The sequence below is a fragment of the Hirsutella rhossiliensis genome, assembly GCF_020360975.1.
Source record: "Hirsutella rhossiliensis strain HR02 chromosome Unknown scaffold00016, whole genome shotgun sequence".
NCBI classification, from domain to species: Eukaryota; Fungi; Ascomycota; class Sordariomycetes; order Hypocreales; family Ophiocordycipitaceae; genus Hirsutella; species Hirsutella rhossiliensis.
The window spans coordinates 977,681-1,235,045 of NW_025408682.1; the positions used below are offsets into that span (position 1 = coordinate 977,681).

The 257,365-nt window shown below is 49.7% G+C and overlaps 51 protein-coding genes across 51 annotated transcripts in view; 22 read left to right on the forward strand and 29 right to left on the reverse strand.

Moving 5' to 3' along the window:
* HRG_10612 (uncharacterized protein) overlaps positions 1-780 on the forward strand; it is a gene marked incomplete at both ends in the record, with an annotated part of 1,204 nt that extends 424 nt beyond the window's left edge. The window contains 2 exons of the mRNA XM_044869082.1: positions 179-397; positions 634-780. Of these exons, the coding sequence (XP_044715824.1) occupies positions 179-397; positions 634-780 (366 nt within the window). The remainder of the gene's footprint in view (positions 1-178; positions 398-633) is intronic.
* Positions 781-8,622: 7,842 nt separating this feature from the next.
* Positions 8,623-8,811, forward strand: HRG_10613 (uncharacterized protein; the record flags this gene model as incomplete). Its single annotated transcript, XM_044869083.1, has 2 exons — positions 8,623-8,630; positions 8,679-8,811. The coding sequence occupies 2 exons, from the start codon at positions 8,623-8,625 to the stop codon at positions 8,809-8,811; spliced, it is 141 nt and encodes a 46-aa protein (XP_044715825.1).
* A 16,404-nt stretch (positions 8,812-25,215) lies between these two features.
* On the reverse strand, positions 25,216-28,278 carry HRG_10614 (AMP-binding enzyme domain-containing protein; the record flags this gene model as incomplete). Its single annotated transcript, XM_044869084.1, has 1 exon — positions 25,216-28,278. The coding sequence occupies one exon, from the start codon at positions 28,276-28,278 to the stop codon at positions 25,216-25,218; it is 3,063 nt and encodes a 1,020-aa protein (XP_044715826.1).
* A 3,032-nt stretch (positions 28,279-31,310) lies between these two features.
* On the reverse strand, positions 31,311-32,213 carry HRG_10615 (nmrA-like family domain-containing protein; the record flags this gene model as incomplete). The annotated part of the gene is made up of 4 exons (XM_044869085.1): positions 31,311-31,365; positions 31,427-31,429; positions 31,741-31,759; positions 31,814-32,213. The coding sequence occupies 4 exons, from the start codon at positions 32,211-32,213 to the stop codon at positions 31,311-31,313; spliced, it is 477 nt and encodes a 158-aa protein (XP_044715827.1).
* A 919-nt stretch (positions 32,214-33,132) lies between these two features.
* Positions 33,133-34,654, reverse strand: HRG_10616 (cytochrome p450 domain-containing protein; the record flags this gene model as incomplete). The annotated part of the gene is made up of 4 exons (XM_044869086.1): positions 33,133-33,310; positions 33,363-33,664; positions 33,871-34,575; positions 34,640-34,654. 4 exons carry the CDS (start codon positions 34,652-34,654, stop codon positions 33,133-33,135), a joined length of 1,200 nt encoding a protein of 399 aa, XP_044715828.1.
* Positions 34,655-36,859: 2,205 nt separating this feature from the next.
* On the reverse strand, positions 36,860-38,619 carry HRG_10617 (cytochrome p450 domain-containing protein; the record flags this gene model as incomplete). The annotated part of the gene is made up of 5 exons (XM_044869087.1): positions 36,860-37,025; positions 37,081-37,547; positions 37,614-37,640; positions 37,968-38,333; positions 38,395-38,619. 5 exons carry the CDS (start codon positions 38,617-38,619, stop codon positions 36,860-36,862), a joined length of 1,251 nt encoding a protein of 416 aa, XP_044715829.1.
* A 1,391-nt stretch (positions 38,620-40,010) lies between these two features.
* On the forward strand, positions 40,011-44,486 carry HRG_10618 (ABC transporter transmembrane domain-containing protein; the record flags this gene model as incomplete). The annotated part of the gene is made up of 7 exons (XM_044869088.1): positions 40,011-40,190; positions 40,318-40,505; positions 40,564-40,618; positions 40,662-41,287; positions 41,425-42,010; positions 42,089-42,826; positions 42,912-44,486. The coding sequence occupies 7 exons, from the start codon at positions 40,011-40,013 to the stop codon at positions 44,484-44,486; spliced, it is 3,948 nt and encodes a 1,315-aa protein (XP_044715830.1).
* A 2,498-nt stretch (positions 44,487-46,984) lies between these two features.
* HRG_10619 (HEAT repeats domain-containing protein) lies at positions 46,985-51,046 on the reverse strand (the record flags this gene model as incomplete). The annotated part of the gene is made up of 5 exons (XM_044869089.1): positions 46,985-46,993; positions 47,046-49,939; positions 50,117-50,189; positions 50,265-50,546; positions 50,627-51,046. 5 exons carry the CDS (start codon positions 51,044-51,046, stop codon positions 46,985-46,987), a joined length of 3,678 nt encoding a protein of 1,225 aa, XP_044715831.1.
* A 1,764-nt stretch (positions 51,047-52,810) lies between these two features.
* On the reverse strand, positions 52,811-53,901 carry HRG_10620 (amidohydrolase domain-containing protein; the record flags this gene model as incomplete). Its single annotated transcript, XM_044869090.1, has 3 exons — positions 52,811-53,275; positions 53,354-53,519; positions 53,600-53,901. The coding sequence occupies 3 exons, from the start codon at positions 53,899-53,901 to the stop codon at positions 52,811-52,813; spliced, it is 933 nt and encodes a 310-aa protein (XP_044715832.1).
* A 492-nt stretch (positions 53,902-54,393) lies between these two features.
* On the reverse strand, positions 54,394-55,379 carry HRG_10621 (alpha/beta hydrolase family domain-containing protein; the record flags this gene model as incomplete). The annotated part of the gene is made up of 4 exons (XM_044869091.1): positions 54,394-54,526; positions 54,585-54,831; positions 54,886-55,137; positions 55,205-55,379. The coding sequence occupies 4 exons, from the start codon at positions 55,377-55,379 to the stop codon at positions 54,394-54,396; spliced, it is 807 nt and encodes a 268-aa protein (XP_044715833.1).
* Positions 55,380-55,852: 473 nt separating this feature from the next.
* HRG_10622 (coA-transferase family III domain-containing protein) lies at positions 55,853-57,774 on the forward strand (the record flags this gene model as incomplete). The annotated part of the gene is made up of 4 exons (XM_044869092.1): positions 55,853-56,222; positions 56,302-56,600; positions 56,661-57,158; positions 57,241-57,774. The coding sequence occupies 4 exons, from the start codon at positions 55,853-55,855 to the stop codon at positions 57,772-57,774; spliced, it is 1,701 nt and encodes a 566-aa protein (XP_044715834.1).
* Positions 57,775-58,348: 574 nt separating this feature from the next.
* On the forward strand, positions 58,349-59,492 carry HRG_10623 (dioxygenase domain-containing protein; the record flags this gene model as incomplete). The annotated part of the gene is made up of 5 exons (XM_044869093.1): positions 58,349-58,632; positions 58,694-58,932; positions 58,992-59,104; positions 59,157-59,237; positions 59,310-59,492. 5 exons carry the CDS (start codon positions 58,349-58,351, stop codon positions 59,490-59,492), a joined length of 900 nt encoding a protein of 299 aa, XP_044715835.1.
* A 406-nt stretch (positions 59,493-59,898) lies between these two features.
* Positions 59,899-61,433, reverse strand: HRG_10624 (FAD binding domain-containing protein; the record flags this gene model as incomplete). Its single annotated transcript, XM_044869094.1, has 4 exons — positions 59,899-60,025; positions 60,076-60,154; positions 60,214-60,937; positions 61,011-61,433. 4 exons carry the CDS (start codon positions 61,431-61,433, stop codon positions 59,899-59,901), a joined length of 1,353 nt encoding a protein of 450 aa, XP_044715836.1.
* A 667-nt stretch (positions 61,434-62,100) lies between these two features.
* HRG_10625 (fungal specific transcription factor domain-containing protein) lies at positions 62,101-64,450 on the reverse strand (the record flags this gene model as incomplete). Its single annotated transcript, XM_044869095.1, has 5 exons — positions 62,101-62,548; positions 62,611-63,168; positions 63,237-63,628; positions 63,687-63,901; positions 63,976-64,450. The coding sequence occupies 5 exons, from the start codon at positions 64,448-64,450 to the stop codon at positions 62,101-62,103; spliced, it is 2,088 nt and encodes a 695-aa protein (XP_044715837.1).
* A 620-nt stretch (positions 64,451-65,070) lies between these two features.
* On the reverse strand, positions 65,071-66,247 carry HRG_10626 (short chain dehydrogenase domain-containing protein; the record flags this gene model as incomplete). The annotated part of the gene is made up of 5 exons (XM_044869096.1): positions 65,071-65,258; positions 65,321-65,548; positions 65,607-65,726; positions 65,810-66,122; positions 66,197-66,247. The coding sequence occupies 5 exons, from the start codon at positions 66,245-66,247 to the stop codon at positions 65,071-65,073; spliced, it is 900 nt and encodes a 299-aa protein (XP_044715838.1).
* A 711-nt stretch (positions 66,248-66,958) lies between these two features.
* On the reverse strand, positions 66,959-68,974 carry HRG_10627 (serine carboxypeptidase domain-containing protein; the record flags this gene model as incomplete). Its single annotated transcript, XM_044869097.1, has 4 exons — positions 66,959-67,897; positions 67,955-68,317; positions 68,368-68,728; positions 68,805-68,974. The coding sequence occupies 4 exons, from the start codon at positions 68,972-68,974 to the stop codon at positions 66,959-66,961; spliced, it is 1,833 nt and encodes a 610-aa protein (XP_044715839.1).
* A 1,200-nt stretch (positions 68,975-70,174) lies between these two features.
* Positions 70,175-70,813, reverse strand: HRG_10628 (uncharacterized protein; the record flags this gene model as incomplete). The annotated part of the gene is made up of 1 exon (XM_044869098.1): positions 70,175-70,813. One exon carries the CDS (start codon positions 70,811-70,813, stop codon positions 70,175-70,177), a length of 639 nt encoding a protein of 212 aa, XP_044715840.1.
* Positions 70,814-71,442: 629 nt separating this feature from the next.
* Positions 71,443-72,288, forward strand: HRG_10629 (putative SAM-dependent RNA methyltransferase domain-containing protein; the record flags this gene model as incomplete). The annotated part of the gene is made up of 5 exons (XM_044869099.1): positions 71,443-71,758; positions 71,813-71,830; positions 71,883-71,993; positions 72,048-72,166; positions 72,232-72,288. 5 exons carry the CDS (start codon positions 71,443-71,445, stop codon positions 72,286-72,288), a joined length of 621 nt encoding a protein of 206 aa, XP_044715841.1.
* A 9,421-nt stretch (positions 72,289-81,709) lies between these two features.
* Positions 81,710-85,171, forward strand: HRG_10630 (orp1; the record flags this gene model as incomplete). The annotated part of the gene is made up of 5 exons (XM_044869100.1): positions 81,710-82,116; positions 82,337-82,735; positions 82,879-82,900; positions 83,296-83,380; positions 83,436-85,171. The coding sequence occupies 5 exons, from the start codon at positions 81,710-81,712 to the stop codon at positions 85,169-85,171; spliced, it is 2,649 nt and encodes an 882-aa protein (XP_044715842.1).
* Positions 85,172-85,958: 787 nt separating this feature from the next.
* Positions 85,959-86,806, reverse strand: HRG_10631 (acetyltransferase (GNAT) domain-containing protein; the record flags this gene model as incomplete). The annotated part of the gene is made up of 2 exons (XM_044869101.1): positions 85,959-86,395; positions 86,485-86,806. 2 exons carry the CDS (start codon positions 86,804-86,806, stop codon positions 85,959-85,961), a joined length of 759 nt encoding a protein of 252 aa, XP_044715843.1.
* A 1,204-nt stretch (positions 86,807-88,010) lies between these two features.
* Positions 88,011-89,580, reverse strand: HRG_10632 (SPX domain-containing protein; the record flags this gene model as incomplete). Its single annotated transcript, XM_044869102.1, has 4 exons — positions 88,011-88,910; positions 88,970-89,166; positions 89,256-89,456; positions 89,529-89,580. 4 exons carry the CDS (start codon positions 89,578-89,580, stop codon positions 88,011-88,013), a joined length of 1,350 nt encoding a protein of 449 aa, XP_044715844.1.
* Positions 89,581-93,199: 3,619 nt separating this feature from the next.
* HRG_10633 (SIS domain-containing protein) lies at positions 93,200-94,522 on the reverse strand (the record flags this gene model as incomplete). Its single annotated transcript, XM_044869103.1, has 1 exon — positions 93,200-94,522. The coding sequence occupies one exon, from the start codon at positions 94,520-94,522 to the stop codon at positions 93,200-93,202; it is 1,323 nt and encodes a 440-aa protein (XP_044715845.1).
* A 2,222-nt stretch (positions 94,523-96,744) lies between these two features.
* Positions 96,745-99,223, forward strand: HRG_10634 (neutral ceramidase 3; the record flags this gene model as incomplete). The annotated part of the gene is made up of 2 exons (XM_044869104.1): positions 96,745-98,570; positions 98,638-99,223. The coding sequence occupies 2 exons, from the start codon at positions 96,745-96,747 to the stop codon at positions 99,221-99,223; spliced, it is 2,412 nt and encodes an 803-aa protein (XP_044715846.1).
* A 2,470-nt stretch (positions 99,224-101,693) lies between these two features.
* On the forward strand, positions 101,694-103,531 carry HRG_10635 (uncharacterized protein; the record flags this gene model as incomplete). Its single annotated transcript, XM_044869105.1, has 3 exons — positions 101,694-102,110; positions 102,191-102,847; positions 102,977-103,531. The coding sequence occupies 3 exons, from the start codon at positions 101,694-101,696 to the stop codon at positions 103,529-103,531; spliced, it is 1,629 nt and encodes a 542-aa protein (XP_044715847.1).
* Positions 103,532-104,460: 929 nt separating this feature from the next.
* On the reverse strand, positions 104,461-105,420 carry HRG_10636 (F-box domain-containing protein; the record flags this gene model as incomplete). Its single annotated transcript, XM_044869106.1, has 1 exon — positions 104,461-105,420. One exon carries the CDS (start codon positions 105,418-105,420, stop codon positions 104,461-104,463), a length of 960 nt encoding a protein of 319 aa, XP_044715848.1.
* A 2,187-nt stretch (positions 105,421-107,607) lies between these two features.
* Positions 107,608-108,270, reverse strand: HRG_10637 (tctex-1 family domain-containing protein; the record flags this gene model as incomplete). Its single annotated transcript, XM_044869107.1, has 4 exons — positions 107,608-107,952; positions 108,013-108,087; positions 108,166-108,204; positions 108,259-108,270. 4 exons carry the CDS (start codon positions 108,268-108,270, stop codon positions 107,608-107,610), a joined length of 471 nt encoding a protein of 156 aa, XP_044715849.1.
* Positions 108,271-108,916: 646 nt separating this feature from the next.
* On the forward strand, positions 108,917-109,362 carry HRG_10638 (vacuolar transporter chaperone 1; the record flags this gene model as incomplete). The annotated part of the gene is made up of 2 exons (XM_044869108.1): positions 108,917-108,950; positions 109,004-109,362. 2 exons carry the CDS (start codon positions 108,917-108,919, stop codon positions 109,360-109,362), a joined length of 393 nt encoding a protein of 130 aa, XP_044715850.1.
* Positions 109,363-109,693: 331 nt separating this feature from the next.
* Positions 109,694-110,317, reverse strand: HRG_10639 (uncharacterized protein; the record flags this gene model as incomplete). The annotated part of the gene is made up of 1 exon (XM_044869109.1): positions 109,694-110,317. The coding sequence occupies one exon, from the start codon at positions 110,315-110,317 to the stop codon at positions 109,694-109,696; it is 624 nt and encodes a 207-aa protein (XP_044715851.1).
* An 8,848-nt stretch (positions 110,318-119,165) lies between these two features.
* HRG_10640 (calcium-dependent channel, putative phosphate domain-containing protein) lies at positions 119,166-122,149 on the reverse strand (the record flags this gene model as incomplete). The annotated part of the gene is made up of 5 exons (XM_044869110.1): positions 119,166-119,950; positions 120,031-120,511; positions 120,586-121,729; positions 121,872-121,998; positions 122,062-122,149. The coding sequence occupies 5 exons, from the start codon at positions 122,147-122,149 to the stop codon at positions 119,166-119,168; spliced, it is 2,625 nt and encodes an 874-aa protein (XP_044715852.1).
* Positions 122,150-129,021: 6,872 nt separating this feature from the next.
* On the forward strand, positions 129,022-130,914 carry HRG_10641 (Spindle poly body spacer protein; the record flags this gene model as incomplete). Its single annotated transcript, XM_044869111.1, has 2 exons — positions 129,022-130,141; positions 130,205-130,914. The coding sequence occupies 2 exons, from the start codon at positions 129,022-129,024 to the stop codon at positions 130,912-130,914; spliced, it is 1,830 nt and encodes a 609-aa protein (XP_044715853.1).
* Positions 130,915-131,625: 711 nt separating this feature from the next.
* HRG_10642 (uncharacterized protein) lies at positions 131,626-132,254 on the reverse strand (the record flags this gene model as incomplete). The annotated part of the gene is made up of 3 exons (XM_044869112.1): positions 131,626-131,929; positions 132,013-132,074; positions 132,141-132,254. The coding sequence occupies 3 exons, from the start codon at positions 132,252-132,254 to the stop codon at positions 131,626-131,628; spliced, it is 480 nt and encodes a 159-aa protein (XP_044715854.1).
* Positions 132,255-134,037: 1,783 nt separating this feature from the next.
* Positions 134,038-135,943, forward strand: HRG_10643 (anaphase-promoting complex subunit 4 WD40 domain-containing protein; the record flags this gene model as incomplete). Its single annotated transcript, XM_044869113.1, has 2 exons — positions 134,038-134,151; positions 134,225-135,943. The coding sequence occupies 2 exons, from the start codon at positions 134,038-134,040 to the stop codon at positions 135,941-135,943; spliced, it is 1,833 nt and encodes a 610-aa protein (XP_044715855.1).
* A 283-nt stretch (positions 135,944-136,226) lies between these two features.
* HRG_10644 (UDP-N-acetylglucosamine transferase subunit alg13) lies at positions 136,227-137,046 on the reverse strand (the record flags this gene model as incomplete). The annotated part of the gene is made up of 3 exons (XM_044869114.1): positions 136,227-136,398; positions 136,468-136,606; positions 136,719-137,046. The coding sequence occupies 3 exons, from the start codon at positions 137,044-137,046 to the stop codon at positions 136,227-136,229; spliced, it is 639 nt and encodes a 212-aa protein (XP_044715856.1).
* Positions 137,047-137,475: 429 nt separating this feature from the next.
* On the forward strand, positions 137,476-138,507 carry HRG_10645 (mitochondrial ribosomal subunit protein; the record flags this gene model as incomplete). Its single annotated transcript, XM_044869115.1, has 2 exons — positions 137,476-137,836; positions 137,900-138,507. The coding sequence occupies 2 exons, from the start codon at positions 137,476-137,478 to the stop codon at positions 138,505-138,507; spliced, it is 969 nt and encodes a 322-aa protein (XP_044715857.1).
* Positions 138,508-141,476: 2,969 nt separating this feature from the next.
* On the forward strand, positions 141,477-143,765 carry HRG_10646 (uncharacterized protein; the record flags this gene model as incomplete). The annotated part of the gene is made up of 1 exon (XM_044869116.1): positions 141,477-143,765. The coding sequence occupies one exon, from the start codon at positions 141,477-141,479 to the stop codon at positions 143,763-143,765; it is 2,289 nt and encodes a 762-aa protein (XP_044715858.1).
* A 776-nt stretch (positions 143,766-144,541) lies between these two features.
* On the forward strand, positions 144,542-146,092 carry HRG_10647 (centromere DNA-binding protein complex CBF3 subunit; the record flags this gene model as incomplete). Its single annotated transcript, XM_044869117.1, has 7 exons — positions 144,542-144,664; positions 144,725-144,956; positions 145,034-145,125; positions 145,323-145,500; positions 145,649-145,738; positions 145,813-145,952; positions 146,015-146,092. 7 exons carry the CDS (start codon positions 144,542-144,544, stop codon positions 146,090-146,092), a joined length of 933 nt encoding a protein of 310 aa, XP_044715859.1.
* Positions 146,093-146,251: 159 nt separating this feature from the next.
* HRG_10648 (centromere DNA-binding protein complex CBF3 subunit) lies at positions 146,252-146,714 on the forward strand (the record flags this gene model as incomplete). The annotated part of the gene is made up of 2 exons (XM_044869118.1): positions 146,252-146,490; positions 146,576-146,714. 2 exons carry the CDS (start codon positions 146,252-146,254, stop codon positions 146,712-146,714), a joined length of 378 nt encoding a protein of 125 aa, XP_044715860.1.
* A 1,706-nt stretch (positions 146,715-148,420) lies between these two features.
* HRG_10649 (aldehyde dehydrogenase family domain-containing protein) lies at positions 148,421-150,076 on the forward strand (the record flags this gene model as incomplete). Its single annotated transcript, XM_044869119.1, has 3 exons — positions 148,421-149,166; positions 149,224-149,594; positions 149,658-150,076. 3 exons carry the CDS (start codon positions 148,421-148,423, stop codon positions 150,074-150,076), a joined length of 1,536 nt encoding a protein of 511 aa, XP_044715861.1.
* Positions 150,077-150,397: 321 nt separating this feature from the next.
* On the reverse strand, positions 150,398-151,541 carry HRG_10650 (exosome complex component rrp4; the record flags this gene model as incomplete). Its single annotated transcript, XM_044869120.1, has 2 exons — positions 150,398-151,241; positions 151,309-151,541. The coding sequence occupies 2 exons, from the start codon at positions 151,539-151,541 to the stop codon at positions 150,398-150,400; spliced, it is 1,077 nt and encodes a 358-aa protein (XP_044715862.1).
* Positions 151,542-152,163: 622 nt separating this feature from the next.
* Positions 152,164-152,511, reverse strand: HRG_10651 (exosome complex exonuclease; the record flags this gene model as incomplete). The annotated part of the gene is made up of 2 exons (XM_044869121.1): positions 152,164-152,345; positions 152,403-152,511. The coding sequence occupies 2 exons, from the start codon at positions 152,509-152,511 to the stop codon at positions 152,164-152,166; spliced, it is 291 nt and encodes a 96-aa protein (XP_044715863.1).
* Positions 152,512-158,084: 5,573 nt separating this feature from the next.
* On the forward strand, positions 158,085-159,831 carry HRG_10652 (adaptor complexes medium subunit family domain-containing protein; the record flags this gene model as incomplete). Its single annotated transcript, XM_044869122.1, has 3 exons — positions 158,085-158,128; positions 158,186-158,605; positions 158,667-159,831. The coding sequence occupies 3 exons, from the start codon at positions 158,085-158,087 to the stop codon at positions 159,829-159,831; spliced, it is 1,629 nt and encodes a 542-aa protein (XP_044715864.1).
* A 684-nt stretch (positions 159,832-160,515) lies between these two features.
* HRG_10653 (acyl transferase domain-containing protein) lies at positions 160,516-161,698 on the forward strand (the record flags this gene model as incomplete). Its single annotated transcript, XM_044869123.1, has 2 exons — positions 160,516-160,558; positions 160,614-161,698. The coding sequence occupies 2 exons, from the start codon at positions 160,516-160,518 to the stop codon at positions 161,696-161,698; spliced, it is 1,128 nt and encodes a 375-aa protein (XP_044715865.1).
* Positions 161,699-162,052: 354 nt separating this feature from the next.
* HRG_10654 (Longin-like protein) lies at positions 162,053-162,750 on the forward strand (the record flags this gene model as incomplete). Its single annotated transcript, XM_044869124.1, has 2 exons — positions 162,053-162,103; positions 162,163-162,750. The coding sequence occupies 2 exons, from the start codon at positions 162,053-162,055 to the stop codon at positions 162,748-162,750; spliced, it is 639 nt and encodes a 212-aa protein (XP_044715866.1).
* A 267-nt stretch (positions 162,751-163,017) lies between these two features.
* Positions 163,018-164,937, reverse strand: HRG_10655 (AFG1-like ATPase domain-containing protein; the record flags this gene model as incomplete). The annotated part of the gene is made up of 2 exons (XM_044869125.1): positions 163,018-164,781; positions 164,833-164,937. 2 exons carry the CDS (start codon positions 164,935-164,937, stop codon positions 163,018-163,020), a joined length of 1,869 nt encoding a protein of 622 aa, XP_044715867.1.
* Positions 164,938-165,845: 908 nt separating this feature from the next.
* On the forward strand, positions 165,846-170,121 carry HRG_10656 (uncharacterized protein; the record flags this gene model as incomplete). Its single annotated transcript, XM_044869126.1, has 4 exons — positions 165,846-166,160; positions 166,221-166,290; positions 166,345-169,722; positions 169,775-170,121. 4 exons carry the CDS (start codon positions 165,846-165,848, stop codon positions 170,119-170,121), a joined length of 4,110 nt encoding a protein of 1,369 aa, XP_044715868.1.
* An 808-nt stretch (positions 170,122-170,929) lies between these two features.
* Positions 170,930-171,890, reverse strand: HRG_10657 (IF2B/IF5 protein; the record flags this gene model as incomplete). The annotated part of the gene is made up of 3 exons (XM_044869127.1): positions 170,930-171,099; positions 171,158-171,784; positions 171,839-171,890. 3 exons carry the CDS (start codon positions 171,888-171,890, stop codon positions 170,930-170,932), a joined length of 849 nt encoding a protein of 282 aa, XP_044715869.1.
* Positions 171,891-173,068: 1,178 nt separating this feature from the next.
* On the forward strand, positions 173,069-173,480 carry HRG_10658 (uncharacterized protein; the record flags this gene model as incomplete). The annotated part of the gene is made up of 2 exons (XM_044869128.1): positions 173,069-173,294; positions 173,377-173,480. 2 exons carry the CDS (start codon positions 173,069-173,071, stop codon positions 173,478-173,480), a joined length of 330 nt encoding a protein of 109 aa, XP_044715870.1.
* A 544-nt stretch (positions 173,481-174,024) lies between these two features.
* Positions 174,025-174,549, reverse strand: HRG_10659 (membrane-associating domain-containing protein; the record flags this gene model as incomplete). The annotated part of the gene is made up of 1 exon (XM_044869129.1): positions 174,025-174,549. The coding sequence occupies one exon, from the start codon at positions 174,547-174,549 to the stop codon at positions 174,025-174,027; it is 525 nt and encodes a 174-aa protein (XP_044715871.1).
* A 4,274-nt stretch (positions 174,550-178,823) lies between these two features.
* On the reverse strand, positions 178,824-181,049 carry HRG_10660 (peptide n-acetyl-beta-D-glucosaminyl asparaginase amidase A domain-containing protein; the record flags this gene model as incomplete). Its single annotated transcript, XM_044869130.1, has 2 exons — positions 178,824-180,643; positions 180,761-181,049. The coding sequence occupies 2 exons, from the start codon at positions 181,047-181,049 to the stop codon at positions 178,824-178,826; spliced, it is 2,109 nt and encodes a 702-aa protein (XP_044715872.1).
* Positions 181,050-183,156: 2,107 nt separating this feature from the next.
* HRG_10661 (uncharacterized protein) lies at positions 183,157-183,486 on the reverse strand (the record flags this gene model as incomplete). Its single annotated transcript, XM_044869131.1, has 1 exon — positions 183,157-183,486. The coding sequence occupies one exon, from the start codon at positions 183,484-183,486 to the stop codon at positions 183,157-183,159; it is 330 nt and encodes a 109-aa protein (XP_044715873.1).
* Positions 183,487-192,593: 9,107 nt separating this feature from the next.
* HRG_10662 (peptide alpha-N-acetyltransferase) lies at positions 192,594-193,594 on the reverse strand (the record flags this gene model as incomplete). The annotated part of the gene is made up of 3 exons (XM_044869132.1): positions 192,594-192,739; positions 192,841-193,035; positions 193,153-193,594. The coding sequence occupies 3 exons, from the start codon at positions 193,592-193,594 to the stop codon at positions 192,594-192,596; spliced, it is 783 nt and encodes a 260-aa protein (XP_044715874.1).
* Positions 193,595-257,365: the final 63,771 nt, after the last annotated feature.

The window sequence follows — 257,365 nt, forward strand, 5'->3', positions numbered from 1 at the left end:
GCCGCTCTATTAACGTATACTTACGGTAGTAGCGGTAGTAGTAATAATAGCCCTAATAATAATAATAACTTTAACTAGTAAGTTCCGCGCCCTATAGAGCGGGAGGCCGTATTCCGTCGTGCTAACTTCCGCGATAGATATATCCGCCTCTCCCTCTCCTACCTCCTCCTTCTCGGAGCGTACGGAGTCGTTCGTCGACGCCGTGCTAGCCGCGGCCGACGACGACTCCGCCGCTGCCGCCGCTCCTGCCCGCGCCGCTGCCACCGCTCCCACCGCCGCCGCCGCCGCCTCTACTACGCTATTCGCTCTCACGTCGCCCCTTAGGGTAACGACGCCGTCCCCGCCGCTACCCGTGACGCCCGGCCCATCGGCCCCCGCCTCCGTCTCCGCCACCCCCGTAAGTCCGTAGTTAGGCAAGCGTAATAGACGTTATCCGCTAACCTCCTATAGCATAAGCGCTAAGTATAGGCCGGCGCCGCCCGCTCGGCCCCCTATATACGTTATACGTCGTAGGAGCTCGACTGCTCCGACTAGGCCGGGCGCCGCCGCGGCGGCAGCTGCTACTAGTGCGCGCGAGCCGGCCGCGCCTATAAGGCGGCGCCTCCCGTCCTACTCGCTACGGCGTCGGCTTAGAAGGCCGGCTCGTACGGGCAGGCGCGGGGGGCTACTAAGAAGCGCCTTACCGCCGCCGCCGCCGCCTACCGTAACCTCCGCGCCCTCGATGTTACGACCACGGTCCAGCGAACCGCGGGGACTAATACATATCACGAGGTCACGTGACGTAGGGAGCAAGGAATATTAGACGGACCAACGGGCCAATTAAGTTTAGAGCGACGGGTCACTCTAGCGCTCTAACGCTCTACGGCTAGGATCGTAGGATCGCTCTAGCGCTCTAGCGCTCCTAGACGACGGGATCACCTAGCGCTCTCGGCGATCTAGGGAAGCTCTCGAGATATATAAGGAAGGAACGGAATACTCCTTTAGATAGATAGCTCGATAGCTTTTAATACTATAATTATTACGATCTCTATTACGATCTTATCTCTAATTCCGATTACTTAATTACTTAGTTATAGTCTATAGTCTACGACCTCTAACTTATTACTAATATAATATACTTATTATTACTTAGACCACGCCCTATTATATCTACTAATATAAACCCCTCGATAGGTTTATCCCTTAAGAATAATACCGGTCGTTATACGTTAAAAGCTCTTATTTAGTATAATACCGCGTTACTCTAAGTAATATCGTAACTATTAATATACCTATATAGTAAGCTAGATTAACTAACTCTAAAGCTACTATATCGCCTTAGGATATAATATATAAGATTATTACCCTTTAATATAAGGTATAGTTACTTAGGAACGGAGGAGGTAATAGATAAGTTAGGGACCTTAGAGAAGTAGTTAAACTAAAATAGCTAAGACTATTTAATAGTACTTATAGTATACTTCGAGACTTTCTTACCTAACTTAAGGCCTACTACCGGTTTTACCTTACTAAACTTTTAGACTTAGTCGAAAAGGTATTCTACGTAGGAAATTATTTATCTAGAACGGCACTCGCTTAGTTTAGACCTATTATAAGGGACTTTCTCGATAACTAACTAGCGCGACGAGATAACGAAATAGATAAAGTCTTTACTAGTTTCTAAGGATTTAAAGAAGCTATTATAAAGGTATTTAGAATAACCGACGAGGAATAAGAAGCTAAATAAAAACTTTAAGAACCTTAATAAAGGATCTTAGTATCGGATTATACTATAAAGTTCCGTTAAGTTACCTTAAAGCTTAATTAGGACAACGAACCTCTTATATTATAATTCTACGATAAGCTTAAAGAAGAAGTTAAGGACGAGCTTTATAAGGAAAATCGACCTAATAACCTCTTAGACTATATTACTATAGTAGTACGAATCGACGATAGATAGTATACGCGACGCTAAGAAAAGAAATAAGGAAGAGGAAACTAAAACCCTTCCTATAAAAATAACTTTAACTAACGCGCTAACTATAAAAAGAAGCGCGAAACTCCTATTACCTACGCCTATATAACTAACCTAGGTAGGATAGATCTAGATATAATATAGAAAAGTAAAGGAAAGTATTTTAATTATAGGAAACTTAGATATTACTTTAAAGAATATAAATAACCTTATAAGGAGAAGAAAACCTACTAGGTACTAGCCCTAGAAGGTAAGAAATACCTAAACGCTACTAATAGATAGGAACTAAAGTATAAACTCCTTAGTTAGACTATATACTACGACGACGAATATATAGTATACTTAAGCGATAAGGATAGTACTAGATAGTTCCTAAAGCTACTAAAGAAGACCCTTATAATAATATAACGAAGGGATCCTAAAATATAGAAATAAGTTAAATTCGTAGAACTAGAATACCCCTATCTTAAAGGAGTCTCCTAAGACTAGATTAAGAAGAACGGTAAACGATTCTAAGAAGATATATAAAATAAAAATTAATAATAATAACGGGCAGTTTATAAATAATATAATAAGGAAGATATAGATATAGCCCTTATACTTACGAAACTCGGATAATAACCTAAGGAGGAATAACGAAGTATCGACGATATAAGCTCTAAAGAATAAGAAACACTTAGAGAAACGGAAGATAAGAACGAACTCGTACTACTACCCTCGCTATTAAGGGAAAATACTACGATTAAAGAATATACTCTATACTTTAAAGAATTTAAAGAAATACTTAAAATTAGAACCTAATAAATACCTTAAATTCTTATAGAAAACTAATAAGCTATATTAATTTAGTATTAACCGGTACTACGTAGAGGAGACTATACTATAGCTATCGCCGCGGTCGATACTTTTATAGCTCTATAACGAAAATAATAACTATAAGGAGAATTTTTAGATAACCTAAGAATAGTACTTAGTTATAAAGAGTATAAGTATATTTTATAGATCTTATATATTTACTTAGACTATATAATATACTTTTAGATAAAGGTATAATATAACGCCTTCCTAGTTAAATTCGAAGGATAAGTACTTTTAAAACCCTACCTAAGTATAGAACTAAACTACTAGAAAATCGATTAACGCTACTTAAACGACTAAGTTATATTATTAAAACCCGATTACGGTATACTACTAGAATACCGCGATAATTATAGTTTATTAACGAGGTATCTTTTAGAGATATATAAAATCTATAAATACGCTAAAATAAAGGAATAGTATAGCGCTACTTACTCTAAGGTATCTAAACTATTAATCTTTTAAAGACTTATATAACGAATTAAATATAATAAAAAAGATTATAACGAATACGTATACTTAAACTATAGAATTTACGAATATAAAAAAGTATAAGTATAGTATAAACGATATAACGGTATATTAAAAGATTATTAGTAATACGTACGAAGGCTATAAGCCGTATTCGACTAAGGAAGAATCGATATAGAAATACTATATACGAAATAGAAAGATATAGAATAAAAACTTAACCTTTAGTACGAAAACAAATAAAATTATAAAGTATAGTACGTAATTAACTATAAAGTAGTATAATATAAATAATATAGCGTCGAGAAATAGGAAATCTTTAATTAGCTATAAGAAATTAGTCTCTTAAGCCCTAATATAATACTACGCGATAAAAATATAAAGAAACGATATTAATAATAAATCGAAGAAGAATACCTAAATAAAATAAATAAAGACTAGGTAAAAAACGAGGTACGCTATCTATAAAAGGGCTATAGACTAGCACGATATAATAAGATCTAAGGACCCTATATATAGTAATAGTAAGCTATAGCGACTAAATAGTATTAGATATTTAAATCGCGGGATATTATATACGTATACTTTTAGACTATAGTATAATAGGTAATTACGTTTTACCTAGAGTTATTAATCGTTACCGACTTATATAAAGATATAAGATAGATCTATATAAACTTACGAATATTAAAGGAGAAGCCTTTAACTATAATAACGGAATTATTAATATAGAGATTAATTACCTTAATATTAATATCTAGGGCTATAACGAATAAGTTAACTTCGATATTATAGATATTAAAAAACACGACCTTATATTAAGGCTTCTATAGCTATAGGAGAGCAACCTACTAATTAACTAGAGAACTAGCTAGCTATATTAGGATAAAGACATAAGTTTCTAGGACTAGTAGATTTAGGAGAAAGTAAAATTTTACGATAATTTAGCTACTAAATAGGATAAAAGAGATAACCGTTTAAGTAAATTATTATAGGCTTTAGCAATATAAATAAAAATAGTAACCGAACTAGCGGATATAATAAAATCGACTAATAAGACCTACGTACTAACTAACACGGCTATATAACCTAGTATCTAATATAAATAAAATAAAGGATATAATATAAAGATTTAAAGAGTTATTACTACTTTAAGGAAAGACCTTAAATAAATTAATAAAGAGCTTAAGTTAAGAGAAACTAGCTCTTAAGAGAAAGAATAAAGCCTATAAGATAGAATAAAGAATATCCCCTAGGAATACTAGAAATATAATAAACTCTTTAAAGAAGAACTCGAGATAGGGTTACCTAAATATAGTTAATAGGACTACGAAATTTATCTTAAGGATAGAATAACGCTAACGTTCTATAAGATCTATAACCTAAACGAAAAGTAACTATAAACGCTACGCGACTACCTCGACGAAAATCTATAAAAGGGATATATATAAACGTTAATATCTAAAGTAGGCTATCTAGTTATATTTATTCTAAAGAAAAACGGTAAGCTATAACTAGTTATTAACTATAGACGCTTAAACGATATTATAATAAAGGACTAAATACTATTACCGCTTATATTAAAACTACGAGATCGACTATATAGTAAAATATAGTTTATAGCCCTTAACCTTAAAGGCGCCTATAACTTAATACGTATAAAAAAGGGATATAAATAGATAATAGCTTTTAGAACGAAATTCGGACTATTTAAATATCTAGTAATACTATTTAGACTTATAAATATACTAGCTACCTTTTAACGGATAATTAATAATATCCTATATAAATACTTAGATATCTTTATAGTAGTATACCTAGATAATATCTTAATCTTCTCGGATACCTTAGAAGAATATAAGGAATACGTCTATAAGGTACTCTACGTACTTTAGAATACAAAACTACTAGTTAAACTAAAAAAAAGTAAGTTCTATATATAGGAAGTAGACTTCCTTAGATATACGATCTTACTAAGAGAGATATAGATATAATAAGATAAGATTAACTTAGTTAAAGAATAGCTAATACTAAAGAACGTTAAAGATATATAAAGTTTCCTAGGATTTGTAAATTACTACTAACGATTTATTAAAGATTTCGGAAAGATTATAGCACTACTATATAACTTAACGAAGAAGGAAAAAGAATTTATATAAGACGATAAAGCTAATAAAGCTTTTAAATATATTAAGACTATAATTATATAAGAACTAGTCTTAACTACCTTTAATCTAGAACGATAAATCGAACTTAAAACCGATATATTAGACTTTGCTCTAGGAGTATAAATCGGATAGAAGGACGATAAAGGAAGACTATAACTAATTATATTCTACTTAAAGAAGCTATATAGCGTAGAACTTAATTACCTTATCTATAATAAAGAATTCCTTATAATTATTTAAGCTTTTAAGGAATTTCGATACTACCTTCTTAAAAGTAAGTATAAAGTTAAGGTCTATATAGATTATAAGAATATCTTATACTTTATAATAATATAATAGTTAAATAGACGATAGATCTAATAGGCCGAATATTTATCGGAATTCGACTACGAAATAATCTATAGAAAAGGAATAGAAAACGGTCGAGCTAATACCCTTAGTCGACGAAGTAACTACGATATAAGAGCACTTATAGCGAAAAGATAGCTCCTAAAAATCAACGAAAATAAGAACTACTAGCAACGATAGCTAAATATAATATTTAAAGTATAACCTAACGACTTAATATATTAAAAGATCCTAAAATAAAGAAAAGAATATAAAGCACTAAATAGATATAATATAGAATATTTAAAAGTTCTAATATATAAAAATAAAATCTAAATACTACTAGAATTATAAGATAAAGTTATATAAGATATATACGAATATTTAATATATAGATACTAAGGAATCTAAAGAATAATAAAACGGATTAAATAATAATATAACTTCCTATAGCTTAAAAAAGCAGTATAATAAGCTATTAAAGAATATAAACGTTATATACGAAGTAAAGCTAAACGATATAAACTATATAGAGAATTATAACCGCTACTAGTACTAGAGAAACTATAGGATTTAATAGCTTTCGACTATATTATAAAGCTACTACTATTAAAAGAACCTATAACTAACGTTAAGTACGATAGTATATTCGTTATTACCGATAAATTAATAAAATATAGATACTTCTTACTATATAAAGAAGTAAGTAATATAGAAGAGCTAGTATATATATTCCTACGAACTATTATTAGTAATTATAGACTACTAAATAAGATTATCTTTAATAAAGGAAGTACGTTTATAGCTAAATTTTAGTAAGCTCTTATAGTATAATTAGGGACGAAATATAAGCTTAGTATAGCTTATTACCTATAAATAGATAGATAAATAGAATAACTTAACTAAACGCTTAAATAATATTTACGATACTATATTAGCTACGAATAAAACGATTAAGTTAAATAGCTACTAATAGCGTAACTAGCTTATAATAGCTTAGTTATAGAAATAACTAAGCTCTTACTAGTATATACTAATTATAGATATAACCTAGAAGTATTTAAGGTTGCTCGATAAGGACTATAAGCGGAACGAGCGATACTATAAGTAGATTAGCTATGAAAATTATATAAAGAAATATAATAAGAACTTTAATTTATTAGAGAACGAATATCTACTTATTATAATCGGAAAAGATTATAGGGACTAATCTTTTAAGAGGGAGATATAGTCTACCTTATATAACGAAATATTAAAATAAAACGACTAAGTAATAAATTAGATTTTAAGAAACTTAGACCGTTTAAGGTTAAGAAAGCTATTTTAAAAGTTAACTACGAACTTTCGCTACTAATAATAATATAGATATACCCGATATTTTATATCTTATTATTAGAACTAGTACTACGAAACGCTAAACTATAGGATAAAATCGAAGTCGATAATAATTAGGAATATAAAGCTAAATAAATACTAAATATAAGAAAATAAGGTTAGTAATAGGAATACCTTATTAAGTAGAAGGGATATAGGCTAGAGGAAAATACCTAGGAACTACTTAAGCACTTAACCTACTATAGCTCTCTACTCCGATAGTTCTACTAAGCGAACCCTTAATTAGAAATATAGGGTTACTAAGAATAGTATCCTAGTCTAATACGTCTAAGGCACTAAACGATTAAACCTCGCTAATAGTAATAGTTTCCTTATTTAATAAATAAACTAATTCGTTTTAAGAAGAACGCGTTATACTATCTTCTTTATTAATAGCTTATATACCCCGCTAAAATAACTTACTACCTTAGTCCTTTAGGAAACGCTTTTATTTCCTAATCTAAGCTAGGCGAGCTATCGCTTCCTTTAACGCTTCTTTTACTTTCCGTTTATCCGAATTAATCTTTTACTATTAATTTATAATACGACGAACTAGAAAAAAAGGAATATTAGTAAAAAGAATAATAAGGAAGGAAAGGGATAAAAATAAATAGGCGGACGCTATATTATAACTATTATAAGAACGGCCTATAAAGGTATATTTAGAATACCGATTAGAACGCTCGCCGACTTTATAAGTTAGGCCTAACCGAAAATAATAGGAGCAAGGTATAATTTTAATACCGTAGATCTCGGTCTAGGATGCTAGCTCCGATCGTTAACGCGATTTATCGGAATTACGGGAACGGGATTTTTAAATATAACTAGACATACTATTAGCAGTATATCCTAAAAGGATAAAAGAATAAGGAACGATATACTTACGCATAACGCGATAAGAGTATATTTATATACGGCGGCTAAAGTAGTAGGTCTTAGGGATAAGACTAAAAGAAGGGGAGGTATCCTATTACGACTATAGTCTAGCGAACCGCGGGGACTAATATATATTACGAGGTCACGTAACGTAGAGAGCAAGGAATATTAGATAGACTAACGGGCTAATTAAGTTTAGAGCGATGGGTTACTCTAGCGCTCTAATACTCTATAGCTAGGATCGTAGGATCGCTCTAGCGCTCTAGCGCTCTTAGACAATAGGATTACCTAGCGCTCTCGGCGATCTAGGGAAGCTCTCGAGATATATAAGGAAGGAATAGAATACTCCTTTAAATAGATAGCTTAATAGCTTTTAATACTATAATTATTACGATCTTTATTACGATCTTATCTTTAATTCTAATTACTTAATTACTTAGTTATAGTCTATAGTCTATAACCTTTAACTTATTACTAACGTAATATACTTATTATTGCTTAGACCACGCCCTATTATATCTATTAATATAAACCCCTCGATAGGTTTATCCCTTAGGAATAACACTGGTCGTTATACTCGAGCGATAGGGCCTTATGCCTAAGTAAGTCTTACTCCTCCGCTCCCTTATTTCCGCCTCTAACGTACCTAGCGCTAAGGACACTGCCTCCGTCGCCCTATTAGCGGTCCCCTTAGCCGTGCGCGCCTCCGCTACCGCCGCTACCCCTGCCACCGCCGCTAGCCGCCGCCCCTTTACCCCTAGAGCCGCTGCCGCCGCCGACTAGCTTACGGGCTTAGAGGGCCGCCTTAGCGCCTTAGAGACCGCCGCCGCCGCTAATAAGAAGGAGGAGGCTAATAAGGACAACGATAACGAGGATAATAATAATAATAATAATAAGGAATAGGCCTAGGTAGTTTAGGGGCTCCGCCTTATAATAAACGCTATTTTTATCTCTACTTATACTATTACGCTTATATTGCCTATATTACCGTAACTACCCCCTCCGCTATACCTACTTTATAGTCCTAGCCTAGGCTATTATCGGTAGTCCGCTAGTCTGTTATTTTTATTTACTATTCCGAATAAGCCTTTAAACTTATTAAGGGCTATAGTTCCTATAAACTTATATATAGGTTCTTATATAAGGTCGAGATACCCGCGCTACTTAACGAGGACCTCTTAGCGTTTCCCCCTACTAACCTTTTTCTAGCGCGCGGCCTATATCTCTTTAACCTCGAACTTATCCTCTCCCTCTACCTCGATTATAGGCGGTTAAGCGTCCGCTGCTTCTTATCCGGGTAGCGGGTTAAAGGAGGCTCTATAAAGGAGGTCTACGTTAATCTTATTATAGACCCCCGTTAAGAGACTATCGAGCTCTATAACCTATAGGCTAATAACCCTCTATACCGTAAACTTCGCGTATAGCTAGTTAAGCTTCTTCTTTAGCTATACCGACCTATAGTTACGGAGGTCTAGCTATACCTTATCTCTTACTATAAACCTATCTACTAGGGCCCTAGTCTTATTAGCGTGCCGCTCTTAATCTTACGCCGCGGCGGCTATCGCGGATTAGTAATAATCTATAGTCTCTTATAGCTTTTATACGAACGTAGAGGCGCGGCCTTCTAGTAATAAATTACTATACTACTCCGCTACTATATCTATAGTAAAGGGAACTAATAAGGGTAGTTTAAAGCTATATATTATAAAGAAAGGGGCTATCTTAATAGAGGTATATAGTCTACTATTTAATATAAGTTAGGCCGCGGGGAGCTAACGGTCTTAGTCTACTTAATTATAGGCTATAACGGCCTATAAGTAAGCCTACGCCTCTTAGTTAACCCTCTTAGGCCCTCTATTAGTCTATAGGTAATATACTATACTAAGTAGCTATATAATCTAAAGTAGCTAGTATAGGTACTATTAAAAGCGGCTAGTTTAATTCGATCCCCTATTACTTATAATAAAGGCTAGCTAGCTATACGAGCGGGCCTAGTACTATAGGAAGCGCTTTATATAGGACTCTATATTTATAGATAGTATCGGCTTTAATACTATAAACTTACTAAGTCGGTCCTTAATTACCTATATATAGTAGTTGCCGCCCTCTATAAGTAGGAGGTCTATTATAAAGTCTATCTATATATACGTATAAAACCGGTTAGGTACCGGAAGCTACTTAAGTAGCCCCTTAAGCTATACCCTTTAAATCTTAGTATAGCCGTAAATATTATAGTTATAAAGAAAGCGGTAAATATAGTACTATAAGAGGGGCTAGTAGAAATCCCTTACGAGGCCTACTACTATGCCCTGCTTACCTAGGTAGCCTATAATACTAAAGTTATAGACGAGCTAGACTAGCTTCCCTTAGAGCTTATTCCGTTTATCTAGCTCCGGCGGTCTATCCTTCTCCCTAGCTTCTATAGTATACGGCGCGCCCGGCACCTATAGTCTCCCCCGCTAACGTAGGTGCCCCCGTAGGTCGATATAATAGTTAGCTACTTATACCTTTAGCTTTAGCTTTAGATCGAGGCGTTAAGCGCCGGACTTAACGGCGCGGCGTACGCTCTTATAGGTATGGTCTAAAGACGATATCCTATCCTATAAGCGCTAGAGGACCTTATCTTAGAACACCCGCGCTATACGCGCCCCTAGGCTAGTCTATCCCTCCTCGCTAGGCCGAGGTAAAGGTATAAGGGAAGGCTTATCTATTAGCGCCGCGCCTTCCTCTACTAGGAAAGCTCTTATATAAGTCCGTAGCGCTTCTTACGGGATAAGCTATAGATCTTAGGCCTCGATATCCGCTCCCGTCGGCCGGTCCTAATCCCTCTAGGAAAGCGTATCTAGGACTATAAAGTCCCGCCCTAGCCGGTACTTAATTAAGAAGTTAAAGTATAAGAGATACTCCGCTTAGCGGGCTTACCGCTCTAAGAGGTGCTAGCGAGTTATAAAGTACTCGAGGTTCTTATAGTCTATAAGAACCTCGAAGCTCTTATAGCTCCGGAGCTCCGCTTACTATTACTTAAGGTAGCTAATAATCGCTAGTATCTCCTTATCGTAAATAACGTAATTCCGCTTTACTAGGGTTAGCTTATAGGAGTAGAACGCTATTAGTTACTTCCGCTTATCTACCTCCTAAAAGAGCGTTCCTCTAAGTACCTAGCCGCTATAGTCCGCTTTAACTAACGTAGACCGGTCGAAGTCCTACTAAAGTAGTACCGGGGCTTAAGAGAATAGGTCCTTAAGCGTATAGAACGCTCCTTCCTATACGGGCCTTTAGTAAAAGGCGGTCCGCTTCCCGGTAATCTTATTTAAGGGTATTATAATATAAGAGAAGCCCTTAATAAATATCCTATAATAGTTCGCGAACCTAAGGAAGCTCTATATACCTATCTACGTAGTTAGGGTAGCTTAGTCTTAAATTGCCTAGATCTTTATAGGATCCGCCTATATACCTACGCCGGTATAGATAATAAAGCTTAGGTACTTAACCCTCTTAACCTTAAATTCGTACTTATCTAGGTCGAGGTAAAGCCTATAAAGTTAGAGGCGCTTTAAGACCCTCTATACTTTCTATATATAGTTCTTATAGGAGCCGCTTATATAGATAAGGATATTATCTATATATATAGAGGTAAACTTATCGAAGAAGTCTTAAAGTACGTTATTAATATAACGCTAGAAGGTAGCGGGCGCTCCTAAGAGGCTAAAGGGCGTTATAAGCTACTTAAATAAGCTATAGCGTATGTAGAACGCTGTCTTTTACTCGTTACCCTTTAAGATCTATACCTTATAGAACGCCTATTTTATATCTAGCTTTATAAACTACTTTACCTTTAAAAGGTTATAGAGTATATCTAAGATTAAGGGTAAAGGGTAGCGGTCTAGCCTTATAATTATATTTAGAGCCCTATAGTTATAATAGAACTATATCCTACCCCTTAGTTTACGTATAAATAGGACCAGCGCTCTTACTTTAAAGCTACTTACTTAAATAAAACCTTTATTTAAGAGGTCCCTTAGCGTCTTCTTTAGTACTAGCAGCTCCGCGTATAATATACTATATAGCGGTCCGAACGGTATAAGTAGTTCCTACCCCTTCTTATTAGTATAAAGTACGATCTTATAGTCTACTCCTAGCTTATATAAGTTAAGCTTATCTACTTCCTAGGACTTAAATAGTAGTAAGAGGTTATAAAAGCGCTCCGGTATTTACTACTATAGCTTAGAGGGCGACTTTAGCTTCTTTACCTAGAGGGCCTTATCGATATCTACTAAGCTAACTATATAGACCGCTACGTTAGCCGCTACCCGGCCTTCCTCTTACTTTAACCGTCGCACGGTTCCTATAAAGATAGAGGTAAGGACTTCTTATACTAAGTATAAAGCTCGCACGCTTAGTCCTACGCCTATAAAACTATCGTCGTAGTAGACCTACCGTTATATAGGCCTAAACTATAGCTTCTTTTAGTACGGAACTAAGTATAACTCTATATATAATAACTAAGGTTTCCCGAGGATTAAGGGAAACTCTAGTTAAGGGATTATATAGGCTACGATAAGCTTATAGTAACCGTCGACCTCTATAGCTAGCTACGTAATACCCTTAATTACTATACCCTCTATTATGCCTAAGGCGCCCTTTACTTACCTTAAAGCGATCTTTTTTACCGGTACTTATATCTCTCGTATAAGCGCCTCGTTAACTATAGCGTAGTACTAGTAGCCCTCGTTTATAAGGGCGGCGACGGGTAAGGAGTTATTAACTATAACTTATATTAAAGTAGGCTCCTTTTCTATATAGGCGGATAATTCCTCCTTCTCCTTTACTAGTGCTAGTAATTAGGGCTCCGGAGCTTATCTTTACTCTAGAGCTACTCTTTTTCCTCTAGGCCTAAGGGAGCGGAGTCCTCTTCGTCGTCTAAGGCAAGGAGCGGTTCTATCTTCGCTACTTAAACTACTATAGGCCGCTTAGCTAAAAAGAAGGGGCATTTTAATATAAAGTATATAGACGCGCCGTAATATAGGTAGCGGCCGTTAGCTTTCCTTTTCTTAATTTCCTCGCTTATTACCTACTTCGCCTACTACTTAAAGAGCGGGATAGTATAAGGGATATTTAAAGATAACTTCCTACTATATTTAGCTCGGTCTATATAGGTAGCCGATATTAAGGTATCTCCGTTAGTATTAATAGTCGGCTATTCCTCTTATAAAGGGGCGGTAATCCCGTCGCCGCTATATAGCGTACGCTTATAAAGCTTTTAGAAACGCAGCATCTACTTATAGCCCTATACTACCTTTATTAACCGGCTTACGTACTCGCTATAGTTAGTAGGTATAATTATAAGGATAAGTAGCTCCTATAAGGCTAATATAATTAAGTTTTATAACTATATAAGCTTCGCGCTATCTTCCTATACTATAGTTCCTATTACTTATAAGAGCGTCTCTTTAAAGTTAGGGAGGAATTCGCTAAAGGTCTACCTATCCCTTTACTTAAGGGTCCGTAGCCTATCCTATGCCTTCTCCCGCTCTTATACGTTGCTAAACGTATATATAAGGTATTAGAAGAAGTCCTATAGGTCGCGTCTACCTCTAGGGCCGCCTTTATCCTAGAATCTAGAGATCCGCCGTATCTAGGGCTCCGGCAGCGTATAGAAGAGCAAATACTACGCTATATTATAATAGCCGTTTAGGCCCTATTTCTCGTCTATTATAAACTTCGTCTATAGCTAGCTAAGGAAGAAGTAGAAGGACTTAGGCTTACCGTCCTAAGTTAGCTAAGGAAGCGGCTTCTATATCGGTAGTGCCGCCGCCGTAACCGGTATTACTAAGGTCGTAGGGGTTAACGCTAGTCTCGTAGACGGCTCCCTTAGTATAGCGAGAACCTTATTCTTCTCGCTAGCCGTCGCGCTTTTAATCGCTTTTAGGATAGCTATAATACTTCCTATCTACCTAGGGGGTAGCGGGGTGCTCCTTTAAGGAAGCGGCACCCTTTCTAGGGAGATATCTATTAGATCTATTAGTTAATAGCTTATACTATTATAGAGTAGGCAGAGGCGTATATATAGGTGCCGTTTATAGGATAATATTAATAAGCTATATAGAGCTCTTTTATACGTGGCTAGCCCGCCCTTATACTTATAAGATCCGGCCCTCTATACGTAACTATATAGCTTAGGCCGCGGCCTAAGCCTATTACCTATAATAGTTAAAGACTCTTATAAAGAGACCTTATAGTATTATCGATAAAGAACTTATACTTTAAGGACGAAAAAAGAAAACTCTTACCTAAGTATATTAGACCGTTTTAGGTCTTATAAGCTATTAGAAAGTAAGTATATCGTCTTATACTCCTTAAGAAGTACTTATACCTTTATAACGTTTTCTATATTAGTCTCTTAAAGCCCTAGAAGGAGCGTAAAAGCACCTATAAAGATAGCGAAACCCTACTAATACTAGACTTAGAGGATAATAAAGGCAAATAGGAAGTCTAAGAGATTAAAGACTAAAAGAGATTTAAGGGTAATACCTTTTTCCTTATTAAATAAAAAGGATAGCTAGCTAAGTATAACTAATAGGTCGATGCCGAAGATATAGTAAATAGCTAAGACCTTATTAAAGAATATACTACTCGCTTAACCGGGAAAAAGAGGTATAAGACTAAGTAAGGTAAGGAAACCTACTAGTATAAGGAGACGCTACTAAATCGGTAATAAATCCCTATTAAATCGCTACTAACTCGTTAACGTATTAGTACGCCTAAACGTCCTATAACTATATATAAAATAGTAAAATAAGAGAATAAGGGAAAACTATTTATACTACCTATTAAATATTATTAAGGAAAATAAAACTAAACTATAACTCTACTAAGGCCCTAATAATAAAAGAGAGAAAGATAGTTATAGCTAAATAAAAGAAAGATAAGACCTATTTATTACTTCTAACTACCCCTTTTCTTCGCTAGTATAGCGGGAACTAACTAAGGCGCCCCCTCCGCGATACTAAATACCTCCGGAAATACTAAAACTACCCTATCCTCCGCTCCTTCTTTATCCTCCGCGTTAAGACCTATCTTTATTAGCATAGCACTTACCTTAGCCTTAGTAAATAGTAAGGTATATTACTATAAAGTATAGCCTATATCGCTATCGATAAGGTAGAGTTTTAACCGGGATTCCTAGGCCTAGTACTCCGGGCTTATATAAGCGATATCGAATAAGGGCGCGGGGTTAAAGCAAATAATAAGCTCGCGGCGCTTATTAATTAACGTATAGTAGTCGGCACGCTCGACCTAGTATATCGTTAGGCGGTCGCTAATAAAAGGGTCGGATAAAACTTATAATAGTAGACTTCTATATACTTATAGTCCTAAAGGACTTACGATAGGCTATCTTAGCGGCGTCGAAAGCCTTAGCTAAATACTATACTATAATAGTAAGATAGCGCCGATTAGCCTCCTTAAAAATAAGTACGCCCGCGTTTAAGCTATTATCCTTAGTATCCTTATTACCGGTCTTTAGCTTATTAAGCTTATATAGGTACTTAACGATAGCAATTATATCGGCCTAGTTACTAGATATAAGAGTAGCGGCCTTAAGAAGGATTAGCTTATTAATTATAATATTTAAAGTTAAGGGGAAACTTACTTAGTTATAAGTTATAGTATATCTATAGTACTACTTATAGCGCGTTAAGGAAACCTCTAAGAAAATATAGCTAATTAAGAGTACCTTAATAGGCTTAAGCTCGGTTATACTATACTCCTTAACGACCGTCCTAAAATAATATATATACTAAAGCTTATAAGGGATAACCTTATAGGCCCTAACTAAGTAGGCTTTAGCCTTAGATCGGGTACGCTTCTTTATAAGAGCGCGACCGCCTTATACCGCTACTTAGGTGCCCTTATCTCCGGCGCCGCCGTTCTTAGGTTTATTAGTAAGAGGAGTTAGATCGCGGCCGTCTCCGTTATTACCGTTATCGTTATCTTAGCCCTCGTTCGGCTAGGTATTAGGATAATCTTAGCCCTTATTTAGCTAGGCCTTATCGTTAATATTAGCCTACTTATTTTAAGGAGCGGCCTAGGCGATAATCTCCTATTAGCTAGAGCCGCCTTATCGAGACGGAGTAGCTAGGTTATCGGTACTTACCTAGGAGCGCTTAGGCACGATCTCCTCGCTAGTATTAGTATCGCTAATAGGGGTAATAGACTTATAAGTTTCCTAGCCTATAGAGGTAGGCTTATCGATAGCTAGAGCTAGGGCATTTAGCGGGGTAACGGGGGCACGACCCTCGCTAACGTTAGGTCCCGGACTAGAAGTCTCCTAGGACTAGGATTCCCCTATACCTTTCTTAGCTTTCTTCGCTAAAGGGGAACTAGCGTCGCTATAAGACTTTTAGGCCGATCGCTTATACTTTAAGGGCAAACCCGCCGCTACCTACTCTTATATATAGTATAGGAAATCGGCGTTATAGTTCTTTATCTTCTTTAGCATAGAAGGTATTATCGTTAATAAATCGTTAATAAAAAGTAATATAAAAAGGTATAAGGGATTAATAAAAAAAAGTATAAAACTTTATAGTAATTATAGGTAAAAGAGTTAAAGAAGAAAAGAAAATAGAAGAAGTAAGAGATATATACGCACGCTCTTTATATTATAGTTACGCGGCCGATATATAGGCGATACTATAACGGTTACTTAGTAGCTACTACTAATATAATAACTATTAACGTTATAAAGCGTAGACTAATATATACTTATATAGGTATATACGCGCGATATATAACTAAAACTACCTCTCTTCTTAACCGAATATATATAGTATAGCGAAAGTAATATATATTAAAGATATAGCCGAGACGTCTATATAGGAGGGGAGATAATTATAAGAATGCTATTATGAGGTATAGGCTAATAAAGTACTTAGGTATATAGTATTAATATATCGGTAGGGTATTAGTAAGGAATCGTGCCTACCTTACTTATATATTATAGACCTCTCGCTACTTTATTAAAGAGGAAAAATCCCTCTTTTTATAAGCTTTAGTCTTTTAATAAGGAGAATATAATATATATAGCGTAGTACCTCTAGCTATCTCTACTACCTAACTAATCGTACTATAATATATATTCCCTTATAAGTAGGGCCCTTTAAATCTATAATAAAAGAAAGATTATTTAAAGAATTATCTAATTTCTAGATTTTACTATCTTAGGAGATATAAAAGACTTCTTAGGTCTAAATATTATAATAAACCGAGAAAATAAAGAGCTATATATATCCTAAGAAAATTATACCTTAAATAAATTAAAGGAATTTAATAAAGAAGGTTTAGGAACTTTAAATTTACCTACTATAGTAAGCTTTAAGCTTATAAAAGTAAAGGAATTACCTTTTAAGGAAGATATATTATAATTTTAAAAAGAAATAGGATCTTTATTATACTTAGCCTTATTTACTAGGTGTCGGTAGGTCTCTACACAGGCCTGCGTGCAAATCGCAATGGTATGTGTAATCGTTGATGTCTGTTCTAGAAAGGGGGAAGAGGGGGCAAAGGGCACGGAGCTAGCTATGTGTCCTCCGCTATCCTCAACTGCACACGTGAGAGCGCACGTGACCTATCTAGATGGGTACAATGGATTACTACAATTCCCACACTGGCAACTTTTCTTTTGTGGTTGCAATCGCTGTAACGAGCAGGAAAGAGAGGAGAGACCAGCTGCAGTGGTGGCAAAATGTCAACAGGCCCAAAAGTGGGGCCATAATGAAAAGAGGGAAAAGAGTGTATTGGGGTCAAAGAGGTGAACAGTCGAAGAAGATTTGGAAGACTTGTCGGTGACAGGAACTGTTTGATTGTGTATACCTTGAACGTAGCGCTGATGCTTGAACGTAGCGCTGGTGCTAATCAAATGCGTTGGAGTCAACCGTTGTACTTGTGGTCATCGAGGTCTTTGGCTTGGCTCGAAATTGTGCTTCCTCGAGCTTTTCTTCTTTGTGGGCATATGGCTCCTCTAGGGACTACAGGCACATATTGTTATTTGCTCTTGTGTGCCGGCCGGTCCTCGAGGCTCCGTGTGCTGCGGGCTGGGGCTTGTTCTTTGATCCGGGCGGGCGTCCTCTCTTGTGGGGTGCAGGGTTTCATGCCGGTCTGGGGTTCTTCTTCTTCCTGGGTAGGGGTCTGAAGGATGTGGAACGTGATCCTTCCGACTGGTGTTTTGAGGGCGATGGAACCAATCGAGTGAGTGGCTTCGCCGTGTCCAAATGTGATGGTAGCCTGGCCGGAGGTTGAGCTGTCTAGGGCTACAGAGGGTCTTCTCGTTGTAGAGCAATGTACTGAGAGTGACCGGCTGTAGAGACTTTTGCTGCACCTGTGTCAATCATGATGCCTGGGAAATTGTCCACTGAATATTGATCTTCAATGACGAATTGCTAGGCGGGAACAATGGTTTGATCCGTCCGGTAGACTTCTCCATTGTCTAGGGTGATTGTTGGTGCCATTGTCAGGTTCTTCCCATATGTCGTCGGTAGTGAGTTCATCAAGCTCATGACCTTCGTAGTCTATAAGATAGGCTATGAAGTTTGGAGGTTGTATGCCTGTGAATTGACAATGTGCGACATATTGGTCCTTGGCCTCTTGTCGTTCTTCTGCAGAGTGTTTGGTTGACCAGCAACCTTCTTGTCCACAAACAAAGCACTTTTGGTCCAATTGCGATTGGTGTGGCTAGGTGTAGTGCTATGGCTTGAGGGCCTGTAGCTTCCACGGTTGTAGCCTTGTCCATATCCGCGATTGGGTCGTTGTCCTGAGTATCCGTATCTTCCTCGTACGCGGTTGTTATGGTATCGGCGATCGAGGTAGTACTGATTGTTCGGATTCGTTGGTCCAAATGATCCGTCAGGGCTTTGCAAGTACTGAGGATTTGTCTGTCGGGCAAGGTGGGTCTCAACGGAAGATCGTAGATCTGCAAAGAGGGTCTCGATCTTTGCTGCAGGTTTGAAGAGGGCGTGTTCAAGTTCGGGTACACCACGGCATGCGATGATAAGCGTAGTACGCAGTGGAATGTTTCCTGCGTAGTCAGGGCCAAGGGCTCTCTGACAGAGTTGTAGCTTATCGAAGAGTAGTTGAAGGACTTCGTGGAGGGATTTGGAAGCATCTTGGGCACGAATCGAGTTGAAAGTGGTTGTGGTCCAATCTGTATAGTAATGGACATGGTTAACTTCCGTGTCAAAGTGTTGTTTGATGCTGTCGTATGCCTTCCTAAACGTGGTAGTCCATTCGATCTTGTTAATGTAGAACGTTTGTGCTCTTCCAGCGAGGATTCGGGGGAAAAGGGCGTGAAATTGTGACGGTTTCACTTGGATGTTGTAGCAGATACTCATGAAGATTCGGAGTTTCTCATCGAGGAGGTCGTACGGCTCTCCTGTGTAGTTCTGGTCCTTATCCCAGAGCTTCATGAACATATATTGGGTATCTGCGTCAACAGTGGCATTCGGGGTATCATCCGGGGGAAGTTTTGTATATGCGTCGAGATGCATATGCTCGGACGGAGGTTTAGGTGGGGGGTTTTGGGCGGACTGGACGAGTTCGGGGTGCTTGAAGCGGTGGGTTGTCGGATGGGCTGTACGAGAGTTCAAGTTAGGTGCATCTTGGGTCAGAGCGGAAGTCGTGGGAGGTGATGTTGTTATCGGTAGTGCCTCAGTGATGGGTTCCTGGGCAGGTGGCTTCGTTAAGGTCTTAATGGGCTGTTGTTCGTTAAGACTGTAACGGGGTGTTGCTACCGGTGGCGATTGGGGTTCTCGGGGAGAAGTTAGGGCATTTGATCCTGTTGCTCGTAACTTATAAGCGGTCGTCCCAATGTCAAAATCCATCTCCATGTACTCTCGTTCTGGCCATGCAGGTCGGTCCTCCACAGTTTGCAACATGATGAATTGGGGTGCAAAAGGGCCATTTTCCGTCCTGTATAGATGCCACGTCTCCTTAGAAGTAATCTAAGGGCTCTCTTGTAGTCCATATGTACCCGGTTCCATATGTCTTGGTTCCAGCCTTCGAAGTGTTGTTGGAAGTGGTCAAGGATGTCGTCTCCTTCTAGGCGTTCGAATTGGGCATTGGACATGAACCTAGCGGCGTACGTCGTAACTGCGATCTCATCTTCCTCGTCAGGTTTGATGTCTTGTCCCCAAAGGGTAACATCAACTTTATCGAATACGGATGTCTGGATAGCTAGTCCTTGCATCCGTTCGCTCAATTGTTCGAGCTGAGCGCTCTCGTTCGGAGTCGTAGCTCGGTCGGTCGGGGTCATCGTTGATCAAGTGAATGAGACGATGGAGTCGTATCTGGCTGTCGAAATACGTCTTTGTCGGGTCTAGTAACAACTGTTGATCGATGCCTTGCAGCCGATAATAGAAGTCGCTAGGCGATGTGGTCGCACTACTAATCGATGCCTTGCAGCCGATTAATAGCTTGGTAGGTTCTCCCAGATGCCTGGCAGCCTGAGATAGCCACTTAGCACAAATAACCTTCCTCAACCGATGCCTTGCAGCCGATCTTGAAGGTTAGCGATTTGTCTCTTCTTCCTAGCTGTCTGTGATCGACCAAGTCGACCACTGATCAGTGTCGGTAGTCTCTACACAGGCCTGCGTGCAAATCGCAATGGTATGTGTAATCGTTGATGTCTGTTCTAGAAAGGGGGAAGAGGGGGCAAAGGGCACGGAGCTAGCTATGTGTCCTCCGCTATCCTCAACTGCACACGTGAGAGCGCACGTGACCTATCTAGATGGGTACAATGGATTACTACAATTCCCACACTAGGCTAGATATCTTATATTCTATAATTTCCTATACTAGATTCGCGGCTAAGCCCGACTAAACGTATTTTAAGGCTTTAAATATAATTTAGAAATATTTAAATAAATTCCCTAGCCTAAAGATTAAATATAGTTATAATATCCCTTTTACCTATCTATATATAAAGTGTTTTACCGACTCTAGCTAGGCGTTGGATTTAATAGACGGAAATTCCTTTTCCGGTTACTATTTTTATATATATAATAATATAATAAGCTAGGCTTACTCTAAGTAGAAAGCTATTGCCCTTTCTACTTATATAGTAGAGTATATTAGCCTTATAGAGGTAAATAAAGAAGCTATTTATTTAAATATACTTTTTAAAAATATTACTAAGGATCTATCTATTAAGATTCCTAATACTATACCTCCTATTTTAATAGATAATACTACTACTATTAAATTAGTAGAAAATCCGGAATTTTATAAAAGGTCTAAGTATATAAGATTAGCCTATTACTATACTAGAACTAGTATAAGAGAAAGGGAAATTAGAGTTTTTTATATTAAATTAAAAGATAATATAGCTAATATTTTTATAAAGGAATTAAGACCTAGATTACTCTATAAATTTAAAGACGGTCTATCCTTAATATAAGTTCCTAAGCAATTAAAAGGGGTTTTTAGATATTTCTTATACTTTCTATATTTTTCCCTTACTAGGTTTTTCCTTTTTAGGTTTCCTAGAAAAATATTTACTAGGTTTTTATCTATTAAGATTTTCCTAGTAATAATAGGTTTTACCTTATATAAGGTTATCCTATAAATAATTATTATAACTATAGATTTTTCCTACTATAGGTTTTTTCTATTAGTATATACCTAAGAATTTTTTTCCCTAAGAAAGAATAGGTTTTTATATATCCTATTAAGGTATAAAAATAGTTTTCCTAAATTAAGTTTTTACCCTATATATATACTACTATAAATAAATTAGTAAAGAGTATATAAATCTACTTTTTAAGGGAGGCTATAAGGAATAGTATTCCTACTATAAATAAAGCAGCTATAACGTACTCTCCTAATTATATAAGCTAATAAGTAGTATATTAATTATAGATAAAATCCTATATTATAGAGTAAGAATCGCTTATTATTTTATATGTTATTATATATTAAACGGGTTGCTAGTTATTATATAATCGGGAATTAAAGAAATAGAGCTAGCTTAGAATACTAGCTAAGACCTCTTAAGAATACCGGTATAACTAACCTCCTTTAAACACGAATATTAGTAGAACTAAGACACTTCCTAAATATACTTAAGGTATTACTAAATTCCTTAGTCTTAGGGCTATACGGCAGCCTAAATCTAGTCTTAAAAGGTTCTTCCGTTTAGCTATAATTATCTATATAAGATAGTATATCCGCTAATAGATAAAGAGAGGATTATTAACTTTAATACCTCTTTTATATACTAATATATTACTAATAAATTCTATTAAAAATCCTACCTTATACTCCTTCTTCCCCTCTATTACGTAGTCTTACGTAATTCCTTAATTTCCTAAAATTCTACTTTTACTTATATACCTTAAGAATTATTAAGCCTTAATAACTTAAGGTATAATAGCGCTACTTATAGTAATCCCTACTATCGGGTAAAGTATATATTTATAAGGTTAACGGTACTATAAGTGTCTAAGTATATAGGGACTTTAATAGGGTTTCGCCTTAATATTATTATAGGAGTTTTAAGTAACTATCCTATAAGTATTAAGTTTATTAAGAGAGAGGCGTTTACCTAGATATCTTACCTTTTCCCTATTTTACGGTATTAAGTCTAAGAGTCTTTACTAGGGTTTCTACTTTTATAAAATTAGTATATTTTATAGATAGGTATCCTAGCTTATTATATTAAAAATATATAATTCCCGATTAAGTAAAAGATCCTTTTCCTCGATAACGTCCCTTAGTTTAGCCCTTAGTAGGTTTATCGCTAGCTTACTAGTTATTAGTCGAATCGGTAGTATTTCCTTAACGATTCGGCCTAGCTTATCGGCCTCTTTAATTCCTTCCCTTATATATACTACCTTAGGGTATAGTACTATTTCTATTCTTAGTTCCTTTAAGGGTAAAAGTAATATTAGTACGTTGCCTCTTATTAATAGTAATATCCTAATATTATTAAGCGACTTATATAAGCTCTTCCTATTAATAGGTATAAATAAGTATTAAGTAGAGGTTAATTTAGTCTTAAAGTTATAGCTTTAACTTAATAAAAAATATAAGAATACGTGCCTTTTCCGATAGGCGTTTAAAATACCTCTCTAAGGAGTTAAGGTATAAGCTAAACTCTAAGGGGGACTAGCCTTCTCGTTAGCGAGCCTCCTTTAATTACGTCGCTAATAGTATCTTTTTATTTATAGTATCCTTAATTAAGATAAGTATCTATTCTTTAAAGTATACCTAATCTATACTATATTTAGTCTAGTCAATTAGCGTTTATTCTTTAAGGTATTAGCGCTATCTCGCTTTATAGTCGCTATATATATAATCTACCGCGTAGAGGATCTTTATTTCGTTGCGACGAAAATATCTAAGCGCTGCCTTAAAGGCGTCCTTTAGATCGTAAGTTTAGTTTAGACGTTTCTATATATTAGTAGGTTAAGATAATTAAGCGATATTTTTAATCTTAACCTTACCCGCGCGACTACTATCCGATTTAAGAGAGTAAGACTATTAACGCTTCCCTAAACGGATAGCGATAGTACCGGCGCGTTTAGCAATTCCCTCCTCTAATTATATAACGCGATCTTATAGGCGTTTCGTCTCCTCTAGCTCCTTAACCCGCGCTTATAGAGCCGTAAGCTTTTCCTTATAAGATAGTTATCTTATACCTATAAGTAGCGATATCTTCGATATAGTTATAACGCTATCTATAGTAGGGGTCTATTCTAAGGATATATCTTCCTATTCTTTATCTCCTAAGTAGATACTTAATATACGTAACGAAGAGGCCTCGACTAGGTAACTAAAAAAGGAAGCTTTAGAAATTATAAGGGAATACGTATTACGGTACGATTAGTTAGGTAGTAGAGATAGCTAGAGGTACTGCGCTATATATATTGTGTTCTCCTCGTCGTAAGACTAAAGCTTATAAGAAGAGGGATTTTTCCTCTTCCGTCGGAATAGCGAGTGGTCTATAATATGCGAGCGGGGTAGGCACGATTCCCTGCCGATACCCTGCCGACACATTAGTACTACGTACCCGAGTGCTTTATCAGCCCGTACCTCCTAGTAGCGCTCTCACACTATTATACTAGTGGTTATGTTGGATCCACCTGTGCACTAGGCACCGATCGCGCACGTATAACTAATCGACCGCGCTAGTCACGTGCGAGTAAGAGGTGAGACACAGGGAGGAAGGTCTTTGCACACAGTTTGTATGGGACACGTTTCCCTAGTTACACAAGATATAACCAATTGAACCAGTTCGAATAACCTCACTGCAGTGAAGAGCCTGTCCACAGGTTAGATATAAAGGTTATAAAAGGGATGATTCGTATTGAGGAGGACTACCGTAGGCGCTGCTCTTATATATAGCGCCTCGGGGGTCCGGACTATCTATTCTCCTTTGTCCTCGGCGGGGGCCATAGCGTGTTCCCTGCTATAGCTGATGCGGGTGGCGCAGGGCTAGTCCCTGTGGCGCCCTTCTCGCATTAGTACACTAGCTAGAGACTCTGCTAAGGATCCTGCCAAAGACTCTGCTACGCGGGCTGTGTGTTCCTTAGGGTATAGATGCCTGTAAGAGTCCAGGCGTTGCCTAGACTGTTGATAAGTGTGGTTAATTGACAAGCCGGGCAGCTTAGTCAATTCGTTACCTTTTGTCGCGTGGCAGAGGGGGGTAGTCGCGCGACCACAGCCTGTGCCCTGTCGGGTCTACTCCATGACCATGCCCCCGTCGAAGCACCTAGTATTGCTAGTTATTAGGTCTTTGCATTGAAGAAAGAGGGTGTAGATTGCGCTCTCCTGCCTAAAAGAGGGAGTCCGCTGGTGTGACTATATATATATACACGAAGTGCGGGGGAGAATAGGTTTCCCTACTAATCCGGCAGCTTACGGTTACCCGGATCCGTTAAGTGACTTCCTTAGCATCCCTTAGGTCGACTATCGCATTTGGTGCCTCCGGATGCGGCGATGGTATCGTCTCCGCTTATAGGGATGAGGGGCGCGCCTGTTGGTGCGTGTGGGCGTGAGCTCAACCCTCAATAGCTACACATTGGTCTATGGCCCACTGGGACCCTTGTTAGGTCTTTGAGACCCTCGTTGGGTCGTGACACCTAGGCCCTTGGTCCCGTCTGCATTCTCAAATGATTTGCTAGCCTAATGCTACTTCTATTGTCTTGCCTGAAGGAAATCAAGGTACTTCTTCATTAATGAGACCCCCAACACGGGGAACTTTAGCCCCCCCGGGTAACTCTCCAGCGCCTCGTCAGTGTTCGTCGTCTCGTACACAGGCATATTCTCGTATAATTCCCACCGCGTCCGCCCATCTTGGACCTTTTCCGCCAACATGGGCTGCAGCGGGAGAAGGCGTTGCGGCGGGCAGGCCGCCAGCCGGTCTATCCATTCGGTATAGGACACTCCATACATCGGCGAGCTGCCGGCTTTGCCGACAAGGTCCATCGACTCGTCCATGTCAACCGAGACAGCCCGAGACGGCGGCACAAGGTGATAGGCGCGGCCGAGACACGTCGGTGATGCGGCAATGTGTAATATAGCCGAGCTGACATAGTCCACAGGCACAAACTCCTTGCGCTGATTAGGGAGCTTGGGGTAGCATCCCATTTCGCAACAGGCATGGATCAAGCGACAGAAAAAATCATCTGGGTTACAGGCCCCTGTCTGACTATGGCCAGTAATGAAGCCCGGCCTATAGACAGCAATCGGAAAGCCTCGGTCCATCAGGCGTCGTAGCAACTGTTCGGCCACCCACTGGCTCTGGGCATAGCCATGGTCGTAAGGGAGGGCGGCGAGATGCGGCAGCAGGGGCTCATCCTCCCTCACGGTAGACGCCCCCGTAACAAACCCAGTAGGCCCAAAGCAAGAAATGCTGGACACATAGTGGATTGGCTTCACTCGGCCGGCACAGGCAAAGCGTATAACGTTCAGCGTGCCTAGCGTATTGGCAGGCCGATGCAGTGAGTACGGCTGCGTATAGTTGACCCGAGCTCCAAGGTGAAAGACGGCGCTGGCCCAAAGGGCAATTTCATTGAACCTCTTATGGCCCATTCCCAAGTATTCATCTTCAAGCAGGCCAGGAATAGCCAGCAACTTGTCAGCAAAGCACTCCTCCCAGAGGTTATACTTAGCCATAGCAGCTCTTAACCGCTCTAGACCAGCGGTACTGTCGCTCGCACGGACCAGACAGCCGATCTGATGAACCTGCGGCATGCGCAACAGATCGGCAAGCATAAACGCGCCTACAAATCCAGTCGCCCCCGTAATGAAGATGCGTCCTTCTGTGTCCCGGCGCCAGTCAACAACTGGGCCTGACGGGCAAGGCATGCTGTCGGCGATCATGCTGTCGGCGAGCCAGGTGCTCCTCTCGTCGCGGAGAGTCTCCTGTCGGCCATTCATAGTCTTTGAAATGACTGATGTTAGACCTCCAAGGGAAGAATTGTCGTATAGTGTGAGAAGGGACACGTGGACGCCAAAGATGCGCCGGATTTGACTGATAAGCAGGGACGCCTGAAGAGAGGTGCCGCCAAGGCTGACAAAGTCATCATGGTCCTCGTATGTGGTGACTGGCGATGCTAGGGTGCTTGTCCAGAGACCTGCCAGCGTGGAACGGATATCTTGAGATATATTCCGCAGTTCCGGCTGGTGGACATCCTTCCATCGTTGGCCAAAGATCTCCTTTAGCTGTATGCGATCTACCTTGGCGTGGCTGTTTAGAGGCATCTGGGAGATAAGCTCTAGCTGAGGAACCATATAATCCGGAAGGTTGGCCTTAACCAGTTCCAACGCTTCATTGATGGCAGGTGGGTTGGCTATGTCGGCGGGCACTGCATATGCCACTAGAATGGAGCCAGCTCCTTTCTGTAGCATCTCAACTTTCATGGCTACCGCCTCCGCAAAGTGACCAGTCCCAAGGAGGGCCGTCTCGACCGCTCCAAGCTCAATGCGAAACCCCCGGATCTTAACTTGGTGATCCCGGCGACCGATGTAATCAATCTGTCCATCCGGCCGGCGCCGTACAATATCGCCAGTCCGATAGAGCCGCGTCACATCGGCCGCGTCAGCTGACGGGACGAGGGTGTTTATGAATGCAGCGGCGTTCTTCCCCGGTTGGTTGGCATAGCCTGGGGATAGGCCCGGACCGCCGATCAAGAGCTCCCCCTCGTCACTAGGGGTGCCCGCATCGTTAGCTATACACGCAATAGTGCGACCGATAGGCATGCCGATGCTTATGGAGCCGTCGCGGATGTCCTTGGGGGTAACGCGATGAGCCAAGCAGAAGATGCAGCACTCCGTCGGCCCGTAAGCATTGATAAGTATCTCTGGGGGACCCTCGTCGAAGATGATTTTTAAGGCGGCGAGGTTGGCCACCTCACCCCCAATAAAACAGATGCGTAAATTGGCAAAGGCCTGAGGATATGTAAAGGCCGCGAGGTTAAGTAAGGCAGTGGTGGTAGCCATAACGGTGATGCCTAGACGATTGATTTCGCTCGCCATAACGGGTATGTCGAGCAATACAGCCTTACTCAAGATAGCAATCTGCGCACCGCGAAGCAAGGGCGCCCAAATATCGAAAAGAGACACATCGAAGCTGCTGTTGTTAACATGGGCCACCACATCGGATGTGTATACAGGCTCAAACGGGGCATGAAACACCACGTGTAAGATAGACCGGGCCGCAACCCGGACTGCTTTGGCTTCGCCTGTGGTCCCTGAGGTGTGGATAAGGTGCGTGCAATGCTCGAGGCCGGTGGCAATTGGGTATGCTTCGTTTGCAGGAGTCGACGTTATCGCATCGTCGATGCAGACAACGACAAGAGGCAGGTCGCGGTGGCGATTAGCCCGGTCAGTTAGGACACAACGAGCATTCAACCGCGCTAGCCGGCCTTGAATCTGATGATCGGCAAGTGTTGGGTCCATGGGAGTACAGCTGCCGCCGGCGTAGATGACCGCCAGTTGGGCCACGACGTCGGCCACGCCATGCTGCACCACAATTCCCACCGGCTCTTGGTTGCCAGATGTGCATTGTGAGATCTGCAGTGCCAGATTTGAGGCTTGATAGTGCAACTGTGCATACGTATAGGTGGATTTTCCATCGACGACGGCAATAGCCTTGGGGGATTTCTGAGCCTGGCTGTAGAAGAGCTGGCCGAGACCGAGGCCGCGAGCAACCGTTAGATCATACTCGTCGCCGGGAATCGAGACACGTGACGGCATCTCTGACGTCGACAGGCAAGTTGGGAAAATGCGTTAGAATTGAATCAAGAAGGCAATGGGCAGTTTTCTTGTCAGTTGAAACGGACTCGTCATGGTGAACGAAAGGACGGTTGATTGCTCTAAAGGAGTGGCAGTTTGCCTCTTTAATACGCACGTGAGATGAGAGCCCCCCCAGCCCTCCTGCCTCCTCAGAGCATAACAAACAGCCACGTATATTTTGTCCAACGGTTTCAACCATGGGGGATGCACGCAGCATCATGGATGAATGGCTGAACAAGATCGGGATAATGCTGCTCACGCTGCGCAGTCAGCGTCAGGGGGTTAGACGTCCAGTGGGGAACAAGTCGAGAATTGAGGCCCGGCAGCTTCGGGGACCGGGATGGGCTAGGTGAGAGAGGGGCATCCTTGTCAGCCCCAGCCGGCATTCGGCCCAAACGGCAAGGGAATATCCGTGCCGTGCCGCGCCGACAATGTGTGCCGCGCCCCACTTACCTTATTTGGAAGATATAACTATTACTCCGTGGGGCAGTTACGCGACGCTGAAGTTGGTGTCTGTTTGTATGGCATGAGGCAGAAATTTTGTAACCCCGCTGTATGTAAACGGTAGTCCTCTGGCGAGTGAGCAGCAAGTCGGCGAACCTCTCTTCTAGCAGCATTATTTTGTTCTTTATCCCAACACTGCCCATATCCCTATACATATAAACAAGCCAGCATTCCTATGGAACTTTGTCCGAGCCAACTCCGGCGGGACCGAAATCTCCATGCAGGGCGAAAGTCACGCAAGAAGCCTTGTCGATCATCAGATCCAAGCTCTGGGTATCCAACCGCATTAATCTGAGACTACGCCGGGAACTTTTAATATTACGGTCTCGGCGCAGCGTCGTATCAGCCTGGCTGCACCAGCAGCGCCCTGACGACGGTGCAGCTGACATGCTCTCGCCACGGTACAGCTGGCCGTGTGCCCTTGCTGCCCGTGCCGGATAGCCGTCCGATAAGGGAACGATGCTAATCACTTCATCGTGGTGGCATTGCAGATCAAACCTCCACTGGTGCTACCGCGCAGTCCGAAGGCCCGCAGTGTGCATCTGCCGTCAGCACTGCTAATAATATAAATGATCCGTATTTATATGTCAGCAATATAAAATTCTCTCAATACTCTCGTGTTGGCAAGCGGTGTATATTGTGGTGTTGCGTAATATGCTGTTGGTCTTGTACTATACTGTATCTCCATAAGCTCAATATGCTGCTAGTGCGGAAATGCATCCAACATATTTCCACGTGACTCGTATTGTCGCAATGTCACAGTCTTATAACTGTGGAAGTCTCATATCTCGGACTGTGACATTATGTTAGCCCTGAGACATTTTTAAAAGACTTTGGTACTTTATACCCCATGCTTCGATATCATGAATTTGAATATAAAGTACCAAAGTCTTTCGAAAATGTCCCAGAGCTAAAGAGGATCGTTGAGATATAAGTTAAGATTAATAGCCAATACCGACCATAGAGTGGAAGGATAGTAAGGACAGTCGATGTCGCATTCGTCTACTAATAAAACTCCCTAATAATAAGTCGAATACCCTCTTCGCCTATAAGCGGGAACATTGCCGGAAACAGGCTGGTCTCATGTTCAAGGGGTTAACAATGTAGGTCCGAAGGTGTTAGACAAAAAGGGTACTTGAGTCATTGCAGAGGAGAAGCCATCATATCAGAAGCCAGGGCGCGTTAATATATAACAGAGTCATATTTATTCAAGCTAGAAAGCAAGGAACGGTGGGATAAATAGATTAGTTACTGCCCTATCACCCTTTAACTTTCATGCTTGATTATATGCTCTCTTCGCAAGATGTTCCTGATATAGTTCTTGGGGCTGGTTTTGGCCTCTGAGTGCTGCATTCTCTTGGATCATTATAGAAGTCCGCATTAGGCCAGTGTGTATAATAATCACGTGGGCACTTCAACGTTATTTAGCGTAGGCGCACCAGGCGGCATCGGATGGAGATTCAGCCGCGATTCTAGGACCAATTGTTTGATCGCAAAACGGGCGCTGGCACACATTTAACAACATTGTTACTCCTTCGGAACCTATTTTCCAGCCTTAACATCAGCATAGGACGAAGGCATGCAACGAAAGTAAATCGCAGCAATCTTTAGACCTTATTTGGGTAAAAGTTGAGACAGCTTGTCTGCCTCCAGAAATAGTGGTCTAAGCCCACCACTGATGCGAGAAGGGCGCCACAGGGACTAGCCCTACGCCACCCGCATCAGCCACAGCAGGGAACACGCTGTGGCCCCCGCCGAGGACATCGGATAAATGATAGTCCGGACACCCGAGGCGCTGTGTATAAGAGCAGCGCCCACGGTGGTCCTCCTTAATACGATCCATCCCTTTCACAACCTATACATCTGACCCCTAGTGCACCAACCACATTCAGTAGTTGCCTCATCGGCTATTTCTCGACCCCTTCACCTCCTGCGCTTCATCCCTGCCCAAGTATCCCTCATGTGCCTCTTGCATACCTCCTAAATACGTTAAGTCTTAGTTGCAAAGTATGCGCGGATCCAGTTAGAGCGCGATTCAAAGAGCCAGTGTGGCGTTTGATAAGTCTGGATACATCATATTGGAAAGACTGATTGTCTCTAGAAGGTTCCACGGTCACGTCGATCCCATGTCAGCCATGTCTATATAGGACCTATCCTTCCTTCCCATTTTATAGCTAGAGAGAGATCATCGATATTATTCATTCATTTTTTTATAGTCCGTATATACGGACAACACGATTCAGGGGGTCCATGTAGCGGTCGATAAGTCGATACATCAAGCCTTGGTTGCAAATTGCGCGCGGAACCATTCCTTAGCGCTGGTGAGCTGACCCTGTTTGCTTGGCTTCCCTAAAGCCACCGCTGTTGCTCTTTTTAATTCCGCGGCAGTCTCGGTCTCGCTGGGCTCGGGGCCAAAGTAGCGGCCTCCAGTGGTTTGCGCGAAGCCAAACATAAGCTTTACGTCCTCCATCTCGGCGACCCCACAGGTGTTAAACGCCTCCCATGATGGTAAGATCGGTTGAAATCGAGACCTTTTTGCAGTCACTAGACGCTTTAATGTTAGCAAGCTATCTGCTTGGGGGGGGGGGTAACAGTTTGTATTTACCATCTTGAAAGTCAGCAACCAGCTGGTCAAACGGCAGCAAGCAGCTCGCCCCGTGTATAACTTTGCCATTGTATCTTGCCGGATCGAGAAATATACCATGAACAATATCTCCAAAGTCGTCGCGGACGGTTAGGAATGGCACCTGGTTATCACCACCCCAATAGGGCACCCGGAATGTAAGATATTCCTCCTCATCAGGGAAGTAAGGAAACCCGCCAAAGATCGGAGCAGCTTCCTTGACTAGGAAATTCTCTAAAAACCATCCGGCGTTGATTGGTACGACGGTCTCAAATTTTCCCGGTTGTCTTGCATACTGCTCAATCCTGTACTTCACTATATGCCGTCAGTATGAATGAAAGGGCGATCCATCTCAAAGTAGTTACCAACTTTCCATGGCATTCATCTTCACTTTGCCTCCCGTCATATCGACGCATGGGGGACCTGAGCTGAAGACTAAGTGCTTTACGCCGGCCCGGGCGGCCGCGTCGACAATAATCTTTCCCAAGTCAAACTCGGTTGGGCCCTCAGGGTCCCTCCAAATCTTGTCATCCGAGTTGAGATTGACAAATGCTCCCCAAGAACCCTGGAAAGCAGCTAGTATCTCCTCCTCGTGAAATCCATCGGCCTGGGCAATCTCTGCTCCAGCTGAAGCTAGCGTGCGGCTGGCCTCGGAGCTGGGGTTTCGTGTGATGGCACGAACTCGGAAGGATGGGTTCTGTAGAAGAGACTGTGCGACGGATCCACCCTGCTTCCCTGTGGCCCCAAAGATGGCGATGGTGGCGGCCATTATCGTAAGAAACAAGGTATGCGAGCTGTTGAACAACGCACGTATGACGCGGGCTTTCAGATGAGATGGGAATCGCCGGCGTTGACGGAAATTAGCTTAGGAGCTTAATGACGCATTATATAGTACAATTGGGGTGTCTGCCGCAATCTGCCTAAGCACCACGCACTTATACATGCGACATGGCCTGGTGGTCCAGGTGTTACTTAGAGCACCCCGTGGTTAATATAGAGATGCAGAGACAGGTCGGAGGCAACCACCAGGTGGGTCAGGTGCTGTCATGCAGCATAAGAGCGCGCTAATAATATAAATTTATATGTTATAGTCCCGCTTTTATTCTCTTAATGCTAATAATAGCTTTTAAATATATGCTATCACTTTTCTATATGCTTGGCTTATTTTTTTCTAAAGTGAAAAGTTTATATTAGTAGATAGAGTAAGATATAGGTTAAAGGAAAATAATATTATATTAGTAATAGACGACAGCCTGGTACTAAATAATTAGTACTATTAAAATCGTAATCCTACTGAAACCCAACCAGCTAGTGCCTAGACTCAGGAAGTAAAAATAGGGGTCTTTATATATTTATCTTAACCTTTATAGCATAGCTTGGATCATTACATCATCTTTGTGTCTCAATAATCAGTAATCACTCTAATCACCCATTGATTCATCGGTCACGTAGGCCACTCGGCCGGCCGGCGATATACTCTATTTGCCATCCTTTACTAAATGAGCTGATGAGATAGGACCAAGACCTGGTCGTATCGTAACATAATGATGCTGCTCGGGGGTTACGCTTTACCCTCGCCATGCACATAAGTTGTTAGCGGCATACTTAATATAAAGTAAAAGACTTGAGTTAACTTGAAGCTGGATAACGCCCAGACTCTCCGCCAAGTCTGCCTGAAGTACCCTGGATCATTTGCATTCGGTTTCAGTCTTCCGCCGCACCCGAATCTTGACCTCTAGTGGAGGAACAATTGTCTGACCAACAATTGAATTGGACGGGCGATTGTCCAACGGCTCAATCTCATAGTTGACCAATATATACCCAATCATCACCTTCATTGCATAAGAAGCAAACCAACGGCCAGGACTACAGGTGAGGGGCGGTCAGCACATGCCTGCAAAAGCGGGCTAATACTCACCAAGAATGCCGCCCATGACCAAAAGCCAGGAACTTCTCGCTTGTCGCGGGAATCGGAGTGGACGCCTTGGGTTTCCCCGTTTTCTCCTCGGTGGAACAAAATCTAAATGGCCGGTATTCATTCGGAGACTCATAGTTGCACTCGTCCCGGTGAATGCCTGTCGCCGCGACAGCGATCCACGTCCCATGGCGAAGAAGCTGGCCGTCCGGCAACCTGATCCCACCCTTCTGAACGACCCGACGAGAAAGCATGCGGTCGGAAAGTGGACTCAGGCGCAGACTCTCGCGAATAGCACTTTCGAGCTGAGGCGCCGTCCGCGATGTCAGTGCGGTTTTGGCCTCTTCACGGAGGGTTTCGTAGTATCCATGTTGTGGATCGGAGCCGAGAAGGTCGAGGAAGAAATTGTGTGTCATGGCGATGAGGACATCAACAGGTAAGAATGCCGATAGAATGGGTTAGTTGTAGGGAAATTATATGGATTTACAGCCTGGAAAGGTTGTACACTTACGACGAGAGTCAGCCGGACTATAAGCGCACTGATGCTCGGGGTTTTCCCTGGGTTGCATTTTAAGGCCAGATCCACCATCCAAGTGACCATGTCCTCGGGGGGACATTGTTTGCTTGTTTGAAGGTATACGATCCGCTGCTTGTACGTGGGGTAGAGGAAAGCTATCATTCGCAACCAGTAGTAGTAGATGGGGAGACCAGCCACGAGGCCGACAACCGGCTTAAGCAGCCACGGAACCAGTTGAGACACGGCAATCATCAGGCCGCCAGTGACCCGAGTCCAGGTCTTGACCAGATGAATATACTTGGCATCTCTGCAGAGCGAGGGCCCGAAAAAGATGCGCAAACACACTCCAAAGATAATCGTGTCTAAGGTTTCGGCGAGATTGACCTCTCGCCATGAGCTGTCACCAGCATGGCCCAGCGCCTCACTAGCTGTATGCTCCAATTCGTCCCGAAATGCTGCTTCAGTGTTGGCGATGTTGCGAGTCAGATCATGGCGGATAGCCCTAATCAATTCCAGGTGTGCGTAGTTGTTGAACCCTGGGGCAAGGAACGGCAGAGCATGAATGTCCTCATTAGCCTTTTCATGCGACAATATATGTTCCGGTTGGCTGACCAGCCACCCGATCTGCTCAGGCGGCAGCAAGACTTGGGGGTAGAAGCTCGGGTTCACCAGCGCGAATGGCTGTCCCTTTTTGGAATACTAATGAAGCAGGATGGATGTTGTAAGCCTGTGTATCGTGTAAAGAGACGAGTAGTGTTCAAACCTTTCCATACCCCATTTCGCTGGATCTTGATCCAAGATATTCATTGACGGTTGCCCTGAGCGCAGAGAGCGGCCCACTTGGCCTTGAGGGGTACCATTGCATCGACGCCGGCAGGCCAAGATAGCCAAGCCAAGGGCATAATAAAACCAGGCAGAGGAGAAAGAACAGTGCCGCAAAAATCTGCAAGGCCAAGCCGGCTTTAACGTCTGGAAGCTCCATGGTGGAGTTTGAAGAGGTCTCCTGCCTTTTTTTGTCAAATGGTCAAGAATGCACTTCCTAGCTAGTAGACCGTGGGTAGTTTCCTACTTTTTGACGTTAAACCCGCCGCTAAATCTGCCCTTGTATCTGGACTGTATGCTTACGGGTGCGTAAATTATATATTTCTAATGACGGTAAACTCCCAAATTCGCTAACCACTGGGCTCCCGATGCCACGCCCTAGGGTGTAGGGAGCATATATGAAGTATTCGTATGTCCTGCAGGGAAACGCGCCGTGCCCACCCGTCAATCAACGGCATGCATGTGTGGCGCTCCCCATGCTCCGATGTTTCCGAGATTTTCGTCGTCAGCTATGCAAGGCTAGAAGCGGCATGCGGCCCAGGTGGCAAAGCAATATCCGTGCCGTGCCGAACCGAGCTGACGTGTGCTTCGTGATCTGATACATCGTTACTACGTCTCGGCTCGTTGGACCAACAAAGCCGGTGTTGGCTCATTTCTTTGTGATGCCCGCGCTACAGAGCAAATGGGCCTTTATCGGGTGGTCTTCTCTTACTTGACATGTCAGACGGCATATTGCGTGTAATAACCTTAAAAAGTAAGCCCAGGTTTTGCAGGTTGGTGCAGCTGACATGCCGCCGTCTGCTTGCAGCGTCCATGCCGGATAGCCGTCTGATAGGGGAATGTAGGAGGTATCGCACACCAAACCTCCTCCGGTGCCTTGACATCACCGTAAGAATTTAGTGTAGAGTGCAGGAGTATAGCCGTGTCAGATAAGTGTAACGCTTTATTAATTCTGAGTTTTATGCAGTGGACCCCGCTGTACCAGTCCTCTTGATGGAGTAGGAAGGATTGTAGCAGGAAGGGTCCAGCAAGGGAAAAGAGGGGTACAAAAAAGACCGTCTATGGGGACGAGAAGAGGGGAGGGAACATAGACCTTAGTTCGTCTCTTGGTCTTTTCCTCTTTCTCTTCTGTCACCGGCTCCGCGTTGCGGAGCCGGTGGCTATAACAACGTCTTGAAGGCGAATGAAGTTCAAGCTCGAGCTTTCTTGCTTGGCTCTATATAGACAACACAAAGGCACCTGCTTACGAAACAAACATCAGTCGGCCTTTTCCATTTACTGTACTATACACACAGAATAGAAAGCTCCCAAGCCCTGCTTGGGGAGCACAGTGGAAGGTGTAGGAGTCTCAGAGATGAATTTAGTGATGCATGTCTTGGTCTATCGAGGCAAGTGAGGGGCTTTATATAGGTACATATACCCTCTATAACTGGCTGAAGAGGGCGATGAGATGTTCCTATACACGAGTCACGCCCTCCGCACGTCCCTCTGCTGGCCCCTTTTCCAGCTCTTCGGCCCTCTAGGCTCGGCTCTCCTTAACAAAAGCCTATTGCTTGCAAGAGAGCAGCAATTACACATTGCATTTGGGCTGGAACCTTCGCCTACGGGAGAAAGACGCTTTAGAAGCTCAAAGGAAAAAAGAAGCTCTATAAGAGGAACACCAAAATGTTTATCGACAATAACGGCACGAAGTACTAGCTTAAAACTACACCTTAGCGTCGGTACTGGAGCCGACGAAAGATCTGGCAGCCAGGCTGGCTAGAAAGGTGCCTATCGACGTCGGTATCACACACGAACGAATCGGCAATCATCCATTCAAAAACAATGCTGGTAGAATGATATGGTGCACGTGGGCCCAAGGCTGACCTCTGACACAATTCAGACCAAGTACTACAGCTAATGGAATTTGTTTTAATTCCCGTTGCACTGCCGGCGTAACTGGCCCGCTGGCCAGAAGGCAGGTGGTGGAGTGAATAAGGTACCTCCCCTTCCCCTTTGTCTCAGCAGCGTTTACATTCTGTACGTATACGAACACATTCATAGAGCGATGTGGCAAATCACCTGCTTTAGTGGTGTATATACCAGGAGCTCCGGTTGTCCCTCAATAGCATTGTTGCAGGTTGCTAGTGTAATATAAGAACAACAAACTAAGCTGACGAGATTAGGAGGCGAATTTTCTCATGCGAATAATAGGGGCCATAGGCGGGACATTGATATCTGCAAAGATAGTATTGCTCGGCCGCTTCTCTAAAGGCTCGATCTCATAATTCACCAAAAGGTACGCTATAACCACTTTCATGACGTGGAATGAATACCATCGTCCCGGGCTCAAAGCACAGTTAGAGAAATGTGCTTGCAGCAGACTGTCAGAGAAGCACTTACCAGGCGTGTCGCCCATGCCCAAACACAAAATACTTTCCGCTTGTCAGCGGCAGCGTAGGGCCCTTGTCAGTCTCACTCTCGGCAAGCTTCGAAACCCATCGGAAAGGCTTAAAGCTCCTTGCTTCCTCGAACGAGTCGTCATCGCTTTGGATGTCGCCCGACGAAAGACACAGCCATGTTCCCCGGGGGACTCTATGTCCATCCGGCAGCACAATCCCGCCCGCACAGTCGACTTGGCGATGTAGGGCTCGTGAGGATAGGGAATTCATCCGCAAGCTTTCTCGGAGAGCACTGTCGATGTGGTTCAATGCATGCGAGATGGGCTGGCCCGCCGTCTTATTCTTGGCAAACGCTGCTTTAGCCTCGTCGCGGAGGGTTTGGAAGTAGCCAAGCTTCGGATCGGAACCCGCGAGGTCCAGTAGGTTGTTGGTGCAAGCCGCAACGAGGTTGTCTGTGGGCAAGAAAGCCTGCAAACCATTAGCTGGCGGACTAGACGTCAACCGCGGTCATTCTGCATACGATGGGACACTCACCAAGACCCCCACCCACGTAACCAATCCCTTCGGAGTTACCGCCTTAGGACCGACGCCGGAAAGGATTGCCCGTGACATCCAGGTTATCAGATCTTCTGGCGCATCTTTCAGCACGCTCCCCATTTCTCCCTCCTCCATTCTTAACATATCCATCCGATCCTTAAATAGCGGACCAAGCCACCGCTGGAGACGAAGGAGATGCCAGTAGACTGGCAAACTCGCGAATGCCGCCATAACCCGTCTGAGGGGCCACGGAGTAAGAGAACCCACCACGCCCATGGCCGTCCCAAGTGAGCGGCCATATCCTCGAACACATTCCATGTACCTGTCGTCCCGGCAGAGTGGAAGTCCCACATAGATCCGCTGAACGATTTGATAAATGACTTTCTCCAGGACGGCCATGAGGTTAATTTCCTGCCAGGACTCTGTCTCGTCCAGTAGTTGCCCCAGGACATGTTGCATCTCTTCTAGGACGGCCTGCTCCGTTTCGGCGATGTTGCGGCTGAGGTTGTTCTGTAGTACTTTGGAGAAGGCGTGGAGTCCTGTTTCATCGAACATAGGCAGGATATAAGGCAATGCGTCTGCGTCTTCGCCGGCTTTGGTGTGAGACAGCACGTTCTCTGGCTGGCTTATGAGCCATCGAACCTGATTAGGTGGCAAGATAACTTGAGGACGAAAGTTGATATTGAGCAGCGAAAATGACTGTCCATTTTTGGAGTACTGTAGGCCGGGGAAATGGTTAGCACAAGTTGTCCATGCTCGGTGGCGTAGATGATCCAACCAGTTGGTATCCTCTCGATGCAGTTTCGGGTCCCGCCCAAACTTCCTTTAGGCATGCCCGAAGTGCCGATATTGGCCCGTCAACATGGATGGGCGATTTGATGGACGATGGTAATCTGGTGTACCCGATCCAGGGACATAGTAGCACCAGTAACACGGCAGTACCGATCACAGGGGCCGCAATTTGCAGGACAGAGGCAATGCTGGGCAGCCAGGCCTCCATCATTCTGTCCGGTGTACGTCGTAACGACTGAGTTACTAATTCGTAGTCCGGCTTTCAAGTTTCAATATCAGCGTCGCAACTGCACAAGGCCGCGGGACAGAAGTGCAAAGTATCGTAGTGGCATTAGGTTGAAATATATCTATCTCGAGGATTTATAAAGCATATCTTGGCACTGGCGGAAGCTCGATCTACAGTGTCGCTTGATATATCGTAGAGTATTTGATATTGTCCCATCGGACGGTTAACAGGCGGTCGACAGTGCAGCGGCAGAGGATGACTGCCTTTGGGGCCAAAGTGATCCATACGAGACTCTGGATGACGCTAGGGAAACCATCCCGATAAATTAAGGCCGATGCTACGTCAGGAAATGCTACGGGGCGGTCGGAGGCCGCGGCAGCCGCGGGCGCCGAGCCGCTTACAGGCAGGTTGTCGGCAAGGAGCCCCACCACATACACGAGCGAATCGGGAAGCGTTAGTGATTAGTTTCCGTGAGGCTACTGGGCTCCAGACTAGTGCATCTTCCTGCAGAGGGCTGACTCCTGGGGTGCCTGTAATGAGTGCTACTACGTATATTATACTTTAAACAGGCAATCAGTCCGTAGCTGGAGCATTACAGATTGAATCGGGCTCGATACGGCTATTGCGTAGAAGTTTTTAGATGACCCGCTATGTCATAGCCATCCTTGGCAGTTGAACCAAGGAGGTTTGCAGGGTAGCGCGGCCACTGTTTTACGTACCCACTGGACCAAGACTCGTCCAACGAATAAAGATAAATAATAGAATATTCTTTCTTAACGTTACAAGTATATAAGTAGATCTTATATATATGGGGGTTTTTAATAATAAAAATAAGCTAAAAGCAAACACTCAGATTAAAGGCAGTTGGCTTCCTATTTCTACTATTTAGCGCTCTCTTGCCTACCACGTCGCAGCTATTTATCAGCTCAACACGGGGTCGCCCCGTGATAGCTACAACAGTCTCACGGCCACGCCCCTTGCATTGCGGCGTATGCCCTGGCGTGTAAAGAGAGCGAGAGAGATAGAATTGACTGGGCAAAAGCTCCCCTTCCCAGATCATCCGTCTGCAACTCTGCATGCTCGGCCGCTCATGTGCACAGCTAACGCCCGTCTGTCTGAGCCACCTTTCTGGGCCTTGTCTTGGGTGCTGCGCTACGTTGCTGTTGTCAGATCATTGTCATCATCCACGGCTCAGCCGAGGCCAGTCCTCAGACTGCCTACTTGTTGAACAAAATCTCTTCCACTGCCTCCCCTCCCACCTCCTCTTGTTAGCCAAACTCTCCAGGCACGGGAAACGCGCTGAATTTCTCTGCTCCTTGCAGACTAGGTGAGGAGAGAAAATTGACCGGCACGAGCCAAGGGGAACCGCAACGGCCATGCCGTCGAGCGAAGAAGGCGAGCAGCACGCCCTCGCGGCCGACACGGGGCCCATGGCGCCTCGGACCGCGTCCGTGGAGGGATGCAACGCAGGCGACGGGGGCGCCGTGGGTGGGAAGAGAGGCGACGGCGACGGCGGTGGCCCACAAGACTCGTCGTCGAGCTTCAAGTATCTGCTAGTATGTCTTCCCCTTCTTGCTTCCCTTCTCCCGGCTCTCGTGGCTCATGGTCAGGGAAAAAGGAGGCGATGAGCAGAGGGAGGGAGGAGAGGAGAATGAAGGTATGACTAACGATGGTCCGTCACAGCGAGTCTTTGCATACAACGACGCCATGGGCTGGGTCATGAACGCCGTCGCGCTCGCCTGTGTCGTCGTCTCGGGCACCGCCCTGCCCCTTATGGACATTGTCTTTGGCCAGTTCGTCAACGTCTTCAACGGCTTTGTAGCTGGTACCATGTCGCCGGCCGCCTACCGCGCCGAGGTGGCCCGCTACTCGTACGCCTCCTTTGCCGGCCTCCCTGAGTTCTTAGGCTGACTGGCTGCCGGGAACCAGACTGTATTTCGTCTACATCTTCATCGGCAAATTTGCGCTAACGTACATCTGGACGGTATGGCTGTGCCCACTCCCTTTCGTCCCCATATCCACGACAGGCCGGGCTTATAAGAGGACAAAAACAGGTCCTGGTCAACGTGACAGCCATCCAGGCGACCAAGAAACTACGAGTCGATTTTCTGCGACAGCTTCTGCGGCAGGAAATGGCGTTCTTTGACACGCCATCAATGTCGACGTCAAGCCAGATTACAACCAACAGCAACCTCATCAATATAGGCATCTCAGAGAAGCTAGGGCTAACCATCCAAGGCGTGGCCAGCTTTATAACGGCCTTTATCGTGGCCTTTGCCGTGCAGTGGAAGTTAACGCTTATCGTGGTAGCCATTGTGCCTCTAAACCTGGCGGTAACAGTAGCCTGCATTATGCGTGATGCCTGGCTCGAGTATAACATGTTTGAAATTTACAGCGAGAGCGGGAGCCTAGCTGAGGAGGCGCTGGTCTCGATCCGCACTGCCCATGCCTTCTGGGCCTTCCCCGGCCTCGTCCGCCGCTTTGGGGCCATCCTCGACCGCGCCAAGCGCGTTGGTGACAAGAAATCGCTTGTTTACGCTATCCTTTTCCCCGTCGAGTTCTTTTGCGTTATTTCCGGATACGCGCTCGCCTTCTGGCAAGGCATGCGGATGTACTCGTCAGGCGAGATCCAGAACCCGGGCACTGTGGTGACGTGAGCCTCCTCCCCTCCCCGAACGCGTCTTGCCATCGCTCTCTTTAAGACTCCTGCCAGGCTTGGGAGAGCTATGCCATAAAGCTTTCATATGCCATTCCGCTAACCACATGGCCTGACTTGGCCTTCTTCGACAGCGTCATCTTCGCCGTCCTCGTAGCCGCGCAGGCCCTCACCCAGGTGGCCCCCCAGACCATGGCTATCTCCAGGGCGGCGGCCGCGGCGCAGGACGTCTTCGCAATTATTGACCGCCAGTCAGCTACTGACTCGCTGTCGCACGACGGCGAGCGCATCCCCGACTTCCAGGGCGACATCCGGCTGCGCGGTGTGCGCTTTGCCTACCCGTCGCGGCCAGGCGCCGCCGTCCTGCGCGGGCTTGACCTCGACGTGCCGGCAGGCCGGACTACAGCTCTTGTCGGCCCTAGTGGATGCGGCAAGAGCACTATCTTCGGCATCCTCGAGCGCTGGTACCCTGTTGAAGCTGGCTCTACAGTCACGTTCGACGGCCGCGACCTTGCCGGGCTCAACCTGCAGTGGCTGCGCACGCAGGTTCGGCTGGTGCACCAGGAGCCAACGCTGTTTAGCGGCACTGTCTTCCAGAATGTCGCTGACGGGCTCACTGGTATAAACACAGAGTGCCTTGATTGCGCGGAGAGGATGCGGCTGGTGACTGAGGCGTGCAAGGCGGCCTACGCGCACGACTTTATCGAGAGCCTGCCAAATGTAAGGGAAAGACCGTCCTTTTCCTATCTATGGCCGTTACTTGCTCCGCGGTTCTGCTCACCTTGCATCCTCTGCTAGGGCTATGAGACGAAGATTGGCGAGCGCGGCGCGTCACTCTCGGGCGGGCAGAAGCAACGCATCGTTATTGCGCGCAGCATTATCTCGAACCCTAAGGTACTGCTCCTCGACGAGGCCACAAGCGCTCTTGACCCTAGCGCCGAAAAAATCGTGCAGGCTGCCCTTAATAACGTCGCCCGGGGCCGGACCATGGTAGTGATCGCGCACCGGCTCTCAACGGTGCGCGACGCCGACAACATCGTTGTCATGTCCAAGGGTCAGGCGGTCGAGAGCGGCTCACACGCACAGCTGCTTGCACGCGGCGGCGCCTACGCACGCCTTGTGCAGGCGCAGGACCTGGGCCAGGGGGCCGACCGGGCCGACGGTGACGACGACGCCGCCGCCCCGGCCAAGGGCGCGGCGCCGGCAGCCCTTGAACTGACGCCGACGCGCAGCTCGGCGGCGCCCGGGGCGGCGGCGCAGGGTGGCGACGGGCGGTACGGCCTGCTGCACGGCCTGCTGCTCATCCTGCGCGAGCAGCGGCCGCTGTGGTGGCACTTGGCGGCAACGCTCGTGTGCTGCGTCGTCGGCGGCGGCACCTACCCGGCGCTCGCCATCCTCGTGTCCAAGGCTATAGTGGCCTTCCAGACGGTCGACGTAGCGCGCGGCAACTTTTTCGCCCTGCTCTTCTTCGTGATCGCACTAGTCAACTTCGTGGCGTATCTGTTTGTCGGGTGGTTCGCCAACGTGCTCGCCCAGGTAGGTTTCCGCCTATATCTCTGTCCCTCTTTGTTTCTCATACTTCGGGCAGGGTATCTCCCAACTAACTCAGCTGTCTCTATAGACGGTAATGCTTCATTACCGCACCGAAGTCTTCAACAATACGCTCCGCCAGGATATGAGCTTCTTCGATCGGCCTGAGAACTCAACAGGCGCGCTTGTCTCACGCATCGCGACGGAGCCTACGTCGCTACAGGAGCTTCTGTCGGCTAATGTCGCCCTGCTGGCTATGAACGCAGTCAACCTACTGTCATCGTCGGTGCTCGCTATTGTCTACGGGTGGAAGCTCGGGCTCGTGCTCGTGCTAGGGGCGCTGCCGGCACTTGTGAGCGCCGGCTATATTCGCATTAGGCTTGAGTCCCGGTTCGAGCAGGATATCGCTGCGCGCTTCGCTCATAGCAGCGGCATTGCATCCGAGGCCGTCATCGGTATCAGGACTGTCTCGTCGCTGGCCCTAGAGCGGGTCGTCATCGCCCGCTATGAGGCCGACCTACAGGGCATCGCCACGCGGGCCGTTGGCGACCTTGGCGGCAAGATGCTCTTCTACGCGCTAAGCCAGTCTATTTCCTTCCTCGCTATGGCCCTCGGCTTCTGGTATGGGGGCCGGCTGGTATCGACGGGTGAGTACTCAAACGGCCAGTTCTATATTGTCTTTATGGCAGTCGTCTACTCGGCCGAAGCGGCTGCCATGCTATTCCAATATACAACGAGTATCACGAAGGCGCAGACCGCTATTAACTATATCCTGGGCCTGCGCCGCGACCTCGAGCTGGTCGACGAGGAGCACGATGCGGACAACGGGGCTGAGAGCCCGACTTACGGTGGCAACGGCGCCGGGGAGAAAGACGCGCCGGCGCACGGCATCGAAGTGCAGTGCGAGAGCCTCGAGTTCGCGTACCCGCTGCGGCCGCGGCACCGCGTGCTCCGCGGCCTGGAGCTTGGCGTCGGACCCGGCCAGATGGTGGCACTGGTGGGCGCCTCGGGCTGCGGCAAGTCGACTGTTGTCGCCCTGCTCGAACGCTTCTACGACCCCACAGCCGGCACGGTGCGCGCCCACGGCCGCGACGTCCGCACGCTGGGCCGGCGGCGCTACCGGCGCGACGTGGCGCTGGTGCAGCAGGAGCCCGTGCTGTACCAGGGCTCCATCCGCGACAACGTGGCCCTGGGCGCCCGCGACGGCGGCGGCACGGGTGCGGAGGGGGAGCCGCCGCTGTCCGAGGACGACATCATTGCCGCGTGCCGGGCCGCCAACGCGTGGGACTTCGTCGCCTCGCTGCCCCAGGGGCTCGACACGCCATGCGGCCCCCAGGGCCTCTCGCTCTCGGGCGGGCAGCGGCAGCGCATCGCCATCGCGCGGGCGCTGGCGCGGCGGCCGCAGCTGCTGCTGCTCGACGAGGCGACTAGCGCGCTCGACAGCGCGTCCGAGGCGGCCATCAAGCAGGCGCTCGCCCGCGCCGCCACCGGCCGCACCACCGTCGCCGTCGCCCACCGCCTCAGCACGGTGCGCCACGCTGACGCCATCGCCGTCGTGGCCCGCGGCGCCGTCGCCGAGTTGGGCTCGCACGACGAGCTCATCGCCCGCAGGGGGCTCTACTACCAGATGGTCTTGTGCCAGTCGCTCGACCGCGAGGCCGCCTAGGCCGCGCCCCTTTCCTGCTCCCCGCTCTACCCGAGGCGGGAAAATATAAATGCCACTAGCCTTTTTTCTCTATCTTTGATTTATGTAACAACGAGACTTAAAGCGGGCTTCTAGACAGATTTACGTTGCTCCTCCGCGGTGTTTCTGGCTCCATGGATGGTGATACTCATAAGGTAGATGCCAATATACTATTTTTAAAGGCCATCAGGAGTCTAGTAGGCTCGTAAGGGACGTGCTTCCTCATAGTGTCTCTTAATCAGTTCACGCACCCCGGTGCTCCTGACATCGCCCGACGTATCAAGCCCCCGTAAGTCTGGCAAACGGTGATGCCGTATCATAGAACGTTCAGCGCCCCAGTTCACCTGTACGTTAATTAGAGTGACGTACGGAGTACTATGCGCTGCCACTACGTAATATACCTTAGTCTGGGCTGAGGCTGAGGTGTATTTGATACGCCTCGGGCGACGCCCACCATAATCAACCTTGTCTTCACCTGTTTTTTAACCTCTTATGCACCAAGCTTATTAGAGAATGTTCCACATTTCGTTTATACGTCGTTAATATGTATGTATTAAGTCTATGCTCCTCTTCTTGCCGGCTGTTATAGGGCTAACAAACGTTCTTATTAGCAGGATAAAGACTTATAAACTATACCAATAACACCTCTACTGGGGGTGTCCCTATTTTGCTGGTGGTGAAGTGGTATTAGCTTGAGTAGTACTATTCATATACTGCGACATAATAAAGAACTGCAAAATGCAATAGGGGAAAAATCTTCTTGTACTTTAGTTGCAAGGCGTGCATTTAACGACCCCAACCCAAAGAGTATAACAGATCTATGGTATTATAAGACGACCTCTATGGCAATCATCGTTATCGTGTGCGTGTTCTTGGCAGTCTTGCAAAGGAGAGGCCTAAGTGCGTGTAATTATCCTTGATAGATTCTAGAGGACATTAATTCGCCAGCTGCCTATACTTAACATGACTCTATCAGTATCGATTTTGTCGTCGCAGTTCAAGATCCATGTTCTTTAAGTGATGGAAGCTTGAAAGCACGCACATTCCCCTGAGGCATCTGATAAGTGCGGTTTATAGGGGTTCTGTCAGAGCAGAGAAGGACTTATAATACACGTTAATTAATTGCACCTCCAATGGGGGTGCCCCTATTTTGCATGGTATAGCGGTATTTTACCATACAACGGGATACAACTGGTATTTCGGTCGATTCAACCCTGAAAGGACCAGAAGCAGAGTAAAACCCACTAAACAAGAACTAATCCACAATCGGCTTCCTTAAGACTCTCGTCGGATATATGCCATTCGAAATGACGAGGGGAGAGATTAGCTAAGCTGCCGACATGGCCCCATTCTCTCTCTTTAACATTTGGAATGGCCGCCTAGTAGCGAACAATGCTGCATCCGCATAGTCAGCTACGCATTTCTCGGAGCAGTTGATGCAAGCCAAGAGGTACGCAGCGTGTATGGCTGTGTTTTCATGTGCGCCAGACCTCGCAGTATGGTTGCAGACCGTACTGATGCACGACGACAGTCAACGCCCGTTTCGGGGCCCAAAAGCATTGGGTACAAGCCGCATAGCTAACTACCTACCTACCTAGGTAGCAACAATTGTTGTTTTTGAGGGTTGCCTTCCCTTTAAGTCAGCTGCACACACGCCTATTTAGGAGCCTACTAGTCGTGGGGGATCTCTTCCTCCTAGTTAGCTCAGCAATGCTTTTCTCCAGCCTCTCCAGCCTCTCTTCAATGATTACCAACGTAAATAAAGTACCAACGGGTTCCAATAGACGATACCCTAAACCAGCGCCATGCTGGATTGCTTCCGACTGTCAGCGTTAAAGACCGTGTCCAGGACCAGCAGATGCTCATGCCCCACTCGTGCGCGGGAAAGTAAAGCTGTCTCCGCTAGGTCGACCTTTCTATAAACGGGGAAACAAAGATTTACTTAGCTCCGGTCGCATCGTTGACGTTAGCCTTCGGTATGGGAACGGTGCCTTAGAAGTTGCTAGAGAGGAACTCTTTAGCAACGTTAAATCATAGTTACAGAAATCCTACGATCGCTAATCTTATAAGAGCTTTAACGAGACTCTAAGCATCCTGGTGATAAATCAGAGACCTATAAAATAATCGCTCTCCCTAGATCCCTTTCTTTCCTAAGTATATTAAATCCTAAAAAGCCCTCCTTCCTCCTAGACCCCTCGTCTCGCACTCTAACCTACTAAGCGTCGGAGTGCCTAGTGGCCGTGCTTTCATAGTTAAATCTATAAACTCTTCTACATCGTCAATATTAGCATTTCTAACCCCATCTGGCATATTAATATAAGACCGCCTATTATCGATATACCAACTATATTGCTCCTTAAAGGCGCGTTGGAATAAAATCTTATATAGTGACCCCGCGGGTGGGCCGCTAAGAAGGGTAGAATAGAAACTCTCATATTTTCTTAGTACGGCCTCTGCTAAGTGGCCTGCACCCTCAGATTCTAGTAATCCTGCCACGGCCGCGAGGATCTCGTCAGACAGGCTCGACTGCCCCTGTAGGACCCGTAGGGCGGCCCGTCGCACGCCCGCGTCTTCGTCGCCTAGCCGTTGGACCGCGGCCGCGAGGATCTCGTCAGACAGGCTCGACTGCCCCTCTAGGACCCATAGGGCGGCCCGTCGCACGTCCGCGTCTTCGTCGCCTAGCCGTTGGACCGCGGCCGCGAGGATCTCGTCAGACAGGCTCGACTGCCCCTCTAGGACCCGTTGGGCGGCCCGTCGCACGTCCGCGTCTTCGTCGCCTAGCCGTTGGGCCGCGGCCGCGAGGATCTCGTCAGACAGGCTCGACTGCCCCTCTAGGACCCGTAGGGCGGCATATCGCACGTCCGCGTCTTCGTCGCCTAGCCGTTGGGCCGCGGCCGCGAGGATCTCGTCAGACAGGCTCGACTGCCCCTCTAGGACCCGTAGGGCGGCATATCGCACGTCCGCGTCTTCGTCGCCTAGCCGTTGGGCCGCGGCCGCGAGGATCTCGTCAGACAGGCTCGACTGCCCCTCTAGGACCCGTTGGGCGGCCCGTCGCACGTCCGCGTCTTCGTCGCCTAGCCGTTGGGCCGCGGCCGCGAGGATCTCGTCAGACAGGCTCGACTGCCCCTCTAGGACCCATAGGGCGGCCCGTCGCACGCCCGCGTCTTCGTCGCCTAGCCGTTGGGCCGCGGCCGCGAGGATCTCGTCAGACAGGCTCGACTGCCCCTCTAGGACCCGTAGGGCGGCCCATCGCACGCCCGCGTCTTCGTCGCCTAGCCGTTGGGCCGCGGCCGCGAGGATCTCGTCAGACAGGCTCGACTGCCCCTCTAGGACCCGTAGGGCGGCATATCGCACGTCCGCGTCTTCGTCGCCTAGCCGTTGGGCCGCGGCCGCGAGGATCTCGTCAGACAGGCTCGACTGCCCCTCTAGGACCCGTCGGGCGGCCCATCGCACGCCCGCGTCTTCGTCGCCTAGCCGTTGGGCCGCGGCCGCGAGGATCTCGTCAGACAGGCTCGACTGCCCCTCTAGGACCCGTAGGGCGGCACGTCGCACGTCCGCGTCTTCGTCGCCTAGCCGTTGGGCCGCGGCCGCGAGGATCTCGTCAGACAGGCTCGACTGCCCCTCTAGGACCCGTAGGGCGGCACGTCGCACGTCCGCGTCTTCGTCGCCTAGCCGTTGGGCCGCGGCCGCGAGGATCTCGTCAGACAGGCTCGACTGCCCCTCTAGGACCCGTAGGGCGGCATATCGCACGTCCGCGTCTTCGTCGCCTAGCCGTTGGGCCGCGGCCGCGAGGATCTCGTTAGACAGGCTCGACTGCCCCTCTAGGACCCGTAGGGCGGCATATCGCACGCCCGCGTCTTCGTCGCATAGCCGTTGGATCGCGGCCGCGAGGATCTCGTTAGACAGGCTCGACTGCCCCTCTAGGACCCGTAGGGCGGCCCATCGCACGCCCGCGTCTTCGTCGCCTAGCCGTTGGACCACGGCCATGAGGACATTGTTTGTTAAGTCCGTGCGAGAGGCACGTAGTACCACGAGGGCCTCGGCCCTCAATAGCGGAGGCATGCCGCCTATCACCCAAGAAGCTGCCAGTTCAATGACGCTTGGCGGGATTGCCGGTCGTCCTTGCAATGACTGGAGAATCTTGATCTTGGCGCCATTAAGCCCTTCTCGCAAGGCATCGCGCAAGGCCTCCTCGGGAAATTCCATTTCGCTTGTTAAGTGCACCTCCTGTTGATAAGTGCATTCGAAGAGTAGCCACTGCCTCAGTTTCTCTTCCAGGCACTGTCTAAGCGGCATCTTCGTTGATACTTCGCTCAAGCAATGCATGACCAGCCGTTGATGCGTAGGGCCCAAGAGGTCCAGCGGCTCCTCCTCGATCGTCTGGAAGAAGCCGAGCGCCTCTCCCTCCTCTCCGGGGTCTGCCTCATCCTGAACAGCTATTAAGCCGGCAACAAAGCGCCAAAATACATCGTAGCGTGCCGAGTATTTTTGCTTCCGAAGAAACTCGACCGGAGGGATCTGCTTGGTTCCTTTGCCACAGAGATCCAGACACTTGAGCGGTTGTGCGGAACTCCAATGGCGCATGAAATACCGCGCCGCAAAGTACTCTTGAAAGGTTAGGTGTAAAAAGTGATAGTTTCGGTTGGAGTCTTCTGAGAAGTGGTCTGACGTCCGCAGAAAAGAGAGGCGTGGAAGCGTTTTGTCGAGTAAGAGGGACCGGTGCTTGAACTGCTTCGATATGGCTGCCTGATGCTGCGGCGTGAAGTCTATGACGTCGTTGTGCAGTCCCGTGAAAGCAAGACCTTCAAGAAGACATGCCTCATGCTCGACGAGGTCCTCGACATCTGAGAACCCAATCTGAGAAGGCGTCACCAGTTCCCCGTTGTGTCTTTTACCTAATCGCACGGCATCCTTTCTCCACAGCCTTTGCTCGATGGCTCTGTATATGCCCGTCATTGTGTCCGGCACTGTCCCAAGACCGAAGTCGTCCCAAGTGTAACAAAGCGCGTCCAGCTGAATCGGGATTCGCACAAGCCCCTCAATGAGCCAATGTTCTTGAAGAAAGGACCGCACCTCGTTCGCCCTGGGTTTTATTTTCGGATCGGCGTCGAGGTAGGCCTTCACTTGATCAGGGTAGAATCCAACTGTTTCCAAATCGAGATCGATATCTCGGAGAGACGGAAGGTTGGCGTTGGGCCGTGATGTGATAACAACATTAGGCTGATATAGTAGTTGCGCGAGAAAACGGGACATGTCGTTATCACCACCGATGTCCTGGGATACTTCATCCAACCCATCGAGGATGAACAGAGTCCTACCGCTATCGTCGTCCTTCAATGTTCGCCATAGTTCCCTGGCCAGACGGCGGCCATCGTCGTGTCCCTCTCCAGAGAAATATTCATGGTAGAACAAATCCTCGAAATTGTATCCCGCGGCTAAACGCCCTTTTAGATTCCGCAAAGGTACCCAGAGCAAGCGGTCGAACAACTCCGCCCATGGGAACTGTAACTGTGTCTGATTGGTAAAATCGTAGACCATCTTTTTGCACAAGGTAGTCTTCCCTACTCCTGCGCGTCCTCGAATCAAAATTCGTCTAGGTTTTATCGTGTGACCATCGTGCCCCTTTCGTTGATTGAAGATTGTCGCCAAGTCAACCTGGAACGTCTCGTCTGGTGTTTCAACCTTCTGTCGAGCGAAGAGTGAAAACGGTGAGGACTGAGATGTATCCGAGCGGTCCACTTTGTGTCCCAACTGCTCCACGATGGCAAGATTGATGTAGCATTGCTCCATCGGCAACAAGTCGCCCGAGAGGCGTTCGATCTTGAGCCTCTCGGGGGTATAATGCTTGTCTCGTATCCAGTCGTCCGCTTCCTTCTTGCGAATGTTCCGCAGAAATTCTTCAATTTTTCCAGCAACACATTCGTAATCGTGATCTTGAAAGTCGCCGCGGTCGCCGCAAAACTTATTCATCAATCGGTGGCCTCGATCGAGCGGCAGGGGGTGTGGAACCATTTGCAGCGTCGCCGAGGACTTATCGACAAGCTGATGACTGTTAGCATTGTTCTATTACTGCGAACATAATATGGTGGTCCGAGAGGCACGGTGTGTTTCAAGGTTCTTACTGGCTTGGCTCCAATCGGCAAACAAGGGAAGACTTTGTGGTAAAGGTTCGTCTTGCCTAATTCATAGAAGGTCATTACTTGAGGACGAGTCGGGTCTCGGCACAACTGATCTCGGTACAACTGTGTGAAGCTTCTGACAAGTTCGTCAATATCGACAGATTTTTTGACGCTATCGAGCAGTTTGGACACCTCCCGGCCTCGTAACGAAGCCCAGGCCCTGAGACCCGGCTCTGCCCATTTGGCTACGTCTTGGAACGAGGTGCCTCCGAAGGGAGTGGCAAGGAAGACGATACCACGCGTGGCTGTCCTGACGCAGCGGTACTCGTTATTGGCCATGACCAGAGCCTTCATCAAGATGACGCCCCCGAGACACGACGCGATGAAGAGAATCGGCCGGTCTTGGCGTGTATGGTCATTCATTGGCGTAGGCCGTCTCTTAATGCCATCGAGCAATTGCCGAGCAAACTCGTCATTCGTTTTTTGGGTCAAGCCCGACGGTTCGAACGTGTCGGCCGGCCAGTCGCACGTGAATATTCGAGCCCGTCCGACTTTGCTCGGGAGCATATGCGAGTCAGAGAGCCAATTAATATCAGGCGTTTTGCGCTCTTTGTCCATCCATATCCAAGTGTCTGGAGACTTCGTGTCCAGGCCATGTATGGCAATGATGTCGACGTCCGTCTCGGTCTCATCCTCGTTTGGAGCGGGAAGCGGGCGTAGACGGACACCTCGCTTTTGCCCAGACGGTGGTGTTGGTTCTTCTCGAAGGGGGATTGCGTTTGAGAGCCGCTGCTCCCCACGTAGCCGAGATGCTGCCTGCCGCGGACGCGCCTGCCTGCTGCGGAGCCAAAGATAAAAGCCAACCGTTCCTGCAGTCAGGAGAATTACGTGGCTAATGTTGACTGGGCTTATTATCTCGGCTATCAGCAGGGCCAAACGCTGGGGGTTGAAAGTATAGCGGCTAGACCCGTCCGTACACATGTTCGCCGCTATTCACGCAGGGCGGGGGATCGAACTGTCGATGGCGTTGCTCCCGAGTCGAACGGCACCACAACTGTGAAACGCGCGAAGGAAAATGATGACTGCCCAAGTGCAGAAGCGGTTTGCCCAAGACTAAACAGAGGATCGTTTGCCCCTCACGCGGTCTGGGAGGTAATTAATACGACTTGTTTTGGCCCCCAGGGCGGGCCGCATGGAAGGCTCATCCGATGCGTGGCGATTCGTCAGATCAACCTGCGCAACTAGTCGTATAAGTTGCTCCTCGAACTCCAATAGAAAGGCGTTGGGTAATAGCGCTCGGCCCTTCGAGCACGGTATGTTGAGATGAACGAGCTGAAAATTGCCTGCATGGTTGGATCAACACCGCTGTGACTCGCCGCTGCATACTGTGCCTTCACGATCGCCACGGCGCTTGGACGAGACACATGGCGAACCAAACCTAGGCGCAATTCTGGGTCAAGCAACAAACAATTACCATTCTCCCAATTATGAAAGTGGGCGAAACACCGGCACGTTACACTTCTTTTCCGGCATCTGTCAAGCTGGTAAAATACCGCTACACCAGGCAAAATAGGGACACCTCCATTGAAGGTGTTATTCACGCGTTTATAACTCCTTTCTCGGCTCTGACAGCAACAGAGTGGGCTCGGGCGGCGATGGCACCGGCACAAGAGCGACAAGACAGCGCCAACGTGTAAAGACAGTCATCAGATCAGGTTAAGCCTGGAGACAAGGAGTAGCTGTGACTTTACAGTGTTTGATCTTATCGATCGTCCATGAAGCTCGACTGGCCGACGGCCATGTACACAGTTTTGGAGGCGGTCGGATTGCACCCATGTCGGCTCGACACGCCTCCCGGGATATACAACGTCTTCTAAGTGTCTCTGCTGTGGTTAGCGGCAGACGACCCGCTACCATTGCAGACGTCAGATGATTGCTGATCGCCAGCCATCCCTACGGATAAAGGCGAGCTATGGGAGGTAGAGGAGATCCGCGAGAAGGTGAGGAGACAGTGGAAGGCTCTAGTGAAATGGATTGGATGCCACCCGCCCTTCGCCACAACCCATTTTTCGCAAAAAAGGCGACGCGCCCTATTTGGTTAACCAACCTCTTATTTCCTTTGCCGCTTCTGTCACTGTCTGACTTTCTAGTTAATCATGCCTCTTATGTCACTGCCCTCTTACACTCTTATTCTTGACCATCTGAAATGCTACTAATCTTGAATAGAGCCTTTGCGTTGTCACGTCCTATTTTCTTCTTGTCTCCGACGTTTAGAGACATGTCATCGTACCAGCTGCAGGCATCGTCGAACGACTCAAAGGGGTAGTCAATTGAGAACAGTATTCTGTCGGCGCCAACCTCAGCCATGCAAAACTGCAGCGTGGTTGTAGAAAAGTGACCGCTGGTTGTAATCCAAAGGTTCCGCTGAAAGTACTCGCGGATCGTCTTCTCACAGCTCAGGCCGAGCGGCTTCTTCACATCTTCAAACCAGTGGTTGATGCGCCACATGTCAAACGGGATGTGCTCTCCTAGATGGCCAAGTATGACTTGAAGATTGGGGTGGCGGTCGAAGACGCCGTTGGTAACCATGCCGAGAACGTGGAGGCTGACGCCATGGGCAAAGCTCAGGGGTGGCCCGATCAGCCACTTGCGCTTGGCCCAGAGTCGTTCGTGCAGAGTTCCGGTCGGATTGCGGGGATGGAGATAGAAGGGAACGTCAAGTGCGGTCACAGCGGACCAGAAGACATCCCACTCCGGACCGTCGTAGAATATAGCATCGTCGCCGTCGGGACCGGCGCGCTGGGTGTCATTGACAAGTGCGCCTTTGAAGCCGTACTGAGTTACACATCTCCTGAGCTCGGCCGCAGCTTCGTTGGGATCGTGCATAGAGAGGGTGCTGCCATGATGTGAGTCAGTGTGTCATTTTCACTGTCCAACTGATGCTTGACTTGGGGGGATATGTTGTTGCAAACATACGCGAAAGCTCCCAGGCGGTGCGGGTAGTCCTTGATAACTCCCGCAACATAGTCATTGATTTCGACAGCCAGCTCCTGCGCCTCTTGGGAGTCCCAAATGTCTTGCACGCCGGGCGCAGTGTAGGACAGAATGGTGTAGCCAACACCATAGCGATCCATGTACTTGATTCGCGTGTCGGTAATGTCCTGCATCTCGGCCGCGTGTTTGTCAGGGTTTACCGCGAACAGGGAGGCCCACCACCTCGTCTTTTCGTGTAGACGAGGTAGAGCAAATGCCTCTTCCAGAGCTATTTTGCCCAACATGGTGGGTGGGCGTGACTGGAAAGGCACAAGACGACAAGGCAGAACATAGATGTCCCAGGGGTCTTTGATATGACGACACGAGATGTGGCCTTTATACCACTTGGTCAACCTGTGGGCCTTTCGAAGAGCGTTATTTGCATCTACCTCGTCCAGGCATGTCTCGCGGATACCGGCACGCAGAAGCGGCAGGCATATGACCCCCAAGGTTCAGACAGTATCCGCCGCACTGTCGCGGGTCGGTAGTCGGTAGCCGTGATACTGTAGCTTGGACTATACAGTGCGGATCCGCACGGCTGTCCTGTCATGCCCCTCGCGAATAGAGGCGGTTTCGTGAGCTTTATTGAGTCTTCGTGTTTCAGTTCGGTCCTCTCGACAGAGCTCGCATCCATCTGCTCGTACACTGCACCGGGTGCACGAAAGCGTGGATTCGACTAAGCCATTTCAGGTTCTTTAACATGGGCCTCAATTGAGATTGTCCATTTACTGTCTGTACTAAAACTCCCTTGAGAGACTATCCGCGAATATCTTAACCAGCTCGCACACTTCATCTGCTGCTTCAATGCAATGCCAATGACCCACTCCCTCGAGCACCTCGACACGCTTTTGTCTTTGCTCGCCTCCCCAGCTACCCGGTGCACATTAGCGGTGGCAACATATACGCGAGAGATTTGGCAAGAAGTGACCTTTGTAGAATCTCACGAGAGTCTTGCGGGGGACTGGTCAGGTCGTGAGATCCCGCAATGATAAGTAGCGGGCAGCGAATGTCGCCGTACCGTGGGCACTTGGCACTCGCAATCGTACGACACAGTGACATGTAGCCTTGAGGAGACTGTGCGAGAAGCAGAGCGCGAATGAAGGCGCGGTGGGTTGACGTAGCCTTGGGTCCCGTCGCCGCGGTAGGAATCGTGCTGGCCATGGCCTCCATGCCCTCTTTTCAAGCCTGTCAGCGCCCAACGTCGGTTCGTGTCAAGGATCGCTCTATACCGGCTTCCACGCGCTTGATTCTCGCCGCAAATAGCTGGCCCAGCGCATCAGACGGGCTGACGGGCCCAATCAGGACCACGCCGACGAGATCGAGATGGAGGGCTAACTCGCTCGCGAAAATTGCGCCCATCGAGTGTCCCACGACGATGATGCGCTTGGAGTCGAGGTCGAGGGCGGTGATGAGAGCGCTGGCTGCGCCGCATATCATCTCCGAGTCGCAGTCCCTGCCTCGATACTTGGACAAGGCGCTGCCTAGAGCCACAGACCCAGTCAGATACGTGTCATTGCAAACGAGAGAGTAAGTTTGGTATCATCCAACCTGGCGTGTCAAAAGCCAAGCACGAGCATCCGTGCTTGACAAGGGTGGGAATGATGGGGGCAAAGAACGAGCTGGAAGACCCGAGCCCGTGAATAAATACCAATGTGAGACCGTCATCGTTAGCCCGCGTCCAGTCGTAGTAGAGGTCCTGATCTTCAATGCGGAGAGACGGCATGGCGCGGAACTCGGCTGCAGCTTTGACTCCTGTTAAGCAACGCTCCCAAGACCTACAGTTTACGAACGGCTTTGGAAAAGCTCAAGCCAAACCGAGACCAGGGTCTGGCACGAATGAGTACTTGTCCCTTTGAACGACGAGCTGCGAGATAGTGCCGCGTCGGGGTGAGCTTATCTGTAACGTCGACGCCCCCACCCCCTCCATGTCCTTTTTCTTCGCCCCTCATGCTCTGGGCCTGATTTAGTTGCCGGTCGGGTATGGGACGGGACGGACCCCTAAAAGATATAAGTTACATGTTTCTACAGTATACGCTACAGTAAACTCCGGCGGTGCAACTCGTGCAGTCTCGCCGAAAGCTCATATACTACGTCGACAGAAGCAAGTAGGTAAATGGCAATAACGAATCTCGCTTGACATTCGGTGACCAGACTACGAATAACGAAAGGGGAGAAGCTTGCCATCCTGCATCAGCCATGGGAAAGACTGGAGAGTTATACAGCTCTACGGCTGAAAGTTCGCGGATTTTCGATCTGCTCTTTACACTCGTCGACGGCGTGTCTCTGCCTCCAGAGACCCAGGCAAAAAAGGTTGACATCAGCTTTACGGCATCCCGCGATCAGCCGTATTTCCCTGTTCCCTTCAAGGAGACAGAGGTCGCCGCAGCCTTAAAGGCAGTCGAGGGCAGCGCCGCTGCTCTCTTAGCCGATCAAGCAAACGGAACCGAGAAAAGCCGGAAAATTACGGTCAACCTGGAAAAGACCACGGCCTTTCTGTTCCAAGCATATCTTGCAAAGATTGGAGGCCTCGGCAAGCTCGATGCGGATGTCAAGTCTCTGCTGAAAGGTAGTGAAGCGTCCAGCACGAAATGTCGGCCTTAGGGCAGCGGCAACAAAAAGAGGGGCTACGACTAACAACCTGGAAGACACAGATATTCTACAGGCTCAGTCCAACCCGTATCGACGCATGTCCGCCAACTTATACGCAACCGCCGAGGAGGGAGAGTATTACCACATCCACGGCTCGCTGGAGGCTTCAACCACACTGCGCATGCTTGGTCTGGAGGCTTTTCGCCCCGATCTCAAGACCCACGATGATATTGTTCGCGTCATCGAGGCGGCCGTCAAAAAGCGTACAGTCGATGAGCTAGAAATCTTGAATGCGCAGCATCGACAAGCGGGTGTCAAAGCATTCAAACATGATGAGTTTCTTCAAACGCCACACGTATGGGTCCCCCATGCTGCCTCCGTTGAGTTGGATAAAACAATCTCATGGCTCCTCTAGGGACAAGTCAACTGGAGACTGCCTCCGTGGACCGTCGAGCAGCTCGAGGACAGCACCCCTAAGCACGGCCTGCCAGGCCGTGGTGAAAGCCGCCGACTTCTCGCCGGGGTTAAGGTGCTTGAAATGTGCCGCATTATTGCGGGGCCGGTGATTGCGCGCATCTTGGGAGAGTACGGTGCTGATGTACTCAAGATCACCAGCCCAAGCCTAAGTGACGTGCCCTTCTTCCAGGTAGATGGAAACATGGGCAAACGGACCGCGGATCTCGACTTGAAGACTCCGGAGGGCAGGAGCGCATTTGAGCGACTCCTGGAGGATGTCGACGTCATCATAGATGGCTACAGGCCTGGCGCCCTAGACAGACTTGGATACGGAGTCAAGGCTCTCTCGGAGACAGCGGCCAAGAGGGGCAAGGGCATTGTCTACGTGAACGAGAACTGTTTCGGCTACCAGGGAGAATGGGCAGGCCGCCCTGGCTGGCAGCAAATCGCGGACTGTGTAAGCTTCGCCCCGACAGTCGGAAACCTTGTATACCGGCTGACTCCTTGTCTCCTCATTCCCTCACGCCCGGTGAGTGTAGGTCAGCGGCATCGCATGGGATCAAGGCCGCTTCATGGGACTCGACGAGCCCGTTGTGCCCCCGTTTCCCATTTCCGACTACGGCACGGGATGCATGGGTGCCATTGCCGCCCTCACCGGACTCTATCATCGGGCCGCACGGGGAGGCTCATGGCATGGAAAGACGTCGCTGTTGCATTATGACCTTCTGCTATATAGAGCCGGTCTCTTACCAGCCCAAGTACAAGACCAGCTTAGAGCGCAGGCCGGCCAGGAGTTCCTAGCCCTTCGTCACGCCCACAGCGTTGATCAGATTTCGGGCACCGCTCTCCAGGAACTAAGGAGACGATATCCCGAGTTCGTTGACCAGCCACGGTATCTAGACCACTGGTACTCGGACGGCTACAAAGCTGATGTCTCAGCCGTCTTGCCGGTGGTGGAAATTCAAGGCTTGGACATCAGCTTTGCGCGTGCCAGCAGGCCCAACGGGGCTGACGAGGCGAGCTGGGATTTTGAAAAGGAGAAGGACCAGAGAATCCCGTATGTACGGGCGTGAGGTAGTTCTAGCTTTGCATGGGTGGATGGTCGAATGGATGTAAACAAGCCTTGCCTTTGCATTGTGAAAACGTACACCTTGGTGTCTCGCCAACTAGGGCACGTCTGATTGCGGGGGGTGGCCTGACATGTCTACCAAGCGACTACGGAGTACTGGCATGATACAAGCTTCAGTTAGTGGAACAGACCCCCGTCGCTCTTGTTGGTGGCTCGAGGGGCGGTTGTTCCAGACCGACGTCGGGTAAGGCACCTTTAGCGTCAAGCCTCACTTCCGACAATCCCGACCCGCCTTCGTGCGGGGAAGGAGGTAGACCTATCAGAGGAGCAGAGACGGCTGGAACTGCAAGCTGACCAACTGTAAAGATTACAACCTTGTTCCGGCTGTATGGAACATGCAGGGCGTGTTGCTGTTCGTCGACTCGGGTGGACCTAATAATGTGAATTGTTGTCGTGGTCGTGGCCAACCACCGCGCTTACAAACGACTGGTACTTGATATGCTTTGGTCTATTGGAATATATTTCTTCTGCTTCTCCTCTGCGCTCCAGGCTTGAACGCTACGTATGCCACCGCAATCATGGCTTCGCATCACCCACGCGATGGCGGCCAGAACGCCGACAGCAGAGGCCTGGGTGCAGACTTCACAAACAATGTGGTCGCTGCCATGGGCCCAAACACTTCTCCGCGACTTCGCGAGGTCATGGAGGCCCTCATCAGACATGTCCACGACTTTGCTCGCGAGGTTCAGCTTACCACTGACGAGTGGATGGCTGGTGTGCAAATGATCAACTGGGCCGGGCAGATGAGCGACGACAAACGCAACGAGGGACAGCTGCTTTGTGACGTCCTAGGCCTGGAATCGTGAGTGATTGAAACTGAGAGATGTGCCGAGCCAAGGTGACTGACTAGCAGCGTTGGCTAGACTTGTGGACGACATCACCTTCAGCGCTGCGCGGGAGCGCACCAATGGGCTAACTGCATCTGCTATCCTGGGACCCTTTTGGAGAGCCGATACTCCGAGCCGCGAGAACGGATCTAACATTAGCTTCGACACGCCAGAAAACGGCGAGCCTGTGTATATGCATGGCAAGGTGATCGATGTGGAGAGCGGCGAGCCTTTGCCAGATGCCACCGTCGAGGTCTGGCAGGCATCGACCAACGGTAAGTCTTCGTCTACGGCTGTAAAGCGGCCATTTATATTAATGTGGTCGTTGAAACAGGCCTCTACGAACAGCAAGATCCGAAGCAGCAGGAGCACAACTTACGAGGGGTCTTCAAGACGGATTCTCAAGGACAGTACTTCTTTCACTGCTTACGTCCGACGCCCTACCCGGTAAGTCTCTAGTCTCGATCGTGATCAGCTGGTGCAATGCTGATACCCGCAGATCCCGCGAGATGGCCCGGCAGGCAAGCTGCTCGACTTGATGGACCGCCATGTCTTCCGGCCAGCACACATCCATCTAATGGTGAGCTTCAGATCCCCATCCTCTCGAGCGCGGGCCTCTCATCTCACTCGCATTTGCTGACCAAGTCGCTAGGTTTGTGCGAGCGGTTACAAGACATTGGTCACTCAAATCTTTGACCAAGGCTGCAAGTACCTGAGCAATGATTCCGTCTTTGCTGTCAAAGACGAATTGAAGGTGCAATTTGATCCCCGCAATGGCGATGCTATAGCTAGACTGGAGCTTGAGTACAATATTAGCCTTGCCAAGACTGCTTGAGGAGAGAGGATGGGAGCGGAACGAATGGTCTTTGGTAAAGAATTGAGTGGGCCGCAGAAGCTGTGTTTGGTGTGAACTGGTGAAGTGCTCGGTATGCTCGTCGAATAGTGTAGATTCTGGGCGATCTGAAAAGATTCGGTCTCCAAGTCAACTTACAGTGCTAAAGCTTGTTAGGATGAGCTACCAGCTGAGCACGAATCGGCATCTTTATTATCGCATTATACGTATGCCCCTAAAGTGACTTCGCCTGTAGTCCGGCATGGATATGTCTTCAAATCGAAGCGAGCACGCAAAAAGACCGCTACGTCTCGGCAAGTGGAATAACTCGAGATATATATACAGCCATAACATGTAGACAAATCAATACCAAAAACGATTTACAACAAGGAACATGATCGATTATTATCTAGCCTCCAACCGTGATACCGTTGGGCAACTCAAGTCCGATTGGTAAGCCGCGAATGAACTTGTCAGGGAACTCGACGCCGCGCCGTGCTGCGAGCTGTTCCTCGATGTCCTTGTACATATCATATCTGAGATGCAAGTCAGCGACTGTAGGACCATTGCCTTTGGCGAGGCTTACGCGTTCATTTCTTCGATGGTCAGAATCTTGCCCGGATCCTCCACTTTGTATGTAGGGATGTTCTTGTTAACCGAGAAGCCTGCACCCTGCCATCAGCAAATGAGAGTCGCGCAGTGAGTAGTGGCCGGGACGGTATACCTATCCTCTCGTTTATGTTGTAAGCCGCTTTGGCGGCGGCGGCTTGCACACGAGTGACGCGCGGCAGCCGTACTTCGTCATATACGGAAAGTGCCTGGGCGATGTTGCCCTTGAAGTTGCTCTTGTTGAAGAGAATGCCAAGTGCGGCTGCATCCTCGATTGCCATGCACGCTCCCTGGCTCTGGTGCGGCATCATGGGGTGGCCGGCGTCGCCGAGCAGGCAGACGTTGCCGCGGTGGATGTACGGGTACGGGTCGTGAATCCACAGGCGCCAAGGACGAATCTCCTTTCCAATGGCCAGGTGGCTGAAGACTTGTCGATCCAGCTCAGGGTATGGGTTCAGGAGCTCCTCGACCGGGCGGTCCTCTCCGCCCCAGGTCTGGTTGGCGTAATCGCCCCTGTCGCGGGGAAAGAAGCAGTAGTAGGAGAGCAGCTTGCCGTCGTTGCACGGGGATAAGACAATCTTGTCCCATTTGCCCTCCTGACCACCCCAGTACTCCAGGGCACTGTCTTTGGAGTAGTCGACAAGGCCGGCCTTGACGGCCTCTTCGGTGGTGACGTTTGTGTGCAGACAGCTCTGATCAGCCGGCCGCTTCTCCGGTTTGATGCCTATCGCCCCTCTAACGGCAGACCCAATGCCATCCGCGCCCACAATCAGATCATGTCGGACGACGGCGCCGTTCTGGAATGTGATCTTGCCGCCGAGAACATCGACGTCTCGACACTTTTAGAGGAGACGAGCGTATATGGTGTAAGCCGCGGTCTGGTGAATACTTCTGCGGGCACAAAGCTCTTACCTTGTGATTGACGAGCAGCCTAGCAGGCGGCCCTTCGCCCTCCCCTTGCAGTGCACATTCCTTAAGCATGGCGTGCATGTACTGGCGATGGAACATGTTGTAGACATAGCCCCATCGCTCCTGGTAGTCGTCGAGGTCATACACACTTACGGGCTCGCCGGTTTTCCAGTCTCGGTTGATGAGCTTCTTCAGCACCACGGGGTCGCCCTTGGCGACATCGACATCCCACTCGTGAAGCCAGCGAGTTCCGTTGGCAGCGCAGGATACTGACGCACCAACCTCGCCGGCAAAGTCCGACTTTTCGTAAATGGTGACCTGATGGCCGGAGCGCCGGAGCGCGATGGCCGCCGACATGCCGCCGATGCCGCCACCGATGACGCCGACATTCAGTTGCCGCCAGGCAGGCATGTTCTGAGAGCCCATCTCGAGTCTATCTGCCAGTTCAGGCTTCTTGAGCTTTGGAGGGTCAAAAGCAACGCAACTTGGCTAGAGCTTTCAGCCTTGGTTATTATTTGCTTGCCTTAAAGGGACCTCGGAAGTCTTCGTCAAGCCGACGCAAGGGGGCTCGTCTGCCGGGCACAAGTCATATATATCTCGAAGTGCCACCAGTCAGACTTCATTATACTCTTTCCTTACACATTCGCCGCTGGAGCCCTGGATTGAAGTTTACTTTCCATCCGCTACCAGCGGGAGTGCGCTATCCGACACGTCGGCTACGGCCCCGCCCGCGACTCCGTCGCATCGCTGCGTACGGGCTTGACTCCCCAGTCAGGTTGCTCCCGCTGTCGAGGTACATGCGGTCACATGGAGCATGAGTCCAAAAGATAGCGGGGAAGTTCTGAATATGTGCTGTCTTGCTCTGCTTGTGAACATTGCATGCAGAGAACATGTGAAGCGAGATACGAGGTGACGCGAGCACTGCCAGTTCGCATCACCCCCATTGGTTAAAGCAGAAGCATGAACAGCGCGTTCTCCAAAAGTTGTTTCAGTTCTCGCGTTGCTCACATGTAGGCAGACGGCCACTTTCTGTTCATCTTCCAAGCCGACGGACGAGGTCTCTGCGCAAGACTCGAGTCGATGCGAAGTGGTGTTAAGAAACAAAGGGGAAGCTATCCCAATGCGAAATCTCTAGAGTGTCCCAGCCAAGAAACACTTCCTCTCCCGGGTCGAGTGGCGTGCGGTTTCCACACAACCAATTGTCCCACTGGTCCATTGCGCGCGGCGCAACATCTGCCGAGGGCATTGGAGGTTGTTCGTCTCCCTCTGCGTCGCAATCGGGGGCGTTGCTGCATTGGAGCGTTAAAATCCTCGACACATAACGACTCCTTCCCTTGAATGCCGATCTCTCGCGCTGCTTTGATATGGCTTTGGCCAGAAGCGTTAATATTTCATGGTAGTGCGCCGCTTGGGGACTCGATGTCGCGAGGAAGCTCAGGATATCCCGGGCACCGCCAAAAGCCGATTCAATGACATGGTCGATGGACCTTTTTTCAAAGAGGTCAAATCCCAGAACTAAGCCTGCTGCAAATACCAGAGCCCTGGACAAGTGTTATAAAAGTGACTCGGACGAGGGCGGGTAGGTAGGTGGCGAGCCTCTTACTTCATGATGCACATGTTGCCATACAAGAGCTTGGCCTCTCGCGCCTCGATGCAGGTTTGGACCAGGAAGACCGCTGCATCGAGGCAAGCCGAGGCTATATGAGAGCGAGCCAGGCCGCCGCTGACAGGTTGGGCAGTAAGGCTCGATATCAGGACGGGGCGGGTGGCCAACATGACGGCAAAGTAGTAGAGGCATGACACGTGTATGCTCCCAATGGCGGCATCGTGCGGTTTGTTCTCGGCGGCATCCACGGCAATGGAGACGCTGCGGAGACATTGGGGCAGCTTCCTCTCCCACGCTTGGATCTCGCCGAGAAGCTGCTCCACCAGAGGCGTCGTTAATTCCTTACGCTCGTATAGCGTGTCGACAATGCCGTTGATGATGGAGACGATGTGATGCGATGCAATGAGACGTTTGGTGTCGTCGTTTGGACTCGCGATCGACATGTCTTTGATGATGGCCTCAATGTCAGAATGTAGGCCTGCTGTAGCTGCTGGACGCCCGAGGATGGAGTTGGCAAGCATGTCGACAATGCGCAAGCTGATCCAAACCCGTAATCTACGAGCCGGACGAGACCCGTTAGCGCGCATCCTTCAAGGACAGTAGTCTCCCCGGCTTTCCCACACCTGATACTGTCATGCCGGCCAGCCATGTCCGTATATGACTCACGGCTGTGCAGGCCGAGAGCCACGGCAGCCCGCGTTGCGATGCCAAGGTACATGAATGCCGCGTTTCGCCGGCACTCCCCTAGAAGATAGAAGGCCATGAGAAGGAAGCAGCGGACAATGTCGATGTCAGGGTCCTCTAGCATCCCCTCAAACGCCTGCGACCGGGCTCGGCGGAAATAGGGTTGACCAATGTCCCGGGCCGTCTCCGGAGACTGCACCTGTGCTCCGATGGCGATGACAAGGCCCAGAGCTGCTCTCCTCTGCGCGCTGCAATGCACGTCGTTTATCAAATCACCAACAGCCGCCGCTTGAAGCTCCGAGGATGTAAATATATCGATGAAGCCTTCTGTCTGGGGCCGTGGTCAGCGGTATAGGGGCTTGAGACGACGACAGCATATACAGACATACCACGGCGCGGAAGCAGTGTGATAGGCCAACTTTTGTCGTGACATCGAGATGCGATGCTTCGAGAAGGCGTGGGTCGCTGTCAGACGGGGGAGGCTCCTTTTCGAGCATGGTATCGCTCTGGGCGTTGTGTGAGAACTGCGAGGGGCCAATCTGCTCGGCCACCACTCGGCGAACAACCTGCAGAAAGGAAAGCGACGCGGCGCCGCCTACATACACTGCTCATCGCGGGTCAGCAAAGGCTCAGATGCTCCGAGACAAACGACGCTCGAGAAATCATTGCCGTGCTCACCCCGCTCACCACGCATGTTTAGGAGCATCCGCGAGTGAAGATTGGCTGACATGGGCGACGACGAAGCCGCCGGCCCTGACAGACGCTGTTGTTGGGCACCGCCCGGACTGCCGGAGACGTCGACGCTTCGCCGCGACTCGGACGGCGACGGCGGACGAAAGTCCTCGCCGGGTCCCGCTGCATCGGAGGCAACCTCGTAGATGGCGCCACCCGCAGGGGACGAGCTCGGCGGGCGCGGGTCCGGACCCAGCAGAGACAGCTCGGGGCTCACCGCGGGGGGATCGGTGGCCGGGGCCGGAAAGCCCTGTCTGGATCCCCGGGGCCGCAAGGAGATGCAGCACTGGTTGCCGATGCCCCGACGCAGGCAGTGGACGCAGGGGACCGTGCCGCTGCACTTCTTCTTGACCTCGCGGCAGAAGTTGCAGGCCTCGGCGGCCCGGCGACGCTGGCTCGGCAGCACCCGTGGACGGGGCATGGCGGGCGGTGGCGGCACCAAGGATGTCTAACCCGCCTGCCCGCAGGAGCTGCTAGACTTGGCGTTGTGTTTTGCCTGTTGAGCGGCTCGCGAGAGTGCATGAGCGAAGACGGTGGCGGCCGGGTACGGAAGCTTGCGGGTGTCCAAATCTCGAGCGCCGACGGCTGCCGACGGCTGTCCGGGGGTCTCCATCCATTTCCCCGCCCCCGCAAAGCGCCAAGATATTTAGCTGCCGTCGGCTACGTCTGTATCTTGCGGGGGGACAATAACTAGTTCAAGCACGTTGCGCCTAGCCTAGTATCACTTCCGAAGCGCACAAGGGTCGCGCTTTGATGGAAGCCTGGGCTAGTTAATTAACTAACCTACTGGACTCGGAATAGTTCACACAGTGTGTCTTCCGGCTCATCGGATACCGTCGTAGCAGACACCCAAACTCCAACCTTGACAATGACACACGGGTGGGCAGGCCCCGCAAGGCGTCGATGCAGGTAGATCTACCACGTCAATGATGATAGATGCCACATCTTCGTCCGGGGTACGTAAGCCCTTTCCGTATGTATTCCTTGATTTCAATGGCCTAACGCTCAATACGGACGAGGTGGAAACCGAAGCGGTCACCATCAAACCGTGGCGCGCACGGCCTCTTCGAATTTATCTAGACTCGGACACCACTCGTTTTGGAGTTTCTCGTCGAGTGTCTTCTCATACACCTCCTTACCCCACCACTCGCCCCAGCTCGTCAAGAAAATGCGCTCCGGGTCAGCGGGAAAATCGTCCCTTGTGAAAGCGGCCAATATGCTCTTGGCACCTGCGAGGCAAGTCAGTCGCGTCTCAACGCCTCAAAGTCTTGTTCTGGTGACGGCTGCGTACCCTCGGGGACTCCCTTGGCATCGGGCATGTCCATTGACGGTTTGAAAGAACTCGATCGCCCGAGACCCGTGTTGGGGATGAGGCCCGGCGAGACGGCGACGACCTGGCAGTGGCCGGCGAGGTTACGACGCCACCAATGGGCGCCCAAAAGCTGTACAAACTTGCTCTCGCTGTAGACTGACATGAAGCCTTCGCCGGAGCCGGCCTGGAGGTGCTTCTGCAGGGCGCCTGATCATGGCGGGTCAGACATTGACAACGGGCCTCTCCGGCTCCGAGGGGGACGTACTCGTGTCGGGCACATTGCGCACCGCCCCGGAGGACACAACGACGATGCGAGACTTGGAAGAGACCAGCTTGTCTCGCAGCAAGTGAAGCAGGTGGTGCTGGGCTAGATATCCTTCAGCGACTACGGCCACGGCGAGAAACAAACGACCAGACGAGCAGGCAAGGCCGTCGTCGAGCGCCCGACCATGTAGCGTGGCTACTCACCGAAGTGGTTGACAATGGCAGCGTCGCACCACTTGTACTTGTGCGGCGGCTTTTCCTCTGCACTCTTGATCATGCCAGCGTTGAGCAGCAAGTAGTCGATTTTGCCCTGGTCAACCTTGTCGAGTGCCTGCCGAGCAAAGCTCTTGACCTTTTGGAAGTCGAGGAGGTCGAGATCCAACACCGTCACGGTATGCGTGTCGCGGTTATACTCGAGCTTGTCAAAGGCGGCCACGGTGGCCTTGACCTCGCGCGCTCCCAGTACGATCCTGTAGGGCTGGGACCGCCCGAGAAGCTGCTTGACGGCCTCGAAGCCCTGCTCTCCGAATCATTAGCGTTTAGCTCCAACAAGACTCCTTGCTACCACGGGAACGGTGGAAGGAGACGCACCAGGCCAGAGGAGACGCCCGTGGCGACAACAGTTTTTGCGACGGTCGCCATGACTGAAAGGTCTCTATCCGTACTTGGGATGCGATTCAAAGCTTCGACGCGCCGAGGGCCGCCTTTTCTTGAGCAGCTTGGTCTTTGGGGGGTGCTGGGCGCTCTTGGGATGCGGGGTTATCGGGGTTTACCTGCGTGGTTGATGTCATAGCGGCCAACACCCTCTAGACACGTACTATCTCCGGGGTCAGGACAAGTACTCTGTACTGTAAGACAGACAAGCTAGATCAATCTGGCAGGGTGGTGAATTGAGTGTGCCAGGATGTTCGGGGTTATGGGAAACCGGTGAGAAGTTCAGATCCTTGCATTAGCCGTGCATCCAGCCTATCCGTCTCACCACTGCTGGCTTTGGCTCGGCTTTCTTCATCGTGACACTGCCTCAGCCCGTCTCCTCCGACCATGTGCTGGCTCTCGTCGGACTTGGGTGAGTTCAGTCGCAATGGACAAGGCCGGAAACGGACAGGTCGGGCCCGATCTTACTTGCACCACAACCGACCGACGTGGGAGCTCTTAGGCCTTGACCAACAACGACCATCGCCTTGCAGCACGCAAACCTTCATGGCTGCAGTCGGCAAGCTTGAGACTTCGTAATCAACGTAGAATGTGCGCCCCATCTGTTACGCCGTGAACGTCTGTACATTGAAAACCAGAAGCCTCCAACGCCCTTGGTATCCCCAAGATTAGCGAAGCAAGTGGCTCCGTGCCCTGACTCTATGACGTGTTGTCGCCGGCGTCTCCTTTCGTCACCCCATTCCGCGGCTTCAAGTTTTCCATCTCTTCTCCATCACTGTCGTCGCCTATACTGTACCTGCTCTCCCCTGGCACTGCGGAGCTCTCTACACCAAGGTCATCCAAACTTGTCTCGTCGAAAGCAGTGGCTTCGAGGTCGTCGGAGCTCTGTCCTCCGCGGAAAGCAGCCGTGCGAGGGTTACCTTGACCAGCGTGATCTTCGCCGCGCAAGGCACGATAGATGGCGCCCTTGCGACGTTGACGCCAGATGAAGTATCCCCACGCCGCTGCAGCCATGGCGACGATTACGAGAACCGTTTCGCCCGATTTCCTATACGCAGCCCACTTGGCTTCCTCAACCTTCTTCCGCGTCTCCTCCACGCTCTGGGTGTGATTGGAAACACCGCCAACCGTCGTCTCGGGCCCCTTCTCGCCGTCGATGCGGCTGTCGGTCGGCTCGCCCCCAATACTGCTGATATCGACACCCATGAACCGGTCAAGCATGTCGCGGGAACGCCGAGGAAAGTCAAACGGGACCATGTGAGAGGCGTTGTGATAAAGTACGTATGTCAAGTTGCGGGCCTCTTGCCAAAAGCCGGCAACCTCGCCTTCAAAGGTCCAGGTTCGGCGAGGGGCCCAATTACCGGGCGTGACCTCGAAGCCCTTGCCGCCGCTCCACTCCAGATTGTCGATCATGAGTTCGGTTCCCATGTGGTTGCAGATAAGGTCCTCGGCTCCGGAAAAGAAAAGCACTGGCACTTGTTTGATCAGGTCCGGGAGCAGCTGATCTGCGGGCTTGGAGTTCTTCGACCGGAAAGCAGACCCGACAGCGCCACTACACTCTTGCCAACCCGTGTTTCGTTGGTCGCTGACGTGCAGCGCACGAATGACGGCCGGCCTCCTCAAGTAGGGAGTCAGGCCCTTGAGGTCCGGGGGCCAGTTCATGCCGCAGCTAGGATATGAATCTCTCAACCGCACGTCGTACATGTTGTAGCACGCGTTGTCGCCGGAGCCGGTGCTGGCAATCCTGAGCAGGGTCGACAAGACATCTTCGCACTCGTTGTAGTTGACATGGCCCGGGTTCGTGGACAGCATCTTGTCGCAGATGCGCTGCTTGGCCAGCAGCTGGTTGGCAATTTCCGAGTCTTTGTCGACGAGGCCCTTTTGCAGGGCAAACTTGAGGTAGGCCTGGTATTGCGCTTTGGGAGACACCCAGCCGTTTCCAATCAGGAGACCCTTCAAGTTCCATTCGTTTCCCGGGTTCTTCTTGTTGCGGTCCACGATGCTCTTGGCAATGTAGGGAATGTATTGTCCAGCGAAGGACTCGCCTGCGATGTAGATCTGCCCGAAGTCAGAGAAGGACGTGGTTATGAGGGAGGCGGCACGCTTACATGATCTCGATCGTATTCGGGGAACAGGGCAAAGAACTTGTCCAAGAACTGGACAAATTGCTCGGCCATGGTGTCAAGCTCGTGGACAAAGCTGTCCGTGTCGACGAAGCTAAAGCCTGTCCCTACCGGGTTGTCGACGAAGAGAAGGTTGGCAAACTCGTTCCACGAGCCGTTATTCAAGACGAGATTCTGTTCGTCCTTGACCCTGTAGGGGCCAACTTCCATCAAAGCTCCATCCTCGGAGCTGCAACCCGGGCCGCCATTGACCCAAATGACGGTCCGTTGGCGATTCGCGATGTGCTTGTTTTGAAAGTGCCAAAAGAACATGTTCCCATGGTGCTCGGGCGTCACCTCGATGTGACTGCGAAGGCGAGGCGCGCGTCAGCTCGGGCTAGATCAGACCGGGGGGCCGCCATGTTGCAAAGGGAGGGGCTTACCCAGCATGCATCTTGATCGGAGGCGAGTCTTTGGGAACACCAGGAAGGTCGCGAACAAAGTAGTCGGCGGCACATTTATCGGCGACGGTGCCCAGGGGCCGCGACAGGACAAGGAGAAGCAGAACCGACCATAGCCGGGCCACGACGAAGGGTGACGACGTCCAGGCCATGGCTGGCGAGGCAGAGGTCGCTCGTGCCGGCAGCGCACGGAAGCCAATGGCGAGGCACCGGGGACGAAGAAAGGTGACGGCGCGCTTTCCTCTGCCCTCCCGATGCTGGGTCCTGGACACAGCGACACCCGGACTGGAGATGACGCACTGCGAGAGACTGTTTGACAGACGGACGGGGCGAAGAGGGCGGACAGGAGAGGTGGCTCGTAAGATGATGAGGTACCAGGCCCGAAGTACTGCTGCATGCGCCACCCCAAGGAAGTGTGGCGGGTGGTGTGCGGCTCAGGGCCCCGGAGTCTAGTCCTGATACGGAAATCATGAAATGGTTGGATTTGGTGTAGGGTAGGCCTGATTGGAGCTTTGCTTCTGGCGATAGATCAACCCGCATCGCCGCACGGTCGGCATTACGTCTACTTTGGCGATGCCCTCGTTGGACTACGGCTGCGGCTACGGGTGCTTCTGCTGCTGCTGCTGCTTAGGTTAGGGACATCTTCTGGGCTTGGGTTCCAAGCGTGACAGAGGTTTCCACGGCTATCAAATCGGTGCCGGCGTCGCCATTGCTGGCCAATAGGCTGTTGAGGCTATTAGCAGGCATCTAGGTCGTCGAGGATCCTGATCTCTGCGTCGGAAAGCGGCATCTTGATGCGTATAATAAAGCTAGATTGTAAAGCTTAGTGCTGAGGGCAACTGCCTCTTTTTCCCTTGACGTCAGAATTCCCCTCATATTGTATGGAGTGTATTTTCTCAATATAATTTAATCGGAAATAGACCTATATTTGATATAGCCAGTAAAAATCTTGCATGTGGGCTTGTACCGCGCCGGGCTTTTGTAATCCATGTGGACTGTAGAGGTAGTATACATGGTGGTATTGTCTCAGTGGGCTGGATGTTTCAAATGCTTGGTTAGAAGTTGCACGTGTATGTGGATAATGATTGCAACTGTTTGTCCCCACTCTAAATAGAAGCTGAACCTCTTCCGCCTCCCTGGCCCATTTCAACATCAAGAAGACAGCCATCGCAAAGTGCTGTCCGTTCGACTGCCCCGGACCCCAGCATCGAATCTGTCCAATCTTTCCGCTGACAAGTATAACTCTATTATGTATAATCGGTAGACATACGTGATAGGAATGATCAATTTGGGAGACCTCTGGAGAGGTCTTGAATGAGAGTATGTAAGGATGTCGTCCTGGACTGGGTAGGCTAAAAGGCATCAAAGCCGCCGGCACTCAAAGTTCGGCCCTTGAAGAAACTCGGGCCGTTCTCCGACGCTATCTCGCAGACCCGTCCTCCAAGCTCCCAGTCAGCGGCCGGCATGTTCTCATTCTGGACCCCGTTGGTCTGCAAGGCCACCGTGACCCGGGCGTTGCTGATGGCTGCGACTAGCTCCTCAGTCGTTGGCTTGCATTTCTGGACATTGGCATAGAGTCTGCCGTGTCCGTTCCGCGTCGGTTCTGTTCCATGGTCTTCGGGAAAATGCAGGATCACAGCCAGTGAGGTCGATGCGACCCCGTTGCGTCCAGTCTCCGGGTCGGTTGTGGTCGGGGCTTCCTCCAGACCCGTCGCGCAGCTCGACTGGGGGGCCTCGTCCTTCTGCAATCGTTTTGAGGCTCTGCTCCGTCGGTGTCTTGGCTTCTTGTGCTTGAACCTGTTCGTTCGTTGCTTGGCCAATAGATTGGGCTCTCGCTGCTCGATGTCAGTGGCCCAGTCTCCGGTCGAACGAGGGAAACGCCTGTTCAAGAGCTGATGCAGCTCATTCCATGTCACGTACGTTTGGAATCGCGTGCTCATATCCCCATGGTCCTCCAGGAGTGTCATAAGGCCAACGCGGACCGTGTCCATCTTTGGGGTTTGACATGTTGTCTTTGGAGACCAAGTGTTTTCTTTGGAGACCAAGTGTTTGAAAGCTGGACTTGCAGGTTTGTTCAGCCTTCTTGATGGGTGAGGTTGCCCAATTTATAGCCACGCAGGTGGCGTCTCTCCTCGCGTTTGGCGTTTGCCAACGCCAATACTGGCCGAGCGACGTCCCCCGGCGCGCAATCATGTAGAGGTTCGCAACCGCTTACTACCCTCCATACCAGACCGATAACTGCCGCCGGGTTGCTTGCCAATCGCGGACGGCCCGCGGGCCTCGTCACTTTGGCGGCGCTGTGGCGCGACGCCGCACCCATGACCCCTCGTGGAAAGGCGTTGGAGGCTCGCAGTGGGTCTCTAGGTGGGCTGGTGGGTTCTCTCGGTGCCGCTGCGTCGTGGAGATTGCCAACCACCTCCCCCACCACCCCGGGCTTTGCCCGGTTGTCTCACTCACTTTTCGAAAAGTCACATCCTCGACTCCACGCTGCACCACACCCAGGTCGGGTCAACAGCCATCGTCAAGATTCTTCGATCCCTTGCGCAGCTTGATCACCGCATTATCATCGCCGCCCGACTTGTCACGAATCGGAACGCACCCACGAGGTAGGCGTGCAAGGATGGCCGGGGGCAAAATCTTCATTGTGGAGCATCTTGACCAAGAGCTCGGACCCTGGTCCGCTCTCGAGTACTCGGCCATAGCAAGCGAGTCGCAGATGAGCGGGAGCAGCTTCGTCCTGTCCAGCTTGCCGCCCTCGTTTCAGGTCCCCGAGGCCTTGTCCAGCATCCCGGCCTTCAAGGCAGAGCGGCGTGGCGTCGAAGAGCTCTATGCCGGTGACAAGTCCCGCGTCTGCCTCCTAGACCCTGCCGCGTCCGAGGACCTGAGCCCAGGCGATGCCGACAAGTTTGAAGCCTTCCTCTTCGGAGGCATACTGGGTACCGTGAACCGCCCGGGCCGACGCGTGGTGCATGGACTGACAGGATGAGCAGGGGACGATCCTCCTCGAGGTAATCGCCGGCATCGTGTGGCGTCCAGCGCGCAAGACTGACTTTCTGCCAGACCGGACTTCTGAGCTGAGGAAAAAGGGCTTCGAGGGCCGTAGGCTTGGCCCGACACAGATGACAACGGACACGGCCGTACGAGTAACACGCATGGTCGTACAAGACAAAGGTGCGTCCCATCCTCAGCGCAAACAGGCCCAGCGGCATCACTGACCCCGTTTAGTCGCCCTCGATCAAATACCCTATGTCGACTTCCCCGAGCTGCAGTTCAACGACCACGAGAGCACAGAGATGCCCTTCCGCTACGTCGTCGACGAGAACAGGGAGCCAATCATGCCACAGGTAATACCAGTCCTCGACAGAACGATGCGCATCCCTGAACACGGGCTGACAGGGGGCGCGCAAAGGGAATGAGGGAGTTGATAGAAAAGGATGCCGACAAGGCTGTGGACGATCTATTCTAGGGCCCAGGCGCGTGGGCGAGCAACTACACAGTAGGAGACGCGATCCGCGAGGAAACGGCATGGGTCATCAATGTGACTCATGCTCTCAGCCACGTCTCCTGGTTCGAATTTGATTGTCGGTCAGAATCACCGGTTCCTTGCAAGCACTGGCACTCGCCAACCCATTTTACCTTCACACCCGGTCACAAAGCATCTCGCCGTCGTGCCAAGGCTCGAGAGGAGCGCCGGGACCGGGAACCCAAGGAACAAGACGGCATCGGACAGCTGTCGGTCTATGGCAAGGGGCTCTCGCCTGCATCAAGCCGTCGGGTTGACCCGATTGAGATACGTGTCTTACGGGGGCACAGCCGCCGCACGCGGACTCCCTTGCTCCGTCATCTCCCCGAGCGCACATTGTTCTCTGCGCAGCGACAAACATCCTTGCCCACGCGCCACCGAACCTGAGCAACATTGTGCATGGCCCTCGTGAGAAATTCCGCGAAAAATGCCCCGGCGCATGTTTCCGGCCGTCTGCGCCATGAAATGGTCTTATCATGCAGTCATCAGAGCTGGGTATGTCTTGTTCGTCTCGACAGAGCAAGAGCGCGGTGACCGTCGGTCCCCCGACGGAAGAAGCCGTTTTGGTTGAGCCTGGCCATCGTAAATCCGAGGCAACTGTTCTTGAGTGCACAGGAGATTCTCTCCGGGGCCTGCAATGACTTGGTGCGACGCGGAAGCAGCTTATGCAATGGAGCACCCGACTGACGGGGCCGTGTGCTCCGGGTCCTCGAAAGGCAATGTTGGCCCATGGCTTCTCGTGGCTCGGAACAAAAATTGGCTGCCGCGAAGACGGTTTCTCATTTGCGACACGGTCACTGTGAAGTTACTCTCACCGGGCGCGGATTGACCTCCTGGGAGCTAGATACGGCGTGTCAGGTTGCAACGGCAACAAGACGACCCGGCTAGGTGTGAATGTGTGAGTGTAAGAAAAGTGCATCCAGAGACAAATTTGACTACTTCTTGGCCTCGTAGTGAAGCGCACACACATATTCTTGTTTCGGACACAGTCTCGTTTTCCAGCCATCTCCTCTCATCAAGCGTCGCTCGCTCGCTTTTGACGACCACGTTGGACAGAAATGTCCGTGCCACAGCTGGACTTGACGTTGTGTCTGGAGCTAGATGGTGCTGGGCTACAGGCAGCAGACGAGGACAATGCTCCTTGTTTCCGCAGCGAAGGTTTTCAAGGTGGCCATGAGAGGATGGCAGTCCACTGGTCCGATGCTGGTGTCGCTATACGTATAGACATCAGGCCCGCCCTCATTTTGCTGGACGGCCAGCCATTGAAGCCCAGCGCACGGAACTTGTTTTGATGCTGGAGAATGTGCCTCGAGAATGACTTTGGGGACAGTTTCCGTGGTCTCACCTCTCTACTTGGTATATGTGGACGAAAACACGAGATCTTAGCCAACCGTGTCCGTAGCCGGACCCGTCATGAGTGGAGCTCCGCATCGCGCAGAGGTGCAGCAGAGAGATGACGGCGCTGTGTGTTTGGCCTTTAGGAGCTGCTCGTCGGACGCGGATGGTTGTCCTGAAACACCGGAGTCATCCTTTGTTGCTCGCCAGACTCGACCCTCAGGACTGCACTTTGCGCCTGGGCACGAGTAAGTAGCCCGCCATGCATTAGGGGCGACGGCGGGCTCAATGTCGTGCGTGTGCTGGGTTGCGGCAGAGAAGGGACCGAACGAGGCCGCGAGCATGCCCCAGGTTTCGTCTCAAACAGCGCTCGGCCACGTTGGTTAGGGCTGCGGCGCAGCTAAAAAAAGAGGACGAGAGGGGGGACAGTCCCGGGAGATTGAAGGATCGTGGAATTCCCCGAGCGTGTTCGGGGGGGTTCTTCGATGGGTTTCGGGGGGAGAGGTGAAGCTTGTGATGTACAGGCGCCGCGTCCGAAAGCTTGTTCGCCGCTGTTGTTGTCCGTACATGATCTGCTGTTCGTCTGCTGTTCGTCCAGTCTACCTACCCCCCTACATGGGTATGTACGTGATACACGCATTGCCATTCCATAATATTACGCGCAATACGCAATACGCAATACGCAATACGCAACACACAATACACAATACACACAGTACGGCGCGGGCCCCCGTTGATACCAAGACTCGGTACAACGTCGATGCGCCAAGTGGTGCGTTTTAAACTTTTGCGTCTCCAAGGGAAGACAGACTCCTCCCTTACGTGAGGTGACGGCCAGTGTCATTGGCGCGCATCATGGCACGGCAGGGCGCATTTACCGCGGAAACTTGTCATCCCATGATTGCTCCCGCAGTTTCTTTGCTGGCGTCCCTCCTCCGTGCGGGATTCGTTTGGCTAGAAGGAGTGCTGGGGGCCTGGAACTCTGATGGGTCGACTTGGGATGAAACCGTCTTGAGTCGACCAGGGGGTTTGACTCTGTCGACGGATGGCCGGATCGGCGCAGGGATCTTGCCTGCATTGGCCTGGATTTGCCGAGACAGAACCATCATGATGCTCGTGCATGCGGTAGATAGTTAGGTAGGTAGGCACTGTAAACTGTACTGTACTGTACTGTACTGTACGGAGTACAGCTATGGCAGCAGCCTACCAAGGTACCTACCTACCTTAGCTACCTACCTTAGCTACCTCTGTACCTTATTTATCCGTACCCATTACACATGCATCCGCCCGCCTGCGCTGCAATGCGCGTGTCTGATGTATGTATGCCTTGTCAAGTGCTTCCCACACGGTGCATTTGCTGTCACTGACAGCAGGTTACGCGTGCGACATGTGAGGTGGATGGGTGGTTCAAACGCCTCGTCGTGTCAACTGCCGTCCTTCGTGGGCGAACCCAAGCCCGCTCGTCTTGCCGGGCCTCTCCGTCTTGGGCCGGTTGCAGGGCACGGGCCGGTTGGCAAGCGGCGATTCTGTAGATATCCAAGCAAGACGGGCGTGTTGAGAGACAGTGAGAGCGATGGGCGGCTTGCAGGCCATCTAGGACATGGACCAAGTCGGAAGTGATTAGAGTTGTATGACGAGCGTGGCCTGCGGCATCTCGTGTGACTCGACTCCGCGGCAGGTTGCTCCGATGTTGTTCTTGTGCGCCGCTGTGACTGGCTCATGTGGTTGTACGTGCCGGATATACGTAACTGCACTATTACACGTGCCTTGCTTGAGTGGTGCCTCAGCAATGCAGCCGCGTTGGGCATCGAGTTCGCCGAGGCCGTCGCCAGGGAGCGAGACGTCGCGCGGAAACTCGGCAATTCAATAGAGGTTACGGCGCAAAGGGCGGCGTTGATTGGCGTGGAGGGTGCTTGCTGGGTGCTTGCTGGGTGCTTGTTGGGTGAACTGTTGGGGACGAAAGCCGTTGCGCTATCGACAAGAGCCGGCCAGGCCACGATTTATTATTAAGCACAGCGGGCGTATTGGGAGCCAATAGAGGCGCGGACCCCCGCGCCTTTAAAGTCGGCGCGGACGTCCGCGCCTGTTATGTAAGCCCAGGCGGAAGATAGTCGGGCCGCCCCCTGACCTGTACTCTCCTTTTCTATTGCATGTGGCAAACTGTCGCACAGAGAGCCAGCCTCATATAGCATACCATCTGCGCTCAGAGTAGTTGTCCGCGGAAGCGATGCTATAATCCGCATATTAAGGTCGAGCGCCTGCATGCGTGGTGCTTGGACCCCATTGAGGCCAAAGCTCAAACGCAGGCTGCATTAAACCTCGCAGGCGGCCTCGGTTACAAGGGTTCTGCACCACGTCCACAAAGCAGGAGTTTCCTTTCCTTTGTGTATAAAGAGCTGCTCACTGTCGTGCACTACAGCTAGCTCTTCAAGATAATTCCAATATGGGGCTTACTGAATTCCCTGACGATTGCCTTCCTCCTGAGGCCAGTTCGACTCGCGAGAGTCTCTTCTTGCCTCAATTAATGCGTGGGCGGCTCCAAGAGGCTATGCCTTCACCACAGGCAAGTCCACGAGAGACCCGCGGTCCGGAAGACGCACAGTCATATTTGCCTGCGATCGTGGAGGTAGACTTGGGGCTCATACAAGCAAGGACCAGAAGCCAGCTGATCGGCAACGGTCTACAAGCTCCGTATCACTGGATGCCAGTTTTCCATCAATGCGAAAGAGAGCCTTGATAAGTCGTACTGGTATGTCAGGCATCGCCCAGGCGAGGAGAAGTCGGTCCACAACCATGAGCCCAGTCTGCATATTACAGCACATCCAGCTCATCGTGCCCTCTCCTCAACTGACCAGTCAGCTATTGGGAACCTCTCAAGCGCTGGCATAGCACCAAAGGATATCCGGACATATATGCGCCAGAGCTCTCAGACTGCCCAAGGAGCGACACAGCAAGACATATATAACTGTATCGCACAGCGCAGACGAGAGCTCCTTGCTGGCCAGAGCACAATGCATGCCCTTGCCAATGAGCTTGACAACGAGGGGTTCCAGAGCCGCATACAGCTTGATCATGATGGCCGAGTCACAGCAGTCTTATTCGCACACCCAGCGTCTCTAGGATACCTCAACGCATACCCAGAATTACTACTGCTAGACTGCACATACAAGACGAACAAATATAAGATGCCACTGCTCGATATGATCGGCGTTGATGCCTGTCAGCGGTCATTCTGTATTGCCTTTGCCTTCCTCAGTGGTGAAGACGAAAATGACTATATCTGGGCACTGGACCAACTCCAATCGATATACGAGTTATATGACATTCGCCAGCCATCGGTTATCCTGACAGATCGCTGCCTCGCCTGCATAAACGCAATTTCCCGGTGCTTTCCTGCGTCCAAGTCTCTGCTTTGCATCTGGCATGCGAATAAGGCGGTGCTTAGCTATTGCAAACCAGCTTTCGACCGTGACGATGAGGACTCTAATAGTGATGAGAGGTGGGCTGAGTTCTTTGGGTATTGGCACTCAATCGTGGGCTCGAAAGATGAGGAGACATTTGATCAACAAGTTGAAGAGCTCGAGAAGCGCTTTGTGCCACGATACGTCAAGGAGGTTAGCTACATACGGGAAACCTGGTTGGACCCGTATAAGGAAAAGCTCGTCAAGGCCTGGGTCGATCAATATGCTCACTTCGGCAATGTGGCTACTTCCGGGTGGAAGGCATCCACGCATTATTGAAGAGTCACCTTAAGAAGTCAACATTAGACCTCTTCGAGGCAACGAGGGCAATCAAGCAAGCTCTCCTCAACCAACTGGCCGAGCTACAAGCCAACCAAGCCAGGCAGCATATACGGATGCCAATTGAGCTCTCTGGAACCGTATATAGCACGGTACGTGGCTGGGTATCACACGAAGCCTTGCGACAGGTTGCAAAGCAACACAAGCGCCTCAACGAGAAAAACACCCCATCTTGCACAGGCAGCTTCACCAAGTCTCGCGGTCTCCCTTGTGCGCACGCATTACAGTCTCTCATAGTGGAAGATCTGCCCCTCCGGCTACAACATTTTCATACACATTGGCGCCTTCGACGGGATAACAAAGAGATTGGTCAGGTCCTCATAGAGCCTCGTCGGCGACTAGACCAACTTGTCGCCGCATCAAGGATATCACAGTCATCCACACAGCGCGAGCCAAGTGCATTTGAAGCCATAGAGTCAGATCTACGGCCAAAGGCGCCGCCTACATGCAGCAAATGCCACCAGCAAGGGCACATCATGACATCTCGCAATTGTCCTTTACGCTATAGCGACATACTGCAGCGGGCAGAGGCACGGGCGGCACAGACTGCAGAGACTGCAGCAATTGCAGGGACTGCACAGACTGCACAGACTGTACAGACGGTAGCAGTTCCAGAGACTGCGCAGACTGCAGCAGTCATGGAGAAAATGACAGTTGCAGTCACTACGGTCTCTACAGTCTCTACAGCAATTGCAGAGACTACAGAGACTACAGAGAATCTATTATATGATGACCCACGAGCCATCTATCAGAGGTATGTCAGGAAAGAGACTCTTGGTATAGAGCACAGCCTCGCGGCAGTCTCAAGACCAACCAGGCATACCGAAAGGCAATGGGCTTGCCATTGCGCTACAGCAAGACTGAATATGACTGGTGCCTCGACTGGAAGCAAATGTCAAGGAGCTGCGGCTCGAGGCAATGGACCAAGGTAGAGATGATGGCATACCTTGATTGGGATAAGGCAGAAGAAGAGCGATTAGATGCCCGGGTGGCCGAGGAAATTCAGGTGCAGCCTTTCTCACGAGAAAGAGGTACTGCAGGTATATGGGCTGACTGCGAGAGAGACTCAGAGGAACAGCAGGCATTTTATTCACATATATAAGTGGTGATGATGCCGGCGATGCGAAAATGTGAGGCAGATCGTGAGATCACCGACATGCACCGGCGTGTAGCACTGTAGCTGGCCAATTTTAAGGCGGTGAACTTCCGCGCACCCTCCTTGCCACGCAACAGCGGCGCCCTTTGCGTCACGTCAATCTACCAAATAGGAAGGCTATGGGTTCGAACCCTAAGGATATCCTCCTTTGCAATTAATTGAAGCTATATGTATGCAGCAAGCATGCTGTATCGGTGAGGCCGACTGCGAGCGCAGTTGGCGGCGGCCCAAATGGCCTGCCAGGCTTACATAACAGGCGCGGACGTCCGCGCCGACTTTAAAGGCGCGGGGGTCCGCGCCTCTATTGGCTCCCGGGCGTATTGTAGGTACAGTAGGTAATTACCTGCCCAAGTTACAACCTTCCTTTCCATTCTTGAAGCTTCGTACCTGCACGACGGACCGGCAACGGCTGCCTGGAATCCTCCTGACCAGGGCTGCCGCTGCATCTGCATTTTGCACCCACGAGCCCCTCTGTACTGTATGTACATACGATGCAACACGCGAGAAGCGGTGGAGACGGCTCATGCGCCAGCAGCCTCCAGGCCCAGCCAGGCAGCCGTCAGAGAGAGCAGAGAGCCCGCTACTGTGGTGTTTGGCGAGCGTGATCATCCAGCTAACGTTCAGGATTCCCGCCGAGCACCAAACGCCGTCCCCCGGAATGAGGAACCAACGTTGCTCTCCCTGGGCTGAAACGTGAGCGCCTCGGCACCGCCTCCACATCCCATGTCTTGAGAAGCTTCCATGGACAAATGCGACACTTGGCATGAAACATGGGGCAAGCACTCCGGGGGGCCAAAAGCCACCTCCCCACCATCGTTCACTGCCACCCGGCCTGGCTGGACCCGTCTCTCCTGAAGGCCATTGTTGCTCTGGCTCCCGATAGCCGCGCCGGCATGATTGGCTCCTCGCCCTGCTTGGCCATCACGCGCTGGCCACACGGGACGGCCGGCTGCTGAAGAGACTGCTCTCGGAAGATAATATCCTGTCAACCGTGGTGTGACCGGGCGTGTTTAGGCAGATCATGTCGCCGTGGCGCCATTCCGCCAACGTCCCGTTGCCCAACTCGAGACCACGAAGCTACGCATCGTCGTGTTACACTGCACCACGACGCTTTCCGCCCCGCTGCGCTTGTCATGGCCATCGTCTCGACGCGCTCTTCTCTCCTTGTCGGACGGAGCCTCAAAGAGAGAGGGGGAGAGAGAGAGAGAGAGCAGCTCCCCTTTCTCGACAGACAGCCTCCGGGCCCATCCAAACAATGCCATGATTCGCCGTCGGATGGGCCCAGCGGCGCGTCCTGGTGCAAAGACAGTGCCATGACTTGCATGCCCAGGTATGTACTTTGGCTTCGCGTCGCGTGCCTCTCCCCCTCCCCGCCCCATGCATGTAGTGCGACCCGGTTCCGCCATGTCGTTGATATGTGACGGTCCCCAGACGTCTTCATGAGCTGGGGACGTGGATGACTTCGCCTCGGCATCTCCCGACACTCTCTACCACGAACTTGTACGAGTACCTGGTGCCCGTCCCGTCACGGACAGACGCCAATCCGGTCTCGAGTAGCACTACTGGGTGCAGCCCCTGGGCTAGGCTGAACAAGCTTGTCCCTGGAGGGGTTTCACGTCTCGTTGCAGAATCCTCTGCCGCCGACCAGGGGATGAGGGGAGCCACTGGGCGAGTCCACTGTCTGTTCCTGTACTGTACGTCAGGCCCGGCTGTTTTGCCGCACACTGTATACAGACAGCACAACCTTGCCGACCCATTCAAGAACGTGCTCCACATTGCCGGCCCGCGCAGTCTATGTCTGTTACGCAGTGTACATGCCAATCTTGGCTGTGACATGGCCTTGGACGGCGTGGTTTGACACGAACTCAATCCTCGCCCGTTACAACCATGGCACCAGGGCTTGCAGTGGACCCTTTTCCTGGCCCACCAGGCTGGCTCTCGATGGATGGCTTGTTGAGGCTCGACACAAGGTAGGGAGGGCGATTGCTCGCATGCGCCGGGGTTGTGCACGTCGAACCGAATCCCTCACGTCTGTACATGCTACCCTTTCTCTACCTTGCCCATCTTACGATACCGCCCAATACAGTCGCCAACAACTGCTTTGGCGTTCCCTTTTGCCAGCACAGACGGCGTTTCCCCTCGGCCGCTCGTACCAAACGCTATCCCACGTCCCATGTCGCCCGTTTCCCCCTGTTTGCTCACAGACTTCGCCCTATCCCTTCATTTGCGTGCCCTCGTTGTTCGGGTAGGAACACGGGCGCACCGCGCTGTCTCATGATTCGTATGACCCCTCTCAAGTCGGAATCGCCTGCCTCAGCCTTCCCCAGTCGACCAAAACGAGTCCCCGCTCCATGTGAATAGGCACAGAAACGCCCCGTCAGTCTTCCGAGTCAAACACAGCCTCCTTCGTCCTGTTTCAGAACGCACCGTTGCCGATATATGGACAACGCGGGCTTCTTTGCTTCTCGCTTGGGCCGTCAGGATCTGACATTCTGCCGGCGTCCAGCTGCACCGAGAAGACCTGCCCCCTATTCATCCTCGACTGGCCGACGGGCGTTTCGGCCGTTTCGATCTCCTCAGACCGACAGCCGTCAGTGCGATTGGCCCGTCGCACGTCGATCCCACAACTATCCTGATAATCTCGTTGTCGCCCTCCCTTTTGCGCTCTGAGCAGGCCGCCTTTGAGCGAAACAAAAAGGACTCTGCGCCACTCGAGGAATCCAGGTCACTGCCTTTTCCGATCCCTTTCCAGTCACCTTCAACTATTCGGCCTCTTCAGCGCCGTAGACTTGGGACTTTCAACGGTCAAAGAGCCAGGGACTTCGGCTGGTTCTCTCAAGCATCTCTACCAGTTTCCTCACCGCCAACATTGGTCGATGAGGATTGCTCGAGATTCCATTCCACGACAAGATAGATCCCCCGGAAACACCATCTAGTTACAATCGAGAAGAGAACGTGTCCCGGTGCAACGCTCCCTCGAGCCTGATATCCAGCCGACTCAGCTACGCCATCTCGATCCCTTCAAAGTAATGCTATAACCTCATCGGCACACGATCGCAGAAACACCGGCTCCATGGACGTCACATTGCTGCTGAATCAGTCGGCCGGCTTGGCCGGTTGCAAGGAGGCTAGCAGAGAGTCGACGCCGTCCTATGCCGTCGGGGGTCCATCCACAGCACCGTCGACGGCGCTCCCGACTCCATCACCTGACAGGTCCTTTCCCCAGCGCGAAGGCGAGACGAGACAGAGCAGAAGCCGCACACCATGGAGTGCGGGCGGGTATTCACTGCCGCTGCATTCCGACACCAAGTTCCGCTCAGCGTCGACCTTTTCTTTTCGCTCGGCCAGTGAGCAGGTCGACTCGGACGCTTCGTACCAAACGACAACCGGTGCGGACATGCACTCGAGGACCGGCTCCATAGATTCGGACATGACGTCCTCGCAGGAACCTAGCTCTGTAGCCCGGCCGCTGCCTACCCGGTGCGTGAGTCTGCGGCGCTTGACGGGGCCGAGTTCTGCGCCGAGGTGAACATGTGTTAATGTTGGTGTAGGGCTGCAACTTCCGACTCGACCGCTCGCCCATCGTACTCTTTGGAAAGGAGGTATGTTCCGACGTCCCCGTCTGCGATTTTTTTGCGACTTTTGGCCAAGATTATCTGGCTCTGGGAGGCAGAGCAAAGAGTTCTGACTGAATCGTCAGGGCCCCGTCTTGGGACGAGCGCCGTGCCGTGGACGGCGAGCCGTCGATTCCTCCCAGGCACAAGTTCTCGGACAGCCACAGCAGTCTTTCATCTTACGGATCATGGCAGTCCAGGTCCCATTCGCGAATCTCGTCCGTGACGACGATCAGCGGAAGTCACATCGGGGGCCTGTCACTGGCCGAGTTGCCCATTCTCGAGTCCAAGGATGCCGAGCGCGACGACTTGAAACCGAACGCCCCTTACGGAGACGAGCAGTCCAGGTTCCCGGCCGTGGCGAAGCACCAGCCGCCCGCACTTGTCCTCGACACGGCGCAACTCGAGCGCCCAGGAAGCCCCTCGGATGCCGTCTTGAACATGAAGGGGCTCGCCCGAGCTCAGCAGAACCCGGATGGTCCACGGTAAGAAGGCGCTTTTCCATTGTTTCTCGTCTATTGTCACCATTGCCCTCCACTCCACACACCTCCCGCTCGCTGTCTTGTTCACGAATGGCTGCGAGCTCCGGTCGTCGTGACGCACACGGGCTCAAATGCGGTGGCACAAGTCATTCACAAAAGCCCCGAATTGTCGGTCAGTCGTCAAGTGAATCACCGAGGGCAACGCACCCGATGCCAGCATGGCAGGCCGAGTTTCAGACGAACAGCCGCGCCGGGCCGTTGCAAACTATCGGTGAGGGCGCCGAAACAGCCTTGTGGTGCGCTGGCGGTCTCGTGCCCGCGTGATACGGCGCATCACTGGCCCCTACTCGCTGCCCTCAGGCCTATTTATTGTGCCCTGATCCGACGGTTCGGACTGCCTTGTTCAACATCGGGCCACGCCATTTCCCCTTTTCTCTCTCGTGACAGGCCAAGGTCTCTCTCTGCTTTCTCGACACTGCCACGTGGTGTGCCGATTCTGCTTGTATTTCTCGCGCTTCATTCTGGGTCGAGTTTGGAGAGAGAGCTAATGATACCTTGTCCAGTCCGCCTTTCAGTCGAGCCACTCATCTGTTTTCCTCTCCGAAGCTGCACAAAAGGGCGATTTCGGCTCCCGACTTCGCATCGGTCGTCGGTTCACGTGTTCCGAGGCATCCATACGCTGTTCTCCCACCTCCACGCCAAGCCATGGCCGTCTCTGCAACCAGCCCCTCCGGGGCAAGACGTGTGTCCGCCGCCGGCCCCGCCGCCGCTCGTGATAGACGGGAACTGGCGGACCTGCGAGAGAGCGATTCGGACCCACGAGACCGCAAGCCCTCGGTTGTCCAGACCACGTCAGGCAGGATGAACTCGTCGCCAGATCTCGCGTCTCAGGCGCCCATGCAGACGCTCCCGGCCGACGACAAGATCAAGGCCTTGAAAGGCGAGGACGGAGAGCCCCGTTGCATGTTCGTCGCCAACTGCGACACCGGCTCCCAGCTGCGCAAGGCCATTTCCCACTTGTTCGGCCGCAACAAGTCCTGCACCCTCAAGATCCCCAAGGAAGTGTGGGTGTACTACTGTCGCAAGCATTACCAGAGGATCCGGTACCGCAACGCCAGGACGTATCCAAGCAACCAGATGGAGCTGGTCAAGGTGCAGATTCGCCGCCTGCAGACCTGGAGCGAGAGCAACCAGGCCAAGGGCGAGGCTCCCTACATCAAGCAGTGGACCCTGTCTCTCCGCAAGCGCGAGCAGAACCGGCTCGAGAACGGAAAGGCAACCGCCGACGAGGGCGACGAGGACCAGGCGGCCGCCCAGGGTGGCAGCGTCGTCCCGGACTGGATCATTCAGCTCGTCGGCGACGGCTATACGACCGAAAAGATGCTCGAAATCGCCGAACGTCTCCACAAAGACATTGCCGAGGGCCTGCTGAGCCAGGTCCCGGAGATTGAGTTTCTGCCGGACATTGTCGACGACGACGAGGGAGCCTCGGCGAAGCCCGCCAGGACCCGTAGGCAGAACAGCTCCAACGGTGGCTCCAAGACGCCCAAGAGGAAGGCGGCCGATTTCGGCACCATGTCGAGACAAAACTCGCTCACCGGCGAGGGCGCCTCCCCGGAGCACGCGGCCGACGAGGACGAGGCCATCTCTGGACTCGTGAGTCCCTTTGGAAAGCGCGCGCGAATCGACCGCATGAGCGACGCGCACGCCTCGTCCTCGGACGTCGCCCTCGCGCGCCCCATGCCCGGCTACGCGGCTCCGACTTACAACGACGGTCGCTGGGGGAGCTCTGTCCCGCCGCGTGCTCCCAAGGTGGTGCCCACGATCCGGCCGCTCGAGTACAACATGAGCCGCGGGCAGCAGCGAGAGCCCGACCATGCGGGCCGGACTCACTTCCGCGGCTTCCATTCCATGGGCGGCGGCCACGTCAACGCGGCCTTCTACGCCGATCCCCGGTTGACCCTGCCCTCCATCGGCGCCCAGATGTCGGCGGGCGCCAACGCGCACCAGGCCCCCATGGCGCATCCGGTGTCCGGCACCAGAGCCGGCCGCCACGGAGGGTCTCGGGCGTCGCACCAGCGGTCGGCCAGTGCCTTTACCCTGGCGACCCGGCCCATGCCAGCATCGACGCGTCCCTCCAGCTCGGGGAACAGTGCCCAAGCCGCGCTCTCGGTTGGCGTCGGCATGTATGAGCTGGGCTCGCACAACTCGCAGAGTTTCCATGGCAGTCACATGGCCGGCCAGCCGTACCACGAAGAGGCGGGCTGGGCCACCAACTACACCCCGGCCTACGGTCCGCAGCGACACGTCTTCCACCACCCGGCCATGTACGGCCCTGCTCACTGTCAAGACACGGTGAGCCCGCGTTCAGGCGCCTCCTCTTCGTACGGCCTGTCCGGAGCGTCGCCCACCTTTCACGAGGCTGGCAGCGGTGTCTAAGCCAACGCCCGACGCCTACCGACGGGATCCCTTCAAGGCTGGCCAACGAGACGGGGGCTCTGCAGCCGACGATGGCTTGCCATGACGTCGAGAGGCTGCCGGCAATGATCTCCCATGTATTTTTAGTGATATGAGTTTGCCGGCGAAACGGCCGCATGCGTGCCATGGCATCCTTAATTCGGCGTGGTCGAAACTGCGGGCGGGGGCGGATGACGGGTCATGAGCAAAAAACGATACGCCGACTCGATGTGCTTGCTGATTGCATGGTTTTCCTTTCTTCCCTTTGTTGTTGTTTTACCTTTTTCCATCTTTCAGCTCCCGTGGTATGCCGTGTCAACGGGCGCGAGGAACGTTGGGGACGGCATTAATAACGGGAGGGAATCAACCGAGGAACGAACAAGCAATGGCTAAGCACGCTTACCGCGACGAGGCATGATATGATACGGGATGGGAAGCAAGCGCACACGCCTGATGATAGACGAAAGGGAACTCCGGGACGAGCCCAGCAAATGCTAGACATTTTGAGGCGAGGGAGCAGGCAGGGAGGAAAAGAGGTTCCCCGAGGCAGATAATATCATTAATGGGGCCTACGCAAGGTGCCTCGGTGAATGTGACGCGCGACTGTGGCCGTCGTTGGAATCTGTGAAGCGCGGCGTCCCTGTCGTGCAACGGCTGACGCGCTGACTAGGGGACGGTCCCAGGGCCCGTCACAGCGTGCAAAGGGCGGCGCAACATGACGCTCATCCGGTAAGGGAGAGAGAGCCATGTACAAGGCGCGAGAAGCGCGTCAGCCCCTGACCATGACTGCACCGCCGTCCCAAGCAGCCAGCTCGCCAACATTAGCCCTCGCAACCTCGACAAAGCCATGGCGGCGATAGAAGCGCTCAACGCCCGCGACGCCGACGAGGTAGCACACGCCGTCGACGTCGCGCAGGCCGTGGCGGAGCAGCCCGGCGCCCAGGCCCTTGCCCTGCAGCGCCGGCAGGACGGCCAGGGCCGACAGGTACCACCAGGCGCCGCAGCTCGGGGCATCATGGCCGCCGGCGGCGGCACCGGCAGCGGCGGGGTGAGCGGCGGAGGCGTCGGGGCGCAGCCGCGGCAGCCGGGGCTCGAGGGCGGCCATGACGCGGTCCAGGGCCGAGGCGGGCCGCGGCTGCACCGCCGTCGGCCGGATGCGGTTCTTGAGCGAGACGTACAGGCGCATCAGGGGCGCGAGCCAGGCGCCTGTTGTTTGTTGATGCGTTTGTCGGACACTGCGGTTAGCCCCCTTGCGCCGCCAGACGAGGCGAGAGAAAAGATTGGAAACCACTTACACGGCGTACACCACCGCTCCCACACACCCAAGTCGCCGTCTGGCCGCCTCCACCACGCAAAGCCGACAACATGGCCTCCTCCGCCCCCGCCATGATCCACGACGAGCAAGCCCAGCACCCATCCGGGCGTCCACCAGCGGCGCTCAAAGTGGCGGTACAGGTGCGTGCGGAAGTCGCCCCGCGGCGCGGCGCGGCGCGCGGGGAAGAGCATGTCGACGAGGGCGTCGCGCGCAAAGCACGCGTCGTAGAGGCCCGCCACGGCGTCCAGGTCCGACGGCAGGCCCGCGCGGAATCGGTAGCCCTCCGGTGGCGGGGTGGTCATTTTTGTTTTCTTGACTCCTTGGGGCTTGGCGAGATGTCAAGGTGGTGATCAAGTCGTGGGGGGCTGGCCGGGATGGAGATGGTGACGAGGAGCTGGATGACCAGAGGAGAACGAGAAGGCGTTTCCAAGGAGGCGTCGAATCCCGACATGAGCTTTGTAGTCTATCCGTCCTCGTCATCTTGAAGAGAATGCCAGGTTGGACACGCCAAGCCGCCAGCACCCGCTGAGCATGTTCGGCGAGATGACTCAAAAGGCAAGAAAGAAAGACGGCTCCGTCATCATCACCCAACTCGCACACATCACATACCCTTACACCTGTATCCCATTATCTTTCGACGCTGCATCTACCGAGTGCAAGAACCGTGCTTCTCCGCCTTCTGTCGTCGTCGCCGCCAAAGTCCTATCCCGCGACACTGGGTGAGTCACGTCTCGCCTTGAGATCTACAAGCATATAGTACTCTACTGTACGAATACGAAGTATGTCTGTACTGTACATGCCATGCCGATGCACATGGTCCCCGGGGCCGGGGGCCGGGGGCCGAAACATGGCTTGCAAGGGTTCACGGCGCGGGGGAGGGGTCCAGCGTATCGGGGAGCGTGGCAGGAATCGGTCAAGACGAGCCGCGCTCGACGGCTCACCGAGGTCACCGCAAAACGGCCATGTGCAGACGTTGCAGAATAAAGGGCTATTAGCTCAGAGAAAGGAATGTATGCACTGCTCTCACAAGAGGCTTTCAGTTCTGTCCAGGTTGCAATATCTCAGTCTGCTAAAGCCCATGGCAGACAAGGTGAGAGAATTCGTGCTGGTCCCCAACAGGCATTCCCAATCTGCCATGCCGCCGCCTGGCTCGTGAGACTACCCTTCTTCCAACATTCTCTGCAATACCCAAGCGACAGCCTGCCACCTTTGACCGACAACAACACCACGCTGATCCAAGAATGCTGAGTTGTGCCAATACTACCCCAGAGCCCGTGAGGTCTTGCCACTGTCCCGACCCTGCCATGTTCGCCAATCATAGTTGTCGTGTCCAGAACAGCAATGCCCCATCCCGTGGATGATAGAAACATGTCCCATATAAACTCAACCGCAGTGCCGTCAAATATTTCCATTCCCTGGTACCGCCATGGAACCGATGAAGCCGTGTTTCGTCACGGCCGGGTACTATCCACCAGTCGATAGATTTGCGCAACATTGGCAGCGCCTTCACGGCGTGCTGCCCAGGACCATGACGAGCAACATCCCGTTCAACAAGCACGAGGCGACAAAGGCCCCCCAAACCACCAGTCGGTACGTGGCCCTGAGCGCATCCCTTCGGTATAGCGTCATGCCAAGGCCGCAGCATGCGCAGAGGAGGCTGACCATGACACCCAACGTCACACCGGCGTCCACCTCGACGCGGAGCTTACGCTTCCCTGTACAGATAAGCACGCCCGCGATGACCAGAAGGACAAACGACGTCAAGAAGCAGCCGACGGTACCCCGCAGCAGGACCCTTTCCCGGTAGCGCGTCACCTTTTGCTCGCTTGTGCTCGGGAGCGCACAGTAAGTTGAGTAGCCTTCATGAGGAATCGCGTCAGAGCTGGAGTACCCTTCCTCCTCGGACTCGATTGTTGGCGACGAGCATCTCGGGCGCGCGTACGCCGACGAAAGCAGTGGCCGGGTCTCGTCGCTGCTCTTGCGCCGCTCGAACCACTGCTTGGCCTTTTCGTAGGGGAGCGTCGTTATTGCGCGCACATATGCAAGGCCTGGGAAGTCGACCTCGTTGTCGGGGTTGATATAGATTGCGTACTCGTCCTCGGGCCCGCCACCGTCACTCCCGTCGTCGTACTCGTTCCAGTACTTGATGCGCGGCTCCATCTCCGCCGCCGGTAGGTGGCCAAAAGCCGGTCGCGAGTTTCCCGGGCTCGGCGGCTCGGGTTGTGACAACTCCACTGACGAGGGAGAACTGGTCTTGCTGAATGAGGGGACCGAGGCTCGGAGGTCGCCCAGGATGTCATCGTACCGGGCTTGGAGCGGCGTAAAATCGCGTTTGGTGAAGCTCTTGGGATTGCCGAGGATGGTTTCCGTGAAGCGAGACGTCAGCGTTGACGAGCCCGTCCATTTCTTCGGTAGCCAGGGTTAGCTACAGGCCAGGGCTTCAGGAACCAAGGACAGCGGCTTACCCGGTATTTCTTGAGGATTTTGCGAAACGCCACCACCTGGGCGCTCGCAAAGCGTGACAGAGCAAATATATCCTGGCCACAGCGCAGCAGCTCGCGCTCGTACTTGGCGAACCTCCGCTGTCGCTTGAGGGAGATGGACGTGTCGTGACCGCTGGCGCATTTGCAGATCCAGCGCTGGATGTTGAAGTCGAGGTGTTCTACACACGCTTGTTAGCCATTGTTGGTCGTACCATGGTCCTGGGCGCCTAAGGTTGCAGCGGCGTGACAGGGGGCGGGAAGAGCCTACCTAGGCGCCTCGAGATCTCGTCGGCCTTGCTGTTGACAAAGAGGTGTAAGCGGTCATGCTGGCGGTCGAGCTCCGCATACAGGCCGTCTTCGAAGTTGCGCAAGGCCAGATCCGGGTGACCGGGGATGGTCATGGCAGCGGCCTGGTCCCGTGTGGTGTGCGCCTTGATTTCATGTTTGAGAGAGTTGTAGTCGAGGTTATCTGCAAGGCAATCGGGGGGGTTGAATCAGCGCCGAGTCGGGGCAGGACGGCAGCCATGTGAATTGTACATACGAAGGCTCCATTCCGGAACCGACTCTTGTTCCAGCTGCTGGCCGAATTTCATCCTTGGTTCAAGGTCGGCCGGCACTGCAGTGAGTCGCCCACGCGCCGGCAAGCACAGGCACAGGCTGGCAGCGGCTGGGTCGGCAGTGGGCCAAAAGAAAGCTGACGAGGACCGTTCGCGCCAAACGAGTGGTGACGCCAATGACGTTCTTGAAGGGTTCACCTCGTGGGGGGAGCCCGAGACGCAGGATGATGTTGCATGCAGCAGGGGATCGCGGCTACTGTGCTAGCGAGGACCGCTGACGGAGAGCCCGCTGCTGCTCGTCGGGCTTGGCGATCGTGGTTGGTTCGATGCGCGCGAGGGAAAAGGAAGGAAAAGGAAAAAGAAAGGATAGAGGCTCGGGTATAACGAGAAGAGGTTTGATGAAGGGGGGATGAGAGAGAGGTAGAGGGTAGGTAAGTTACAAGCAGGAATGTACTTTGTAGGGATGAAGAAGGAGTAGGAACCGGCGGAGGCGAAGGCGGCGGAGCAGCGCAGGGACTTGGGCCGGAGGCTAAGCAGGAAGAGCCTAGCAGGCAAGTACCGGTGTCTGTGCAGCACTTGGCACGTGCGTGGAAGCCAAGAGTTTCGAGACAAGTAGGTCCGGGCGAAGGAGATAAAGGAGAGATGCAGAAGAAGACGAAGAAGAAAATCAGAGAGGCGGGGGGGGCAAGCAGGTGGCCAAAGGGGCCGGTCGGCCCCTCTTCTTAACAGCGGAAGGAAAAAAAAAACCCCCAGCCTAGTAGCTCCGAGACGAAGCACATGCTGGAAAAGAAGGAGTCGTATCATGGTGTTTGTACGCCGCTGTATTGCGTCTATGCACTAACTGTACTAAGGCAAGGCACATGAGGCGCTACTTTAGCCCAGAGGTAGCAGTTACCACAGCAGCCGGCAGTGCTTGGCTTGGCTTTCAGGTACCTGGGTATGGTGAAACCCAGGGCAGGGGAGATGCAGCAGCTCTTATCCATGACAGGGGAGGGGCCAGGGACTGAGGCCCAGGCCCCCGGGTCGCTCCTCTAGCCCCTCCCCCCTACACCGACGGTTGGCGAGGTTTCAACATCTGACAGTCGCTCTACGTAGATAAGGGACTGGGTAACTGAATCTACGGCAATTATACCGGTAGAGACACCTGCAAGAGTACCTGCGGCACCGTCCGCTCCCGCCATCCGGCCTTGCTTGTATCCACTGGAAGAGACACAGACTCGATTGTCCGTGGATGCACAATTCACAACGAATCTTATCAGCAGCTGCCATGGATGTACCCGGACTGTGACGAAAAAGGGGGCCTGCTGGTCGTCGCCTTTTTTTGACGCCGCATGCATCATCCACCGCCACCACCACCACCACCTCCACCACCTCCACCACCAACACTTTGTAATCGAGATATGTACAGAACATTGCTTCTGCATCTGCTACAACAGAGAAACCGCCCATTTTGCTTGGCTTCGGCCCCGGCACACCCGGTGCCATGTTGCCGCTCCCGGACACGGACAATCCACTAATTACCTACACCGCAGGTACGGATACACGCTTCCGTGGCGTCGCTTCCGAGGCCGTGCAGCGGTAGGTTCAGAGGGGGAAGCTCAGGGTACGGACCGCCGCGTGAAGATCCCGATCTTGCTCCACCGGCTGTTGTCGGCCTGCCTTGACCCGATGTCCGGTCGCCTTCATCGGCTGTCCCTCCGGATCAGCATACCAGATTGCGTGCCTAAAGCAGACATGTATGTACGCAGATAACAAAGTGCGTGATTTGTATTCCAAGATGCAGTTCACATGTTGGACGCACGGCTCATCAGTTCACAGGCCGCCACCCAGCACCGGCACGGCGTCGCACAAGAGAGGCAACGAAGGGGGGCAAGGGTGAGAGCGCCTCAGAAGCACGCTGCAGCATCCGCGGCATCTTGGTCCGTCGTGAGGGGGAAAGCCGACGAGACGAAATTGGCGGCAGCTGATATAACGTTGTAGATGTCCTCGTCTGATGATTGGCCGGCCCGTCCGGCCACGACGGCGACACACATGCCGCGCAACCGCCACCACACTGACCGGGAGAGAACAAAAGAGGCTGTCATGCGCATCATCCCCAGCCCATACATTACCTACGGAGCCAAGACTGGCTCGTTGGGCCGCAGCCACAAACACCGCGCTCACGCGACCACCAACCGAAACCGGAAGCTTCTCACGTGTACAGTGCTCTTGATTTTTGCCCATGGGAAAGAAAATAGCCTCGGACAAGTGCAGAAGGAGATGGAGGGAACAAAAGGACGGCGAGAAGAGGGGTCTGGCATGTCCAGCCTAGTCTCCTCACGCTGGCAGCAAGCACCGAGCCAACTGCCTCGAAACCCGTCACCGGCGTGTTAGTATTGAAGACTGCTCTCGCCTACCCTCCACTCATCGGACCCTAATTGGGTCGAGAAAGGTCTGAACCTCTACAAAGGTGCCGCGCAGTTCCATGAACAAAAAGACTGCGTGCAAGAAGGCAGAGTTCCACTTGGGAATGCGACACACTCCGGCCAAGGGGTCCAACAACTTGGCTTGAGCGATATATACGCCGCTATGCATGGGATTATTGTCATTGGGGGGATAAGAAGCACCATCCGACCCCTGATGCTTGACGGTTGACTGTCATGTACATAAGCAGACTACTTGGGGGTTATGTTTGCAGATATGCATGCGGGTCGAGTGTGCGCGTGCGCGCGCGTCTGTGTAAGTGTGCGGCGGACCAGTGCCACATCCAGGACGACGGAAAGAGGATAATGATAACTCGAGACTATGAAGCAGTCCCGCCGTGTCACTGTCCAGTCATGTCCGTTGGTGGCTGCGGAAAAGGCAGAGCGAGTGGCTGCTCTCGTGCCACAGCGTGTAATGTAAGAAGCCCTCTCGCCAGAACTTACAGTATGCTGTGCTCGGACGGCAGCTAATTAAGGGCACCAACGAGAACTGACAAACGGGTGAGACGCCTTTTTGTACCAAGTATGCACGAGGCAAACTTGCACCAATGGCAGTCCACCCTATAAGATGACGACGTCGACAACGACATGATGATGATGATGACATGGTGTGCAATGGCAGACTCAATCCCGGATACAGTAGGTGGTCATATGCTCCCTCTCCATTCGGTCAACGAGCATTGGCTCAACTAGCATCGTGCATGGCCTCGAATCAACTTCGGGGGCAGTGTATATACTCGTACGTTCTTGTGATGGCACAGCAAGCCACTTTTGTCGAGCTCGATCTATGCGTACGTAGGTACTCTGCACATACCTCCATCCATGCGTACAGAGCCCAAAGTAAAATGCTGCCACTTGCCAGCTTCGTCTACTAAAGCCACGACGACCTTGGCCTGGTCCGTCTACGCCAAGGCTCCCAGCGTAATGCTCGAACCGCTCAACGACTTGCGCCCTCGAGCTTGCCCCGTCCCATTCTGTCCCGTGCCGTGCCGTGCCGTCTCGGTCATGGCGAATACACGAGTCCATTGTCCCGTGCTCTATGCCTGCTGTCTCGGGACCAGCCCGGCCTGCCCGGCCTACCCGCCCGGCCGTTTGTCTTTTGTCTGCCGCACTCACTTGCACGCTTACACACCCTTCCCATGACATGTGTATACACCAGCACACACACAATGTCCCGCTAGGTCATGAGGCGCCTACAGGCAAACGAGGATCTGTCGAGCTTCGAGGACGCCGACGATGCTGCCGCCCTCGACGGCGGCAATCACGGCATCGTACCCGCATAACCCCCCCCCTCCGTTCTCCTCCTCGTCCTCCTCACTCTCCTCTTTCTCCATGTCTCCGTTCTGCGCCCGCATTGCACGGACCATGTCGCCGGCCTGTCGAATTGACGTGTCGGATGGCAGGGGAATCATGTCACGACGGGTCGTGATGAGGCCTGGCACCTCGTCGAGGCGCAGGCCCGCATCTGACCTCGACAGCTGTCGGATCTTGGCCGGCGCTGCCACCCCGTCGTCCACCCTGACCCAGCCCGTTTTAGAGCCGTACCCCACCCGGAGGAGATCGACGCCCAGGTCCTCGCGGCTCAAGCCCGCGGTCCGTGATAGCTCGTCCCACGGCACCGCCACGTGCTTGATTGTCGTCTGAGACCGTCTCGTCGCCGTCGGGGTCGACGTCTTGTCTGCTGTCATTGTCGTCTCTGCCGCGGTGGCCGCCCCGATGGCGCCCCCCGGGTGGTTCCTGGCAAACTCGGCCGGCACATTGTCGTGAAGCTCGCTCGCCGCCGTCATGGCCAGTGCATCGCAAAGAGCCAGTGCCACCGTCGTCGACGTCGACGGCGCCGACACGCCAAACGACGTCTTCTCGGCCTCGGGTATGGGCGCCGGCACCAGGACCGCGTCTGGCCGGCGCCTGATGATCTCGCACGTCTCGGCCCGCGTGTGCGAGGTGAGCACAATGGCCGGCAACGTCTCGGCCAGGTGAGGGAGCAGCAGCAGCAGTTCCTGCGTCTTCCCCGAGAAGGTGATGAAGAGCAGCGTGTCGCGAGGACCGACTATGCCCAGGTCGCCGTGCAGGGCCTCGGTCGGATGCAGGAACGCGGACCGGATGGCCAGGCTCTGCAGCGTCGCCACCATCTTGCGGCCAATGTGTCCCGACTTGCCAACCCCGACCACGACCAACTTTCCGCCGGCGGCGCTGCGGTGCGCAATCACCTGCACCGCCCGGTCGAAGCCGTCCCGGGCCCCGGCGTCCTCCTCGTACAACCGGGCGAGGTCTGCCAGGGCGGCCGCCTCTGTGGCCAGGACGTGCAGGCCGCGCGACAGGCGCCGCTCTGTCGCCGCCTCGCGGTGCCGCGCCGGCTGACCCTCGCCGAGGCTGAAGGGGCTCGTGGGCTCGCAGAGTGTGCTGTCGTGCGGTGAGACGCATGGAGTCGGCGGCGAGGGCGGCGGGAGAGCGGGCGTTTTTGGAGCGCCGAGCACGATGACGGCGCTCGTTTGAATGGGGCGGTGATCGGCCATTTTCGCTTCTGCTACACCGATCCTGTCTGGGGAACCTTGATCTGTCCCTCTCTCTGGCCACGAGCGCTTCCTCTGGAGCGACAGCAAAGACGAGCGCGGGTAAGTAGAGTGCTGCCGTGGACGCTCAATGGGGTGCGGTCAAGACGCCGCCAATGACTGAGCCGAAAACACCATGTCCAGCCTGTACGTCAGTTGTATGGCGTATGCATGTGATGCCGAAGCTCGTGGGTGGAAAAACACAATGTTGGCCAGCCGAGCAGCGACACGGAGCCGGAAGGGCGACAAGGGCGCTACGGACGGGAAAAGACGAGAGGCAAACACGGTATTTTGTCGATGCGATTGTGCCAGGGGGCAACAAGGCGGCCGTGCCAAGCACAGCGGACTGGACCGGCAATCGTCGAGGGTAAGAAATAATCCTTCTCTTCCACCAAACGACGGCTGCTGCCGGCGATTGCGCTGTAGGTGGAAGTCCGGAGGCCGAATCGGGCGATAGCTTCGAGTGTGAGTGGATGCCGTGTAATGCGATAACGGTGGGGAGGCTTCGCCCTGCCTTAACCGGCGGCCCACAAGCGATGGGGAGAAGGAAGAGGATCAAGATGGAATCTGCCTAAGCAACAGTAGCAGAAGAGGCAATGCCAGGGCTGTGAATCGGCCACGGTCCTGTCTGCCAAAGCTCTCTTTCCGCCGTCTAAACGGCCTCAACGGTTTGGAAACGGCCAGCAAAGGGGAGTGGATATGTAGAGAGGGGGAGGGAAAACCCGTTCTCTTCGATGACAGGCGTATCCGTGACGAGGATACGTCATTATATATCCGGGGATACCAGATGGGGGCCATGCGCATACATTTCATCATCAACGGTTATTAAGCATGCGGCCAGCACTGCCCGGCAAGGCGAGAGAGCTGGAAACAAGAGATGAGTCTATGATGAGTTGATCAGATAAACCGGCAAGCCGGATGGGCCGCGCGCAATGAGGAGTGCTCCCCGTAAGCAAAGCCGGGTCACGCCATCGCAGATAGGATGGAGCGTTAATTGGCCCCGTCTTGCCGTAGAGCAGGCCGGGTCGCCGCGGGCCAAGTCGGATGCAGTCATGGATCGAGGCGGCTCTGGCCAAATCGAAAAGACTAGCCCATGTTGGACAGACCCGCCAGCCTTGAGCATCGGCGAATGGCCATCGGGGGGTCGTCATGATACGCCAGATGATGCATATCATTTACAGGCACGTCCGTATGTCCATGTAAGTTTATGTACATATATATATATATATATAGGTATTTACTTACAATAGCCCCGGGAGCGGGAGGGAATCGGCCGTGTCTTGAAGGGCGGCATGGATGCTGCCCTGGGCTCGACCGCGAGGGAGGTCAAAATGACGAGTTGTACTGCGCCTACAGGGAGAGATAAGGCGTTCGTACAGCTTTACGAAGTACTCATTGCCTAGAACATGGCCCTCCTGGAACATCTGATCAGAGAGCGCGAAAAGAAGAAGGAAAAGAAAGAGGGGGTACGTATTACAACGGGTTTGTTTGGCTGCAACGAGCCCACAACTCTCCCATTATCTGTACCTACCTGGCTGATACATCTTTTCTTACACGCACAATACGACCATACAGGACAATATACCTGGCTGGTATTAGAGGCTTACGCACTCGAAACAGTGAATGAGACAAAAACAGAGGCAGTCCGGTTCCAGGCGCAGCAGATAATACGAGGTCCCGAAAGAGCTTAGTCCGGGCCCCTCCTCTCCCGTTCAGGGCCGTTTGCGTGGCCGCACCGGGCTTTCTCCATTGAGCGGCGCTGTAATTAATAGTAGCTACAGTGGCCCTCTCCGCGGTACTCCAGGGCAGTGGAGGCCCCCCCTACCTCGGCGCGTTGCCGGAGCTTCCCCCTAAGCTTCCCCCGACAGCTGTGTGTGACCATTCCCGTGACTCGTCATCCAGCTTCCCGTGAACCGCTGTCTCTCCCTCCCGTCTCTCCCTCCCGTCTCTCCCTCCCGTCTCTCCCTCCTGTCTCCTCCTCCGCCCTCTCGACGACGACGACCGACGGCGGTGACAAGGACGGCAATTCCCGACCCGCTTCGTGTTCGATCTGGTCCGACAAAGGGCTTCGTCGCTCGCTCACAACCCCCCTTCCTTTTTTTTTGGTTATCCTGTTCGAGTCTCTTCTAGATGTCAGAGTCCTGTCCGACGACGTCCTCGTCCACGTTCATGGTGCGCAGCCCATGATGGCGTCAGGCCCAGACGACACAGCCGCCGCCAAGGCCCGTCGCTGGCCCCCGCCCAACGGCTCCCGAGGCCCGCACCACTGCCCACCTTCGAACCTGCTCTGCCGTCGCGTCTTGACTGTCCTCGTCGTCCTCGTCTCGGCCGGCTGCCTCGCCCTCTTCCGCGCCTCGGGCTGGACCGGCGCTCAACCCCTGCTGTCCTCCAACGACCACCATCACCATGCCGGCCTCGACGGATCCAACAACCCGTGGGCCGCCCAGACTCTGCCCCCCGGCGATTGGCCCCCCGACCGCTATCTCCTGGGCGTTGGCAAGGCCGACATCACGGGCCCCGTCGTCGAGCTCAACATGATGGGCTATGCAGACTTCAATCAGATTGGCAGCGGCCTGCGCCAGAGGCTCTACTCGCGAGCCTTCATCGTCGGCCACCTCCGCAACCCGGCCGACCGCTTCGTTTACCTGGTCCTCGACATCCAGTCGGGCGACACGGCCGTCCGCTACGGCATCCTCCGAGGCCTGCGCGCCCTCGGGCCCCGATATTCCATGTATGGCCACGACAGCCTCGCCGTCACCGCCACTCACTCCCACTCCGGGCCCGGCGCCTGGCTCAACTACCTGCTCCCCCAGATTCCCAGCAAGGGCTTCGACAAGCAGAGCTATCGCGCCATTGTCGAGGGCTGCATCCTCTCCATCCGCCGCGCCCACGAGTCCCTCGAGCCGGGCTCCCTCACCGTCGGCACCACAAAGATCCTCCACGCCGGCATCAACCGCAGCCTCTACTCCTACCTCGCCAACCCGGCGGACGAGCGCGCCCGCTACAACCTCAGCGCCGCCGACGACGGCTCCGTCGAGACCGACATGACGCTGCTCAAGTTCCAGAGAGTCTCGGACGGCAAGAACCTCGGCGTCCTGACCTGGTTCCCCACGCACGGCACCTCGATGCAGGCCAACAACACGCTCATCTCGGGCGACAACAAGGGCGTCGCCGCCGACCTCTTGGAGAAAAAGGTCCGTGGCGGCGCCCGCGAGTCGGACGGCTTCGTCGCCGGCTTCTCCCAGGCCAACATGGGCGACGTCAGCCCCAACGTCCTCGGCGCCCGCTGTGACGACGGCTCCGGCCAGAGGTGCAACTTTGAAGACAGCACCTGCGCCGACGGCCGCTGCGCCCATTGCCGAGCCAAAGGGCCCGGCCGCGGACATGACGACCACGGGGCCTCCTCGTGCCTTGAGATTGGCCGCCGCCAGTATCAGGGGGCCCTGGATCTCTACGAGTCGCTGGACCGCCGCTCGCCCAACGTGCGCGGCCAGGGTGTCAAGGCTTTTCATCAGTTCCACGACATGTCCACCTTTGCCTTTACCCTGCCCAACGGCTCGGCCGCCACCACCTGCCCGGCTGCCCTGGGCTACTCATTTGGCGCAGGCACGTGGGACGAGCCCGGGTCCTTTGACCTGGTTCAGCACCTGTCCACCGCGGCCAACTCGTCCTACTTCTGGAAGTTCATTACCTGGATCCTCATGCAGCCCAAACAGGACCAGGTCCAGTGCCAACACCCCAAGTCCATCCTGCTTAATGTCGGGGAGGTCCGCCGGCCTTATCAGTGGACGCCCAACGTGGTGGACATTCAGACCTTTCGCGTCGGCCAGCTCGTCATCGTCGTTAGCCCCGGCGAGGCGACCACCATGGCCGGCCGTCGGTGGAAAGAGGCCGTGGCCAAGGAGAGCGCCAAAGTGCTTGCTGATGAGCTGGACGGTCAGGAGCCCGTCGTCGTCCTCGGGGCGCCGAGCAACAGCTACACGCACTACATTACTACAGAAGAGGAGTACGGGTAAGCATCACTTCCTCTCCTCCTCATGCTTCCCGCGACGCCCGAGTTGCTGACCACCATCTTGCAGAGTCCAGCGTTATGAGGGTGCGTCGACCCTGTACGGGCGTCATACGTTGGCGGCCTACATCGACCGCAGCCTCGCATCGGTGCCGTTTCTGCGAGCGCACGGCGCGCCAGCACGGGAGCGAGCGGCCCTGGAGATTGTGCCCCCGGACAATAGCAACCGATCGTGGAGCTTGATAGCGGGCGTTTTGTACGACACGGCGCCGCGGTCCCGCGTTTTCGGCGAGCTCGTGACCGACGTGGCCAAAAAGCGCTTCGAACGCGGCGAGAGGGCCAAGGCCACCTTTGTCGGCGCCAATCCCCGCAACAACCTGCGGCTGGAGGAGACGTACGCCGCGGTAGAGCAGCGCGTGTCGTCGGCCAAAGGGGCCGGGTGGAGGCGCGTGCGGGACGACTCGGACTGGGCGCTGACCTTTCACTGGCGGCGGACGAGCAGGATCCAGGGCACGAGCGAGGTGGACATTGCGTGGGAGATTGAGGAGGGAACGCCGGCGGGCGAGTACAGATTGCGATACTATGGAGACTTTAAGTCGATGCGAGGACGCATCACCGGCTTCGAGGGAACGAGCGGGACGTTCCGCATCGAATGAGAAGGGGGATGGGTGTGCGCACGCAGCGCCTCCGAGGACAAGGGCAAAGCGCGGAGTCTGGGATTCGAATTCGCCATCTGCCGGCATATTTGGAAGACACAATAGGGAGAGCGAGAACGGAGAGGAGCGGGAACCGAATTTCTTCAACGTTGGGCCGTTTTGGTGCTGGGCATTTCAAGGCTTTTTGGTGTTTTTTTCTTTTCCCTTTGCCCCTCTGGTATTCATTTTGGGTAGAAAGAGCAAGGCCGTGGTGGCAGGGCTCGCTGGCACCTAGAAGGGCGTGCAAGGATTTTTCTCTCTTCTTCATCCTCGCACTGGGGCGACGGACAGAACTTGTCGGGCATCTAGATATACCACACATATATATCCACATCTATAATGTCGGGTTCGAGTCGCAGACAGCATCCGCTTTGGTTGGGCTCTATCTCCTCTGACAGAGATGAACCTAGAGGCTGAACCTGGGGTTGAGAAGAAAGAGAGCGAAAAAGAGGGCTGCGGCAGGGAGGCACGAGGCCGTCTCCGAGTCTAAGACACAGAGGGGGGGCTGACGAATCCTCGCTCCCTGGGCGAAACATTGGATACCAGTCACAGGCCACGTCCGGTACGTGTGGGCAGAAGTCTTGGACGTGATGCATTCTGCCGGGGCTCCTTTCACATAAAAATACCATGGGGGACATATAGCTCGTTGACGACGACGCGATGGAGTTTCCAGTCATGTAACGACGGGATTGAGCATATCGCAGTGACCACTTCCCTCTCTCTTATAGCGATATGGATGCACAGTACAAGAAACGGTCAGGGATGTACGAAGCTGTTGCAACATGTCCAGGGGGTATTTAGGTGGAAGGGGGGGCGACGAGGGTTATCAAGTAGCATGTTACTCGTACTTCAACTGTACAGTGCATGCTGGAGGGGGGAGTTGTGAGAGGTGAAGAGAGCGGAAGAATTGTTGGACTGAAGAGGGTATTGGGAGATCAACAAGTTTATAAGGAGAGTTTGCAACCTTGACGTTCTGCGCAATACAACGATCAGCAAGGATCGGCTCAGCGATACAAGTTCTGTTTATGCTCGTGATACAAGTTACATGCTACAATGCACAGACCAGGTAGGAATACATGGTATACGACATCATTGATGCTTTATAGCTACGCGGAGAATTTATGCAGTGTTACGAGTTATGATATCCGGCCGGCATTCGGGTAAGCTCGGTTCTACCTCTTTTGCCTCGTTTCTCCCTCCATCATCCCCTTGGCATCGAATTGTGCTTTTACGAGTTTACAGAAAAGCTCAACTCAACACTCGAATGCAGACGTCGACGCAAAGCCCCCCCGGACGCCGGTCAGGGCGAGTTCAAGCTCCAAGCTAGGCCACAGACATGAAACCCCCGAAAGACGACGAAAGCTGGCCCCGGCGCGATACCTCGTGCTGGTGGCGACCAGAATAAGTTTGCATGCACAGTCCGATAATAGTCACCAAGCTTTCCGCGGACCCGGCTCCGCTAAGCTTAAAAAGTCGGCGGCTCCTTGCAAGGCGTCGCTCCCCCGGTCAAGGCGCACAAACACGCGGCGATGGTGTGGCATCGCGCCACATATGCCTCCGCAAGCTTTCGTATAATGGTAGAGAAACAATTCCTCATCCCGTCGCCCGCGCGGCTTGGGCCTCCCGCTGTTTCTTGTCCCTTTTTTTTTTTGGCTCTGGGCGCTGCGAGAGGGGAGAGGGCCGGGCATGCCGGCTGGGCCGATGGGCTTCGACTCCAGCAGAGACGGCTCCGGCTTCTGCCCTTTTCCCTGCCGGCCCAGATGCCTTTTCTTATTTGTATTCTCCAGCAAATTCATCTCGAGGTCCCGTAAAGCACAGAGCCATAGGATCCGAGGGCCCGCACGGCCTCCCCCTCCCAGCACGTCAAACCCAGCCGTCTATGCTAGGTGCTCGCTCCTTTTCCTCGGGACGTCGATTCCCACTCTCTGTGCGGCGTAGAGAACTCTAGGATCCCGAGGGGGAGGGCACCCTTGAGCGAGCCGATCGAGCTTCCCCCTCGCTCCGCCCGTACTCCAGGACTGGGCTGTCTCAGCGGGCATGGCCGTAGGCACGCGGCTGCAATCCAAGCTCTTTTGCAGACTATTTCCTTTGTCTCTTCCCCCCTTCACCTCCTCCACCTCCTAGGTGCAAGGAAAGCGAGTGAGAAACTGAATTCATTCTAGCTGGCAAGCTACTATCCCTTTCCCGCCTTGTTGTCGAAATCCTCCCCGGCACCATTCTCCTCCTGCCCTCCTCTCTTTCCCGCTCTCCCTCGCTCCCCTCTGCCATCTCCGTCTTTCATTTCTCATATCCACCGATTCCTTTGTCCCCCCCAACTTCAATCAAATCCCCGTCACGTCTTGGGCGCCTCTCTTGGACACCGCATCGCCGCCGCTCCCCAATGACCGCCCACCCAACAGTCCCGCGGCTTCTATAGAGGGCAACCGCCAGGATGGGAACCAAGACCTACGTCCCCCTCTCCTGCAGGAGCGGCCTGCGCCGGTTCCGGAGCGTGCAGCTGGCCCTCATCCTGTCCTGCTCCGTCTTCCTCTTCCTCCTCATGCCGCTCTGCCGGCTTGGCGGCCGGCCCAGTGGGCACATCTCCGTCGCCGTTCCTGCACCCGCCCGGGCCCGTGGAGGCGTCCGCCACGGCCCGGCCCATCTGTACAACAACACGTTGTACCGTCCAGAGACCCAGGGCGCCGTCCACCCGCAGTTTGACTTTGGCTCGCCCTGCAGCGGCTTCCCCAACACCGACGACATCCTGCTCGTCATGAAGACGGGCGCCAGCGAGGCCTACGACAAGCTGCCCACGCACCTGCTCACTAGTCTACAATGCCTGCCCGACTTTTTGCTCTTCTCGGACCTCGTGAGCGCTTCCTCTCTCTCTCTCTCTCGCCTTGGACAGCGTTCAAGACGGGCTTGGCTGACCGCAGACGAGGGAAACAGGAACAACAAATGGGTAAGTACCACTTACACAACGTCCTCGACCGCGTCCTCGACACGGTCAAGAGCGCCAACAAGGAGTTTGAGCTGTACGAGACGCAGCTCAGCTGCCCCGTGTCGCAAAAGGATTGCACCAAGGGCCTCCAGGGCGCCTGGGACCTGGACAAGTACAAGTTCCTCAACATGCTGGTGCGGACGTGGGCGATGCGGCCGGGCCGCAAGTGGTACGTCTTCGCCGAGGCCGACTCGTACGTCTTCTGGCCCAACCTGGTGCTCTGGCTGCGCACGCGGACCGACCCGGACAGCGACCTATACGTCGGCAACGTGGCCCTGGCCGACGACTTCCCCTTTGCCCACGGCGGCAGCGGCTACGTCATCTCGGGCCAGCTGGTGCAAAAGGTCATTGAGTCCATCCCCGGCCTGGCGGCAAAGTACGACGCCGCCGCGCCGACCATGTGCTGCGGCGACGTGCTCATGGGCAAGGCCCTGGCCGAGGTCAACGTCACGGTCAAGCACGCGTTTCCCATGTTCAACGGCGAGCGCACAAACACGCTGGCTTTTGGCGAGGGCCAGTGGTGCGAGCCCATCCTGACCTTGCACCACATGGACGCCGAGCAGGTCGGCCAGGCCTGGCAGTTTGAGCAGACGAGGACCAAGAATGTGAGTGATGAACGAACCGTGCCCTTCTATCTCTTGTCCCGTCATTCCGACGGAAGCGAGAGTCATGGGGCGTGAGAGCGCAGAGACCGGGACAGATGGCTTACACGGTGCTCGCATCCCGACAAACAGACGCCCATCCAAATCAAAGAGCTATACCACCAGTTCTTCGCCCCCAACCTCGCCCCAACCCGCGACGCATGGGACAACCTCTCGGAAGACGTATGCTACATCGCCCCCGACAAGCAGAGCCAGGACGAAGCCGACGTCGAGCTCAAGGCCGTCCAAAAGCGGCAGGCGGCCAAGACGCCCATCGAGCGCGACGCCCACACCTCGCCCGCCGCCTGCGCCGCCGTCTGCGAGGCCGCGGGGCTCGACGTGCCCGAGCGCGACTGGGCGGCACAGACGACCGACGAGGGCCGCGCCAAGCTGCTGGCCAAGCTGTACGGCCTCGAGTCCAAGGCCGCCGCCGACGATGCCGCCGCCTTCCACGGCAAGCGCAGCTGCTTCCAGTGGCGCCACCACCGCGGCGTCTGCTGTACCGCCGAGAGCTTCAAGCTCGGCCGCCCGCGGAGGAGGGAGAAGAGCGGCGGCAGCCCGTGGACGAGTGGCTGGTTCGTCCGCGGCATCAATGATTGGATCAAGGCCAAGGGCGACTGTGCCGTCAGGTGGCATGACCCCGAGTAACTGTCTCACCCTTCTTGTCCTTCGTGTTTCCCTGTCCTTTATTTTGTCCATTTTCTCCGAAGTAGGAGAGAAACGGCGGAAGCCCAGGGAGAGAAGGCAGCAGAGAAAAACGGGGGAGGAGGGTAGGAAGGGAAATTTTTCTCTATCCCTCGCGTCGGCGCTCAGCAACAAAAAGGGAGTAAGGGTGGCATATCGGCGTTTATCTTGTTTCTGGGGCGGTGCTATGGCTTCATAGAGCCTTTTGCTTTTTCCTCACCAGGCTCGGCGTTTACAGATTGGCATTAGATCAAAGCGGCATCAGAGGTGTAATGATATACTCGGCAATACAACAGGACGGCTCCTTATTATCGTGCAGTCTGTCATTCGTGAGGAATGCGCCAACACATTTACCGTCGTTCCCGCCCGCTGGTCAATGTCAATCATAAGACAGAGCCAATCCCGACCGTGAACTCCCGAGTACCAGGCCCAGTGCCGCAGCCCCCTGCTGGAGCCCGCCTCGGCTGCAAGTCAAGGCCCGGGGCCAGACCCCGGGAGACGACGCGCCGTCTGCCGTGCTGCTACCAGCAGGCGGAGACTGCGGGACGGTCCAAGATTCGCTTCAACGAGGGAGGCAAGCGACGTCTGGGTATCACTTATAGTTTCACTTCCTTCAAGAACCTACATAGGACCAAGCCCAACGTCTCATCTTACACTGCCAATGCTATCATTCCCGCTCCCTCTGGCCAGCCTCGCAACCGACGGCCTGGCTCTCATGTCCATAGATCGGGGTGGCGGGAGTCACTGTATAAGACTGGCCCGGAACTACCCACAACGCCTGCAAATGCTCCGCAAACGCCCTCCAGATGTCGTACAATCGGGAGCCATGCAAGCTATGGCTCTCCTTGGGATAAACCCGCTCTTCACGAGTTCTATCCACACACATCATGCTGTCACTTCTTCTCGGCCACCTCCGCCAGTCTTCTAGGGGCGCTCTCCTCGGCCACGATGACCGACTTCTTCCCCCCATGGCGCCCGCATCGATGGGGATTTTTGGGCGACTTCATGAAGCAGTAATTCTTGGCGTCTTGGCCCGCGGGCTTGCCGTACATCTTGGTAATCTCGCAGTATTCGTAGCCGTCGCCCATCCAGCTCTTCAGGTGTCTGTGCAGCTCGCAGCGCGAAATACCACACTTGCGACAGTACACCTGGCCCCGGACACGGAGCTGGTCCAGCCGGCTGCCCTTGCCGTTGTCTGTCTGCCGGCTGGGCCGAATGAGCGGGCCTGCGCCGCGCCACGCCCACTCCATGTCGTTGGGTCCGGCGTATCGACTGCAGAGGGGGACCTTGCCGTACTTGCGGCGGTGGATGGCATACAGCTTCGAGTGAGCGAGCCCCAAGCAGACGCCATCGATGGGGTCGAGAAGGTCGAACAAATCATAGTGCATCTCCGAAGGCAGGTCGAGTATGGTCATGCGTGACGAGGGCCGCGGCTGGCCAGGAGCGACGGGTTCAGGTTCTTTATCGGTTACTGAATATGATCGCCGGGGAGGGGGTAGTTTTGGTCTTTGCGGGATTTGGGCGTTTTGTCCCGGGGTGGCCGTCGAGGGTGGCGTAGCGGGAGTAGGGAGAGGTCCGTTCTCGGGGATGGAGGCTTGATGGTCGACCAGCGATGCGGCTCCATGCGCATGATGAAGCGTATCGTGTTCGGCTCGATGTTCCGTCATGGACCACCCTCGCCTCGGGGGTCTCGTCAGATTCCGCTTCATGTTCAGCTCGTTGACCCGTTGGGCGTGCTCCTCTCTTGACATGACGCCCTCGTTCTTGGCGGCCATAGAGCTCCTTCCCTCGGCTGTCTCCTGAATCAGAGTCCCAGCCTGGGGGAGGGCCGGGTCGGCCAACAGCTGAACCATGTTGGTGCGAATCGAAGACTGTGGGCAAAGACAGTGAGTACGGCTCTGAAAGTAAATTCGTCCCGCCGGGATGTGATTGTCTTCCCTTGCCCAGCTTTGAGTCTCCAGAATAGATGGCCGCGCAGCGGGAAAGGGGGTTCAGTTGTCGAGAGAGATAAGCGAGTACTGAGGCAAATGAGCGTCGAACATGAGAGGACGTGTCGGGGCAAGCCAGGTGTGAGCCGGATTGGGACGAGTTGGTTCGGATCAAGCCTCGGAACCCGTCATATTTGGGGGGGAGTGGAAGGTTTAAAAACGGGACATGAGCAAATAGGGTCGGGGACCCCGGGCCGGACATGACAATGTCGTGTGCGATGGAGCCAAGGACCCATCCATCATGGGCACGGATTCCCCCATGAATGAATGACATGGTTGGCGACCGCAGAAGTCGGGCTAACACACTAGCGCTAAAGCACGACCGTTTCCGCGGCTTTTCACTCTGTCTTCCCGTTTCGATGGGCTCATCCGCAACGGTCCAACGGGGCCTGTTCCGAAAGACGTTCGGCGGCCGGCCCCAAAAGATGCGACTCTGGAGCGGAGGAACACGGACTCGAGACGAGCACATGCACCGGTCGTCGGCCGCGCAGTGGCAAAGCGAAGGGTGATTGACGAGTTGGTCCTTTTGTCCTCGTGTGGGGCGGGCTCGAGGTTGATGCGAATTGAGCGCAAGTGGGTGGCCAACGGTGGACCTGACTCGGCGGCATCCTCCTGTAACGTATGTAGTACTTGTGAGTCGGACTTTGCTTGTCCGGCCTTCCGCATCCAGCCGTGGTCGCGATGCTCGCGGAGGCAGACGACGATGGCTGCTCGGGCCACTCATGTTAAGCGCCCAACCAACAACATGGCTTTGGTAGACGGTCAGTTGCGAAATGGGCCTCCGTGTGCCGCCTCTCTCTTTGGCGCCTGGCCAACGGGGCCAAGACGTCATGCCCCGTCTGAGGCATAAATTGGATCGTCATCTCCATGGGCGTTTCAATCGGTCGGGTCCAGGCTCCATCGACTCCGCAGAGAGTCCACTGTTTTCTCCCTGTTGCGCGTCCGAGTCTCGTGCTTGTCCGCGCTTGCGTCGCTTGTCGGGTTGATGATGCTGCTTGGTCGTTGTTTCGTGTAGTGAAGTCGTTGTCAAGAGTGGGCCGGCCCTTTCTTTTTCCTTGTGCACGTCTTCCGTCTGTGGTGCTTGCTCCCTGTACCTTGCAGGCGTGCTCGCAGGGCTCGAACCAGCCCAATCTACCAATCTACAGACCGCACAGGGCATTTCCCGCTGCTGCAGACGCCCCGTCATTGCAGACGGCTGTGGCTTGGGCTCTAGCCATGCAAGGCCGATCATGCCTTTGCAAGGAGCCAGGGGCATTCAACGCAGATGCCAACAAGGGCCTACCGGCCAGCCTCTCACCATACACCCACGACATACGTATTAGATACATACTGTATTACATCCTGTCGAGTTTTGTCATGACTGCAGAGGCGACGCCCTAGCTCGCCATTCGACCTCGTTGGACCCGTCAAAGCTGGCGCTCGGCTCAGGACAGGAGCCATTTCTTCATCGCCTCCGAGCAAAACGTCCCCTTCAGCCGTCCACGTCGCGTCAGTAAGCGATGCATCCGACATCAACTTGCTTCGGTCCTGTCGCCCATCAGAGCTCCTCACAGGCAGTTTCGACACAGCGCCACGATGGCTTGAATATCGCTGGGCGTGGACCTCTGGGCATGACTTGATATTTGCTGTTTCCGATTGCGGCAGATTTGCTCGAGAGCCCGCGTTTTTAAGATCACATCTGTGGTCAACAGACAGGAGTCATCTGCCATAATGCTTCCCCATCAGTCTCCGTCCGTGGCCTCGCCCTCTGGCAAGCCGTGTCATTGCACCGTATGTAGATGGGGCCCTACTCATTCAGTCGCTCCAGACAACCCTTTGAGCTCGACAAAACAACGGCTTCAAGCCCGCGTGTGCATGACAGAGGGGTCCGTCAACATCAGTCGCATTGGCATCCAATATTTACAAGTAATCAACCATCGCAGCATATCCGAAAGCGGTCACAATGTGCGTCGCAGATCCCCAAACGCCGTAATGTGCGAGACCAGACGACCCGACCCAGACGGAGCTCTCGCCTTTGCATAGCGTGGTCACCACGCGTCTGGCTGCTCATCCCTAGATGGCAACCCAGATGAGCATGATGACAACATCCATTCCCTTGCTCTCACCACCGTCAAACTTGAACGTCCACATGCCGTCCTTCTTCTCGTCCCAGTAGGCGCCCGTGGCGCTGTGCATGCCCCGTCGGCCGACATGGGGCTTGCCGTCCGTCGCCGTCGCCTCTGTGCTCGTCGAGATGTGAGGCTCCTCCGTCTTGATCTCGGTGCCGCCGCGGGGCTTGTTCAATGACGAGGTAGGGACCAAGTGCTGGACAATGGTGCTGTTGCAGGCAAACTTGAACGACGGAGAAGAGGCTCCTTGCGGCGTCGACTCGGAAATTACGGCTTTCAGCATCGAGCTCTGGGCGCACAGGACTGTTAGTCGAATGGGGATCGGGGGTTCGAGGGATGGGAGGCGCACAATAATGGTTGAGTTCCATTGCTCAGTCTTCGCGTGGTCGTAGAATTCGGCACTCCCGATGGCACTGTTGCAGACCTGCAGGTAAACGGCGTGAGACAGGGTACCGAAACACAGGACGTCTCCCCGTAAACAAACAAGGGCAGGGCGACGTACATCGGAAGCAATCTGCTTGAGTCGATTGAAAGGAACGGGCTGCCATCAGGTCAGAGTAACGTTCGGGGCTTCTTTTCTCCAGAGTTCGCTTACTGGCGTAGACATTATCAAAGGTTGAGTCGTAGTTGTTGATGGGAGAGTTGATTAGGGGTCGTGCGTGAGGAGGGGCGGTAAACAAAGGAGCTTGGGCGCAGACGTGAGACGGCGCGGGTATCAATCTTGAAGCACCGCACACTATCAAGTCAGCCTCGGTGCAGGGACGTATACCGACCAAGTCGACGGCGAGCACTCACCTAGGTAGACCGGGCTGCAGCAAACAACGGATGTTTGAATCTTGAAGTCGATCGTCAGGCTTGCGCCAACGTTTCCTCGCCTTTCCCTTCTGGCGCTTACCTCACCCAATCGTGCTTCGCGGGGCAATGGCACGTGATCTGCCGCCAACAGCCGTCACGAGCCCCGTGCAGCCGAAGCTCTCGAAGCGGGGAGACCAACCAGCGGCAATCACTTCTTCGGCAGACGGAAACGGTCTTTGTCTCTGCCTTCAACTCTCTCTGAGCTGAGGCTGTATTTCTAAATGTTGCTATACCTTCGGTTCTGACGGCTCGAGCGATTTTAATACTCCTTTTCTTTGCGATTACCCTGTATTGCGACGCCCATCTAATTACCTCGATTGACCGCGACGAGGGCCGGTGGAACGAATCGGGACCACCTCGGGTCTCAGCCGTCTCCTACACAATAAACAACCTTGCCAATGTCTTCTCAGCCGCTCTTGCAAACTGCACCGGGTGCGCAAACCTCCTCACTCCTCCACGGCTCCCGGAGCTAACAGCGCCCGCAGGCAAGCGCATCGCTTTGCCCACCCGAGTCGAGCCCAAGGTCTTCTTTGCCAACGAGCGGACGTTTCTATCATGGCTCAACTTCACCGTCATCCTCGGCGCCCTGGCCGTGGGCATGCTCAACTTTGGCGACCGGGTAGCCTTTATCTCAGCCTTCCTTTTCACTGGCGTCGCCATGCTGACCATGATGTACGCGCTGGCGACATATCACTGGAGGGCCAAGTCGATACGAATGAGGGGCCAGACCGGCTTTGACGACCGGTTTGGCCCAACCTTCTTGGCCATCATTCTCTTGCTGGCCGTCGTCGTCAACTTTGTCCTCCGCATCACGGACCAGTCCAAGAAGCAAAAGCAGGGCTAGCCATTGGTGGTGAGCGATATATCCCGGGAGAGCAGCGGACGTCGAGTCGATCGCCAAGGGGCTACCAAAGGAAGATGGTCATGGTTGGGACGTTGCATACAACACTACTGGTGGTGATGGGTGATGATGCGTTTGGTGCTTGGGCGTCACCACGGACAAACAATTTTCGAATTCAAGGTAATTTCTGGGGCGTCATATATCGTTGGGGTATCGTGAGTGTCCGGCCCTCGACGCCAAGTAGGGGCAGAGCCCGTAAACGCCGTGTACCAGGGAGGGAACCAGCCGACTGTTTCTCCTGCAACCGTTCCGCTGCCGTCTGCACGCTCAATGCTCATTGCTTGGGCCCCTCGCTTGTTTGTATCGTGACGTCGTCTTTCTTCTCGAGTTCTGGTATCGGCTGTCTAGAGAGGAAGATTCTCATTGACTTAACGGTTCGCGCCGGAGGGGGCGGGAGCACTGCCTGTTCAAACCGGCTGCCCATGACCTCAAAGTCGTCGTGGCCGGAATCCTCGCCGTCCTTATCAAGGACCGTCTCCTCCACCACGTCCGGCCTGCGCGGTTCCACGGGTAGGTCGAAAAGCTGGTTGTACTGGTAACAAGCCTTGCCCTCATCGGCCAAGATGCGCTTGCACTGCTCCACAATGGTAATCATCTTGCAGACCTGCGCCGTCTTCGCATGCAGCAGGACGATGCGCGGCTTCTCGGGCGAGGCGACGACGGCGGCCATGCGCGCCACGGCCAGCTCGACTCGCTTGCGGATCTGGGTCGACGAGATGACGGACGCGACGAGGACATCGTACTTGGCCTGAAGGGCGTCGACGATGGCTTCGTGGGGCCCGATGAGAGACGCGGCCCTTTGCCCTGGTGGGTGCCGGTCGGCTTTCTTGCGCGGCTCCGCAGCGTCAGCGGGGCGCTTGCGCTTCGTGCGGCCCTGGTCGGGTTGAGGCGCGGACATGCTTGCCCAGTGCTGGGTGGCTGGAGCTGGCCCGAGGAGTGTTTGATGCACTGGGGGAGGGGGAGGCAGATGCTGAGATCGGAGAGCCCAATTGATCGGTACGAAGAAGGTACCCAAGGTAAGGTATCAGGTATCTCGGTACTTCGAGCTCCACCGGGGCCAGCTTCTTCACGTGACTTGGCCAGCAATTTATCCCTTCGAGTTCGAGCCCGTCCCCCTTTGCTCGCGTCGCAAACGGTTGCTTTTAAAACGGCCTCGTAGCGCAGCCACATCCCGCTCGTGGCCTCAACGGCTTATCTACTCGATGATGAGCTTTTCTGGAACATTGAAACGTACCTTTCACGTCATTTGCTCGCCGCGCTCCTGCTTGAGCGCGCTTGCTGTCCGAGCACAGAAGGAGAGGGCATGCGCAAGTCATGAGCACGACATACATGGTCCAGAGGGGCGGTGTTGTCCAAGACCACGGTTGACGGCCAGTCTCGATCAACAAACGGATACGACGAGTGTTTCTGCTGCAATCACGGTGAAAAACGAGCACGCGGGCGCACACATCGAAAGGGCATCTCTTAAAACTGTCCTATAGCCATGTGCAATCATCAACGTCCTAATTTCGGCAAAGGAGCCGAGATCAGTGGCTGGTTCTGATCAAGGTGCCTCCGTCCCGCTCCAACGCTCTCGAGTATCGCGATCCAACGTCAGACGGAAAATATCAACGTGACAGCGTCCTGAATTAACAAAGCCCCTGGTTGTTGCCACACAAAGTGTACAATCTCCCTTTTGACCCCATGCCCCTTTCCCTCGCACAAGAAACAAATGAAATATTACTCATTATTGTTATCCGCATAGCGACAAAGGTAGTCTTCCGCCCAATCTGCGGAGCCGGGGTTCGTATTCTGCTCTGCCAAGGGAGCACTGCAAATAGGATTCTCAGTTTCAGTGGCCATGGTTGAGACTCTCTCTTCATCTTCTTTCCTTTCATCGGGATGTTCCAACGCCTCCGGTCGAGCTATGTGATCTAGGATCTCCTTTGCCAACAGAAATGTCACATCTGGCCCAAGAGTCTCGAAGTCGATGCCTGGCTCTCGGTCATGACCATCGCGTTTGGCCACGCCAGTGAGCGGAATCTGGAATCAAGTCCCGACCTGGTCCCATCCTGAAGGAAGATAGGATGCCAGCTCAGCAGCGTCTACTTTCATACGCTCGATAATTCGCGGCTTGGAATCCAGCCCAGGGAACTCGCTGCGAACCGCTTGTAACGAGGCGCGATCCATCAACGCAACCCACGCGAAAGGAAAGCTGACAGACAGAACCGGTCCGATCACTGGAGTGAAACCAAATGCGATGGTCACGACGTTTGCAAAGAAGTCTTGGAACCATGTAGCGGCCTGGTGCGGTCTCCATTGCAACGTGAGTCCAAAGTTGGCGCCGACAGCCTTGACCCAGTCAAGGCCATACCCGGCCCAGTAGGTCAAGCCAAGAAGAGCAGCCGTTCAAAATCAGGAACCGCTGAGCAGTCGAACAAGCCGGAAGGAAAGTACTTTTGCTGTGCGAAGCTGCTGGGAGGGTGCCAACAGATTGATCAATCCATACATGTTGAAGCCGAGTATACGCTGCCAGGGTACACCGAGCCCATCGACAGTATTACAGGAAGTTAGAACAAGGTTTTTCTGATATCTCTAGACTCGAATTGGTTCAGGATGCGTGAAGCTGATTTGCAAAAAGGTACAGACTTGATTACGCTCCTCCGAGACATGGTGGGCCAGTGGAATATAGATGGCACGGATACCAGCCAAACACTACCCATCAAGATATTATGAGCGCGGTTGATCATATCGTGCAGGAGCAGAGAGTTGACTAGGCACTCACATCCATTCACACCCATTTCTCCTGTTCCGTGGGCAGAGGCATTGTCATGAAGAACGCCTGGCTACTATATGACGAGCCGACCACCTCGAGCCGCACTATACAAGGGCCATCACCTACCTGATACGACTGACCTCTCTCTCTATCTCGGATTGCGCTTCCATTGACGCAAAGTTCATGTTGAGTGCGCCTGCGGATGCCAGTGGTATGGTTTGCGCTATATTGAAAAGGTAGGAGCTGATAGCTACCATACCACGTATTCCAGTTGCTTCCCTTTGCAATTAAATAACCATGTCGTAAGCCAGGCTAGCCATTTGGATGATTGACGGCAACTGCGCTGTGATGTGCGGGCTTGTTCCAGATGTAAAAACGGGTGTCTATATATACCAATTGGTCCTTCGCGGATCACCTTGCGAGCCTGGTGTGACGGTACAAGTGCACGAACAAGGTCGGGTGCGACTTGGGTAAAGTGATTGTCTACGAAGAGAGAAGGAGGTTCCTAAGGAAGACTCTGACTTTCGCTATTTACATGAATCAAAGTGAGACATTTCATAAAGTATGAAAGTCACATGATCGTTCCCTCACACATGGGCCTCCCTTACTCCATCGCTTCTGATTCTTCCACGTCTTGCTGAGCCTGTAGGCGAGCATTTTGCACTTCTTGTTTCGTGGGTCTGGGTTTGTTTTGCTGTGCTTCTCGAAGTCTCTGATGGCGATGTGAGCGTTGACGACGTTCTGTAGTGGTTCCCATGTTGCCTGCTCAAGGTCGAAGCCTCTCCATAGTATATGGTACTGGAAGCCTTTCTGTTTTGTGCGTTTCGAGTCCAGTATTGCTTCAATCGCCCAGAGTTTCTCCCCCTTTGCATCTAGCGTTATTGGTGGGGGCGGTGTGTTGTATTGGCCGGGGAGCGGGTCGTTTGGTGACGGTCGTAGGAGGTTGGCGTGGAATGAATTGTGAATTGAGTCTAATTCATGTGCAACTTCAGTTGGTAGGAGTGAGGTTGAGCACGCGCTCGATTCGAAAAGGGCCAATGAACTTATGATCTAGTTTGGGGATGGGTCTGGTCGAATCGATGTTGCGTGTGCTAAGTAGCACCATGTCTCCAACTCGGTACGCTGGCGCCGGTGATCTATTTGCGTTGGCGAACTGTTCTTGTGAGGCTTGAGCTGAGAGCAGGTTTGTCCGAAGTAGATCAGTGATTTCTTGCATCTTGGCGACAAATTCGTTCCCCTCGTTGCAGCGTTCTGCCAGGTCTTTGGATGCCGCGAGTGGTATTGCGCGAGGGGGACCAAAGCTCATTCGGGGGTGGTAGCCTGTGTTCGCAAAAAATGGAGACATTCCCGTTGAATCGCTAACAACGTTACGGGCTGCGAATTCGGCCAATGGGAGCCACTCGTCCCAGTCGTCCTGAGCAAAGCTAACATACTGGCGAAGGTATTGTTCGAGAAATGAGTTAGCGTTTTCCGTCTGGCCGTCAGTTTCGGGGTGATATGCTGTGGAGAGCTGATATTGATCTGTAGGCGGTGGCAAACCGCTTTCCAGAATTCCGAGACAAACAGTGGTCCTCTATCAGATACGATTGAATCCGGTAGTCCATGGAGTTTCCAGACATCTCGTACGAAGAGCGTTGCCAAGTCATGTGCTTTCATGTCGGTCTTGCAAGGCGTGAAATGTCTGTCCTTTGACAGCCTATCGACTACCACCATGATTGCGTTGAATCCACGAGCTGTGCGCTGAATTGGGCCAATGAAGTCAACGGACAAGTCCCTCCATCTTTGCAAGGGAACTGGGAGCGGTTTCAACGTCCCCTGGTACCGTAACCGGGAGGTCTTGTTCCTCAGGCATCCGTGGCAATTGCGTGTGAATTGTTTCGTATCGGCGCTAAGCCTTGGCCACCAATAAGAGCGTGAAATGAGTTCGTATAGCTTGTTTTTCCCGGGTGGCCTGATTCGACGCTGTCGTGGGCGAGTTGAGTGAGAAGGGTCCGTAGTTCGCCTGCGGGTACGTATAGCCTCTCTCGGAAATATAATCGGCCTTCGTTTATCATGCATTCCGATAGAAACTTCCTTCGAGTGAGGAGTGCCATGGGGTTTGAGCATCTCGTCCCTGATTTTCATCCACCATTCGTCCTCCTCATAGCCCTTGTCTAGAAGTCTTGTGATTCTGTGGTTGATTGGTTCTGGCTGAATTTCGTCAAGAATGGCGGGACATAGTGCAATTTCTTGTTCCCAGGAGAGATTGGCAAAGAGTTCTGAGAGCTCGGGGTCAAGCTTTAGTTGTTCTTGTACGGAGGAGTCTACGTTGCAAGGCTTAAGCAGCGACTGTTGTTGGTACTGGATGCGGTCGTCATTTTCATCTTTCGGCAAGTCTTGTGATCTTCGTGTGAGTGAGTCAGGTTTTCCGTTCTCTTTCCCAGGCACTGACTTGATAGCGAATTGGAACTGTGATAGGAATTCGCTCCACCTGACTTGTCGTCTTGAAAGTTGCTTGGTTGTCATGAAATATCGAAGGTTGGCATGGTCAGTGATGACTGTAATCTGGTGGTGCGTGCCTTGGAGTTCGGGTCTCCAGCATTCGAAGCAGCGTACAATAGCCAAAAGTTCTTTGTCATAGATCTCGTAATTGCACTCAGCGGGGTCGTACTTCTTGGACATGAAAGCCACTGGGTGTAGCACTCCTTGATCATCTTCCTGGGAGAGGATGCCCGAAGAGACAAAATCGGATGCGTCGCATTCGACAAACACTTCTCTTGCGGGGTCGAAGTGTCTGAGGATTGGCGCTGAAGTGAAGCTATTTTTGAGCATATCGAATGCTTCTTGGCACGATGAAGTCCAGTTCCATTTGACTAGTTTCCGTGTCAGGGCAACAAGTGGTCGTACGATGCGTGAAAATCCCTTGATGAACCGTCTGTAGAAATTCGAGAATCCTAAGAAGGCTTGAACATCTTTGACGTTGATAGGGGCCTCCCAGTTGATGAGACAGTCGACTTTCTCTGGGTCCATCCGTACTCCAGTGGTTGAGATGATCATGCCCAGATATTTAACTTCAGTAGTCTCAAATTCGCATTTCTTGACGTCAAGTTGTAGGCCTGCGGCTTCAAGTGCTTGAAGTACTGATTTGACGTGGAGTCTGTGGGTGGCGAGGTCGTCTGAGTAGATGAGAATGTCGTCGATGTAGGCTGTGCAATATCTATCAAGGAATGGGCGTAAGACTTCGTTGATTCGAGCTTGAAAGGTAGCTGGGGCGTTTGATAGTCCAAAGGCATCACCATGCTCTCGAAGAGACCATATCTTGTGTTGAACGCCGTCATCCACTCCTGACCCTCCTTGATGCGTATTCGATTGAACGCTGCGACGACATCGAGTTTGGTGAAATACTTGGCTTGGCTTAGCTGAGAAAGTGTCTCCTGGATTAACGGTAGCGGGTAGCGGTTCTTGATGGTTATCGCGTTAAGAGCTCGGTAGTCCACGCAAAACGAAGGCCCCTCCTGGCTTCTTTGCAAATAACACCGGCGAGGCCGCCGGTGAGGTGCTAGCGCGTATAAAACCCTTGTCAAGGTTTTCCTGAAGGAATTTCCGGAGGACGAGAAGTTCGTCTTGGGACATCCCGTACAGAGGTCCATGTGGTGGAGTCGTTCCAGGTTGAAGTTCAATTTCGTGGTCGCAGTCTCGGTGTGGGGGGAGTTTATCCGCCTCTGATTGGTCGAATGCCTTCAAGAATTCATGGTAGTGTTGTGGTACTTTTGTTGCAGGATCGATCAAAGTCTTGGGTTCGAGGGCTTTGTGAATGTCTTCGAGTGATGCCCTGAAAGGTACATATCGGCTGCTATTTTCCGGGAAGCTCAGGTTCCTGTGTTTGTTGGTCCTTGGGGTTAAGGAGGTGATTCCGTCCTGTAGCTGGAGCTCTCGGTTCATCTTGTCCATGTCTGTGAGTGCAGAGTCGAATCGGACCCGTCGGCGTGTTTTAGGTTCTACGAAGGTGGAGGCTTCTGTGATGACCCCAAGTTCAGCCAGCCTTTTGTCGATCTCATACAGTGATAATGAGAATACGTCGACGTCGCGGTTTTGGTCAGCATGTGGAATGCGGCTGCGCCGACTCTTCGGGGATTGATGGGCGTGGCAGTATAGTCGTGGTTGCAGAACTTGACAAAGAGGGCTCCAGAAACAGGCAGTTGGTATTGTCCTTTCTCCATGCAGTATTTGCGGCAGTGATCAGAGTTGAAAGTGACCACATTCGTGCTCCAATTGACGATTGGGTTGTGATCTGTTAGCCAGGGTTTTCCAAGTATGACATTATACTTCCCAAGCTTCGTTACGTAAAAAAGCATCTTCTCCTTGTGTCCCTTGATGTCCATGTTGAGCTTCACCACATGAGTGATGTCGCCAGCCGAGGAGGGTCTTCCATCGACTACGTTCAGCCGGCGACGGTTTCGTAATTCATAAAGCGTGAGTTTGTTGGTGTGCGCGAAGGATTCGTCTATAAACCCCTTTCCGGTGGCACCTGAGTCAAGCATTGCTTCGGTTTTAATCGGAGTGGAATTGTCTTCGATTAGGTTACAAGGCAGTAGCAAATGAGCTTGGTTGGTGTCCAGAGAAGAGCAGTAGATCGCCCTTTTTCTTGCGTCTCCTGCGGCGACTTCCGTCGGAGACTACACTTTCCGTCCTCCATGGTGCGGTGTCGCAATTGAGGAACGATGTTTGCCCGAGCTGCACCAATGGCAGAGTCCATGCGTTGTGCAATAGGCTCTGCGTGCCGCTCTCTGCTTCCGTTTGGGGTCTACGACCAGAGGCGACATCTTTGGCCCCAGGTGATGACGCTCAAATCCATTGAATCCCCGCCGTTAGAGGTCGTCGATTGTGGCGTGGTGGAGGTTGTAAGGTTGCTTTGTGACTTGCTGAGTTGTCGGTGTTTTTCTTGAAGTAATTGGCATTGACTTGACGGCATTCGTTATCGCAGATACGGACAAGGTCCATAAATTGACTAAGTTCGGTAGGTGTATCTTTGCCCTTAGTGAGAGAAAGTCTCCAGATAACGTTGTCGTGGAGGGCACGTCGGAGGTGAGCAATGAGCGCCCCACTATCCCACTCGGTGAGCTTGGCGACGGCATACCATTCGGGAGGAATGTCGTAAGGGATCTATGGCCTTGTTTCATGTCAAAGATTTTGAGTTGGGCGGTAGCTTTAGCGTCAATATCCCCGAAGGCTGACTGAAGGGTGCTTTTATGGCATTGACATCGTCGAAGAGAACCACCCCATCTTTAATGTTGTAGCGGACTTGGTCATGTGCTTTGCCTTTAAGGCATGAGACGACATATCCCATACGTTGAGGTTCCGAGTTCCACCAATCTTTATTCATTTCGAGCTTCAACTCGAGGTGCTGGAGGAAATTCGGCAGAAGCGTGGGGTCCTCTCCGGTGAAGGCCTCAGGATCAGGGTGTTCTGGTGTGCGGTGTGAAGCTCCTTTGACTGAATGATCTTTAGGTATGCTTCATTTTCTGCCATAAGACGGGCGATCGTTGCGTCTCCATCACTTTTAGAAATGAGCGTGTTTTCTAGGCGGGTTTGGAGGTCCTCCATGTCCCTTATTGTCGTCGTGGTCGAGGCACGTAGTGAATCGATTACCGCTTGCATACTGTATGCGGCATTGCATACGAGGAAGACTTCTTTCATGAGACCGGCTGGGTTAGCAACAAAGGCATTTCGGAACGTTTCATTGGTATTGCTGGCGTTGAGGAGGACAGGGGCACTCGATCGACGGGTGTGGGGCAGCGGTAGCCATTGGGTTGTTGACGGTGTGGTGGTTTAGGTGAGAATTTGGTTGCAGGGTGTTTTGGTGAGGTTTGAAAGCGACAAGTGCGGTTTAGAACTATCGAAATCAATAGTCACGTCGCGGACGGTGATCTATTGAGGAGGGTAGTTGGTAGACAATATGTGACGGTACAAGTGCACGAACAAGGTCAGGTGCGACTTGGGTAAAGTGATTGTCTACGAAGAGAGAAGGAGGTTCCTAAGGAAGACTCTGACTTTCGCTATTTACATGAATCAAAGTGAGACATTTCATAAAGTATGAAAGTCACATGATCGTTCCCTCACACCTGGTGCTCTCGTCCATGGATCACGGCTCCGACCGTGATCCCTTCCGTGAGAACTACCGCCAAGTGTTAACCAAAACCCAGACAAAGGGAGTAAAGGTCGAAGCTTGGCTAGTGGCTTGACATAATGCTAAGGTCGGAGGCGAAAGACACAAGATTCCAGAGCTTGAAGGGGATTCCACTATCAACTATTTCCTTACAGCAGTCTCCGCCTTCGACTCGGCCTAGTCCAGACTCGCAAGCAAATAAATCGAATGAATGTCTATTCAGTTTGATTTAATTTGACTAGGAATCATCCACGATGTAACAGTCTCAACAGTGTGTATTGACAACTAGCTGAGCGACTGCAACGAGTATCCTAAAGCTAAGGAGAAAAGAAGAAGAAAGAAAAGAAAGGCTCTCAAAGATGACGCGAGATTATAAGGGGAACTCCGGTTGGGTCTTGTCGAGAACTGAGCCGAGACCCCGCGCGAGCTCAGCCCTGTACAGACGCCGGGGCCGATCTCGTCGTTTAACTACTACGACTCGGTCATGCTCGACGAATTTCAACGCCGGCCCCGTCTGTTACCTCTGCGGCGTCGTGACAAAGTCCAGTGCTTCATCCAAAGACGGGTTTGTTTAGTGCAGGTAGCTGAAGGCCAATGAGAGACGGAGTAAAAAGCAAACTCCAAGGTTCACCCCATCCTGGCTTCTCACTGCGTGTGACGTAGGCAAGTTGACGCATCATTGGCAGGACGCAAAGCAAATAATGGTTGAGCCAACATACTCCTAGAGTTCTTTGCCGTCCAACTAAACCTTCGTTCCAGAGTCGTGATCTTTCGTAGTTGCCGTTTGATCGGATCCATTCACCAAGTTCAGGCGCGCTCAAGAGAATCGCGCCACTTCTTCGTTGTCTAGTAGTAGATCTTTTCCTTCCAAATAGGCGGGCGAGCGCTGTCGGTTTCCCAGTTGATCTTGTTCTTTTCATCAATAGTGGCACCCTCGTCGGTAGTGGGGGCAACCTTGCTCGTGAGCGCAACCTCTTGCTTGGATACGCCCGCCGAGTCAGCTGGAATCCAGAGCATCGGGGTCTTGCTAGTGACGGATGGTGGCAGATACGCCGTGGCCTCGATCTCGTTCGTATGAACCTGTTCGAAGCCCATGTCTTCCTCTGCCGGAACCATCGTGCGCAGTGTGGCAAGGTCGGCACAGACCCAAGGCTTGAAGAACTTCATGAGAAAGTTGCCCTTCTTCTCGACGCCGCTACCACTGCACTGAGCTTTGTTTAAAGTCGCTGGTTTGCCATTGGCACCATGTGAGCCGTCACCGACAGCTGCCTCGAGGTTGTTGACCTCGATGGTCTGCTCCTCGGTCAAAACACTGCAGGGCAATCCGTACAGTAGAGGGTCGATTTTTTTAAACATTGTGGTCTGGAAGAGAATAGTAAAAATCAATAATACGGCCATCAGGGCAGCCGGGCCAGCCGCCTTGGAGATGGAGAATAGGCCAATCATGCAAGTCTCCGCCACGTAGATGCCGGCAAACAGCTGCTTGAGAGCCCGGGGATAGATTAAACCCTGAGTATCCACGGTCGCTTCCGATACAAAGATGATATTGTAGCGGAATGCGAAATAGAATAGTGCTAGGGCAATCGTCGACCATCCAAGCACGAGGGGAGCAATGGCAGAGAAGACAAGACCTGCATGAAGCGATTAGCCATTATGGCCTAGACGCCGTCGGGAATGCAGGAGACGGCGAGATATCAAAGGTCAAACTCACTGATGCAAACGACGTTGGTGTATATTGGAAGAAGACTTCCCCACCGGACTGTGCTGAGGGCTGTCCACTTCTGATACATGGTACGGGGTGTGCCAGCAAGAAATCTGTAACTCAGATGGAAGATTAATAGGCCGAAAACTCGGGTCAGTTCGCTGACAGCCATTAATAAACCCTCTAGGATAAAGTAGGAGATATAGAAGTTGGAGGCCGACGGAAGAATCTCTCCCAGCGTCGGAAAGACGGCTGACGGATTTTGGACAACTTGAATAGTGGCCGCCACCGCCGAGCTAGAAACAGTCTGGACTATCAAGACTTGAGTCAACTCGAAGACAAAGTGGGCGTTTTGAGTGAAGAGCTCGGCCTGAGACAGTGTCGGTGCACCAGCGAGCTTGGCGCACATCCGCATGACTTCGGCCGCAGGCGACATGACAACAGTCATGAGAATGGGGGGCAGTAGACCAATGACAAAACCAAAGAGTACCTGACGATTGTCAGTTTCCATTTCAGCCGGGGCAAGTTATCGGCTCCTAAAAGGGCATGTGGGGATTTCCTTACGTCTGGGATGCTGTTAATCCATGTTAGACCAGAGAGCGACTTGAGTGTATCGGCTTGTTCAAGGATGCCAATAATAGCTACAGGAAAGGCCCAGACGATGTTAAGAGTGGCGATAAGCCCATAGACGGCATATCTACGCATGATAAGTTGCCACCAAGGAATAGACATATTCTTCCAAATAACCTCGCTAGGCTTAACACCGATGAACTTAGGGCACATGTGGAGAGCCTTGTGGTGGGTGATAGTCTGGTAGGCTGCCTCGGCGTCTGCCTGGGTGTTGAACTCGATAAAGACGGCGCCAATCTTGTCAAACTGACCCTGAGACCACTCGTTCTGGGCCTTTTCTATTTCGGGTACGAGCCTTTGAAGCTCAGCACGACCCCATTCGATGGTGTCGACCTTTTTGCCTACGAGTCCGAGAGGGCCGAGGCGGTGCGAAGGTCGCTTCTTGGCGGGCACGAATCGCGAGACAACGTTGCCCGTCTCGGCGTCGTGGTCGTGTCTGCCGGTGGTATTATCACACTTGCCGGAAGAGGCCTTTGAGTGAGCCTTATGGACCATCTTGATGAGCTTGACCTCTGCTCTCTCAAGCTTTATTGCCACCTTATCACGCTCCTCGACCATTTTATCGAGCTTATCCGTCTTACCCGTAAACCAGATATAACGAAACGACTCGTTGAATATATGACGGAGCTTAGATTCATTGAGGAAGTCGGCAGGAACAGACGTAAAGAGGACGGTGCGAGACGAGATGCGGCGGGCGTAGTGTGGAGTGAGTAGGTAGACCTGGCGTAAGTTGATATAGAAGATGCACTCGCGCATAACCATATATATAACGAAACTATAGACGGCCCAGCCGACAAAGCAATGGGCGTAGAAGCGGTTCGGGGATTTCTCAATATCGACGTTACTATACGATAAGATTTCGAGCTGCTGCGCTGTGCCCATGCCCGTGATATTAATAGGGAAGAGGATGGGCCAGCTGATGCAGATGCTGACCAAGCCGATGATCATGGCGACGCGAAGAAAGCGCAGGAAGAGGTAGGCGTCGAGGCCCTGATGGGTGAGAGCGTATGCGTCGGGGAGCTTCGAAAATGTGCCGAGCCAGCTGAACCAGCCGGCACCCAGGTCGGGACTACGTTCACTACAACGACAGGTCAGCAACAAGTTCAACCTAGTTTCGCGTTCCGTCTCGGCTTCCTTTACATGGCCCATCTTCCTGTTGACAATGCCTGTGGGAGCCAGTATCGCGACCATGGAAGTACGGGAAGAGCATGGCGACCTACTTGTGCTGAAGTGAGCCCAGGTGCGTTCTCGGGGCATAGAATCTTCGCTTGGATTTTCTAAAGATAAGGAAGAAGATCAAGTATATAGATGATACAGCCAACACGATGACGAGGCTGCTGATCATTTCTAGACAAGGCAAATTAGCAGTGGGTTCATGAAAAGAGGTGCCAATAGGCAGTGGAAGCTGACCTCGGAGAGACTGAGGCTCTGTCTTCGGATCTTGGGTCGTGGTCGAGTTTCCCACGTTCGAGTTGATCTGACTGGAAAGGGCGCCCATTGTCGCGGTCGGTCGAAACGTCGACGGCGATGGGAGGATGGAGTTGAGAGCAAAATGAGCAGTGCGCACCATCTGCTGGCCAGGGCAGGCGCAAAGATCCGGGTACCTCTGGGGCAAGACACATAGAAGAGATGGAAATTCAAGAGGATGGAATGAGCGGGTAGGAACGTGGTGAAACGAACAGGCGGCCTTTGGATATATCAAGGGCTAGCGGTAGGTGTTAGGGCGCCAGTCAATAGGAACTACGATGGGAAGTATGGGGCGGGCAGTTCAATGCTGGCCGCAAAGCTGGACGGTAAGTCTATCGTAATGGTGGGCGCTTCAGCCGCTAAGGGGCAGGGGAAAGGGCGCCTCTCCATGACGGCATAGAGCAGAGTGGCTGAGTGGGAGGGAGGGTCAAGGGCCTTGGGTTCTAGAGCCCGGGAGAAAGCCTGACTATAGAACGGCCCGAGGCAAACAGATGGGATAGTGGCTTTGTCCGTCTGTGGTGGCCCTAATAATAGTAGTGCATCACTCACTCGGACGTCTGCTGCATGTCTCTGAATCCCTGCGTGGTAGATGACCTCGCTGGACATTCCTGCCGAATCATTGATCACAAGCTCATCCAGACGCGGCAGGACTGACTGGATTTGGGGCTGCTCGACCAATCAGTAGCCGCCGAGACCGACCTTGCCGGCTAGATTGCATCCCCTACTCGATCGCCCCGTTCAGCTGGGCGAGGACACTGAGGCAGTGCGAGATTTGGGTGGCTGATTTGCCGTGCTGCTTTTTGCTGCGTGCCGTGCTAAGTGTCCTTGCAGACTTCCAAATTTGTATCCGTACCGTGACTTGAGTTACAGATATCATTGGCTAATGTCATGGCAATGAGCCTCAGCCTTGACTGGCAAGCTTTCCTCTTCTTCCTCTTCCAAAACCGGAGCGTGTTGTCTCAGCATCTTTGCCAGGAGATGCCATTGGCGTAATAGACGATGTTCAAGCTCATAATGCATATTGAACTTCAACTCACGCATGCTTAGCGCGAGGTCTGCGCGAGCCGAGCAACAACGGCATTGTCCATGAACTGTACTTGAATACAAAACAACACTCATCAATACTTCCTCTACCTGTCGGCATCTGCACGCCTATACGTTACATATATGGTAGACATCGATTTACACAGGCTTGATGTGGCCTGACGCCATGGCCAAGGGCACGTCCACAAAGGTGGTTGAAGAGTGCTACGCTAGGTAAGCTTGCTCGCTATTAGATCGTCGAGGATGAGGCCACGGGGAGGGCCCGCCAAGCGACAGCGCGCTGAGGAGACGGTCGCAGAGTGCGAGGCCGGGTTCGAGGCCGCGAACATGGAGCGCCTTCTGCGAGGTGGCGAAGAAATATGCTTCTTTTATACGTTAACGCTCTCCGATTTCTCACGGCTTCTTCTCCACAAGTCTTGGGTAGTTGTCTTTCATCCAACACAGCCCCTTGGCTGAGACCTAGTGAGAGGGCGTAGATACCTCTTGCATCATAAAGCCAAGGCCTATCTGGTTGAGCCTAACCCGTGGGAATATCCCACTCGAGCTTGTCCTTCAACATGGTCGTCTCTTCGTCGTGCCTGTGACTCCTTTATCTAGTCTCCAAAGTCTTCTTATGAGGAGCACAAGCCCGACCAAACAGAGGGTGAAGAACAATAGGGCAATACTTTAATCGTTGATCTCTAAAGAACTCCTCCAGCAGGCTGTAGTTATCCCCTCATCGTTATATAACTCCTGCTACGTGTCGCGGTCCCCACTTTGGTTTCGGATGGTGCAATTCAAGTCTGGTGCGGTCCGAGATGTCGTCATTCTTTAGCATCCCTTAAAAACACTACGCCGTTGCCTGGGAAGGGATTTGGTCAAGCGATCTGCACGCATTTGAGCCGCTGGAACCCATCGGACTTCCATCCTCTTTTCCTGGCACTCCTGGCGTAACCAATGCTGATGAATATCAATATGCCGTAGACTTGTTGACAGTTTCGTTGATGTCTCGCTGAGAAGCCAAACCGTCTCTGCGCTATCACACTCGATGAGCAACGGATCTTGAATCTGTCGGTCCAGCGCCCTAAGCAGTCGGCATGCAAAGATAACTTCTTTGGCAGCTTCTGATGGAGCTAAGAGCTCGGCTTCTGTGCTCGAAGCTGCGACGGTAGCTTGCTTTGAAGCTCCCCAGGTAATAGGTCCGCCGAATAAGAGCATGCAGTAGGCCTGTGAACTCTTTCTGTCGAAGGCGTTATCCGCAAATGCGACATCGCTTGTGTATAGTAATGCTTCTGCGGTCCTTGCCCTACCTAGTCTAACTCTGTACGACCGGTTTTTATCGAGGTACAAGATAACCCTATTAGCTGCTTGATGATGCGTTTGATCCGGACTCTGATTGTGCCGGGCCAGCCTAGAAGTTGCAACGGCCACATCCAATCGCGTAGAAACAGCCGCAAATAGAATAGAGCCAATATTCTGCTGATATAGCTTTCTAGATCACCTGTCTGCTTGGACAAAGCTGGAAAGGGATCATGTTCTGGCATGCGCGTCTCTGGAAGCTTGGAATCAGGTCTGATATCGTGGAATTTATCAGACATCCCAGCAAGCAGTACTAATTGATAAGGCATTTACTGATGACCGGTTGATTGAAGCCTATATTACTGATGCTGCTTGACTGCGTTATCAGTAAATGCCAAGACATAACGTAGTTGTACTTTCCGCCTGTATAGATGACTCTTCCTACTCATTCCTGGCCAAAGTAACTATGGTGATTGCCATGCGTGCCCAACCACTTTACTTTAGACGTCGCGTTACTGACGCCGTGTGGCTGATTAATTGCTATTACTATTACCCATTGCAAAGTACACGCATTTCGCGGAGAAGGTCATTCTTGTTCCAACTTCCAGGGCACTCCGTCATCTTGATAAGCTTTGCGCCTAGACGTTCATGTCAAATGTAATAAATGGTACGCCGAGCACCATGGAAGACACGTTCAGCCTTGTCCGACATGGGCGCAATCGGAAGTACATTCATGGCCATTTTATGCAGCCGCGGGTATTTCATTCGTTGCTGCCCTTTGGTCCACCACGCAAGAGGGCTGACCGCACGATATTGCGTGGGTAACTGTTGATGAACTTCTCCAACCCAATCCTCACCTTCGTCAGTCTCTGTGATGCATTGTTGATCAGGTCAACTCAACGCAACTGAGGCGCTTATTAAATTGTGCAGTTGCATCTTTAACGCTAGAATGAGGATAACTTAACATGATGGCTTTAATAAGTTTAAATATAATAGACTCACTATTTAACTATTTCCATTCATATCCACTACTCTACTTTTCAGCAAGATTATTTGATTTCAAAACAACTACAGCTTATATTTCAATATGAAAACTGAGGCATTCACTATTGCATTTGCTTTGACGGCCGGTAGCCTTGCTACGACTGCTAACGACTTTGTACCCCAAGCCGGAAAATGGAAATTCGGCCTGCTACACGGATGATAAGGGTGACAACGGCCGGGTTTTCCCTCAACGATTCCCCTCTGACAAAAGTCTAACCCCGAAGAAATGCGTGGAACAATGCCAGCAGCTTGGCTATACGACCGCCGGCTTGGAAGATAGCAGTGGGTGTTTCCGCGGCCACCCTCTCGCGAACTCGAAGAGCATCAACGCGCGGGCTCGCTGCTAGTCCGCGGTACATTTTCCATGCCGGCCAGAAGTACTTAGATGACTAGGGAGAGGGAGCCTGGACCCCAATGAGATTTTGCGACAGTGTCCCACAAACGCGTTGCTAAGAAAGCAAAGTACAGCTACACTCAACGCCGCAGACTACCGAAAACCAGAGAAACGGCTACAGCAGGATCGCGAATGCTTTTTACGCTCCTTATCTCCCCTAGTCATTGGTATCTAATCAGATTGATCAAAGGTGTCTCAGGGTGGGGAAAGTGATCTGTCGCCTGGGGCTTATTAGGTGTGGTAGACGATGACGAAATTGTTTTCATCTTTCTGTCTATTGTGATTGCTATCGTAGTAGAAAGTCACGGGAACGAAGACCTGTGTAGATGCTGTAGAGAAGACTGACCGCCCTACCAAGTTCGTACAAATTAGTTTATAATTATATAGTATACGGCAAAACTATGGGATGATCGAGGGGACGTAGTTGGACAAGATTCTTGATATATGATTTTAGGATGTAACGACCTCAAGGAGGCTAATGGGGATGGCGATTCGGGTTGGGCATGTAGTTAGGGTAGCTTGAGACTGAAATAATGACGTGAAACTTCAAGCATAGGCGGTCAAACTACCAAAGCTGTTGGTCATTTGCCACGCCTCTACTTTTGTTGATGCTATATCATTAGTGCCTCCCGCCGATACTCTCGTCGGCTCATAATCAGGCGTTCTGCACCCATCATGGTAGATTTGGAGAGAGATACCTGAATGGTTCAACAATCCAACTTCTTCCACTTTCAAGAGACTATCCATGTCGTGGACTTTAGTTATGAGGACTGTCGAGGGACCCTCGTTGTGACGGCCCCCTTATACCGTACGCCCGTCGGCCCCGGCGCCAGAGCGGAGCCCGGCGAGAGCCGCTAGTCGCAGGGCTCTAGTAGCTCTAGCCACGCAGACTTTCCTCCGAGTAGGCGTAGACAGCGGTTTCAGGCCGGAAGAGCTACATGAATCCTTTGCGTGATGGGCAATTCGCGCATCGTACAGACTGAGACCATAGGGCGGCTCTCCGGTGATAAAGAAGCGAGGAAAAGACACTGAGAAACAATCAGGCAACGTCTGCCGATCGGTCCTCTGTCACAGCATCGCCTTGTGCACGAGGTAGCATGAGTCATTGCACACGTTGGGCCGAGTACGGTCATAATATTATAGGCCGAGACGGCAGAAGGCAGCGGGGCTGTTGCCTTGGGTGGCACCACTGTATCCAAACTTTTGGCTAGATGGCTCGTCGATAGTGTAGTGCGGAGAACCCCAGACTACCTAGGTACGAAGAGTATTTGGTAGCTCACGTACGTATCCCCAAGGTAACTTTTGCAATGGACCAAGATGAAAGGCTCAGGCGACTCTTTACGTGTGACGGCGCCAGGCAACCTCACAACGCAGGCAGAAGCAGGTTGCTGGCAGTTAGTTAGTGGCATATACGTCGACGACGACGTATCTAGAGTTGATTCGACAAGGCCGGGCAGTCGCGACAGCAGCTGGATGTATAAAAATTGGTACAGTAAACAGGGAAACCCACACTCGAAACAGAGTTGGCACCGGCTGCACGCTAGCCGGGCGTTTACGGGCGGGCAGAGGAAAACATGCGTCTGCCTTCGGGCTACAAGACATGATTGGAGACGAGTCTGGACGGAGAAATTGTATGTCCTGGGGAGGCGGCTTGTTTCCCGAGGAGAAGTGCGTGTAAACGCGACGTGATCGACGAGGATGGAGGATAAACGATTTCCGATGCTATACCATCGGGGGGAGCAAGCATGAGGAATGTGTACCGCGGGCCCTTAAAGTTTTGGAACACGGACCGAATAGATGGCATGAACCATTTCGCTGCTAGACCCTCGATTGTCCCCGCACTCGGACGAGGTGTCAAACGGGCCTGAAGGACACGAGGGACCGGACATGGAACATGGAGGGACCGAGGCGCGGGAATATTGCTGCTATTTCTGGCGGAACGCGCGGTTCAGAGTCCCGGCGAAAACCTGGCGGCGCATTCCGCCTCAAGTATTGCAAGTGAATCATCTGACCGAGGACGAAAACAGGCGCACAGATACTATCTCTCGGTTCTTTGTTGTTTGCTTGGAGTCCATCGAGGAACGGACAAGATACTTGTTCCTGCTGGTCTCGGTTTGCGCGCGGGAAGTAGCGCCAGGTACCACGCCAAGAGGCTGACGGGCGCAAGCGCATCAATGTCTCGTCCCTGCGTGTAGGAGGGACATGAAAGCCATGTACAGAAGAGACTTGCATTCCCGTCATGCAAACTTGAAGTGCAAGGCGACGTCGTGGCTGCATTGAGGCGCTGGTCCAGGTACCTCCCAGTAGGTCAGGTAGGTAGGTACCTGGGTACTTGACATGAGCCGCTTATCTAAGAGTATACGACGGCTACGAAGCACCTACCAGGTACCTAGTACTGTTCAGCACACTCATGCTCTGGGTGAAACACCACTTGTGTGTACCTACAGTACCTCTGCCTCGAGGCAAAAGAAGGCGTGCGCGTCCCACCCAAAGTTGATTGGCTCACGATAGGCGTCATCGCTTCTCCACCCACACCCCCTTGCAGCTAAGGAGGCGATGCCAGAAGCAATCTCATGCTACGCCACAAGCCTGTAGTGCGCTGTACCTGATGCGTACAGCTGCACAGCACGTGTACTGGGCGGGTACCTTGCCTACCGTATCTACAAGTACAGTGCACGGGTATCCCTGCGTACCCTCCCTGCTAGGCCTCCATCCTCTGGCGCCCATCACACACAGCAGCGCGATCTCGGACTCCCTCCCCCTCTCTCTCCATCCGCCTCCCTTTCGCCCCTTCCGTTGCGTGCAACTCGAATACCTCCACCAAACATCGCCCGTTATCCTCCCGAATTTTTCCCCCTTCCTCCTTTTCCACTCCATTTTCTCACTCGCAGTTCTCATTCTCGCGCATCCTGTTCGCTGCGCGTGCTCGCTCTCTGTCGCCCGACAAGACAAATGATTCGAGGCTTTCGCTAGCACTCGATCCATCATCACCCTTTCCCCCTCTCTCTTGGCTGGCCCCTTGTCGCCAGCAGCTCCCCAGGAGCCACATCATCACGCTCCCGACCCCAGCCTGCCAGTTTACGTCAGCACTCGGGCCTCGACCCACTCATCACAACCTCACCCCTCGGCATCCAACACGCCTCATGTTTGCATTTCTCAGGTCCGACTCCCGGGGAAGCGAGCAATCGTCCTTGACAGCACACACCGTCACCCTCCCTGACGCGGCGCCCCCAGCGTCCATCGACAACTCACCCGCCACCCCGCGCATCGCCTTGGCTTCCAAGAGATGCCGCGACTGCCCGGACGGCCCGGACGGGCTTCTGGACGCCTTCGCCCCCATCAAGCGGGCGAGGCTTGAGCCACAAACTTCGTGTCAAGTCCCCCCACCGGCTGCCGACTTCGATGCATTCTCCACTCACCTGGACGACGCCCGAGACATCATCCGCCATCAGTTCGGCCTCGAGGTACTGCTCAAGCACAGCGAACTGAGGCTGATCAATCAGGAGCTGGCCAAGTGTCAGGTCGCCCTCGAGCAGCTGCGGCGCTGCCACCTGATCCCATATCCCTCGACCTGCCCAACCCCTCATCAGATGCTCGACATCAGCTCCGGCAAAGGCCCTGCACTGGCGAATCCGTCGGGCGAGCCTATTCCGCGTTGGGCACCGCCGTTTGGCGTCGTCGAGGGCCCTTACGCTCGTCATTATGCCAAGTGGCTCATTCCGGACCCTTCCTTCGACCGAGCACAGCCCCAAGAAAACTTCTTGCCCTCACACTCTCGCGCGCGTGGCTCCGTCAGCGAAGGCCGAACGACACGAAACAGCTTTGCAGAGCCGTCCCCAGCTTCGAAGGGCCGCAGGAGCACTGCTGGTCAAAAGCTGCAGGCCCTGTCGAGTGGCTACCCGCAAGCAAAGGATAAGGCTGGCCCGTGTATCCTCAAGCGAGCTGACGGTAAAACCGTCAAGCTCGTCTGCCTCGATTGTAATCGTGAAAACTTCTCAAGCACCCAGGGCTTTATCAACCACTGCCGGATAGCCCACAGGCGCGATTTCAAGAGCCACGAAGAGGCCGCAGTGCAGAGCGGACATGCCATTGACGTCGCCGACGCTGGCCCTGCCGTCGCAGATGAGAAACCGCCGGCTCACTCGGCTAGCTCGGCCAGCTCTGCCCTGGTCCACCCGCTTGCCCGCCACGACATGACGGAACAGCAAGCATACGCTGCTCTTAGCTCTCGAATCAGCGCGTCTCTAAAGCTATATCACGCGGGTAAGCTGCCTGGCGTCGATCGCATACCTTCAGCTCGTGATGCCCAGGGACCCTTGGGCACAGGTCGCTTGTCGGCCGGTGGGATCGATGACGCACCAGAGACTCCCCATTTGTCTCGCTTGATGCAAGCTCGAAACTTCACCGGCAGTCTCCGCGAATTGGTTGTCGATGCCAAGACGAAGGTGTCGCTGGAAGCAATGACGCCAGACGACGAGTCGGACGACGCCGAGTCTCCCACGTGCGCCCTGGGCGTTGCCAGAGGAGCCCCCCAGGCTCGAATGCCTGTTGTCATGCGCGTACCGGCAAGGAGCGGCAAGTCTCCGGCGCCGACGGTCATACCCGGCGGCCGTCCAGCGAGCAGCAAAGGACGTCTTCGAGATATGCCCCTGGTTTCTCCAGCTGGTGGCGTCGTGATGTCCAAGCATGCGCCCAACGCTGTGTCGTCTGATGAGGAAATGGACATGGACGAGGCCAACCTCAGCCCAAACACCTTGATCAGCAACAACGCGCCTTCCCTTGTTAGTGACGACGGAGAGTATGACGACTCGGACGAAGGCTCGTCCGTCTCTGGCGCGAGCGACCACTTAGACGGCACGCCCATGTCCGACGTGGCCGAAATCACCCTAGACGATGACCATGAGCCACGAGCGCTGCGCCGTGGATCCAGCGGTGTTCCCGGCCCCGTGAAACTGCGAAGAGATGACGCCAAGCATGTCACCCTTGTGAGCCCCGTGAAGAACAATACCAAGCAAAGAAGACCTCGTCGGGTCTAAAAGTGCCGCGAGAAAGCTTGTTTTTTGGTGGTTTCTACTTCTCTGCACATATTCGCCTCAGCGACCACTGTCGCAGTCGATAGAATGGCGGGCTGGTTGGATTCACTGTTACTACTTGTTTGAGCACATGATGTGGAGCATTCCATACTCGAGTCCAGTCCTCGCGCTTAACCCCATTTTGTTTCTCCAAGAAAGCGAAGAAGAAGAAAGACTGGGCGCAGCAATGGCGCTGCGTGACAGACGGGTCGACCGGAGTTTTATGTCAGGAAATGGCAGAGACGATAGGCATCCAGGACTCTGGGAGGACTCTGGGAGGCGGGGCTTGCAAGATCTTGTCCCATTGGCGGGGAGGAGTAGAGACGACGCTGGGCTCGGAGGCTGCAATGGGTGGCAGTTCCCGGCCTGGTGGTGCGTCGGTTTTGGGACCATGCTGAGCAATTCAGAAAGGCTAGGTGGTGTACTTGGTACATAGAAAAAGAGATATAAAATGTCGACCTAAATACAAGCGCTTGACCCGTTTACCGTTGCAAGACGAGCCCGTCTCTGAAGAAAATGTTCCGGACTGTGAAGGAGTACCTACACAGCACCCAGCATCCAGGGATTGACGGCACATGCTAGGCCTTGCAGCATTTGACATGAAGTGATTAAATATTAAGTAGCTACCCATGCAAAGACTCCCAAACACGCCGTCCATGTCCGAGTCTGTTGAAATTACAGGAGGGCAGCAACAAGGCCGGCAGCGGCCATGAGCAGACCACCGGCGTTGGCGGACCGGGCCTCGGCGGCGCCGGTGCTAGCGGACCGGGAGGCCGAGGTGGCGGAGGCCGAGGCGGCCTCGGTCAGGGTGGCCGAGTCGGTGGTGGTGACAGCACTGCTGGTGGACCGGGAGGCGCGCGAGGCCGCCGTCTTTGAGGCGAGGGCCCTACTGCCATAGATGGAGGCGTTTTGGCAGAAATTTGTGACTTGGCTATGGGCGTCGGGGGCACGGATGTCGTCGGGGCAATTGTTGTAGCAGCTGGTAATGCCTTGTTAGTCTTTGCTTCTGTCTTTATGCGATGGATATTGAGGCTTGAGTAGATATGGAGGGGAGAAACCCACGTGGCCACAGCTTCATAGGCAGCGCATAAACAATCGTAGTCGGTAGTTTTACATTCTTGGACCTGCCGGAGAAGGGAACATCATGTTAGCCAAGAAACCGGTGGGGGAGAGTGAACAGGAGTTGATGCCTTTGCCGTCTCGCTCCTCAGGCAGCTGGTGACGATATAGTCGGCCTTGCACGCTTGGTCCTTGGCCGAGACGCCGGCAGCAACGAGGAGGGTTAAGGGGACGAGGAATTTCATCGTTCCTTTCTTTCTGGCTCGGACCGGGGGAGGATGATGTGGATATGGATATTTCCTGAGAGAGAGAGAGAGTGTGTGTGTGTGTGAGGGAGGGACAGAGGGAGAGAGATGGATGAATGAGGACGGTAGTCGGAGACGGGGAGAGGAAGGGGGGAAGGCAGCGGTTATATTACACGGCGGGTGTCCATTGACCGGGGCAACGGGGAGGAAGAAGCAAAGATTGGGAGCAGAGGACATGGACATGGCCCAGGCCTGAGGAGTGCACGGCTGGGGGGTGGGGGAACTACAGTAGCAATAGACGGAGAGAGATACGGGTACTCCGTACAGGGGCTCGTATCCTGCACGAAAAGCATGTACTGTAAATACAGTATGTCCTACACGAGGCGGTACATGCAATGCCAAGTCTGAGTGAAAAACGTGACACCTGCTTGCTTCTTCTTTGGGCTGCGGAGAGGTGTCTCGACCATGCCTCTCTTCCTCGCCTCCAGCCCCTGCTTGCACAAGGCTGGTGTCGTGTAACGGGGCAACGGCGACGTCGACTCGGGGCGGCCGGTTTGTTTTCGAGGGCGAGCCCGTGCTGGAAGGCTCGGCACAAGCCTGCATATGCATGTGTCCCGTACAAGTTTTGTAAATTCGTAGACACACAAACACAGTACTCGGTAATGTGCCGCGCAAAGCAGGGGTCCATGGAACCGACGTTGCTACGGCGGCATGCAATGCAGCAACACTACTGTAATAAACAAGAAGCTGGACCGGCATGTTTCGATTGTCTTGTTTTTTCCATGTGCCTAATACTCGGGGAGATTGGCGCCGCCTTGCCAGGGCGAGACAGCGGGAAATGGCCATGTCTTGGAGGGTGCCGTGTGAGTGGTGCCAGCGCAGGGTCGTGGTTTTTTATTATTATTTCGCCTACCCTTGCGAGGCTACCCCGTACTTTTCTTCTCCTTGCTCACGTTGACCGGAGCTTTTTTTCATTTCTTTTCTGGGGGTGGAGTGGAGCGTTGGTTCATCAACTCCAGACAATGATTGATGGCGGACGTCCACGCAAGGATCACGACGTAGATGTGGCTACATGCCCCATTCTGACATCAAAGAGGTGGGTACTTTACTTCTCACCAAGTTTATCGGCAAGAATAAGTAGATCTACTCATTCTCTACTTGGCAGACACATGGCCCTAAGTATCTGCTCTTCCTCTTCAGCATAAGCAGCTCGAAGGCCAATTATTAGCACGACGACCGAGCTGAGTAGGCACAGAACATGTTCTGAACAGAAGTTAGTATATCTACTACGGCTGGTTAATGCGTAGGAGTACCCCTTTTTTCAGATATAGACAATCACTACATATTTACAGCCACCAGGATCACAAAGCGGATGCACTCCCGGATGCTTTACTGTTATTACACAGTCTTCACAGATGTGCATATATATATGGCCAGGCAGTCATATAAGGCCGGGTGCCGTCTCGGGTAAGGCTGTTTCGTCGTGCATATTGCGCGTTCCGCCAGGCAGAAGCAGATGGGCGAGCGTTGGCTTGGACAATTTGAGGGCACGTATGTATAACATGACGAGTAATACTAGGATACTAGGTAGGTACTTGATAACTCATGCGTGAAGCCGGTCCATGTCTTCAAAATAACAGCGCGAAGAATGGCGGCTGCAGCGACGTCACTCTAACCCGCTCCGCCCCGCCCCGCCGCTGCCCCTCCTCGTCGGCCACTCTCCCCTCGCCCTCCAACGTCGTCGTCGGTCCGTCTCAAACAGACAATCCGCAAACGCACCGCCATGGCCACGCCGTCGATCCAAAACTGCCGCATCCTCGCCGCAGCGCCCACCACCGCACGCGGCCAGCCCACCCAGCTCTCGGCTGACTCCAAGGGCCAGCGGATAGCCTACGCGGTGAGCCTGTTGGTTGCGCCCTGCGTCTCTCGGGGCAATTGTTTGCTGACCGGCGCTCCCTCTCTTCCTCCAGTCTGGCAAGTCCATCTTTGTCCGCTCAATCGACAACCCGGCCGACTGCAAAGAGTACACAGGCCACAACGCTCCCACGACCGTCGCCCGATTTGCCCCCAATGGCCTCAAGGTAGCAAGCGGTGATGCCAGCGGCGTCCTCCGCGTCTGGGAGCCCGAGAGCATCGAAAGCACCAGAGGCGAATACGCCATCATCTCGGGGCGCCTCAACGACATTGCCTGGGACGGAGAGTCGCAGCGTGTCATCGCTGTCGGCGACGGCAAGGAGCACTTTGGCCGCTGCATCACCGCCGACAGCGGCAACTCGGTGGGCGAAATCATCGGGCACTCAAAGGCTGTCAATGCCGTGGCCATGAAAGCCCAGCGCCCCTTTCGCGCCGCCACTGTCGGCGACGATGGAAACATGGTCTTTTACCACGGCGCCCCCTACAAATTCAACGACAAGAGCACCCTCCACAGAGGCTTCGTCCTCGGAGCCGCCTACTCGCCCGACGGCAACACCCTCGTCACCGTCGGCGCCGATAAGCGGATAGAGCTTTACGATGGCAAGACGGGCCAGCCGACGGCCCAAGTCGGCGAGGGCGAGCACACGGGCAGCATCTTTTCCGTCTCGTGGTCGCACGACGGTAGGAGCTTCGCCACGGCCAGCGCCGACCAGACTGTCAAGCTGTGGGACGCCGAGGCGCGCACCCTCATCCAGACCTGGAAGTTTGGCGACGGCGTCAGCGTCCGTGACCAGCAGGTCGGCGTCGTCGTCCCTCACGGTCGGAGTGACGGCCTGATCATCAGCGTGAACCTCGACGGCGAGCTTACATATCTGACCCAAGGAAAGCCCGAACCCGTCAGGATCGTCAAAGGACATGATAAAGGCATTACGGCCATGACCGCGTCCTCTGATGGCCAAGGCCGCGTCGTGTGGACCGGAAGCTTCGATGGTCGGGTTTGCTGCTGGGATGTCGACTCTGGACTCGCCACCGTCGTTGACGGCGAGCCCCACAAGAACCAGGTCGCGCAGCTCACGGCGCAATCGGGCAAGGTCTACAGTGCTAGCTGGGACGATACGGTCAAGGTTGCCGACGAGTCCGCCAAGACGTTTCTGGGCCAGGCCGTTAAGCTGTCCTCGCAGCCAAAGGGCGCAAGCGCGTTAGACGGCATCCTCTACGTCACCACCGTCTCCGGCGTCGCAGCCTATGCCGACGGCAAGCTGCTGAAAGAGACCGCCTTTGGCAGCGCCCCGGAAGCCATTGCGACCTCTGGCTCCTTTGTGGCTGTCGGAGCAGACCAGAACTCGGTGCGTATTTACAGGGCTGATTCCAGCGGGAACCTGGACCAAGTCAAGTCCATACCGAACCCCACCGGGGCCATCTCCGCCCTTGCCTTCTCCAAGGATGGCTCGCACCTTGCTGCGGGCAACGGCGCCGGCAAGATTTATGTGTACAATACGGGCACATGGGACCTCGTTGCGGACCGCTGGTCGGCACACACGGCTCGCGTCACCTGCATATCCTGGGACGACAGCGGCGCCTACGCAGCCAGCGGGAGCCTCGACACCAACGTCTTTGTCTGGTGCCTGGAAAAGAAGAACCAAGGAAAGCGGATCAAGGCTGCCAACGCGCACAAGGACGGCGTCAGCGGCATCTGCTGGGTCCAGGGAGGCAGGCTCGCTAGTGCCGGAGTGGACGCGACAGTCAAGATCTGGGAGGCGCGAAACTTGCCGTGAGACTTTCGTTGACTTGGCATCGAGCTTGAACGTCAGTCTGCTCACATTCGGAGGCCTTGGGGAACCTCGAGTTTTGCAATGGCAACGAAGAACGCGCGAAACGACACGTCGAAATCTGCTGGTCGGTATCACGATAGTCTAAAGCACGTCCGTAGATCCTGGTCGAAACAAGTCCTCCGCCTCTCCCAGCAGTCCCAAACCCGAAGTTTGATGGTACAAATTGTGTTCCATTGGAAAGGTGACAAACTGTGTTCCATTGGAAAGGTGACCCAGGGCCAAAGCCTCAGTCGTGTGACATCTGCGCCTTCTGCTCTCTCGTGACTTCGTCTGGCCGTATGTCCCATAGGCGCAGAGCTTCTCCCTGCCGAGGGTCGGTTGCGTTTGCCCGCCAGCTGGCCTCTTTGTTTTCAGCGAGGAGCTCGGCCTTGAGCACTGCTTCCTGAAGACTCTCACGGCTGCGCGGCGCCAGGATTCAGCCGCGCACTTGCTGGGGTTAAATACGGCGACAGGGTGGAGAGACATACCTAGCTTCGGCCATTGTCGCATAGCCCTCGGTGGCCAGAAGGCGGGCCATCTGTGTCTGGTGGTCGTCGAGCAGCTCCGTGTTGGGCACAACGACGAGGGGGACACCGAGCTTCCACGCGTCCAGGATGGTTCCGGTACCTGCAGCAGCGGTGGCACGGGGCTTGGTCAATACCACTACTACTTTTTCTCTGTTCAGGACGACGAGGACAAAGCGGCATGCTTCACGCCAACCCGTCGAGGCCAGACATGCCTGCGTGAGAGATGACGAGTCCCTGGATGCGGAACCGGTCCTGGCCCTTGCAGCGCATCATCTCATCGCTCATCAAATTGGCCTTGACGTCAAAGACATCGACGGAGAAGTCATCCCGGCCCTCATCCTCCCGCAGCAGCTCCGAGAGCCTGGCGCTGGCCCAAGAGACGTCGGGCCCGCACTGGACGTGCAGCGTGGTGAAGGCGCGGGATCGGAGAAAGGCCCAGAAGGCCGGGTCGAGGACTTGCTGGGTGAGGGCGCGGAATCCGACGGTGGCGCCGACGGTTACGAGGCAGTGCCGCTCGGGAGGGTCCGAGGGAGGTGTCATGGTTGGAGGAGGCCTCGAGGTGTATTGATGGAGCTCATTGAGAGTGGGCGATGAAGGTGAGCAGAGGTTCCGATACGTACCTTTTTGCGGAGAGTGGGGAAACTTCGGCAGCGTTTGGAAATTTGCCATTAGCTCGCGACAGCGACGACTTGAATTTTGAACTCCATACCCCTCGCCCGCCCTTCCAGCTCTTCGCGGCCGCTGCCACTCCGATCGACCGGCATGGCCTCGGCAACCAACGCCGCGAGACTATGCCTTTCGGCTTGTCGACGGGCGCCCCAACTACAATCACTGCGCCGGCGCCCTGGACCTCAGGCCGTCGCGGCCAGACAGTTGTCTACGTCTTGGGCACGATGGGCCGACGACGAAAAGCCCAAGAGGAACAAGGATGAAGCCGAAGACGAGACGCACCAGACGCTTGAACTCAAAATGATGAACAAGTCGTTTGCCGAGAGCGTCAGCACCGAAGGTCTTCAGCAGCTCGACGAGCTGGCCAAGAGCAACGGCCACAGCTCGATTGACCAATATTTGGAGTCGTTCTTCCGGGACAACTACCAATTGGCGTCGGAGGACAGGACACTGCTCGAGGATCTGAACAAGGTTGACGCCGGAGAAAGACCCAACCCGTCGTCTTTTTGGTTCGACGACGAGGACCCGGAGACCAACACGAATGAGCACGACGAGTTCAACGAAGACGACATTACCTCCATGGCGCACGGAAAGCTGGACGAGGTGCGGGAGATGAGGCACTACGCAAGGCTGGCCGTCTGGGAGATGCCACTTCTTTCCAGTCAGTTGCTCCACGCCTGGCCTGTCACGCACAGGAAGAGCTAACCAGAGCACGTCACTCTAGAACTCGCCAAGCCCTTTGTACCGCCTACCGACAGCCAGGTTCTGCGATGGCGATACACGACGTACATGGGCGAAGCCCACCCGGCGGAGAAGAAGGTTGTGGTGCAGTTTGCGCCCGACGACCTCAAGCTCACGCCGGTGCAGACGGACAAGCTCAAGAAGCTGGCGGGTCCGCGGTACAACCCCGAGACGGAGTTTGTCAAGATGAGCTGCGAGAGCTTCGAGCACCAGGCACAGAACAAGCGGTACCTGTCCAAGCTGGTCGACGACCTGATTGCGGCGGCCAAGGACCCGGCCGACACGTTCGAGGACGTGCCCCTGGACCTGCGGCACCACCCGATCAAGAAGCAGCCCAAGTTCCCCAAGGAGTGGCGGCTCACGGAGGAGAGACGACTGCAGCTCGAAGAGCACCGGCGCGGGATTGCCGGCGCCGAGTCGGCGAGGGCTGAGCAGGGGCTGCTGGTTAGTGGCCAGCAGGTCATCAACGAGTACTTGGTGCAGAAGATGGTCGAGGAGCAGGAGGAGCGGACAAAGCTACAAGCGGCCGAGATGGCCACTGTACCCAGGTTCCCGAGGTCGTCGGGGCCGGCGAGCAGGGCGCGGAGATGAGACGGGCTGGATGCCTGCCGGCGGCGAGTCTATGTATGATTGTTGTGTGGCGCAAACCGAGTGGAAAGGGTGACTGGGGCTTCTCCTGCATGGCGATGAGCAAGATGGCCCGGTTTGTGTGTACGATTCAGAGCCGGGAGCGCAACTATGAATACTCGCCGATGGTAGTGAGCATTGGGGGGCAACCCATGCGATATCGTGACCGTCACAGCAGCATCTGAGGTGAACTGGAGAGATTATGTTATGGCCTGGGGAGCCTGTGACGGGTCCGACGAGGGTGGAGTGGACGGATTCCGTACATACATGTTACAAGTTGTAGGTGTACCGGTGCAAAGATATCTCCCAACAGTTCCAGTTGCAGGAACCCGCCGTGTGTACCACCACTTGGTATAGGAAAACACGATTAATAAATAGTGTGGCAACTCCGTCGCAGCCGTGAATTTGTCAGTTTTTTTTTCAAGCTAGCTTTTGTGCAATAAAGGGTTAATAATTTTTTTTTATAACCGCTACGAAGCGCGAAGCTTCGCACTTCTGAATTTTTTTTTCTACATATACCGTAAAGATTTTTTTTTACAGTCGTATAAAAGCTGAAAGTAATCTTAATTTGTGAGAAGCTTCTACACGACCTGCCTGCCTGACCAGGCATGGGAAGGACGGCTTTGCGGCGACTGATGCATAGACTTCTCGCCCTTGTTTGGTAAAAAGGGTACAAGCAACCCCCGCAGCACAGGCCAGTAGTCCTCCAGAGCCCATTTCCTCAGACGCTGGAGTGCGTGAATCAACTGGTAAATGCCTTGCACACTCCCCGTCGACCCCAGATTCAGCTCTGTCCAAATCACGGTTTGAGAATTCTCTCGTGTCGTAATCACTAGCTCCCAACTATGTCCTTGAACGAGGATGCAAGGCAGAAATTCAGGCGTCGTCTTCTCGGGTTGTTCTAATCGAGCCGGGGCCAGCCCGCTCAACTCGTCGAGAAAGTTCCAATGGGCTGCCTGCCAGACGCCAAGCTGTAGCGCTGCGCTATCCCAGCCCTGACCGGTCATTTTAGTCTCGATGCTAAGGGCAATGGGACGTTCGCGTAGTGGGTAGTAGCCTGTGTGGTTGATCGAGTCCTCTTGGAGACTTCCTCGTGCAAACTCGACGGCAGGACGTATGTCGGAACATGCGTCGTGAGAAAGGTTGAAGTAGATGCAAAATTCGACTTTTTTAGATGGGGATAATGGCGGTAGATATCTGTGTATAATGGATGCAGATGGACTGGAGCGCAAGTTAACCATGACACATCTGCAAGAGAAGACGGTACGCAGTAACTTGCCATGGGAGACAGTCGACGAACTCGGAGAATGGCTCAGAGGCTGGCGGATGGAGGGCCAAGTACAGTAATCGAGAGTGCACCAATATGTTCCATGATGATTCGGCATGGAGATTCTCGTGACACTCCCTCGCGATCCTCATAAGCTCAAGGACTGACTTTGGGTCAGGCACATGGCCGAGTGCGCGGCGCCTTGGACAAAACATGGCATCGTCCTCGCCCAGTTCCGTCAATCGCGGGTCCTGGCTATCCTCAAAGACGGATTGTAGACTTGGCGGGAGTATGCCTCTACTTCGCGCAACGCTGCGCATATCCTTGAGGAAAGAAGCCAGTCTCGGGGACGGATCCGTCAATCCCCCAAGATCTCGCACTTGAATGCCCCGACCAGTGCGCTCAAGAGCTTTGAGATGTTTCTGTGGCGATATCTGCCCCGACCTTGCCGAGCTCTCGGTGGTTTGGGATTGCGACTGCGAGTGGCTGGAAGCACGTCTGCCAGTCTGCATGCGTTTTCGATTCGGTCTTGGTGTCAAATCTTGCACATTCGGTCGTTTGCATGGGCTTGGCTCGCGACTTGACGACATTGAATTCGATCGGGGAGTCGGCGGTAAGTCCGTGTCGCAATAGCGTCGTTTCCGAGGCGGTGATTGTGATGATGAGTCGACGGGCAGCACATGCGAGACTTCGGATAGCCAGTCTAGAACGAGTTGATCGGACATGGTGCTGGCCAAGCGCGCTGTTGAAAGGACTGGTCATGACAACAAGCATGTCGCAAGGGGTGTGAACTGGAAGACTGTTGGTGGGGTGACGCTTGAGCACGTGACTCCACGTCAGTGGCCGCATGGGACGGCCTTGCAATTCATTTGGAGTAATATCTAAGTTAGGTACTATACAGAAATGACACTTACGCTTTCACAGTTGCAAAGACACTGGGTATTAATTACCTCAGACCCAAGAGATGATGATTGTTCTAGGTTTCTTTTCTGACGAACCTCGCCCACAAAGCCTACTTCCTCCGTCCGAGCCGAACCCTCCCCAAATAGCCTAACCTTTCCTCCCCTTTACAGTAAGAGTATTGCTATTTACACACTAGCATATTGCTGTTTGCACACCTGTCCCATTTTTGGCGCGGGCGCGGGCATTTGGGCGGTACGGGTACTTGCCAGGCGCGCGCGGTATAAATAGGCGGGACGGGCTGGCGCTAGTACATATCCTAAAAATAGGGTAAGTGTGCAAACAGCAATATGCTAGTGTGTAAATAGCAGTACTCATTTATTATACTAAAGTATTATTATAGGTATATACTTAGTTAAAAAATTTATTCTTACTTTAGATATCTTTTTTTCTTTTATTATTATAAGAAAATACTATATAGAGCGCATTATTATATTATCGCGCTTTTAGCCTATTAATTTTATAATTAAAGTACCTATGAGTGTATTTAATACTATTTTAGCTATAAAGGTACTTAATTAGATATAAAGCTTCTCCCGCTATTACGATAGAGATGCAAAAAGATGTCGTTATAGCCCAGGTTGACTGTACCAAGCACACGTCGGAAATTTGTCTCCACTTAGCCCATCGCGCACGCAAGCTCCCTCCCCAATCCGAACCTTTCCTTTTCATTTCCGCCTCCAAACGTGTTGAGACGACAGTCAGCATGGAGGAGATTGAAGTCCTGCGACGTCAGCTTCGAGAGGAACAAAGCCGACGCGAAGAGGCCGAAGAACTCGCCGCCTCGTCGCGGCCCCAAAACCTCTCTCAATATCTCGGTGCCTGCCATTCCCTCCAGCTCGCCATTGACGTTGTCACCAAAAAGTCCCTGACGACCCAAGGCGACACGACCAACCCAGTGGGCCGCATCTATCCCAAGCGCATCACTCCGTGGGACGACTTTGCCGCGCGGCAGCAAGAAATCTGGACCCTGCTCCACGCCAGCGACTCCTTTGTCGACAAGCTCACCCTCCCGTCGCTGCATCAGCTGCAGTACGTCAGATCGTTGCTCAAGCCCATTCGCAGTGAGCTTGGCCTGCGCGACTTTGAACGTGACGTGGTGGAAAACGCCGTCCAGAAGCTCGTCGAAGGAGCGCACAAAGATCCGCTACTTCGGCAGAGTCTTGGGCTAGCGGGCACTATCACGTTTGAAAGCCACACCAACCTCGCCTCCGTGGAGGACGGTCTGTCCGAGCCTCTGCAGGACTTGCCCCCGGGCAGTGCTCTCGTCACGCCAAGGCCATCGCGCGGGCCTCGTCGCTTGGCGAGGGGCAAGGGGGGCCAGGCGGATCAGTTCTGCATATACAGGACCGGTGACGGCGTCGAGGTTCCGGCGCTCGCAATCGAGTATAAGGCGCCGCACAAGCTGACCGTCGACGAGCTCATCACGGGCCTCGAGTTGGAGATTCAGCTCGACCGCGACGTCATCAACCAGGACGACCAGGAGGGCTTTGACCTTTCGGCCAGACGACTTGCCGCCGCCGTCGTCACCCAGCTCTTTTCCTACATGATTGGCAAGGGCATCCAGTACGGCTACGTGTGCACGGGAGAGGCCTTTGTGTTTTTGCACATTGCCGACGACCCCTCGACCGTCTACTGCTCTGTCTGCGTTCCGAATCAAGACGTGGCCGACGACTACGACGACGATGGCACGAGACTCCAGAGCACGGCCGTGGCCCAGGTCCTGGCCTTTGTCCTCCAGGCCCTCCGCACCCAGCAGCCACCCGAGACGTGGCATGACGAGGCTGAGATGCTGGGCACGTGGGCCATTAAGTTTGACGACGTGCTGAGCAAGATACCCCCCTCGGACCGCAAGTGCAAGACGCCCCGGGCCTCGCCCTTCAAGGCCCAACTCTGGAGGGGCTTTGACAGGTCGCCGGTTCACACTCGCTCCCGGACTCGCGCCCGGTGTAAACAACAGGACTCCGACGGCGTCGGACAGCCCAAGGACAAGGATGAGCATTCGCCGTCGTCGTCGACTCTCAAGCCGTCTTCTGGCCATAGGACGGCGGGAGGAGGTGGCTCGGCGAGTGGCCGGAAACAAGGAGGACAGCGAGGCAAGCAGCAGCAGAAACAGCAGCAAGTTCAACAGCAACACCGACAGCTACAAGGTCAGAAACAGCACCAACCGTCGCCCCCAGCGCTTAAGCCCAGCATCAACACCCGCCCATTCTGCACCTCGGCCTGTCTCCTCGGCCTGGCGCACGGCCGGCCCACCGACAGCAAGTGCCCCAACGCCCAAGACCACGGCCCGGCCCACATCAGCCCGCCCGAGTTCCTCCAGCTAGTCCGGCACCAGCTCGCCACGGATCGCGGCCGCGACTCCGACTGTACGCCGCTCCACCTCTCCGGGTCGCGCGGGTCCCTCTTCAAGGTCCGCCTGTCGTCCCACGGCTACACGCTCGTCGCCAAGGGGGTCGAGGGTCTTGACTTCGCCTGTCTGCAGCGCGAGCAGGATATATACGACCGCCTACGGCCCATCCAGGGCAAGCACATACCTGTGTGTCTCGGCACGATAGACTTGGTGTTGCCGTACTACTACAACTGCGGCGTCTACGTGCATTTTATGTTCCTCAGCTGGGCTGGACAGCCGCTACATCGCTCCCCCGAGCAGCTCGCCAAGATGGACGTGGACACAGCCGTCGGCACCATCTTCAAGGCGCTGCACCGGCTTCATGTCCTTCACCGCGACGCCGAGCCGCGAAACATGGTGTATAACGCCGAGACGGGCAGGCTTATGGTCATTGACTTTGAGCGCTCCGAGTACCTTGGGCGCCAGCCTTTGGGGTCTGTCGTAGCCAACGCGCAGGGCTGCAAGAGGACTTGTGCGGGGCTGGAGAAACCGAAGCAGCAGAGGGACGACTTTGCGAGGGAGCTGGCCTCTGTCGTGAGAAGCACCGCGCGCTACGTCGCCGACTTGGCTCGCGAGCAGCAGCGGGCGTTGCTACGACGTTGAGGGATGGAGTTCGACAACCCGGATCCGAGTGACGAGTGACGAGAGAAACCAGCCTGAACTTAGTACACCTAGGACCCAGCAGAGCATCTCTACTAAGATCGTTGGCCAACTACGTTAAAGTATAAGGCGTCGCACAAGTTGGCCGTCGACGAGCTCATCACGGGCCTCGAGTTGGAGATTCGGCCCGACCGCGACGTCATCAACCAGGAGGATGTGGGCCGCCCCCGCTGGGGTGATCGCGCAGCAAGGGTGGCGCGGCTACGGCATCGTCAAATTCGTCAGGCGTTGGAGGACCCGGGTCGTTGAGTGGGAGGCAATTGAGTGGTCACGCCCACGCAGCTGTAGGAGCCAGAGAGCCCGGATCGATTGACGGGCCGGCCGCGCTGTGCGCACATCCCGCGAGAGCTTTGATGATGATTTATAGTCAGCTTGACTACTACGAAAAGTGGGGCGCCGGTCGGGCTACTTGGAGGGGGGGATGGTCGGCTTTTGGTGTCACAGGTCCCGGGGCCGGCCGACCGGTCATCCGGTAATCGGATTACCGCCCCGCCCCATGCAAAACCATGTCGTTTTCGAAGGTTCGTCCCTGCGGGGCTGGCGTTTTCTTAGTCGGATTACCGCCATCGGACGGCAAAAGCGAAGGTCCACGCCCGCGGGGCCCTGCGCGAGACCTTCGATTTCGGTCTCGCTCACGCGCGTTGCGCTCCACCTCCCTCCTCCCACCTCCCTCCTCCACCTCCTCCATTGCCACCGTCGCGACGGCGACCGCCTGCACCATGTCAAACGCGATAGAGGATCCCCGGGTCAGGGCGGCCATTGAGCACTACCTGTTAGATCTGGAGAACACCCAGCCGAAGAATACGAAGCGAAATTATCGTCCCAAGCAGGAAGAATGGAAGGCAAGCCCGCATGCGCGCCCTGCAATCTTCATGTAGATCCATGCATTGACCGCCTCACAGGAGTGGTGTCAAGCCAACTGGCCTGCGATCCCGGACGTTTGGCCGGCCTCGGTACCACAGGGCCAACAGCTACCGGGAGACCTGGTCGATGAAGGAAAGCTCTTGCTCTTCATGAAGGAGGTAGTGGCATCACGTCCTCCAAAGAAAGGAAAGAGGGTCGCCGATGAAAGAAAACGACACCTCGAGGCTCAGGAAGCCAAGAGGGCCGTGAAAAGACGCAGAGCACCATCAGGTAACAGATGTTGATCACGGGATGTGGTCGTCGGACTGAGCCAGCCCATCATACTAACACCCAGCTTCCCCCAGCAGATACCATCGTTGTAGGCGGCGGAGGTAGCGAATACGAGTCAGACTCCGACTTGGAGTTGTATGAGTCCACGCTCAAACTACAGTATAATACTGTACGGGGCTACGTCTCGGCCATACAGAAGCTTTACGACGAGCAGAAGAGCCGGGAGTCAATCCTGCGGCCCGGCCACAGGGAGTGGCACTGAAGGCACTCAAACGCAGCATTCTTGCAACGACTTGGAGCCGGAAGAGGAAGGAATACATGGACAGGGGAGTTGGAACTCTGAGAGATGTGTATGCGCCGGCGCAGATACCCGACCACACCAACGTGGCATGGTCCGAGAGGAGAGAGATCGCCTGCGCCCTGAGGACGCAGGTGGACTTTCTGCTCGGGAACCACATGCTGCTGCGGTCCGGCAACCGCCTGCCGATGGAGTTGGCAGACTGCTTTCCCCTGGACTTACCCAACGAGGGCTGCAAGGCCCAGGGTATACCACGAAGGCGCTGGTTGTCGTGATGAACTGTGGGAAGACCAACCAGCACGGCCGCATGGAGTATGGATCTGCTTTGCGGCATCGAGATCCGCGGTCTTGTCTCATCGGCGCCCTCGCGTTCTGGCTTTTCTGGCGCTGGCAGGTAGAAAAGGCGGAAAGGTTTCCGTCTTCCAAAGAAGCGAAGACTGGTATGAAACGAAGGTGCTCCGCCGATCGGCGAAGGAGCCTCAAGGTAAGCGTGATGGCATTCACCGGAATCCCATAACTCAGAGGGTGCATCGACCCTTTCACTCACCGAATATACAGCTCCGTTGTCGGGCCAGACTGCCCGAGAATGGACGTCCAGGTTCTACAAGAAGGCCGGGATCAAGGTCTCCAAGGTCAGCCATGCGCCTAGAGTGGCCGCGACGCAAAACGCCGACATGGCCGGAGTGGATGAAGGCCAGGCATGTCATCTGCCCTAGGCAAGCCGCCAAACCCCTGGCCTGGGCTGACCTGAACTATACAGATCCGCCGAGCCGGTCGTTGGAATAACGGAGACCAAATGACCGGCTGCTATCTGACTTCCTGCCTTTCGAATTCATGAGGGCCGTGGCCGACTTTGACCCTGAATGGTCGGGGTCTTATTTCGTGCCCTGGCCACCGTAAGGCCGCCTGTGGTGCTACTCGTGCAGGTCTGGCCTCAACTCGACAAATGGAAAGAGGCCCACAGTAGCCCTTTCTCAGATCTCGGGTGGAGCAGAACATGGCCGCCGGCGCCTTCTTGGAACTCCTGGAGTGGCTTCGAGAGGTGCTCCTGCAGGACGCTGTCTTCCTTCGCGAGTCCTACCCCGACCATCCTATCTTCCAGGATCCGGTCTTCTCTTGCCCCGAGTTTGAAGCGTTCGCCAGCAAAGTTCAAGACACATGCACACGGGACCACGAAGACAGCCATACCACGGTCATTCAAAAGCGATGCCGGTGGTTGCGGAGAAGCTGCGCACAGTACTGACTCAACAGGTCGCAGCCGAGCAGTTAGCTGAGCGAAGACATCTAGACCTTTGGGGCTTCTTACGAACTATGCACAAAGTTGGACGAGTTTGCGCAGGCGACCTACACCGTCACCTTCAGCCCCGGCCAAGGTGCTGCAGGTCAACATGCGGAGATCGCGGGAGCTCATCAACAGAGGCGCCGCGCTCCACGAGAGACGGTCCTCAGGTCCGAGATAGGCCCTTCGCAAGCGGGCGGTCCGACATACGCTCCGCTCTCTCTAGAGCAGCAGCAGGGAATGGTGCAAGCGGGCCAGGGACAGGCCCAGGGAAGAGCGCATGGCGAGCCGCCTGGGCCGCGCGAACCTCCGAGCTTCAAGCTCCCCCGTTCTGTCAAATCTGTACAGGAGCTGCTGCGTCTCTGGCGGCAGGGCTGGGGCGAAATACCTTCTGTGGATTCTCTTGAGCGAGACTGGGGTGCTCGATGGCGGCCATCTGCAGAGAAGAATTACTTTTCCACGCGCAAGATCATCATCGATGAGGTTCGGAGGCGGGCCCAGTCGGACGGCTTAACTGAAGATATCGTGGCGAGGCAAATGGACGAAGAACGTGGTGGACCCAGCTCTTTGGATAAGTTGTTCAAGGCCATCCGAAAGGACAGGCAAGGCGAAAAAGGGACACAAACGTGCGTCGGGGCAATTCAACGTCGGTGGTAGCGAAAAGTCGATGGCGCAGTGATTTTGAACACCCGTCTGATAGAATGACCGAGGACCTTGGCGGCGAAAGTGCCCCCAGGCCGTCAGGGGGCCTGTAGACAGGGTATGCATCCGCTAAGCGTCGCTGTAGCTCCAGTGCGTCAAGGCTAGAAAATGCTTCAAATCACCGCAACCTCGCAACCGACAGGATGTAGGACCTTAGACAGGGTGCATTCTGATCGCACAAACGCAGGCTATCCAGTCGAACTGGTTTTCTCGTCGTCGGTCCCGGCTTTCGCGCTTTATGGCGCTCCGAAGATGACATCAACCCGGCAGAGGTGATGTCAAGGGCAAGCGGGTAATCGGCGGTAATCTGCGGGGTAATCCGCTGACCGCCCACCAAAGCCGGACCTGTGACATCCACTTGATGTCACGGACCAGCGCGCGTCACAAGACTAATGTGTAGGAATTATTAATGGGCTCAACACCTCGTCTGGCAGTGTCCCACTCAATGTTCTCTTAGGCACTTTCGTTGTATACCAATTATTATTCATTGTTTTTCTCTTGAACGTTAAGACTATTCCTAGAAAGGATCCCGCTCCAATGGAGGAGGGGTGCAGTACAGTAGGTTACTTGCTCTATGTACATACGCATAGATAGATGCGAGCGGGCCGGCCATATTAACCCGCAACTCCGTCCGTCCGTTCGCCGCTCATCTACGCACAAATACGTAGAGCGGCGCGCGCTAGCAAGTAGCAACAGGGCGGGTGGTGGAATAAGAGGAGAGCCGCGGAGGTTCTGTTGCTCCTCCAGGCACACGGACGGGGTTCGGGGTATCTTGCATGGCATCGACATCGGCCGGAGCAACATGTCTCCCGTTCCTAGTCTCTCTCCACCCCGACAAAAGACTGGAAGGAACCCCATCGTTTCGCACTTTGTCTCTCTCCAGAGCAGCCTCTCGCCTCACCCCGCCTCGCCTCACCTCGCCTCACCTTAACCTCGCCTCACCGCATCTCACCTCACCTCCATCATCGTCTCACCGGACGCCCTTCGTCGCCGCTCCGCCATTGGATGCGCGACCGACGATCCTCCACACAAAATCGCTTCTTCCCCACAGCTACCTTGCCCTCGCTACCGTGGCGTCGGCCATTAGCTTGCGCCACCACGCCGCTTTGTGAGAGCCCTTTGCAGACGCCGACGCCAGACTTGCTGCCAAGGCGCGCGTCACCATCGCCATTCGCCGCCGCCACCATGGACGTTAAGATGCCGCCCTTTGAGCCGACGGCTCGCGACGACATCCGCGCAGCCCACCAGACGATACGCTCCACCTACCGCACCAACCGCACAAAGGACCTGGCCTTTCGCAAGAAGCAGATTCGCCGCCTTTACTGGGGCCTCGTCGACTGCGCGCCCCTCATCGAGGACGCCCTCCGCAAGGACATGGGCAAGTGCCGGTTCGAGGCAAACATCACCGAGATCGACTGGTGCAAGACGGAATGCGTCACCGTCGCCGACAAGCTCGACCAGTGGGCCAAGGACGAGTCCATTGTCAACATGCCCTTGCAGTACGTGCCCATGCGCCCTCGCATCCGCCACGAGCCTCTGGGCGCCATCCTCATCATCGGCGCCTACAACTTCCCCTTTCAGCTCAACCTCACCCCGGTCGTCGGTGCCATCGCCGCCGGCAACACCGTCGTCCTGAAGCCCTCGGAGCACTCCCCCCATTCGGCCATGGTCCTCAAGAAGCTCTTTGACGAATACCTTGACCCCGACTGCTACGTCTGCGTCAACGGCGCCGTCGACGAGGTCAAGTGCCTCCTGGACCTCAAGTTTGACAAGGTCGTCTTCACCGGCGGCAAGAAGACGGGCGCCATCATCGCCACCAAGGCCGCCCAGTCCCTCACTCCCGTCCTCCTCGAGCTCGGCGGCCAGAACCCGGCCTTTGTCACCAAGCACGCCGACCTCAAGCTCGCCGCCCGCCGCCTCCTCTGGCAAAAGTGCCTTCACGCCGGCCAGATCTGCCTCTCCCACAACTATGTCCTCATCGACCGCAGTCTCGTCTCCGCCTTCGTCCAAGAGGTCAAGGCCCAGTACCGCATCTTCATGCCCAACGGCGCCGAAGCCAGCCCCGACTTTTCTCGCATCGTCAACAAGTCCCACTTTGACCGCATCAAGGCCATGCTCGACAACACAAAGGGCAAGGTTGTCATGGGCGGCTCCACCGACGAGACGTCCCTCTTCATCGAGCCCACCGTCGTCCTTGTCGACGACGCCGAAGACAGCATGATGGCCGAGGAGAGCTTCGGCCCCATCTGGTCCATTATGCCCTACGATTCCCTCGACGAGGCTATTGACATTGCCAACAAGGTCGATCCCACCCCGCTCGCCCTCTACACCTTTGGCTCGGACGAGGAGAACAACAAAGGTACTCAGTTCATCTGCCTGATAAGACGAGGCGGGGCATGAATACGATTGCTAACTGGTTCAGTCTTGTCCAACGTTACTTCGGGCGGCGCCACCGTTAACGACGGCTTCTTCCACGCCCAGACCAATGCCTCGCCCCTTGGTGGCGTCGGTTCCTCAGGCATGGGCAGCTACCACGGCTACTATTCCTTCCGCGCATTCAGCCACCAGCGCACCATTGCCCGCGTCCCCGGCTGGATCGAGAAGGCCTTCCGCCCGCGCTACATGCCCTATTCGATGAAGGAGCTGGAGCGCTACCGGCTTCTCGCGCTCCCCAAGCCCAACTTTGACCGCGACGGCAATGTCATCAGGGGCCTCAAATACTGGCTCGCCGTCGTCTTGGGCCTCGGTGGAAAGAGCTCCCCGAGCGTAGCTCTGAGGTGGGGGGTCCTCATTGCCCTCCTTACGGTCCTGGGACTGAAGAGGAGCTCGCTAGGGGTGTAAAGGGCACCGAGCCGCCGCGAGCCAAGCTGTAGATACCAGTAGCATTGCCTTTGATTTATCGTCATCTATTTCTGTAACGCGCTCAGCGGCCCTGCCGACGAGGCTTGGACAATCATCAGACAGCAAGGACCGAATCGCCGCGCGTAACGTGTGCTTTGCACCAGATGTGCATCCGATGCTCGGCATTTTCAACCCTTACTACCGCACGATTGGATAGGCAGACTTGTACAGACATCTTAATGTGTAAATATGGCGCCAGCACAGAGGCTACGCTGCTCCTCGAGTTGTCATCTAACAAGAGGGCAGCTGTCCTCGGTAGAGTCAATATGCGGACAAAATGGCCGCCAGCCTCTGGCCCTTTTCTCCTCCTAGGTACAGGTCGTCGTGGACCGACTCCCTGCCCATCTCGACGGCCTCGTCGTAGGCCCTGGTGACGGTGTGCTCATCGACGCGCAGGCCGTTTTCGACGAGGGCCAGGATGACGCTGCGGAAGCGGGCAATCTCCCGCATGGTGGCGACGTCGATGTGGTCGTTTTGGCTCGAGTATGCCCTGCTACTGACGCTCTCTTCCAAGCGATTGATGCCCGGAGAGGCGTCCGCTGCTGTGGCGGCGGCGGCGTCGGGCTCGACGTGTTTGCTGACCCAGATGTAGCCGTTGACGCCGAGCAGTACATCAATCTTGCCCGCGCCATTCGCCGCATCGGCAGTCCAGACCTGCCTCTTCGATCGCACAACCCCACCGCCACCGCCGGTTCCCGAGACACAGACAAAGAGGCCGTTTCGCAACTTGCCATAGCGGAGCGAGCGCGTGTGCAGACTCGCCGCGCCGTCCTGGTGCAGCTGCTGGACCTCTGCGACGACGAGGTCGCCCTCTGCGAAGAAGGAGCGGATCTGCAGCTCGTCCGTCTCGGTGCGCTTGCGCAGGATGCCACCGGGCAGGTTGACGGCCGAGATCTGCAGCACGGCGAGCTGCGCGGCGGCCACGTCGACGCGCCACCTGCGCGCCTGGACCTCGGCGATGCGCCCGACGACGAGGTCGCCGATCTCGGGGGTGTAGCGCGCGCGAAGGGGGCGCACCGAGAGGAGCTTGTTTGTGCGGGTGAGGATACCGGCGAGGGAGGAGGTGATGGATGACGAGTTGGGGGGGACGTATGTGCCGTGGCCTCTGGTTTACCAAGACATGAATATCGATTATCAAGGAAGGATAGCATTGGGGGGAGATGTTCGCTTACCGCATCCATTGCGGGTTTGAAGTGATGACGCTGCCGGGCGTGAGAATCTCATGGGCCTCATCGTCGTCGTCGTCGAGGCTTGCCCGCCGGGGTTTCTTGGGGGCGGCGCCGCGCATGGACACGTCGCCCTGAATGTCTGCGCCGCCATCCGAGTCCGAGTCTGACGAGTCGGCGAGGGCGACCGGGGGGCGTGGCTGTGGCACCGGCCGGGGCTGGAGTATCGTGATGGGCATTTTGCTAGAGGGAGAGAGGTGTGTGAGGTGAGGTGAGAGGCCTGGGCGTGCCTCTGGATCGGGGGCTGTCGAGCAGCCGCTGATGAATTGACTCGAGCCCTTGTTTATGCAGCTCAGTTGATGTATCTGCGGAGTTGTAGAGGCTCACACGTCGTGGAGAGGGTTGTTGTTCTCTGCTCGGTTGCTGGCTTTTTTTCTGGCGGTGGTGTTTTGAGATGTGAGGTGAGAGAAGGAAAGGGTGGGGCAGTTTTGGACGGCAAGATTTCTGGAGCAAATCAAGCACCTTGCGCCCACTCGAGGCCAGAAAGCAACCCTCATTAATCGCAATATGCGAGCTATTCACTGAAATTTCTGGGCCAACTACGTAGAGCATGCTTCTTATCGCTGTCGTGCTGTTTATGCAGCTGTTTTCTTGGCTGGAATTGTTGATCGCTGTCACTTGGACAACGATTCGGGTGAGAATGGCCTCTCATGTCCGTAGATGGGGCCTTTGCACATTGAATTACACCTGTAAGAGTTGCAAAGACAGCCGCTTTGCCTCCATCTCATGTCATGGTTGCCGATAGCCATCCTCCCCGTCGACGGCTTGTCCACACTGCCGTTCGTTGGTCGTCGGCGCATGTCACCGAAAAGCCCTCCATAGCCCCATCCACGCCAGGCCCAGCGAGATGCCCGCGATGCCGGCCCGGCGGCTCTTGATGCCAAAGACCGACCTGCTCTTCAATATGGCGGCGCGCTGCTTCTCGAGCTGCGACATGCCTGAGAGGTAGCTGTACGCAGCCAGCCCGAAAAAGGCGCCGCTTCCTGCAACCTTGATGTTTAGAAGGGATCTGAATAAGTAAGTGGGCAAAGGGAACTTGCCGACAATCCGGCAGCTGAGGCAGTCGTCGCCTCGGTCCTGGCGCATGAGCACCTTGAGGTCCTCGGGCTTCTCGAGGGCGTGCAGGCTCGGGATCTTGTCGCCTGCCATGGTTGCGAGGCCGGCGGTTCGACGGGGGCTCCGACTGCGCTATGAGGGAGCTCATCCAAATCTTCTACAGGGCTCGAGGCAGTATCGGGAGCCAATAGAGGCGCGGACCCCCGCGCCTTTAAAGTCGGCGCGGACGTCCGCGCCTGTTATGTAAGCCTGGCAGGCCATTTGGGCCGCCGCCAACTGCGCTCGCAGTCGGCCTCACCGATACAGCATGCTTGCTGCATACATATAGCTTCAATTAATTGCAAAGGAGGATATCCCTTAGGGTTCGAACCCATAGCCTTCCCTATTTGGTAGATTGACGTGACGCAAAGGGCGCCGCTGTTGCGTGGCAAGGAGGGTGCGCGGAAGTTCACCGCCTTAAAATTGGCCAGCTACAGTGCTACACGCCGGTGCATGTCGGTGATCTCACGATCTGCCTCACATTTTCGCATCGCCGGCATCATCACCACTTATATATGTGAATAAAATGCCTGCTGTTCCTCTGAGTCTCTCTCGCAGTCAGCCCATATACCTGCAGTACCTCTTTCTCGTGAGAAAGGCTGCACCTGAATTTCCTCGGCCACCCGGGCATCTAATCGCTCTTCTTCTGCCTTATCCCAATCAAGGTATGCCATCATCTCTACCTTGGTCCATTGCCTCGAGCCGCAGCTCCTTGACATTTGCTTCCAGTCGAGGCACCAGTCATATTCAGTCTTGCTGTAGCGCAATGGCAAGCCCATTGCCTTTCGGTATGCCTGGTTGGTCTTGAGACTGCCGCGAGGCTGTGCTCTATACCAAGAGTCTCTTTCCTGACATACCTCTGATAGATGGCTCGTGGGTCATCATATAATAGATTCTCTGTAGTCTCTGTAGTCTCTGCAATTGCTGTAGAGACTGTAGAGACCGTAGTGACTGCAACTGTCATTTTCTCCATGACTGCTGCAGTCTGCGCAGTCTCTGGAACTGCTACCGTCTGTACAGTCTGTGCAGTCTGTGCAGTCCCTGCAATTGCTGCAGTCTCTGCAGTCTGTGCCGCCCGTGCCTCTGCCCGCTGCAGTATGTCGCTATAGCGTAAAGGACAATTGCGAGATGTCATGATGTGCCCTTGCTGGTGGCATTTGCTGCATGTAGGCGGCGCCTTTGGCCGTAGATCTGACTCTATGGCTTCAAATGCACTTGGCTCGCGCTGTGTGGATGACTGTGATATCCTTGATGCGGCGACAAGTTGGTCTAGTCGCCGACGAGGCTCTATGAGGACCTGACCAATCTCTTTGTTATCCCGTCGAAGGCGCCAATGTGTATGAAAATGTTGTAGCCGGAGGGCAGATCTTCCACTATGAGAGACTGTAATGCGTGCGCACAAGGGAGACCGCGAGACTTGGTGAAGCTGCCTGTGCAAGATGGGGTGTTTTTCTCGTTGAGGCGCTTGTGTTGCTTTGCAACCTGTCGCAAGGCTTCGTGTGATACCCAGCCACGTACCGTGCTATATACGGTTCCAGAGAGCTCAATTGGCATCCGTATATGCTGCCTGGCTTGGTTGGCTTGTAGCTCGGCCAGTTGGTTGAGGAGAGCTTGCTTGATTGCCCTCGTTGCCTCGAAGAGGTCTAATGTTGACTTCTTAAGGTGACTCTTCAATAATGCGTGGATGCCTTCCACCCGGGAAGTAGCCACATTGCCGAAGTGAGCATATTGATCGACCCAGGCCTTGACGAGCTTTTCCTTATACGGGTCCAACCAGGTTTCCCGTATGTAGCTAACCTCCTTGACGTATCGTGGCACAAAGCGCTTCTCGAGCTCTTCAACTTGTTGATCAAATGTCTCCTCATCTTTCGAGCCCACGATTGAGTGCCAATACCCAAAGAACTCAGCCCACCTCTCATCACTATTAGAGTCCTCATCGTCACGGTCGAAAGCTGGTTTGCAATAGCTAAGCACCGCCTTATTCGCATGCCAGATGCAAAGCAGAGACTTGGACGCAGGAAAGCACCGGAAATTGCGTTTATGCAGGCGAGGCAGCGATCTGTCAGGATAACCGATGGCTGGCGAATGTCATATAACTCGTATATCGATTGGAGTTGGTCCAGTGCCCAGATATAGTCATTTTCGTCTTCACCACTGAGGAAGGCAAAGGCAATACAGAATGACCGCTGACAGGCATCAACGCCGATCATATCGAGCAGTGGCATCTTATATTTGTTCGTCTTGTATGTGCAGTCTAGCAGTAGTAATTCTGGGTATGCGTTGAGGTATCCTAGAGACGCTGGGTGTGCGAATAAGACTGCTGTGACTCGGCCATCATGATCAAGCTGTATGCGGCTCTGGAACCCCTCGTTGTCAAGCTCATTGGCAAGGGCATGCATTGTGCTCTGGCCAGCAAGGAGCTCTCGTCTGCGCTGTGCGATACAGTTATATATGTCTTGCTGTGTCGCTCCTTGGGCAGTCTGAGAGCTCTGGCGCATATATGTCCGGATATCCTTTGGTGCTATGCCAGCGCTTGAGAGGTTCCCAATAGCTGACTGGTCAGTTGAGGAGAGGCACGATGAGCTGGATGTGCTGTAATATGCAGACTGGGCTCATGGTTGTGGACCGACTTCTCCTCGCCTGGGCGATGCCTGACATACCAGTACGACTTATCAAGGCTCTCTTTCGCATTGATGGAAAACTGGCATCCAGTGATACGGGAGCTTGTAGACCGTTGCCGATCAGCTGGCTTCTGGTCCTTGCTTGTATGAGCCCCAAGTCTACCTCCACGATCGCAGGCAAATATGACTGTGCGTCTTCCGGACCGCGGGTCTCTCGTGGACTTGCCTGTGGTGAAGGCATAGCCTCTTGGAGCCGCCCACGCATTAATTGAGGCAAGAAGAGACTCTCGCGAGTCGAACTGGCCCTCAGGAGGAAGGCAATCGTCAGGGAATTCAGTAAGCCCCATATTGGAATTATCTTGAAGAGCTAGCTGTAGTGCACGACAGTGAGCAGCTCTTTATACACAAAGGAAAGGAAACTCCTGCTTTGTGGACGTGGTGCAGAACCCTTGTAACCGAGGCCGCCTGCGAGGTTTAATGCAGCCTGCGTTTGAGCTTTGGCCTCAATGGGGTCCAAGCACCACGCATGCAGGCGCTCGACCTTAATATGCGGATTATAGCATCGCTTCCGCGGACAACTACTCTGAGCGCAGATGGTATGCTATATGAGGCTGGCTCTCTGTGCGACAGTTTGCCACATGCAATAGAAAAGGAGAGTACAGGTCAGGGGGCGGCCCGACTATCTTCCGCCTGGGCTTACATAACAGGCGCGGACGTCCGCGCCGACTTTAAAGGCGCGGGGGTCCGCGCCTCTAACGTAATCCACCCCCTTCCCGGTCAGACCCCCTACTCGGTCAGAAAAAGTCTCCACGCGGCGACCCACACTTATGGCAAGACAAACCGAGCACTATGACGGCAACGGAGACCAATCGGTTCCACGCGAAGAACGGGTCCTGCTCGCCGTCAGGGCCTATCAGCAGGGCCAATTCAAAAGTACCCGCAAGGCTGCGGCCGCATACGACGTCCTCAATCGACAGTATCTGATCGACTGCGCGGTGTCATTCGCCGACGCGACGCTCAGATGAACAACCTGAAGTTGACGGCGACGGAAGAGACTGCCCTGGTACAATGGATCTTGTCGATGGACGAGCGAGGATGCCGCCGACAGTGGCTTACACTCGTCGGATGGCCAACTTATTGCTTTCCGAGCGAGGCAAAGATCCTGTCGGGAAAACTGGGTGCGGAAGTTTGTTGGCCGCCACGGCGAAATCAAGGCAAAGTACTCTCGCCGATACGACTACCAACGAGCCAAATGCGAAGACCCCCAAAAGATCCAAGGATGGTACGATCGAGTCGCGGCGACGAAACAGAAATGGGGATTCTTGACGAGGATGTCTATAACTTTGATGAGACGGGGTTTCAAATGGGAGTCGCTGCAACGGCGAGAGTCCTTACCCGGTCTGACCGGCGAGGTCGGGCAGTACTCACGCAGCCTGGAAATCGAGAATGGGTTACTGTGATCGAGTCTATCAACTGCCAAGGTTGGGCTTTACCGGCGAAGGTTATCTTCCAGGGCAAGTTACACCAAGCAAGCTGGTACGAATCAGGAGTGCCCGATGACTGGCATATCGCCGTTAGTGAGAATGGCTGGACTTCCGACGACCTTGCTTTGAATTGGTTAAAGGAAGTCTTTGATCCGAATACACGGCGCCGTACGGTTGGTACGCATCGACTTCTTATTCTCGACGGGCACGGCAGTCACGTCACGCCGGAATTTGACAAGTACTGTACGGCCAATTCCATCGTAGTACTCCAAATGCCTGCACATTCCTCACATCTCTTGCAGCCTCTTGATGTCGGGTGCTTTTCGCCGTTGAAAACCATATACGGCCGAAAGGTTCAAGAGAAAATGCTCGCTGGGATCCATCATATCGACAAGCAGGACTTCCTTCCCATGTACTTAGACGCTCGCCGACAAGCACTTTCGCCGTCGAATATCCGAAGCGGATTTATGGCAACAGGCCTTTTTCCGTTTGACCCAAACAGAGTATTATCGCGGTTACAAGTTCAGGTTGACAAAGTCGGTAACGATCACGGCGACAAGAATACTCCAAGTCCCAACAAGAGCCTGGAAGCAGCCAAGACTCCGCATAACGTCAACCAGCTTACCACTCACGCCGAAAGGCTTCTTCAACGCCGGCCACAAAATACAGACTCGCCAGTTTCACAAGCTATCAACCAGCTTATCAAAGGATGTCAAATGGCCATGCACAGCGCCGCCCTCCTTGCCGACGAAAACCGGCAACTTCGGTCAGAAAACCAGCGGCGAAAGCAGAGAAAGAACAGCGCCGTGAATACATTGGCGACGGCGGTACTCTATCGGTTGCAGAGGGCACGGTTAGGATAAAGCAACGGAGAGAAGAAGAAGAAGAGCGGGTTAAGCGACGGAGAGTGGAAGAAGAGGAGAGGACTAAGCGCCGGCGAGAGAAGGACGAGGAGCGGGCCAAGCGACGACAAGAAGGAGAAGAGCGGGCCGAGCGACGGCGACAAGAGAACGAGGAATGGTTCAAGCTACGGCGAGAAAAGGAAGAGGAGCGGGTCAAGAAACAGAGAGCAAAGGAAGATGAGCGGGCCAAGCGACGGCGGGAAGAAGGGGAGCGGGACCAACGACTTATAGAAGAGCTGAGTGTCCCAAGACAGCGTGCACCACCACGGTGTAGTAAGTGCAGGTCTTTTGAACACACTGCCCGTACGTGTAATAGATAGTCCTAATCGAGTTACTTGTCTCTTGGAGTAAATATGTCGTGGTATTGTGCTCCGTTTGTCTCGCGTAAGGTGCGGGTCTAGTCGGTGGGGAATTTTTGACCGAGTAGGGGGTCTGACCGGGAAGGGGGTGGATTACGTTATTGGCTCCCGGCAGTATCGCTGTGTTTAGTCAGCAGCCAGACGTCACTAACATTTTTCTTGTCTTATCAGCCAGCCGTCATTGCGGCTTCACCCCCTCTCCGCCCGTTGAAGATTCCCTCCCTCCCACCGACACCAGGCTTCGGGCGCTGGCTCGTCAGCATGAACGGGGTCATCGAGGCCTTGCACATCTACGACGATAGCAGGTCCTCTCTCTCTCTTCCGCCACGGCCTCCGCCGCCCGCCGACTGACTGCTCCGCAGAAGCACGCTGCTGTCGCACACGTACACGGGGAGACCGCTGTCGGCCGCCCACCTGCTGCCTCTCTATCTCGAGCACCCGGCGCCGCGGCCGAACCTGATATACCTTCCCAACACCAGCCCGCCCACGCTCGTCTTCAGCCTCGCCCACGCCAACTTGCTGCTCATCGCCACCTCGTCGAACGAGATTGAGCCCCTGCTCGTTCTCGAGTTCCTGCACCGCGTTGTCGACGCCCTCGAGGAGTTTGTCGGCGCACCGCTCCTCGCCGTCAAGATTGAGAACAACTACGATGTTGTCGCCCAGCTGCTCACCGAGATGTGCGATGCCGGCACCATATGCACCACGGAGCCCAATGCCCTGAGGGAGGTGGTTGAGATGGAGGGCTGGATGGGCAAGCTGCTCGGAAGCATCAGCCTGCCGGGGTGGGTCCCTCTTCTCAGCAACCGGCTCAGCTCGCGCCCTTAAAGACTGACACTTAATCAGCAAAGCGCCCCTGGGTAACAGCTTTTCCAGCCCGAGCACGCCCTCGCTCGCGGCTTCCAATACACCAGCCCTGCCGTGGAGGCGGGCCAATGTGCGGCATACATCCAACGAGTTATACGCCGACGTCGTCGAGACGCTATCCGTCACCCTGGCACCCTCAGGCAGGCCGCTCGCCGCCTTTGCCAACGGAACCATCGCATTCACGGCCAAGGTGTCCGGGGTGCCTGACATCACCGTCAACCTGACGAGCCCGTCTGGGAAGCACAACATTGGCAGTGTCATGGAGCTGCCCGTCTTCCATCCTTGTGTCCGGCTGAACAGGTGGAAAGAGCGCCCGGGAGAGCTCAGCTTCGTGCCTCCAGACGGCCGCTTCACCTTGGCTGGGTACGAGGTTGACCTGCTGCCCTTTTCTGCGAGCGGGAAAAGCGGCAACATGAGCCACCACAACCTGAAGCTGCCGGTCAACCTGGAAATGAAGACGGGAGTCGGCCCCGTGGGCTCGGACTTTGAGGTTCGGGTGCAGGTGAACAAGATGCTCGGCAACCCGGGCGCCTCGTCTGCGAATCATCTCGGGCGAGGCAGCAGTTCTGGTAGGCTCGGGGGGCCTCACCTAGGGTCTCCGGGAGCCCCTCTGATTGACGACCTGAAAATAACCATCCCGCTTCCCGAGGACGTGAGGAACCTGTCGGATATCCGGCCCAGCAAAGGGGACGCAAGCTTCAACCCAGGGGAGAGGGTACTGGAATGGCACGTGCCGGCCAAGGAGCTGACGGGGCCGGCGTGCCAGGTTGGACTACGGTGCACGGTGGTCGGGCCGCTGACGGACGACGACGAGCAAGAGTTTGACCCAAGCGGCTTCGGCTTCGGCAACGACTATTCATACCACGACGAGCCGTATCAGAGCGAGCCGGCGACCAAGCCGGGGCGGGACAAGGAGGACAAGGGCAGCGAGCAAGACGCCAGGAAGACGGCGCAGAACAAGATCCTGATGCCGAGCTCGGCGTCGGTCAGCTTCGCGGTCAAGGGGTGGCTGGCGAGCGGGCTCAAGGTAGAGAGCATCGTCATGGACGCGAGGCAGAGCCGGGGCCTGGGGGAGGGCGTGAAGCCTTACAAGGGCGTCAAGTACCTGACGGTCAGCAAGGGCGGCGTCGAGATTCGCTGCTAGGCCGGCGGCGACGGCGGCGAGATGGACGGCGCTGGGTTGCATGGGAAGAATACAAGGGACGCTGGCATGATACGGTTCCAGGCGCAAGGAGAAAGAAAGAAAGAAAGAAAAAGGACGGACACGGGAGAGTCTGGCCAATGACGCGCATAAAATATAGTGGCCAGTGATGCGCATAGAATATAGTATGGTTCCATTCAGCTCTCGACAGTTTGCCTGGATAGGTAGTAGTTCCTCAGTGGGGTTCCTCAGTGGGTACCTACCTCGGGCCAGGCAAGCTCCCCACAGCTCGGCCCCTCGTCAGCAGTCCGGGGGAGAGAGGAGAGGGTACGGTACCTTGCACTCGCGCGTCATGACCCGCGCTATCGAGGTACCTCATCGGCCGCTCCCTTCGGTTATCTCTAGTTACTGTCTCGGTACTGCTGCACGCACTCCTGCAGGTCGGAGCCACGTGCTGCAGCTGACATCCATCCATCATCCCAGATTGCCACAGCCCGCTCGTTGGGCCGTCGACCAGTCATGAATACATGGGCCTGATTGCCCGGCCGCTGCACGGCTATGAGACGCTTCCCCGGTCCCGCGCTCCGGCGCGGCTGCTCTTTCGACGTCAGGCCAGCTGGGTGCCTCGCTCCGATAGCCACGCTGCGAGACGGCGGCGTGCGGGCGAGGAGGCGGAGTTCGTCGACCATGGCCCAAGGGCGGAGGCCGCGGACGGCCATCTTCTTCCCAGGTGAGTCGGCTGAGCCTCCCTTGCCAGACTTGGAAGCTCACGACTCCCTCTGCAGGCCAGGGCACGCAGAAGGTCGGCATGCTCACCCCCTGGCTCGAGGCCTTTCCCTCGACCGCGTCGCAGCTCGTCCAAGAGATGGACCACCACGTCGGCTATAGACTCTCCGACGTCATCCAAAACGGCCCCTCAAAGGTGCTCAGCCAGACGACCATTGCCCAGCCCGCCATCATGGCCACGTCCATCTTCATCCTGCGCATTCTCGAGCGCGAATACGACTTTCGCGTCGCCGACCACTTCGACGTGACACTTGGCCACTCACTCGGCGAATTCGCCGCCCTCGTCGCCGGGGGCTACCTGACCTTTGAGGACAGCCTGTATCTCGTGCAGCAGAGGGCCGAGGCCATGTCCGAGGCGACCAAGCGCGCGATACAGGAATACGGCGGCGAGTATGGCATGGTGGCCGTCATCACGGAGCCCGAGTACCTGGCGGCCCTCATCGACGCGATCCGCGACTTTGTCGGGCACTCGAGCGCCGGCAGCAAGGCCGAGAGCAGCGAGGACGTGCCGCCCATCGAGCAGGTGCTCATCTCCAACATCAACAGCAAGAACCAGATTGTGCTGAGCGGCAACATGGAACGCATCAAGACGCTCATCGCCCACGTGCGCCAGTTCCTGGGCCACGACCCGCGCGCGGTGCGCCTCCACAGCGACAGCCCCTTCCACAGCCCCATCATGAAGCCCGCGGTGGCGGTGATGCAGGCGCTCCTCAATTCTCAGAGCCGCGTGCCCGGCCGCGCCGACATGGTGACGTTCCCCGCGGCTCTGCCGTGTATCAGCAACGTCAGCGCGCGGCCCTTTGCCAGCAAGGAGGAGCTCAAGGAGCTGCTGGCCCGGGGCTGCCTGGAGACGGTGCGCTGGTGGGACAGCATCAAGTACCTGGACCAGGAGGAAAAGGTGCGCCGCTGGGTCGGCATCGGGCCCGGCAAGGTCGGGCGCAACCTGGTGGGCAAGGAGGTAGGCGTCAGGGGCCGGGACCTGGTCAAGGGGGGAGGCGTGTGGGCGATTACGGACCCGAGCGAGGTGGAGGAGGTGCTGAGGGGGCTCGAGGAGACGGCCGGGCTGGTCGATGAAGAGGAGTGACGAGGGAGGACGTGTAGAGCAATGGGCTTTCCTCGATGGATGCATGCCTCTCATGCTCGAGGCTGGCCTCAGCCTCGGTCTTGTGTTGGGAGAGCTCTGACTAATTTCGGCAGGCAGGCTGGTGCCAATGCCCTTGATGCATTATTTTTTAGCTATTCATCTTGTTCTCGGCCCATTGTGGTGCTTTGTCCGGCCTTTTTCGTGCAGTTCTGTAGGTGCGTTGAGGCTGGTAGTAGTTGCGGTGCTCTCACCCGGGCAGTGAGACCTACAGCTCTAGTGGGGTGTCCGTCTTCAACCTCGCGTCTTCCCCCAACCAACACCATCTCCCTCCTCGTCCACGGCGCAAGCTCTACCATGACGACCGCAATCCCGTCCATCGCCTGCCTAGGCGTCATCGGGCGCAACGTAAGACCTCACCCCTCCCCCCGCAACCAATTGCTCCCGGCTCACCGTCCGCACGTCAGAACAACCCGCTGCACATGTCCATCTTCCCCTCCCACGACGCGGCAACAGACACGCTCGCGCCCCTGCGCTCCCCGCTACAGTTCTCGCTCCTCCTCTCCTCCACCATCGACGTCTTCGACCTGCGCGCCCGGCACAGCAGCAGCAGCAACAACAACGGCGACGGCGGCGGCGCTCAACAACCCCTGGCCGGCGTCGCGGGCCTCGTCACCGGCGACGCGGGCCTCCTGCACGCCATCGACGACCGCCTCGCCGCGTACGGCTTCGAGACCAACACGGGCGTCCGCATGGTCTGCGTCGTCGACATGCGCGGCCGCAGCGCCGCCGTCGCAGATGCCGCTGCCGCCGCCGCCGCCGCAGCCTCCTCTGGCTCGGCGCCGGCGACTAGGCCTTCTGGCGCGGGCCTGCGCGATGCCGAGCTCAAGCCCGTCTTCCGCGCTATGCAGACGGCCTACGTGCGCCTGCTCCAGAATCCCTTCTTCGACCCGGACGAGCATGCTCCCCTGGGGGGGCGGGGCGGCCGGAGCATCTCGAGCAAGCGCTTCGTTGAGGATATGAGGCGTATTGGCGAGGCGTGGACGCCGGGGTGACGAGCCTTTGACTTTGGCCTGCCTACATATAAATGAGCTGATTTGGGGCGCGGCATGGCATGGCGTTTTTCGGGGGTTTATATCCGGGCTTTTACGATGTTCACGCCGAGGGAGAATGCATTTCCTGTACGACTGAGAGGAAAGCCGTCTCTTTATTCTAGCCCTATCCCTGTGTTTGTAATCTATAAAGCTTAGGGTGGTCTACATTAAACTTGCAAAATATCAAGGTCCTTACTACTACAGAGTTCCATCTTCCTCCTTTTCCCTCTATTGCCCATCGTCGTCTTGCTTCCTCAGACGCTCAACGCTCCACTTAGCCAGCCCGACCACCTCCTGCACCTCAACGCTCGGCCCCATGCCCTCACCCGAACCTGTCCCGCGCCCAGCCGCCGCAGCCCCAGCCGCCGGCGTCGACGAGGTCCCGCCCTCCCAGTGCCGCGCCTCGGCCGGCAGCGGCTGCCACCAGTCCCCGGTCCTGGCATGCCACCGCGCGCTGCACAGCTCCCAGAGCCGCGACGCGGCCCTCTTGTACGCGAAGCGCTCGTCCTCGCCCGTAAACGCAGCCGTGTTGCCAAAGTCGACGACGGCGCCGTGCCGCTGGAGGCCAAAGTCCGAGTCCTGGTCGGGGTTGTACCGCGCCGTGGCCGACTCGGTATCATAGTAGGACACGTTTGGCCGGAAGGGCGACGTCTGGTCCTGGTACACCTCCGCCACGGTTTCCGAGTACGTCGCGTCGTCTGAGCCCTGGGGTGTCCCCGGCTTGCTCTCCGGGCCTCGTCGCGCCTCGGGGAAGAAGAGGTCGTCGGGCGGGCTGTCGGCTCTGATGACGAGCTTGCAGCGTGCTTCGTACATGGCGTCGAGAAAGGTGATGAATCGGCGCGCCTCGTTCTTCTGCAGCATGGTCAAGACGGGCACTTGGTCGACGATGAAGGTGTGATAGGATGAAGCCATGGTGATGTAGTCGGCGGGTCCAAAGGCTTCGACCAGTCTGCCGAAGCTCCAGTAGGCAATGCCGTTGCGATGCAGCGGAGTGCACACATTGCGCCCATACACGACGACGGTTGAAGGGTCCCATGAGATCTCGCCTGCACCAGTCCACGAGAGCGTGTTGCGCACCCTTCGTTCCCATGCTTCTTCGTCCTCTCCGCAAAGGTGGTAGTATTGAGGCTTCTTGCCGGGCTCGTCATCTTGCTCTAGGCTGCCATCGCCAACTTCGAGTCCTCCCTTTCCCGCAGCCACGGTTCTCGCAGTGTCCCGCGCGTCCACCTCCTCTCTGCGCCTCCAGTCTTTCGCGCCTTCCATCTGACAGAAATCGCACCTGGCTTTCAGAACCTCGAGGAAGATGGCAAAGTCGCTGCTTTGACCGTACAGCTCGCCCGCTGGCTTGGCCTGGGCGCCCCATAGCCTCCGTATCAAGCCCTGCGCGGGTTCCGGCGTGTAGTCCGTCCCAACGGCCTTCTGTAGCTCCTCGGGCATGCGGTTCGACGATGCTACGAGAACGCCACCGAGCTGGAAGAAGGCGACGAAGAGATGGCTGAGGATCTTGCTGGCTGCTCGATCAGGAAGCTGAAACTCGTCTAGGAACAGGATGGGCGAGTCGTCGATGAGCTTCTTAGCCATCCAGACGAGCGAGTAGTCGGGATCTGGATCGGAGGAATCCGCGGTTCCTTTGCGCTTCTCGAGCTGGGAAAAGGTGTAGAGCATAAACGTATTGAAATGCCATCGTCGCTTGCGCTCCGTCGGCAAGCCGTGGGCCAGCAAGTCCAGCAGCATCGACTTGCCTGTTCCCACCTCTCCAGAGAGAAAGAGGCCCTTTGGCGAGTCAATTTCCATGGCCGTTTCGTGCCTATTGAGAATCCTTGTCAAGGCCATGCTGTCGCGAAGGTCGGCAGCCGGTAGAAGGTGCCGAAAGAGCGGGTTGCGCCAGATGGCATGATGCCGCAGGGCGAGGATGCCGTGCGCCGCCTCATTATCCGGCAGCTTTGGATCGGTGAGGCGGGCCACCTGGCTCAGCCTCTGCCGATACTCAATCTGCGGCGAGTAGTCCTTGATGCGATGATAGACATCGCGGAGATGCCTTGCCAGTCGATGCTGGGCCGGGTCCGGCGCATATGTGCCAGACCTGACCAGCGTCTGATACTTGACCAAGGGGTCGGTGATGGCAACCGCCGTAGAAAATCGCTTCATTGTTTCTCGGGTCTGGAGTTGGTCATGGCCACGAGATGGAGCAAGCCCGGCACCTTCTTGTCGAGGCTACAAATGGCCGGCTCGAAGCCTAGCATGTTGACATGGGCAGTCCTGGAGCTTGGCTATGACGGACTTGCCGGACAGCCACAGTATGTTGTTTCTCAAAAGCCTGATTCCAACGAGCTGGTACAGTTTCTGGGAGCCTTTGGAGACGTCGGCAATCGAGAAGTCGCCGATGAAGCCGCGACAGGGCCAAGAGCTGCGGACAATGGGCCGTCAGGTCAAGAGGGCTAATTGGGTGAGGCGGCCAATGAATCGCGAGCTGTGCTGTGTGCATGTGGTTGGTGGTTGCACGGCGATCGATCGGTGGGCAAATGATTCAGTGACGACAGAGGTACCTCGTGGTCAGCACGGTGAGTATCGAGTATATTAGATGGCACCGACGTGGCCAGTACGGGTGTAAGCTCCTTTCATAGTCTCTTGCCACCCATTAGTCCAGGGCGATACCTCTCTATTGGTAAGGTGAGGTACCTCTCTCACCCCACTAGCAGTGAGACCCACAGCAGCAAAAGGCCGTTGCGCGCCAGGGCGGTCACCTGGACTTTGGTAGGCCTAGCTTTTCTGCCAGGGATCGATTTGTTTTTCGACCAAGGCAGCTGCGCAACGCTCACTGCCCGCCCACCTCCAACCCCCATCCTCACCATCGCCATCTCGCCGCCGCGTTGGTCCAGGTACGACTGCCGTTCATCTCTCGTCTCGCCCGCTGCCTCCAAGACTGGGCTGGGCGGCCCGAGATGCGCCAGTGAAGCCGCGACACCGTCCCGCGCGCGCTCGTTCCCAACACCTACCCCCGTTCTCGAAACCAGCATCCCTCATCACCAAAATCTACTGCAAACATCCCTTGCAACATGTTTTCTCCATCCGCTGCCGACGGAGGCCCGGCCACGGCCACTCGATCGCGCCGCCGCCAGCGTCCCAAGAGCTCGGAAAGCCTCGTCCAGCAGCCAAAGGCCAAGCGACAGCGCCTCCCGCTGACGGAGCAAACTTTTGCCAATCCAGAGCCCCAATCCGACATGACGGAGCTCAAGACGGACAAGGTTGCAACCCTCGATTCCAAGCACGCTGCGACCATCGACACTCCTCGCAGGGAACTTGTCGTGCGCGCCAAAAAGTCCAAGCACGGTGACCGAGCTGCAAACAAAGGCGACGGCAGTCTTGTCCTGGTTCGTGCGCCTTAACCTTTTCAGAAGACTGTTTTTTTCTCTCTAACTTTGTTCGTCCAGACAAGCACAAACGCCTTCACCGTCTCCAAGCTGCCTGCTTTGCCAGATAGAATCAGGTCGGATTGGTCGGGTATGTTTCGTCGCGCCGTGTTTCGGGGCCAAAGCTAACAGCAATCTCAACAAGGAAATCAACACGCCGAAATCTTCTCGTCGACCGGTTACGCCTTGACTCTGACACCGGCGCATGCCATCGTCTGGCCGTACAACGCGACTTCACAATCGCCCGAAACATTCACCTTCACGTTGCCTTCGGCATCCAAACCGAGCGACCCTCTCCCGGTGGGATGCCTCGTCTCCCCTCCTGCATCCTCGACCGAGCCTGGTCTCGTCGTCGTCATGTCCGGCAGCGGCAAAGTTGTCTACTGGGAGTCGATATCCAGCGCGGCCACTTTTGCCTTCATCAAGAAGGATCGATCCGGCGTCGAGCACCTGATATCCGGCATGTCTTCGGGGGAAAAGGTCATTGCCATCACCAATGCAGAGTCGGCAGGCTTTATCTTGACTTTCAGCACCGGACGATTGGCATACATGAGTGCGAGGGATGGCCATGGCCGGCCCGCCGTTTCGGTTCAGTTCTTGCGGACTGGTCTCGTCTCCTCGGGAAGTGGCATATTTGGGAGCATTCGCCATGCCTTTTCGCACTTGTCCCTGCGAGGCGACGTTGCAGCCGTCCGCGCCGATCGATCAGCCCGCGTCGGCGAGCGGAGCATTGTTGCGCTCACGAGTAGAGGCAAGCTGCAATCTTGGGTAGTGCACCGTGGCGGCCATCATGAGCCCACTGGCGAGGCCGATATTCGAGAGCGCCTGGTCGCAGCTCTTCAGGAAACGGACCGCGCGAGCCAGGGGTTCCCGGGCGACTCTTTTGAAGCCCTCGACTTCACCTTCGTCCCCAAAGGCCTGGAACGCAAGTATCTGGCCCTGAGTAGGCTAAGCGACGCCATGGCATCCGACAGCCCCAACGTGCAGCATCTACTGCTGCTCGTTAGCCTGTCCCGGAGGAGTGTTTCCCGGTATGCGTTGGTTGAGGTGATCCTGACCCCCGACGATTGTCAAATCGGCATGATTCGACCCATCACTTCCTACTCGACACCCTCGGCACAGGCGGAACCTACGCAAAGCTTGAGACCACGCATCTACCTGCCGCGCCCGGCCCTCGTGGCCTTTGTCGTCCTCGATCATGCCGCGATAATCGCATCTGTGGCAACTCCGCCAGAGTCTCCCGAGTCGCAGCTTCAGTCGGACAGCCACATCCTGCCGGCCTCCTTTGAGGACGTGGTTGATTTCCGAGAAGACAATGTCCACGAAATCGTCGGCTCTGGCTTTGAGGAGACCCCAGCGATACCCTACGGACACGAAGAAAACCGAGCGGTTCGGCACAAGACCAAGAACCCGGCTGTGGTGCTCGTGGTTCGCGGCGCGGGCGTCGTGCGGATTGTGACGACCGACGTGGACAAATTTGCCAGCGATCAGCCTCCTCAAGTGTCTGCTAAGAGCAAACTGGAGCAGGCCGTCTTCTTTGGCACCAAAAAAGACAACCCGCTTGTGTTCGACGGCCGACAAGACTTCGAATTCACCAGCGATGAGATAGCCAAGGCGGCGCTTGAAGTCAGTCACGAAATTCTATGTTCGTCTTCGTCCTACATATCCACACTGCCGGCGTCCCTGGAAGAGAATCTCCGTGCTCGATCGAGCGCACTGGAGAGACTCATGTTGCACCTCAAGGCCATTGGGGCGGATCTGGATCGAAACACCCGCTGGAAGCTCCTGTTCAACGCGGAGAAGATGCACGTTGCCATTCTGCTGTGGAGACGGCACGAAGCCTTCACGGCGACCCGACCTGCGGATGACAAAAAGAGTCTGGTTGGCTCTATCATCGAATTCATCCAGGAGGGCCATCACCGCCATCCCAACACAAGCATTGGCGAGGTGGACGCAGTGCGACATTGGTTTACCAACGACGTATATCGCCTCGAGCTCTTTGTAGCCTGGGCGTACGAGGTTATCAAGGTCTCGTATAAAGACAAGCTTCTGGACGATGCTCGCATGACGATTGCGCTGCACGAGGCAATGCACGTCAACATCATCACCCACACGGGAGCACACGAATTCCGAAAGAATAACCTGGCCCTGTACGGCCTCGGCCAAGAGCAGCTGCGGATGGGCATCCTGCGCGACGGATATGAAGGCCTTCCAGAGCCTTGGACCGGCTGTCTCTACATCGCCAACAACGCCAAGCGTCTCGCCGATCTCTGCGATCAGTGGTTTAACAAATACGAGCAGCTACGAAAATCAGACCCCGGCCTCATGACGAGGATCTACGACGACCTGCCGGCGCTGATTGATAGCATGCTCATGGCAGTGTTGGAGTACGCTCGCTGGGGAACGGCAAACTCGGAGCGCAAGGCGCTGGCGCAGGAGTACGTCAAGACGTACGACGCGGAGCGACATGCCAGGCCCGTGGCCTTGGCCCACCTTGGCAGGTGGGAGCAGGGCGCCAAGATTGCCGAGAAGCACGGCTGTCTCAGCGCTCTAGCGGTCATCCTGCTCGAACATGTCGATATGCTGGAGCAGCGAATGGACGAGCCGGACGTGTCCGAAGCGGAGCTGACGAGCTTGAAAAATCTGCGCCAGACAAAGAAGACGCAACTGGAGGATTCTTTTGGGAAATACGGCGAGCCGTTTGCATTCCCCGTCTACGACTGCCTTCTCACGAAACACGGCGTGGCGGCTGTGTTGGATTTTGAGCTGGACACGCTGGGGTTCAAAACTCGATTTCTTCGAAGCCGGCCAAGCCTTGCTCGCATATCATGGATCAACGACATACAGCAGGAGAAGGACTTTAGTCACGCGTCCAGCACCCTTGTGACTTTGGCACTGTCAAGCGAAAATCAAGTCTGGAAGAAGAAGATTGAACTGAGTCTGGGCAAGCTCGCGATCTTGGCCGACGCTGAGGGTCAGCCTCAACCGCAACACTCCTTCACGGTGAGATCCGACGAGGTTCACAGTGACAGGAGGCTCGAGCAGGTCGACAAGGAGTTGATCGTTGTCCGAATCCAAGACCACCTGTACAGCCAGGTGTTCCCGAGCACGTATGATGCCGTCGACAGCGCCGCTGCTCTCAACTTCGCCCTCGAAGCTCACAGCACCAATATTCCTCGGCGGCAGAAGGCACTGCTCCAGCTCTTCACCGATGGCATGACGAAGCTGCTGGACCATCAGGCTCTCGACCCAATGTACCTCATTGATCTGCTGACCCTGGTTGCCCTGGGCCCTGAGTCGAGGGAGGAGATTGCACATCCATTCTGGATGGCGTTGAAGGTCGCGGAGACTGCCTGCCACGCTGACGAAGCCAAAAACGCCAAGAAGCTGATTTGGAGACGACTGTTCATCCGGGATGACTGGGCCAAGATCAACGACACGCAGCTCAAAGATGATGTCGAGGTTGTGAATCGCGTCGCGGACACTGAACTGTTTGCCATGTTTACGGACTGCATTCGGTTTCGTAAGCTCCCTTTGCTCTAAGCTTATTGCGTGACTTGCTAACACCGAGACAGAGAACCCACAGATGCCATTCCAATATATGGTGCCCCAGGAGAGCCTGGGTGTCTTTACCGAGACTCTCGACCGCCGATTCCAGAACTTTTCCGAGAGCGAGCAGGCCAAGCTGGTCGAGGCAATGCGGTGGGAGGATAAGGTCCTCACCCAGTACATTGAGAAGAACCGGCTGGGCAACTGGGTGCGGTCGGCCTACGAAACGGCCCAGACAGAGCTTGAGGGCATCGCGGAAGACGCTGTCCGCGCCGGCGGCTCTGCGGTCGACGCGCGCGAGCGTATCCCGCTGTTTGGCCGCAGACGCAGTTCTGCGGCGGGCCATGCCGCCCCCCAGTTGGGCTCGGCGTAAGGGGAAATGGCCCGTTTTCATTGACCGGCGTTGAACTCTTGTCATTTGACGCGTGTTTTTTTTGCATCACGGCTGCCTGGTGCCACCACAAGCACAGAATGTATACTAATTGAAAACTGGGAACGAGTGAGAGGGTGGGAAGAGGAGAAGCGTCCTCACAGGAACGAAGGAGCCGTGGACGAGACTCCGCGGCTGTGGCCCTGGGTCTCCCGCGGCTGCGGATGATACCTCGGGGGGGCCGCATGACGATCGTTCAGGGCGGGCTTGCTTACTGCATGGATGACTGAGGGTACGTGAGGGAGAAGATGAAGATGAAGGGACAAAATCGGACGGTTTGCCGTGGACTGGATCACGGCGGGTACCACCAAAACGCTCTGTGTTTCCTTTCCTCTTTTGCTAGGCGGGGAGAATGAATCATGTCCTCGGCGGGTGGGGGCTCGCCTTGACGGCCAATCAAGGCCTCTCACACTGCGTCTGCCCTGCGCCCGTGCCTATGAGAGTGATGAGGCGGGGTTATCCGTTACGCCGATGACCATGTACTGAATGTATGTTTCGGCAATAGCTTTCTCGAGGCGGCCACCAAGATGCGTGATGTCACGAAGGGGATTCACTGCAGCACATACGGGCGTCAAAGGCATATTCATTCCGGCGTTAATTACATGCCAGCCACGCCCCGGGCGCCAGTCTCAATCTCCTCGGCGCATCTTCCTCGATTAAAAAAAAAAGGAGCGCAACCTTTTCCCAGTCCCGTTGTACCATGCATGCGCAAACCGTCGAGCTCCAGAGAGCCAATGTGCTGCAGGGCAGCCTAGACCTTCATCTTTCTTCTCTTGCCAACCTGGGCGGAGAAACCCGTCTTGATGGCCGTGACACTGCGTCGGGATCCGCAGTTGTTGCAAGTGATGAAGTATAGTCGGTTCTCGCCCTTGCTGAGCTCGGTATCGGGCGACTTGCACGTCTTGCACGTCACGTATTCGACTGCACGTATTCGTGTCAGTGATCATGTCTCCGGGGAAGCGCTGGTGTGGAGACTTACTGATGTATTTCCTGACGACATTTTCAATCTGTTTTTGCTGGAACCGACCCTTGATGACTAGTCTCCTACTTCCGTCAACGGAGCCGTTTGTTCCCAGCTCGGCAAACAGGTAAGCCGTAACGTGCTCGTCTGTACGCTTCATGCGCTTGCAAATGTCGGCAATGTTGGCAAATACGGTCTTCCGGTTGCCTTCGCGCATGCACTGCGGCGGCGGGATCTTGTAGCTCCTTGTACCACTGAGGGCATGGTCGGGGTTCTTCTGCGACAGCTGGCTGAAGAAGCGCTGGAGCAGGAGGCTGTAGCCGATGGCCTTTGTCTCGTCGTGAGCCCAGATGCCGGTGCCAGAGTCCATGTCGCCCTGCTCCTCGACCTCGGGATCTGCGCCATCGTCGGCATCCTTGACCTCGAGCTGCTTGAGCTTCGCCGTGAAGTCGTCATCCTCGCCGGCGTCCTTGGCCTTCTTCTTCTTTTTCTTCTTCATGGTCAGGTCGAGGCCGCCGTCATCGACGGGAGCGGCGCCGTCCTCGGCGCCCTCGGCACCCTCAGCCGCCTTCTTCTTCTTCTTTTTCTTCAGGAGAGAGAGGTCGAGGCCGCCATCCTCGGGAGGGGGGGCGTCGTCAGTGGCGGCTTGAGGGGAGGCATCAGTAAAGGCTCCGAGGGCAGCAGACAACGGCGGCGTACGAGCAGAGTGGGACTGGGCCGTGTCCTTGGGCTCTTCGGTGGCGTTGACCATGGTGACGGAGCCGTCGGAGGCGACGATTACTTGTGCCTTTTTGAAGGTGACTGATTTTCGAGGCTTTCGCTGAACGTGTTCCTGCGGGGAAAAGAAAAAGAGAAGCGTTAGCAAGACCGTGGATGCAGGAGGAGGTATCAAGGAAGGACGGCAAGTGGGAAAACGGTTCGTACCGACGGAAAGGGGGGGGAAGGGGATAGAGGGACAGAGGATGGGGAGCTGGGGTGAGTCAAGAAGGCGACTGAGGCGAAAAAGATTGGTTGCCTTCGCGCGAGGGAGCTCTGGGATGGTGGTGGTTGGACGGAACAATGGACGGGCCAGGGCGGGGCAAGGTACAAAGTACAGTGAGGCGGCTTACCTCATCCTGCCGGCAACCCGAGCCGGATTGTGTAGAAGGGCTGTCTGTTGTACAGTGGGCGATGGAAAGGTGCAACAGAGTGCAAGGGGAAAAGGGAGATGAGGAAAAGAAGAGATTCAAGACTCACTTGGTTGTCCATGGCTGTATGCAGTCCGAAGTTAAAAGTAGGTGTGCTTGTGTACCTGTTGTCTCCTTTGGATGGGTTGAGAGAGCGGAGGGTGCGGGCGTGCGTCTGTAGCGACAAGGTGGTGGCAGTCAACAGGGTAACCAAGCGGCCTCTCCTTACCAGCCCGCGTCGCTGCTAGCCCGGAACGGTCTGCGTCGACGTCGGTTGCTCGAGCAAGGAAAAGAGGGGATGCCTGCGGCCTTTTGGAATTTCTTTGTTGGTGAGGAAAGGGTTGTGCACAGTAGTCGCACACAGTCCAGAGCGAGTGACGAGGTGGACAACACGTCATGACACAGCGCTTGCACGTGATGCAATGACTCGTTTCCGGGTCAAGCACGTGATGATAAGCCTCTGGGCCCTCCGAATCGGTCATCAGCTCTCCGGCCGTTGAGACGACGGACGACGAGCTCCAGCCATCACCCGTCCGCGACTCCATGAGCACCCCTACGCCGCCCCGCCAGGCGTACTCGTGCAGGCGACTCCCTTGACGCAGCCCTCGCTCCGCTGGAACTCAAACCGCCCGACGCTTGAAGCTCCTCCTCAAACCACGCTCTTCACCCGTCTTCTCGGTCCTTCCAGTTTCCGATAGCGCCGACGACCCTTCGAACCCTCGCCTCCCTTACGCGGGACTGGTATCAAGCCGTCAACATCACAATGGCGGCCGCCGAATCCCTCATCGACCTCCACGACACGTCACTGTCCGACGACAAGGACGACGTCGACTCCCTGCCTTCCCTGTCAACAAGCGACATCTACTCCGATGCCGACTCCGAGGCCCAGGCCGAGTGGGAACGGAGCTTGGAGCAGCTCCAGCTCGTCCTCACCATGATGGTTGTGCCGTGGGTGGGCAAGTACTTTGGGCGCAAGTTTGCCTTTTGGAGTAAGACGGCCCTCTGTCCCCTTTCTTTGTGTCGTTAGCATGCGTCATGGTTGGCTGACGGCCTCGTTAACGCTGCTGCCAGGCTGGGCTCGGTATCTGGAATGGATGCACAACGTCGAGGTGCAGTGGACAAACAAGAAGACGTTCAAGGCCGCGGGTGTCGTAGAGACGGCCGCAACGCTGTAGGCGCACACCTCGACTCATACGTGCTCTGTTTGGCATGGGAATGCAACACCCACGACGAATTGAGGCAAGGAAACCAAGATAATTTGCGGGCTCTTGTCGTGCGTGCGAACACACAGTTCCCCGACGACCATGGCCCTGAAATAGAGGACAAGTGCAACGTTGAGAAGGGGGTTGTGGGGTCTCACAGCTGCCACAAGCTTCAGGGGACTCTTATGCTACCGACACGTACGTCGCCGAATTTACAATGGGCGGCGAGCGATAGACCTTTCTCTGTAGACCGCGTCATGGGCGGACAACATATGCAGTGCACGTTATTGGACAAGTAATAATATATACGGAGTTTGCCTACATGCATTTAGTTTGTCTGAATCATGCTCGGGAGCATCACTGTAGTGTAATCATAGACTCTTGCGTATGCACAAATGACGGAATTACCCAATATTTCCACCAACACGACCCAGCCGTGACTATCCACGCTCCAAAGACAACTCCTGCATTACATCTTCTTTCAGTTCGCCCTTGTGGCGTAGGGGCAACCTCTCGTCTAGGCGCTGACTTGAGACATGTTGGGCCTCGAGGAGCGCACGGAGCCGGTGAGGCCGCCGCCGCGGGAGTCCTTGAAGGTGAAGAAGAGGCCGGCGGCGAGGGAGATGAAGAGAAACCACATGAAGACAGTGCTGGCCTGGATCTCGCGGCAGCGCTTTTCGTCGTCGGCGGAGCCAAAGGCGATCCAGCTCGAGGCAAAGTGCCTGGCGCCAATGTTTGCGCAGTTGACGGCGCGCAGCTTGGCGGAGAGGACAATGGCGTCGATAAGGGTGAAGAGGACGGCGAAGGCGTCGAGGGGCAGCATGACGATGGGGCTGCCGAGAGCGGAGACGAAGGAGGCGGCGATGGCGTAGATGCAGACGATCCACGAGACAACGGCGACGAACATTGTGAAATTTACGGCGGCCATGGCGGAGCCGGCGGCGTCGATGTTTGAGGCGATGACGTTGCCGATGAGGGCGGTGATGAGCAGGGTCCAGAGGAGGGCGGTGGCCCGGATGATGAGGTTGATCATGTTGGGCATGGCGAGGGCGTGGTGTTGCGCCAGGGAGAGGGCTTAATTGCGATTGCCAATGCGATTGCAAGTCGCGTGACGCTGGAGTCGGTGTCGCCGAAAGCGCAGTCGGCCGATGTGGTTTGGGGTGATGCTGGCCTCTTGTTCTGTGATGTACTACTGTATGTGTTGTTGTTGATTTTGGCGCTGCGTTGCGCGGCAGCGATACCCTGTGGTGGGATGGATGGATGGCGGCGGTGCGACGCAGTCGAAACAGAAGCTGCTGCTCGGGTGACGAGTCTCCTTCTTTGTGCAAGGCGCGCGCGCAGAATGATTGAAGAGCAGAAGAATGATGGTGAAGCTGGTGGTAATGGAGGAGGAAGAGGAGAAGAAGGAAGAGGAGAAGAAGGAAGAGGAGAAGAAGGAAGAGGGGGAGGAGGAGGAGGAGCACAGGAAGGACAAGAATGAGAGACGACGGCGCGTGTTAGTGGTCGGCAACGAGTATTTTAACGGAAGGGTCGATGATGCTGCTGAGCGCCGGAGCGATCGGCAACGCTGGAGCTACCGTGCTTTTTAGCTGCTACTGGTTCTCAAATACTACTAACTTATCCACTGTACTGTAGCTTGTATAGGCGGCCTGCTATGACCTCACAGCAGCCCGTCAAAGCCCAGTCTCGAGGTCGTTACATCTCCTTTTCTTCTTTGCGCACAAGATATGCACGTCTTTCCCAAGCGATATCCTCCAGTCGCTGCTACCGCCGCACCTTGCCGGCGTCGGGTTTCAATAGTCGCTGTTTCGCCTGCCGCCCAGGCCGGCGCCTAATAGCTGCCTTGCATCATTGCTTCGTGCACCGTCATCTCTGCAAGAACACGCCCTGTCCAGTCCATTGCTGCGACGCATACGGCGTTCAAACACGCTCCAGCTGCGGCGAAACGCCCGCGAGCGACCCAATCGTCAACGGTCGGACGTGAACCACCCAAGTCCCGGGGCTTTCCATTCCTCCGGCGCAGTGTGCACGAGACGGTGGTATGGGCACATGCTCGTGCGCACACAAAGCACACGGCGTGGGAGGGATGGCGTCACTGGGGGCTGCGGCCGTACAGAGAGGGACGACGAATGGGTGTGGTGGGTGCCCGGCACCTCCGGAACCGCCCGGTTGGCCTCGTCGTCATCACCATCATCGGCGTTGGTGCGAGGCCCACGCATGCGCCACAGGGAGCTTGTAAGCGAGGGAAAAAGGGAAGTGCTTGCCATGTTGCTGCTGCATGGGCATGGGCGAGCCAACCAGCCCACGCCGACTTGGCCGACGCCGAACTTGTTGGTGGCCATGCCGGCGCGCGCTTGTTGGGTCTTGTGTGCATTTCTTACTTTTAATTCTCTATTCTCCGTGGCTTTGGCATGGAATGGAGAATACAAGCGCCCTTCATGTGCCGCCCGCAACCATGGTCGAAAGAAGAGCTGGTTCCTGTGAGATATCCGGAGCAGGCGCACGTCGCCGGCCCGTCCATGCCGATGGACCCACCAAACCCTCCGTCCCCGCGCCCGGTTCGAACTGCTTCTCGGCCGGATCAGCGCCCACCATAGACGGCCTCCGGGCCGCTCCCCCACGCCGCTCTGCCTCCCCGTACCGCCCACTATGACGACAAGGCTCTCATGAACACCCACACTTGGCCTGGAGTCATGAGTTCCCAACGGATACCGCCAGCCGGGAACCCGGCCGTTTCAGCCCTGGCGAAAATATACTTTTCTCGCATCCTTCCCTTTACCACTTTGCGCGCCGGGGACCTGTACCTGCCAGTCTGTACGGCCGGCGAGTGGGAGCAACAGACTTTGTCATTCAAGTTCGCAAGCCTCGCACCATTTTCGGCAGTTGGCCATCCCCCATTCCTGCGGTGAAGCTTAACCCTCTGTCACGCGCGGCCGCTCTCATACGCACCGTCTCTCCCACTTCCCGTTTTACTGCTTCCCCTTCTCCGTGTGTCTGTCGCTTGATCGGGCAATTTGTCGGCGGCCACGGCGTCCCACAGACACAGACATTGCCAAAAGTTATCGTGAACCGGCTGGGCCAACCGGCATCATTCTACTGTGGTGCAGTGCCTGCTTCAACCTTACCACAGGCTCACTCCCCGTGTTGTTTCAGCAGCGGCAGGGAGTGTAGGCCGTGCCTATCCGACCAAACTCTCTCGCAAGCACCTGTAAACTACCACCATGGCTCTTCCGCCGTGTGCTCAGCTCACATGCTCTTGTCTGGTCGGGTCAGCGCGGCTAATGCAGGCCCTCGTTCGTCCAGCACGTGGGCGGCTCCCTCTGTCTCTCCCAGATCTGGGGAATCCCGGGAACACGTATGGAGGGCCAGCTCTAAAAAATTTGGGTCATCTCGTCATCCTTTCCCTCTTCCCCTTTTCATCGTCTTGGCGTCTTTAGTCTCTCCCAGCTGACTCGTGCTCGGTGCTGCGAGTTTTGCAGTCCGGAATCCGATGTAAGAAGCGAGGCAGATTTCGCCATCTCCTTGGCTGGAAACGCCGGCGCCAGCTGTTGACGCGAATGCCGCCGGACTTTTACGCCGTTTGTAATCCTCCATGTCTCACGGTGAAGCGGACGAGGCTAGGGGAGGAGATCGGGCGGGAGAGCGAGAATCCAGTCATCCTCCACTATGGTAAGGACCAGCGATTTTGGACTGGTTGGAGCCTCCCGCAAAGCCTTCCCGAAAATGGTGATACCAGCACTCCGTCGCCAGGCTCGACTCAAACCTTGAACGCATCGAGATTCGGCCATGGCGCCCAGAGCAGCCTGTCGCATAAACTCTTCAAACTCTGATTCCCAAGACAGCTCGACTGGGTTCCCTAGTGCCTCGCTGCCGCTCACAATACCATGGATCATCCTGTCCTCGTCGGGCTCGATCGCCTCACGCCCCCTCCCTCAGAGCCCTGTTCATATTCTTGTTTTTGGATAGGTCTGCCCCCCTTCCTCCCTTATAGGCGGAACCTTCCCGCGATGATGTCCTCTTCCAAACAAGGGCTATCCCGACCCTCCGGCTTCGCACCCTGCGCTAACTCGTTTCTCTCTCCCTCTTGCCACCCCCACATAACCTTATTCTTCAATGGAAAGGGGGTGTGGGAGGCGGCTATCTATCTTGTTCCGTCGCAACACTTTCTAGAAGGCTGCCTTGTTCGCTTCCCCGTGGCCGCTTGTACGAAAGAAGCAATGACAAGCACGTCCACGTTGATCAATGCCGTGTCGCGTACGAAGTATCCGTGTGGGCGTACACGTACGAAACGGGCAGACTGCGAGACGCATGAACTGGAGACACGCAGCCGAGCCTGGGCTTCTTACAAGGACTACTTATCACGGCACTTGTTTCCGAGCTGAAAAGCGCAACCAGAAGGCGCAGCCAAACTCAAACAGGCAGCGTTCTAACCACCGTAAGGGCGTGGATCCGAAGCTCTGGATCAGGGGGCCGGCCTCGTGGCCCCTTCTGCCGACGATGGCCTGGCTTACAAACCATAAAAGCATCCTTGGCATTTCCCTTTCGAGACAAGCGAGGAATAACAAAACACACGAGACCCAACATCACACCACATTGATCCAGCATGAAAAGTAAAACCCGATATTGAAAAAGACAGGCAAAGTTTAAAAAGTCTCTCCCAGGGACTGCACCCAGGACGTCCATGGCCCCATGGCCCCTGCAGCAAAACAGTCCGGGGAGCTCCCTGTCCGTGCCGGGCCCGCGACTGCTCTGTGCCGTTAACGACACTATTGTCCCTACACGAACACAGCGCGGCAGGGGCGCATAGACACAACCGGAGAGTTCGAGCCAATGAGTTGTTATGTTGTTATCGTCGTGAGCTATGCAGCTAGGTTGTCGCAAAACGAGATAGGCTCGTATTGCACGCCGTCCTGAACTCCGTTCAAGTCCGAACCTCCCCGACTCACCTCCTCGTCGACGGGGCCACCCGGCGCCATCCCCGGTCCGTTACTTACCGACCGAACAATACCTCGATGCATTAAACACTACCCCACAAAACCCCTTCACCATCGTTGATACCCTGTTTCATGACTTCGAGGTCTGGTATGACTTGCGTGTCCTCGATAATCTGACTCATCACCTGATGCGCTGCTTCGTCGGGATCGTTACTTTATCTTCTGATTCTGCGGCTATTTCTGTCTTGTCACCGGGATCGTCGTCTGAATCGTCGTATGCTCGTCGCCTGGCTTGTCCCCTGGAGGTTTTCCTTCGGGCTGTATCTTTGGCTTCATCCTCTTCCACGTAGGCTCGGCCTTTGACTTTGAACCACTCCATCCTCTAGTTTTTCCTCTCGGGCTTCTGCATGGGCGACTCATCCTCTGGTTCATCGTCGAACATCGGCTTGGGCTTCTTCTTCTTGGGCTTCTTCCAGTTCCCTGAAGACTTGACCTCTTTGATCGGGGGCCATGCAGGGGCCGGTTCGAGGCCGAAGTGCTTTGCCGAGAAGCTGGCCGATCCGCCCCGGAGCCCATCGGCCATGACGGGCGCGTACTGGTCGCTGTAGTCCTCGACGACGAAGCGCGAGCTGCCGCTGCCACGTTCGGGCAGGTCCACGTCGGGCTTGTAGACGAATTGTTTGTCCTGCACGACCGTCTCGTTGACAACGCTCACGTTGTGCTTGTACAGCACCGGGTTCCCGTGGAACTCAAGCCCCTCGCCATCTGTGAAGCCACGGCCGCCCAAGGCGTACTCCTGGTCCAGGTTGGCGAAGCCGCCGCTGCTATCGCCGTCGTTGCGCTGGTAGTAAAAGGCCCGGCCGTGGCGCGTCGTCAGCAGCTCGACCCCACGCTTCTGTTCGTGCATCTTGTACATGAAGGGCTCAAGCCCAGTGGGGAAGGCCGACTCGCCGAGGATTGTGTGCGCCACCCCCTGGGTGAGGTTCGCGTCGAGCGTCATGCTATATGGGCCGCTGCGGGGCCTTCTGGTCAGATAGGACGTCAACACCGGGTAACGGTAGTTGCGCTGGTAGAGAGGGATGCGATCGACGTCGGTGCTGTCTGTACCGCCGTACGAGGCATTGATCCTCTGGTAGTCGCCGCCACCGCCGACGTAGCCTGCGTTGTCCATGAAGAAGAGCTGGCGCCATTCGGACAAGACCCTGACGTTGTCGATGCGAACGTTTCCCCTGGCGTAGAAGCTGCGGTTGGCGGACTGGCGGTATCTGATGCGCTTGTCGGGCTCGGTGCTGAGATAGAGATTGTATGAGGGCGTCGAGACATTGACGCGAGGCAGCTCGCCGCCCGACACGGAGCCGGGTCTGCTGAGCCAGACAAAGACCTTGGCGGAGAGGACCCAGTTCGAGGGCGCACGGGTGTTGTGCTCGGCGACAACCTCGAGGCTGATGTTGTGAGGCTTGCCGTCGCAGATGAGGCCCAGCCAGGGGGTGATATCGACTTCATGCTCGCCAAGGTCGAAGGCTTGGAGGCCGACGAGCGGGCGGTGCAGGGGCGGCGCAATGCCGCCGGTGAAGATGACGGGGAAAGGCCAGGTTAGGCCGACCAGCTTGTCGTCGATGCGGACGCGGACTTCGCGGAAGCTGCCAAGGCCCGGAAGGCTGACGTCTGCCAAGTCGTCGGCGACCTGCTGGGGCACGTTGGACCACCAAAACTCCTCGGCGGCCTGGCCGGTGGCGGCGACGGACAAGACGGCGCGGCGGATGTTGCGCGGCATCTCGACCTGGTCCTCGGCCCGTTCTTCCGGGTAGACCCAGGCGCTGCCGAGATCATGCTGGCTCTTGCGAGCCGAGACGGGGATGACGCGGTCGGCGGGGGGGCCGCCGGGCCCGGGGAGGTCGATCTCGTTGAAGAAGGTGGCGGTGATGGTGACGTTGTAGGAGCCCGTGTAGCGCTCGTTGACGAGGTTGCCGAGGTCGAAGATGATGCTCTGAGGCTCCTTCCACAGCGAGACGTAGGCGGTCATGTCCTTGATATGGGTCCAGACGATGCCCGGGTGCTGCTTCGGCTCGGCCGTCGAGGTGCGCCAGACCTCGACGTCGCCAGCCCATAGGGTGGCCAGGCGGTCATATTGCCGGCCCTCGGAGACGACGGTCAAGTTGAAGATGACTCGGCCAAACTTGCAGTCCGGGGGTGTGTATGTTCCTGTCGAGGCCGGCCCACGTCAGATTTTCTCTGTTCCACCGCGGACTTTGATCCAGGACGAGTCCATGATGATGGCTCGACTTATACGCATTGCGAGTCATGAGAGGCAGCGCTCACCGACATAGGGTTTGCCGTAGCTGTTGGCAAAGACGTGCTCGACGAGGCGCACCAGACAAGAGCGGTATTGCTTGGGCGGGCGGCCCACCGTCTGGTCGCCAACGAGGAGACCGTCGGGTCCCAGGACCGGGCTCGTCACCTGGAAACACCGGAGCGGCTCGGCGCCGGAGCCCGCCGCGCGCAGCTCCAGTGGAGCCTGGACGCTCCGCACCAGCTCCCGCATCCTGGCCGGGCCCGACATGGCCGCCGTGGCCAGCGGGAAGGCGAGCCACCACCACAGGCGCGTCATTGCTGGGTCCCGACGTCGTTGGGGGCGCGGAAATGAAGGTTGTTCCACTAGGAAGAGGTTGGGGAGGAGGCTGTCTCGAAGAGGGGAGCGTGGTCCGTCTGCCTCGAGAGCCCAAGGCTCAACTTTCGCGTATCTGGGACTGTGGGGGAGAGGGGAGGGGAGGACCAGGGTTTTAAAAGAAGCAAAGACGGTGCACGACGGCGGTGGAAGAGACACAAGGGAGGACTCTTGACGCCGGCTGGGAATATGCCAGCACGCGACGCAGGCGGGATATGTGGCGCCACGCGTGAGTTTGCTTGCCCAAAAGCCACAAATGAAGGGGTAATTAATTGCAGAAACACTTTTTTCCCGGCTCGCGATGAGTCGGTTGCTCCTCGGAGCTTGTCATGGCCGCTCGACGCTTCCTTGGCCTGGACCAGAAGGATGCATAAAGAAGCGTAGGCCGATGCATGACGGACCTCCTGCACTGTCGATGCGACGACGGGAGGGATGCAAACCGCAAATGGGTAGCGCATTCGATGGTGGCCGGGCCGGTCCGGTCCAAGCCGCCACTTTACTGTATACACATGGAGCAGAGAGCATGGGAATGGGGACGAGGCCTGACCGGCGCAATCCAAAGGTTCCAAAGAGGGAGCATTTTGCTTATCGCTCAGACATGGTCATGTTGCAGTGCAGAGGTGGATGTGATGGACTGGTGGGCATAGATGGATACCTTGATTGACTGTACAGACAGAATACGAACGAGCCGTCACGAACAAGGAGCATGGAGGATAGAGGGAGCGGATAAAATAGCCATCGTTGGATTGTGGCGACGGAGAATATAGTTTGAGGCATATTGATACACGTGTACAGGACCATGAGCAAGACAGAGAATGCAATAAATGATAAATGCTTTTTAAAAGAAGAAGAAGAAGAAAATATAAAAAAAGGAGACGAGGAGAAGAGGAGAAGAGGAGAAGAGGAGAAAAGGAGAACCCCAAAAACACCCTGGCATGCGTCGTCATGAAAATCCGACCGTCCGATGCTCATTTCTCATCATCGTTCGTGTTCCAGGCTTGGATTAATGCGATTTGATTAAAGGATAGAGTATGAGGCGAATGGACCAGACGCTGACCCATGAACCCGGGCTCAGGCCCTCGAGGGGTGGTGGGAGTCCCACGCGTCGACGAGGTTGTTGGCCAAGCGATGGTGACGCTCCATCTGTTGGCGATTTGGTGGCCGGACAGGTGGCCGGACAGGCGGCCGAAGCCCCTGTGGCCCCCCTGTAAGCCCCTGTAGCGCCCCCTGTAGCGCCCCCTCCACTCCACCGTGCGAGTGTGGTGGGCGGGACGCCATGCGCCAGCCTCCCAAACGCCGACGACGCGAGCCCCCACTTAGACGAGCTCCGCCATGGTGATGGGAAAGGAGAGGAGAATTTTTCCCTTCTTTTTCACGCCCTTTCCTGTTGGCATCCTCGAGGTGGCTCGGGTGAGTGAGCAATGCGTGTCGTGTCGTTGGTCCGGCTTGTTGAGGCCGGTCATGGGCTCCTCGAGCGGCGCCCCTATGCAGGCATCCATGCCATGCATGCCATGCACGGCGCTGCTGCTGCACCCGTGTCAACAGCCGAGCGCTGCGAGATTTCTCTCGAGCCATCGGATGGGGCGCCCCGGTCGAGGTGATGCCAAACCAGCGACGAGAAAACGTTGCTGCTGCCGCCGCATCCACAACGGACATGTCCGGCAAACTCTCTCTCTCTTCCGCTCCAGGCATGAAACCAAGGAACCTGGCCAAATGTCGTGGCGCAGTGTGCAGACGAGGAACCCGTCAGTTCTTGGCATGGAACGTGGCAGTCGTTGCTGGCCCGCCGTGGACACAGGATGCTTGCTCCGCCTCGGCCGGGGTCATCCCTGTCTTTGCTGTCCGTCGTGTTTCTCCGAAGGAGTGTGTGTAGTTGGGTTGGTTCCCCAGATGCGCACATGTCCTCCGGGTGTGAGGCGTGCGCATCTTCGACTTCCGTGTTTCGTGTATATGCGAGTCTGAGATGTTGAGAGGCGACCGTGTGCCGCTCCAACCCGTCTCCTCGTCGGCCCGATATGTCCTCGAGTCCCCGCCGTCGACGACGGGAGCATTACGCATGAGCGTTGTCCCAGTATCGCTTCCGCGCGGCAACGGCCACCATGTCTCCCGTGAACCGGTGCTGGAAGAAGTTGAAGACGGCAAACTCATCCCTCGTCATGACGTACGACTCGGGCTGGGCCTGGACCTTGCCCCACGCGTGGGCGAGCGCACGCTCGAGGATCTTGCTGACCGTCGGGTCCGAGGCGCCGTCGGGGCCCTCCCGTGCAATCTCGAGAGCCTGCGCCACTGCCGCATCCTGGGGGCTCTTGGACGGCGGCGGACTCGAGCTGCCCAGCACGGGGCGGCTGAGGACGGGAGAGACGGACACCCGGTGAGGCATCGTGTGCGTGGGTGTGTTACTGTGGATGAAAGGGGAAGCAGCAGAGAAGGGGGACGGTATGGCCTGGCGGCGGTGGTGGTGGTGGTGGTGCTGGATCTCCTGAGGGTGAATAGACAACATGCTCGGAGGAGAGGCGGCGAGACGCTGGGTGTATATATGTGTTCTAGATGTCCAGGGCAGACGACGGCCCTTGTGGGACGGACGGATAACCGGTGTGTCGGGGAGGGGAGGTTGGCCGGGGGGGGTGGGTGGGACGGGGGTTAGTTTGGGAATAGTACAAAGCGTTCTCTCCGTTACAATGCAAGGTGATGTCGTCTGTCTATGTGTAAATGTGTGTATGGACAGACAGATGGACCAAGGAGGGGGGTGGTTGATGGGATGTCCCCGGGCGTGGGCAAGGGGGGCGGATAGCGGCGGGTGACAATGCAGGAGACTTTTGACGTAGCAACGCAGAATGTACTCCGTAGGGAGGGTCAGTTGCAGATCAACGTCTCTGACAAGCCGTCTCGCTTTTTCTTCTTCCTGCCTTGATCGACTTTGCAGGGCAGCCTTGACCGTTTGGCCGGACGGATGGGTTGGACCAGAGCGCGGGCCGGCGGGAGTGTGTACCGTCGTGAGACCGACCGGGGGGTGCAGCAGAGGAGGGTCGCAGTGGGGAGACGTGGGAGATATGCAGCGCGACTGGTCGACAAGAGGCGAACTGTGGCCGTCGAGGAAGAAGCGGTATGAAAGCTGAGCTGCAAGGCGTGAGACGGCGTCTGTACGCTATGGGTGTTTTGTGCGAGCGCGCGGGTGGTGTGAGTGCGTGTATGAAGAAGCGACCAGTAAGATATAGATGTAGATATGTTTCGTGACACCCTATGTACGTCGTTCAAGAGGCCGCGTCGTGGACAAGACGCCAGGCTGGCTGGACAAGGGGGTGTGCAGCTTTGACCGACGCGGGATATGTATGTAAGTACGGCAGGATGTATGAATGCACGAATAAGTATGGATGCTCTCTGTACGAATGATACACAGGCGACAAGCGTAGTGTGAGAGGGATTCAGGCGGCGAGGGTCGGATATCGATGATGGAGATGGGGGAACAGGAGCGCAAAGGGATGCGAGCACTCTACATTTATAAAATTACATCGCATCATGACACAAGCGCGCCGCAGCCGACCAAGTCTATTGTCCAAGGGCGGCAAGTCCAAGAAGCCTCGGCGATCCTCTGACAGAGTTCGAGCAGCAATGATTAGGCGAGGGAGAAGAAGGGGGGGGGGTGGCTCACGCATACTTCGTCAGTCGCATCCGCACTGCGCTCACGCCTCTCCCTCTCTCCACCTTTCTCAAGATCTCTCACTTTCTTCCTTATGAGCGCCACGATCAGGCGAGCTGCGTACACTTGTACATACGAAAATAGGCTCTGCCAAGGCTCTCCCCCCCCCCCCCCCTGTCCTGCCTTTGCTCCTTCGGGGAACCATCGTGGCTTTCTCTGGAGGTGGCGCCGGGGAGCAAGCTCGTTTCTACTAAGTTGAACCTTGACTCGAGAAAACAGTTGGTTGGCCCGTCTGACAATGCCCGGGCCATCTCGCAGCCACGTACTGACTGTATTGTATGCATGCTCACACTCGGTAAGCATCTTTCCACAACCTGCCTGCCGTCCTTCATACACGTGTAAGCGCCCATTCACAAGCAAAAGGACTTCTCTCGCTATCCCGGATCCGCATCGTGGGGCAGAGAGAGGATGCTGGCTCTGGGGGAATGGATGGAGCCGGGCGTGGACACAGCCCAGGGGTGTGTGCCCTTTGTCTCTCTTCCCCACCTGGACTTATTTTCTTCTTATTCCCATGCTTTTCCCTTCCTCTTTTCGCCCGTGCTATTTTCTCGGGCCCACCCCCCATCGCGGACCGGCATGGTAACGTGATTCCGGGCGCCCGGCGGCGGCGGCGGCAACGGCAAGGTGGGAGGAAACAACGGGGGCGAGCAGGCGAGGAGAAAGGTGGGTGCGTGCGAGGGACTTTGGCGGTGGAGAGGAGGGCGAGCAAGGTAGAGGAGAGACGACGAGAAAGTCAAAAGAGGCCTTTGATTACTCGACGATACTTTATACTAAGAAGGAAGCCACAAAGTAATCGCACCCACGGTAGCATCTCTGCGACTGACGGCGTTCACTGCACCGCACGCTTGCGACGCTGCGCTGTGCTGCATCATACCATCATATGCCTATGCCTACGAGAGAGTCTGACGCTTGATGCCAAGAAAGAAGCCTTCCGCGGCGCCGCCTCAGTCTCAGCTGCCTGCCTGCTTGCCGGGTCTCTCTTCTGGTTAGATGCGCGTCGCAGATGCCCTCCCTGCTCGACATGGCGGCAGCTTTTCCTTTTGCCTAGTGTCAAGGAACACGTAATATCCGTGAAGTCTGTTTGCCGCTGAACAGAGGAGACAGAGGGCGGAGGGAGCGCTTACCTCGGCCGGGGTCTCGGATGGTTGATAGGAAAAGCCAAAACAAAAGTGAACCTCCGGGGGGAAAAGGTTAACGATATTAATAATGGTAGAGCAGGGCAAAAGTCCGGCGCCAACACGGCGAAATCAAGGTTTGGGGTCGCCCGTTTGGTCGCGATTCGCAAAATGTCTGTCCGCCGGCACGGGTTTGGGTGGCGTCACGCGCCGGTTTTCCGCCCACCTGCCCGTACGGTACCCTAACGACTGATGATGGGCGTCTAGCCAACCGTGGGCAAGGTAGCAAGCCGGTCTGGCAGGATGCTCCGGGCTGGGTGGGATACCTTGGGCTAGAGGGTCCTCAGTTGCTAGCCCCAGGCAGGGCTCGTGGATGGCCATGCCCAGGTGCGTTAGGTCCTCCGTCGATTATCAAAGGAACCTTCCAAGTGGTAACGTAGCCAGTCCAGTCACTGTCACAGGCGGCCGGAGCCCTCTGGAGCCGGCAACGCATATCTAGGCTATCGACAGCTCGCCGGTGCGATTGGCGTGCCCGCTACGCACCGGACGAGCCCGCGTAAACTCTCTTTTCTTGCTCTTTTTTTACTCCTCCTCCATCGTGTTTCGGTGCTCACCAGCTCGCCCGGTAGCCGCGTGCGCATCCGGGGGCACGTTGGATGCTACCTTGGTTGCACCATGAATGTATAAGTGAACAAATAGCCTGCTCCGGCCGACGCCCGCCCCCGCGTGGTCGTCCATAGCCCCGGCCGGAGCCTCGCGAGATCGTTTCTGACCGCATGTGTAATCCACCTGCAGGCCGCCGAGAGGCCGTATCGCCGAGCGGGCGGATAGGCGAGCACGTCTCAGCTGTGCCCGACGGACGGATGCAGCGTGCATGGCATGCGCGCAAAGGACCAACGTCTACCCACCGGCCTGCTCCCTCGAAAGAAGGAAACAAAAAGACACTGTCGTCATCCGCATCGTGGCTTACGGCTTATTGACACAACTAACAGCTCTAAGAAGGCCCCCCGTCGCATGGAAAGGGGAGGGGGTGGAGGGGTGCAAGGGGGTGTCAGAAGTTAGAGACGGCCAAGCAAGTCGGAACCGAGAAAGGAAACAAGAAAAATTAAAGTTGTTGGAGAGAGAGAGGGGGGGGGAGAAGAGAGGGGGGGGATACTGTAGACAGAGACGACGAGGCCCAGAAAAAGCATGGCAGCAATCACCAATCGTATCGCATTGCCTTGTCGTTCCCCCCCGTTCCTCCTATTCGGGAGGTGGCCCGGCGGTGCGCGAGCCCGGTGCGGCTCTCTCGCGGTTCAACGCCCCACGCCAGAGTTTGGGACCACCTTGGGCAGGGAAGAGAGCATGATGCGCGGGAGATTGGCACCTGGTTGGGTGCGAGTGGCTGGGTGGCTGTTGGCGATGCATCGGTTATCCAGCTAACATTGAACCTTCGAGCGACTACTTCGTACATATTGCGTTGCACTCTGTCGTTCGTGATGAGACGTCCTAGCTGCTGTCCGGCCGGGGATTCCGTCACCAGTCGTCGTTTATGGTCGACGGCTTCCTTCGCCCACCGGTCCAAGTGAGTCGTAGACCAAAGTGCCCCCGAGACCACAAACAACCGTCTGAGCTTGTCTGCTGCAAAAGAAGGACAAGAGGCGAGAGTGGATGGCGCTTTCCTAAGCCGGTATCCTGAATGGCATGAATGAACAGTGTTTGCTTCAAAAGTATACTCGGGGAAAGCGTAAAAGACGAGACAAGCTCAGCGGCGGCAAACTCTGCTAGCGATTAAGCAAGCAACAAACGGCGACGCCCATGAATCAATCAATGGGAACCGTGCGTGCACCGGACGTCGGACTTGTCACCTTCAGCCTCGCCCGTTTGTCCGCAGCGTCAGTGCGATTCATGTCAGTCAAAGCGAGGAGCAGTCGTCTGGACTCCCGGCTGTTACCATTGGCGTGCACTGTCCTGCCAACGTGTGAATACCTCCATGTCTTAAGTCAAGCTACCCTCCATCATCTTGCACATCTCCCGAGAAGCAATCTCACGATGGTCAGCCCGCGACTCGCATGTTCACCGCAGCCTCGGCCTTGCCCATTTGCGTCGTCAGCCTTCTCGTTTCCCTCCCCTCCCCTCATCCTTCAACCCCTCGACGCTGCACCTCCAAGGCCACGGCACGTTGCCCTGCCGCCACTCCCCCTCACCCATCGGCACGATACACCCCTACCAAGCAGCCAGTCTACGAATCCAATGCTCGTGCGAGCCTGCGACCCGTGATTGGCCTCCCCCGCGCCATCCCCCCCCTTTCCACGTCCCCGCGCTTCCAACGTAGCCTCCCACGTGGATATCGAACCTTTCATCAACCAGGACAACTGACAAAGGTACACTACACCACCCCCGTCCTTTCCGTAACCCTCGTGCTTGTCCTTTTGGACATGCCTGTACGGTAGCGTTCATGCCGAAAGACAAACGACCTTTTCGGGGAACCAATACCGAATGGGGGGCCGGTTGCTGCACCACCCGTAAAGTCTAAATGCTATTTCCGCGCGCCATTGCGCTGCGAATGCTCCAGGCCCTGGAGTACCAGGTTGGGCAAAGATAAGAGAGTCGAAGAGGGAGAATGGTTGGCAAATATGTACACAAAGTCTGGTTGGGCGCCGAGACACACAAGGTTCAACTGTGGTTTGCCCAACGATCTGTTGCCATCTTGTTTGTTATCTGGCGGGCAGTCTTTGAGATTTTCTCGGACCGATAACTAAACTTACAGCTTACCTTCCTGCCATTCTGCTACCGAGTCAAAAGGGTTGAACCTGGCAGTACATACAATTGAAGGTTGAGCTACGAGTCAACTCAGTTCTTGGCCGAGACCTTTGGACGCGAAAATCAAGTTCGCAAACAAGCCTTGCGCCTCAAGGCGATGTTGCCTATCCGGGAACGTGTTGTCGTGTTATTATTAGAACGGGCCCATGAGATCCACATGCCTTCTAGCGCAAGACGTGTTCACTTCCATGGCTCTGCCTCGAGAAATGACACGGGAAGATCATTGTCCAATCGCAGAGTCCGCACGGCACAAGACGTTTGCTCAGCTCACGTCTCGAATAATAGGTCTGTGTGAGATCCAAGAGAGGAGAGAGCCCAGCCGTTATCGATCCCTCCAACTACCCCTCGCTTTGCCACTCGCCGCCCCCAGGAGACAGACGTTTCCGCTAGCTACTTGTAGCTTGCCAGTCACCCGGCAACTCTTGCTTACCCGAAACCCAAATGTGAAAATCCCACTCTCACCCCCTCCCCTCAGTCCCCTCGGCATTGGCAAGGCTTAAAAAGTCCGTTTCTCCAGCGAGTTTTGGATGTCGCGAGGACGGAGACTTTTAAAACGTGGACATGCCGTAACTGTACGCCGGCCGACGCCCTGAAGCCGGGGGGGGTGCGCCCTTTCTTTCCCCGTTGCTGCTCCGTTGCCGCGAATTCTTTTTCTCTGTCTCCAACATGCATGAATGTGATGATGCTTTAACATGCGTCAAGAAAAGAGGGTTCAAGGGTTGTCGGCCAGAACATCGAGGGGAGCAGACCAAGTCCGATCCTGAGACCCCGAGCTCCTGGCTTGTCCGTTGCCCGACACGTTGCCGCCGTTGGCCGTCGGACGCAGCCGCCCCCTGCGGCTGTTGCCACGAACAAGGCCTCCCCGGTTGGTTACGCATGCAACTTTCTGTGTTGGCCGTATGGCCTTTGCGTATGTTTCAAGGCCCTTGAGATAACACCATCTTCGCGACCTTGCCGTTGACGGGAATCCCGGGGACGAGCCCCGAGCAACTGGCCCCTCATTGCAGCACGCCTCCAGACGTAGATGGCCTGGGGTGAGGCGAGAGTGCGAGGACGAGGGCTTCGGCGTGTTCCATATGGCCTTCCATGTGTGATCGACCTCGATTCTGTAGATGGAAGGCGGGGCGGAAGGGGTAGTGCAAGGTCGATGAAGCGTGCATGGCTTCTCCGGCTTACACGTGGTTTTCCTCGCTTCCTGTTCCCTGCCCTTTTTCTTGGACAAGGACTGCCCATCCACCCCACCGATACAGTACACATCATAATGAGTCAGGTCTCTGCTTCGGCTCGGCAAAGACCTGAGCGGCAGGACGACCGACCAAGTCCGGAAGCCTTGGACAGTCCAGGGTAGCCTAGTTTACGTCCCATGGGCGGTTCCCGGCGGCATCGGAGCCGGGGTTCAAGGACCAGAAGACCCTTCCGTCTCCTCCGGGTACGCGGCAACATTTGGCTCTGGCCGAAGGATCACTCGGCGAAAGCCTCGAGAAGTCATCGGGCAGCTCCGCGTGGGAACGCGGCGGTCCGCCTTCCCCCCTGACGTTGCTGCGCATTTTGCCAAGTCGATAGGCACGGTACGTTGTCTTCCCCGTGCCCTGTTGCTTACAGGGAGCCCGCTTCTTAAGGTTATATGTACGGTGAGAGGAGGAGGAATGCGCATGGGCAAGTAAGTACCTCGGCTAACATATGAAGCTGGCTCGATACCATCTTTCGCAGGCCACGTACACGGAACAGACTTTCAGGGCCTCTGCAGCTCGAGAGTATTTTGGGGAATTTATTTTATTTCTATTTCACTCCTCCGCCGCCCTTCCTCCCCTTTCCGGAACGGATCGGAATCTCAGCGGAACGGGTCAGAAAACCCCCATTGCTCATCTTGTCAAGACCACTGAGAGCATAGTTCATTCCGCCGAGGGACGTGCCTGGCAGCGGGTGCCCACCCCGACGGGCAGGTCAACGGCTACACAGAGTTTCTCTCCGAGGCGGCCGGCCAGCTAAGGAGCTCCCCGGGCGCGGCTCCCAGCTCCGATTCTCGGCACCGGAGCGCCCTGCCTTCGGCGCTTGCCATTGTCCTTGCGGCCCCGGCGGCTGCCAGATCGGACGCGCGTCAGGCAAATTGAGACGGAAGTGGACACCGAACGACGGCGAACACTCTCATGTCGAACCGCCAGACCCTCAGAGTCGCCGTCGCGCCGCCGCCCCGAGCACGATGCTGAAGCTCGAAAAAGCCTGTGTCCGAGCCTCGGCCAACCGGCATCGTGGCTGATGACAATCTGCTGTCCCCTGCACATGCTGTACGAAGTATCTTGGCAATCGTTCGATCCAGCCTGTGCGACCTCGTCTCGCCGGACCGACGCGGAGTATCGGAGTTGCGTGTCCAATAAAACGACTTCCATTACATCTCAGAGTATGTACACATATATACAATATGTATATAGGCATTTCCAGATCGACCATCCCACGCAGGCCTTTGGAAATAGCACGCAGACCATGTACTTGGCGGCTTTGGTTTCGACACTTAATTAGCTACACGCCCATCACACGGCACCTATCCGTGCCTCTCAATGCGTGTATGTAAGTGCATGAAGCACCTCGCCGGCCCACAGCAGTCCCGTGATGCTTCCCCCGTGAGCCCTGGACTGCCTCTTTCGGACACAGGCACTTGTCCGCATAATATGTTCTTCAGCGGCGCTCCTGACCCCCGTTCAGGTCAGCCAGCCATCACGGTTCCGCGGAGGCCGGGAACCGCATGTCCGGGCAATCCGGCATGACCTGACCCACGAGGCAGATTCGAGTGCCCAGAAAGCTCCGAGTAGGTTCAAGCTTAAAATACATACATGTGAAGCGTCACCTTTGCAGATGCGCCGGGACAAAAGACCCTGCCCTCCAATGAAACCCAAGGAACCCTATGCAATGGAGCAATGAGGTCTCCATCCGCGCTCCTTCACGTGCTGTGCCCCGGTTTGTCTCGGGCCGCCTTTCCGGCTGCGAGGCCTGCCTTGGAGAGAGAGTGAAGAGGGCAGCTGAGAGAGTAGGACAAGAAAGCAAGTTTCGGCGCCGACCAAACGGAAGCGCGGGACCCGAAACTCTACAGCCAGCGTGCTCTGCCAACCTTGTCGTCGTCATTCTCCGCCTTCAGCAGACGCAGCACAAACGCCCAGCAACAAAAAGGCAAAAAGGGAAGCCAAGGGGAAAGAAGAAGAAAACTAAACTGCCCCTGTAAGAGTCCGTCAGCAGCGCCGAAGCCTCGGCGCACCCCCCCTCCCTCATCTCCGCCAATTTTCCTTCTGCCCAGAGCCGCCGTCTCCGCCTTATCAAACGCCTCGTCTTGCTGGTGCGCAGATGCGTTGTCTTGTCTTGCATGTGCTTTGCCGCGTGCGCGCGTGGGCGGGTGTCTATGTTTGGTCGAGAGGGCAAGTAAGAAAAGCAAGCACGCGTATCGGGGCTGATAATCTATACGCAAGTTGGGATAACCCTGTCGATAGATAGACGTGAGGGCCTATATCCGTGCCATGCACCTTTGTCTCCGGCAAGGCACTTTGACGATGGCAAGCGAGCAGCTGCATGCTTGGCGATGAAGCAGTCACCTTGCCCCCCTATCCGTTTCCATTTCTGTGGCCGATTCGCACCCACCCAGTTGCCACAGCTCCGTCGCATCGCTAGACTCTGCTGCACCAGTAAACTTACACGGGGATCTTTTGCTCGCGGCCCTTATACCATGGTTTACCCGTTGGCGGTATCTCTATAGTGGCATATTATACACAGACTGACTGACTGATCGTCTCTTCCGCCGGCCCAGGCTGCCGCCGCGGCTGACTCTGTCTCTTCCCGGCGTCGTCCTACTGTACAGCCGATCCGATAGCACTCCCCACGTCGTCATCGTCATCGCGGGCTGCGTTTGCCAATATTCCAGCCCCAAGACCTGAGCACCTTGACCACCTTGGGCGTGACCGCCGCCGTCAGCGGCACTCGCACAAAGATAAAGCTCTTGTGGATTGCGTAGGCGAGCGCCAATTGCGTCGCCAGGCCTGTCGGGGTCCGTGTTAGCCGCCTGCCTTGGCCAATCGTCTGGCAACATGTCGACGGGCAGGCCTGCGCATGAGGTGAAAAGAAGGTCGAGACAACTTACTGGCTTCCTCTTCGTTCCGTTCCTGAGCTTCCTTGACTCCCCAGCCAGCCATCTCTACCTTGTCGCTGATGTTGTCGTTGCCCAGCTGCTGGTTTTCAGCCTCTTTGACGGCGTGACAGTACCCATGCCATTTCTGCCGTGCCGATTCGGGAACGATGGCCTTGACGTTGGAAATGACAAAGTGCTCAATCTTGCCTGTGGCCAAGGCGTCAGCTCTCTGCCGATTGAGCGGTTTTCAACGCCACTGGACTGCCGCTTCCTGCCCACTGTTCATTTGTTCGGAGATGGCAGAGGAGAAAGAGAAAGACTGACCGATGGTCTCAGTCCCAACCACCCTCACGAGGAGAAAGCAAAAGGGAAAGTCGAGCACGCTGAGTCCGAGGTAGACGCCGACCGCGGACCAGCCGTATTCCTTGGACAACTTTCTCAGCCGTGCACCTAGCGACAGCCTCTCCGGGACCTTATCTCCGGTGCCGTTCGTGCTTCTTCTCCAGGGTGAAAACCTGAACCCTCGTTGCTGCATCCTCCCCACCGTTGACCCCCAGGTTCCGTTGTTCGGTCGCTTTGCGCAGTGGCGCGTGAAGCTCCGGAGGAGCTGCAGAGGACCTGGTGGGCTTTGCCACTGCCTAGCACCTGCTGTCGTGTGGCTCGTCTCGGAGCTTAGAAACCTCGTCCAGACATCTCTCCATGCAGCCCTGGTCGGTGATGCTCTTGCTCGGGGGAGAGCCCGCAGTCCGAGGACCGTTCGAAGCATGGCGTTTGGCCTTGTGGAGGACAAAATGAAGCCAGCAGAAACGTGTAGCCTCCTCTTGGTTTGTACAGGTGACGGTAGGGTATGGCAAGTCGCCGTTGGCGACGGAGTCGAGTTGCTTCGTCGGGGTTCGGAGGACGCGAAATGTCCGGTGATGGAGTTAAGGATGGCTGTGGCCGCAAGAGGCGCCCTCGTTATCACGTGGCGATGTGCGGAGACATAAACGAGACAGTAGCTCCTAGTAGCTCCATCAGCAGCTTGACTGCTCCTTTCCGGTGATGCGGCTCGTGCGACAAGTCTCGTTGTCGGGCAAGATGTGTCGCGAGGAGCCGAGATGGCCTGGGATCGCAGGTTTTTTTTCTGGGCCGATAAGCAAGGACAAGACTATGATGCAGCATGACATGCTCCCAGCGAGTGGATTACAGGGGCCCAGGCCCATGCTTGGCACAAGTCACGTGCAGCCCTAGACCAACTTCCAGGACTGACTTGCTGTGGACAAGACGAGGCGCCTCATTCATCCCTTACGTGCAGGCTGAAGTGCCAGATCGACTTACTGTTGTATTGCAGGCCAGATAATAATTACTGATGTGAAACTGTCCGTTTGCAAGGCTTGAATGTTCAAGTCCAACCCCAGCAACGCATGCAGCGGCACATGTCCACTCTTTCCGAGTAACTCAGCTCGCTCCGTTGCGCCTTTATTGAGAGAATAAGGGCTCTAATGATTATTGTCCTTGCCTTTATCAAAGGAGTGAGAGGCAAAGACGCTTCATGTGAGTGGCCACACGGGTAACAGGGCGTTTGCCGCGGAAGTCCAAGCACATCACTCGTGGCCTTCTCGATGATGTCCCTCCTTTGCAGCTGCCATTCCATTAAAGGGAGGAAGTTACGCACGGTAGGCAATATGAAGGGTATGGATGAGTCACGGGTGCTCATCGTGAGCTCGACCAAGGCGCTCCTGCCTCGCGGCCAGTTCCCTCTGAACGTTCCAGCGGAAGGGGAACAACGATAAGCCACATGGCCACGTGCATTCATCTCATCATGTGTACAATTTACGGTTCTCTCAAGCAACTTCAATTAACATCTGCCTTCAGGTTTCGGCAAAAAAGGCATGATCAAAACGACACCTCGCAACTGCAGCCTCGCCTGGCCAAACCAGCACACGACCATGTGAATACCTCGTGCCCCTTACCGAAGCCGCGCATACAACTCAAAGGGCCGCAGGCGGGATGCCACTCATCGTCGCCTCTCTCAGTTTGCGCTCGCTGATTCTGATTTGGCTGCCTTCGTTTCTTCGACCATAGCAACAACGGCCCATCGAGGGCTAGTCTGCCAGTGTCCCTCATTCGTTTTTTCTCGCATGACTCTTGGCCAGCGGCAGTTTACGACCTTCTGTCTCGTATGCGACTTCCATCTTCTTTTACTCCCATCTTCTGCCCTCTCTTCGACTCCCAACGTTTCAAATGGCGCCGGCCATCACCACACCAAGCAAGAGGAGCTTGCTCAAGGGCTGGGGGTCACGGCGGCGACGGATGCCTCTTGCTCCCCATCCAGGTAACCCGAGCAATGGTAAGGCGAGCCGCTCCGCAAGTGCTCTTGAGTCGCGCTAATGCACTACAGATCTGTGTGCTGGCCATTTGAACGAAGAGTTTGCGACAGAAACTCCCCGGACCGATTGTGTCGACGAACCCGACAGTATTGATCGGATAGCAAGCGCCCTGCTCGACGACGACTCTTGCCTTCCGGCGGCTAAAGATGAAACTGGTGACGATTTGAAAGATGAAATGGATGCATCGCCGTCATGCACGTCGAGGCCCATGCTCAAAGACGGCCAGCCTCCAAAAGCTGCAGATGGAGCCTTGACATCGCCGTTTTCGATGCATCCGGTTTTTATCAACGCCGAAAGACCGCAATCGAGAAAGGAGGCGTTGTCCGTCAACCACCTGGCGGCAAGGGATACAAGAATGCCCTTGGTCCAAAGTTCAAGCGCCCAATTGCCAGCAGGCTCTCGCAAGCGGTCAAGAGCTTCTGAGTTGACGAGACCGAGACCAAATCCACAATGGTTGACATTTGGTTCTCCGGAAAATGGCAGGGACATCGGTGGGCGATGCGTCAACCAACTCCCGCGGCCTGTCCTCGAGGCGACACCAGAAGCCTTGGATCCGAGCTTGGGGGACGCTGCGGCGCCTCTATGCATGGCCAACGCCGACGAAATAAATGAGAAAGTCAAGGCCATGTTGGCCGCCACGGAAGCCCTGAAGCCGAGCCCGCCCCAGCCTCGAGCATCCAGTTCGCCCAAGATATCCCAAACGGTCCACTCGAGGGTTTTCAGTAAAGTCTCGAATGTGTGGGAGCGTATCAACTCGAAGCCGTCAACGCCGGTGGAAAGAGTCCGTAGCAAGCTTCGCAAGCAACCATGGCAGAAGCAGGTCACTCGCCCCGTGTTGACAGGGACAAAGCCACCAGGGTTTGCATTTGCGGATGAGGCGCGGGCGCCGACTCGATCTTCAGAGACTTGCGTCAATCAAGGCAACAAGCTCGTCAAAGGTAAAGCACAAGCAACCCTGGGCGGCACAGCAGCTTGTGAGTCCGGTGCAGTGCCCGTATCATCACTACAGACTGATCAGTTAGCGGATGTGTTCTCTGATGAGCGGTATTGTCTCCCAAGCCTCGGCTGTTCCAAGAGCCAGCAAGCCCCAGAGTCTGGAACGACGGGCGACGATGCAGCGGAGGCGCATTCCCGCGACCTCCAAGATCCCTTCCAGACGGAGGTAGGATTTGAGCTCAATCTCGAGGATAGGATCTTGAGTACTACGCCAATCGGATCCTCCACGCCTCGAGCCCAGTCCAACGCCGGTTCCCTGGCCAGCTCAGCCGAGGATTCTGCCAACGCGTCATCTGAAGCCCAAGTGAACTTCGCTCGAGTCGTTTTCAAGCTAGGGCAAGATGGCGCAGCGCGAGGCCAAGCGCGTCAAGTCACATTGAGGCCCAGCGAATCGAGGACGACTGTCACCGAGGCTGGGCAGGTGGAACAGCAAGTGATGAGATCAAGGAGTCGGATCAGTCAAATCAGAGGGTGCGAGAGAGTCAAGAAGCATCCTTCCCCGAGCAAAAGGGACTTGGAGGAACTTGAGCTGGCTCTTCAGCGGTATGGACCATTTGCGGAGTCCAAGCCCGAAGATGATGCTGACGAGCCGCCAGGAATGAATCAGTGGCTCTGAGACCACTACTGCTCGTCAAAGACGGAAACCGCCTCGTGAGAAACCGCACATCGAGTATCCGCGACCGCGACCGCGACACCGATCCGCTCGCACAGTGGAGTCCTCGATCGACACGCAAGACCCGAATGTCAAGACCGTCTCGTGAAACTCTCAAGGTTCGCCAAGGAGTACGCTTGGCAGCGTCGTTCCGCCCTGCGATGACTCGGCCTGAAGACTGTGACGAGCTACTTTGAAATCGTGTTTTGTGATATGGGAAACGGTAGGGGAGTTAGGGACGGTGATGGGCCCCAAGGGTCCAGCCGGCGAAAAGGCGTTTCCCGGTTTACCTTGGGTGGTGTGACAGATGATATGCTCAGTCGCGTCTGATGTTCCCATGGACGTTGGGGATGCTTCTGCTTGGAGCAGTCATCACACGGACCGAGTGGGAGGGAAACCATGGGCATCAATTACACCCGAGAACGTTGGCCCAATTGGCCATACAGACGGGGTACATGTAGTAGAATGAAAATGCAAGCCTCAACCTTGATAAGATAAATGAAATCATTTATAACCTGCTATGGGCTCTGTTCGAGTCGAACGCCAGAGTGTGCACTATACATTGAGAGACTGATGCTCCTAGATGCATGCTGTACAGTTATTGTGAAGAGAGACTGTGCTTTCGCAAGGGTACTCTTCTGGACATGCCCTACGAACAGGGTGGCAAACCACTCAATCCCAGCAACGGTTGCTCAATATAGTTGAGCAACCGTCAACTCAATCAACTCAATCGAGTGTCTGCTGAATAAGCTTGTCAATTCAATTCATGCTCCCGTTGATTGATGGATTGATGAGATTGCCGTTGACGGTCAGGGATCCTGTAGGGTAGGTGGCCAAGGCGAAATGTAGGTACGGATTGGGTATATAGCTACCACTAACCTTACAGGTTACTCAGGCCCGTTGTAGGTAAGCCTCCTCTCCTCTTCGGGAACAGGGCCCCTGTTCCGTTGGAAGAGTCGACGCGCTGCGCGCATCGACGCGCTTCACAACAAAGTTCAATCTCTCGCCTCAGTTCCACTTCCACTTCTCGATTCTTCCACAACGCCTTGGCTGATCTAAACATTCCTATATGCAATGAGCGAATCTCCTGAGCCTTCTTCTACTCCTTGCCGCCATCAGGCGATTCGGGCGACTCAGGCCCCGTTCCCCATCTCGAGTGGGATGCCTTCCCTGGCATCACTTCCGCGGCTATACCAAGTCTCAACGCGCCGGCAAGCTCAAATCGTGGATCTGGAGCTTTGGGTTCGACATTGAACATCAAGCTAACGTAGATAATCGCCTCTGGGTCTGTGAGCGGTGTTTACCGAAGAAATCGCCGAAGGGACCCGTGAGCTTCGCGGCAAGGGACCCTAAACATTGAGCGCCATCTACATGATGCTCACAATGTTATTGACCCATCAGGTAGACGGTTACCGAAGGGTTCTACAACCAACAAGCGTTCTATTGCCCAATTCTTCAACCTCGATGCCAATGACCAGAAGGAGCAAGCATTCATTAACAAGCTAAAAACCAATTCGATAAAGATGTCTTCAATCTCTCTTGCTTGCTTGGATCACCGAGTCGAATGTTGCCTTCCGCGCAGTTGAAGCCCCTCGATTCCGGCGTCTTCTCGAATACCTCAATCCCTCGATCGCCCTGACTCAAGCCCACATGACACACTCGACTATTCGAACGAAGCTTTTCCAAGCCCTGAACTCCGAGAGTCTCATACTGGCGAGAATATAGCGTCGCAGGTGGCGGAAGTGATCGAATCATTCGAGATTCAAGACAAGATCGGGTATTTCACGCTTGACAATGCGAAGAATAACGATACGGCGGTAGCAGCACTGGGGCACGTTTTTTATTTTTTAGGGGAGCAGAGACGGGGCCGCTGCTTTGGGCATATCATCAATCTCGTGGCCAAAGCGCTGCTCTTTGGCAAAGATAATGAAGTCTTCAAATCAGAAGAGCGACTCGACCTGGACCTTGCTCGACATGATCTCTGGCGGAAGAGGGGGCCTATTGGCAAGCTCCACAACCTTGTCCACTGGATTCATCAATCGGATAGGTTAACGTACATGCTTCGGGATCTACAACGCAAGAGGACAGTACGAAGAAACCAGTTGACGTTGTAACGGATAACATGACACGATGGTTGTCCCATTATAAGATGATGGATCGAGCCCTTCTACTGCACGACTTTCTTGACGACCTCGTCGCATTGGAACAGTTCGAATATACCCGAAGCAGGTCAAAGAAGAAAGACATGCCTGCATGCCTCCGAGATTCTGACCTGCTGACCGGTAACGACTGGACAGTGATCAGCCACTTTCGGAATATTCTTAAGCACTTCGAAAATGCCATCAAGGCCCTCGAGGAGATGCCCAGATTCGGGTGCGTAAGGGCGGCAACCTCGTGGCATACGGAACAGCATGGGATATTATCCAAGCATTCGAATATCTCCTTGAACGATTGGAAGAGGCAAAGGAATTCGCCAAGGATGTGCCTGATTCCGAGCATTTCGCGATAAACGTCGAATTGGGGTGGAAGAAGTTGGAGAAATACTATATCAAGTTGGTTGAGTGCCCGGTATATTATGCTGCAGTCGCTCTCCATCCCGCCTTGCGACTGCAATGGTTTGAGGAGGCTTGGGCTCATCGACCTGAATGGGTCCTTGAGGCACGACGGATTGTTCGGGGCATCTGGGAACGCGACTATAAGTCATTAATTCTCAGCGATGACGAGGCTATTCCGATGGTTAAACGTCGAAAGGTTGACGACTTGAACGAGTTCCAACAGTTCCGACTGAGGCACCGGCTACAAGCTGGTCAGACGGCCACAACCCGTCGTGGGCCACCTACTGCCGATGAATTCGATCGCTGGACTGTTGATATCGGCGCAGATGACGGAGACATCACGGATCCGTTCCAATACTGGCAACTCAAAGAGTCAACGTATCCCAGACTTGCTCGAATGGCCTTTGATATGCTATCTATACCGCCAATGTCAGCAGAGTGCGAGAGGGCGTTCTCATTTGCTGGGCTAATGGTCACACGACTACGCAGCCGGCTTCAGGCTAACACGATCAATGCAGGCCAGGCAATTCGGTCTTGGCTGAAGGCAGGGCTAATACCCGACTACCAGGGGATTATTGATGCTTCAGTCGATGACGATGTCTTCCCCGAAGAGGTGCCCCACGAAGGACGAGAAGTTGATGGTGTTGAGGACCTTAAGTAGCTTACTAATAGGTAGGGTAGGGCATGGGAGCCAATAGAGGCGCGGACCCCCGCGCCTTTAAAGTCGGCGCGGACGTCCGCGCCTGTTATGTAAGCCCAGGCGGAAGATAGTCGGGCCGCCCCCTGACCTGTACTCTCCTTTTCTATTGCATGTGGCAAACTGTCGCACAGAGAGCCAGCCTCATATAGCATACCATCTGCGCTCAGAGTAGTTGTCCGCGGAAGCGATGCTATAATCCGCATATTAAGGTCGAGCGCCTGCATGCGTGGTGCTTGGACCCCATTGAGGCCAAAGCTCAAACGCAGGCTGCATTAAACCTCGCAGGCGGCCTCGGTTACAAGGGTTCTGCACCACGTCCACAAAGCAGGAGTTTCCTTTCCTTTGTGTATAAAGAGCTGCTCACTGTCGTGCACTACAGCTAGCTCTTCAAGATAATTCCAATATGGGGCTTACTGAATTCCCTGACGATTGCCTTCCTCCTGAGGGCCAGTTCGACTCGCGAGAGTCTCTTCTTGCCTCAATTAATGCGTGGGCGGCTCCAGAGGCTATGCCTTCACCACAGGCAAGTCCACGAGAGACCCGCGGTCCGGAAGACGCACAGTCATATTTGCCTGCGATCGTGGAGGTAGACTTGGGGCTCATACAAGCAAGGACCAGAAGCCAGCTGATCGGCAACGGTCTACAAGCTCCCGTATCACTGGATGCCAGTTTTCCATCAATGCGAAAGAGAGCCTTGATAAGTCGTACTGGTATGTCAGGCATCGCCCAGGCGAGGAAGTCGGTCCACAACCATGAGCCCAGTCTGCATATTACAGCACATCCAGCTCATCGTGCCCTCTCCTCAACTGACCAGTCAGCTATTGGGAACCTCTCAAGCGCTGGCATAGCACCAAAGGATATCCGGACATATATGCGCCAGAGCTCTCAGACTGCCCAAGGAGCGACACAGCAAGACATATATAACTGTATCGCACAGCGCAGACGAGAGCTCCTTGCTGGCCAGAGCACAATGCATGCCCTTGCCAATGAGCTTGACAACGAGGGGTTCCAGAGCCGCATACAGCTTGATCATGATGGCCGAGTCACAGCAGTCTTATTCGCACACCCAGCGTCTCTAGGATACCTCAACGCATACCCAGAATTACTACTGCTAGACTGCACATACAAGACGAACAAATATAAGATGCCACTGCTCGATATGATCGGCGTTGATGCCTGTCAGCGGTCATTCTGTATTGCCTTTGCCTTCCTCAGTGGTGAAGACGAAAATGACTATATCTGGGCACTGGACCAACTCCAATCGATATACGAGTTATATGACATTCGCCAGCCATCGGTTATCCTGACAGATCGCTGCCTCGCCTGCATAAACGCAATTTCCCGGTGCTTTCCTGCGTCCAAGTCTCTGCTTTGCATCTGGCATGCGAATAAGGCGGTGCTTAGCTATTGCAAACCAGCTTTCGACCGTGACGATGAGGACTCTAATAGTGATGAGAGGTGGGCTGAGTTCTTTGGGTATTGGCACTCAATCGTGGGCTCGAAAGATGAGGAGACATTTGATCAACAAGTTGAAGAGCTCGAGAAGCGCTTTGTGCCACGATACGTCAAGGAGGTTAGCTACATACGGAAACCTGGTTGGATCCGTATAAGGAAAAGCTCGTCAAGGCCTGGGTCGATCAATATGCTCACTTCGGCAATGTGGCTACTTCCGGGTGGAAGGCATCCACGCATTATTGAAGAGTCACCTTAAGAAGTCAACATTAGACCTCTTCGAGGCAACGAGGGCAATCAAGCAAGCTCTCCTCAACCAACTGGCCGAGCTACAAGCCAACCAAGCCAGGCAGCATATACGGATGCCAATTGAGCTCTCTGGAACCGTATATAGCACGGTACGTGGCTGGGTATCACACGAAGCCTTGCGACAGGTTGCAAAGCAACACAAGCGCCTCAACGAGAAAAACACCCCATCTTGCACAGGCAGCTTCACCAAGTCTCGCGGTCTCCCTTGTGCGCACGCATTACAGTCTCTCATAGTGGAAGATCTGCCCCTCCGGCTACAACATTTTCATACACATTGGCGCCTTCGACGGGATAACAAAGAGATTGGTCAGGTCCTCATAGAGCCTCGTCGGCGACTAGACCAACTTGTCGCCGCATCAAGGATATCACAGTCATCCACACAGCGCGAGCCAAGTGCATTTGAAGCCATAGAGTCAGATCTACGGCCAAAGGCGCCGCCTACATGCAGCAAATGCCACCAGCAAGGGCACATCATGACATCTCGCAATTGTCCTTTACGCTATAGCGACATACTGCAGCGGGCAGAGGCACGGGCGGCACAGACTGCAGAGACTGCAGCAATTGCAGGGACTGCACAGACTGCACAGACTGTACAGACGGTAGCAGTTCCAGAGACTGCGCAGACTGCAGCAGTCATGGAGAAAATGACAGTTGCAGTCACTACGGTCTCTACAGTCTCTACAGCAATTGCAGAGACTACAGAGACTACAGAGAATCTATTATATGATGACCCACGAGCCATCTATCAGAGGTATGTCAGGAAAGAGACTCTTGGTATAGAGCACAGCCTCGCGGCAGTCTCAAGACCAACCAGGCATACCGAAAGGCAATGGGCTTGCCATTGCGCTACAGCAAGACTGAATATGACTGGTGCCTCGACTGGAAGCAAATGTCAAGGAGCTGCGGCTCGAGGCAATGGACCAAGGTAGAGATGATGGCATACCTTGATTGGGATAAGGCAGAAGAAGAGCGATTAGATGCCCGGGTGGCCGAGGAAATTCAGGTGCAGCCTTTCTCACGAGAAAGAGGTACTGCAGGTATATGGGCTGACTGCGAGAGACTCAGAAGAACAGCAGGCATTTTATTCACATATATAAGTGGTGATGATGCCGGCGATGCGAAAATGTGAGGCAGATCGTGAGATCACCGACATGCACCGGCGTGTAGCACTGTAGCTGGCCAATTTTAAGGCGGTGAACTTCCGCGCACCCTCCTTGCCACGCAACAGCGGCGCCCTTTGCGTCACGTCAATCTACCAAATAGGAAGGCTATGGGTTCGAACCCTAAGGATATCCTCCTTTGCAATTAATTGAAGCTATATGTATGCAGCAAGCATGCTGTATCGGTGAGGCCGACTGCAATGCAATTTATTCCGCCCGGAGGACCAACCTAGAGGGCCGCGACACTCAGCTATTTACAGATCCTCCACTTTCGACTGCAACACCCAGAAGCCCCACATTTTGCTCCTATCCGTACATTTCAGGTGAGGCCGACTGCGAGCGCAGTTGGCGGCGGCCCAAATGGCCTGCCAGGCTTACATAACAGGCGCGGACGTCCGCGCCGACTTTAAAGGCGCGGGGGTCCGCGCCTCTATTGGCTCCCGGTAGGGCATCAACTCCGTCAATCAACGCAATCAATTCAACGAGGGCTTGGATTGCTCAACTCAACGAGAGGTTCGCTGATGTAAGCCGTCAATCTACTCAATTTGACTCTTTGGTTGAGTTGATTGAGTGGTTTGCCACCCTGCCTACGAACATCCCGCCCGAACTTGACGAGCCTTGATCCGAACTCATCGAGTATCTCCGCGCTGAGCTCGCCGTCGCGAAGCACCTCGTCTACTTGATCCGAGACGAATGTCGCTGCCTTCCATATTCTTTCACCGATGGACTGCCGCAAAGGCTTCCGGCTCGGTGCTGGCTTGGAATCAATGACAGCCGCCATCACATAAAGGAAAGGCACTGGGCGCGCCTTGTCTTTAGCATGAATAGCCTCACGGCCCCAAGGAAGAGAAATTTGTAATCTCCATAGAAGGGTCACGGTCTCCCACGCTTCAATCTCGCGGGAGAATGATGACCACGATGCCTCCTGGCCTGCATGCAACGTGCTGCAGGCTGAATACCGACTACATGGTCGAGCTTCTGCCGAAGGGCGGCCGGAAAGTGTAAGGGGTGCTGCCGTTCCCATGCCACCAGGCTGGTTTGCCGTCTTCCCAGGTGATTTTCATTCCTTGTGGTTGGTTTGACTGAGTAGTCATCGGAAGCCTCAACCTTTCCGTTAGTTATGTCAAGCTTCAATGCTCGTCGTTCTGCATCGGCTTTACGGCAAAAGTATAGGTCTCAAGCAGGGGCTTAAGAGCATAGTGGAAGAAATAGGGGCATAGAAAGGTGAATTTAGTGATGCATATCTTAGTCTATCTATTAGGACAAGGGAGGGGCTTAAATAGGTATAGTGACTATATATAGCTAGCTAAAAGAGGGCATTAAGATATTCCTATACCTAAGTTAGGCCTATATAATATCCTTAAGCTAGGGGAGTTATATTAGTTAGGTAGGCTTCTTTATATATAACTATTAGGTCTATTAGGTATAACTATAGCCTCTTATACCTACTCTCCTTAATATACCCCCTTACTACCTTAGCTTTTAAATAGTAAGGTAATAGGTAGAGGAGCGTTTAGTCTAATAAATATAAGGCTATTTTAATATTAAATTCGGCTACTTTATTATCTATTTAAGGAGGTTATTTAAAAATAAAGGAGGCTCTTAACTATATCTTATTAAAAAGGGGAAGGTAAATATAGTAAAAGGGAAGTTTATTTAGCGGCTAGTACTTTATATTATATAGGTATATTATACTAGCTATAAGTATTATAGAGTAGGTAGAGGCATAGGCTTAGGTACGGTCTATTAAAAAAAGGTTAATAATCTATAAAGGGGAAAAGAAAGAGAAGTATAGGCCTAGCCTATATAAGCGCGGAGGCCGCTTATATATAGACTTAGCCTAGACCCTAGTCTAGGCCTATATAAGGTAAAAGCCCTTATAGTAAGGGAATATATATTATAGTATAATTAGTTAGGTAGTAGAGATAGCTAGAGGTACTATGCTTTATATATTATATTCTTTTTATTATAAGACTAAAGCTTACAAAAAGAGGGATTTCTCTTCTTTAGTTAAAATAGTAAGTAGTTTATAACTTATAAGTAGGGTAAGCACGATTCCTTACTAATACCTTACTAATATATTAGTACTATATACCTAAGTGCTTTATTAGCTTATACTTCTTAGTAGCACTCTTACAATTATCTCCCTTTTTATATAAAAGTCTTAGCTATATCTTTAATATATATTACTTTTACTATACTATAACGACCGGTATTATTCCTAAGAGATAAGCCTATTAAGGGGTTTATATTAATAGATATAATAGGGCGTAGTCTAAGTAATAATAAGTATATTACGTTAATAATAAGTTAGAGGTTATAAACTATAGACTATAACTAAGTAATTAAGTAATTAAAATTGAAAATAAGATTATAATAAAGATTATAATAATTATAATATTAAAAGCTATCGAGCTATCTATTTAAAAGAGTATTCCGTTCCTTCCTTATATATCTTAAGAGCTTTCCTAGATCGCTAAGAGCACTAAGTAATCTTATTACCTAGGAGCGCTAGAGCGCTAGAGCGATCCTACGATCCTAGCTATAGAGCGTTAAAGCGCTAAAGTAACCTATCGCTTTAAACTTAATTAGCCTATCGGTCCGTTTAATATTCCTTGCTCCCTATATTACGTATCTTTATAATATATACTAGTCCCTATAGTTTACTAGACTATAGTTATAATAGGATGCCTCCCTGTCTTTTAGTCTTACCTTTAAGACCTACTACTTTAATAGGGACGAGGGTATATACTTAAAGCACGTATAGTATATAGCTAAGGATTAGTAGAGTAATTAACTATATAATTATCTAATTATCGGTTTTATATATAGCTCTAAGGGCCTTAGGTTATAAATATAAGTCCTAGAGATTTCTTTACTTTATACCTCTTTATCTTTATTAAAGTCACGTAATTAGTAGCCTCTACTTTAAAGGGGAAAAATAAAAATTTAAATTAACTATTATTAAGGAAGATACCTAACTAAATAATTAAGGTCTTTATAACGCCTTTAAGTATACTTAGAAGTAAGTTAAAAGGGGAGTGCTAGGGGTCTTATCTTTTTAACGGGCTAATATCTATAGGGGTACGATCTTACCTATTAAACTCCTCCTTAGCGACTTTCCGACCTAAGATACTAATAGAAAGGGCGCGATAATAATAGGTAAGGCTCTCTTCCTAAGCACGTAAGTAAGTAAGTAAATAAACTATTAATAGAACCTTTCTCCTTTACTATAATCCTTTCCTTTTATATTATTTATTCCTCTCTTTATATATAAGCTACTTATTTAGCTCTTTCTTATCTTTACTTATATACTTCCTTCTTTAAATAATTATCTACTACCCTTTATATACGCTCCTAAGTATTCGCGCTTATTATTCTTAAAGGCGTTAAGGAAATAAAGTAGTTAGTATCTTTATTAGTCTATAGCTTTAAGTATAGCTAGATTAGATAAGCTATAGAGTCTTATAGACTAGTTATTATCGCGTTATTAATAGTCCTATATAAATATATAGAATTATAGTCGTTAATATCCTAGTAGTAGTTTTAATATATTCCTAGGTTTTTAACTCCTTTAACTTAGGAGGGTTTAAAGCTAAGTATAAACCTTATAGAGACTATAGCTAAAGAGGCTATTACTATACTTTATTTTTAGGGAGTAATAGGGCGCGCTATAAGTATTACTAGAGTCTTTAGCCTTAGGGTAATTAACTAAGCGCCTAGTAATTTTAGAGTCCTAGGGTAAGTTAATAGCCGCGCTATCTACCTTTCTTCCTTACTAGCTTCTTATTAGGCTATTAGTAGGGGTATAGTTATAAGTCTTTTACTCCTTTATATATTTAAAAAAGTTATTAGTAGTAGGTAAGGAGTAGGTCTAATTAGCTATATATTTAAAAGGGAAAATAAAGGCGTTATTTCTATATAGATAAAAGGACTAGTAAGGGCGCTTAGCTCTCTCCTTTATAGATTCTAAGGTAGGGATCCTATCTTAAGGTTACTTAAGGAAAGGCTACTTAGTTTAGATAAGGAGCTTAATTTAGTTAATACTTAAAGTAATAAAGGTCTAGGCTTATTCTTAATTCCTATTAGCGTAATTAAATAGTTAGGGGTCTTTTTAAGAAGGAGTTTTATAAAGAAACTATATATAGCTTAAGTAATTAAGTTAAGTTACTTTATAAGGGTAGCTAGTATAGTTAGCTCTTTTCTCGCTCTTCTTACTATATAAGCTAGTTTTATATCTCTTTAAAGTAATAGTTTTTATCTACTAGGCTTATTTTAAAAGTTAACTACCTTTAAGACTTCCTAGAGGTCTTATTCTTCTTAATCTCTTAGAATAATATAGTTATATTAATAAATCTATTTATACCTAAGAATCCTTATAGGAAAGACTTTACTAAAAGTTATTAAACTTTAATTAAATAGTAACCTTTATAGTCGTTTAACCTTACTATTAAACTACTAGGAAACTCCGCTACCTTATAATATCGCTTATATATAATTAAGTTCGTTCGCCGCGATAGCTTAGATTCTATATATTAGCCTATTAATATAGCCTTTTATATTTATCCTCTTATTTAGCTTAAAGAAATACTAATCTTAGTATAAGATTTTATTTATTTATAGGGCTTCTTATATTACCTTATATCTTTACTTTAGAATTACTTTAACCTTTAAGTATTACTATTTAATTATCTTAAGGTATAGCCTAACTATACCTTTAACTTAGTATTAGATTATTATTAAAGCTAAGTAGCTATATTTATCGCGAAGCGTGGCTTGATTTTATAGTTCTTAGAGATATCCCTTAGTAAGAGGGACTAAGGAAGCTAAAAACACCCGGTATAGAAAAAGGAAGAAGGAGCTAAAAAGAGGTATAAAAAGAAAGGTAGGGGCATAAGGGGAAGTAGAAGTAGCGATAGCTTCCTATAAAGGTAGCGAGAGATAAGACGGATATGCCGGCAACGGCTAGAAAGGAGGGGAAAACCTAGCAAAAAGCTTAGTAGTTAAAAGGATATTAGTAGCTTCTTTAAGTAAGATCTTCTTTATTAATTAAGATGCTAGACGGGTATAAAGAGGGGCGTTAGATAGAGGAAAGAAGGATAATTAAGGCAATATAATAATCACTCCCCTACTATAATTACTACTCCCGTAAGAATTAAATCTCTCTACCCTACCTATCCGACCCCTTACTTTTAATTTTACCTTCGTATAGTTTTATATACTTCTTATATCTCTCTTTATAAGAGTTATAAGCCTAGGAGGAATAGTATTCTTATACCTTCCGGCTACTATAAAAGGCACCTTTCTTATATCCCTCGTAGCTCCCTTTTACCCCTCTTACTAGAAAAGCCGATTTTTAACCGACTTTTCTACCCCCCTCTTTCGCAACGATATCGAAAAACGACTCCTCTACCGTCCCTATAGTCTATAAGACGATTCTAGTAGAGCCCTAAGATTAGGATAAATAGGTAAAGGAGCTACGGGCTCGTATAAATAGAACTATCTATAATTTAGTCTTCTTTAATAAGTAGGACCCTCTCGAGCCCCCTCTTCGTCCTAGGGCAACGGAATTTATAGAGGGAGCTTCCCTCTTCTCCGAGCTAACCTCCGTATAGTAGAGAGCTTTTTCTGCTACCTTAGGTAACTACGAGAGTTATCGTAAGGAATACCTTTACGAGACGAAGCTACTAACTACTGCTCGTACGGTAATAACGGAATCCGTTAGTGCCGTAAAGCTAATCTCTCTTCGAGAGGAAGAGACTCCTAGGCAGTAGCTTTTAAAGCTCGAGACCTCGATAGCTCCCTCGAGGGGCTATATAACTAACCGTATTAGGAAGACCTATACGGTATATCTAAGAGCCTTCTCTACTAGAAACCTACTAGCTTTATCGTAGCTAGCTATATAGGAAGAAATCCTCGAGGAAGCTAACTAATACTTCCTTATAAAAGCTCTTTCCGGCTAGTAGCTATAAGATATATCTCTACTAATAAAGCCTATTAGTAACGGTTACTCGACTATCTTTCGAGAGGCTAGCTAGGAACTAAATAAAGAGGCTGCTAGAGTATAATAGTAAGTAGTCTTATTCCTTCGTAGCTAGCACTCGACCTAAACGGCTCGACCTGCTGCCCCTGCAGCTGCTGCAGCTCCTGTTGCTGCGGCTCCCGCTGCTGCTGCTGCGGCTGTTGCTCCTTTGGCTCCTCCTCCCTCGAGAGCCTTAACGCCGTCGTTAACTGCAGCTGCGGCCCCGGCCCTAGCTATATATCTTGCTCCGGGCCCGGCCCCGGTCCCGTTAGTTAGACCGGCCCGACTAGTCCCTTAAATAGACCTTTTAGTCTATTAGTCGGAAAATTAGGGAACTAGTCGAAATCGAACCTCTTCGTTAAAATTAGCAATAAGGGGTAAAAAGGGGGGGTTTTTAAGCAGACCTTTTAGACCGGGACGAGGATTCCTCGAAGAGATAACGTACGAGGAGGAATCGACCTACCTACTAAGTATATAAAAAGCCCTATCGGCTAGAAGACTACTAGTAGGTCTTCGAGGAAAACCGACCTAAAGGAATTAACCCTTTAAAGAGGCTACGAGAAATAGTATAATAGTCTCTTAAGGAGGACCCCTTATTATAGAAGAAGATAGACGAGATTCGGGTTGCTAAGAAATAGTAACTAACGCCGCTGCCTTTATTTAAGCCGTAAATTCAAGGAAAAATTATTAGTATAGTAAATCCGGCATTCGTCTTTCCTATAAATTAATAAGGCTAAGACTAACCGTTAGGACCCTCCGATTATCCCCTATAAGAATTAGCTATCCTTAACTCTAGTACTTCCCTCGATATCTATAATATACTCTTACGATTCCGGTCCTTTAAGAAGGTATAGAGGGAATATCTTATTGCTAGGGAATTAACTATATAGATAGAGGGATATAGAAGGGTGAATTTTACGATGAAATTACCTAACGGATCTATATAAATTCTTCGAAGAAAAAGGGTAGCTTTTTACCCTCGATTTTTAACGAGCCTAATTTCCTTCTACCTTCTTCGAAAAGAAGGAATCTTCTAGGATATAACGTCTAAGCCTACGAGGCTAGTCTAGAAGAATTAGACTATTAGGCTTATCGAGGAGAAATTCGGTTAATTTATTCTCGAATTCTAACCTATTTATAGGAAGGAACTACTTAAGAAGTTAGCTTTCCCTACTAGGAGGAATAGGTCTACTACTAAGGACCCTCTTCTAGCAGCCTAAAGAGACGGTCTTCTTTAGCACGCATAACTTAGTTACCCGGGCCCCCTAGCTTTATATAAGCTAGGCTAATAATAAGGCGTATAAATAAGGGGCCTAAAGACCGTCGAATATAAATACTATAGCTAAGGAAAGACTAGGAAACGAATTTCTAGACGAACGCCTTTACGGCCGGACTAGCTATATAAGGAAATTTAGGTCGACTAGACCGATATCTCTAGGGACTAGGAAAGCTTCGTTAAGGTAATGTTTTTTATAGACGCCTTTTTAGGGATAGTTTTCCCCTATTTCTTATAGACCTACCTAAGTAAGTATAACTAGTCTGCCTTCTAAGACTTCGTTAACTAGATAAAATCCTACTTTAGCTACGAGGTAAAGAAGATACGGTCTAATAGAGAGCTATTTATAAAGGATATCTTAAATTAGCTTCGAAAAAGGGGCATTTTACCCCTCCTATTAGCACCGAATACCTAGGCCTAGAACGGAGGGGCAGAAAGATTAGGGGGTGCTATAATAGAAAGGGCCCGTACGATAAGACTTACTATAAGGCTTCTATACGACCTTTAAAGAGAAGTCGTTAAGACCGCCTATTACTTTTAGAACTAGACCCTAAGGGACCTTAAGGACCCTAGGGGACTAAACTAAGGAATAGACTAGAAATCCCCCCTTAAGCTCTTTACGAAGAAGAGGGCCTCGCTAGCCTACCTTTGTGCCTACGGCTATAAGGTATATATAATAACTACCGATATATAGCTAAAAAGGAAGAAGAAAAGAAAGCTTAATCCTAGAGCTTTTATTAGTTACCTTATTAGTTATAATTCTACGAATATCTTCCGGATCTAGATTCCTCTTCTATAGAAGGTTATTTTAACTAGGGATATAATTTTCGACGAATCTAGCTTCTTTAATAGAAAGAGGGATTAAAAGCCCCTCTTACTCTCTTAACGTTAGCTAATTTAAAAGATTTAAATCCCCCCTTCCTAATAGTCTTAAGAAGAGGTCCTAGATAAGGAAATAAAAGAAGAAACCGACGTTAAAGTAGTTAAGGATAACGCTAACTTTAAGGAAGAAGAAAAAGAGGAAGCTACTAGATTAGATAATCTAAACGAAGAAGGAGACTATAGGAAAGCGGTAGAGCTAGAATACGCCTACCTACCTACGCCTCCTCCTATATAAGAAGAAGATCTAAAAGTAGTTTTTTTAGTTAGTCTTCCCGTCTCGACCCTTAAGGGGGTAGGAAAGGCACCTCTCTTAAAGGATTACCCGGCTGCCTTTTTATCCCTACTTTAAGAAGTAAAGGAAGGTATAGAGCCCGATATAGATACTAAAGAAGACTAACCTCTCCCCTATTTCGATCGTTTTTCCGACTTCTACCTAACGCTAATAGAAGACAGTTCCTACGGAGCGTTTATAGTAGGCCGGCTTTTTAAGCTACTATTAGTAAGGAAGGTATATAAAAGAGACCTCCTAGACCTACTAATAAACTAGAAGCAGCTAGAAAAACACCCCTTTAGAGACTAGTTTTTCTAGGCCTAGAAAGACTACTTAGCCTTATACGAAGAGATAGGGTCTTTCGAAGAGGTCCTTAAGGAAAAGGTAAGAGGAAAATAGGTCCTTAGCTATAAGTAGGTCTTTATCTATAAGACTAATAAACACAGCTTCCTTTAAAAGTATAAAGCCCGGCTAGTTATCTATAGGAATTAATAGGAAAAAGGGGATCTACCTACTAGGGCAACCACCCTAGTAGGGATGTCTTTTCGGACCCTTATAGCTATAGTAGTAGAATTCGACCTTAAACTCTCTAAAGGTATATAAGTAAAAGCGGAATTTTAGGAAATCAAGGAATTACGTAAGACTACGTAATAGAGGGGAAGAAGGAGTATAAGGTAGGATTTTTAACGGAATTTATTAGTAGTGTATTAGTGTATAGAAGAGGTGTTAAAGTTAATAATTCTCTATCTATCTACTAGCGGACATGCTGTCTTATATAGACAATTATAGCTGAACGGAAGAACCTTTCGGGACTAGATTTAGGCTGCCGTATAGCCCTAAGACTAGGGAATTCCGTAATACCTTAAGTAAATCTAGAAGTGTCTTGGTTCCTCTGATATTTATGTTTAAAGGAGGTTGGTCGTGCCGGTGTTCTTAAGAGGTCTTAGCTAGTATTCTAAGCTAGCTCTATTCCTTTAATTCCCGATTATACGATAACCGGCAACCCGTTTAATGCATAATAACATATAAAATAACGAGCGATTCTTGTTCTATAGGATAGGGTTTTATCTATAATTAATATACTACTTATTAGCTTATATAATCGGGAGAGTATATTATAGCTACTTTATTTATAGTAAGAATACTATTCTTTATAGCCTCCCTTAAAGAATAGATTTATATACTCTTTACTAATTTATTTATAGTAGTATATATATAGGGTAAAAACCTAATATAGGAAAACCATTCTTATACCTTAATAGGATATATAAAAACCTATTCTTTCTTAGGAAAAAAAAATCCTTAGGTATATACTAATAGAAAAACCTATAGTAGGAAAAATCTATAGTTATAATAATTATTTATAGGATAACCTTATATAAGGTAAAACCTATTATTGCTAGGAAAATCTTAATAGATAAAAACCTAGTAAATATTTCTCTAAGAAACCTAAAAGGAAAAACCTAGTAGGGAAAAGATATAGAAAGCATAATAAATATCTAAAAACCCCTTTTAATTGCTTAGGAACTTATATTAAGGATAGACTGTCTCTAAAGTTATAGAGTAATCTAGGTCTTAATTCCTTTATAAAAATATTAGCTATATTATCTTCTAATTTAATATAAAAAAACTCTAATTTCCCCTTCTCTTATACTAGTTTTAGTATAATAATAGGCTAATCTTATATACTTAGACCTTTTATAAAATTCCGGATTTTCTGCTAATTTAATAGTAGTAGTATTATCCGTTAAAATAGGAGGTATAGTATTAGGAATCTTAATAGATAGATCCTTAGTAATATTTTTAAAAAGCATATTTAAATAAATAGCTTCTTTATTTGCCTCCCTAAGGCTAATATACTTTACTTTATAGGTAGAAAGGGCAACGGCTTTCTGCTTAGAGCAAGCCTAGCTTATTATATTATTATATATATAAAAATAGTAACCGGAAAAGGATTTTCTATCCGTTAAATCCGACGCCTAGCTAGAGTCGGTAAAACCCTTTATATATAAATAGGTAAAAGGGATATTATAATTATATTTAATCTTTAGGCTAGGGAATTTATTTAAATATTTCTAAATTATATTTAAAGCCTTAAAATACGTTTAGTTAGGCTTAGCCGCGAATCTAGCGCAGGAAATTATAGAATATAAGATATCTAGCCTAGTAAATAAGGCTAAGTATAATAGAGATCCTATTTCTTTTTAAAATTGCAATATATCTTCCTTAAAAGGTAATTCCTTTACTTTTATAAGCTTAAAGCCTACTATAGCGGGTAAATTCGAAGTTCCTAAACCTTCTTTATTAAATTCCTTTAATTTATTTAAGGTATAATTTTCTTAGGATATATATAGCTCTTTATTTTCTCGGTTTATTATAATATTTAGACCTAAGAAGTCTTTTATATCTCTTAAGATAGTAAAATCTAGGAATTTAGATAATTCTTTAAATAATCTTTCTTCTATTATAGATTTAGAGGGCCTTACTATAAGAAAGTCGTCGACGTAAATTACTAAGGCTATACTATAGTCCTTATTTATAAATACTCCTTTATCTATTAAAAGAGGAAGAAATCTAAGTTTATTTAGTATAATTTTTAAATAATTATACTAGAGCTTAGGACTTTGTTTTAGGCTATATAATGCTTTCTTTAGCTTTGCTTTAATTTAACCGGTTTTATATAGGTCTAGGAATTCAGTTAATTTAATTCCTTTAGCTCTATAAGCTAATCTATATTTTAAATAATATTCTTTAAGAGCGTATTCTTCGTAGCCTATAGGAAGATCGATATATACTTCGCTATCTATATCGGTATATATAAAGGCATTTATTATATCTATCTATAAAGCTTCGAATTCGTAGATAATAGCTAAAATAATTAGAATTCTAATAGATTTAGGTCTAGCTATAGTCGAGAAGGTATCTAGGAAATCTAAGCTATAGATCTGCCTAAATCCCTATATTACGAAACGGGCTTTATATTTTATTATATTATTTTAACTATCCTTCTTAATAGTATAGACCTAGCGGCCTCCTATAGCCTCCTATCCCTAGGAGGTAGGAAAATTCCTAAGTTTTATATTTAATTAGCTAGATAATTTCCTTAATTATAGTATCTTTCTAAAATGCTATTTTAGGGCTATTTATTGCCTATTTATAAGTCTTTAGAATTTTTAGATCTTAATTTTCTATACTAGCTAGAATTAACTCTATAAAATCGTAGTTTAGAAATAAATTAACGTTAGGGTATTCGATATAGTTAGAATTAAACCCTTCTAGCTTCTTAGGTAATTCTACTACTATTTTACTAGTAGTAGGAATAGGATCGTTATTTAGAGACTCTTCTTCTATAAAGGGCGAGGGACTTTTATCTCTAGGTTCTTTAGTAGCTTCCTCTATAAGGATATAGCTTTCTAGCTTATCTTTATTCGGAATAGAATTAAAATCAAAGGTATTATTACTACTAGAGATTTCTAGATTTTTTATAAATTTATTTTCTAGTATAGTAATATCTCTAAAGATAGTAATCTTTCTCTTAGAAAAATCCTAGATTTTATATGCATTTTCTAAATAGCCTACTATTATTCCCTTAAAAGCTCTATTATCTAGCTTATCTTTAGGGTCTTTATTCTTATAATATATAAGGCTTCTAAAGGTCTTAATTTTATTTAAGGTCTCGAAGGGTAGTATTATATTATCCCTCTTTTCTATAGGACTTTTAAATCCTATCGTAGAATACGGTGATCTATTATATAAATAGGTAGCTATTAAAACAGCTTCTCCCTATAGATATTTAGGAAGCCTAGCAGTAAATAAAAGAGCTCGTACTTTTTCTAATATAGTACGATTTATTCTTTCTATTCTACTATTAGATTCCGGCGTCCTAGGAGGACTAGAATTAAAGGTAATTCCTTCTTTTTCGTAATAGAGCTTTATTTTATATATAAATTCTTTAGCATTATTAGAAAATGCTTCTCTAATCCTAGTATTTTTAGGGTTATTTTCTACCTTATTTTTAAATTCTAGGAACCTATTTAGAGCTTCTCCCTTTTTTCGAAGAAGGTATATTTCTAGATATCGGGTTCCTATATCTAGGAAAGAGATATAATAGTAATATTTATTATAAGTAGGCACTTTAATTAGCCCCTAAATATCTAATACTATTTTTTCTAAATAAGAATAAGACTTATACGAAGGTTATTTATTAACCTTATTCGTTGCTTTAGCTCTAATATATATTTCGTATTGCCTTATTTTATTTTCCTCTTCTAGAGGCATTTTTATATCCTTATTATATCTTTTTAATATTTCTAAAATAGCCCTACTATTTATATACTCTAAGCGTAAGTACTAAGTATAAAAATCTATATCCTTTGCTTTTAAAGACGTAATAAGGATTAATTAGCTTTCTAATAAAGGTTTTATAGGAATATAATATAATTTATTTCTAATAAATCCTTTAGTAAGGACCTTAGCCTTATTATCTAATAAAAGGACTTTATTTCCTCCTATTAAGGCATAGGAATTATTAAAATAAGATTAGGATAGTATATTTACCCTTAATTTAGGTATATAAAAGCAGTCTCGAAGGATATACCTTTTTCTACTATACGGGAACTTAAATACTAAGTCCCCCTTTCCTTTTACTAATATAAAGGAAGCTTTTCCCTAGTAAACTTTAAACTTAATTTCTTTATAGTTAATAAGGAAATTCTAATTAGATACTATATGCCTAGTAGCTCCGGTATTATATATAAAATTAAAGATCCTTTTATTCTTATAACTAGGAAATCCTCCTTCTTTTACCTTTAAGACTAATTCCTTTATTCTAGGAATTAAGGCTTTTAGAGGTCCTAAATGAGAGTCTTTATTAGCTTCTACTATAGGGGTATTTATAGAGGTTAAAATTACCTCTAAATCCTTAGACGTTTATATAGGGTCGGAGCCCTAGAAAGGTCTATAAGGTCGATATCTAGGTCTATATTTTCTTGAAGCTATATTTAAGACCTTATTACTATCTTTCGAATCGGACTCTAGCTTAGTAATTCGAGCCTTCCTTCTTTTATTAGTAGTAGAAATGCTACTAGAAGGGGATTTCTTCCTAGAAGAAGAAGAAGAAGAAGATTTTCTCTTCTTAGAAATTCGAGTCCTATCGTCCCTTTTTCCTTTATTTAATACCTAATAAGCGGGAGCCTTATTCGGGTATAATTTATAGTAATTTACTATAAAATGCCCTGGTTTTTTATATTCCTTATAATAAGGAGTATCTATAGAATTTCTATAGGATTTCTAAGGCTTCCTTCGTATTAGGAAGGTTTTCTCCGAAGATTCGTCTATATCCTCTATTCTTCTAGCTTCGTCTAAAAGACTAGCTATAAGGGTTTCGAGGGTAAACGCCGTAGAATTATACCTAAGGCTCTACGTAATATTTATAATATAGCTTCTAAATTCCTTATTAAGGCAATTAAGAATCTATGCTATAAGAATAACTTCTAGAATTTCTATATTATGGGATTTTAAATCCTCGTAGATTTCCTTTACCTTATAAAGGTATTTCTCTAAATTAGAGTCCGAGGGACTAAGATTAAAGAGCTGCTTAATAAGTAGATAATTCGACGAAAAGTTCGACGGATTATATAGCTTTTTAAGCTTATCCTACGCTTCTTTAGCATTTTTTAGATGCCGAATTTATATTAAGGGACTATATTCGACTTAAAGGAATATTATAGATAAAGCTTCTATAGTCTATATATAATTTACTTACTCTAGAGCAGCAATAAGCTTTTCTTTTATAACGATAGCTTCTATCCTCGTAGTCTATAAGGTATAATTTAAATTTCCTTTAAGTCTAGTAAATTCGTATTCTTTCTATCTACCTATTTTATATAAATTCGGTATTATTTCGTTTATAGGGATCGAGAAGTCTAGATAGGAGTTTAAGAGCGTAGGAAGGTAAAAGAAGTTAGGGGGAATTTCGAAAGGAATTTTAATTAAATATTTCGACGAGGAATTTCAAAGGTATAAGTAGTTAATTTCCCGGCTTAAAAGGAGCAAGCTAGGCTTATAACCTCTAAAGGTATATAAGCAAAAGCGGAATTTTAGGAAATCAAGGAATCATATAAGACTACGTAATAGAGGGGAAGAAGGAGTATAAGGTAGGATTTTTAACGGAATTTATTAGTAGTATATTAGTATATAGAAGAGGTGTTAAAGTTAATAATTCTCTATCTATCTACTAGCGGACATACTATCTTATATAGATAATTATAGCTAAATAGAAGAACCTTTTAGGACTAGATTTAGGCTGCCGTATAGCCCTAAGACTAGGGAATTCCGTAATACCTCGAGTAAATCTAGAAGTGTCTTAGTTCCTCTAATATTCGTGTTTAAAGGAGGTTGGTTATACCGGTGTTCTTAAGAGGTCTTAGCTAGCATTCTAAGCTAGCTCTATTCCTTCGATTCCCGATTATACGATAACCGGCAACCCGTTTAATATATAATAATATATAAAATAATAAGCGATTCTTACTTTATAGGATAAGGTTTTATCTATAATTAATATACTACTTATTAGCTTATATAATCGGGAGAGTATATTATAGCTGCTTTATTTATAGTAGGAACACCGTTCCTTATAAACTTAATTAGATAGATATAGTTAACGCCTTTATTAACTGCCTACTTAAGGAAGAAGAAGAAGTTATCTATATACGCCTTCTACTAGGCTTCTAATAGCTAGGAAAGGTTCTATAGCTTAGGAAAGCTCTATACGGACTACGAAGATTACCCCTTCTTTAGCAATAGCATTTAATAGGTTCCCTCGAAGCCCTAGGCTTTACGAAAGTCCCTTAGGAACTATGTATAATATAGAAGGGTAAAATCACGGTCTTCTTCTACGTCGACGATATTATCTAGGCGTACCTAAAAGAGGAAGAAGCTACTACTAGGGAGGCTATACGAGGCCTATAATAAAGGTATAAGATAACTAAGCTAGGGGAGCTAAAGTGGTTCCTATAGATACGAATCCTTCGGAATAGGTCCTAACGGACTATCTAGCTTACCTAAGACGCCTATATTAATAAGGTCGCTTATAAATTCCTCCCTAATTCCCTCGATAAGAAGCTTCCCTCTACGCCTATATTAGACGAAGAGCTTTTACCTAATCCGTCCTTTTAAGCTAGGGAGTAAGAGAAACACTAATATTAATAGAAGGTAGGCTCCCTGCTTTTTTTAGCTATTTCTACTAGACCGGATATCTCTTTTACGGTCTCCTAGCTAGCTAGGTATAACTAGAATCCTAGCCCTAGGCACTAAGAAGTAGTAGACTAAGCAATCCTTTATCTCTATTTAACGAGATTATATAGTCTACGCCTAGGAGGGCTAGAAAGGAAGAAATAAGCTGCCGAAATCTTCCTTTATTCGAGCGATTCGTCCTTTATAGACAATTCCTTAGATAGAAAGAGCTTATAGGGGTATATTATATCCCTTTTTAGAGGAACTATTACTTAGAAAGCTTCGAAGCAAGCTACTATTATAACTTCTAGTATAGAGGCAGAGCTACTAGCTCTTTTAAAAGCGTTAAAAGAAGCGATTTTTCTTAGCCGGCTGCTAATATCTCTACGACTATAAATCCCGACCCTATTAGCTATAGAATGCGATAATACGTAGACTATATAGATTCTTACGGAGGAAAATAGTAAGCTATTAACCTAGCTATAGTATATTAATATCTACTAGTATTAGTTACGCTAAGAGGTCTAAAAGGGACTTATTTCCGTCTATTAGGTTCTAACGGCATTAATAAAAGCCGACGGTCTTATAAAGCCCCTACTAAAGTAGAAGCTAGCTGTCTTTTTATAGTAAATTAGGCTAGAAGACGTTCGAGAGAAGCTATCCTTAGAAGCCCGCCTTAAGAGTCTATAAGAGGAGCTAATAGCATATAAGAGGAAGGAGATATCTATAGCTAAAGAGAGGAATTAGGACTTATCTTAAAGGAGGGCCCCTAGCTTAATTAGGACTTATTCTTCTTAAAGGCCCCCTTTAAGGACTTATCCTTAGAGAAGCCCCCCTTTCTTATAGGACTTAATTTCCTCCTTAGGCCCCTTTTTCCTAAAGTAGGTCTAAAAGAGCCCGGGGCTAAAACCCGGATTTCTCGAGTAAGTAAGAAGTGCAGAGCTAAGAACCTCCTCTATACGCTTACTAGCCCGAAGCCGTATTAGCTATGCCCTTAAGGGGCAGGCTATAGCTAAGGGGGTGTGTCGCGAAGCGTGGCCTAATTTCGTAGTTCTCGGAGATATCCCTTAGTATAAGGGACCTAGGAAGCTAAAAACACCTAGTATAAAAAACAGGTTTTAAAGAAGGAGCTAAAAAGAGGTATAAAGAGGAGGGTAGGGGTAAGAGGGGAAGCAAAAGTAGCGATAGCTTCCTATAGAGGTAGCGAGAGATAAGACGGATATGCCGGCAACGGCTAGAAAGGAGGGGAAAAACCAGCAAAAAGCTCGGTAGTCGAAAGGATATTAGTAGCTTCTTTAAGTAGGATCTTCTTTATTAATTAAGATGCTAAATAGATATTAAGAGGGGCGTTAGATAAAGGAAAGAAAGATAATTAAGGCAATATAATAATTACTCCCTTACCTTTATTGCTACCCTTATAAGAATTAAATCTCTTTGCCCTGCCTATCCGACTCCTTACTTTTAATTTTACCTTTATATATTTTTATATACTTCTTATATCTCTCTTCGCGAGAGTAGTACTATAATCTTTCCGAAATCTTTAATAAATCGTTAGTAGTAATTTATAAATCCTAGGAAACTTTATATATCCTTAACGTTCTTTAGCGTTAGCTATTCTTTAACTAAGTTAATCTTATCTTATTATATTTATATCTCTCTTAGTAAGATTATATATCTAAGGAAGTTTACTTCCTATATATAGAACTTATATTTCTTTAGTTTAACTAGTAACTTTATATTTTAAAGTATATAAAGTACCTTATAGATATATTCCTTATATTCTTCTAAGGTATCTAAGAAGATTAAGATATTATCTAGGTATACTACTATAAAGATATCTAGGTATTTATATAAGATATTATTAATTATCTATTAAAAGGTAGCTAGTATATTTATAACTTTAAATAGTATTACTAGATATTTAAATAGTCCGAATTTCGTTTTAAAGGCTATTATCTATTTATATTCCTTTTTTATATATATTAAGTTATAGGCGCTTTTAAGGTCGAGAGCTATAAACTATTTTTTACTATATAGTTAATCTTATAGTTCTAATATAAGCGGTAATAGTATTCGGTCCTTTATTATAATATCGTTTAAGCGTCTATAGTTAATAACTAATTATAGCTTACCGTTTTTCTTTAAAATAAATATAACTAAGTAGCTTACTTTAAATATTAACGTTTATATATATCCCTTTTATAGATTCTTATTAAGGTAGTTATATAGCGTTTATAGTTGCTTTTTATTTAAGTTATAGATTTTATAGAATATCGGCGTTATTCTATCCTTAAGATAAATTTTATAGTCCTATTAGCTATATTTAAGTAACCCTATCTTAAGTTCTTCCTTAAAGAGTTTATTATATTTCCGGTATTCCTAGGGGATATTCTTTATTCTATCTTATAGGCTTTATTCTTTCTTTTAAGAGCTAGTTTCTCTTAACTTAAGCTCTTTATTAATTTATTTAAGGTCTTTCCTTAAAGTAGTAATAACTCTTTAGATCTTTATATTATATCCTTTATTCTATTTATATTAGATACTAGGTTATATAGCTATATTAGTTAGTACGTAGGTCTTATTAGTCGATTTTATTATATCCGCTAGTTTAGTTACTATTTTCGTTTATATCGCTAAAGCCTATAATAATTTACTTAAATAGTTATCCCTTTTATCCTATTTAGTAGCTAAATTATCGTAAAATTTTACTTTCTTTTAAATCTACTAGTCCTAAAAACTTATATCTTCGTTTTAATATAGCTAGCTAGTTTTCTAGCTAATTAGTAGGTTGCTCTCTTATAGCTATAGAAGCCTTAATATAAGGTTATATTCTTTAATATCTATAATATTAAAGTTAACTTATTTATTATAGCCCTAGATATTAATATTAAGGTAATTAATCTTTATATTAATAATTCTATTATTATAGTTAAAGGCCTCTCCTTTAATATTCGTAAGTTTATATAGATCTTTCTTATATCTTTATATAAGTTAGTAACGATTAACGACTTTAAGTAAAACGTAATTACCTATTACGCTATAATCTAAAAGTATATATATATAATATCCCGCGATTTAAATATCTAATACTATTTAGTTACTATAGCTTACCGTTACTATATATAGGGTCCTTAAATCTTATTATATCGTGCTAGTCTATAGCCCTTTTATAGATAGTATACCTTATTTTTTACTTAGTCCTTATTTATTTTATTTAGGTATTCTTCTTTAATTTATTATTAATATCGTTTCTTTATATTTTCGTTATATAGTATTATATTAAGGCTTAAGAGACTAATTTCTTATAGCTAATTAAAGATTTCTTATTTCTTAACGCTATATCGTTTATATTATACTACTTTATAGTTAATTATATACTATACTTTATAATTTTATTTATTTTTATACTAAAGGTTAAGTTTTTATTCTATATCTTTTTATTTTATATATAGTATCTTTATATCGATTCTCCCTTAGTTAAATACGGCCTATAGCCTTTATATATATTACTAATAATCTTTTAGTATACTATTATATCGTTTATACTATACTTATACTTTTTTATATTTATAAACTCTATAGTTTAGGTATATATATTCGTTATAATCTTCCTTATTATATTTAACTTATTATATAAGTTTTTAAAAGATTAAGGGTTTAGATACTTTATAGCGAGTAGCGTTATATTATTCTTTTATTTTAGCGTATTTATAGATTTTATATATCTCTAAAAGATATCTTATTAATAAACTATAATTATCGTAGTATTTAAGTAGTATACTATAATTAGGTTCTAATAATATAACTTAGTCGTTTAGGTAGCGTTAATTAATTTTCTAGTAGTCTAGTTCTATACTTAAGTAGGGTTTCGAAAGTACTTATCCCTTAAACCTAACTAAGAAGGTATTATATCGTACTTTTATCTAAAAGTATATTATATAATCTAGGTAAACGTATAATATCTATAAAATATACTTATAGTACTTATAAGTAAGTAGTATTTATAGATTGTTTTTAAATTCTCCTTATAGTTACTATTCTTATTATAGAGCTATAAAGGTATCGACTATAGTAATAGCTATAGTATAGTCTCTTTCTTATAGTACTAGTTAATATCGAATTAATATAGCTTATTAGTTTTCTATAAGAATTTAAAGCGTTTATTAAGTTCTAATTTTAAGTATTTCTTTAAATTCTTTAAAGTATAGAGCGTATTCTTTAATTATAGTATTCTCCCTTAATAGCGAGGGTAGTAGTATAAGTTCGTTCTTATCTTTTATTTCTCTAGGTATTTCTTATTCTTTAAAGCTTATATCGTTAATACTTTATTATTCCTCCTTAGGTTACTATCTAAGTTTCGTAAGTATAAGGGCTACGTTTATATCTTCTTTATTATATTATTTATAGACTACCTATCGTTATTATCGATTTTTATTTTATATATCTTCTTAGAATCGTTTACTATTCTTCTTAATTTAGTCTTAAGAGATTCCTTTAAGATAAGGGTATTTTAGTTCTATAAATTTAACTTATTTCTATATTTTAAGATCCCTTCGTTATATTATTATAAGGGTTTTCTTTAGTAGCTTTAAGAACTATCTAGTACTATTCTTATTACTTAGGTATACTATATATTCGTCGTTATAATATATAGTCTAACTAAGGAGTTTATACTTTAGTTCTTATTTATTAGTAGCGTTTAAGTATTTCTTACCTTTTAGGGCTAGTACTTAGTAGGTTTTCTTCTCCTTATAAGATTATCTATATTCTTTAAAGTAATATCTAAGTTTACTATAGTTAAAATACTTTCCTTTACTTTTTTATATTATATTTAGATCTATCTTACCTAGGTTAGTTATATAAGTATAGGTAATAGGAGTTTTACGCTTCTTCTTATAGTTAGCGTATTAGTTAAAGTTATTTTTATAGAAAGGGTTTTAGTTTCCTCTTCCTTATTTCTTTTCTTAGTATTACGTATACTATCTATTATTAATTTATACTACTATAGTAATATAGTCTAAGAGGTTATTAAGTCGATTTTCCTTATAAAGCTCGTCCTTAATTTCTTTTTTAAGCTTATTATAGAATCGTAATATAAGGGGTTCGTTATCTTAATTAAGCTTTAAGGTAACTTAATAGAACTTCGTAATATAATCTAATACTAAGATCCTTTATTAAAGTTCTTAGAGTTTCTATTTAGCTTCTCGTTCCTTATTAGTTATTCTAAATACTTTTATAATAGCTTCTTTAAATCCTTAGAAACTAATAAAGACTTTATTTATCTCGTTATCTTATCGCGCTAGTTAGTTATTAAGAAAGTCCCTTATAATAGGTCTAAACTAAGTAAGTGCCGTTCTAAATAAATAATTTCCTATATAAAGTACCTTTTCGACTAGGTCTAAGAGTTTAGTAAGGTAAAACTAGTAGTAGGCCTTAAGTTAAGTAAGAAAGTCTTAAAGTATACTATAAGTACCGTTAAATAGTCCTAGCTATTTTAGTTTAACTACTTCTTTAAGGTCCTTAACTTATCCGTTGCCTTTTTTATTCCTAAGTAACTATACCTTATATTAAAGGGTAATAATCTCGCGTATTATATCCTAAGGTAATATAGTAGCTCTAGAGTTAGTTAATCTAGCTTATTATATAGGTATATTAATAGTTACGATATTACTTAAAGTAACGTAGTATTATACTAAATAAGAGCTTTTAATATATAACGACTAGTATTATTCTTAAGGGATAAACCTATTAAGGGGTTTATATTAATAGATATAATAGGGCGTGGTCTAAGTAATAATAAGTATATTACGGTAGTAATAAGTTAGAGGTTATAGACTATAAACTATAACTAAGTAATTAAGTAATCGGAATTAAAGATAAGATCGTAATAAAGATCGTAATAATTATAATATATTAAAAGCTATCGAGCTATCTATTTAAAGGAGTATTTTATTCTTTCCTTATATATCCTAAGAGCTTTCTTAGATCGTTAAGAGCGCTAGGTAATCCCGTCGCTTAGGAGCGCTAGAGCGCTAGAGCGATCCTACGATCCTAGCTATAGAGCGTTAGAGCGCTAGAGTAACCCGTTGCTCTAAACTTAATTAGCCCGTCGGTCCGTTTAATATTCCTTACTCCCTACGTTATATAACCTCGTAATATATATTAGTCCCCGCGGTTTACTAGACTATAGTTATAATAGGTTATTATTACTACTATAGCTATTACTATAAGTATAAGTTAATAAAGCGGCTTATATAGCTAAGAACGAACTAATACCTTAGGTAGAGTAGAACTTACTTATTACTACTACTACTATAGTTAAAGAAGGAAAAAAAGGAAAGGAAAGAAGAAAGAGGGGATACCGCCTTATATACCCCTAGGTAGAGGAGGCTGCTTAAGGCTAAGGGGACGGGCAACCTAAGGCTTATATAGGTCTAGGCCGGCCGCTAGCTACCTAAGGGCATATATAATAGGTTGCGCCCTTATTTAAATAGCTAGCTAGCTAATAAGTATAGAGCTTAGTTCTAGCTACTTAAGCTAATAAGCGTAGGGATAATAGGGCTAGTAAGGCTAGTATAATTAACGGGAAAGGGTAGGGTAGAGCTAGCGGTATAGGCTTAATAGTATAAAAGCTATTAATTAAGTAACGCCGCGCCGCGCTTAAGGGAGGGTATTATATAAAAGTCTTTAACTATTATAAGTTATAGGCTTAAGCTATAGCCTAAGCTATATAGTTATATATAAAGGGCCGGATCTTATATATATATATATAGGCTAGCTATATATAGGAGAGCTCTATATAGCTTATTAATATTATCCTATAAATAGTACCTATATATATACCTTTACTTACTTTATAATAGTACCTTATTAATATATTATTAAAAGGTAGCCGGCGTCCCTATTAAGCTAAATAGGTATACCTACTACTTAAATAATCCGAACCTTATTTAAAAGGCTATCTTAAACTTATAGCCCTTTACTATCTAAATCTTATAAAACGCTACTATAATATTAAGATTTATAAACTACTTTACTTTTATAAATATTTATAGTATCTCTATAATTAAGGGTAGCGTATACTTATCCCTCTTTATAATTACGTTTAGGGCTTAGTAGTTATAGTAAAATTATAAGCGACCGTTTAATTTTTAAATAAAGAGTACTAAGGCTACGGCTAAGGAGCTACTTAAGCGGATTAGGTTTACCTCTATTAGCTCGCTTAGGGTCTTTCTTAGTACTAAGAGTTTCTCCCTTAATATATTATAAAGGGGTCCCTATAATAAGGGGGGCTCTGCCCTATCTTTATTTAGTATTAAGTTAATTTTATAGTTTACCCTTAGCTTATATAGGGGTATCTTTAAAGCCTTCTTTAGTATAAAGAGGACTAGGTATATATTTAGCGCTTACTTTAAGATATAGTTTACTAGGTCTACCGCTGTTTTTAGCTAGAGTGCTCTCTTTATATCCTTTATTATAATCGCTTAGATATTAACTATTTTCCGCTTTCCTTTATTATCCCTTACTACCCTCTCCCTTTAATATTCCGCTATAAATACTACCGCGCTAACGATCTTTGCCCCTTAGATCTATTCTACCCTCCTTATTACTTCCGATCCTTATAGGCCTATTTAGATCTTAGCCTTACTATATTAAATTTAATCTCCCGCTACGTTATATAATACTTAGTTCTTTTTTATCTATAGCCTTCTTAGAAATATATTATAGCTTAGCCTAAGGACTATATATATAAAGGTCTACTTTATATAGCCGTTAATATCTATCTTAAATACTATAATTCCTTTTATCTATAAGGCTAAAGTATCTTTTAAGAATAGCCCTAGTTATCTTTTCCTCTTATTAGCGAGAGGTATTTATAGCTTCTTTATTACCCTCTTACTTACTATAGTATAGTAATTATAGCCGGTATCTATAAGCGCGTTAAGTCCCTTCTTCCTATTAATACTTACCTTTAGCGTTACTAAGCTTAGTATAAGATAGTCCTTTATTAACTTCTAAGCTTCTTACTATTTCTCTTCTACCCTTAGCGCTTAACTTTACGCTAAGGATCCCCTTTTTCTAAGTCGTTATTATCCTCGGCGTCCCTCTCTTCCTTTATTACGCCCGCCTTCTAAGGTTCTTATCTCCTCTTCTTATAATAGAGCGCGATATATCCTTTAACTCTATAGTTAAAGTATATTTAGTTCTCTAGCTAGCTCTACCCTTCCCTTTATCTATTTAAGGCGTTAATACTAGTTATTAAGGTATCCCTATCTTTATCTTTCCTTTCCTAAGGGTATATATCCGCTAGTCTCCTTTAGTTTAAAGGGGGCTATCTTATTTACTAGACCCTTTCTAGCTTAGCCGCTATTTACGCTACCTAGTTAATATAAGCGGCGAAGCTTAATATAAGGAGGTCGACTATATCTTAAGGTATATAAGCAAAAGCGGAATTTTAGGAAATCAAGGAATCACGTAAGACTACGTGATAGAGGGGAAGAAGGAGTATAAGGTAGGATTTTTAACGGAATTTATTAGTAGTGTATTAGTATGTAGAAGAGGTGTTAAAGTTAATAATTCTCTATCTATCTACTAGCGGACATGCTGTCTTATATAGATAATTATAGCTAAACGGAAGAACCTTTCGGGACTAGATTTAGGCTGCCGTATAGCCCTAAGACTAGGGAATTCCGTGATATCTCGAGTAAATCTAGAAGTGTCTTGGTTCCACTAATATTCGTGTTTAGAGGAGGTTGGTCGTGCCGGTGTTCTTAAGAGGTCTTAGCTAGCATTCTAAGCTAGCTCTATTCCTTCGATTCCCGATTATACGATAACCGGCAACCCGTTTAATGCATAATAACATGTAAAATAACGAGCGATTCTTGCTCTATAGGATAAGATTTTGTCTATAATTAATATACTACTTATTAGCTTATATAATCGGGAGAGTATATTATAGCTGCTTTATTTATAGTAGGAACACCGTTCCTTATAGCCTCCCTTAAAGAGTAGATTTATATACTCTTTACTAATTTATTTATAGTAGTATATATATAGGGTAAAAACCTAATTTAGGAAAACTATTCTTATATATTAATAGGATATATAAAAACCTATTCTTTCTTAGGAAAAAATAATCCTTAGGTATATACTAATAGAAAAACCTATAGTAGGAAAAATCTATAGTTATAATAATTATTTATAGGATAACCTTATATAAGGTAAAACCTATTATTACTAGGAAAATCTTAATAGATAAAAACCTAGTAAATATTTCTTTAAGAAACCTAAAAAGGAAAAACCTAGTAAGGGAAAGATATAAAAAGCATAAGAAATATTTAAAAACCCCTTTTAATTACTTAGGAACTTATATTAAGGATAGACTGTCTCTAAAGTTATAGAGTAATCTAGGTCTTAATTCCTTTATAAAAATATTAGCTATATTATCTTTTAATTTAATATAAAAAACTCTAATTTCACCTTCTCTTATACTAGTTCTAGTATAGTAATAGGCTAATCTTATATACTTAGACCTTTTATAAAATTCCGGATTTTCTGCTAATTTAATAGCAGCAGTGTTATCCGTTAAAATAGGAGGTATAGTATTAGGAATCTTAATAGATAGATCCTTAGTAATATTTTTAAAAAGCATATTTAAATAAACAGCTTCTTTATTTGCCTCCCTAAGGCTAATATACTTTACTTCGTAGGTAGAGAGGGCAATAGCTTTCTACTTAGAGTAAGCCTAGCTTATTATATTATTATATATATAAAAATAGTAACTAGAAAAGGATTTTCCGTCCGTTAAATCCAACGCTTAGCTAGAGTCGGTAAAACCCTTTATATATAGATAGGTAAAAGGGATATTATAATTATATTTAATCCTTAGGCTAGGGAATTTATTTAAATATTTCTAAATTATATTTAAAGCCTTAAAATACGTTTAGTCGGGCTTAGCCGCGAATCTAGCATAAGAAATTATAGAATATAAGATATCTAGCTTAGTAAATAAGGCTAAGTATAATAGAGATCCTATTTCTTTTTAAAATTATAATATATCTTCCTTAGAAGGTAATTCCTTTGCTTTTATAAGCTTAAAGTCTACTATAGCGGGTAAATTCGAAGTTCCTAAACCTTCTTTATTAAATTCCTTTAACTTATTTAAGGTATAGCTTTCTTAGGATATATATAGCTCTTTATTTTCTCGGTTTATTATAATATTTAGACCTAAGAAGTCTTTTATATCTCCTAAGATAGTAAAATCTAGGAATTTAGATAATTCTTTAAATAAATTTTCTTTTATTATAGATTTAAAGGGCCCTACTATAAGAAAGTCGTCGACGTAAATTGCTAAGGCTATACTATAGTCCTTATTTATAAATACTCCTTTATCTATTAAAAGAGGAAGAAATCTAAGATTATTTAGTATAATTTTTAAATAATTATACTAGAGCTTAGGACTTTATTTTAGGCTATATAATACTTTCTTTAGCTTTACTTTAATTTAACCGGTTTTATATATATCTAGGAATTTAGTTAATTTAATTCCTTTAGCTCTATAAGCTAATCTATATTTTAAATAATATTCTTTAAGAGCGTATTCTTCGTAGCTTATAAGAAGATCGATATATACTTCGCTATCTATATCGGTATATATAAAGGCATTTATTATATCTATCTATAAAGCTTCGAATTCGTAGATAATAGCTAAAATAAGTAGAATTCTAATAGATTTAGGTCTAGCCGTAGTCGAAAAGGTATCTAGGAAATCTAAGCTATAGATCTACTTAAATCCTTATATTACGAAACGGGCTTTATATTTTATTATATTATTTTAACTATCCTTCTTAATAGTATAGACCTAGCGGCCTCCTATAGCCTCCCTATCCCTAAGGAGGTAGGAAAATTCCTAAGTTTTATATTTAATTAGCTAGCTAATTTCCTTAATTATAGCTTCTTTTTAAAATACTACTTTAGGGCTATTTATTGCCTATTTATAGGTCTTTAGAATTTTTAAGTCCTAATTTTCTATACTAGCTAGAATTAACTCTATAAAATCGTAGTTTAGAAATAAATTAACGTTAAGGTATTCGATATAGTTAGAATTAAACCTTTCCGGCTTCTTAGGTAATTCTACTACTATTTTACTAGTAGTAGGAATAGGATCGTTATTTAGATACTCTTCTTTTATAAAAGGCGAGGGACTTTTATCTCTAGGTTCTTTAGTAGCTTCCTCTATAGGGATATAGCTTTCTAGCTTATCTTTATTTAAAATAGAATTAAAATCAAAGGTATTATTACTACTAGAAATTTCTAGAATTTTTATAAATTTATTTTCTAATATAGTAATATCTCTAGAGATAGTAATCTTTCTCTTAGTAAAATCCTAGATTTTATATATATTTTCTAAATAGCATTATTATTCCCTTAAACGCTTTATTATCTAGCTTATCTTTAGGGTCTTTATTCTTATAATATATAAGGCTTCTAAAGGTCTTAATTTTATTTAAGGTCTCGAAGGGTAGTATTATATTATCCCTCTTTTCTATAGGACTTTTAAATCCTATCGTAGAATATAGTAATCTATTATATAAATAGGTAGCTATTAAAACAGCTTCTCCCTATAGATATTTAGAAAGCCTAGTAGTAAATAAAAGAGCTTATACTTTTTCTAATATAGTACGATTTATTCTTTCTATTCTACTATTAGATTCCGGCGTCCTAGGAGGACTAGAATTAAAGGTAATCCTTTCTTTTTCGTAATAGAGCTTTATTTTATATATAAATTCTTTAGCATTATTAGAAAATGCTTCTCTAATCCTAGTATTTTTAGGGTTATTTTCTACCCTATTTTTAAATTCTAGGAACCTATTTAAAGCTTCCCCCTTTTTTTAAAGAAGGTATATTTCTAGATATCGGGTTCCTACGTCTAGGAAAGAAATATAATAGTAATATTTATTATAAGTAGGCACTTTAATTAGCCCTTAAATATCTAATACTATTTTTTCTAAATAGGTATAAGACTTATATAAAGGTTATTTATTAACCTTACTCGTTGCTTTAGCTCTAATATATATTTTATATTGCCTTATTTTATTTTCCTCTTTTAAAAGTATTTTTATATCCTTATTATATCTTTTTAATATTTCTTAAATAGCCCTACTATTTATATGCCCTAAGCGTAAGTACTAAGTATAAAAATCTATATCCTTTACCTTTAAAGATATAATAAGGATTAATTAGCTTTCTAATAAAGGTTCTATAGGAATATAATATAATTTATTTCTAAGAAATCCTTTAGTAAGGACCTTAGCCTTATTATCTAATAAAAGGACTTTATTTCCTCTTATTAAGGCATAGGTATTATTAAAATAAGATTAGGATAGTATATTTACCCTTAATTTAGGTATATAAAAGCAGTCTTAAAGGATATACCTTTTACTATTATACGGGAACTTAAATACTAAGTCCCCCTTTCCTTTTACTAATATAAAGGAAGCTTTGCCCTAGTAAACTTTAGACTTAATTTCTTTATAGTTAATAAGGAAATTTTTATTTAATACTATATACTTAGTAGCTCCGGTATTATATATAAAATTAAAGATCCTTTTATTCTTATAACTAGGAAATCCTCCTTCTCTTACCTTTAAAACTAATTCCTTTATTCTAGGAATCGAGGCTTCTAAAGGTTCTAAAAGAGAGTCTTTATTAGCTTCTATTATAGGGGTATTTATAAAGGTTAAAATTACCTTTAAATACTTAGACGTTTATATAAGGGTCGGAGCCCTAGAAAGGTCTAAAAGGTCGATATCTAGGTCTATATTTTCTTACGAAGCTATATTTAAGACCTTATTACTATCGTCTAAATCGGACTCTAGCTTTATAATTCGAGCCTTCCTTTTTTTATTAGTAGTAGAAATACTATTAAAAGGGGATTTCTTCCTAGAAGAAGAAGATAAAGAAGATTTTCTCTTCTTAGAAATTTAAGTCCTATCGTCCTTTTTTCCTTTATTTAAAACCTAATAAGTAGGAGCCTTATTCGGGTATAATTTATAGTAATTTACTATAAAATGCCCTGGTTTTTTATATTCCTTATAATAAGGAGTATCCGTAGAATTTTTACGGGATTTCTAAGGCTTCCTTTATATTAAGAAGGCTTTCTCCGAAGATATATCTATATCCTTTATTCTTCTAGCTTCGTCTAAAAGACTAGCTATTAGGGATTCGAGGGTAAGCGCTATAGAATTATACCTAAGGCTCTACGTAATATTTATAATATCGCTTTTAAATTCCTTATTAAGGTAATTAAGAATCTATACTATAAGAATAACTTCCGGAATTTCTATATTATAGGATTTTAAATCCTTATAAATTTCCTTTACTTTATAAAGGTATTTCTCTAAATTAGAGTCTAAGGGACTAAGATTAAAGAGCTGCTTAATAAGTAGATAATTCGACGAAAAGTTCGACGGATTATATAGCTTTTTAAGCTTATCCTACGCTTCTTTATAATTTTTTAAATGCCGAATTTATATTAAGGGACTATCTTCGACTTAAAGGAATATTATAGATAAAGCCTCCGTAGTCTATATATAATTTACTTACTCTAGAGTAGTAATAAGCTTTTCTTTTATAAGGATAGCTTCTATCCTTCTAGTCTAAAGAGTATAATTTAAATTTCCCTTAAGTCTAGAGAATTCATATTCTTTCTATCTACCTATTTTATATAAATTCGGTATTATTTCGTTCGTAGGGATCGAGAAGTCTAAACGGGAGTTTAAGAGCGTAGGAAGGTAAAAGAAGTTATAGGGAATTTCGAAAGGAATTTTAATTAAATATTTCGACGAGGAATTTTAAAGGTATAAGTAGTTAATTTCCCGGCTTAAAAGGAGTAAGCTAGGCTTATAACCTCTTAAGGTATATAAGTAAAAGCGGAATTTTAAGAAATTAAGGAATTACGTAAGACTATATAATAAAAGGGAAGAAGGAGTATAAATTAGGATTTTTAATAGAATTTATTAGTAATATATTAGTATATAGAAGAGGTATTAAAGTTAATAATTCTTAATCTATCTACTAGCGGACATACTATCTTATATAGATAATTATAGCTAAACGGAAGAACCTTTTAGGACTAGATTTAGGCTACCGTATAGCCCTAAGACTAGGGAATTCCGTAATATCTTAAGTAAATCTAAAAGTATCTTAGTTCTACTAATATTTATATTTAGAGGAGGTTAGTCGTACTAGTATTCTTAAGAGGTCTTAGCTAGTATTCTAAGCTAGCTCTATTCCTTCGATTCCTAATTATATAATAACCGGAAACCCGTTTAATATATAATAATATAAAAAATAACGAGCGATTCTTACTCTATAGGATACGATTTTATCTATAATTAATATACTACTTATTAGCTTATATAATCGGGAGAGTATATTATAGCTGCTTTATTTATAGTAGGAACACCGTTCCTTATATAAGTTAAGGTACTTTAGGAATTCCTTTTAATTATAGCCTCTTTCCGCCCTTATTCTATAGTATATAGCGACCGTTTATTATAGCCTAGCGTCTAAGTAGTTATAGATAAGGTAGAAGATTTCCCTTAAGCTTAAAAAGAATTCTTTATCGATCTCGTACTTCTCTTATATATATCGTGCTTATAGGGTATAGTACTATCGTTATCCGTTAAATTTTCTTAGGCTTAGGAGAGGCTTCCTATAGCTATTCTTCCTTACTACCTCCCCCTTAATTATAGGCGTCGCTGCCCCCCTCGTCGCTCTTAAGGGCGGTATTAAACTACTTACCCCGCCCTTAGCCCCCTCCTATATACCCGTCTATATTAGTTTATCTATCCTTTAGTATATCCTTTTAATCTAGCCGATTAGTTCCTATATTTATAGTTAGCTTTATATTACTTAATACCTTATCTTTACCTCTCTTACTTATAGCGAGAGTATTACTTACTCTATTATTAGCTAGGCGTCTAGCCCTCTTATTATTACTCCCTACTATCCTTAAGCTTATTCTCCCTTTTCTAGGTTATTAAGATCTCTATATTATATCTCTTAAGGTATATAAGCAAAAGCGGAATTTTAGGAAATCAAGGAGAAGGAGTATAAGGTAGGATTTTCAACGGAATTTATTAGTAGTGTATTAGTATATAGAAGAGGTATTAAAGTTCATAATCCTCTATCTATCTACTAGCGGACATACTATCTTATATAGACAATTGTAGCTAAACGGAAGAACCTTTCGGGACTAGATTTAGGCTGCCGTATAGCCCTAAGACTAGGGAATTCCGTGATATCTCGAGTAAGTCTAGAAGTGTCTTGGTTCCACTAATATTCGTGTTTAGAGGAGGTTAGTTATGCCGGTGTTCTTAAGAGGTCTTAGCTAGCATTCTAAGCTAGCTCTGTTCCTTCGATTCCCGATTATACGATAACCGGCAACCCGTTTAATGCATAATAACATGCAAAACAACGAGCGATTCTTGCTCTATAGGATGAGATTTTGTCTATAATTAATATACTACGTATTAGCTTATATAATCGGGAGAGTATATTATAGCTGCTTTATTTATAGTAGGAACACCGTTCCTTATAGCCTCCCTTAAAGAGTAGATTTATATACTCTTTACTGATTTATTTATAGTACTATATATATAGGGTAAAAACCTAATATAGGAAAACTATTCTTATACCTTAATAGGATATATAAAAACCTATTCTTTCTTAGGAAAAAAAGTCCTTAGGTATATACTAATAGAAAAACCTATAGTAGGAAAAATCTATAGTTATAATAATTATTTATAGGATAACCTTATATAAGGTAAAACCTATTATTACTAGGAAAATCTTAATAGATAAAAACCTAGTAAATATTTCTCTAGGAAACCTAAAAGGAAAAACCTAGTAGGGAAAGATATAGAAAGTATAAGAAATATCTAAAACCCCTTTTAATTGCTTAGGAACTTATATTAAGGATAGACCGTCTCTAAATTTATAGAGTAATCTAGGTCTTAATTCCTTCGTAAAAATATTAGCTATATTATCTTCTAATTTAATATAAAAAACTCTAATTTCCCCTTCTCTTATACTAGTTCTAGTATAGTAATAGGCTAATCTTATATACTTAGACCTTTTATAAAATTCCGGATTTTCTACTAATTTAATAGCAGCAGTGTTATCCGTTAAAATAGGAGGTATAGTATTAGGAATCTTAATAGATAGATCCTTAGTAATATTTTTAAAAAGCATATTTAAATAAACAGCTTCTTTATTTGCCTCCCTAAGGCTAATATACTTTACTTCGTAGGTAGAAAGGGCAACGGCTTTCTACTTAGAGCAAGCCTAGCTTATTATTATATATATAAAAATAGTAACCGGAAAAGGATTTTCCGTCCGTTAAATCCGACGCCTAGCTAGAGTCGGTAAAACCTTTATATATAGATAGGTAAAAGGGATATTGCAATTATATTTAATCTTTAGGCTAGGGAATTTATTTAAATATTTCTAAATTATATTTAAAGCCTTAAAATACGTCTGGTCGGGCTTAGCCGCGAATCTAGCGCAGGAAATTATAGAATATAAGATATCTAGCCTAGTAAATAAGGCTAAGTATAATAGAGATCCTATTTCTTTCTAAAATTGCAATATATCTTCCTTAGAAGGTAATTCCTTTACTTTTATAAGCTTAAAGCCTACTATAGCGGGTAAATTCGAAGTTCCTAAACCTTCTTTATTAAATTCCTTTAATTTATTTAAGGTATAATTTTCTTAGGATATATATAGCTCTTTATTTTCTCGGTTTATTATAATATTTAGACCTAAGAAGTCTTTATATCTCCTAAGATAGTAAAATCTAGGAATTTAAATAATTCTTTAAATAATCTTTCTTCTATTATAGATTTAGAGGCCCTACTATAAGAAAGTCGTCGACGTAAATTGCTAAGGCTATACTATAGTCCTTATTTATAAATACTCCTTTATCTATTAAAAGAGGAAGAAATCCGAGATTATTTAGTATAATTTTTAAATAATTATACTAAAGCTTAGGACTTTGTTTTAGGCTATATAATGCTTTCTTTAGCTTTGCTTTAATTTGACCGGTTTTATATAGGTCTAGGAATTTAGTTAATTTAATTCCTTTAGCTCTATAAGCTAATCTATATTTTAAATAATATTCTTTAAGAGTGTATTCTTCGTAGCCTATAGGAAGATCGATATATACTTCGCTATCTATATCGGTATATACGAAGGCATTTATTATATCTATTTGCAAAGCTTCGAATTTATAGATAATAGCTAAAATAAGTAGAATTCTAATAGATTCGGGTCTAGCCGTAGTCGAGAAGGTATCTAGGAAATCTAAGCTATAGATCTACTTAAATCCCTATATTACGAAACGGGCTTTATATTTTATTATATTATTTTAACTATCCTTCTTAATAGTATAGACCTAGTGCCTCCTATAGCCTCCCTATCCCTAGGAGGTAGGAAAATTCCTAAGTTTTATATTTAATTAGCTAGATAATTTCCTTAATTATAGTATCTTTCTAAAATGCTATTTTAGGGCTATTTATTGCCTGTTTATAAGTCTTTAGAATTTTTAGATCCTAATTTTCTATACTAGCTAGAATTAACTCTATAAAATCGCAGTTTAGAAATAAATTAATATTAGGGTATTCGATATAGTTAGAATCGAACCCTTCCGGCTTCTTAGGTAATTCTACTACTATTTTACTAGTAGTAGGAATAGGATCGTTATTTAGAGACTCTTCTTCATAGAGGACTTTTATCTCTAGGTTCTCTAGTAGCTTCCTCTATAAGGATATAGCTTTCTAGCTTATCTTTATTCGGAATAAATTAAAATCAAAGGTATTATTACTACTAGAGATTTCTAGATTTTTTATAAATTTATTTTCTAGTATAGTAATATCTCTAAAGATAGTAATCTTTCTCTTAGAAAAATCCTAGATTTTATATGCATTTTCTAAATAGCCTACTATTATTCCCTTAAAAGCTCTATTATCTAGCTTATCTTTAAGGTCTTTATTCTTATAATATATGTAAGGAACGGTGTTCCTACTATAAATAAAGCAGCTATAATATACTCTCCCGATTATATAAGCCAATAAGTAGTATATTAATTATAGACAAAATCTCATCTTATAGAGCAAGAATCGCTCGTCATTTTGCATGTCATTATGCATTAAACGGGTTGCCGGTTATCGTACAATCGGGAATCGAAGGAACAGAGCTAGCTTAGAATACTAGCTAAGACCTCTCAAGAACACCGGCACGACCAACCTCCTTTAAACACGAATATCAGTGGAACCAAGACACTTCCAGATTCACTCAAGGTATCACGGAATTCCTCAGTCTCAGGGCTATACGGCAGCCTAAATCTGGTCCCGAAAGGTTCTTCCGTTCAGCTACAATTGTCTATATAAGACAGCATGTCCGCTGGTAGATAGATGGAGAATCATCAACTTTAACACCTCTTCCACACACCAATACACTACCAATAAATTCCGTTGAAAATCCTACCTTATACTCCTTCTTCCCCTCTATCACGTAGTCTTACGTGATTCCTTGATTTCCCAAAATTCCGCTTTTGCTCATATACCTTTAGAATATATAAGGCTTCCGAAGGTCTTAATTTTATTTAAGGTCTCGAAGGGTAGTATTATATTATCCCTCTTTTCTATAGGACTTTTAAATCCTATCGTAGAATGCGGTGATCTATTATATAAATAGGTAGCTGTTAAAACAGCTTCTCCCTATAGATATTTAGGAAGCCTAGCAGTAAATAAAAGAGCTCGTACTTTTTCTAATATAGTACGATTTATTCTTTCTATTCTACTATTAGATTCTAGCGTCCTAGGAGGACTAGAATTAAAGGTAATTCCTTTTTTTTCGTAATAGAGCTTTATTTTATATATAAATTCTTTAGTATTATTAGAAAATGCTTCTCTAATCCTAGTATTTTTAGGGTTATTTTCTACCCTATTTTTAAATTCTAGGAACCTATTTAGAGCTTCTCCCTCTTTTTTCTAAGAAGGTATATTTCTAGATATCGGGTTCCTACGTCTAGGAAAGAAATATAATAGTAATATTTATTATAAGTAGGCACTTTAATTAGCCCCTAAATATCTAATACTATTTTTTCTAAATAAGAATAAGACTTATACGAAGGTTGTTTATTAACCTTATTCGTTGCTTTAGCTCTAATATATATTTCGTATTACCTTATTTTATTTTCCTCTTCTAGAGGTATTTTTATATCCTTATTATATCTTTTTAATATTTCTAAAATAGCCCTACTATTTATATGCCCTAAGCGTAAGTACTAAGTATAAAAATCTATATCCTTTGCTTTTAAAGACGTAATAAGGATTAATTAGCTTTCTAATAAAGGTTCTATAAGAATATAATATAATTTATTTCTAAGAAATCCTTTAGTAAGGACCTTAGCCTTATTATCTAATAAAAGGACTTTATTTCCTCCTATTAAGGCATAGGTATTATTAAAATAAGATTAGGATAGTATATTTACCCTAATTCGGGTATATAAAAGCAGTCTCGAAGGATATACCTTTTCTACTATACGGAACTTAAATACTAAGTCCCCTTTCCTTTTACTAATATAAAGGAAGCTTTTCCTAGCAAACTTTAGACTTAATTTCTTTATAGTTAATAAGGAAAAGGTCTTAAAGAGAGTCCTTATTAGCCTTTACTATAGGGGTATTTATAGAGGTTAAAATTACCTCTAAATCCTTAGACGTTTATATAGGGGTCGGAGCCTTAGAAAGGTCTATAAGGTCGATATCTAGGTCTATATTTTCTTGCGAAGCTATATTTAAGACCTTATTACTATCTTCCGAATTAGACTCTAGCTTAGTAATTCGAGCCTTCCTTCTTTTATTAGTAGTAGAAATGCTACTAGAAGGGGATTTCTTCTTAGAGGAAGAAGAAAAAGAAGATTTTCTCTTCTTAGAAATTTAAGTCCTATCGTCCCTTTTTCCTTTATTTAATACCTAATAAGCGGGAGCCTTATTTAGGTATAATTTATAGTAATTTACTATAAAATGCCCTGGTTTTTTACATTCCTTATAATAAGGAGTATCCGTAGAATTTCCTTAGGGTTTCTAAGGCTTCCTTCGTATTAAGAAGGCTTTCTCCGAAGATTTATCTATATCCTCTATTCTTCTAGCTTCGTCTAAAAGACTAGCTATTAGGGATTCGAGGGTAAACGCCGTAGAATCATACCTAAGGCTCTACGTAATATTTATAATATAGCTTCTAAATTCCTTATTAAGGCAATTAAGAATCTATGCTATAAGGATAACTTCTAGAATTTCTATATTATAGGATTTTAAATCCTCGTAGATTTCTTTTACCTTATAAAGGTATTTCTTTAAATTAAAGCCTAAGGGACTAAGATTAAAGAGCTGCTTTATAAGTAACTAATTCGACGAGAAATTCGACGGATTATATAGCTTTATAAGCTTATCCTAAGCAGCTTTAGTATTTATTAAATGCTTAATTTGCATTAAAGGGCTATCTTCGACTTAAAGAAAAATCTAGGATAAAGCTTCTATAGTCTTTATATGATTTTCTTACTCTAAGGTAGCGATAAGCTTTTCCTTAATAAGGATAGCTCTTATCCTCGTAGTCTAAAGAGTATAATTTAAATTTCCCTTAAGTCTAGAGAATTTATATTCTTTCTATCTACCTATTTTATATAAATTCGGTATTATTTCGTTTATAGGGATTAAGAAGTCTAGGCGGGAGTTTAAGAGCGTAGGAAGGTAAAAGAAGTTAGGGGGAATTTCGAAAGGAATTTTAATTGAATATTTCGACGAGGAATTTTAAAGGTATAAGTAGTTAATTTCCCGGCTTAAAAGGAGTAAGCCGGGCTTATAACCTCTTAAGGTATATAAGCAAAAGCGGAATTTTAGGAAATCAAGGAATTACGTAAGACTACGTGATAGAGGGGAAGAAGGAGTATAAGGTAGGTTTTTCAACGGAATTTATTAGTAGTGTATTAGTGTGTAGAAGAGGTGTTAAAGTTTATAATCCTCTATCTATCTACTAGCGGACATACTATCTTATATAGACAATTATAGCTAAACGGACGAACCTTTCGGGACTAGATTTAGGCTGCCGTATAGCCCTAAGACTAGGGAATTCCGTGATATCTCGAGTAAGTCTAGAAGTGTCTTAGTTCTACTAATATTCGTGTTTAGAGGAGGTTGGTCGTGCCGGTGTTCTTAAGAGGTCTTAGCTAGTATTCTAAGCTAGCTCTGTTCCTTCGATTCCCGATTATACGATAACCGGCAACCCGTTTAATGCATAATAATATGCAAAATAACGACCGATTCTTGCTCTATAGGATGAGATTTTATCTATAATTAATATACTACGTATTAGCTTATATAATCGGGAGAGTATATTATAGCTGCTTTATTTATAGTAGGAACACCGTTCCTTATAATATCCTTTAAGTCTAATCTCTCTCTAGGCTTTATAGCCTTATCTAAAAGGAGCTTTAAATATATTAAGGGCCGGCGTATACTTAGTATAATAGTATAGGGCCGAATAATTATTTATTTAAAGCTAAGGAGAAAGGAGGAAAACTCTATCTTAGTCGCGATAGTTATCTATCTTCCTTAGTCCCTAGCTCGACCTATATTTAAGTGCTATCTATAAGGGCTTTTACCTTATATAGGCCTAGACTAGGGTCTAGGCTAAGTTTATATATAAGCGGCCTCCGCGCCTATATAAGCTAGGCCTATACTTCTCTTCCTTTTCCCCCTTATAGATTATTAACCTTCTTTTAATAGACCGCACCTAAGCCTACGCCTCTACCTACTCCGTAATAGTATAATCTACCCTTTATTTTACCCTCTCTATATCCCTATATACGGAATAGCTATTTTTAGCTGCCTTTAAAGCCGACGTTTAATTACCTAGTTTAGTTAAACCGCCCGCGCTAGTATATTATAAGGGAACATATATTACGGTACGATTAGTTAGGTAGTAAAGATAGCTAGAGGTACTACGCTATATATATTATATTCTCCTCGTCGTAAGACTAAAGCTTACGAGAAGAGGGATTTCTCCTCTTTAGTCGGAGTAGCGAGTAGTCTATAATATACGAGCGGGGTAGGCACGATTCCCTGCCGATACCCTACTAATATATTAGTACTACGTACCTAAGTATTCTATTAGCCTATACCTCCTAGTAGTGCTCTTATAATTATCTCCCCTCCTATATAGACGTCTCGGCTATATCTTTAATATATATTGCTTTTACTACGCTATATATATTCGGTTAAGAAGAGAGGTAGTTTCGGTTATATATCGCGCGTATACGCCTATATAAGTATACGTTAGTCTACGCTCTATAACGTTAATAGTTATTATGCTAGCGGTTGCCGCCGAGTAACTATTACGGTATCGCCTATATATCGGCCGCGTAACTATAATATAAAGAGCGTGCGTATATATCTCCTACTTCTTTTATTTTCTTTTCTTTTTTAACTCTTCCGCTTACGATTACTATAGAGTTTTACGCCTTTTTTTATTAATCCCTTATACCCTTTTTTATTACTTTTTATCGACGATTTATTAACGATAATACTTTCTACGCTAAAGAAGATAAAGAACTATAACGCCGATTTCCTACGCTATATATAGGAGTAGGTAGCGGCGGGTTCGCCCTCGAAGCGTAAGCGATCGGCCTAGAAGTCTCGTAGCGACGCTAGTTCCCCCTTAGCGAAGAAAGCTAAGAAAGGCATAAGGGAATCCTAGTCCTAGGAGACTTCTAGTCTAAGACCTAATATTAGCGAGGGTCGTGCCCCTATTACCCCGCTAAGTACCCTAACTCCGACCACCGATAAGCTTACCTTTACGGGCCTAGAAACTTATAAGTCTATTACCCCCGTTAGCGATACTAATACTAGCGAGGAGATCGTGCCTAGGCGCTCCTAAGTAAGTTCTAATAACCCGGCTACTCTGTCTCGATAGGGCGGCTCTAGCTAATAAGAGATCATCGCCTAGGCCGCTCCTTAGAATAAGTAGGCCGATATTAACGACGAGGCCTAGCCGAACGAGGGCTAAGACTATCCTAATACCTAGCCGAACGAGGGCTAAAATAACGATAACGGTAATAACGGAGACGGCTACGATCCGACTCCTCCTACCGACGAACCCGAGAACGGCGGCGCTAGAGATAAGGGCACCTAGGCGGCGGTATAAGGCGGTCGCGCTCCTACGAAGAAGCGCACCCGATCTAAGGCTAAAGCCCGCCCGGTTAGGGCCTATAGGGTTATCCCTTATAAGCTCTAGTATATATATTATTTTAGGACGGTCGTTAAGGAGTATAGTACGACCGAGCCTAAGCTTATCGAGGTGCTCTTAATTAGCTATATTTTCTCGGGGGTTTCCTTAACGCGCTACGAGTAGTGCTATAAACGTGCCGCGACCTATAACTAGGTAAGTTTCCCCTTAACTTTAAATATCACGATTAATAAGCTAATCTTTCTTAAGGCCGCTACTCTTATATCTAATAACCGGGCCGATATAGTCGCTATCGTTAAGTACCTACGCGAGCTTAATAAGCTAAAGACCGGCAACGAGGATGCTAAGGACGATAGCTCGGACGCGGGCGTGCTCGTTTTCGAGGAGGCTAATTAGCGCTATCTCGCTATTACGGCATAGTATTTAGCCGAGGCTTTTAACGCCGCCGAGACGGCCTATCGTAAGTCCTTTAGGACTATAGGCATATAAAAGTCTACTATCGTAAGTTTTATCCGACCTTTTTATTAGCGACCGCCTAACGATATACTAGGTCGAGCGTGCTAACTACCGTACGCTAATTAATAAGCGCCGCGAGCTTATTATTCGCCTTAACCCCGCGCCCCTATTTAATATCGCCTATATAAGCTTAGAGTACCGGGCCTAGGAATCCCGGTTAAAACTCCGCCTTATCGATAGCGATATAGGCTATACTTCTTAGTAGTACGCCTTACTATTTACTAAGGCTAAGGTAAGTACCGTGCTAATAGAGATAGGTCTTAACGCGGAGGATAAGGAAGGAGCGGAGGATAGGGTAGTTCCGGTATTTCCGGAGGTATTCGGTATAGCGGAGGGGGCGCCTTAGTTAATTCCCGCTACGCTAGTAAAGAAGAGGGGTAGTCGGAAGTAATAGATAGGTCTTATCTTTCTTTTATTTAGTTACGACTATCCTTCTCTCCTTTATCGTTAAGGTCTCGATAGAGTTATAGTTTAGTTTTATTTTCCTTAATAATATTTAATAGGTAGTATAGATAGTTTTCCCCTATTCTCCTATTTTACTATTTTATATATAGTTATAGGATATTCGGGCGTGCCGATACGTTAACGAGTTAGTAGCGATTTAGTAGGGATTCGTTACCGATTTAGTAGCGTCTCCCTACGCTAGTAGGTTTCCCTACCTTACTTAGTCTTACGCCTCTTTTTCCTAGTTAGGCGAGCAGTATATTCTTTAATAAGGTCTTAGCTATTCGCTATATCTTCGGCCTCGACCTATTAGTTATACTTAGCTAGCTATCCTTTCTATTTAATAAGGAAAAAGGTATCGCTCTTAGATCTCTTTCGGTCTTTAATCTCTTAGACTTCTTATTTACCTTCGTCGTTCTCTAAGTCTAGTATTAGTAGGGTTTCGCTATCTTTACGGGTGCCTTTACGCTCCTTTTATAGTTCTAAGAGACTAATATAGAAAACGTTATAGAGGCGTAAGTACTTCTTAGGGAGTATAAGACAATATACTTACTTTCTAATAGCTTATAGGACCTAAAACGGTCTAATATACTTAGGTAAGAGTTTTCTTTTTTCGTCCTTAAGGTATAAGTTCTTTATTAATAATACTATAAGGTCTCTTACTTTTAGTATAAGCGGTTAGTGCCTTAAATTATAGTATTTCGCTTACGATTCGATAGCCTTTCCCTAGTATTCCTTAAGCCTCTTTCGTAGCTCCTATAGCCTAGTAACTCTTACTCTTATTTTAGGTACCCCCCTTTAAATAATATCGTCCTCGGTATTAATATAGAAGTTTAGTTAGTAACCTATTAACGCTTCGTTAGGTAATAACCCGGTTATCGCGTTCTTTATATTATTATATATAAATTAAGTAATACGTAGGAGTAACGCTTAGTTAGTTTATTCTAAGTTAGTAAAGCATCTTAAGTAGTGCTATATAGCTTAGTTTATTCGTTTTATTTACTTATTAGTTTATAGGTAAAATACCGTTGATAGCCTACGTTTTACTTATAAGATAAAATAGAGATCTAACTAGAACTTACTTATAAATAGGGACCCTCTATCTAAGACAATGCCTTTCGGAGGTCTATATACTAATTTAACTTAGTAATAGAATAATTCTACTAGCTCTAGGGCTATTATTATCTTAGAGATAGGAAAGAAGAGGTAATACTTAGTATATCGGTCTACGATTACTAAGATCGTATTAACGTCTTATCTATTATACTATACTTTAAGTAGACCTATAGTAAAGTCTATTAATAATTCTTCCTATAGTTATATAGGATATAGTAACGATTATATAGTACTATAGGGGCGATGCCTCTTAGATACTATACCTTAATATACTAGGCATAACTAAACGTATTTATTTACGTCTTTCGTTATTCTATCCTAGTAGAAGTTCCTTACTAGTAGTTCGCTAGTGCGTTAGGAGCTAAAGTATCTTACTAACGGATCGTTATAGAAGAGCTATATTAGCTCTTACCGTAAGGCTGCCTCTAGAGGCACTACGATGCGACCCTTCTATAGTAGTAGTCTATCTAAGCGTATTAACTAAAAACCCTTCCCTTTCGAGAAGTCTTTAGTCTCCTTTAGCCTACTAATCGCTGCGTTAACCGACTAAGTACGTTTTAGTAACTCTAGTAACGGTTCTAGAACTTCTACTATATAAACATTTATATAGTAGGCCGCTTCTTTAGCGGTCTTCCTTAAAAGTAACTATTTATAACTAGCTCTCTCTTTAGCCTAATCGGCTAATCGTTTAGGTCTCGCGCCCGAATTATTATAGTTTCGCTATAAATAAGCTTATATATTTTCCTTATATAAAGGCACTTTACTACGCTTATATTAACTCGAGGTTAAGTATCTCTTTACCTATAAAAACGCCTCGTTATTTCTCCGTATAGATACGGTGTTAATAGTAGCTAGCTTCGCTTATAGCTCCGGTAATAGTTCCGTAGACGGGGGCTTCTCGCCCTTATATCTAGGTATTCTCGATAGCGCGTCTACCGGGTTAGATTTACCTATACGATACTTAATCGTAAAGTCGAATAGTGCTAAATATATATACTATCTTACTTACCTCCTATTTAGGGAGGTCTAGTATATAAACGTCTAGAGGTTATAGTAGTCCGATAATACCTTTACTTTATACGCTGCCCCTTCGACGTAATATCGCTAGTATTTAAATAACTTAACGATAGCGAAGAGTTCTTAGTCTAAAATACTATAATTAAGTTCGGCTTTAGTAAACTTCCTTAACTAGAATACGATCGGATAGTAACGTCCTTCGTTATTAGGTTAAGAGATAATCCTTACTATCGCGAATTGCGATATATCTATTTCGATACGAATATATCTTTCCGGATCGTAATATCGGAGGAGTAGGGCTCCTTAAAAAGCATCCTTAAGAGCCTAAAACGCTGCCCTTTCGGTAAGGTTTAGCTCTATACTCCCTAGCTTCTTCCCGTTCTTACTCCCTTTTAGTAATATAGTTAAGGGCGCTATAACTCCTAAATACCTATATATAAATCGTCGGTAAAAATTATAGAACCTAAGGAAAACCTAAATATTATAGTAGGTTATAGGTTTAGGCTATTAAGCTATTGCCTCTACCTATCGAGGGTCTATCGATACCCTATCGATAGATAAAATAAACCTAAGGAACTTAACTAACTATTAATAGAAGATATACTTTAATAGTTTTATATAGAGCTCTATAGCCCTTAACCTTTCTATTACTTATTATAAGTATTTAGTATATTCTTCTCTTATCTTAGAGTATATAAGGATATTATCGAGGTAGACTACGTAGATTATATCTATAAGCCCCTTAAGCGCCTAATAGATATAGCTTTAAAACGTAGCTAGTGCGTTAGTAAGTCTAAAAGGCATTACTAGGTATTCGAAATATCTATAACGCGTTTAAAAAGCGGTCTTCTATTTATCTCCTTCTTAAATTCGAATACGTTAATACGCATTCTATATATTAATCTTAGAAAAATACTTAGCTCCTTAATAGCGGTTAATAATCTCCGAAATAAGGGGTAAAGGGTACCGATTCTTTTATATAACCCGGTTAAGTCCTCGGTAGTCTATATATAGCCGTAAGGTACTATCCTTTTTTAGAACGAAAAGGATAGGCGCCCTAGCTAGGCTCTTTAACTCCTAGATTATTTTCCTTTTTATCGCGTCTTAGATCTAGTCGCGTAATACTTAGAGTTCCCTTTACGATAGAGGGTAAATCGGTCTATAAGGAGGTTCTATATTAAGGATTAAATTAATTAAGTGATCCGTTCCCTTTCTAGCTAGTAATAAATCGGATTTATTAGCTAAGAAGGTATCTTTAAACTAGTAAAGAGTTAGTAGGATTTCGGCCTATTCTTCCTATAGAATCCCTTTATCTTTATCTTTATCTAGTAGCGGGATTAGCTTAGGATTAAGCGCTATTATATATACCCTTACTTCGTTCTTATATTCCTAAAGGAATCTACGGGGATTCTATAGGGTTTCGCTGCCTAGTTAATACTTAAACTACTACTATCGTTTCTATAAGATAATATAGATATATTTATCCTCTAAGGTAGTAACTAATAAAAGGATTAGTACCCGATCGTTTAGCGTTAACTTATCGGTACCGATATAGAAACGAGTAATTATCTTTTTAGTGCCCCTTATATCTATTATTCGGAGCAGCACTAACTATACTCTATACTCCCTTACCTTACTATTATTAAGCCCTAATAACTTAAGGTATAATAGCGCTACTTATAGCAATCCCTATTATTAGGTAAAGTATACGTCTATAAGGTTAATAGTACCGTAAGTATCTAAGTATATAGGGACTTTAGTAGGGTTTCGCCCTAATATCGTTATAGGAGTTTTAAGTAACTATCCTATAGGTATTAAGCTTACTAAGGGAGAGGCGTTTACCCCGATATCTTACCTTTTCCTTATTTTACGGTATTAAGTCTAAGAGTCTTCGCTAGGGTTTCTACCTTTAGAGAATTAGTATATTCCGTAGATAGGTATCCCGGCTTATTATATTAGAAATATATAATTCCCGATTAAGTAAAAGATCCTCTTCCTCGATAACGTCCTTTAGTTCGGCCCCTAGTAGGTATATTACTAGCTTACTAGTTATCGGTCGAATCGGTAGTATTTCCTTAACGATTTAGCCTAGCTTATCGGCCTCTTTAATTCCTTCCCCTATACGTACCGCCTTAGGGTATAGCACTACTTCTATTCCTAGTTCCTCTAGGGGTAGAAGTAGTATTAGTACGTCGCCTCTTATTAGTAGTAGCATCCTAATATCGTTAAGCGACTTATATAAGCTCTTCCCGTTAGTAGGTATAGATAGGTATCGAATAGAGGTTAATTTAGTCCTAAAGTTATAGCTCTAGCTTAGCGAAAAACGTAAGAGCACGCGCCTTTTCCGATAGGCGTTCGAAATGCCTCTCTAAGGAGTTAAGGTATAAGCTAAACTCTAAGGGGGACTAGCCTTCTCGTTAGCGAGCCTCCTCTAATTACGTCGCTAATAGTATCTCCTTATTCGTAGTATCCTTAATTAAGATAAGTATCTATTCCTTAAAGTATACCTAATCTATACTATATTTAGTTCGGTTAATCGGCGTCTATTCTTTAAGGTATCGGCGCTATCTCGCTTTATAGTCGCTATATATATAATCTACCGCGTAGAGGATCTTTATTTCGTTATAACGAAAGCGTTTAGGCGCTGCCCTAAAAGCGTCCTTTAGATTATAAGTCTAGTCTAGACGTTTCCGTGTATTAGTAGGTTAGGATAATTAAGCGATGTTTTTAATCTTAACCTCGCTACCGCGACTGCCGTCTAATTCGGGGGAGTAGGACCGTCGACGCTTCCCTAAATAGATCGCGATAGCACCGGCGCGTTTAGCAATTTCCTCCTCTAATTATATAACGCGATCTTATAGGCGTTTCGTCTCCTCTAGCTCCTTAACGCGCGCTTATAGGGCCGTAAGCTTTTCCTTACGAGATAGTTATCTTACGCCTATAGGTAGCAATATCTTCGATATAGTTATAACGCCGTCCGTAGTAAGGGTCTATTCTAAGGATATATCTTCCTATTCTTTATCTCTTAAGTAGATACTCGATATACGTAACGAAGAGGCCTTAACTAGTTAACTACTACGTCGCGCTATAGGAGCGTTACGCAGTCTTCTCTAAGTAGCTATCTCTATTAGGTAACTAAAAAGGGAAGCTTTAGAAATTATAAGGGAATATATATTATAGTACGATTAGTTAGGTAGTAGAGATAGCTAGAGGTACTGCGCTATATATATTGTGTTCTCCTTATCGTAAGACTAAAGCTTGCGAGAAGAGGGATTTCTCCTCTTTAGTCGGAGTAGCGAGTAGTCTATAATATACGAGCGGGGTAGGCACGATTCCCTGCCGATACCCTGCCGATATATTAGTACTACGTACCCGAGTGTTCTATTAGCCCGTACCTCCTAGTAGCGCTCTTATATATATACGCACGCGAAATATCTATACTCCTATAGTCGTAAAATTAAGGCGAACGTAATACTTAGTTCGCCCGGGCAATTAAGAGCCTCTTATAATAGTAGGGCTCCGCACGACTAAGAGCGGTACTACCGTACCTTAGTAAGTTTAACGGCTCCTCTATAGAGCTTAAGCTATAGCTACTTTATATAGAAGCGAAGCTCTATACCGATAGCGCCGTAATAGGGGATATCCGCGCTTAATTCGACTATCTTTACGCGAGCCTATCCCTATACCTATAAAGGTATCTCTTACCGTTTACGCGTACTAATATAAATAGACTAGCTAACCTCCTTACGAAGCTCCGTACTAATTACGGCGAACCTAACGTAGCTAAGTCGGTAGGCTAGGAGCTTATAACGCTCCGTTAAAAGCGGAGTAAAGCTATTCCGGCCTACCTTATACGGTTTAAAGAGGTGCTTTATCGAGCAGACGTATATAGCTAGCCCGACGCGGTAAAGTGCAATTACCTTATTACGAGCTTAAATTCGGATTAGCGTACCTATCTAAGTAAAAGGTCTATACTATTAGATATATATACCGATCTTATCCGCTTTCTTCGCGAGCTTAGTAGTAATAAGTTTCTTTTTTTATCTTCTTTTATAGTATAAGAAGAGGATAACGCTAGTAATACTATAGATATCTCTATCTCCGCCTTAAGGACTAAGAATAGAAAGAGGTAGCGATAGGAGGGTCGCTATATAGGCTATGCTAGTAAATCCTATTAGTTTTTAAAGTGCCCGCGCTAGGAGGCGCGGGTAAATATACTCTAAGTAGTAAAGGGGCGTATGCGCTAAGATGGAAAGGAGGTTAGGTTCGACGATAGCGACTCTAGCGACGAGTAATCTTAGTAATACTTCTATAGGCTTCGTCGGCGTCCCCTCGCGTACGGCAGCAGCTACTATATAGACGGGACGTATACCTATAGCGACCGAAAGGGCGGCTAAGATATAGGAAGGCCGCTAATATAATATAACTATAGCGAAAGGGAGTGCCTATATAGCCCTATATAGGAGGGAGCGGAGCCTTATATACTAGAGTACTATCCCCTACGTTATAGTACTAGGAGCTACTACTATACGCCGATATAGGGGGGGCGGGATACTATAAGCCTACTAAAGCTAGCTACGCGCTGTTCTATATACCTTTACTCCTTAGCTAGAAGTACTAAAGCCTAACTCCTAGGGCGCGGCCCCTACTAATAATATAGTCTATCTAAGAAGCTCGCTTAAGAGGGTATTATATATTATTTACTAACGTTTTTCCGTAACTAGGCGTATATAGTCTAAGCGAGGGTTCCGTCCCCCTAAGCGCGGTATCGGGTATTATTTAAAGGCGCGCCTCTTTAAAAGCTAGGTAGGGGTATAATATAAGGGCTTTTGCCCTATATAGGCCTAGACTAAGGTCTAGGCTAAGTCTATATATAAGCGGCCTCTGCGCCTATATAGGCTAGGCCTATACTTCTCTTCCTTTTCCCCTTTATAGATTATTAACCTTCTTTTAATAGACTATACCTAAGCCTATACCTTTGCCTACTCTATAATACTATCTAGCTTAAGTTTAGGTCGAGCTCTACCTATATATAGGTTTACTTTAGCTTAACTTTAGTACGGTTACTATAGTATAACCTTAGCCTTTTATAAGTATAGCCCGTAATAAGTACTATTATTAGCTATTAAATTTTCCTAAGCTTAAGAGAAGCTTTTTATAAGTATTCTTCCTTACTACCTCCCCCTTAGTTATTAATATTACTACCCCCCCTATTACCTTTAAGGGCGGTATTAAACTATTTATCTTGCCCTTAGCCCCTTTTTATATACCTATTTATATTAGTTTACTTATCTTTTAATATATCCTCTTAATCTAACTAATTAGTTCCTATATCTATAGTTAGCTTTATATTACTTAATACTTTATCTCTACCTCTCTTACTTATAGCGAGAGTATTACTTACTTTATTATTAGCTAGGCGTTAAGCCCTTCTTTTACTACTCTTAGCCGTCCTTAGGCTTATTCTCCCTCCTTTAAGTTATTAGGATATTTATATTATATCCTTTAAGTCTAATCTCTTTTTAGGCTTTATAGCCGTATTTAAAAGGAGCTTTAAATATATTAAGGGCTAGCGTATACTTAGTATAGTAGTATAAGGCTAAATAATTATTTATTTAAAGCTAAGGAGAAAGAAGGAAAACTCTATCTTAGTCGCGTTAGTTATTTATCTTCCTTAGTCCCTAGCTCGACCTATATTTAAGTACTATTTAGCTTAAGTTTAGGTCGAGCTCTACCTATATATAGGTCTACTTCGGCCTAACTTTAGTGCGGTCGCTATAGTATAACCTTAGCCCTCTATAAGTATAGCCCGTAATACTATATAAGTATAAAGGCGGCTTATATATTAGCTTAGCCTAGACCTTAGTTTAGGCCTATATAAGGTAAAAGCCTTTATAAAGAGTATAGGTATTCTTATAGTAATCCTATATATAGCTATAGGCTAAAAAGGGAAGGGGCTTACTTAAAGTAAAAGGTAGTAAGGGGAGGGAGTATAAGTATTTTTATAGTAATCCTATATATAGTAATAGGCTAAAAGGGGAAGGAGCTAACCGAAAGTAAAAGGCGGTAAGGGGAGAGAGTATAGGTATTTTTATAGTAATCCTATATATAGTAACGGGCTAAAAAAGGAAGGGGCTTACTTAAAGTAAAAGGCAGTAAGGGTTAGTAGGGAATTAATAACGACCGACTTTATAAGCTTAAAAGAAATAAATCTTAGCTCCCTAATTAACGCGTTATATATAATAAACGATAGACTCTTACTTCTATTAATAATTATATATAACTATTAAGGAGAGTAGGTATAAGAGGCTAGAGTCGTGCTTAGTAGACCTAAAAGTTATATATAAGGGGTCTAACTAACTAATATAACTCCCCTAGCTTAAAGATATAAGGTAAACCTAACTTAAGTATAGAGATATCTCTATACCTTCTTTTAGCTAGCTATTTATAGTTACTATACCTATATAAAGCCCCTCCCTTAGCTATAAGAATATACCCTTATATTCCTATTTTACTTTTATAAAGAAATAATAGGTATAAGGAGGCTCTATAAAATAAGCTAGTAAAAAGAGGCTCTATAATATAGTCTAAGGGAATAACCCTTAAAGATAAAGACCTCTACTAGATATCTATACCTTCCTTTAGGAGAAGCGGGTTAAGATAAGCCTATCTTAATAAAATAAAATATATATAAAATACATAAGTTAATTACGAGTAGAACGGATACCCTATTACCTATTTTAGCCTAGCGGTTCCGAAGATATCCGCGATATAAGAATAGGTAGGGCATAGAATATTCTAGTTAAATCTACTACTTATACTAGAACCTATAGTCTTACGTTAACTATTACGTTATAATTAGACCACCTACTAAGTTAGGAAGACATACTATAGATAGAGCTTTTTAAGCACTATAGAATGTGCTAGAAAGCTAACTAATTAGTCTACTAGTAGGCGAGCAATAGTCTATAAAAGACGAAGGTTTTCCCTAGGAGTAGTAGATAGGATAAGTAAGTTTATAAGTATACTTTGCAACGCTATTCTTTTAATATATTGTTTAGCCCCTTATATACTCGTTATAAATTCCGGACGAAATCCTACCTTATACTCCTTCGACCGTTCTTTCCGCTTACGTTATCGATTACCCGATTCTATACTTATTGCTTATACCTTCTTATAGGTTATAAGCCCGGCTTCTCTATAAGTTAGGTAATAACTTTAAAATTCTAATACTAACTATACGACCTTGAATTATCTAAAAATAGGCTCTATAGATAAGTTCGAATTTACTAAACTTAAGGGTAGCTCTAACTATACCTTCTAAGCTATTCGAATATAGGCTCTTTTAGTTACGGAGAAGGTTTCTATTACTATATAGTAAGAAAATTACTTAAAGATAGAAGAAGCACTTACTTTAATTTTTCTTTATATTAAAGATAGTCCTTTAACCTAAATAAAGTATATAATAAATACTAAAGAGGCGTAGGATAGGTTAAAAAACCTATATAACCTTATTTCCTTTACTTCGAATTACCTACTTATAAAGGAGCTTTTTAATACTTTAGTAGGGGATTTTAAATCCCTAGAAGGCTACCTAAATAAGGTAAAAGAGGTATTCGAGGAGCTAAAAGCATAGAATATTATAATTCTAGAAGTAGTTATTATAGCTTGGATTTTAAATAGCCCTTTAGGCTTATTTTCTAGCTATATAACTAATATAACGTAAGCTCTTCGAAATAACTTAGAGACTTTTAATCTAGAGTCTCTCTCTAGTAGTCTTATAGACGAATCTAAGAAGACTAAGTTTTTAGAAAATCCCCTTAAGTAAGCTTTCTTTACTAAGAAGCCCTAGAAAAAGATAAATATTATATTATAATATACTTACTATAAGAAGAAAGGGCATCTAGTTAAAGATTACTACTATCTTTACCCGGAAAAGGCCCTTAAAGGCTTTTCTAAAAATTTAAAAAATTAAAATAAAGGAATACCTTTTAAGAGGCCTAGAAAACCTTCTATAAAAGGAAATCCTATCGAATTAGACTCTTACGTCGATAAGAAGACGAAAAAACCCTCTTCTCTATATATATTTATAAGGAACGGTGTTCCTACTATAAATAAAGCAGCTATAATATACTCTCCCGATTATATAAGCTAATAAGTAGTATATTAATTATAGATAAAATCTTATCCTATAGAGCAAGAATCGCTCGTTATTTTATATATTATTATATATTAAACGGGTTGCCGGTTATCGTATAATCGGGAATCGAAGGAACAGAGCTAGCTTAGAATACTAGCTAAGACCTCTTAAGAACACCGGCACGACCAACCTCCTCTAAACACGAATATTAGTGGAACTAAGACACTTCTAGATTCACTCGAGGTATCACGGAATTCCCTAGTCTTAGGGCTATACGGCAGCCTAAATCTGGTCCCGAAAGGTTCTTCCGTTTAGCTATAATTGTCTATATAAGACAGTATGTCCGCTAGTAGATAGAGATAGAATAATTAACTTTAACACCTCTTCTATATACTAATACACTACTAATAAATTCCGTTAAAAATCCTACCTTATACTCCTTCTTCCCCTCTATTACGTAGTCTTACGTAATTCCTTAATTTCCTAAAATTCCGCTTTTGCTTATATACCTTAAGAATATTAGAAGCAAAAAAAATAGAAATCGATAATTAAATAGATAAAGAACCAGAAATCGATTTTTCTATTCCTCCTCCTACCCCTAGAGGTTATAAAAGCTTTAAAGAAGAAGCAGAGGTATATATCTCTATAAATATCCTTAAAAAAGCCGTATTTAATAATAGGTAAATAGGACCTTTAAATTCCTCTTAAATTAAAGACCTTATATATAAGGTAAAAGAGAAGGAAATCCCTTATAAAACCTTAGAAAATAGAAATTTCTATAATTTTATATACGATACCGGTACTACTAGGTATATAGTATCGGAAAAGAAATTCCTTATTAATTTTTAAACTATCTCTACTAAGGTTAATTAGGGAAAGGCATCCTTTATAGTTATTAAAGGCTATAGAGATCTTTTTTTTAGATTTCCGAATAATAAAAGGCTATTTATCTTAAGAAACTACCTTTTTATACCCGAATTAAGAGTAAATATTATAAGCTAATCGTATTTTAAAAATACTTATGCCTTTATTAATAGCAAGGAAATTTTCCTACTAGATAACTAAGCTAATATTATATCTAAAGGAAAATAGTAAGATAACCTTTATATCTTCTCTTTAGAAATTCCTTTCTTAAAGAAGAAGATATTCCTATATAATATTAATAATATAAGGAATAATATAAAGGACCTTAACTTTTATTTATAGTATTTAAGGCTAGGATATATAAGTCTTAAAGCCTTACTAGAAACCTTTAAAGGATATAATAAAGATATAACTATCCCTAAGAAGGATATTATAAAAATAAAAAAATATAAAGCTTATATTAAAGTAAAGGCAACTAATAAAAGGAATAAATCCCTATCTAATAAGGTATATAATTACCTTAATAAAGTTACTATTAATATTTAGGGCCTTATAAGGACCCCTACTTATAATAAATATACCTCTTTTATATCCTTTTTAGATATAGGGATAAGATATTTAGAAATATCTTTAATAAAGTTTAAGGCAGAAGCCCTAGATAAGTTCTTAGAATATAAAGCCTTAGTTAAAAATAACCGGGATAATATTACTATAAAGGAAGTCTTTTTAGATAATATAAAAGAATTCCTATATAAAATAAAACCCTACTACTTAAGAAAGGGAATTAAATATTATACTAGCCCTCCTAGGACTCCCGAATTAAATAGAGTAATAGAGAGGATTAATAGGACTATTTTAAATAAATAAAGTCCGAGCTATTTTATTTACGGTAAAACTACTTAAATATCTATAGGGAGAAGCTATTTTAATAGTAGCCTATTTATATAATAGGACCCCTTACTTACGAATAGGCTTTTAAACTCCTATAGAGAAGAAGGAAAATAAATCTCTAGCTTTAAAAGACTTAGAGAAAATTAAGACCTTTAGAAGTACTATTTATTATAAAAATAAAGACCCCTTAAATAAGCTAGAAATAAGAGCTTATAAGGGTATTATTATAGGCTATACTAAAAATGCTTATAAAATATATAACTTTTCGAAAAGAAAGGTAATAATTTCTAGAGATATTATTATCCTAGAAAATAAATTTATAGAAAATTAAAAAGAAGAAGACCTTAAGGACTTCGATTTTAATACCTTACCTTCTATAAATAAGGTCCTAGATAATTATTTATAAAGGGAACCTATATATAAAGAAGGCAATAACTCTTCTTTAGACGAAAAGGAAAATAACCCTTTTATAGAAAAGGAAGATAACCCTCTTATAGAGAAGGAAGATAATCTTTTTATAAAAAAGGGAAATAATCCTCTTTTAGAAAAGGGATTAAATAAGGATCTAAAAATCTATATTAATATACCTAAGAAGCTAAACGGATTTTATAAAGACTATATCGTATACCCTAAAATAAATACTATATTAAATAGTAAAAGTAAAGAGATTATTCTATCTTTACTAGAAAATAAAGATCCTATAGAGCCTAAAACATTTAAATAGGCTATAAATAGCTTAGAAGCTATAGAATAGAAAAGAGCTATATTTCTAGAAATAAAAGAGCTCTTAAACTAAAATACCTAGGAATTAAAGCCTCTTCCTAGCGATAGGGAGGCCCTAAGCGCCGTTAGGTCTATAAAATAAAGGGATAATAATAATATTATCGTAGTATAAGGATTTAATTAGGTCTATAGCCTAGATTATTTAGAAACCTTTTCTACGATAGTAAGACCCGAATCTATTAGAATGCTACTTATAATAGCTATTTCTAATAATTATACTCTACTATAATACGATATAAAAAATACCTTTATATATACTAAAATAGATATAGATATTTATATAAAAGTCCCTATAGGCTACGAAGAGCTAATACTTAAAGACTAGTTTAATAAAAACTAGTATAAGTATAATATTAGCTATTTATAGTTTCTAGAGCTATATAAAAAGAAAAGGCTAGTAGCAAAATTAAAGAAAGTATTATATAGCCTTAAATAAAGCTTAAAGCTTTAGTATAACTATCTTAGCTCTATATTAGCTAAGATAGGATTTTTAGCCCTTCTTATAAATAAAGGGGTATTTATAAATACGTAATATAAAATTATAATAGTAATCTACGTAGATAACCTCTTAATAATAGGGCCTAATAAAGGTATAATAAATAGTCTACTTAAAAAGTAGTAGATTATATAAAGGTTTAGCCTCTAAGCGAACTAAAAGACTTCTTAGGAATATATATAATTATAAACTAGAGTAAAGAGGAGATATTTATATCCTAGGAAAAATATATTTATAATAAAATACGAGAATATAATAAAGAAGACTTAGGGACTTTTAATACGCCTACTATAGTAAGAGTAAAGCTTAAAAAGGCTACTATAACGCCTTCGTAAAAAGAAATCCTTATTTACTAAAGGGAAATAGGGGCTCTATTATATCTAGCTATAATAAGTAAGCTAGACATTTTATATACTATTATTTCCTACGCTAGATTTACTTTTAAACTAAATAATATATATTTTAAAGCGTTAAATACTATCTAGAAATATTTAAATAAATACCCTAACCTAGGGATAATTTATTATTATAATATCCCTTATACTTATAATTTTATAAAAGGTTATTCCGACGCTAGCTAAGCGTCTAACCTTATAAATAGAAAATCCGTTTCTAGATACTATTTCTATATTTATAAAAATATTATAAGTTAGGCCTACTAAAAGCAAAAATCTATAGCCCTATTAACCTACGAAGCTAAATTTATTGCCCTTAAGGAGGCTAATAAAGAAGCTTTATATTTAAATCGGCTATTTTATACGATAAATAATAGCTTATCTATTAGAATTCCTAATACTATTATAAGAGTCTTTAACTATTATAGGTTATAGGCTTAGGCTACGGCCTAAGCTATATAGTTATATACGGAGGGCCGGATCCTATATATATATATATAGGCTAGCCGCGTATAAAAGAGCTTTATATAGCTTATTAATATTATCCTATAGACGGCACCTACGTATACGCCTCTACTTACTCCGTAATAGTATAAGCTATTAATTAATAGATCTAATAGATATCTCCCTAAAAAGGGCGCCGCTTCCCTAAGGGAGTACCCCGCTACCCCTTAGGCGGATAGGAAGTATT